The 233,721-nt window shown below is 40.5% G+C and overlaps 3 protein-coding genes, 3 long non-coding RNA genes and 4 pseudogenes across 25 annotated transcripts in view; 5 read left to right on the top strand and 5 right to left on the bottom strand.

Annotated features, from left to right (window-relative positions):
- The first annotated feature begins 3,358 nt into the window (after positions 1 to 3,358).
- On the top strand, positions 3,359 to 183,758 carry SH3D19 (SH3 domain containing 19). Of its 16 annotated transcripts, XM_082388980.1 has the most exons (22): positions 4,233 to 4,335; positions 82,220 to 82,299; positions 82,382 to 82,421; positions 119,428 to 119,468; positions 125,825 to 125,867; positions 128,132 to 128,270; positions 128,398 to 128,560; positions 130,275 to 131,306; positions 141,077 to 141,184; positions 153,162 to 153,277; positions 158,820 to 158,881; positions 159,978 to 160,242; positions 162,569 to 162,637; positions 162,807 to 162,947; positions 168,709 to 168,781; positions 170,494 to 170,624; positions 172,457 to 172,512; positions 174,994 to 175,196; positions 175,671 to 175,723; positions 178,130 to 178,316; positions 178,730 to 178,827; positions 181,817 to 183,758. In XM_082388980.1, exons 8-22 carry the CDS (start codon positions 130,586 to 130,588, stop codon positions 181,931 to 181,933), a joined length of 2,400 nt encoding a protein of 799 aa, XP_082245106.1. In that variant the 5' UTR covers positions 4,233 to 4,335; positions 82,220 to 82,299; positions 82,382 to 82,421; positions 119,428 to 119,468; positions 125,825 to 125,867; positions 128,132 to 128,270; positions 128,398 to 128,560; positions 130,275 to 130,585; the 3' UTR covers positions 181,934 to 183,758. The 16 variants fall into 16 exon arrangements, 15 of the variants coding, with proteins under 15 accessions (XP_082245101.1, XP_082245105.1, XP_082245104.1 ...); XM_082388967.1 differs by lacking the exon at positions 82,220 to 82,299 and having other exon boundaries at positions 3,362 to 4,335; XM_082388974.1 differs by lacking the exon at positions 82,220 to 82,299 and having other exon boundaries at positions 3,365 to 4,335; positions 128,398 to 128,551.
- PRSS48 (serine protease 48) lies at positions 19,557 to 36,479 on the bottom strand. Its single transcript, XM_082391588.1, has 5 exons — positions 33,339 to 36,479; positions 33,039 to 33,087; positions 30,469 to 30,847; positions 29,735 to 29,814; positions 19,557 to 27,594 (listed from the first exon to the last, which is right to left on the bottom strand). The coding sequence occupies exons 1-5, from the start codon at positions 33,602 to 33,604 to the stop codon at positions 27,499 to 27,501; spliced, it is 870 nt and encodes a 289-aa protein (XP_082247714.1). The 5' UTR covers positions 33,605 to 36,479; the 3' UTR covers positions 19,557 to 27,498.
- LOC309627235 (brain-specific serine protease 4-like) lies at positions 43,732 to 48,033 on the bottom strand (annotated as a pseudogene). Its single transcript, XR_014249453.1, has 6 exons — positions 47,837 to 48,033; positions 47,678 to 47,716; positions 47,391 to 47,550; positions 45,643 to 45,918; positions 44,393 to 44,554; positions 43,732 to 44,196 (listed from the first exon to the last, which is right to left on the bottom strand). The product of XR_014249453.1 is annotated as a brain-specific serine protease 4-like (transcript).
- Positions 48,127 to 57,941, top strand: LOC309627259. The gene is made up of 2 exons (XR_014243636.1): positions 48,127 to 56,378; positions 56,678 to 57,941. It is a non-coding gene; the product is annotated as an uncharacterized lncRNA (long non-coding RNA).
- LOC309627238 (glycine cleavage system H protein, mitochondrial pseudogene) lies at positions 103,589 to 119,421 on the top strand (annotated as a pseudogene). The gene has a single exon. The product of its transcript is annotated as a glycine cleavage system H protein, mitochondrial pseudogene (transcript).
- LOC309627236 (transmembrane and ubiquitin-like domain-containing protein 1 pseudogene) lies at positions 162,954 to 168,701 on the bottom strand (annotated as a pseudogene). Its single transcript has one exon. The product of its transcript is annotated as a transmembrane and ubiquitin-like domain-containing protein 1 pseudogene (transcript).
- A 356-nt stretch (positions 183,759 to 184,114) lies between the features above and the next one.
- Positions 184,115 to 188,377, bottom strand: LOC309627256. Its single transcript, XR_014243633.1, has 2 exons — positions 188,318 to 188,377; positions 184,115 to 188,276 (listed from the first exon to the last, which is right to left on the bottom strand). It is a non-coding gene; the product is annotated as an uncharacterized lncRNA (long non-coding RNA).
- Positions 188,378 to 193,207: 4,830 nt separating this feature from the next.
- On the top strand, positions 193,208 to 197,735 carry LOC309627262. Its single transcript, XR_014243639.1, has 2 exons — positions 193,208 to 193,282; positions 194,941 to 197,735. It is a non-coding gene; the product is annotated as an uncharacterized lncRNA (long non-coding RNA).
- Positions 197,736 to 199,994: 2,259 nt separating this feature from the next.
- Positions 199,995 to 204,978, bottom strand: RPS3A (ribosomal protein S3A). The gene is made up of 6 exons (XM_082389042.1): positions 204,818 to 204,978; positions 203,948 to 204,051; positions 203,376 to 203,563; positions 200,996 to 201,204; positions 200,353 to 200,462; positions 199,995 to 200,167 (listed from the first exon to the last, which is right to left on the bottom strand). The coding sequence occupies exons 1-6, from the start codon at positions 204,877 to 204,879 to the stop codon at positions 200,046 to 200,048; spliced, it is 795 nt and encodes a 264-aa protein (XP_082245168.1). The 5' UTR covers positions 204,880 to 204,978; the 3' UTR covers positions 199,995 to 200,045.
- A 27,682-nt stretch (positions 204,979 to 232,660) lies between these two features.
- LOC309628476 (zinc finger protein 706 pseudogene) overlaps positions 232,661 to 233,721 on the top strand; it is a 4,068-nt pseudogene continuing 3,007 nt past the window's right edge. Inside the window, exon 1 of the transcript in view lies at positions 232,661 to 232,676. The product of the transcript in view is annotated as a zinc finger protein 706 pseudogene (transcript). The remainder of the gene's footprint in view (positions 232,677 to 233,721) is intronic.

The raw sequence follows: 233,721 nt of genomic DNA, 5'->3' as shown, positions 1-233,721 counted from the left end.
TTTTTCTTTTTTGAGGTCTTCAACTGTGAATTTTTCATTTCAGGTACTTACTTTTTATTTAAGTTAAAGGACTTGAGACTCATGTCTTCTGATGATTCAGCAGGAAAAAAAACCAAAAAGGAATTATATTCACTCAGTCATTAAACAAATATTTATTGTGCCTTCTATTTGCCAAGTACTACATATGTATTTATATAGTATATTCTTATTTTTTGTAGTGTTCTATTCTCACACCATTTTGTTTCAGGCTGTATATCCAAAGTGAGAAGCAAAGAACATTTTCCTCTGTAATGTGGGCTGTTTTTCAATATCTCTTACAATATTTTTTCTTAATACCTTAAAGCTTTGAGGGCAAATCTTGTTCTACTCTTAGCTGTGGATTTTCATTAACATTTTCCTTCTATGGGTTTGGCTCTTGCTGTGTCACTGGGGTGGGTAGGGTGTTTTGACATATTTATTGAGTTGTCAGTTGACCACACCTTTCCTTTTCTTTCATATGATTAAGCAGTTATTGCCTGTAACTCCTATCTGGTTTCTCTAGTTCAATATGATGACTTCGGAGTGCAGTCCTCTCCCTGGTCCTTGTTTTCTTGCTTTCACGGTGAGTGGGTTATACCTTTCTTTAAAAATAACAGCTTTGGGACGAAGTGAGAGAGTGGCATGGACACATATACAGTACCAAATGTAAAATAGATAGCTAGTGGGAAGCATCCGCATAGCACAGGGAGATCAGCTCGGTGCTTTGTGGCCACCTAGAGGGGTGGGATAGGGAGGGTGGGAGGGAGACACAAGAGGGAGGAGATATGGGGATATATGTACACATATAGCTGATTCACTTTGTTATACAGCAGAAACTAACACACCATTGTAAAGCATTATACTCCAATAAAGATGTTAAAAAAAAAATAACAGCTTTATTGGAATATAATTACATACCATAAAATTCATCCTTTAGTATATTCAGAGTTGTGCAACCATCACCATTATCTGATTTTATAATATTTTCAGCACCTCAAAGAGAAATAATATACCTATTAACTGTGACTCCCCATTCTCCTCTGTCCCTGGAAACCCCTACATTACTTCCTTTCTCCATGGATTAACCTATTCTGGACATTTCATATAAACAGGGCCATACATCTCTGGTTTTTTAAACTTAGTATAATGTTTTCAAGGTTCATCCATGTTGCAGCATATATCAGTACTTCATTTTTACGGCTAAATAATATTCCATTGTATGGATAATGCCACATTTTGATTATCCATTCACCAATTGATGAGTATTTGGTTATATCTACTTTTTGCCTATTATAAATAATGCCACTGTGAGCAGTCAGGTACAAGTTTTTGTGTGGACATGTTTTCATTTCTCCTGAGTATATACCTATGAGTAGAAGTGCTGTGTTATAGGGTAGCTCTACAGTTAACCTTCTGAGGACTGCCAAACTGTTTCCCAAAGTGGCTGTGCCATGTTACATTCTCACCAGCCGTGTATGAGGGCTGAAATTTCTCCATATCCTTGTAACACGTTATCGTCTATCTTTTTTACATTAGTCATCCTGGTATGTGTTAAGTGGTATCACACTGAGGTTTTAATTTACTTGTCCCTAATGACTAATAAGGTTGAACATCTTTTCATGTTCATATTGGCCATTTGTATATCTTCTTTGGAGAATGTTCTTTTAAAAATTAGGCTAATTTTTTTTTTTTTGAGTTTTAAGTTCTTTATATATTCAGCATACAAGTCCCTTACCAGATATATGATTTACGAATATTTTTTCACATTCTGAGAGTCGTCTTTTTACTTTCTTGATGATGTCCTGTGAAGCACAAAAGTTCTTGATTTTGGTGAGGCCCAATTTATTTTTTCTTTTATCACTTATACATTTTGGTATAAGCGACACTCTAAGAAACTATTGCCTAACACAAGGTTATAAGAGTTTAATCCTATTTAAGGATTAAACCTTTTAAATTTAATTTACTTTGAAGTTTTCTTTGAAGAGCTTTATAATTCTAGCTCTTACATTTAGATCTATGATCCATTTTGAGTTAATTCTTTCATACAGTATAAAGTGGGGTTCAGATTCTCTCTTTTGCAAAGACAATTCTTTCTCTATTGAATTATCTTGGCACTCTTGCCTAAGGTTATACATTTATTGTAGAATTTACCAAATTTTGCCTTGTTTTGTGGTAAACTGGGTCAGTCCCCCTCTGTCAGGCTAGGACAGGAAATATGTTTTGTTCATTGAAAATGAGAAAACCTATGTGAAAAGCACCTACCATGGGCCCCAGAGTAAATATTTCTTTCCTTCTTTTGAATCTCCCCACAGCACTTATTGTGGTATTTGTCATACAATAGTTACATAAGTGTTTGTTGAATGGAAAGTCAGCTTGAGCCTACACCTCGAAAGGGCACGGGTTCCTAAAGCTCTGACTGGATGGACATCCAGAACACTTTCAGCCCTTTTCAAACTCAGAAACTGAATAGTGGAGAATGACAGCTTTGTGAAATTGGGCTGCTGTCAGGGTAGGGGCTTCCAAATGACTCCTCATCCTCTAAGGTAAGTGACAAATACCCAAACACTGAAAACAACCCTAAAGGTCCAGAACCTTTCTTTCTTTCTAGTTTAACTTCAAGTGGTCCGGATGTCTACTTATTTAACTGCTTATGCAGTAAAGTCTCACTTGTGAATTTGACCTCAATTCCACACAATCGATCGTGGTTCTTTTCTGCTTAAAAGCAGAAAGATTTTCTCTGGCAGCAACAAGCACTATTTAAAAGGTAAAGAGACAGCGCTCAGGTGTGCCTGGCGATTCTATTTTCAGTGACCCGTTTCTCCCTCTCTGTTTCTCTCTTACATGCTGAACATTAGGAGCCCTCACAAGCTTTCAAAAATAGAGCAAGAGGCTGAAGATAAAGTCCTGTTCATTCCATCGGGGGGTGTCGTATGGAGTCGTGTCCAGGCAACGTCTCTGCCTGCATCTTGGATATCTTTTTCCGAGATGTGAGAATCTGCCCCTCTCTGTGCGGAAGTGTGTACGTGCGAGCGCGAACCGAAGATGTGTACTATACAGAGATACAGAATAACTTTCTTAGCCCATTCTTTTCAGCTTTAGGGAAGTGCTTCAAGTGACAGCTTCTGACTCCAGAGACACTGCTCTGTCACTTCACCAAATTGCCTTTCTGCAAATAATCAGGTCCCGTGCTCTTAAGGAAGAAGATGTACTTTTTTTATTATTAGACTTTATATTTTGGAGCAGTTCCAGTTCACAGCCAAACTGAGCTGAAGTTTGAGATTTTCCAGGTCTTCCTGTCCCCACCCCTGCACAGCCTTCCCCATTATCAACACCCCCCCCCCCCAAACAGAGTGGTACATTTGTTACAACTGATGAATTTACACGGACATATCATAATCACCCAAAGTCTTTGGTTTACATTAGGGTTCACCCTCCCTGTTGTACTTTCTGTGGGATTGGACAAATGTGTAATGACATGTATCCACTATTATAGTATCATACAGAGTCGATTCACTGCCTTAAAAATCCTCTGGGCTCTGCCCAGAGGCTCGATTTGAAAGGGCGAAAAGAGAGGGAAAGAAAAAAGCCTGCAACTGCGAAGGCGCTACCAAACTCCAAGCCGAGTTTGTTCCCAAGTTCAGAGGCTCCAGCTGCCCCAGCTCTCCAAGTCCGGCTACCGGCAGGTTCCTCCTCCTTTGGTTTAAGTGTCAAGCAAATGGGTTTCCTGTTAACACCGGAATACTGTGAAAGGGCAGGAAGAGGCCAGGCCGCCTCCTCTTTCCCCCCTTCCTATCCGGTTTATTTATTTTGTACACGTTTGTTTTGGTGGAGCGGGTGGTTGCAGCGCGTGCGGCTCTGAGGCGGCCTCGGCGGCCGGTAACCCCTCCCCGAGGAGGCGAGGCCCGGCCAGACCCCGCCCGATCCCGGCTCCAGCTCTGCGGGGCGGACACCGGAGAGAGGAAGGGGGAAGAGAGTGGGAGAGGCAGAGCCGGGAGAAGGAGGCCGCCGGGGCGCGCGAGGAGGCGGGGAAACCTGCTCGGCCCGCGCCCGGCCGCTCCTTCGCGGGCTGCAGGTGGAGCCGCGGAGGTAGCCGCTTCCGCCGCCGCCGCCTCCTCCTCCTCCCCGGGGCCTCCTCCCAGGCCCGGAGGCTGCTGGCGCGGGACGCCCGGAGCTGGCGGCCGGCGCGCGGGGCCCGCAGCTCGTCGATGGCTGAAGGCCGGCGGCGGGAGGACGAGGACGAAGAGCTGCACGAGCGCCGGGAGCTCGGGGGCCCGCGCCGCGCCCGGGGCCGTGCGCTGTCGGGCCAGTCGGCAGCAGGTGAGGGGCGCGGGCAGCGCGAGGGGGGACCGGGGCAACGGGGACCCAGGGCTGGGCGTCCCGGGGCCGCGCAGGTCCTGCCCCGGACGCCGGCGGCTCCCTCGCCCGCCCGGAGGGGACTGGCACCTTTAACTCTAGGAGGCGAACGGGAGGGAGAGTGGTTTTTTTATCCCCATCCTCACTTTGGGGCCGAGCCCGAGGAAATTCAAACCTGTCTCTACCTGCTAGTGGCCCTGGAGCCGAAACTACAAAATTTCCATGCAGACTAAATCCAGGAGCTGCTGGCTTGGAACTTGTGGCCCGGGTGGTTACTTATCTCTGGATGAGTCAGAGGCCAGTGGAGAATGCCCCCTCCCGATAGGTTTGCCTCCGCTGTCGCAACCGGGTCGAACCACATGCGAATCGCCCAGTCGGGTTTCGGTGCCTCTTGAACTTCGGACCTGTGACTGTCCTCCCAACCCCCAGCCGCCCGAGTTCACCTATTTTCTATAGGACTTGCTTTAGAGTTACTTGGTGACCCCCAGCCCCACCCCCCAGTCCAGAATATAGCCTTCCAAAAGGCGATTCATTTGGACTGATCATTTCTGGGCCTGTAACTTGTGTTTTGGGGGTGCGCAAAGGCGGCGCGGATCAATAGTTTGGCGCAGAAGTGGAAGAGTGAATAAGTGTAGATCCGCACCCCTTCCCTCTTTCCGGGGCAGCTTTTCAATTAAACAGAATAGAGAGGACATTCTTTGGTCTTTGGTTCCAACTGGATAAGCCAGGTATCCGAAAACAAGAGGGAAGAACAAACCTAGGGAGGTGACAACAAAAGGGAGATAAGGCCGTGAGAAAGGTTCAGATGTGAACATTCATTAACGCCCCTTTAGAAAGTGGAATATCGTGAACATTCCACCCAGCCATGGAGCAGCTTTTCTATGTGGCTCCCTTAACCTAAGAGAAAGTTGAAGAATTAAAAGAAGATAATGGGTCTGTGGGGAACAGCTGGAGGGTAGAAAATGGGATGAAAGGAAAGAGTTTGAGTGGAACAGGAAGAAATAGTCAATCTTGGAGCCTTAAAAATAATTCATTTTGCCCATTACTCTTTTCATCAAAATGGGGCATTTGACTAACCACACGAACACCAGCCATCTTGAAGATAACTGATAGTTTTGTTCAGTATAAACCCAGACCTAATGAAATAATGGGTAATTGCTGGATATGAGTAAATAATTCTTGCAAGAATACAATGAAAAAACTTTACAAAGATGTTCCGCTGTTAAATTACTGATCTGAACATGCCTTGGACTCCTCTTACTTTCAGCAAAAAGCTTCACTTACGTACTGTGCAGAGCTGTACCCGAGGTCAGACTAGATATGATCCAGATAGATGTGTATCATTTAGTTGCAATATGTGTATTTATTCCAAGGCTGGTGGAAATGGCATTTTTTAACTTGTTTTTCCCAGTTCCTTAATTTCCCAAGGCTACCAGAAGCTTTTCTAAGTTCCATGATAATATTTTGCTGATACGTGACACAGTGTCCTTTTTCACTCAGAAATTGGTGTTTTCAGTTTCTAACCATTTAGTGTACCCTGTCTCCACTAAGGGGTGAGGGGCAGAGATATTATGGAGTGGGCAGAGGGTTAAACTGGCCATTATCGGGCTTCTTTCTTTTGAGACACATTATTTAATAGTTTACATTTCTTTGCAAGCTGTGCTCCTCTTTCCCCTCATTAGTTCCCGTGTGTTTTTCAGACTCCATCGCATTCCTTACCAAGCTTGGGCATTTGTTAGTTATGTTTTGTGCTGGATGTTCTCTCTCCAAGTGAAAAAGTAGGAACTGACCCAGAGGCTTCATGTTTCTTCTTTTTAACATCTGTCTAATCTTTCACTTTTCCTGTTCTCATCCGCTCCCTCCTCCCTCCACCACCTCACAGTCTAAAGATTTTCCATTTTTCTTTGATCTCACAGAGGTTGACATCATAAAGTTAGGGTTTATGGACTTGAGGGAGTCTGTGAACTTCTCTCCATGCTAAATTTAGGTGTGGTTGTGGAAATGTGTTTTTTTACTTTACAATGTACATTCAGGAGAACGTATAAAACCTGTAAATCATAAAGTAAAACTCTTGTAACCTGTGCCCAAGTTGAGAAATAGAATATTATCATTTCTAAGCAAACTCTACTCTCTCCCAGTCATGGCTTCTTCCTTCCCCTTGAGGGAACCACTTTTATTCCCTTGCTTTTCTGTGCAGTTTTACCTGTACAGTTTTATCTGTGCATCCCTATACAATATTATTTAGTTTTGTTTATTTTACAACTTCTTACGAGTGGAATCATCCTGTAATTTTTCTTTAGTGTCATTCTTTTTTTCACTCCATATTAAGTTTGTAAGATTTATCCTTATTGTTACATGCAGCTGTAATTTCTTTTCTTTGTATTCTTATATCACACTTTTTGCTTATCATTTTTTATTGATTTGTTGGAGTTCTTTACTTGTGCAGGAATCTCAACTTCTGTCGGTTGCATGTGTTGCAAAATCTGCTCCACTCTGTGGTTTATTTAAAAAATGTTTGTTTGTGGTTTCTTTTGATGTGGACATCTGTAATTTTAACGTAACGTGTATTTATGAATCTTTTATGAATCTTTTTCTTTATAATTAGTGTCCCTCCTCCCCTCACTGTCCCCCTGGTTAAGAATGCTTTCCCTACCCCAAGGTCATGAAGACATTCTCCTATATCTTCTGTATTGTCTCCTAAAGTTTTGTTAACTTTCTTTGTAGAGAGGTGCCATAGCGTTCATCAGACTCTCAAATGGGTCTGAGAACCTCTGACTGACCTACAACATTTTTATATTGTTTCTCCAAAGGGCAGGGAATACAAAATTCTAGGTCCTCCCTTAATCACCTGGAAGAATGGTAGGCACTTAATAGGGTTTAATAAATACTAAATACTAAATACTAAATAAATGTACTCTCTCTATATGTGTTGATGTGTTTATGGTAAATGCTGGAAGAACAGATATAACTTCTCCAATGTGTTTTGAGTAAAATAACTAATATCGTCAGTATGAGGTCACAGAATAAAATTCTTTGTATTCTTTATGAACCAGTTGCTTCTTACGTGCTAGCACCTGTGAGGGAGGTATTATTTTCTCCATTTTATAGTTGAAGTGAGTATGACTCCGTGCTCCCAATGCAGGGGGCCTGGGTTCGATCCCTGGTCAGGGAACTAGGTCCCACATGTATGCTGCAACTAAGAAGACCGCATGCCGCAACTAAAAGATCATGCATGCCGCAACTACACATGCCGCAACTAAACATGCTGTAATGAAGATCCCACATGCCACAACTAAGACCTGGTGTGGCCAAAATAAATAAATACATATTTTAAAATAAATTAAAAAAAAAAAAGATTGACGCTCAGAAATACTTAAGTGACTTGCTCAAGATCCCGCAGCTAGTAAATGGCAGGATGCGGACTTGAATCCCGGTCTGTTTGACCTGAAAGTCCATGTTTTTCCAAGCTATCCCACTGGCTGCTAATACAAGTCAATTGCTTTTAATGCTCCACACGTTTATACCTGCATGTTGCTTGTTATATTTTAGAAATACTTTATTACATTTATCTGGTGCTTTTCTGCTTAGGAGGGGCTTTCACAGCCTCATGGAACTTGATTGTTACAACGACCTGAGAGGGAAGACGGTACATTTTTATTATTCCCATTTTAAAGACGAGTAAATTGAGACTCAGAAGTGTTAAAAGAATTAATCTAAAAGAATACAGCTAGGTATAGCTGCACGTCAGTTACCTCTTTTGGATGTTTCAAGTCATAAACTGTCGTTTCTTTAATTTGATTCATATAGCATGCTAGGTCATATGGCCCAGAGTTTGTGGCTCTGTCTAGTAAGTTGTGTAGTTTTGAAAACTGCATTAATTCTTCTGGGCCACCATCTTACAGTTTTTGTTATTAGAATTTCAAAGTTGTCTAATTTATTTTGAGGAAGTTATTTTAAGTCCCATAGAAACTATGGATATATATACACGTTGTTTAAAAATCCTGCACTCACCAACTTCTTTTAGAAGACCTGTCTAGTTATCCTGTCAACAAAATGTATGCAAAATGGTGTAGAAAATACAAGGAATACAAAGAAATATATAAAATAGGCTCCCTGCTTTTAAAGAACATGTCATAGAATTAAGGAAGGTAAGACTAATATACTTTAAAGAAATAAATAAGAATATAAAGTAGTCCATGGTGACTAGCAAGTGGAGTTTAGCATAAGAGAACCAGGCAGTCTTGGTTCATTTCTTGGCTTACCTCTTACTGTGTGACCTTGTGCAAGTTACCTAACCTCTCTGTGCATCCATTCTTTATTTGTAAAGTGGGAATATTAATAAAACCTATTGCATAGGGTTTGAGGATTAAGTGAATTAGTATATGTAATACCTTTAGAACATAGCTAGGCACATAGCGAATACTTCCTATAAAGTTGTTAGCGTTTATTTATGTATATTTTTGTTAAAATATCTGACGCTTCGTTAAGTCTACATTTTTCTCCCTTTGGGAATAGTTATGGGGTTTCAGATTGGCAGAGAAAAAGGAGGTAAAACTGCATCTTCACCATTTCTAATCAAATGTAGTTGCTTTGCTTTGGAGTTCATGCATCTTTTTGAAATATATCAATCTTACAAGACCCTGAAAGACTGAGACTAGTTCTTCATTCGACATTCCTTGCACCATACAAACTATTTTAATGTGGCTTGTCGTTGATGTTTACCCTTTCTTCATCATCACAAATGAAAAGCTCATTCTTTTTTTTTTTTAATTAATTAATTAATTTATTTATTTATGGCTGTGTTGGGTCTTCGTTTCTGTGCGAGGGCTTTCTCTAGTTGCGGCAAGCGGGGGCCACTCTTCATCGCGGTGCGTGGGCCTCTCACTGTCGCGGCCAAGATCTCTTGTTGCGGAGCACAGGCTCCAGACGCACAGGCTCAGCAATTGTGGCTCATGGGCCTAGTTGCTCCGTGGCCATGTGGGATCTTCCCAGACCAGGGCTCGAACCCGTGTCCCCTGCATTGGCAGGCAGATTCTCAACTACTGCGCCACCGGGGAAGCCCAAAAAGCTCATTCTTGTGACATAAGTATTTGTGTTCAAAGTGATTTCAACAAATCAAAGGTAAGTTAATGACTCTACATCCTGTTTTTAACCAGGGTGCATCCCTTCATTTTTTTTTTTTTTTTTTTAACTTTGCCACTATTCATGCAGTGCTTCTATAAGGTCATTGGCATGTTACATTCTGGGGGCAACTATTTTCCCTCAGATCGTTTCAGCTTTACATTCAATGGTACTTAGAGTCTTATCCTCAGAACGTTTGGGTCTCTCTCAGTTAGCTTTAGCCTCCAGCAATTTACAGCATCTTTCTGGGCCTTAGTTTTTGCCTTATTAATTGAAAGGATGAGGCTTCCAACATTACATTTTATGATTCTAGGGGATGAGGAGGAAGATAGCTTCTGACTCGGTTTACAGAAGCCTGCCAGTGTGCGGGGTCCGATCTGGGGGGGCGGTTTCTCCGGGCTCCTTGTGATGAGGGAAAAGCCCAAGGTGCCACACTCGAGATGTCGCCTCACTGGGAAAAAGGCAGTCACGTTAGCTTAGTTGTGCTGCAGGTACCTGCCTTTCAAGATGGGCACTCCACTTCATCAGTGGAGAACATGGGATGTGTTCTGGGGGAGTTTATAATACTGAACATAGGTATGATGAAAATATTATCCGTTAAGTACAAGATGAAAATATATGTCTAGTAGCTTCAGAGCAAAGAGCAGGGTTAAGGTGGGGAGGAAGGAGGCCCGGCCCCCTCGTTTGTATGAAGGTTCAACATCCATTCCTGCCCCTCAGCAGCTGTAGGCCTCACCTTTAGGGACTCTAAGCTTGCCGTTGGGTGGGGATGGGTGCATGGCGGGGGAGGGGTGTACAGACAGTAAATCATTGTTTTCTTTTCTTTTTTTAAATAAACTTTGTTTTTTTAGAATAGTTTTATAGATTTACAGAAAAATTGTTACGATAGTACAGAGAGTTCCCGTCTACTTCACATCCAGATTTCCCTGTTACTAACATCTCCTTAGTTTTTACCTGATTTCTTCCTGCTCTGCAGGATCCCATCCAGGACACCACATCACATGTAGCTGTCGTGTCTCCTCAGGCTCCTCTTGGCTGTGATGGTTTCTCAGATTTTTCTTGTTCTTTCTTTCTTTTTTTTTTTTTTTAATTTATTTATTTATTTTTGGCCGTGTTGGGTCTTCGTTTCTGTGCGAGGGCTTTCTCTAGTTGCGGCGAGCGGGGGCCACTCTTCATCGCGGCGTGCAGGCCTCTCACTACCGCGGCCTCTCTTGTTGCGGAGCACAGGCTCCAGACGCGCAGGCTCAGTAGTTGTGGTTCACGGGCCCAGTTGCTCCGCAGCATATGGGATCTTCCCAGACCAGGGCTCGAACCCGTGTCCCCTGCATTGGCAGGCAGATTCTCAACCACTGCGCCACCAGGGAAGCCCCCAGATTTTTCTTGTTCTTGATGGCCTTGACTGTGTTGAGGAGTACTGGTCAGATATTTCGTAGAATGTTACTCTATGGGGATTTGTCTGATGTTTTTCTCATGTTTAGACTGGAGTTTTGGGTGTTTGGGAGGTAAAGTACCATTTTAACCACATATTAAGGGTATCATATTAACATCATTTATAACTGTTGATGTTGACTTTGATCTCCTTGCTGAGGGAGTGTTTTTCAGTTTTCTCTAGGCCAAGGTTACCACTCCCCGCCACCCCCCCATACTGTAGGGGGGCAGAATATCTACATAAATCTGTTAGAATTCTTCTGCACAGGAGATAGCATTCTTTTTTACTCTCACCTTAGTTTCTTCAGGTTCTCCAAACACGTGCCTTGGGATTGTGTTTAGACCCTGCCTTTTGGGGACTGTAAACTCAATTCCTCCACCCCAGTTCTGTCCAGAATATCCCATGTGTGCTCTTGTCTGGCACTTACTTTCATAATTAGAAAGGAAAGGCATGAAATGCGTATCCAACTTGAGATGACCTGTGACTAAAACTCATTCACACTAGAGTATCAACAGGTACAATTTTGGAAATGGAGAGGAAGTTAGAGTATGAGAGGAATTTGGAAAAGCCCTGGATAATCAAACAATAATGAGTTAATATTTATTGTGTGCTAGGTCCCAGGTGGTATTCTAATTGTTTTACATGTATTTCCTTCACTTAGTCCTCATACCAATCTTATGAGATAGGTGCGATGATTTCCTTCAGTTTTGCAGATGAGAAACCGGAGAGGGTGTTTACCCAGAGCCGGTAAATAATCTAGTCAAGGTCACATAGCTAGAAAGCTATGGAGTAGGATTCTGTGCAGACTCCTACCCAGTATTTATTCTCGTCTTCCTTGGTCAGTGGAACCCTATATTGCTGACTGTGGCAAGGTACCCACCTGTGAAACTGCTTCACCCAGCCTACTAATGAGAGGCAAGAAAAAGTTGTTGAGTGTGGTTTCTAGAAAAATTCTTTAAAGGGGACTCAACTGCACAGAATATCCTTTTGCCCTTATCACCTTCCATCCCCCGACCAGGGACAAGGGTGTGTAGCTCACAGCAGCCATCCTGGGTCATGAGGTTATCTTGAGGATGGAAGCCACGTGCTGAGAATGGTGGGGCAGAACAATGGATGGAATCTCAGTTTCCAGTGGTAATAGAGTCATCATATGAGCTTTGGATTGTCTGCTCCTCCTTTATTTAAGAAAAAATAAACTCTGTCTTATTTAAGCCACTGTTCTCTTAGGTCTTTTAATTAGCAGCTGAATGCAATTCCTAACTGATAAAAGTTCTGACTTGATCATATTTCTCTCTCCTTACCACCAGGCTATTTTTGTTAACATGAGGTTACCTAGGTTCTTGTTGCTATTTTGTACTTTATTATAATGTGACCTTGGACAAATAACTTAAAGGCCCCTCCCTTTTTGCATCTTTTGAATGGGAATTATTCATTCTCTAAATACAAGTTTACTATGGGAAACATGCTTTTAAACGTCACGTTCTCATGTGTGATGTACATTTTTTGAAGAGGGTCATGGTCATACTTGGACAAGTTTAAGGGTATTGCAAAGGAAACCTATAGAATCTGAAAACAGTTTTCTGATTTTGTCATTTTGCCGAGTGCCAGGTCTGAATACCTCTCAGGGAACCAATAAATAGAAGCTGTGATAGGAGGTGATTTTGTCCCTGCTCTGATATGCATACGAGCAGATTCTCAGTGGCACCACTGATGAGCCTATAACTCATGCCGGGGCTGCTGTGTAGGATTCAGAGTTTGTTTCCGATACGGCTGCCTTCAGTGTACCAGAGTGTTGTTTTCTGAAGATACATTAGTCAAGGAATCGCTATACTGGAAGAAAGCTAAATGCTTTTTCTGAGAGCCAGCCAAGAACAAGGCACAGAAGAAAACGTTTGCACATGTGGAGAATTCATTTTTCTGGCGATAAATATCACCATTTCCAAAGAATCCTTTGAAACTAGTACAGAGGTGTTCACAAAAAACTGCAAGGCCCCTCACTCAGCATGGGGCCACCCATGTAAATGATCCTTTCTTGCTTTGTCACCACCCTTGTTTCTTTATTTCCTCACAAAGACTCCCCCTCAATACACACTAGCTCAGTGGAGATAACAGGCTATCTGGAGATTATAAGGTAGATTTGTGTCACTCCGTTGAGGTATAACTCTTGCCAGTGGAAGGTATGGTTTGTAGGTGAAATTCATTTGGAATAAGGAGTGGTATTTCAAGTTTTAAAAGGTGCAGGCTTGTGTTTGAATATTACTCTTAATTAGATGCTTAATAATGTGAAATGCCTAATATCACAAACATTTTATCTTTTATGCTGTTCTATTCCTGTTTCTCCTTTCTTCTTGAGGCATTCAACTTTAAAACGTGGTGTGGTATTTCTCACATTTCTGTAGCAATGAGACCTTTAAACAGTGCTTCTCAAACTTTAATGTGCCTACAAATCACCTGGGGATCTTGTAAAGACGCAGATCTTGATTTAGTAGGTTTGGGGTGGAGCCTGAGATTTTGCATTTCTAACAAGTTCCAGGTGATGCTGCGGCTTCTGGTCCCTGGACCACACTTTTGAGTTACAAGGTACTCAGTCACCTCTACCTCAGTGCCAGGGTTCTCAGGGCTGGCTGGGCATCAGAATTAACTGAGGAGTTTTTAAAAAGACCTATGCTCATGACCCCACCCTCAGATTTTCCTGATTAATTACTTTTGGTATAGTATCTAGAGAACTGGATTTTGGGAGTTCTATGTGAGGTGAGACTCACTGGCTTAGTGTCCTATTAAAAAATGTGATGTTGAGTGGTTTCAGTGGGCTTTCTTGTAATTTGAACTGTAGTATTTTTCCATCATAAGTAATTTATGTTGTGATGCCTTTTAGTCAAACAGAATAAATAAATGGAATCCACCATGCATTTTATACATGGATTTTATTCAGTCCCTCTGTTATCCATAGCCTAAGAAGACTCCATATAAAGAATGATGTTAAGGACTTATCATTGAAGTAACTGGAAAGCAACGTATGTGATAGTTAACGTTCTTTCAGATTGCAAGAAATAGAGGTCTGTTCTGCTAACCTCAGCTGTCGGGAGGCAGCTTATAAGGATACTCCAGTAAGTTGGAAGACAGGAAGTAGCCTTGGAAGTCATTTGGAAATAAGAGTAGCTCTAGGAAACTGACAGCAAATAGTTACCTCGGAGAACATTCCTTTGTAAGTTGGGAAGGCTGTTATTCTTTACGTTACTAACACCACCATTTTGGTGACTCAGTTCACTTCTGTCTCCTTCCATGGCTTCTGAACTTACTGAATAATTGACTCTTGTTTTTCTTACAGTCAGCCTCCCTAAGAAAGAGACTCTAAGTAGGCTGGCCAGTCAGGGTCCTGCACAGAGTGCCCCTTTGGGGCAGGGGTCTCATGCTGGTTGATCTCAGAGGCTAATGACAAAGTACATAGTAGCCACCTTTTCAGGCCCATCCCTGGTCCCTTCTCCTGGAGGGGATGGTAGGGTCTTGTGGTACCCACCTGGCCACCTGCACATGAGAATTTGAGAATCGCCTGCAGCTGATTCTGTCAGATGAGACTCTGGGCCTGAGGGGTGTTCTGAGGTTTCTTAGAATGGAGAGAAGGTAAAATTGGCAGATTCCATGCGGACACTCTTTCAGTAATGAGTTCCATGAGGGAAGATTTATGTTGTTCATTGTTATAGCCCCATAACACAGAACGGTGCCTGGCACATATATTCAATACGTCTGTCAAATAGAATAGAATTTTTTTAATGATGTAATGTTGTCTTTATCGTTCGTTTGATTACATTTTATTCTAACCCGAATCCACGGGCAACTATGGAGAGTGAATTTCTGCTCTGCCCGTGGCTCACCGAAACAATATGCTCTGACGCGCCAGATCTTTTCTTGTTGCCTTTTTAGTAATGATGAACATTAGATGTTTGCCACTTGGCGCCATCAGTACGGCTGGCGTCAGGCTCTGGGCTGAGAGGCAGCAGATGGATGTCAAGTCCAGCGCTCGGAGTCCTTCCTAACGGCCTCCCTCTAGGGTAACCTTGGCCGCGGCTGTTTCTCCTCTGGGAGGCGAGCGGCCCCTCCCCGTCCAAGGGCGCCGCCATGTTGGGTCCCAGTCGCATCGGCTCTGAAAGGTCAAGTGTGGATTTGGACGTTTGGCCAAGAAAAGGAGGCTACTTTTCAGGTAAAGAGGGAGACACTGGGAAGATGGGAGTCGCCGTTACTTACAGCAGCTGCTGCCTCTTGAAAAGCTCCAAACCCCCTATCTGTGCAGAATGGGCGGAGGGTGGATGTTAAGGATGTTTTCGAGGAAGGATGGACCCGGCTGATGATGGATGGGGTGTAGGGCAGCGCAGCGAGCACCAAGTCCAAGGATGCTGACCTGCCCCGACTCGGGAAACGGAGCTTGCAGTTGGCACCTTCCCAGGAGAGAGGCAGTGATACCCACCATTGAGTACTAAGCCTTGATTGGAGCGCGTTTGCTCTTCGTGTGAAATATCACGGCCAATACCTACGTAGCTCTGGGAACAAGCCTTTCAGTAGCTCCTTGAGCTCAAGGATTCTGTAAACCTTGAAGAACGTAATTTGATAGTTATCACCTCATAGGTTTCCAATGAATGTTTAATGAAGGTGATGAAGAATTAGGGGTTTTAATCCCAATATTCTTCCATTCTTTGCTCTTTTAATTAAAAACTAGATTTCTTCCTCTTGCAGTGGGTTTTTTAAAAGTACCAAGTCTTTAGCATGTCTGAACAAAACATTTTATTGATCACTCACCAATTTAGTGCTTAACGTATGCCAGGAACTCATGTAATCCTTTAACAACACAGAAAGTCAGGTTGTTTTTAATAAGAACAACGAGGCAAAGAGAAAAAGAGCTGGGATTTGAAGCCCTGCAGTCTTTTTTCTCCTTTAATTTTTAAATTTACATACAGTAAAGGTGACTTCTTCTGGGTACGTAGTTCTGTGAGCTGTGACACACGTACAGATTCTTGTAACCACCCCCATAGTCAGAATACAGACAGTTTCATCACCTCGAAATTCCTGTGCTGCCCCTTGCAGTCATATCTTCTCTACACCATTTAACCCCTGATCTGTTCTATGTCTCTGTAGTTTTGCCTTTTCCAGAATATGATATAAATGGAATCATTTCACCCAGCACATTGTTGTGGAGGTTCATTCATGTTGTTAACTGTGTCAGTAATTTGTTCCCTTTTGCTGCTGAGTAGTATTCCATTGTATTAATGCACCACAGTTTGTTTATCCATTTACCTGATAAAGGATATTTAGATGATTTTCAGTTTTTGGTATTTATGAATAAACATACAGGTTTTTGCATAAACACAAGTTTTTATTTCTTTGGTTTAAGTACCTAGATATTGGTTTAATGGGTAATATATAAGTGTATGCTTAACTTTACAAGAAACTGCCAAACTGTTTTCCAGAGTGGTGCTATACCATTTTGCATTATTATGAGCAATGAATGAGAGTTCCAGTTGCTCCACACCCTCATCAGCACTTGGTATTATCAGGTTTTTCTCATTTGCTTTTGTTTTTGTTTTAGCCTTTCTGATAGATGTGTAGTGATACTTTGTTGTGGCTTTAATGTGCGTTTCCTTAATGGATAATGATGTTGAGCATCTTTTCATGTGGTTAATTGCCATCCATTATGTCATCTTTGGTGAAGAATGTTCAAATATTTGCACATTTTAAAATTGGGTTGTTTGTTTTCATACTATGGAATTTTAAAGAGTTCTTTATATATTTTGCATTCAAATTTTTTGTTGGATATGAGATATGAAAATATTTCTCCTAGTCTGCAGTCTATTTTTTCATTCTGTTAACAGTGTCTTTAGCTCTTTGAATATATTGGAAATAGCTGATTTAAAGTCTTTGTCTAGTAAGTCCAATGTCTGGGCTTCCACAGGAACTGTTTATATTGATTGCTTTTTTTTTTTTTTCTTTTTCTGTGCATGGGCCATTACTTTCTTGTCTCTTTGTGTGCCTCATAATTTTTTGTTGAAAACTGGACATTTTGAATATTACAATGTAGCAACTCTGAAATCAGATTCTTCTCCCTCCCCAGGGTTTGTTATTGCTGCCTATTATGATTGTTGTTGCTTGTCTAGTGATTTTTCTAAACTAATTTTGTAGAGTGTGTAATTTTTGTGTGATGTGTGGCACTGAAGTCTCAGTTTCATTAGCTTCATGGTTAGCTGGTGATTGGACAGAGTTTTCCTTAAAGGCCTAGAACCAAAAAAAAAATCTCCCAGTCTTTGCAGGGGGGCTCTGTGTGTGTATCACAGCACACCTTCAACACTCAGCCAAGCAGAGTACAGCTAACCTTAGCCTTCACTTTCTGCTTGTGCAGAGCCTGTAGTTCAGCCAGAGCTGAGAGGTTAGTGCCCTCTCAGATTCTTTCTGAGCATGCACTCACCCTGGGAATGCACATGGACTTCTAGATTCCTAGGAATATGTGGGAGCTTTTCAAAGCCCTTATTTCCCAAAGCATCTCATCCTTCAGCCTTTCCCCCCAACTTCTTTGGTTAGTCTGTTGTTTGCCCCAACTATTATCCATTGCCTCATGCAGCCACAACAAATATATTTATTTGCCTGTAAATGATTTCAATAAGTTTTCTCGAGCTAGCCACTTTTAGGAGAGTTCTGAGTTAGGCAAGATAAAGGCAAGTCTTTTGTGCTGGTCTTCCAGGGTTCCACCGGACAAGTCAAAACAAATTATTATAATTCTTTGTGAATGAGGTCTTTTCTGCTCCCTCTGGTACTGGTACTGGTACCGGTACCGGTACCAGTACCAAGAGGGCAGGCTATTATTTTCAAGGCTTCCACTGAGCTGGAGAATGGGGGATGGGACCAGGGTAAGTTAAAATGCCACAAAACTTGCTACTGCAACCAAAACCCAGCTAGTTTTCCTTGATTAAGTGTTTCACTGTACTTAAGTGCATCAAGTGGTTGCTGCAAGCTTTTGGTTAGTTTTCAGTGTTCAAAAAGGGTTGATTCTGCCAGTTTCTGCCAGTTTTTAATTGCTTTTACGGAGGACAGACTTTTGGAGTTCTTTACTCTGCCATTGTCACTGATGTCCCTCAAGTATGGATTAAAAGAAAAACTGATTAAGGTTGTTGGTCTTTTTATGAGCAAATTGGCCCAAGTTCTCCCAATAAAATACCGAAAGAGAAAGTGTGGATAGTCTTACTCGTTTTGGAAGTGTTTGCACATCCTACAGTAGCATCATCAAGGTATTTGAGGAGCCCCGCTCATCTGGTTACAGCGCTGGCGTCAAGACCCTCCATTTAAACCCTGCATAGGCAGCTTGCTCTTCTCAATTCCAGGCCACAGACCACACCTAACCTGTCTGTTGCTTTTTAAAACATGATTTTCAAGGGATATCTGGTCAGGAAACCTATATTCCTCTTTGTTTTTGAAAGAATGACTCAGAGAAGGTAGCTTTATTGCGCTCTCCTGATATAAATCAGTCATGTGTTAACACTGGGGAGTGGAATTGAGGAGGGTGTGGAGTGTGTAACTCTATATACTTCTGTATTGAGTTTCCTCCAATGAGTATTACTTTGGAAGTTAAAAGAAAGGAAAATAAATTAAAAATACCATGTGAAATAATTGCCTGCTGGTCTAGTGTATTTGTTGCTCATTTTGTGGTATGTTTTTAAACCTGTTTTGCCTTAAGGTGAGTTACTGCAATGATCGTAGCAAATGCTGTCCTGTTGATAAAAGAAATGATTGATAAGTATTGGAGAAAATGATAGTAGGAAGGAAGTATATAATTGCGTTTCCTCTGAAGATCATTTTTCAAACACTGGCTAATTTATCATTCGTTCACCTATTCTATCTTATGACATTCACTTGTTTTTATGAAAGCCATAATCACTTGAAAAGCAAATCCTCATTTATAACCACACTGTTGAAAGCTGTTTAACATAATCAAAACCTACCCTTAGCGTCCTCCGCCTTATTTTTTGCTGTGTATTTCATCTCCAAGTTGTGATGCAACAGAACCTGTTCTAAAGCAGTAGGTGGAGGAGACCTGCATTGTAATGCTCAACTTGCCACCAGCCAGCTGTATGTCCTTGATTTAATCTCTCTAGGTCTTAGATTCCTCATTGACAATATGAAGGATTTAGACCAGGGATCTGGAAACCATAGCCCTGTTGACCAAATCTGGCTCACTGCCTGTTTCTGTAAATAAAGTTTTATTGGAACACAGCCACGCTCATTCTTTTATATATTGTCTATGGCTGCTTTTGTGCCGTATATGCAGAGTTGAGTAGTTGCAACAGAGTCTGTGTGGCTTGTGAGCCTAAAATATTTACTGTTTATCCCTTAACAGAAGAAGTTTGCTGACTCCAGACTATCAGCTTTTCTTTCAGGTTAAAAATTCTCTGTTTCAGTTTTGGGATACTTGGGCCAACTATTTCTTTTTTCCCATCAGATTGCTTCGTAGCAGATCACCAGAAAAATTCAACTGGAGGAGGGGAAATACAAATCATACATTGTTATTTGTTAAACACCTATATCCATCATACGTCTGACATATTTTGTTAATGCTGTGGTTACAAACAACCTCTAAAGCTCGGTATCTTATGACAGGTATATTCAGCTGGTGAGCTGCAGCTCAGCCTCACTTGTCTTCTTCATTCTGGGATCCTGGCTGGAGGAGCAGTTCCTAACTGGGAAAAGGAGCAATGGACAAACGATGTGCCAGCTTTTAAAACTTCTGCTCAGAAGTGGCATATATTACTTCTACTCACATTTCTTTAGCCAACTGGATGTTAGTGGTCCAGGGAAGGACAATCCTTCTGTAGGACGCCCTGGTCCCTCGAGTGGGTGGCTCATCCTTCTGCAGGGAGAGCTGTGGAACACTGGGAACAGCGTCATCTACTTCAGCCTCCTTAAGGGTTCCCTGGTGCGAGCAGACTGAAACTAATGGCCAAAACTTGGTTTCAGAATTCTTTGTGTGTAATATTTTTCATGAACTCTCTGCAATTAACAAGTAACTAGAAATTGGCCCGTTGAGCTTTTGGAATATATTCTGAATCTCTCAATGTGCTTATTTAATAAATGCTCATTGTAAGAATGTAATATCTGTTTGGATTTCTCTTTTATAGACTCCTGATGTCTTTAACTTATAATTCTCACCCCCAAGCTATCTTCTCCAGGGTTCCATATAATGACACAACTCAAGTTGCCCCAGCCAGAAACCTGGGTGAAGTTCTTAACTTCGTCCCTCCCCATGATTACTTATATCTAACCAGTCAGTTACCAGAGTCTATTGAATACATCCCCTAGGTAGCCCTTGACTAAGTCCTCTTGCCTCCATCCTCATTGCTACCATCCTTGTCCAGGCATCTCTCACCATTCACAACAGCCTTGTAACTAACTAGCCTTTCTACCTCCTGACTTGCTTGTCTGTAATCCATTGTCTACACAGCCACTGAAGTGATTTTTCTAAAATGCAAACTGATCATGTTATTCTGCATTAAAACCTTTCAACGCCTTATTTAATCTTCCCCTTAAATAAGCTCAAATTTCTTAGCATGGCCTTGAACCTTTTTTTCCTTTATTTTTTTTTCTGGGAATTCCCAGGTCTGTCCTCTTATACTTAGCTTACATTCATGGCTGGAAAAATATAATCTTTCTTCTAGAAAGATTTTTCTAGAGCATATTTTATGAACTCACATAGTATTTGGTAGATGTTTTTCACTTGTAGAGATTCAAACACTTGATAGAAAGCATTGTGCAAAGCTGACTGTGTGCAGTATTGAGGATTCTCCTGTCCTGATGCTCAGTGGATTGCTCCTTCTTGGAAGGGCTTGGATAAGCCAGATCGGCTCCAAAGAAAGGCGGGTTGACACTGTTTTGTTTTACTTTCTTTGTGACCTGTTTTTAGAAGTTTAAAATGTGCCCATTTTGGAACTGGTCATTTATTGGCCCTCTTTAAGTGAGCTAACATATTTTTCCTTATGATACCAACTCAGCAACTTCGGACAAAAAGAATGTGAAGCAAATGCAGTTTTAAAAAATACTATCTCCTCTAGGTCTTTCATGTTAGCTCTCTGTTTCAGAAATAAAAATAGCTTCATTGAACTCATAGGGGGATAGGAGAAATCCAAATACTTGCCTTTGAAGATGCTCTAGTGATTTTAATTTTTCAGGCAAAAGTGTTTTCATTATTTAAAATTCATTGACACAAAATTTCTTTGATCAACCAACTGCTATCCTTCTTTTTATCTAGCCTAGTTATGTGGAATTTTTAATAGAAGGAATCGAAAGTCTCAACTCTGAAGCTTTGCAATTGTTGTAACCAGCTTTCTGTTATCATAAGCTAATTTTAAAAAACAAGCTTAATCAAAGAAAAAAGCAAGGTTAAAAAAACCTGTATATCTGTATAAACATTTAAAAAGGTGTCAGAGGTATGTTGGCCACATCTTTAAGCAAGAGAAGAACATGTAAAGGGTGATAGTGATGAACACAGCCGGTAGGTACATGGGGATTTGAACTTCCTATGTTAGATATTTCTGTAACATTGTGGGGTTTTTTTTAATAAGCAGAATTAGGAAAAAGAATATTTTTTAAAAGATTTTTTTTTTTAAATGAAGAGTTACTTGGCTTCCTCCTCCTTAGGGAGGGAACAACCATCAGAGTTAGAACAGGCTGCTTTGTGATTACTTACACTATTCTAGAGGTTCCACGAATGTAGAGATTCTTGACCATCTTGAAATTTCATGAAAAAATGTTGTGTTGTGCATGAGTGCTTTTTGGGATGCAGGGTTAGAGTAATGTGGGAAAGAGGGTCCATAATTCAACCAGATTCTTCTGGTTTTTTTTCTCTAGTCCTGCCCTCTCTGAGCTCCAGACTGCCTCCTCAACATCTCTACTTGTATGTCTAATAGACATCTCAAATCTAACATGTATGTATGTTTCCCATTGCTGCTGTAACAAATTGCTACAAATTGTCCTACAGTTCTGGAGGCCAGCAGTCTGGAATCAGTTTCACTGGGCTAAAATCAAGGTGTTGGTAGGGCTGCATTTTATCTCCAGGCCTAAGGGAGAATCATGTTTGCCTTTTTAAAATTTCTGTAGGCCAGCTGCACTCCTCGGCTTGTGGCCCCTTGCTCCATCCTCAAAGCCAGCAGCATAGCATCTTTGTTCTTCTCTTCCTTCTGCTTCCATCTTTCTGCATAGTCTCAAAACATCTCTGACTCTGACTCTCCTGCATTCCTCTTTAAAAAGATTTGTGATTATATTGGGCCCAGCCATAATCCAGGATAATGTCCAAATCTCAAAATACTTAATCATATGTGCAGAGTTGCTTTTACCGGGTAATGTAACATATTCACAGGTTTGGGGATTAGACAGGGACATCCTTGGGGGCCATTATTCAGCCTATCACTGCATTTGATAGCCCAGCAAACTGTTCCTCCTCCAGCCTTCCTCATTTCATTTAATAGTATGGCCATTCTCAGGCCACTAACCTAGCAGTCATTCTTGATTTCTCTTTTCAAATCTTTATCTTTCCCATCCTCCTATTCCAATTACCACCCTCACTCCCATCACTCACATCCAATCCATCGAATCACATCTGGATCCAATCAAAATGTTATCACAGTCCTACCCAACTGTGTCTAGAATCTGTCCTCTTCTCACTAATTTCCACTAAAATCAGGATGCCTTTAGCATTTTGGAGCCTTAAGGCCTCATCCCATCCTATTCTTTTCACTCCTGGGTGTTAATTATCAAAGTTAATTATGGTACAGGGCAGTGTGGGCTAGGTGTCATAAGAGTGGCACAAAGAGCCACCGGACTAGACCTCAGTCACTTTATTCCAACCACATGGAGATGGGAAGTGAAGACTTACATGGTAGAAGACACTGTGGAGAGAATTTGGGTTGGTTGAGGATAATTATCCTGGAAAGCAATTAGAATTTTCCATTAAAGATTTCAGTCTTTTTTTATTCTTATGACAGTGAACATTTCCTCTCAATTATTGATTGTAAGGAATAAAATTAATCTCTGGTTATTTTGAATGACTCCTTCCCTTCCCTTCCTTCCTGAAGAAGGATCATGTTTAACAGAATTCTCAGGCAACTGATTTCTAGTATGTAAACTGTACGTAGTCAAATTTGGTGTAGAGAATATTATAGCTTCAGAATGAAACCAAGCATCTGAAAAGGTAAAATACCCATTGTTGAAATAATGTAAAAATAAAGCTTCCACATTTTATTATTATTCTGAATCCTTTTTCTGTAATATTGCCACATGTTGGGGGTGACTTTACAGTTTAATGAAATAAAGAAAAAAATGGGTGATTACTTGAAATAGTCTATTTGTTATATAAATAGAAGATCTGGAAATAACTATATTTCCTCACTTTTGGGGGGAAAAAAGTTCTGGTTGGATTTCAGCAGCCTTAGTGTATAGCTTTATTTATTAAATGTGACCTTAGCAAATCCAACCTTAATTAAAATTCCTCAGGACAAGAAAATGAAAATTGGAGCATATTAAAGCAGATATTCCAAGGAATAAAGTATTCTGCAAATTAAAATAGATTTTTAAGGCAGAAAGGCTATTGAGCCCACCTCCAAAATAAGATGTAAAGTTGTTCCTATTAATTTTCTCCTCATTTGGTCAGTGGTGGTGTGGACTAAATTCGTTACCAGTAAGTGTGACATTTTAGTTCTGTGAATACAAATGTTTATTGATTTTTTGGTCCGCCAGTCATGTGTTACCAGTTGCTGTACTCATATATTGGGTTAAGCTTTATATTTTGTGTTTTAGCAATGGAAACAGAAAATGTATGTAGTTAGTTTGAGCCTTTTCTTGAAATACAATCACAAGAATTATTTAGAAGATCTTTAGAAAGCCCTAAATACACCATAGACTAGTTGTTTTTTGTATAAGCAGGAAAAAAACTTCCCTGCTCAGTTTTTAAAAAAACACTTTATTGAGATATAATTCGCATACCGTATACTTCACCCATTCCCTGTTAGTTTTTAAAACCATTTCCTAGGGTCTTTTCAGTGTGTTTTTCAGATATTCACTGCCTCCTTTTCTAATCAAGAGATTGATTAGGTTGAGGTATACAAGAGAAGGGCATTCCAGGTATAGAGGACAGATTTAAATAAGGCCTTGAGGTGGAAATGGGAGGAAGGAATGAGAAGAATATTGCTCTGGGTAAGAAGGGAAAAAACAAATAGGAAGTAAGGTAGGTGTCTTAGTGATGAATTATAAAGTAGATGGTAAAAAACTTGGGCTTGTGCCTTTCTTCACCTTGGTTCACGGGGCCTTATTATAAGGGTGGTGCAGGTAGGGGACAGGGAAAACAAGAAACAGCCCACAGCCTCCTGGAATCGAACCTTCCTCACTGATGTTCAGGTGCCGTAGTCCTCTAGTGTTTTGCTTGTTAGCTGACTAGGGTTGATTGTCTTTCTCTCTGCTTCTTGTCTAATTCTGCTACCATCCAGCTCCCCTGTCTACCATCCTAGCTCCCTCACAGCCTCTGCGGACTCCCATGAGCAGTGGTGTGGGACCTTCTGTTCTTCTATTCTTTGATCATTCCCCTGCTCTCAGCCCTCAATACCTTCCCATCCCACTGAGAATGCGATTCAGAGCCCTTACTGCGGCTCCTAGGGCACTGCTCCCCCTCTGCTCCCAATTCCCAGCCCTGTCCCCCCACTTCCGCTCAGCAGTGACCTCTGTTCTAACTCACACGCACACAGCCGTGTGCTAACTCATCCTCCCACCTCAGGACCTTTGTACTTGCTGTTCTGTCTACCTGGAAGGTTCTTAGGTATTTGTTTTGCTTCCCTCCTTCATGCGGGCCTTTGTAAATGTCACCTCCTTAGAGAAACTTCCTTGACCACCCGACCTAAAGTGGAGTCCCCCACCCTGATACCTTATCTGCTGCTTCTGTGTTACCTTCCTTTATCAGACTTTCTTGTACTTGGCATTATAATAAACATTTACAGTTGGCACTCCATAACCAGTGCTTTGCATCTGTGGGATTGGTTGAATCCACGAACGTGGAACCCACAGATTTGGAGGGTCAGCTTACTATGCCATTTTATATAAGGAACTTGAGCATCTGCAGATTTTGGTATCCCTGGAGGTACTGGAACAAACCCCAGTGGCTACTGAGAGAGGACTGTATTTTGCATTTGGTTACTGTCTCTCTCCTCCACTGGAATGTACACTCCTTGAAGGCAGGCTTGGTGCATTGTATATGTTGCGGTATCCTCAGTACCTAGAACATGCCTGGAACGTGGTGGGCACTTAATATTGTTGATTGCACACTGACATACTCTAGGGCCCATTTTCAGACTTCCCATGAGAAGGGGTCTGTTGGGCTGTCCAGTATTTAGTGCATCTGTTGGGTAAGATGTTAGGCCAACCTGCCCCCCTACCCGCTAGGCAGCTCTTACGTCAAGAGCTCATCCCTAGTAAGTCCAGCCAGTAGTGGTCAGGTCTTGTGGTCAGTGGTGAGGTCATGTGGTCTTCTTCTATAGTTATCCCTTTCTTCCCACTTGAATGGCCTTGTCGCTCCAAAAGGTTTACGTTTCAACTCTTGGTTCAGGAGAAGAATATTGTCAGATTCCCATGCTGTGGAACAGTTGCTTCCTAAGGGTCTGGAGGAATGATAGGAAGCAGTGTTTTGGCTTCCTTGACCTTCTTTATGGCCCCTTGCCGTGTCATTCTGGCTCATACATTTGTGTGTTTTCTCTTCCTATTTGTTCTTCTCCAGTTCTTGATTTTAGTCTGTCCTTTCTCCTCCATTTTCCTTTCTTGCCCCTCCTTTCTCTTTTTCTTTTCTCTCAGCTGCCATTTTGCTTTGCCCTCTGTATCATTCCAGAGCTTGCTTAGCTTGAGTTATTGTCTCTGAGAAAGATTTCAGTTCACCTGCTTTGTGTACTGTTTGTTCCTTTGTGCCTTATAGGTGGAGAGAGGTAAGAAAGAGAATGGGGCCAAAACATTCTTTCCTTCATCCTTTTATTTAACCTGTACTTGAAAACCTACTTTGTGTAAGACATTGTGCCAGGTTCTGGGCTACCTCAGTAAACAAAAGGTCCTTAGTTGGGGAGACAGAGAGATTGTGTGTTTATTTCTCATTCATTCATTCACTCATTCAACAAATACTTATTGAGACTGGAATATAGTGGTTGGCAAAAGCAAAAATTCTTCCTCTCGTGGACGTCATTGCATTTTGGTAAGACAGACATACATTAATTAGACAGTTACACAAATGAATGTTAAATTACACCTGTGTTGAGTCCTATCAAGGAGGACACCGTATTGCGAGACTGTATATTGGGGGGATTTGTTCTCGTCAGGAGAGCTGGGAACAGCTTCCTTGAGGAAGTGAAGAGTGAACTGAGATCAGTAAGACTTAACCACGCAAAGACAGCGGGGAAGAGGAAATAGCAGATACAGAGGTCTGGTGCTGAGAAGGGGCTTCTGGAGCATCTGAGGAAGTGAGAGTGTAGAGAGCAGGTGGGGTGAGGCCAGATGAGGCTGACGAGGCAGCCTGGGATGAGATCCAGCAGGGCTTTGTAGGTCCTGCTAAGGACTTTGGTTCTTATTCTTTGAGCAATGGGATGCCTTTGAAGTGTGGTAAACAGGAGAAAGGAGGAGAAAAGCATTTTAAAAATCTTTATTTTTAAAACACTAGTCTGAATTCTGTGGAGAACAAATGCACTTGAGCATAGGTGTGAGTGACGGTAAGGACGTGGGAACAGCAGTTGGGAGGCTGTAGTGGCAGCCTAGAGGAGAGGGGAGGTTCAGGGTTAGCAAGGACTTTAACTTTCCAAACCTACCCTCACTTCCTGTTAAATGTATTTATTTAATCCAAAAACATTGTTTTTGAAAGTTGACTTACCCCAAAAGACACAGATGCAACAAAACTTAAATTCATTCAAATGAGAAATGAAGGATGATTGAAATAAAAAGGAGTATGAGTAGAATTATATACCAGATAGTATAGGATAAAGATAATGACTGAAATCATGTATAAAACTCAGCTCTGACCTCCTGAAGCCTAGACAGAAAAGGAAATAGTATAGGTCACATGATTGTTCAACAAAAAGAAGCATGCTAGTTAAGCAAGGGAAATAATCTTTTCCTTATAAACATTTAAAGTACTTTATTAAGAAGTAAAATTAACCTGGATAGGTCCAGATTATTGAAACCCAAAACCTCAGCTCTTGAGATTATTGCATTAATCCATTTTTGGTGGTAGGTATTTCAAAACGTAAACATTTCAGAAATACTCAGAGCTGAACTACATACATGGGTTTCTTATTTACGCCTTGTTACAGAGGGGAAGCACAAAGAGCAGAGAAAGTAGAGAAAGATAGACCAGGTAAGATGCTCATAATGCAACCTATGGGCACGAAGTAAACCCTTAATGTACTTTCTTGAGGACCTTCCCATTTGCCTTCCCAGATACTTTTTTTGTTGCCTTCTTCTGTCACCATTTCATTTGTGTCTGTAAATACTTCTTCATGGAAGGCATCCTTCCTGCCTTGCAAGACGCATAGTCAGGGACAAAGACCACATCCTGTTCCCCAGCTTGACAATCCTATCTGGATCCATATACCATCAATATGACATGACAGAGGCCCTCCAGAATCACCCTAAGGAAGAGATAAAGGTCATGAGCATAGTGAAGAAGGACCATGAAGAGGAGAGTGGTCACAGGGGTGGAGGTTCCTTCGAATGGGGCAGTGGAGCCCATGGAGCTGTAAAAATCCGGAGGGAGCTGGACTTCCCACTGACATGGAAATTTAGAATCATAGAATCTGAAATTGGCAGAGACCTTAGCTAAATATATCAGTAGTTTCAAAATACTCGTCTGTGATCGAAAAGAAATAAATATGATGAGTTTTTCACTAAATTCATTCAGTTGAATGAACTGTCCTTATTTTTCTATTTTTAGGTTCTTATTGCCTTTTTTAGTGTTAAGATAATGCTTTCTTATATAAAATGGTGGTGATAGTAGTTGGTGATGTATCTCTCAATCTTGCTATTTTTTGGTAACAGCTTTATTGAGATATAATTCACATACTGTACAATTCACCCATTTAAAGTTCAGTTTTAGTATATTCACAGTGTTGCTCAACCATTACCACAACCCATTTTTGTCACCCCCCAAAAAAACTCCATACCCTTTAGCAGTCACCCTCATTTCCTCCCATTCCTTCCAGCCCTAGGCCAACCAGTTACCTACTTTCTGCCTCTGTGAATTTGCATATTATGGATATTTTGTATAAATGAAACTATATATGACCTTTTATGTCTGGCCTCTTCCACTTAGTGTACTGTTTTCAAGGTTCATCCATGTTATGTCAATAGCATGTGTAAGTACTCTGTTCCTTTTTATGGCTGAATAATATTCCATTATATTGACATACCACATTTTGTTATCATCAGTTGATGGTCAGTTGGGTTGTTTTCACTTTTTGGCTGTTATAAATAATGCTGCAATGAATATTCATGTACAGATTTTTATATGGATGTATTTTTCATTTCTCTTGGGATGTATACTTAGGAGTGGAATTCCTGGATCATATGGTAAGTCCATACTTAACCTTTTGAGGTTTTCCAGAGTGGCTGCACCATCTTACATTCTCACTAGGTACGTGAAGATTCCAATTTCTCCACATTCCTTGCCAACTCTTGTTATTATCTATCGATTATATCCATCCTCCTGGGTGTGAAGTTGTGTCTCGTTGTTTGATTTGTAAATAATGAATATACAGACAGGAAATTTTGGCAGAGATATAGAAAAATGCGTGTGAGAGAGAGAGAGAGAGAGAGGGAGGGAGGGAAGGAGGAAGTAAAACCCAAGTGGTCATTCTAGAACTAAAAAATAAAATATCTGAAATAAAAATTTCACTAGATGAACTTAACAGTAAAATGTAGATGGCAGGAGAAAGAAGCAATGATTCTGAATATAGATTAATTTAAACTATCCAATTTGAAAAACAGAAAAAGGTAAAAATAAAATATCAGGGACTTGTGTGAAAATATCAAAAGTTGTAACTTACAAATTTTCTGTTTCACCCAGAAGGGGAAAAGAGAGAAATGAGGCAGAATAATAGTTAAAGTAATTAGGAATGAAAATTTCCCAAGTTTTGATGAAAGGTAAAAGAGTAGATTAAAAAAACACGTCAGTGAATCCCAAATAGGATAAAGACAAAGACAGTCATACCAAGGACATGGCATTCAAACTTCTAACAATCAAATATGAAGGAAAATGTATTGAAAGCCGCCAGAACAAAACACATCACACCCAGTGGAGGAAGACACAAATGATTGCTGAATTTTCATCAGACAGTTATGATCAGGAGACAATGGAATGACATCTTTTAAGTGTACAATGAAATGTTTCTTACTTCAAAAAATTAAAAACTTGGCACTTCTATGTCAACCTCTTAATATATTTATAAAAACATATGAGACTGTGAAAATCCAAGCACCAGTGGTTAGCATTGCTCTAGATCAGTAGTTGAAGAGATTAAATTAATAGATAAAGGTTAAGTGACTTATCCAGGTTAACACAAGAATTATTGTCAGAACATTTGTCTCCTGATTCCCAATTCACTGTTGTTTACAGATGGGCAAACCTGGATCCAAATTAAGATGTCATGTTAAAATAAAAAAATTTCAAGAGCAAACCCTGATCTGGCAAGTATCCTTTCTTTTCTCAAGATCACCAGCACAAATCATGCTTTCCTGGATGACCGGCTCTGTTTGTGGCAGTAGCTAACCCACCGGGTTGTAGATTTTTTCGCAATGCTGGTGTTCAGTGATGGGTATTTCTGCTTCTTGGCGGATGGTAGGGTAGTCAGAATCTGTAGAGATAAATAGGAGTGAAAGGAAAAGCAGCCTGGAAAGGTACAGGGACAACATTCAGTCCTGATATGCAGACATCTCTGAATGGGAATCCAAAAGCAGAACACAGTCACTTTCCAATCGTGTTGGCTAATGGAAGAGTTTTTTTGGTACATTTAATCTAAAACAATGGATAATTCAAAATTCTATTTGTTTGGGGCTTTTCTAATGTGCCACGCGGGGCATTCCTAATGTTCTAAATAAAGAGAAGTGCTGATATATTTTGATTAAGTAAAGATGTGAGTATTCTACAGTATTCTAAAACTTTTTCCTTTCTCATTTTTCTGCTCCCAGATCATTTCCTGTCTTTACTCTATCCTGGGAAAGAGTTGACACAACACAACACTTTAAAAACAGATTTAAAGTACTAGACTCTTTCCAACCTTACATCAGGCTTGTTAACCTCTGTTTCAGAGAGGTAATTGTGTGTTTAGATTGTTAGTATTAAAAAATAAATAAATAAATTGTTAGTATCTTTTCTTGCTGCTATAGCTAGACTCTAGGCAGGATATAAGAGTAAATAAACATATAAATAAGCAAACATTTTATTTGAAGACTTTCAGATAGTGTCTGGTTTTGTTGAAAATATTTGCCGTAGTAATGAAATGCCTAGAATATGACTATTCTGGAATGGGTACAAGAAGGTGATGTATAAAACAACCCCTTTCTCTTCTCATTCTCACCTTCATCTTCTGCTTTTCCCCATCCAGTCACCCAGCAAGAGTCTGGAATTGTCCACTGCTTTTTGACACTGGACAAGCAAATGGGCAGGATGGAAGAACTGTAGGTGACTCTAGAGAACTGCCTCAACAAGGCAATGTCTGCAGTGGTACCGTGGTGTTTGGGATGGATGACAATTCGGAACACATGATACTTCACACCTGTATTTGAATGGCCTATGTCAATTGATCCCAGCCACACAGTATATAAGAAAGGAATCCAGTGCCTAAGGGGAAGAGAAAGAGGAGAATAAAAGTGGAGCATGCTTTTGTGCTACAGCTGGGTCAGAACAAGCTGCCTGTGTGTAGCACTAAGTCTTTAAGTAAGAAAGGAGGGTAACAGACTTGGAATTAACCAGGCTGCTTCCAACTTGGCATAGGGTTGGTTTGTCTTCTTTTCTCCTTCCCTCACTCCCTGATCACTCTTTCTTTTGTTGTCTGCTGTTTCTGTGGTCTCCTTTTATAGGATTATGGCCAGAGTTTTGTCCTGTATTTTTTTCCCTGGTTCTCTTATTCACCTCTACTATTCTCCGTGGTTTCATTGTTGTTTTATTTTCACTTTTGAGTTCTGAGCAGTAGACCTTTATTTCTAAATTAAAAAATTAAAGCAAAATATAACCACCAAAGTTCATATATGATATATATGTAATTTAAATGTTCAGTAGTTTGATCAGATTTACAAAATAAATAAATAACAGAAGTTCTCTGCCCTACTGCCCTCAATTCATGCTATCCAAAGGCAATCACTTTCAACTCTTAGCTCTTTTAGCATTTTCCCTAGTGTTTTCAAGAAACCCTATATATTGCCATTAATTTTTTTCTTTCAGTTTTAGAATATTGTATTCCTCCTGTAGAAGGTGAGGATTGACCCAACAATTACTGCCAACTCCCCACTTCCTTTTCACCATCCTCCTCATCCAATATAACTTTTTGTTAGATCAGTATTTAGTATGTATGTTCTTGTGACTATGAAAACATTATTCACTATGAGGCCATATTGAGTACCATAATGAGATTTCTTGCAAAACTTTTTGCTTCTCCTGGAATTAATAATGTGGTCTCACTTCTTTGTTTTTTAAGTTTTCTATGTACCTATCACTGACTCATTATTTGTTACCCAAACTGTCTACCAGAAGTATATATCTCTCAATATGTTGACACCTGTTAGGCTTTTTATCAATACGATCCTTTTTAAAAAAAATTAATTAATTAATTATTTTGGCTGTGTTGGGTCTTCGTTGCTGCATGCGGGCTTTCTCTAGTTGCAGTGAGCAGGGGCTACTCTTCGTTGTGGTGCGCAGGCTTCTTATTGCAGTGGCTTCTCTTGTCGCAGAGCATGGGTTCTAGGCGTGCAGGCTTCAGTAGTTGTGGCACACAGGCTTAGTAGTTGTGGCTCGTGGGCTCTAGAGTGCAGGCTCACTAGTTGTGGCGCATGGGCTTAGTTGCTCTGTGGTATGTAGGATCTTCCTGGACCAGGGCTCGAACCCATGTCCCCTGCATTGGCAGGCAGATTCTTAACTACTGCGCCACCAGGGAAGTCTTTTTTTTTTTTTTAAGCCCTCTGCCCTCTAACTCCAACCTTGGTACTTTTCTTTATGATTTTCTTGAGAGTTTTCTTCTGTGTTGTATTCTGTTTTTTCTGGATCCCATGTTTTCCTGTCCCCGCCCCACCCTTTATTTTGGTGAAGCGCATTCTCCTTTGGCTTCCTGAGAAAATGTGCATGAGGGGTAATATTTTTTCTGCTTTGTATATTTGAAAATGTCTTATTTCTATCCCACACTTGATTGATCATTTGTAAATATGAGCAGAATTCTAAGTTGGAATTCTCTCAGCATTTTGAAGTTATTACTCTATTTTCTTTGAGCTTTCAGTTTGTTATTGAAAAGTCCTGTTGGTTTTTTTTTTTTTTTAATAAATTTATTTATTTATTTATTTATTTATTTATTTTTGGCTGTGTTGGGTTTTCGTTTCTGTGTGAGGGCTTTCTCTAGTTGCAGCGAGTGGGGGCCACTCTTCATCGCGGTGCGCGGGCCTCTCACTATCGCGGCCTCTCTTGTTGCGGAGCACAGGCTCCAGACGCGCAGGCTCCGTAGTTGTGGCTCACGGGCCCAGTTGCTCCGCGGCATGTGGGACCCTCCCAGACCAGGGCTCGAACCCGTGTCCCCTGCATTGGCAGGCAGATTCTCAACCACTGCACCACCAGGGAAGCCCCAGTCCTGTTGTTTTGATTTCTGGATATATGTCATCTCCTGTGGCATAACAAGTTACCACAAAGCTTAGAGGCTTAGAACAGCAAACATTTCACAGTTTCTGTGGATTAGGATCTGGGTGCCTCTGACCAGGCTGCCCTCAGGGTGGGCTGCAGTGTCATCTCAAGGCCCGACTCAGGAGGGTCTGTCACGTCTTCATTAGCTGTTGGCTGGAGACATCAGTTTTACATGTGCCTCTCTCTACAGCTACTCACCACATGGTACCTTGCTTCTCTCAGAGATTGTGTTTGTGACCCAAAGCAGCTTAAGACAAAATTCCCTGACTGGTGTTTAGGAAGTGATGTGGTGAAAAGTAAGCAAAGCTTCTAACATAGTGACTATTTTCATCATTTTTTTTTCTACCTCTATGCCCTGTCCCTAGTCCAAGATGACCTAGGTTTCCTTCTGCCTGTTCATCTTGGCACTTTCCTTAGTCTGTTGGCTCATTCATGAGTTCATTCAAATATTTATCGGGAACCTCTCTGTGTGCTAGGCACCAACCAGCTAGAACTCACCTGTGTAGGCAGTGTGCTGCTGTCAGTATCCACCTGTCACTGATGAGGGAAACTCCACAGACGTGGGACTCGCCCACGTGCAGGCTGACCTGCCAAGGCCAGTCCTCACCACCCACAATACGGCTTGAGTATACAGGTCGTCCGCACACTAGAGAAAGAGGAAAGAGAGAAGCATGGGAATCTGGTTGTGCTGTTCTCCTCATCCCCATCTTATCATCTCCAAACTCCCATCCACTCCTGGGACCTGAGTCCTCCCGAGCCTCCATACTCCATCCTATTCCAGTTCCAAGCCCAGCAGTCTTGGGCCCAAGGGGAGACCACTCACCTGACTGCAGAGATTTCCTTTGGAAAGAAAAGGATAGGCAAGACGCTAAAACAAGTACACCGTATCATTAGCATATAACAACACCTCTTATATCCAGATTCACTTAATAGAGAGGCTTTCTACCTACTTAAATTTCTCAGATTGGTGTTAAACACCAAAATTTTATAAATATCTACCCATTAGTGGTAATCTTGATAATTACATACTTACTTACCTAACTTTTTTAGCAGTATACATGGAACATAATTTAACTTTTACTTGATGATTCACGGCTGCCATCAGGAGTATCAAGCATGTGAGGTTGTAAATACATTAATGCCTTCAGATGATTTTGAGGTTTATAAGCTATTTACTTTTGTCATGTTTTCTTGAACTGAACTAGCATTTTGCAGTTTTGTATATCTTTCTTTCTTGCTACCTGTTATCTTTTTGCTGCTACCCGGCTTTTAAATCACTGTGGGCCAGAAAAATAAATGAACAAGCTTATTCCTGAAATCATTGACTGGCGTTTGTACTTCCAGTTCCCTCTGCCTGAAATGCTCTTTCCCTCAATCCTCTTAGCTAAATCACTCATCTCCTTCAAGTCTTTGCTCAAATAGCTTCTTCTTAGTGAAACCTTCCTTGACCACCCTATTTAAAGTGACAGTGTCCCTGTACCTTAGACGCCCCTCTCCGGTCACAGTATTTATTGCTTTCTAACCTGCCTTATAATTCACATATTTGATATGTGCATTGACTATAAGCCCCCCCAGGGGCAGGGATCTTTGTGTTTACTTCTATATCCATGAGCCTTGGACTGCTTGGGGCCTGGCACAGAGGGTCCCCTCAGGACTTTCGCAGGCCACACCATTCAGAAGTCACATCCCGTGGGTGGAGTGTCCTGTTACTCTATATGGTAACTTCTTGAGCCAAGAAACCTCTGCCTCCTCCTTTCCACTCCACCCCCAGCCTCAGGGGCTCGCCCAGCAGAAGGGGCAGCAGGAAGACGCAGCCCGCAGGGCCCATGTTTCTGTCCTCAGAGTCAGCACCTCCTGCTTTCTGGACTCAGGCTCCCAGGACGAGGCCAGCCGGGGAGCAGCCGGAGGAGAGGGGCAGGACCAGCTTCTCCTCCTAGCTGGATCCGTGGCTTCGCCCCCTCCTCTCCTTTGGCCCTCACCCTGGCCAGGCGCTGAAGGGACCAGACTTGAGAAATGCAGCTACAGGACCCAGGGGGAGGAGCTGGGGCTCGCGGTGCCCCCTGCTGTCCAGGGAGAGCAGGGTGTCTGAGGCTTCTGCCTCCAGGGCAGGTTGGAGGGTACAGAAAGGAATGGAACCCTGTCTCTGGCAAGGAAATGGAAGATGGGCAGGATTCTTCAGAAGCTAGAAATGAAAAAAGAGGAAATTAACCCAGTACCTGGCTAATTTTTTCTAATTTTTTTTGTCTTCATCTTCATTTACAGTGTTAGCCAGAGACCGTACTGCAAGTCAGATTTTCTGGGAAACAGACTCTAAGACAGAGATTTGTGTGCAAGAAGTTTGTTGGGGAGTAGTCTTAGGATGAACACCTCGAGGGGGGATGGAAGCAGGATTGGGCAGAGGGAGAGTTGATGTAATACATCTGCAACAGGGGCCTCAGCCTTTCCCAAAGGTTGCTCTGGAGCTGGGCTGGCCCTTCAAAGATGCCCTGAACTGAGGCTAGAAGGCTGAGCCCTTGGACTTCTGAATGACTGGGTGTAGGTTACCTGCAGGGGAGGGGGCATTACCTTGGGTGAGGCGGCTCTGGCAGCAGTTCTTGGAATTGGACTTGGCTTCGAACTGTCTGCAGCCAACACTCCTGGTTGCTAGGAAAGTGAACGCTTCAGTCCTGAAGGGGGGTCTGGGCCATGCAGCACAGCATCTGCTACAGAATTCTTCTCTGCGCCTTTTTTGTTTTCTGTACCCATAGTCTGTAGGGTAGTAGGTCTGTGGAGGCAGAATTCAGTGAAGTGTTAAAGCATGTTATTGCTGTCTTGCAGCTTAAAATTTGGGCAAGTTTGACAGAAACACATGAATAATTTAAAAAAAATAAGACCAGAAAATATAGCTGTTTGGGTAAGTGTTACTCAGTTACAAGCAACAGAGACTCAATGAAACTAGCTTAACCAGAGAGAGATTATTTTAAAGATATTGTCATGGGCTGCAACGTGTCTCCCCCCGCCCCAAATTTATGTGTTGTGGTTCTAACCCCCAGTACCTTAGAATGTGATCATGCTTAGAGATAGTGTCTCTAAAGAGGTAATTAAGGTAAAATGAGGTCATTAGGGTAGGCCTTAATCCAGTATGACTGATGTCCTTACAAGAAGAGGAAATTTGGACACATACAGAGGGAGAAGACGGCCATCTACAAGCCAAGAAAGCCTAGAACAGATCTTTGCCTCCCGTCCCTCTGGAGGAACCAACCATGCTGACACTTTGATCTCAGACTTCTCACCTCTGGAACTGTGAGAAAACACATTTCTGTTGTTTAAGCCCCCCCCCAGTCTGTGCTACTGTGTTACGGCAGCCTTAACAAACCAATACAGATATCTGAGGAACAGTAAGGAGAACAGAGTAGCAAGGACATCTGCAGCTATCCTAGGACAGACTGGAGACCAGAATGGGAGACTGGAGCTGCCAGGGGGCTCTGGATCCACGATGGCTCGAGAGCTCAGAGCAGCAGTTCGGCATCCTCACTCTGGTCCTCTGCCGTCAGGATGGCCCAGCACTTCCCATGTCTTTTCATTCTATCCCACTATAAACTACCCAAGTTTTTCCTTATTTTCAGTTCAAATTCTGCAGAATTTGAACAGATGATCTTTTCTTACCAGCCCTTAGGTACATGGCTGTGGACTAAGTGTCTCTGCAGTAAGTGCCCTTGTGCATGATGAGGATGAAAGAATATGGCCAGCTAAGCTGCAGGGACTGATGTGGTGGGGCAGATGCCACATTTGCTGTATCTCAGTACAGTAAGGTGTTTACTTCTTTCAATACATTTTTTCAGATTTTAGAAGTGAACACTTCAAAAAAAATTAATCTTCCATCTTCTTGTTTACTGACTGCCACAGCTGTCTTTTTCAGATTTAGTTGTCTTCATTTGTGACTGCTTGATGGGGGTGAAAATCTACTACTATTATATTTATGTTATCTCCTCCATACATTTTTAATGGTTTTTGTTTTATGCATCCTATGTTTTGTGTGTGTGTGGTTTATCCATTCATTCTGGTTATGTGTCCACCACTAGCTGCGCTTTTTATCATCATATGATGACCCTCTCGGTACTTTTCACCTTAATTTTTTCCTGAAATTAATATTGTAACCTGCAATTTTGTCCTGTTCATTTAATCAAAGAAAAGATTCCTTATTCGTATCACAATTGGTATTCCAATTAATTTATTGTATTCACAGGCAATTTTAACTATTTAGTCAACTTACTTAAATATAGCTTTTAAGAGTCAGACCTCAATTTGAGATTTGCCTTCGAGTCATGTTTGGAGTAAAGATCATCTTTTTTGCAAAGTTACTAAAGGTCTGAACAGGTCTTTCTGTTGATTTATCAAAGGAACAAAATTTGACCAGACACTCCTTTCCCTCTGAGGGTCCTGTGGTTGTCCTAGACCTTTGGACTTTTTTATATCCCTGGACAAATCTGCGGTCGCTGAAAACTCTTTACATATTAATTGGGTCATTCACACGATCTTTTTTCCCTTTTGCTTAAATGTTTTGTGAAAATGTATTTTTGGTTCTAATTTAGTTGGAAATAAACTTTATTGTAACTAAGATATGAGCTCCTTACTATTAAAATTGGAAGTAAAAGGAAAGAATTAAATAGCTATCTTGCTTTTCCTGTCCAAACTGTAGTTCAGGGTAACAAAACGGGCTTAGTTGATGAGGGAAGAATTTCAGCTAATAAATTCTTACTGGTTGGAGTGATAGAATTTGAAAGCAATATTTACAGCTCTTTATGAGATAATTGATTCAGGGGATGATTATCAGTAGTTGAAAGTTTTAGATGAAACAGCTCAGGCTGTTACTATTTGAATGCTCTGTTCAATCTTAACATCATGAAAAGTGGGTTAAGGCAGACATGAGCCTCCTGATGTGACGTAATGTGAAGGAATATCCAATGAAGTTTTCATGTCAAAAAAGTGAAACCTGAATCTCTAAAGCTACTTCCACTTATAGCAAATGCAGAGGATGAAGGAGTAAGTTAAATTACAAGGCCAAGGAAGTTAACAGTCACATCCAGAATGTGGGACATTTTATAAAACAACTAACACTGGTTTCTATAACAAGTCAATGGTATGAGGGTACAAAGGGAGGGAAACTCCTCTAGGTGAAAAGAAACGTAAGAGTCATAAGTGTGTGTGGCCCCTGTTTGGATCCTGATTTAGCAAATCAACTCTAAGAAGACATTTTGATACAAGCAAGGAAATTTGATAATTAACTGGGTATTAGATGTTACGAAGGAAATATTGTTAATCTTGATGGGTGTAATAATGATATTGAGTTATGTAAGAAAATGCCCATTTTTAAAGAGACAGTTGGAACCTATGAGTCCTTTCTAAGTCTAAGCTAAACTCTTCTATCATATTGGAGAAATCGCCTTTGGTTTTCAGCCCACAGAGCTATGCTGTCATTTTTATGGGGAAGACTGCATGACCTTAGGCAAGTCACCTTTCCCCTAAGGCCTGTGTTTTCCTGTTGTACCATGAAGGCACTGGAATCAGCTGATGATCTCAAAAGTGTCTTTGCAGATGTAACATTGAATTTTGACTTCCTTATCTATTTACCTGTATTTACTTATCTTTATCTATTACCTCCATTACTCCTCTACAAATATTTCATTATTGTTGGTTTAGCAATCAAGAAATGTGTTGGGTCTGCCATTTTAATGCTCCCTTGCTTCTTCTAAGATAAGGAAGTACCAAGGAGTTGGAAGTGAGAGAGCAGGTGCTTGATGTCCACTCTAGAGATTTTCCTGAAGACAGCTCTTACAGCTTTCTGCCTTCTCTTCATGCCCTGTCTCGAGGTCCTAGAGTCTCTGTTCCCAGATCATTACCCTGCTATCATTAACGTTATCTTTAAATACCTCTACCGTACACAATAACTGTTGGTTTGGGAAGTGGCCATGTGGTGGTGTTGGTAAGAGCTTTATTGCTTGCCATGTGGCTGTTGCCTAGTTACAACCTTTTCATCTCAGCAAAATGGGAATAATAATACCTCACAAGATTTTGGTAGGAATTAAATAAGATAGAGGGCAAGTACTTAGCTTGCGTTTAGGCTATTTAAGCACAAAATAATAAATAGTAGCCACTGTTTTTATTATTGTTTTTGTTGAACTAATATCCTAGTTTTAAGTACTAACTTAATTCTGGGCAAACAGGTCATCTTGGTGATGGCTTAGATTGATGTGAATGGTGCCTATAGACCAGGATTTCTCAGCCTTGGCACTGTTGACGTTTGGGGCCAGATGATTCTTTCCTGTGGGGGGCTGTCCTGTGCATTGGGGGACGTTAAGCAGCATCTCTGGCCTTAACCTGCTGGATGCCAGGAGTACCACCCATCCCTAGTGGTGACAACCAAAAATGTCTTCAGACATTGTCAAGCGTCCCCTGGGGTTGGGGTGGGGAGCAGAATCACCCTTCGTTGAGAACCACTGCTGTAGAGTAAGGATGCCACTACAGGGTGCAGTCTTCTCTTGAGTACCCTGAGAATAAAACAGGGACGACAGTAGATTTGCAAGTCTTGTAGGGTTTTTTTTGTTTTTTTTTTGTTTTTTTGGCCGCAGCTTGCGACACACAGGATCTTAGTTCCTGCATGCCAGGGACCAAACCTGCGCCCCCTGCAGTGGCATCTTAACCACTGGACCACCGGGGAAGTCCCCAAATTCTGTAGCTTTTTATCTGTAGTTCCAGGAAGGGCAAATGGATTCCATTGTTTCTTTTCTAATTCAATCCATCAAATCTATCTATTATATTGATCTGAAAATGAATAATGAATAAATGAAAATGAATAAAATGAATAAATCTCTTTATAAAATGAGTAAATCTCTTTATAAAATTCTCCTAAAGAATAACTGATTTCTCACTGTTTGATTCCACTTACACGAGGTACCTAGAATAGTCTAGTCAAATTCGTGGAGTCAGAAAGTACACTGGTAGATGCCAGGGGTGGGGTGGGGGAATGGGGAGTTAGTGTTTAATGGGGACAGAGTTTCAGTTTAGGAAGGTGAAAAAGTCGGGAGATGGATGATGGAGAGAGTTGCACAACAAGGTGAATGTACTTAGTGCCACTGAACTGTACAGCTAAATATGGTTAAAATAGTATATTTTCTATTATGTGACTTTTACCACAATAAAAAAAAATTTAAAAAAAAGCATAATTGATTTCTCTAGCACATGTGTAGCAGCAACAGACACCTATGCCCTCTATTCAAAGATCCAGTTTGGTCTTTGTTCTTGAACTTGGACAGGAAACTTTTAGTCCAGCTGTAGTTCCACTAACCAGTATGTCCTGGAACTAGTCCATATACTTGGCCTCCGTTATGTCAGGGCCAAGGCCTGGACAGCCTTTGAGGGACAGCCTTCTTCCTCCTCTCGCTCTCCACCTTGTTGTCCAGTCTACGGTTTCCCTCGCCTGCACTCCCCTTCTCCACAGTAGCTCGGAACTCCATCCTACTTGCCCTGAGTCCTACTGCCCTTTAACTAGTTCCCCTCGGCAAGAGTTGGTCCTGTTCTTTTGATCACTAAAATAAAATATTTTTATGTTTATTCACTTATACTAAATGAATTCTTCCTTTCCGTTTTGACAGCTAGCCTTCTACAGTCTATTGCTTTCATTTTGTTTTTTAGAAAATAAGATTCGATACTTTCTGTTTGCGACACTATAATAGATGCTGTTAGAAGAGCGAGAAGATGACTAGAACAGCAGTTTCTCTTCTCAAGGTTGTTCTTATCTATTCAGAAGAAGTAAAGCTGTGTGCACTCAAATAATTACAGATGGAGACTGGAGTATAATAAGAGGTACAAATAACTAGAACCAAAGGGCAGATGTTATTTTGGCATTGTATAAGGAAGATCTTTATTAGAGCTTTCTAACAGTGAATGGAGGTAATTTGGTATAGTGGAAAGAGCCAAATCTTTTGAGTCAGACAGTCCAGGGTAAATCTGTTTAATCAAATATTAGCTGTGTGATCTTAGGCAAGTTACTTAACCTCTCTGATCCTCAGTTGTTTTTGTGTGTGTCTTTTCATTTGTAAAAGTGGAATAAATAATACCTTCTTGAGTTGTTAGGACAAAATAAGATGATTTTTAAAGTGGCCCGCATAGTAACTGATAGAAGGCATAAGTAACTACAAGTTCCTGCCATAGTTAGAGGTAAGATAAAGATGGCATGACCCTCAGAGAATCCACTTTGGCAGGCAGTATGACTAGGCTGAAGTCATCTCAATCTAGGCTCTGGACCCTTAGCTTTTTAGCTTCTAAAATTCCTGTCAGAGCACCTAGAAGAGATCAAATTCAAGAGACTGACTCACTAAAATTTAAGGGACTTGTATATGAACCAGAATGTTGATTTGCAATGAGGACTATTCATTTTTATCATTTGGAATTTGCATTTTTCCCAACCAGGGCACACCTTCTCGATATTGAGTAGGGAAACCAAATTAGTAGGTGGGTGGTGGTTTGAAGAGTCTTCGGATCAGAACAAGTGGAAGTGGCAAATCTCCACAAGCATTTCACTCACTAGGAGGAAATATCCCTTCTTCACAAAAACTGGGTGAAACAGTGCTTCTCCATAACAGAACATGTTTTTCTAAATAAATACAAAGTTTATATTCATCAGAGTCTCTCTTCCTTTACAGCCTAGGGTCTGATGAACACAGAGTTGTCTGGCTTTTGCTTTCTTAGATTCCATGCTGACCATTCCCCTTCCTAATGAGGTTTTTCTTCAGTTTAGTGCTGAATACTGTTGATTACACTTAAGCATTCTCAGGTATGATCTTATTCCTGGTATGCTGCTTTGAGATTATACCCAAACCTCCAAGTTTAGCTTATTCCTAAAACACATAAGACCTGTATTTACTGAAATTTTGGGCATCCTTTCTACAGAAAACGATCTCCTTCCATCTCACCCATTTTGTGTATATTTTACTTAAGTTTCAGTTTTAAAGGATTCTGGTGGGCAAATGGTGGGACAGTGCCATGTAGTGAAAATAGTTCCCTTTCCTTCATTACCAAAAGTTAGTTAGTTAGTTAGTTAGATAGTTTTCCAGTTCTATGATATTAAGAAGCGTAAGATCATCCGTCGTGTCTGTGAAACAAGCAAACATGCCTTGAGCTGAGAGTTGTATCAAAGAACTTGTAAGGTGCCTTCCAACTATTTTATGATTCTAAAACCTGCTGTTATCTCTTTGTTGGATTTCTTGGCTTTAGTATCTAGATCCATCCTCTTTGCTCACATTCTTTTATCATTTTTTATTTATTTAGCATCTCACATGTTTAATAGGTTTATCTCTTCTTTTGCCAAAGCATTTTCACAGTGTCAATTATGCCTTGCTTCCAATTCTGTAGTGTTGTCATCTAAAAAAAATTCTGAGAAAATCTTATTAACATGAATAGTGTTCCTTTGAGAATAAATTGTAATCAATCTTTGAATCCTCCTTATACTTTGTATAATTTTTGCATTTGGAAAATTAATTTTTTTCAAAGTTCTTACTATTTTCTTTGTATGTATGGAAAACTTTTTAATGGCCCAGATTTAATTTCCTTATTTTTATGTAATTATCTTATCTTTGCAGTTATTAATGAAAATGTTCATTCTCAAACAGTGATTTTATTGGTATTTAATGAAATTTGAGCAAGGGATGATCATTTTGCTGCTGTTCATTCCACCATCTTGCCCAAACTCCTTCTAATCATTTTTCACTATTATTTGTTGAGTAATACAGAGCATCCTGTATTATTTTAATCAGTATCTTATGAAATCCATAAATCAACTCACTGCTGGCCAGCGTCAGATCCCATGTTCCTAACTACCCTTTGTATACGTATACCACAGGCCCAGGAAAAGGATGGGGATAAAGCATCCATACGTTTCTTATATGAGACATGTTCTTGGACCCCTCTCTGGTCGCAGGATATTGCAAGTTAGATATCTCTCTAATAAACACCTTCCCTAACCCCAGTGCACCTCTGAGCACAACCCTGAAGTGCTCTTAGTGGGTGGGGTGAACAGGAGACTCCTCAATTTAAACCCGCCCCCATGCCTCTGCTTAATCTGTGACCACTAAACACAGTCAGTTTTCGCCTCCCAGCTCCTTAATCCAGACCCTTCACTTATTGCACTTACAGAAGGCAGCCTTTGAGATGTCCTCAGTGATTCTTATCAGCTCACTTCTGAAGAATAGAATACAATGGAAGTAATGAGATGTCAGTTTTGAGATTAGTCGTAGAGAGACTATAGCTTCCATTTGGGGTATTCTCTCTTGCTGTATCTTGTATCACTCACCCTGGGTGACGCCAGCTGCCCTGAGGCAGCCCTGCAGAGAGGCCCTGTGAGTGAGCTCGAAGCAGGTCCTTTCCAGTTAAGCTTGGAGGTGACTACAGTTTACAGCAGCAGCCTCTTGAAAGACCCTGAGCCAGAACTACCTGGCTAGGCCCTCCCTGATTACTGACCCACAGACACCGAGAGATAGTAAACATTTGCTGTCTTCAGCCGTTATGCTTTGGGGTAATTTGTTATACAGCAGTAGATAGCCGATACACTGCCCTAGGCTCCTTTTGCCTGGCGTGCTTCAACTGAAACCTTCTAATCTTCTGAGTCCCTGCTTTTTCTTCAGAACCCAGTCTAGTCCCAGACTGGGTGGTTTTCATCTTGACTTCAGCCAAGGGCACACTAGTTAACCTCTCTGTACCCTAGCTACTTCTTCTTTAGAATGTGAGGAATTGGTTGGGTCAGGTGATTTCCAGATCCCTTTCAGCCCTAAAGTTCTTTGCTTCTGTATTTCCCAAGGCCCTGACTCCAGTTTCATAAAAAAATAAACAAATAAATAAATGAATATGAGAAGTAATAGTTAGAACCAACCAAACTTTATTCATGCCGGGGACCTTGCTTCTCAGGTTGACCTACAGGAGACAAGGCAGCAAGCAGACTGGGCTCCTGGGGGCTGCACCCAGAGGTAGCAGAACTGCATCTGTCTTGCTGAAGCTTCGGAATCTCCTCAAAATCCTCAACTTCTAGAATTTCCACTTTCTCCGTCATTCTTAATTGCCACTTCACCTTGGCCATACTGACCTCAGCCAGTTAGGGTAGCCCTGGGAAAATGAGAGGCAGAAGCACAACAGGGAAGAGCCCGGAGAAGTCCGGCCTGAGGTCAGCGTGCGAGATGGCTGACTTCTCATTCCAAGACTTGTAGAAACTGATGTTTGTAAATACTCCAGGCTCATTGGTTCCGATGCAGTTTGATTCCCAGCTCACCACTCCTGCCAGGACCCAGAAATCCTCCACTTTACACTTCAGGGGATCTCCTCTACTGCCCTGGGGGAGAGAAGAAAGATGGCTGGGCCATGCACGGGGCAAAGGGAGAGACTCCAATAATTTAGCCACGAGCGGTGGAGTTAGGGCCTATCCAGACACTTCTGGGTTCATGCAAGGACCCCGAAGCTACGAGACATGGAGGAAGCACACTGGGGAATGGAAGGCTCTGAAAGGTGCCTATAGGATGGATTCTTACTATGCACTGATTGTCTGCCCCACTGGGAGCCTGGAGCAGATCATGGCTTCACTGATGGGCTCGACTCCATGCAACGAGCTTTCTTTCTATAGCAGTTATTGCATGTCTGGAGATCACTGAGGGGCACTTTTAGCTCCTTCAGTGTATAAGATGGTTTCATAGCTGTAAGGTCAAAAAGAGTCAAAGTTGTCTTAAAAAATTAGGAAGCAACTTTCAGCTATGGATAGAGCTTTCATGCCTTTGATTTTCAGGGATAGCTCTGATTTCAAGTTTCTGCCCCCATAACAGGCAGCACTCTGATTTCTGGTTTGGCAAATGGTCTAAAGGCTGAGTTCCCTGGGTCTGAACAAGACTGATGGCAGTTGCTCCTGCTGTACCACAAAAAACAGAAGAATCTTTTGATTCAGAAAAACCTAAAATCATGAAAGATGTAGGATTAAGTTGTTTGGCTTTGGAATATATTTTTATATTCCATAGAACATAAGAAGGTGGATCTAATGGATTAAGAAGAATCAAGACTATTGAGGGCTTCCCTGGTGGCACAGTCATGAAGAATCTGCCTGCCAATGCAGGAGACACGGGTTCGAGCCCTGGTCTGGGAAGATTCCACATGCCGTGGAGCAACTAAGCCCGTGCGCCACAACTACTGAAGCCCACGTGGCTAGAGCCCGTGCTCTGCAACGAGAGAAGCCACCGCAATGAGAAGCCTGTGCACCACAATGAAGAGTAGCCCCCGCTCGCTGCAACTAGAGAAAGCCTGCATGCAGCAATGAAGACCCAATGCAGCCAAAAATAAAAATAAATAAATTAAAAAAAAAAAAAGGACTACTGATACATGAAGCCCTACTCTCCTAGTCTGACTTGGGACCTGCTGAGCACTCTTAACTTTCCTGGATCCATCTTTGTGTCTACTTCCCCCTACCCACCTACCCACACACACTCTACCCAGGTGCCGAAGGAGAACTGACAACTCTCCTTAAATTCATTGTCCTGTCCTTTTTACTTTTAAGGTCTTAGTAGTATTGTGAAACAAGAGCAGAAGCAGATGTAAATAAGCAAAGCAATTACAGCAGCAGAAGTATGAAGGAGGCAGAGGGAAGCTGGGGGTCGAGGAGAACTGAAGTCCGCAGTACCTCGGATTAATTGCCAGAGAGCGAGAGCGCACTGTATCTGGTGCCAGGAGTGGGATAGAGAGTAGGGGGAGGGACTGTCAATGGAGCAAACAGCTCAGAAAGTCTACTTATCCTCACATTGGGATATCCCAGAATTGCCCCATCCAGTCACCCAGCAGGAGGTTGAGTTCTTCAGCTGGACTGCCGATGAAGGGAGGCAGATGGGCAGGACAGTGGGACCAAAGGAAACCAGGTGGGCCAGTTCTGCCACAGCAATGGCGCTGGATGCATTTCTCTGGAAGTCGGGGTATGGAACAATCCTGGATACGGTGATGATCATCGTTTTGGGAGTCTTGGTGACCAGAGACCTGAAGTGACCCCACCAATACCTTGTATTTTCTGGTGTCCTTAGACCTGAGAAGAAGAGGAGCAGAACAAGTACCGTGGGTTTCTTGTGACTCTGTCATGGAGTGTCACAGCAGAGCCCAGAGTTCTGGAGGTTGTATTTTTCGTCTAGCTCTTCCTAAGCATATGTTCCTTCAATAAGTGCTGAGCATCTCCTGAAAATATAAATGAGACTTAGACATGATCTGGCCCTCACAGGGCTTTTGGTCTCAAGGATTGTGTGTGTGTGTGTGTGTGTGTGTGTGTGTGTGTGTGTGTGTGTGTGAGAGAGAGAGAGAGAGGGTGGAGGAGAGGGAGGGAGGGAGAGAGAGAACACACAAGTAAACAGGTATAAAATTTGAAATTGTGATAAATTTTATGAAGAAAACAGGATTTTGAGGTAGAGAGTAAAAGATGGGGGAAGAGCCTATGAATTGGTGATCAGGGAAGGTCTCGTTGAAGAGGTAACTTTTCAACTGAGTCCCACAAGGTGGGAGTCAGCCATGAGAAGAGCTATAAGGAAGAGCATTCCAGAGGGAATAGCGTATGCAAAGGCACTGAGCGTAAGAAAGAGCTTGGCAGTTTCTAGGAACTGAAGTATACCTGGAGTAGAATGGGATGATGTCAGGGAAATGAGCAGATACCTGGCAATTCATGGCTTATAGGTTTTATTCTAGGTGCCTGAGCAGCGACTGGAGGATTTGAAGGAGGGAATGACATGATCCTGCCTCTGACTTTTAAAAAAAATCACTTCGTTGTGTGTATGAAGGTAGCAAAACTTATTTTGCTATTGCAGTGGGCCAGAACATTTGTGCTGGAGTCAAAGTATTCTGTGGCAGTAAAACTGAAGAATTGGTGCGTGCAGTGAATATGAAGGGTGAGGGAAAGTGAGGCTTCATATTTCTGGCTTGAGCAACTGGCTGTGTTGTTGAATGAGATGGGAAGAAAGGGAGAGAAAAGGTTTGGGGATATTGCTGGTGGTAGAATTGTAGTTCTCTTTTGATTACATCATCTTTGAGATACCAGTGAGATATCTGAATGGAAATGCATCAGAATTAGAGTGTGGGGCTGGTGATGTAAGTGTGGATGTTAACAAATCTATGACATTTTAAACCATGGGAATAGATGAGGCCACCTAGGGAGAGTGAAGAGGGCTCAGAACTGTGCATCCAGAGTGGTGTGAGGATGTGGGCATGCAGTAGAGGGAGTGGCTCCCCCTGGGGAATGTCTCCTTGGGTGGAGAATTAGATGGGGGGTGGCGGGGGTGTGTGACATTTTCTAGGCACTCATTTCAGTCAAGATGATTGTCAGATGTAAAGAAACCCGAAGTCTCAGAGTAGTCGTATTGAGCTGAGAGCTAGGGCAGGAAACATTTGGACCCACTTCTTAGGCACAGATACTGTATTGGGCAGTGCAACGTAGACTCCTCTCTGACCTCAGCTCAGGAGGTCCAGTCACCCTCGTCCCTGATGGGTCTGCCTGAAGCAAGGCCCCGCACTCACCAGAAGCAGCTTGCCACTGTCAGTACCCACTGCTTTCAGATGAGGGTGGCCACACAGATGTGAAACAAGCCCTGACGGTTGCTGACCTGCCAGGACCACTGCCCCACATTGGCCTCCGTGCCTGAGGCAGTGCCAGGTAAGACCAGGGGCCGCCCACAGACTGCGAACAAAGAGGAGAAAGTCCTGGGAGGCCTGCCCCCTCCCCACACTGGTGTCCCCTCCTCCCTCCTCCTTCGCCCCATCCCCCCGCCCCCCCCCCCATGCTGGCCCTGGCTGGGGCGCCTTACTTGACGTCACGAGATTCTTTGGTTCCTCCTCATCTGTGCCTAGGAAGAGAAAAGGTGGACCGTGGGGACACCCAGGACGGCTTCTTATTGCCGAGGGCGGCCCACACCCCAGGCCCTGTGCAGCCCCCGCCTGGGACTCTCCTCACCCCAGGGGGTCACCTGAGATCCCCAGCAGAAGGGGCAGCAGGAAGACGCAGCCCGCAGGGCCCATGTTTCTGTCCTCGGAGCCAGCACTTCCTGCCTTCTGGACTCAGGCTCCCAGGGTGAGGCCCGCCGGGGAGGAGAGGGCGGGGCCAGCTTCTCCTCCTAGCTGGATCCTCGGCTTCGCCCCCTCCTGTCCTTTGGTCCTCACCCGGGCCAGCCCGGATACTGAAGGGTGCAGCTGCAGGACCCAGGGGGCGGAGCTAGGGCCCGAGGCGCCGCCTGCTGTCCGGGCAGAGCAGGGTGCCTGGGCTTCCTGCCTGTGGGGGGAGGAGGGGCCGTTGCGGGAGGGCGCTGGAAGGAGCAGGGCTCACACGGTGCAGAGGCCCCCGTGTGGGCCGAGGCCAGGCTCACAGGCTCCCTCTGCCACATCTCAGGGACTTGCCCTAGTTGCTCCCATCTTCTCCCCCGCCTCCCGGCCGAGGGTGACAGTCCAGGGCAGGTCCCTGAGCTTGGGTCGCGAAGGGCTGTGCAGAGGGCTGCCCCAAGTCTTTGGCCTCGAGAACGGCTACGGGACTGACAGGAGAAGATAAAAAAGAGGAAATAAGCCGGTCAGTTAGCTGACCAATATGTCCTGCTTTCTCACTTTCCCTTTTCTGCTTCAATCTCTACCTGTTGTAACTGGTTCCTTGCCTCCCTAAGTCAGGGAATATTTATTGGATGTTTATTGTGTACAAGGAGCAGGACCTATAAAGGGGCATGAATCCTGGGGGTGCCTGCCCCCCAGGAGCTGACAGTCTAGTCCGAGAGAGGCGAAGTAAGGAAGTAATCCCGGAGGTTTTGCCTTATGATTGGTACCCTGTTCATTACAAAAGGAGGGGCGGGTGGCTCTGAGACCCGAGGGCAGAGCGCTGGGTCCTGGATCTGGTCCCGAGTGTTGAGCCCCTTTCCTGGCTCTGCCACAGACTGGTTTTGAGAACTTTTAAAGTTAGACAAGACACAGAACCTAAGTGCTGAGCAAGTGTTGCTGCTGTTTTTAAAAACATGGCAATGCTGAGACAGTTATTGAGACTAACGTTCCATGCCTGTTGTTTGGCACAGGAGGGCATCATGGGTACATAAAATGAACGGGATTAGAAGGCCTGTGGGAGTAAGGGGGAGCTTATACTTGCAAATATCAAGAATGGGATTATTACAGTTACTGAAATCAAGAATTTATTTAACTTGAAGCTTTCAAGATCAAGGTGTGGGGGAAAAAAAAAAGATGAACTACATAGCTCACATCATCTGATAATAGGAACCATATTCTTTAGTCAGGAGATAACTTTTTCCCGCTTGGCAATTAATTCAATGAGTTTGTTACAATAGTATAAAAAGCACATTTATAGGTGACTAAGAAACATTTCTTGTTTTTTATTTTATCTCTCACTGAATGCGATGCCATCATTTTGAATCACGATTAAGTCATTTCTGTGAAGAACTAAACTAACTTAAAAGAAGTATTGATATTTCTCGTTATGTAACTTGAAATAAAAGTAGAATTTAGAGAAGATGCCTCTTGTGCTTTCAGATGCCACTCTTGCCAGCTGTGCTTTGGTGGGGTCCACATTCTCTAGATACCCTTTGGACTGTCTTGACATTTTACTGATGTTTTATTTCCTAAGGAAGCTGGCTTTTATTGCTGCCTCTATGAGATCCCACCTCAGCTTTGCCTGGTTGTCGGCTGTAGGAAGGACAGTTCCAGAGCCAAATGAAAGTACCAAAGACCTCAAGATACCAAGTCTCTTCTGTCCCTGTTTAGAAGAGAATAGATAAGGTCTCAGAATAGAAAACAAAAATAATTATAGCCATGAGGCCTGAAGTTAGATACCAGTATTAAGATGCTAATGTGTATAATTAATAGTGTAGACAATTAAAAATTCTAGAGCAGGAAGGACTGTTTAAAATCTTTGTTATAATTCAAGGTGTTTTTTTTTTTTGGTTTACAAAAAGAATGAACTAGTGTCTACAAATGTTAAATTGATTCTAAACAGTTTAACGTGATCAGTTACAGAAGCTTGACAGTATTTTACGTTTGCGTAACATTTTCATCCACACGTTGACTCTGTGAGGGACGCATGTTTTCATTTCTGTTTTATAAATGAGGAAACTGAGGATCTTGGAGGTTAAATGACTTAACGAGTTGTATCATACTGTTCACTAGCAAAGCTGGGCGTCGCTTCTATTTCCTAGACTAGTAATCAGATTTAAATCTAAATCTCCTGATTTGTTGTCTAGAAATCTGCCTCCATGCTCTGGCAGCCTCCCAGGTCCAGGGTCAACACTCATTTATGTAGCAGTCACATTCTCAGTGCCCATGCCAGGTGCTGTTCTAGAATAGTGGGGTGACAACATAGAAAAAGCCCGGCATCATGGAGTTTATATTCTAATTTTAGGTCAGATCATGGCAGGTTCTTTGGAGAAAAGTAAAACAGGACAGGGATGCTGGGGTGGGCATCACTTTTAAATAGAGCAGTCAGGGGAGGCATGGCTGAGGTGATTTCTGAGCAGGAATTTGAGAAAAGAGAGGCAGTGAGCCAAGGGGTTATCTGGGATAAAGGGGTTGAAGCACAGAGCATAACTTACAAGGTTCCTGAGCAGGGGTGTGTTTGGGATATTTGAGAAACACTGAAGCTAGAGCAGAGTGGGCCAGGGGCTCCAGTGATAGGAAATGAGGTCAGACAGGGAACAGGGCCAGACCACGTGGGCCCTCATAGGCTCCTGTGAGGCCTTTGGTTTCTATTCTAAGTAGAATGGCAACATTTTGACCTGACTTAAAGTTTTAAGTGGATCCCATCGGCTACTGGATTGAGAATGGTCGGGGGTAGAAACAGGGAGACCAGTCAGAAAACTATTGCAGTCATTTGGGCAGGAGGTGATGGTGGCTTTGGACCAGGGCCATTGAGACAGAAGTGGTAAGAAGTGGCAGATTCTGGTTGCATTTTGAAGGCAGAGCGAATGGGACCTGCTGATGGATTGGTTGTGGGTAGGAGTCAATAATGACTCCAAGGTTTTTGGCCTGAGCCCCCGGAAGTGTAGGCTATCCATTTACTGAGATGGGGTGCACTGTAGGGGGAGGAGGTTGTTGAGGGGTAGACAAGAAGTTCATTCATAGGCATGTTAAGTTTAAGATGCTTGATAGGGACTTCCCTGGTGGTCCAGTGGTTAAGAATCCGCCTTCCAATGCAGGGGACACGGGTTCGATCCCTGGTCGGGGAACTACGATCCCACATGCCACGGGGCAACTAAGCCCGTGTGCCGCAACTACTGAGCCCACACGCCTCAACTAGAGAGCCCACGTGCCGCAAACTACAGAGCCCACGCACTCTGGAGCCAACCCGCCACAACTAGGGAGAAGCCCACACACCACAAGGAAGAGCCTGCACGCCACAACAAAAGGTCCCGCACGCCGCAACAGAGATCCCGAGATCCCAACACAGCCAAAAATAAATAAATAAAGTATTTCTTTTAAAAAAAAGATGCTTGATAGATGTCCAACTGGAGCTGTCCACTAGGCAGTTGAATATACCAATCTGGGATGAGGAGATTCCACAAACTGAAGGGCTAGATCAGGGTGCTGTCAGCATGTCATAGTATTTAAAGCCAAGAGATGAGATAAGGTCACCTAGGGAGTGAACACTCCCTAGGTCACCTAGGTCACCTAGGGAGTGAACATAAATAAAACCCTCTGTGAGTTTTAAGGCCTGATCACACCAAAGTTGGGATGAGATAAGAAGGAACCAATAAGAGACTGAGAGGAAAGCAGAGAGGAAGGCAGAGAACTGACAGAAGTATTCTGGAAGCCAAGTATGTAGAGAAAGTGTTCCAAGAAGGAAGAAGTGATTGGCTGCCAAATGCTGCAAACAATGAAGAACCGACCATTGGATTTGGTATCGTGAAATGGATTCAAGAGAAAGAGGAGAGTAATTGGAGACAGCAAATATAGGCAATTTTTAAGAGTAGGTTTGCTATTAAAGGAAGTAGAGACACAGCTGGCAGAAGAACCTGGGTGGTGCAGAGTTTTTAGTTCTTGTTTTGTTTTAAGATGAGGGAAATTACATCATGTTTGTGTGCTGATGGAATTATCCAGCAAAGAGGGGGAAATTGATGATGCAGGAGAGAAAGTGAGAGAATTACTGAAGTGGTGTCTTTGACAGACAGGAGAGGACTGAGCCTAACTCACTAGTTGGGGGTGAGGATGCTTAGATTGGAGCTCAGACCGGTCTTTCCTACAAGAGCACAAGCAAGCATGTGGGCACAGATGCCAGCTGGTGGGAGATGTGGTGGTAGAAGTCGTCTGCTGATGGCTTTCATTTCCTCAGTGAACTAGGAAAGACATCATCTGCTGAGGATGGGAAGGGAAGTGTTGAGGACTTAAGAAGGAGTGAACTGAGTGTGGGAGATGAATGGACCGGAGAAATAGTAGTGTGACTGCTGAGCACAGAAAGTATCCACTTGAATTTGAAGTGAAATTGGCACAGTTGTGTGTTCACAAGCAGCGTTCAGTAACATGGGTGGAGGCATAGAGAGGGCAGAAGGTTGACTGTAACCGGGTTGAGGGTTTCTGACGAGCATGTGGTGAAGAGGGAGGGAGAAGGAAGTGATTATAATGATACATCAGGAACTTCAGCTGGAAAGGAGGGAAGTAAGGAATGGGGGGGTTGTGCAGAGAGTAAAGCAAGGTAAAAATCAGTGGATTATAAATCCTAATGGTGTTGAAAAATATTGGAATTGGCATTTTTGCTATAAGGAGTGGAAGAGAGATAATTAATGTTCTGGGAAGGTGAGATGCTTAACACTGAGATCAAGGAGAGGGTGCAGTTCTTGGTGATCCCGAGGCCAGGGAGGACCACAGAAGAAGCATCTGAGGCTGGGTGAAAAGATCAGTTAGTCCTGAAGGCGGATTATGGTGGAAAGGCAGTGAATGTTAGGCTTATCAGGAGCACGCAGAGATCCATGGCTCTCCTTTCACTTTCCCTGAGTCCTTCAGAGTGAGGACCAAGATAGATTTCAACCCATGTTTATGGTTCCAAAGTGGGTGCTTTTTTCACTTCTCCAAGAGTCTATTTTCTGTTGACTTTTATCATTGGAAGAAATTCTTGATGCTCAAAGAAGTTTTGCTAATCTTAGATCTAAATACCTCCTGACTGGATTATGCATGTTTGAACATGTAAAAATATTTTCATGTTAAATTAAATTTAATCTTTTACTAAATGTTCCCTATTGTATGGGGAGAACTTTGAAGCAAGGATCAGAAATCAAATGACACTAATGCTTCCTAATTAAAGAAATTTCTACTTAATGCTAACTAAAAATATATTGGCTGGACTTCTAGTCAGCTGGGTTTAATTCTCAGCCCTAAATTCCTGAACATTATGGGTAAAACACTTTGTCCAGTTTAGCAATAGCCAGACTCTTATTAGGGGAAAAAAAGAAATTAAGAAAATGAAAATTATTTAAAACTATTTTATTGTTAGAGAACAAGGTTAACGTGAAATAAAGAAGAATGGCAATCTCTGATGTGTCAAAAGGCAGGGTGATCATATTTTAGTATTTGCTTCCTATTGCTTGCTGCCCATGGGGCTATTAAGAATAAGTGTTTCTGGAAGTCTCAGTACTGAAGATAGGAAAATGAGAACAATCATACTGCTTTTTTTCCATGAGTACCAGGTAGCTTTAATGAGCGATGAGAAAATTATACCACTTGTGCACAGCACCACATTGTTTTCTCAAAAGTAAAGAACTTTTTAATATAATATAGTCACATTATATACAATTCGACTCAAGATTTGACTCTACTCTTTTATTTAATCCATATAAAATAGATGCATCTGTTTGTAAACATTAAGGTTATAGACTTGTACTATTAAAATGGAGGGGCAGGAGATGGCAGCAGGGATTGGGTCTAAATGGGCAGAAGGGATCTTTTTAGGGTGATGAGAATGTTTGAAAATGATTGTGATAATGATCGCACAACTGTAAATTTACTAAAAATCATTGAATTGTACGCTTCAAACAGGTAAATTTTATGGCACGTAAATTATGCTTCAGTAAAGCTGTTAATTTTTTTTAATGAAATGGAAAGTATGTGACCATAGCTGACCCCGGAAGACAGAAAATCTGAAAGAGAATTTATTATTGATGAAATAAAGCTGTTAAAGAGCTACCCTCCCTTCCCTCTCCTTCAGGTTTACAAGGCACATCTGTCACACCTTAACAAATCATCCCAATATGATTTTAAACTGTTTCAGAAGATAGAAAATGAAGGGAAGTTTCCATATTCCTTTTTATGAAGGGAAAATAACGTTGATATTGAAACAAGGAAAAGATATTTCTCCTAAAAGAAAAACAGAGATCAGTTTTGCTGTGAATATTGAAACAAAAATCATTGGAAGAAAAATTATAAAATAGAATTCAGTATCACATTTGAAAAGTAACATACAAAACAGCAATGTAGTATATGCTGAATAGTTTGGGCTCTGGAGCTGGACTGGCTTGGAATCCCAGTACCAGGACCTAGCTTCGTGACCTCAGCAAAGTAACTCAACTTCTTTCTTTTCTCGTCAGTAAAGTGGGACCAGTAAATAAGAGAACTTACTTCATAGGGTTCTTGTGAAGGCTGAATGAGTAAAGCACTTAAGTAAGTGCCTGACACTCAGTAAATGTTGAATATGATAATAACTGCATAGCTTATAAAAGTATGAATGTGTCAGAATTTATTTTGTCATTCCTTTATTGTTGATCACTTGGATTTGCTATTATAAAGACAGTGCAATAATTATCTTCATATGGAAATTTCCCTCACTTTTCTCTCCTGAAGATAGATTTTTAGGAGTAGCATTTTGGAGAAAAAACCATAAACTTTTTAAAAGAAGTTATTGAAGTATAGTTGATTTACAGTGTTGTGTTAATTTCTGCTCTACAGCAAAGTGATGCAGTTACACATATATATTTAAGTTCTTTTGCATATTCTTTTCCGTTACGGTTTGTCACAGGATATTGAATATAATTCCCTGTGCTATACAGTAGGACCTTGTTGGTTATCTATTCTATATATTGATGTAATATATAGTTTGCATGTGCTAATCCCAAACTCCCAATCCATCCCATCCCTCCCCCACTCCCTTCCCCCTTGGCAACCACAAGTCTGTTCTCTATGTCTGTGAATCTGTTTCTGTTTTGTAGATAAGTTCATTTGTGTCATATTCTAGATTCCACATATAAGTGATATCATACGGTATTTGTCTTTGTCTTTCTGACATATTGCACTTAGTATGATAATCTCTAGGTCTATCCATTTTGCTGCAAATGGCATTATTTCATTTGTTTTTATGGAAAAGCCGTAAACTTTTTAAAGGCCCGTATTGCTCTTCAGAAAGATCATACCCCTTCCTACCGATGGTGATAAGAGTGTTTATATTTGCATTACTCCTACCACTATTGAACATCATCATTGCAAAGAAAATCTGAGGTGATTTGATTAGCCCCAAATAGAATGTAATCGTTTTATCTTCATTTATTGAGAGCATACAACGCAACCTTAACTCAAACATTGTCCCAAAACACCTGAAACCCTGAAAAATAGAAATGTTTTCAGTGTTCCTCTAGATGGATACCTGGAGTTGAGTTTTCATTTTCATGTTCAAATTTTACATGCTGTTAGGATATTTGCCTTTTGTAGCTTTGCTTTAGCTACTTAATCTGATGGAGAAATTTTTCCTAAAAACATTAGTTAAAAAATAATCTACCAAAACAGTTGCCACCAGGGAAAACTGTTTATATTTTCAGCTTTATTTTAATTAGTTATTTTGCCTCCAAGACAGTTCTAAAGTCATGTATCTTTCCAGTCCCTCTCTGTGTTGTTCCTTCTCCAGGTAACTTCATCCCAATCTTCCGAATGACTTTTTTTTTCGGTCGTGCCTCACGCGCGGCATGCAGGATCTTAGCTCCCTGACCAAGGATCACACCCATGCCTCCTGCAGTGGAAGCACGGAGTCTTAACCACTGGACCACCAGGGAAGTCCCCCAGTCTTTAAACTCTTTGGGAACTGAGAATGGATCAGGTCTCAGAGAAAGACTCATAAGACTGCATTGGGCCAGTGTAAATCCATCCAATTAAATCTGAATTTAGATGACTTTTCAACTAGAGCACACCAAGGAACTTCTATGATCTTTTACAGGGAACAGGTATGTCTGTCCTAGGACTATCTAGCAGAGCCTTGGGTACAGTCATCACTAAAAGCCGGGAGGGTGATAAGAACCCATCTCTGTACTGGAGTTGTTCTCCTGCAGACTTGACACTTCAAAAGGACGAGTCCCTTTTCCTGTAGTAGAACTTCCATCTGAAATCTTGCCATATAGCGAGGTCCCCTTAGTTTTTCCCTAAAAAACAAATTAACAGGGAACTGTGTCTTGTTACACTATTTACTCAAGGCTTGAACGAATTAATATTAATATATTAGTTTTAAGACTTAAAGTCAGAAAGTTCAGCAGTGATAAAATTCCTTAGAAGTTTATTCTTGTATATATTTGAATACTATTTTTTTTTAATTTATTATTTATTTTTGGCTGTGTTGGGTCTTCGTTTCTGTGTGAGGGCTTTCTCTAGTTGCGGCAAGCGGGGGCCACTCTTCATCGCGATGCGCGGGCCTCTCACTATCGCGGCCTCACTTATTGCGGAGCAGAGGCACCAGACGCGCAGGCTCAGTAGTTGTGGCTCACGGGCCCAGTTGCTCCGCGGCATGTGGGATCTTCCCAGACCAGGGCTTGAACCCGTGTCCCCTGCATTTGCAGGCAGATTCTCAACCACTGCGCCACCAGGGAAGCCCTTGAATACTATTTAATAGAGATTGCTCCTGTTAACCTGTCGTGTTTTCCATGGCTATGTTTTAGACACAGCCATACCCATTGACACGTGGTTAACATTTCAATCCAATATGGGAAACATGTTCTCTGTACAGATTAATTATTTTAAATTGGACGGCACAACAAAGAGACTACCACGGTTCTGACGTGCACTAACGTCTCAGGCTCTTCCAGAATGTATGTTTCACTTGACATATGTACCTTATGGTCTCTGACTGTAACATGGTATAGTTAGGCCTTTTAAAAATAAACCTTGGATTTATATTTAAATCTTAGTTTTAATCTCCTTTTTTGTAGTTGTTATTTCCTTTTAATTTTTTAATTGAAGTATAGTTGACATACAATATCATATTAGTTTCAGGTATACAGCATAGTGATTCAACATTTATATACATTATGAATTGGTCACTGTAAGTCTAGTAAGCATCTGTCACCATACAAAATTACCATAATATTATTGACTCTATTTTCTGTGCTGTACATCACATCCCCGTGACTTAATTATTTTATAACTGGAAGTTTGTACCTCTTAATCCCCTTGGCCTATTTCACGCCCCCCCCCAACCACTTATTGCTTTTTTTTTTAAGGTAATTCTGAGAAAAAGTCATTTCTGTTATCCTCAGATGTAGAAAGAAGCAATTTAGAATCAAGTATTAGCATCCTCCTTTCTTAACCTAGTTGCAGATTCTGTTTTCCTTAGGTTAACTGGATGTTGAGCTTTCCCCCATGCCCTATTAAGGTTTGCTTTTTTTTTTTAATAGATCTTTATTGGAGTATAATTGCTTCACAATACCGTGTTAGTTTCTGTTGCACAACAAAGCGAATCAGCCATATGTATACACGTGTCCCTGTATCCCCTCCCTCTTGAGCCTCCCTCCCATCCTCCCTATCTCACCCCCTAGGTCATCACAGAGCACCGAGCTGATCTTCTGTGCTATGATGCTGCTTCCCACCAGCCAACTCTTACATTCGGTAGTGTATATATGTCGATGCTAACTCTCACTTCGCCCCAGCCTCGCCCTCCCACCCCATGTCATCAAGTCCATTCTCTATGCCTACCTCTTTATTCCTGCCCTGCAACTAGGTTCATCAGTACCTTTTTTTTTTTTTTTTTTAGATTCCATATATATGCATTAGCATACGGTATTTGTTTTTCTCTTTCTGACTTACTTCACTCTGTATGACAGACTCTGGGTCCATCCACCTCACTACAAATAACTCAGTTTCGTTTCTTTTTATGGCTGAGTAATATTCCATTGTATATATGTGCCACATCTTTATCCATTCATCTGTCGAGGGACATTTAGGTTGGTTCCATGACCTGGCTATTGTAAATAATGCTGCAATGAACATTGTGGTACATGAGTCTTTTTGAATTATGGTTTTCTCAGGGTGTATGCCCAGTAATGGGATTGCTGGGTCATATGGTAGTTCTATTTTTGGTTTTTTAAAGATCCTCCATACTGTTCTCCATAGTGGTTGTATCAATTTACATTCACAGCAGCAGTGTAGAAGGGTTCCCTTTTCACCACACCCTTTCCAGCATTTATTGTTTCTAGCTTTTTTGATAATGGCCATTCTGACCAGCGTGAGGTGATACCTCATTGTAGTTTTGATTTGCATTTCTCTAATAATTAGTGATGTTGAGCATCTTTTCATGTGCCTCTTGGCCATCTGTATGTCTTCTTTGGAGAAATGTCTATTTAGATTTTCTGCCCATTTTTTAACTGGATTGTTTGTTTTTTGATATTGAGCTACATGAGCGGCTTGTAAATTTTGGAGATTAATCCTTTGTCAGTTGCTTCATTTGCAAATATTTTCTCCCATTCTGAGGGTTGTCTTTTCGTCTTCTTTATGGTTTCCTTTGCTGTGCAAAAGCTTTTAAGTTTCATTAGGTCCCATTTGTTTATTTGTGTTTTTATTTCCATTTCTCTAGGAGGTGGGTCAAAAAGGATCTTGCTGTGATTTATGTCATAGAGTGTTCTGCCTATGTTTTCCTCTAAGAGTTTGATAGTGTCTGGCCTTACATTTAGGTCTTTAATCCATTTTGAGTTTATTTTTGTGTATGGTGTTAGGGAGTGTTCTAATTTCATTCTTTTACATGTAGCTGTCCAGTTTTCCCAGCACCACTTACTGAAAAAGCTGTCTTTTCTCCATTGTATGTTCTTGCCTCCTTTGTCATAAATTAGGTGCCCATATGTGTGTGGGTTTATCTCTGGGCATTCTATCCTGTACCATTGATCTATATTTCTGTTTTTGTGCCAGTATCATACTGTCTTGATTACTGTAGCTTGGTGATATAGTTTGAAGTCAGGGAGCCTGATTCCTCCAACTCCGTTTTTCTTTCTCAAGATTGCTTTGGCTATTCAGGGTCTTTTGTGCTTCCATACGAATTGTAAGATTTTTTGTTCTAATTCTGTGAAGAATGCCATTGGTAGTCCGATAGGGATTGCATTGAATCTGTAGATTGCTTTGATAGTATAGTCATTTTCACAATATTGATTCTTCCAATCCAAGAACATGGTATATTTCTCCATCTGTTTATGTCATCTTTAATTTCTTTCATCAGTGTTTTATAGTTTTCAGAGTACAAGTCTTTCACCTCCTTAGGCAGGTTTATTCCTAGGTATTTTATTCTTTTTGTTTCAATGGTAAATGGGAGTGTTTCCTTAATTTCTCTTTCTGATTTTTCATTGTTGGTGTATAGGAATGCCAGAGATTTCTGTGCATTAATTTTGTATCCTGCAACCTTACCAAATTCATTGGTTAGTTCTAGTAGTTTTCTGGTGGTATCTTTAGGATTTTCTATGTATAGTATCGTGTCATCGGCAAATAGTGACAGCTTTACCTCTTCTTTTCCAATTTGTGTTCCTTTTATTTCTTTTTCTTCTTTGATTGCTGTGGCTAGGACTTCCAAAACTATGTTGAATAAGAGTGGTGAGAGTGGACATCCTTGTCTTGTTCCTAATCCTGGTGGAAATGCTTTCAGTTTTTCACCATCGAGTATGATGCTTGCTGTGGGTTTGTCATATATGGCCTTTATTATGTTGAGGTAGGTTCCCTCTGTGCCCATTTTCTAGAGAGTTTTTATAAATGGGTGTTGAATTTTGTCAAGAGCTTTTTCTGCATCTATTTAGATGATCATATGATTTTTATTCCTTAATTTGTTAATGTGGTATATCACATTCATTGATTTGTGTATATTGAAGAATCCTTGCATCCCTGGGATAAATCCAACCTTTATCATGGTGTATTATCCTTTTAATGTGCTGTTGGATTCTGTTTGCTAGTATTTTGTTCAGGATTTTTGCATCTATATTCATCAGTGATGTTGGTCTATAATTTTCTTTTTTTGTGATATCTTTTTCTGGTTTTGGTACCAGGGTGATGGTGGCTTCATAGAATGAATTTGGAAGTGTTCCTTCCTCTGCAATTTTCTGGAAGAGTTTGAGAAAGATCGGTGTTAGCTCTTCTCTAAATGTTTGATAGAATTCGCCTGTGAAGCCATCCTGTCCTGGACTTTTGTTTGTTGGAAGATTTTTAATCACAGTTTCAATTTCAGTGCTTGTGATAGGTCTGTTTATATTTTCTAATTCTTCCTGGTTCAGTCTTGGAAAATTGTACCTTTCCAAGAATTTGTCCATTTCTTCGTGGTTGTCCATTTTATTGGCATATAGTTGTTTGTAGTAGTCTCTTATAATCCTTTGTATTTCTGCAGTGTCAGTTGTGATTTCTCCTTTTTCATTTCTAATTTTACTGATTTGCGTCCTCTCCCTTTTTTTCTTGATGAGTCTGGCTAATGGTTTATCAATTTTGTTTATCTTCTCAAAGAACCAGCTTTTAGTTTTATTGATCTTTGTTATTGTTTTCTTCATTTCTATTTCCTTTATTTCTGCTCTGATCTTTATGATTTCTTTCCTTCTATTGACTTTGGGTTTCTTTGTTCTTCTTTCCCTAGTTGTTTTAAGTGTAGGGTTAGATTGTTTATTTGAGATTTTTCTTGTTTCTTGAGGTGAGATTGAATTACTATAAACTTCCCTCTTAGAACTGCTTTTGCTGCATCCCATAGGTTTTGGGTCATCATGTTTTTGTTGTCATTTGTTTCTGTGTATTTTTTAACTTCTTCTTTAATTTCTTCAGTGATCTCTTGGTTATTTAGTAGCACACTGTTTAGCCTCCATGTATTTGTGTTTTTTACAGGTTTTTTTCCTGTAATTGATTTCCAATCTCATAGTGTTGTGGTCAGAAAAGATGCTTGATACGATTTCAATTTTCCTAAATTTTCCGAGGCTTGATTTGTGACCCCAGATGTGATCTATCCTGGAGAATGTTCCATGTGCACTTGAGAAGTGTATTCTGCCACTTTTCGGTGGAATGTTCTATAAATATCAATTAGATCAATGTGGTCTATTGTTTCATTTAAAGTTTGTGTTTCCTTATTTATTTTCTGTTTGGATGATCTGTCCATTGGTGTAAGTGGGGTGTTAAAGTCCCCTACTATTATTGTGTTACTGTCGATTTCTCCTTTCATGGTTGTTAGCATTTGCCTTATGTATTGAGGTGCTCCTATGTTGGGTGCATAAACATTTATAATTGTTATATCTTGTTCTTGGATTGATTCTTTGATCATTATGTAGTGTCCCTCCTTATCTCTTGTAACAGTCTTTATTTTAAAGTCTATTTTATCTGATACGAGTATTGCTGCTCCAGCTTTCTTTTGATTTCCATTTGCATGGAATATCTTTTTCCATCCCTTCACTTTCAGTCTGTATGTGTCCCCAGGTCTGAAGTGGGTCTCTTGTAGACAGCATATATATGGGTCTTGTTTTTGTATCCATTCAGCGAGCCTGTGTCTTTTGGTTGGGGCATTTAATCCATTTACATTCAAGGTCATCATCGATATGTATGTTCTTATTACCATTTTCTTAATTGTTTTGGGTTTGTTTTTGTGTGTCTTTTTCTTCTCTTGTGTTTCCCGCTTAGAGAAGTTTCTTTAGTATTTGTTGTAAAGCTGGTTTGGTGGTGCTGAATTCTCTTAGCTTTTGTTTGTCTGAAAAGCTTTTGACTTCTCCATCAAATCTGAGTGAGATCCTTGCTGGGTAGAGTAATCTTGATTGTAGGTTTTTCTCTTTCATCACTTTAAGTATATCCTGCTACTCCCTTCTGGCCTGCAGAGTTTCCACTGAAAAATCAGCTGATAACCTTATGAGGATTCCTTTGTATGTTATTTTTTGTTTTTCCCTTGCTGTTTTTAATATTCTTTCTTTGAATTTAATTTTTGTTAGTTTGATTAATTTGTGTCTTGGTGTGTTTTTATTAGGGTTTATCCTGTATGCGACTCTCTGTGCTTCCTGGACTTGGGTGACTATTTCCTTTCCCATGTTAGGGAAGTTTTCCACTATAATCTCTTCAAGTATTTTCTCAGACCCTTTCTTTTTCTCTTCTTTTGGGACCCCTATAATTCGAATGTTGGTGCATTTAGTGTTGTCCCAGAGGTCTCTGAGATTGTCTTCAATTCTTTTCACTCTTTTTTCTTTATTCTGTTCCACGGCAGTGATTTCCACCATTCTGTCTTCCAGGTCACTTATCCATTCTTCTGCCTCAGTTATTCTACTATTGATTCCTTCTAGTGTGTTTTTCATTTCAGTTATTGTGTTGTTCATCCCTGCTTTTTTGTTCTTTAGTTCTTCTAGGTCTTTGTTAAACATTTCTTATATTTTCTCATTCTGTGCTTCCATTCTATTTCCGAGATTCTGGATCATCTTTACTATAATTACTCTGAATTCTTTTTCATGTAGATTGCCTATTTCCTCTTCATTTATTTGGTCTTGTAAGTTTTTACCTTGCTTCTTCACCTGTGACATATTGTTTTGCCATTCCAGTTTTTTTCTTTGTTTATCTGTGGGATTGTGTTCCTGTTTTAGTGGCTGTTTGGCCTGAGGCTTCCAACACTGGAGTTTGTAAGCTATTGGGTAGAGCTGGGTCTTGGTGCTGAGATGAGGAACTCTGTGAGACCTCACTCTGATGAATATTCCCTGGAGTCTGAGGTTCTCTGTTGGTCCGGTGGTTCGGACTTGGAGCTCCCACCTCAGGAGCTTCTGCCCGACCCCGGGCTCGCAAATCAAGATCCCGCAAGCCACGTGGGGTGGCAAAAAAAAAAAAGAAAATAATAACAAAGTAAAAGATAAAATTAGACTAGGAAATTAACAGATGTATTAGAAAGAATGTAAAAATAAAAATATAGATGAATCAACAACTGCAAGGTACCACAGTAGTAAAAAAGAGGAGGGAAAAGAAAAAAAAAAAGGTGGCAGGGGGAAGGCCTTGGCTGTGGAGAGAAGGGCCTAATCAAGGATAAGGTTGGATGGTGGGCGGGGCCAATGCTCAGGACCCTCAGGGCTGGAAAAGGCCCTGGGGGCTGTGGGAGGTGGGGCTTAGGCTCAAGGAAGAGCAGGGGCCCAGGCGTGTCCCCACCCCTGGTCTCAGAGGGCAGGGGACCTCACCTGGGATCCCAGAAGGCTTCCTGGGCTCGAGTGGGCAGGGCAAACGCCCTCTCGTGCTCCTCCAGTCTGGGGTCTGGGAGGGCCCCTCCTGCCTGCCTCTCCTGATCTCCCTGGCCTCAGGGGCACCGATCCTGTCTGGCCTCCACTTCTCCCTGCCTCAGTCCCCCTGTGCCCTACCAGTTCATTCTGGGGTTCCTCCCATCTCCTTGGGGGTCAGAGTCCCCCACCAGCAGCTGGCAGGTGCCCTAGTTGTGGGGAGACGGTAACTCCACACCTTCCCACCCCGCCATCTTGACTCCTCCTCCTATTAAAGTTTTGAACGGTGTCTCTAAAATCTACAGGTGTAGTTCCCCAGAGTCATGTATTAGGGTGTCTTTGAACTCAAGAAAATCCTTAAGCATTCTTTTTTCCAAGATGTGAAAAGATTCTGTGGCTTCACAGTAAGATGTCCATGTCTTGTTTACTATAGACTCTTAAAGGTCAAATCAGCTTTCCTTTCCTTATTATTAAATTCAGGTGCCAGTAGCTATTTCACTAACCCACAGAAATCACTTAGCTTCCCTACCAATCAGCGCCTGCTAATGATTTGAAGAAACATATGTTAACACTTTGGAAGTTAAATTCCACAATGAGTCTTGAAAATCCATTGAGTTTTTCACTTTTTGAAGAGGATGTGTTTGGAGATATATTCCCTGTTCAGTTCTTGTTCTTGCAAGGATTCGAAAATTTCTCTGTTTATGGTTTGTCTCCTTTTTGGCAGTGATTCTCAAACCACATTACTCGGTCTTCCTTTAGCTTATATCAAAGAATGACAGTTTTCCTCAATACTCAGGAAAGGAGTAATAAATCAAGAGTTTTTGAATATTGAGTTTTTCTCCAACAGTTGTGATGCATTGACTTAGGAAATAGCTTTGGAAACACATGGTATAGATCTAATATCTTATGCTTTGTTTTGGTCTTTCAAAATAATAACAATATTGATTACCATTTGTTAATCTCTTTGTCCATTTATGACTTAATTTCTGCCAGTAGGCAGCATGGTATGAATGCCTAAAACAGTTAAGAACTTCATGTTGTCAGTTGTCCTTACCAGAGATGGAAATCACTTAACTTACCCCTTAATACAGTTTGACTCCCGCATGTTAATGGTATTTATGGAGAGAAACAGAAAGCAAGAGACATTTCTTTTTCCCTATTACAGTGTAAGGGCTTACATTTTTATTTGCTATTTATTGTATTTTTTATTTGATCTTAACAGAGTACTCTCAACTTACATATTAAGTGATTTTTTGCAGCTTTATTTGCCCTTAGTTGATTAACATCGTAAAGTTTGAGGAGAGACAACCAGTGAGAGGTCTTTCCTCTAAACAATGCTGTTTGTTTCTGGGAAAAAGGAAGAAAAGTTTGGAGATATTCTGTTCTCTCTAAATCCTTTTACAATTTGTCTAATAGTCAGAATTATTCCTGTGGAATTATCAGTGTGTCTTTTACCTGGAGTTATTATTGGAAATTTCTTCTGCTTATTCTTTTTTCCCTCTTGATTCCTCCAACTTAATTAGCTGTACTACTATCAATGCCAAATCTATGTTTGGGAGACTTTCTTACAGCTTTTTATTGAAAGATCATTTTTCGTTTTTATTTCCCATGTATCATATTTAGAGATTAAGAATCTTCTAGCCCTAGTTAAATACAAACCCCTTTATTATTGAAGCCGTCATACCAGAGGCTTTATGTCTTAGAATATTGTCATTAATTTCCCAATCAACTGTCACCCAAGGGTATAAAGAACAGTTTAAAGTCATATAAAACCTGTACTTCTAAATACATTTTCCCCTTTCTATTTCATTGCAGTTTTTTTCTTTTTACAAGCAAAATTTTGACTTATTAATAGACATGTGATGTTTTTACTTTCTTTTACTATTTATTTTAAAAGATAGATCAGGGGGCTTCCCTGGTGGCGCAGTGGTTGAGAATCTGCCTGCCAATGCAGGGGACACGGGTTCGAGCCCTGGTCTGGGAAGATCCCACATGCCACGGAGCAACTAGGCCCGTGAGCCACAACTACTGAGCCCGCGAGTCTGGAGCCTGTGCTCCGCAACAAGAGAGGCCGTGATAGTGAGAGGCCTGCGCACCGCGATGAAGAGTGGCCCCCGCTTGCCACAACTAGAGAAAGCCCTCGCACAGAAACGAAGACCCAACACAGCCAAAAATAAATAATTAAAAAAAAAAAAAAGATCAGGAAAGCCTATGCGTAGTAACGAAGACCCAACACAGCCAAAAATAAATAAAGTAAAAAATAAATAAATTTATTTTTTTAAAAAAGGTAGATCAGGAATGTGCTGTTGTGAAAAGCCATCTTGAGCAGGAGATTGGAGTCAGACCAAGCTGAGTTCCAGTCCCAGTTCTGCCCTTTGCTGGTCTTGTGATCCTGGGCAAGTTAGTTACCCTCTGGCAACTTCAGTTTCCACATTTTCAAATGAGAATAATTGCAGGGCTATGAGGGTTAGGGTTGATGCACATGGCACATGAAATGGAAGTCAGTAAGCGCAGCTCAGATTATTACCAATTCTCTCCAGTTGAGACAGGCCAATATGTGAACTTCACAAATATTAAAGAACCAGAAATCCACTTCTACACTATTTTAAATTGGAAATCTGAACTTATAAAATTTGAATATTCAGAGTTCCAATTCATGTAGTCTTAATCTTCCATAAATATTAAAATAAAAACCTCAGCCATTCACTCATTTAATCAGGACTATTATTTTTAGCAACTTTTTTTGGTAAAAGCTTCATTAAATATAATTCACATATCATATAATTCACCTATTTAAAGTATACAATGCAATAGTTTTTAGTATGTTCACAGAGTTGTGCACCCATCACCATAATCAGTGTTGGAGCATTTCATCACCCCAAGAAAAAACCCTGAACCCTTTCACCCTCACCCCTCATCCTTCCCAGCCCTAGGAAACCACGAATTGACTTTCTATCTGTCTTTCTATAGATTGCCTATTCTGAACATTCCACATGAAATAGAATCATTGAATATGTGGTCTATTTGTGACTAGCTTCTTTTACTTAACCTAATGTTATCAAGGTTCATCCATGTGTAGCATATATCAATACTTCATTCCTTTTTATTGCTGAATAATATTACATTGTATGACTATATCATATTTTACTTATCCATTCACCAGTTGATGGATTTGAGGATTGTTTACACTTTTTGACTATTATGAATAATGGTGTTATAAAAATTTGTGAACAAGTTTTTGTGTGGACGTATGTTTTCATTTCTCTTGGGTATACATCTAGGAGTGGAATTTCTGGGTCATATGGTAACTTTTGGCTGTTTTCAAAGAGGCTGCAACATTTTACATTCACACCAGCAGTGCGTGAGGGTTCCATTTTCTCCACATCCTTTTTCACACTTATTGTTATCTGCCTTTTCAATTATAGCCATCCTAGTGGGTATCAAGTGGTATTTTCTTGTGGATTCTTAGCCACTTCTTAAAGTCAAATATATGAAAATCACATAACTCATGCTTTGGTACAATAATGTCTGGTCAATGCTGAGAGTGATGGAGAAGTTAAGCCTCATATTGCAGAATCTTCTCCTTATTGAATACCTAGTGAACAGAACTTCCCTAGACTTTTTTATTCCCATAATCTCTGTTTCATCTTCTCCTGATTTGCAGTTTTCTGTTTCCAGCAGTTCTCTTGGACTTACGAGCTCTCCTCCAGCAACCCCTCTCTATAGATATTATAGCAGAGTGAACAGAGCCAGAACAACCTTTTCTTTTTGCCTTTCCTTTGTCCATCCTTCTTGAGAGATTTTCTCCTGACAGAATTTTAGAGCCTGTTCCTAAAATAAATCTCCTTCTGGATGTTTATATACTAAGTTCTCAGGATAGATTATTTCTTGGTCATAACTTTTCATCTGTCACTTTTGAGCATTTTGTCCCTTCTAGCCTCTCTATTTTCTTCTCCTGAAATGCTAATTTTAGAAATGATGTGCACCTCCTAAATCTAGTCTCCATTGCTGTTAATTTTTATCTTCATCTCTTTGTGTTTTTAAAAATTCTGTCAACTTATTTTTCAGATTTCAGATTCAGCTTTCAGCTGTGTCTATTCTGGTTTTTAGCCTGTTTAATCTTTTATATTCACAATCATATTTAATTTCCAAGAACTGTTTCTTATCCTCTGGTTGCTCCTTTTTCATGGCAGAATCTTCTTCTTTTATAGATGTAACATGCTTGTTCACATATGAGGATGCCAATTAGAATATCTTAAATGTTCCCTTTTATTCCATAAATTTTCTTTCTTTTTGATCCAGAGATCATCGTACATTTTGGTCTTTCTATTTTTATATTATTTTCCGTAGATGTTTGCTTATCATTGGTTGTAGGTACATGTTTATGAATAAAAGACTAAATTGATTGGTATAGGTAGTGGGTTTGTTTCTCCAGAAATGCTTTCTTCTGGTTGATGTAACTGCCTGTGTCAACAGGTATAGTAATGGGTGTACCAGTCATAGGTGGGCTTTCCTGTAGGGGAGGAGGAAGGCAAGCTCAGGACGCCCCCAAATTGCCAAAATAAGGAAGGGGTTAGATGTATCTGGAGATGGAGTAGTTGACTGTATATTACCTCTAGGACATGTCTTTCTTCTCCATCTCTCAATTTCTGGGACTGAAGTTACCGTAAATCGTAAATTACCTTAAACTCTAGTCTTTTCCCTCTCAAGCCCCAGGTCCCCCACAGGGAATCTTCCCAGGCAGATCACCAACTTTGTATGGACAGCAGTTTTCTGCCTTTAGCTCAAAAGGGAAGCCTTGACTGGCTATTAAGGTGTAATTGGTTGTGGAGTGGGCTGGGCACTGCTGAGTAGCTGGATCTGGTAACCTGAATGCAGCTCTTTAATTAACTGTCTTTTTGGTTGCTTCAGGGCCTACTTTTTATTCTTTGATGCAGAAGGAGCTCCCTAGGGAGAATTCCTGTTTAACCTCTGATGTCTTGGACCCTGGTTTCTCAGGATCTCTGATTCCTTGATGGCTCTCATTCTTGGTTTGTTTGTTTGTTATGGTTCCATTCCATTTTTGTTTTGTTTTGTTTTTATTTTTAGCTGTGTTGGGTCTTCGTTTCTGTGCGAGGGCTTTCTCTAGTTGCGGTGAGCGGGGACCACTCTTCATCGCGATGCGCGGGCCTCTCACCATCGCGGCCTCTCTTGTTGCGGAGCACAGGCTCCAGACGCGCAGGCTCAGCAGTTGTGGCTCACGGGCCCAGCTGCTCCGCGGCATGTGGGATCTTCCCAGACCAGGGCTCGAACCCGTGTCACCTGCATTGGCAGGCAGACTCTCAACCACTGCGCCACCAGGGAAGCCCCCATTCAGTTTTTTAAGTTCTATTTTATTGTCATTTCACATTTAGAGGGAGGGGAGGTGGATGTAACTACTTATTCAGCCATCTTGAATGAGTCAAGTAAACATTTCCATGTGATTTTTCACTTAGAAGCCTCAAACTTAATATATCCTAACCCTAAAATCTCCTTGCCTGTTCTCTCATCTTGCTTGCTTCCTTATCTTGCTTTTTTGCTAACCTCAGTTACTGGTATCAGATGCCCCGTACCATGTCATTACTGCTGCTTCCTCCTGCAAAACCATACCATCCATTCCTAATCCCGTCGTATCCCCTCAACCTTCCCACTTTCATTTCTTCTTACTCTCTCCTTACGTCTGCTTTTAATCCTGGTTTATACCGTTGTTAGTGGTCTCTCTGCTTCCATTCCCCACCCCTCTACCAAGTCCATCCCACCAGGTTACCTTTCCTCCATTGCCTACAGAAAAGTACAGATGCTAAGGCATGACATTCATGAATTGCTCTAAGTGATCCTGAATTAATTTTGTAATATTATCTCCCAGTATATTTTCCTCACACCTTGAGGTCGACCTACAACTGGATTACTCAACACTTTCCCTCAGTTCTTCACACAGTCACACTTTTGTACATATGATTCTCCTAAACTTAGATGCCCTTCATCCCTTTTTACTTCTCAAATTTTGCCAACCTAAAGTGATGCTCAGGGAATTCCCTGGCGGTCCAGTGGTTAGGACTCAGCGCTTTCACTGCCATGGGCCCAGATTCAATCCCTGGTCAGGGAACTAAGATTCCACAAGCCGCGAGGGGTAGCCACATGAATGAATGAAAGAATGAATGAATGAATGAATAAATAAATACTGTTTTAAAAAAATAAAGTGATGCTCAAATCAAATGCTATCTACTCTGGGAAGCCTTTGGAGATTTCTTAGTCCCAACTAAACCTCTTATAATTCTGTATTTTGGTAGCTCTTGGGCATTCATTTATTTTGATATTCACTATTTGATTATTCACTAGCAACTCTGTAAGTCCAAGTAATTTGCATGTCAGCTGATGCAGGAATTTTTGTATTCCTGCTGCAAGGTAAGTACAGCTGTGCAAGTGATTGATAAAACTGTAGTGAAAGATGAAAATGCAGTTGACTCATGCTACAAAGATATACACAGGAAATACGTGGATTTTGATGAAATTGTTATTTGAGAGAGGTCTGGGAATTTGCGCAAATATTTTTGTTGAAGACTTTGCAGATTCTCACAATTCTTGTTGATACGTCAATCAAGAATGTTAAGGTTCTTATGTACTTTTGGTATTCGCATTATGCTTTAGAAATTGTTTGTTCTTACAGTCCTCAACATGGATTGTGAGTTTGTCGAAAGCAGATTTTGTTGTGTTCCAGCTGTATTCCTTAATCTCTTATCCTCCAAGACAGTCAGCATTATCTTTGTTTCTTTTTTCTCTGGCCCCAGAGCTGAGTAGATCAGAGAGCTCTCTACCTGAGCAAACTGAGCCAGAAAGTGGCTAAGATCATCTCACTCACCTGCATCTGCTGGTGTTTCATTTACAGCTCTGTGAGGAGAAAGCACATAACACCTTACTCTGGTTTCTGACAACGTTGAATAGGTCCTGTATTTCATCCCTATATTGCTGGATTTGTCCCCTGACCAAATGATCACTCTGTTTTTCAGACCTAATTTTTAACTGCCTGTGGCGCATGGGTTAATCCATGAATGATGCAAACAAACATATTTCACCATGTGCCCATGAGTCTGGGTGTGGAGTAGTGTGGTGATGACAGGCAAACCCAAGATATCTGAAAGTCTGGTGTGCATAAATGACACACCAGCTGCCCCAGAGCCAATTTCTGGTCATGTGGCTAATATATCTTATAATTCTTCCTCCTCATCCTCCAATGTTTGTGTGTCTTAGCTGTCATTAAGAGTGGACTTTGCATTGCAATAAAAAAGATAGCTAATTGTATTTGAAAAGAAAATCAGCAACATCCAGATTGGTATCCTATAAAAATATAATAATTCTCTGAGGTCACTTTATTCTTTTTTAAAAATTTCACTCCGAGGGTACAGGAATTAACAACAAACAGTATTCCAACAGAATTCAAGCTTGTCTCACAATCTGTTAATTTTTAAATGAATTGTCCCTCCCATCATGTACCTGTGTCCATACTCTGTTGAGCCCATAAATTTCATGTTAGTAGCATAAGATTATTGAGAGCACAAGGTAGTGAATTGAAACTGTTTGCCCAGCTCAGGCATCTTGTTATAAGACGCCCAAGTCAAAATCTTCTGTATTCTTAGGAATTTATAAGAGGGCGTTTGTATGTTTTGTGGAGCTGAAGAAAACCTCAGAAACAGTTGGAAGGAATTTGAGGCCCTGGATTCAGTCTCTAAACGATACACCATCTGATGCTGAAGTATAACTGTGGCTTCTGGTGAACAGCATTTCTGCACATTTACCCTGTAGTTCATCAAACGAGTGGGACAGCCAGCCTTCTGATGGTAGTGGGAAGAGCAGGGACTTTGGGATTCTTCAGATCCAGATTGAAAATTCATGCTCCCTTTTAATTTAACTGGCGTCTCTGAGACTCTGTTTTCTCATCAGTAAAATGGAAAAGACTTGCATCATGGGACTTCTGTGAAGATTAAATGAGAATGTATTAAGAATGCTTCTAACATAGTAAACGCTGGGTGAATAACAGCTATCATTGGTGGTGGAGTTGGCCCACTGATAGCCAGTTCTCGAATTGACCTCAACTGTTTTTTGTGACCTGGCACCCACAGAAGTGAATCCCTTGCGCAGCTTCCTGTACTTCTCTGTGATCATCGCATTGCCTCCCCGCCCTCACTTAAACAGTGCATTTTTTCGTGACATGAATATGTTTTTACTAATTCTGCAACTCTGCAGTAGCACTTCAAAATGCTTTCATTCCAAATCAAAATTATTTGAAGCCTTCCCATGGTAATGCACAAAATCTCTTCTCTAGGAATTAATAACAGCCGCCCCCTCCAAAAAAACACCAGCAACACAAAGGCTGTCCACTTTGCAGAGGTGTTGGAGAGGTTTCATACCAGTATATTCAATGACAGATACTTAGGTTTCCCTACTGTGTGTAAGGGGCTCTGCCAGGCATTACAGGGTACATAAGGCCCTGTCTTAGAGGAACTGACAGTGGTGGAAGCGTGAAGACATAAAGAGAATTATAACGTGAGTCAAAATGTGATAAGTGCCAACAGGTGCGGGGCACTGTGTGTGTTGGCGGGGGTGGGAGGCCTGTGGGGGGGTTGGAGGGAAAGCATTATTTCTGCCCGTGGGAAACAAGCTTCAAAGCAGAGATGTCAGATGCCTCTCGGGCCTCCTCTCACCCTGAGTTCCTGTGTGTTAAGAACTGTGAAGAGTCAGAACTGAGCCACACAGCTGAAGAGCAGAAGGGGGCCACTGGGCACGCTCCTTGTCTGGGTTCCAGCAGCCTTTGAAGGTGCCTGTGTGGATGGTAGTTTGTTAACGGAGTGGAGAGGAAGGAGCTTGGTGGGCCCGAACTTGCAAGAAGCCGTGTGTTGTTGTACAGAGAATACATTCTCTACCCGTCAGTAAGGTAACGTGGCAAGGCTTGGATGCGACCTTACCCTTTTTTTTTTTTTTTTTTTAATTTTATTTATTTATTTATTTATTTATTTATTTATTTATGGCTGTGTTGGGTCTTCATTTCTGTGCGAGGGCTTTCTCTAGTTGCGGCAAGCGGGGGCCACTCTTCATCGCGGTGTGCGGGCCTCTCACTATCGCGGCCTCTCTTGTTGCGGAGCACAGGCTCCAGACGCGCAGGCTCAGTAATTGTGGCTCACGGGCCCAGTTGCTCCGCGGCATGTGGGATCTTCCCAGACCAGGGCTCGAACCCATGTCCCCTGCATTGGCAGGCGGATTCTCAACCACTGCGCCACCAGGGAAGCCCACCTTTTCTTGATTAAAAGAAAAAAATTGTTTTTCATCATTCTAGATTAGAGGCCAAGACTGCCCCACTGTGGATAAAAATCTGTTTGAAGACTCAGATCAGAAAACTCCTCAACCACGTAGGAAAGGTTTGCACATCAGAGTGAGGTGTGTGGTATTTGGAATAATGTGATCTTCCCTTTGTTTCCTGCTTGCCCAGATAAAGGAGTCTCTTGGTTCCAGTGGTTTCTGATATTTGCTCACTTTGCAGAGTCAGTTCTACCAAGGTAAAACCTTGTTGCGACATCTGCAAATTCATCCTGAACTAAAGGGAGAGGAGCAGTAAGAATGGACCTTTTTGCCCTTTAAGGGGGAAAAGAATCTTTATTTTTACCCTAACAGCTGAAAAGGCAACCTGTGGTTAGAGATGTCACCTATCCTTTGACACCTGAAATAACACATTTTAATCTTTGTTTTCTGGATTCTTGTAGAAGAAATCCATAGAATCCTAAAATATGGAGGCAGATTTCAGTAATTTCATAAACAGATAAAATATCTATATTTAATCTATTTAGTTTCTGTCCTTATATCACTCATTCATCCTTCTCAGGAAATTCATGTTAGAATCTTGAGTCTCAGAAAATGACTGTGAGGGCTTAACACCTTGAGGATGAACTCGGATTGGGAAAAGACTTCAAGGGATGGGAGGGGTGGTGATCCTTGGTTGGCACAGTTTTTCATCCTGAAGGAACTACCTGTGTCTGCCTTTTAGTTCTCTTTCTCCCTTCTGCTGCTTACTTTTGGGACTTATTTATCACTTCCGTCAGAGGCTGCAGTGGGAAAATGAAAAATAAGTGAAAATCATATATATTAATTTTTCGTAGTAGCCCTTGGTTCAAAAGAAGGGGAAAGGAAAGAGGCTGGAGCCATTGGGTAAAGGAAGATTTTGGAAATTATTTATTAGTGCATTCCTGTCCTCTTCACCAGTAATAAGCATGAAAAAAATCCTACAGAATTTCAAAATCCGTATTGGACAAAGGATGATTAACCTTTTAGATAATTCTACTCACAGTATTATGAACTCTATGAATATTCTGTATCCCTCATATTATCATCATAATAGTAAACATTTATTGAGCATTTATCATGGTCGGCTGCCATGCTATCCTTTATATGCATCTCTTCATTTAATCCTTGTTCAGCTTGATGAGTACTACTATGACATGTCCCCCTTCTACATGTGGATGCTGAGGCTTACAGAGGCTAACTGTCTTGCTAAGGTCATGCAGGTAATATACAAACAGTGGAGCAAGAACTCAAAACAAGGCCTGTCTGACCTACAGTTCCTGCCCTTAACCTCTATCTAGGTTGTCACCCTGAAATAGCAACTGATTTCCCATTATGGGTATGACCCGGTAATAGAGACCTGGAAGCACTACATGCACGAACCTTCTTTGTGGAACCTGTAATTCTAACATGCACAAATTAACCCAAACAATGCAAAATCAAAGATAAATAAGTGATGGGATTAAAGGAAGGACACATTTAATATAATCTTCAAAGATCAGGGTTTAACCCGATCAGGTTGGGGGATTTATTTATCATTAGTTCCTACTGCTTTTTGCGTTTGGGTACTGTGCCTGGCCCTACATCAGCTGGAGTTCAGTTAATTAGAGAAGTGCCATCTACATGTCAGAGGTGGCGCTGGACATGGAGATGCAAATACTAGCTCTGTAAAGGGACCTTGGGTTCCCAGGGGAGTGGATGGTGATAATGAAATAACATTGTTCATGCTAAGGTACCAGATATCAAGTCTGATTTTGTACGAGATGTTTCATCTTCAAATTAGTTTGGGAAATGCTAGTTAAAGTCGAACAGATTTTTTTAATTGTAATATTTCTTAGAGGCTTTAAGATACTAATATGCTTTGTGACTCCCCCAGAGGTTCTTAGAATTTGGGAAACACTGAAAGCAATCCCTGTTATTGGGTCACTTTCTCAGGTTACCTTTCTTGTAGCATATCTTATTCTAGGTAAAATTTATGCCTCCTTTAGAAAAACCCTTAGGAATGGCCTAATATTTTGAATATGGGTGTAATATTTTTACCTTAGCAGTTAGGGGAATAGAGATTTTTTTTTAACTAAAAGCTCTTTTTATCCCATCTTAAATCACAAGTTTCACTTGCTGAAAAAGTGAGATTGTGTAAGAAGAGTTACAAAAGGGGCTTCCCTGGTGGCGCAGTGGTTAAGAATCTGCCTGCCAATGCAGGGGACGTGGGTTCAAGCCCTGGTCCAGGAAGATCCCACATGCCACAGAGCAGCTAAGCCTGTGCGCCACAACTACTGAGCCCACGTGCCACAACTACTGAAGCCCGTGAGCCTAGAGCCTATGCTCCACAACAAAGAGTAGCCCCCACTCACCACAACTAGAGAAAGTCCGTGCGCAGCAACGAAGACCCAACACAGCCAAAAATAAATAAATAAAATATATAAATTTATTTAAAAAGAGAGTTACAAAAGTAATTATTAAGAGACTCACTAGGGAGCTTGAGGTGGCAGCAGCAGGGAGTGTTGAGGACACCTTGCTGCGAAGCTTGCTTCCATCTACTCCCCTCATCACCTTGCCTCCCAGGACCTGAGTGGCCCTGATGAAATGCCCATCTTACAGAAGTGTCTACCGAATTCACTTTCAGGTGAACATGGGCAGTGTAGATGGTAGCTCTGGTGTTTCATCTGTGAAACTAACATAAAAAACTCAAATCATATAAAGCCTCTTTCAGTAGTGAGTTGCACTCAACAATCAAAATGATTCAGTTGAACTATTTAAGGAAGAATTATTAAAAATAAGTAGCAGCCTGTTATCAAATAGCTGATTCTTCTTCCAGTTCAAATGTGCTATGTAGTTTTTTTTTTTCTCTCCTGTGTGTAGTTTGGTTTGGTGAGAGCTACTTTGAGACGGAAGAATAGACCCAATGTGGATTGTTTTAGGGCAGAGGTGATTCTTAAATCACTAGGGTGTTTATAAAAAGTAAAAATGTTTGGGAATTCTTAGGAAGGCACATTTTTCAGCAATATCAGATATATCAGTGAACCAACCACAGCCTAAAGAATGCAGCGCAGGAAAGGAAAGGGCTTGGGAGGGCATTGGATATTACCGTTATCAACAAACATTTACAGAGGGCAGTCTGTGAAGCAGAGCCTAAGATAGAGTCCTGCCTTCATCAGACACACTGATAGGATAAGGGGGTAGAGAGATGCCTAAAACTAAATAATAATACAGTATTATTTAGTATTGCTAAATGTCAAGTGAATGGTATAGATAGTACGAGAGTTCAGGTAGGATGTGGTAGGCAGAATAATGCTCTCCCCTCAGAGATGTCATGTCCTAATCCCTGGCACCTGTGATCATGTTGTATTGCATGGCAAAGAGGAATTAAGGTTCCTCATCAACTGATCTTGATGTAACATTATTTTGGATTATCCCGGCAGCCCCAATGTAATCAATAATAAGGCTTCTCCACAATGGAAGAGGGATTCGGAAGAAGAGGTCAGGGTCAGAGATTTAAAGATGCTACATTGTTGGAGGAAGGGGCCACAAGCCCAGGAATGCGGGTGACCTTGAGAAGTTGGAAAAGACAAGGAAACTGATTCTTCCCTAGGACCTCCAAAAGGAATATAGCCATGCACACACCTTGATTTTAGCCTTGTAAGACCTATTTTGACTTCTCATCTGTAAAACTGTAAGATAATACATCTTTGTTGTTTTAAGCCACAAAGGTTGAGGTGATTTGTTACAGCAGCAACAGGAAACTAATACAAGGGTGCTGAAGAGAAAGAAGAGTCGGGGCAGTTTCATGAAGAAGATGGTCTTGAGCCAGGCATGAAAGATAATAAGAATAGTCATAACAGGGGAGTTCCCTGGTGGCCTAGTGGTTAGGATTCTGGGCTGTGGCCTGGGTTCAACCCCTGGTCAGGGAACCAGACCCTGCAATCTGTGCGGCATGCCAGAAAAAAAAAAAAGAAAAGAAAAAAGAATAGTTGTGGCAGAAGTCGAGTTGTAAAACTTATGTTCCAGGTACTGCGCTAAGCTCTTTATACACTTTAATTCATTTATCCTCACAAAACCTCTATAAAGATAGTATTCTTCCCCATTTTGTAGATGAGAAAACTGAGGTGTAGAGAGGTTAAGTAACTTGTGCAATCACTACTCTGCAGTACTAGTCACTCCACCTAGTTAATAGCTGGCCTTTTAACGCCAGATGGCAGCTGACATTTATTACTGTGCACAGGCAACGTTCTAAGGATGTCACTGTCATTACCTCATGGAGTCCTCTCAGGGTCTGGGGCACATAGTGATTTGTAATTTTTCTGAGGCATGGACTTATCTGGCCAGCAATACGGCTGTATTGGAGGGGAAGAGACAGGAACCAGAAAATTCGATCAAGACACAACCATTCAGACAAGTGCTGATCAGAACCTAAAATGCAGGTAAAGGCAGCAGGCATGGGAAGGAGAAAACAAGATTCCAGAGACAGTCTGTTTCTTTGTTGAAACGTAACTTCCACGTGGAAAAAACTTCCCTTCCCTCTCTAATTTCTCTCCCCCTGTGATTTTAGCGTGCTGCATTTGAACGAGTTGAGGCGCTTTATAATTAGAATTAATGAAAGACGTCAGTATTGGCAGTGCTGTAGACCAGACTTTTCCACTTATCCACAGAAGCGTGGGCAGCGCTCATGTAAATACACCTCACTTCTCTCCTGCAATGGTCACTCACAGATGTTGTCTTTCATTCCTTGGACCAAGAGAGTAGTAACTTTCTTGCTTAAGTTCAACAACAGCAGGTACATATGTACTGAAAACCTACCATTTAAAAGAGCAATATACTAGTCACTGTGGGAGTCTGAAAAGTGGCTAAAAATCAGTCTGGAAACACACCTGAATGAGGGTGGTGAAATGAAATTAGAAAGAGGAGGTGAGGGACTTCCCTGGTGGCGCAGTGGTTGAGAAGCCTGCCAGTGCAGGGGACACAGGTTCGAGCCCTGGTCCAGGAAGGTTCCACATGCCACTGAGCAACTAAGCCCGCAAGCCGCAACTACTGAGCCCGCGTGCCACAAATACTGAAGCCCGCACGCCCTAGAGCCCATGTGCCACAACTGCTGAGCCCACACGCCGCAACTACTGAAGCCTGCACGCTCTAGGGCCCATGTGCCGCAACTACTGAGCCCGCGTGCCACAACTACTGAAGACCCCGTGCCTAGGGCCTGTGCTCCACAACAAGAGAGGCCACCGCAATGAGAGACCTGCACGCTGCAACGAAGAGTAGCCCCTGCTCGCCACAACTAGAGAAAGCCCAAGCGCAGCAACAAGAACCCAACACAGCCAAAAAAAAAAAAAAGAAGAAAAAAAGAGGAGGTGAATAGGTATTAGCTGTTGTCAGTAATTTCTAGAACGAGTGCTGGATTTTTTTCAAGTAGACATATTTGCCATTTTCTCAGCCTACATATAAGAACCATTTAAAGATTTTAGGAAAGCCTCTGAAACTCTCATCTGAGATATATAAAATTCCATTCACGTTCTATTTGAGTAGAACCAGTTTTGCTATCTTTTAAAGAGTCATTAAAGTAGGATTTGTGAACCCTGCGTAGATACCCTGTCTTCTAATGGAGGGATTCATTGTTTTATTTATTCTGCTTATCATAAGTAAAGATAATATCATAGGTGCAAAGAATTCTTCAGAATGTGTGTATCTTTCAGTTAATACTGACTGGCATTGACCATTTTTTTAAAAAACATAAACTAGTCATACATACTCCCAAGCCGGAGTATGTAAGTAATGCTTTGGAGTCTGATCCAGAATCCCTTCACAGATGATAGTCATTCTAAAGAGACATGTTAGTGTTCCAATATGAGGTACAAGACAGATTCCCACTCTATGTATTTTCATTCCCACGGACTGTCTTCCCACTAATTTCAAAGAATGATTTAGGACCTTTTGTTGCCGACTTGAGCAAGTAGTGTAAGTCCCTACCCAGTGGGGTTTGATTTTTCTCTCTAGTTAAGTGATCAGAGCCAAATCCTCAAAGCCTGAATGTCTTACAATAGATTCTAATAAGCTCTGAGTTGGCCATTCTTCTTAGTTTTAATCAAAGCAAAAGATGACATTTGCATTTTTGTCATCTTCATTTCAAAGTGTTTGTCATATTATTAGATTCAGAATCACCCTGAATAATTAGCATCAGTAGAATCTGTCTAGCCATTCCCAAAAAGCTGTCCCTGCCAGAATAAGGGCCTATTTCTGCAATGGTGGTATACCACCTAAATATATGAACATTGGAATCATGTATGTCAGATTACTTAGAAGCAGGAGTCATCATGGCAGGAAAATTTGGGTAATCTAGAGTTCTCACACAGACCCATGGAAACTTCCCAGCACTCTCCTGATTCTTGGTCCCCTTGATGTGCACGTTGCCTCCTTTCCATGTCCTCACAACATTTACACACATCCAGGCTTCAGCACCCTTTGCACCAGTTCTGCCTACTTTCTGCCTTTGTTCTTCTTGCAGGGTATTCTTCCATTCCCTCAATTAGCTTTATCAACTAGGAGACGTGCGTGAATGGGGACAGGGAATGCAAGGTCTCTCGCTCTCCCTCTCTCTGTCTCTCCCTTGCGTGTGTGTGTGTGTGTGGCGGGGTGGGGGGTGACATACACCTACGAAACCAACACACTTTCACCCAGCCACCCAGCCATGCTGACCTTCACATTGAGAGTGTACTGCTCATCTCTGAGTGACCTAAAGATCATCACGCTCTACTCGGTGGGCCCCCAGAGTTAGTGCATTATCCACAGCAAATGTGCACCATTTGGCAACTAAATTTTAGAGTTGGGGCATTCTTATCTTTAATAACTCTTTTCTTTGTGGAAATGGTGAGACTTTGGGCTAGTAAGTTATCTGTGTGATTTCTAATTATGTAAAAGTTCGGGAAGCCTTTGCAAGTATATTCTAATTATTTAAAAATTAGAAACTCTGAAAAAAATTGGGGGGGAGTGTGCCAAAGAGTACTTAATTTGAAATAAATAGAAACCATATGCTTAAAGCACTGTATATAGTCAAGATGAAATTTCCATGCTTGCTACAGATCTGTTCTCATTTTTCGTAAGGGGATTTTAATCCAAATGTTTTATTATTGTTGGCAAGATCCAGATCCCAAATCTGCCCTCAGTGCTTTGTTTTGTTCAGTCTTAGCTTTTGGATCAAAATAATCACTTACTATTTTACCAGAAATTCAGTGTTACCACTAATGTATCTCTTGACAATTGCACAATAGCCTTGGCTATCATGAAAATTACTTTGCTTAAAATAAGTATATAAAAATATGTGTAGACACAGAGGTGCACAACATACAGACACTACATATTTATATGTTTTCAAGCTAAAAGATGGCTTATGGCAAAATGTGAAGTACAATTATTTGTATACTTTAAGAAAAAAGATCAAGCCAAGAACATGTATTTTAATTTGTTTTCCATTGCCAAGAGCTAGGGGCTGGGGAAGATTGTGAGTAATGGATAATTTACCCTTACCCTCAAATTATCAAACATATGGGTTTTAGGAGTAACTGTGTATGCATATTTACATAGAAATGTAACACATGTAACACTAAGAGTGAATTTGGGAGGAAATGTTTAAAATGTCCTCCAACAGATTATCAAGTTATTGTCTCAGATTTTAATTACTTCTCAATAGGGAAGTACAGTGGGGAGGCATTTGTATTTTCTTAGAGCAGAAAGTATTAAAATGACTGTAGAATTTCCTGTTTTAACCAGGAAAGAAGGAGAACCATGAGCCATTCACTTCCTGAATGGCCACATTCCAGCTGTGCAGACTGATCATAGCACATCTGCCAATCAGAACAGGCCCTGGAGGGAAGCCCTCAGATGCTGAGTCTTGTTTACATGCATTGTGACTCTGTTTCTCCCCTCCTCCTGTGTGTTGTATGACTAGGAAGATTTGTAGGGGAATTCGCTATTACATGCCTAATAAAACTGAATGAAACTAGGACCACAGCCACAGCAAATGGTGTTACGGGCAGACTTTTAGCTCATCCTTAGCCACAGGTAAGACTTGTTGCTTTGTTATGAGGATAGCTGATCTACATCTAGTTTCTAGCTTTACCTTGAGACATCATACTTTACTTTTGTTAGCAAAACTAACAGGCTAGAAGCTGAAGAGGAGCGATAGAAAAAATGATTAAAATGTGTGCTGTATTCCTGACTTTAAATTTTTAGTACTCAACAAGTGAAAAACTCTATTTTTATTTAAGGGAGGGGTAAACCAAGTTAAATTAAAACAAAAGTTTTAAAAGCGGCAGTAACACTCAGTGTGTAGAGAAATTGGAACCAGAAGCATATTAACCTTGTGCCTTTTGAAGAGCATTATATCTTAGCAAACATGTTTTATTGTGACTCTTCCTACTTGTTAGTGTTTCAGAGTACAGTGTCTTCCTGTGTGCTAACTCCTTGGTTTAAAAAGATATTTCTTTTTTATTATGAACCCATTCAGAAAGAATTTATATTTAACTATGTAAATCTGATTCCTTTTCTTCCATAAATCTCTCTTAAGAAGTTTTAGAGAATGTCTTCGTTGCCTTTATGCTGCTCCATCAGCAGTAAAATTAAGGAAAAAAAAAAAAAGAGAATTCCTGTCTAATCTTTGTTTCGCCATTAAAGTATATCATGTTAGTGTTAATTCAGAAGATACTTTAGAGAACTGTATTTTGATAACATTGCATAGGATTTTTAAAAGCCATCGTGTAGGATTTTATTGTGGCTTACCCACTGCTTTCTGTTGTTAGTTTTTTCATAACACTAAGATCTTTTTACTTCATTTATTTATTTATTTATTTTTAAGCATGTACTGAAGAAAAAATAATTACTCAGAGTCAAAAAAAAAGACAGCCTGTGGGTTTCGTGGCTCTTTCTCTTGTGTATAATAGTCTTCAGGCTGATTAAGAGCATTTCAGAGCAGTGCAAAGAGGCATGTTTAAAAACTTCAAGCAGCCAGGCTCCTGATTTCTCAACTTCAGCACTGTTGATATTTTGGGTGAGATTATTCTTTGTTGTAGGATGCTTTGTAGGGTGGTTAGCGGCATCCGTTGTCTCTACCCACCAGATGCTAGTAGCTCCTTCTCCCCAGCTGTGACAACCAAAAAAAGTCTCCAGGCATTGCCAGATGTCCCCTTGGGGAGGAGGAGCAAAGTTGACACTGGTTGAGAACCACTGCCTTACGGCACATTAGACCTAATTATCTGTGAAACATGGAAATCCAACTTCTGAAAAGTTCTGGGTGATAGAGAGTTAAGGAGGCTGTACTGGTCTCAGTGTATTTGCAGATGTAGCTGACTGCTCATTTTTTCCCCCTCCCCATCCTGTTAGAAGCTTTTGCCAACCATGATTCATGGAATGATTTTTTTGAGCTGAGTAATTTGTGGCTTTTCAGTTTCCTTATTTTCTTTCCTTAGCTAAATTTGTTTTGGTTTTAGCAAAGTGTTTAAAACAGCAGAGATCTTTGAAAATGGAACAATATGTGTAATGATATATTTTCTAAGTAGATGATTTTAACAAACTGTAAAAACCTTACATGCCTGTCCTTCTTTGTATCCTTCGTACCTCCTCTGTCAGACAAATCCTTTCAACTCTGAAGAAGAGCCTTACGGGGGAAGACACAGCAACCTTTGAACAGTCCTTTGTGAAATCTAAGGGTACGGCAGCTGGGATGTAAGAACTTCTTTTCCAGGACGTCTGAAGAGCATTTTAAAATGTAACTGTCTTCTTTCTTTACAGATCGAAACGAACGAAATAAACCAGAGCATCGTTCTTCAAGGTATGAATTTATAGTATTTACTAGCTCTGTATAAAGCTTCTCATTTGGAAAATATTGTTTGGAGGGAGTGCAAGTGTCCCTTTTAGAAATACTGTATATTTGAATCCTCTGTAGCACTCAAGCTTCACAAGGGAAATACTGTTCATTCTCTGAACAAAAATTCTTTATAAAATTATTGACTACCTGGAAGACATATTTTATTTTGAGAATTCCTATCAGTGACAGGTATATCTTTACAAAAAATTATTTTATCCCTGCTTCTTTCCTTTTGTGGTTTATATTCCTCCTTGTTCTTTAATTGGTATTTTTATAAATATGTACTGCTTTTTTCCTAATTATAAAACTAACATGGGCTCATTGTAGAAATTTTAAAATTATTTTTTAAAATATAAAGCATTAAAAAAAAAACAACATGTCTTTCATCAGCTAGAAATGGCTGGCTACTGCTAAAAATTTGATGTAATTCTTTCTAGATTTTATCAGTATATATGTATTCCAGTTGAATTCTTTAAGTTCTTGTTAGATAGTTTCAAATGGCTAGGAAGGTTCTATTACTTCAGCCTCTTTCTCCTGCTGTCTGAGAGTATGTCTCACAAGACCTTCACCAGTACTGAAGGGTATTTTTTTAAATCCTTGTCAAACTTATGTGTGGAAAATTGTCTAACTTCCACTCCTAGGCAAGAATGACAGGCCTGTATTCGATTTTTTAACCCAGTTCTGTGAAGGATTTTAATTTTTTAAATACTATTTTCACCTTATTCCACATTCCATCACTTTTTCTTTGCATTTTATATTATGGGAATTGATAAAATGGTAATAATACATTCACTGGGTTGAGTGGCCTGGTAAACAAATCCTGATGCTTTTTCAAGGTATCAAACTCTAGAATGCATTGACCTCAGATGAATAAAAATACAAAATCTGGGAAAACTCTGTTAGAATAGCAATACATTTTGCAGAGATTGTCAATCAGAATAAGTTAGTGAGACCTAATCTGGGAGAAAAATGTAAATGAGTATTTGGGATATAAGGCTGATTTTTTTTTCAGTTGTAATTCACATACATTTAAATTTACTCTTTTTGCTGTATGATTCTATGAGTTTTGACAAACACATACAGTTATATAACCACAACCACAGTCATAGAAATATGTGTAAGAGTGATTTTTTAATACTTAAAAAAATAATAGAAGGGACTTCCCTGGCGGTCCAGTGGTTAAGACTTCACCTTCCATTGCACGGGGTGTGAGTTCAATCCCTGGTCGGGGAGCTAAGATTCCCACGTGCCTCGCAACCAAAAAACCAAAACATAAGACAGAAGCAATATTGTAACAAATTCAATAAAGACTTTAAAAATGGTCCAATTCAAAGCAATATTTTAAAAAAATAAATAATAGAAAAAAAGACAGGGACTTACTTCCCGGGCGGTCCAGTGGTTAAGACTCTACGCTTCCAATGCAGGGGGTGCGGGTTCGATCCCAGGTCGGGGAACTAAGATCCCACATGCTTCACGGCCAAAAAACCAAGATATAAAACAGAAGCAATATCGTAACAAATTCAATAAAGACTTTAAAAATGGTCCACATCAAAAAAAAAATCTTTAAAAAGAAGAAAAAGAGACAATGTAAGGGGACTTAGACAGCGTGCTTGACTGACATAAAGTTGGAAGGGTAAAAAATAATTAGGATGATAAAATCAGGATGCCTAAGACCCTTGACATACCAAAAGTTTAACTGAATTAAGCAATATGTGTTTTCATTGGAACAAATGTAAATCCTTACACCTAAGGCTGAAGGATCAGTGGAGCATGAGGAGATAGGGGAGATACACCTTAACAATATGTTGGAAAAGATCTTGAGGATTCATAAATTCATCATGAGGGGAGTTCCCTGGTTGCCTAGTGGTTAGGATTCTGGGCTTTCACTGCTGTGGCCCAGGGTCAGTCCCTGGTTGGGGAACCAAGATCCCCCAAAAGCCCCGTGGCGGGGCCAACAACATCAACTAAATAAATAAATTCAGTCATCATGAGTCAAAAATTCCGTGTCATTGCCTCCACCTCCCCAGAAATGTCAGCATTGATTTAGTTATGCTGAAAGAACTCTAATGTCCAGTACAAGAAAAGTGGGTAGCTCTAGGCCACACTTTTGATACTGTATCCAATACTGGGTCCACAAGGCCTTAAAAAATTGATATACGCAGTGGGCTGGCTATGTTGGTATTACTTGGGGAACTTAAGAAAACAGAAACAGAGTCCCGTGATCTACTTCAGAGATTCTCATTCAGTAAGTGTGGAGTGAGTGGATCCTGGGAATCTGTGTATTAAAGAAGTCCTCCAGTGATTCTGATGCAGAGCCAGGTTGGGAACCACTGGGATAGAAGACAGCAGCTGAGTTGGGACAGGGACTATGAAAGAGACAAGCTGGGTAGAAATCAAAGCTAAGTCGCAGGAAGACTTGTGTAAGAAATTGGGTGAAGTTAGCCTTGGTTTGGAAGTTTGGGGAGGGGTATGGAACAGAAATAACTGGCTTCCAACACCTGGAGGGCTGTATAGAAGAGAGTAGCAAAACTGTTCCTCTTAAGTGCTGTTCCCTCTAAGAGGAACCAGGGAGCCTCGGAGGAATGGCTAATTCTAGGTCCTGGGAAGGGGAAAGTACAGGTAAGCTTGGACCCTGAGTGACAGAAAGTAGGAAATGCTCAACTAACGGGGTCATGTCAAAAAGGCCTAGGAGGCAGCTTCTAGAGGCTCCCACTGGCCAAAACTGGGACAATTTTTTTTTCTTTTTTTTTTTTTCTTTTTTTAAACAAATACCGTACGCTAACACATATAAATGGAATCCAAAAAAATAAAGAAAATGGTTCTGAAGAACCTAGGGGCAGGACAGGAATAAAGACACAGACATAGAGAATGGACCTGAGGACACAGGGAGGGGGAAGAGCAAGCTGGGACGAAGTGAGAGAGTGGCATGGACACAGGCACACTACCAAATGTAAAATAGATTGCTAGTGGGAAGCAGCCGCACAGCACAGGGAGATCAGCTCAGTGCTCCGTGTCCACCCAGAGGGGTGGGATAGGGAGGGTGGGAGGAGACACAAGAGGGAGGAGACATGGGGATTATGTACATGCATAGCTGATTCAGCCTGCCACAAAGCAGAAGCCAACACACCATTGTAAAACAACTACACCCCAACAAAGATGTTTAAAACAAAAACAGTAAAACTGAATATGCCTTCAGTGAAGAAGACACAGGTGTCAATTTCAGTGGGCCTCAGCCCCAAGGCTACCGTGTCAAAAACTGGGACAATTTGAGTAGCAAAAAATTTTTAAACGATAGTGGGTTCTAACACACTGGATTTTTAAAAATCCATGTAGAAGAAGAAATAGAATCAGAAAATTATAATTTTATAATTCTCAATGTAATAGTTGATTCAGGCAAAGATCCCCAGTGGCTCCTAAAACTTGGGTAAAAGATTGTTGGAGGAGTAGATATTCACACTCCCATAAGATGATATTTAAGTTTTTAATTATAAAGGGGAAAATGTACCTTTTCAATGAAGAGATCTGGTGATCACATTCTTAATCAAGTGGTCAACTTATATACACATCACCACTAGTGAGACAACCTGACGGTATGTGGCTCCAGCTGATGCTTGAGCAGTGTACACAGATATCACTTATGTAGTAGTGTTCCTGGCCAAAAAAAAAAGGTAATGTTATGAAAAATGCAAAAAAGGCTAGAAAAATATTCTAGATTAAAAAAGGCTGTGATTTTTTTTAATGTGGAATTTTAAAATCCAGATTTTTTTAAAAAAACCAAAGAACACTTTGGGGAGTTCCCTGGCGGTCCAGTGGTTAGGACTCCACGCTTCCACTGCCGAGGGCCTGGGTTCGATCCCTGGTCAGGGAACTAAGATCCCACAAGCCACACAGTGTGGCCAAGAAAAAATAAAGAATAAAAATAAAGTAAAAGAATAAAAAAAACACTGGGGATAATTAAGAAAATTTAAATACAAATTTTATTTTAGATAATATTTGATTAATATTACTTTGTTTAGGTGTATAGTAGGAAAGCTGTTATGTGGGAGAATGTCCTTATTCTTAGGAGATGTATGTAGATGTATTAGAGGTGATGCAGGCTTATGTTTGCAGCGTACTCTCAAATAATTCATGAAGAATAAAATAGAGTAAATATGGGAAGATATTAATAATTGGTGAACAGATGATAAGTATATATGGGTGTTCATTGTACTGTTTCTTCAACTTTTCTGTAGACTTGAAATTTTCACAATAAAAAGTAGCAGTGGAGGGAACGGTTCTGTGTGTACTGTGGCATCCCAGAGGGTAGAATATGCGTCTGTGGGTGGAACCTTGAGGGGGTGGATTTCTGCACAACGAGAGGAAAGATTTCCAGGCGTAGCAGGTCAAGGATGGAATGCGCCATTCTGTAAGGGAACATGTCAGGGAAAAGCTGGACAAACTAGTGCTGGGATAAAATAGAAAAGATTCATGCATGGCTAAATCATGATTCTAGATGGCTCCAGCCCTTGCTCATTCAGTAGCCGATAAATATCCAGGCTCAGGATACAACAGAAAGCAAGAAAAAGTCTCCAGCTTCGTGGAGCACAGAGCGCCCATTGTTTGGGATTTACATTCCCAGTCTCTCACGTCAGGATCCAAGTCTTCCTAGCTCTGCTTCAGGCAATGCTTGTGGTACTCAGTCTTCAACCTCTAATTTATACTTTCAGGTTCTCAAGGACTCTGCTGCTGGTCTTGGTAACCCTACCAATTAGCGTTGTGCCTGGTCCACAGTGAGCACTTAATAAATGAATATGGAATAAATGTCAAATGTAGTTCGAAGAGAGAAAGGAAATGCCAGTGTTTTTCCCTTGCCGATTGGGAAGAACCTGACTCTCAAAAGCTCGCCCATGACTGTTATTGAATGTTTGTTACTACAGCGGCAAGGAGTAATGCCCTATAAGAAAGGAGAAATGTTTTCCAGGAAAGGCCATTGTTGTTTGTCCGGGGTGTCTGCTGAGATTGGCAGTGTGACCTCCTCTTCCCCTCCCATCCTTAGCTGAGCCGGGCCACCCTGCCAGTCCAGCAGTGCATCAAGCAAATTAATACCTGCTGCATCAACAGAGCAGAAAGGAGAAAATATAAATAAAAGTCACTTAATTTTGGCATGTTTTTTGGTTCTCCTCAGGCCACTTGGCAGCAAGAACATGGGCTCAACGCCCAGCAAGGATAAGAGAGATGCATTTCTTTGGTTTGTGTTTTTCTAAGGCCAAACACTCCTATAGCTTTCACAGAGAGAGGTGAATAAATCTGGGACGGCTGCCTGTTCTTTCATTTCGGTGCTGAAATAAGAAGGAAAGTAAAACTCTTGACAAGTTAAAGGAAAAGTCTTATTAGGTATAGGTCAACACTAAGACCCCAAGCTAAAAAACATCACTAAAGCATTTTCAAGAGGCTTGCAGGGTGCTTTTTGATTAGTTTGTTTTGTAGAAGTCAGAAATATCTGAATTCTTCTTGTCTTTTCGTTATTCGTTTAAATCCACCATTTCCCAAATTGCTGTCCCATGGAACATTCTTTGTGTTATATTAGTTAGGATGCAAGAAGTGAATAATTAGTGCATGCAAAAAGTTTGGAAATGGTGAGTTAAGACAAAATTAGACATATTTCTTTACTGAGAGTCTTTGATATTCTGAAGTGCATTATAAAACTCCAAGTGAGAGACTCACTATAAAGGATTTTTAAAATTTGTTTGAATTTGTTACTTCCTTTCCCAGACACAGTTATTAATAACATCTAGAAAAATGTACTATGGAATGGCAGTTTGGGAAACTAATTGAGAGGGAAGTAAGAGCTAAAGATAATGAAGAAAGTTAAGCCCTGTGGCAATCCGTGCCAGCAATGGAAAATTAGGAACTCTTTTTCTCACCCCACCAGCTCTGAATAATAGATCCCAGTGACTTATGGAGGCTGAAAAACCAGCTACTTTGCCTTAAATGCTTTACCAACTACAAGGAAATAGTTTATAGCAGGAAAAAAAAGAAAAGAAGGCAGCAAAACAGAGAACCCTTAATTTATTTCTCAAAAATTATCATTTGAATATTAGTCTTCCTAAAGCCTGTCATAATCCCCTTTGATACCCATTTATAAAGTTCAATGGAATTTCAGTAAAAATCACAAAATTTTAAAAATATTAGACAAAATGATTCTAAAATTTATAAGGAAGAACAAGAATAACCAAATAACCAAGACAACTTTGAAGATCAAGACCAGGAGGTAGACTCTTGCAAGTCTTTTGTCAGCAGAGAAACAGGTCAAGGGAACAGGATAGAGAGTCCAGCAAAGACACAGATGGATACACATGGTTCTGTGTCACATGCTGTGATGGAGCCAGCAGTACAAGTCAGCAGGGAAAGCGGACGTGTCAACAAGTGGTGCAGTTGATTACCCGTATTTAAAAATCTAGATGGAATTTGCTTTATTTTATCCTGTAGGGTAGAATCTAAAGACACAAAAGTAAAACATTTTGAAGAAATACATAAGGATATCTTTATGACTTTAGAGTAACGAATGAGTTCTTAAACAAGTACAGACCACAAAGAAAAAGACTGATAAATTTGACTCTGTGGAAACTTTAAAGTTAACGTACATCGAGACAGCAAAAGCATGTGAAAAGACAAGTCATGACTGCAATGCACATAGGCAACAACAGTTAGTGTCCAACATAAATAAAAAACTATGCATCAGAAAGAAAAAGACAAATAACTCAGTAAAATAGGGGCAGGGAGCTCAGAAAAGATGAAACCTAAGGAGCCAACTAATATTTGAAAAGATTCTTTTCCTTGCTACTACTAAGAAGATGTGTTCCATGGGATAATGAGGTACCATTTCACTTCCATTGAGTTGGTGCGGATATCTCAAAGATTGACAGTAACAGTTCTCAGAGATTGAGAATAAATTGGTACATCATATTTAGAGAGTAATTGAGCAATGTCTGGTAAAGCTAGAAATGCCTATACCGTACAACCCAGCAGGTGTTATATACCCTAGAGAAATTCTTTCACCTGTGCCAAAGGAACTACGTATAGGAATGTTGAGAGTAGCACTCTTTGGACTGAGGGAACTACAGCTACGTGTGACAACATAGGTAAATCTCAGAAACAGAATTTTGGATGATAAAAAGCAAGTTGCAGGGAACTATATCCAATCTCCTCGGATAAACCATAATGGAAAAGAACATTTAAAAAAAGAATGTGTGTATGTGTATTACTGAGTCACTTAGCTGAACAGCAGAGATTGCCACAGCATTGTAAACCAACTCTACTTCAATTAAAAAAAAAAAAAGCAAGTAGTAGAAGAAAAATAGGTACAGTATGATACCATATATGTAAAGCAGAGGTCAGCAAATGGTTTTTATAGGACATGAGCGTAAAATTGAGTGAAATTTTCTTTGATTATTTCTGAAAGAGGAAAACAAAAAGGAGGAAGTAATCAAGAATGTTCAGAAAAAAACATGATCAAACACTGCTCCCATTTCATTTCTACTCATAGTCTCCTCCTGTAGTTCCCTCTACCTGAAGCACTATTTATTGCTCTGTGGATTTTTATCTCATTTTGTTACCCAAGAGTTAAACAAGTAACACATGAAAACATTTTTTAGTAGTACAGAAATATGTGGTGTCTGTCTTTATTCCACAAGCAACTATTATTAAAGGAGTCTGATGGTTCAGTGTCTATCCTAGTCTGCTTTCTATGCACATACAAAGTATATATTCAAATAATATTTAGAATAAATGAGGAGATATATATATGTGTGTGTGTAGTGTGTATGTATATATATTCATATATATATATTTATGCCAACTTGCCTTTTCATTTGTATTTTAGAAAGTTTTATCATGCCACTTTCCACTTCATTGTTTTTTTCAACTGCTAGAATTTTCTATTGTAGTTATATTATTATTTATTTAACCAGTCTTTTATTGGTAGCATTTGTATTGCTTATTGATAGCATAACAGGAATGATGCTGCAGTAAACATCTTTATGTTCATATCTTTGTGTACATGTGTGAGAAAACCTCTTGCTTCTTACAAGATAAATTTTTTACTCAAGTTTCTGTCAAACTCCTATTCTCATTCACACTTAAAGTTTGACATTTTATATACCCTACATTTCTATTTTCTCCCCAAATCTCAGATGGCTTCATGGTGGTTTGGTCCCAGCGCAGGTTCAGTAGGGCCTGTTGCAACCACCATCCCCATAATGTGGCCTGAACTGTCACCCACACAGGGAGGTACATGAACTCAACATGAAGAATATTTATAGCACATAGTTTGGCGCACTCACAGTTAATAGTTGATCATATTAAAACTCATAGCAACCACTTTATCATTAAGAATTTGAAAGGGTCTTGGTTTTCTGCATTGGTACCCTACTGTTGGTCTTATAAAGATGTTTAGGATTTTATTTTGACACTTTACCATTATCACATTATGGTTTAAATAGATTAGCTAAAAGCAAAAGATTTAACTTGTTTTTGCTTTTCTCCTTTCTAAATATGTCTATTAAAATGTCATGCTCTGCTGGGCTTAGTTTAACTACTGTCATTCTGTAGCATTTCCCTACCCTTATGTTCTGATTCCCATACCTCTATAAACTATAGCTTGTGTGTAATTACTTTCTGGCATTATGTTTTCTAAGCTATAAGAAAAACATTACTTTTGCTGTAGCATCTCTAATGCTGTAAACAAGGTGAAAAATTAAAGTGTATGCAGGTTTTGGGGGGAAAAATCCTTTTGCAGTGGGAGATGAGAAAGGATTATTAACATTTTATGTCATTCTACAGAGAATATATACTTTTTATTGTGGTTTTAAGAAATGTGACTTTAGCATTCCCCCCTAGTGTGATGGGAATGAAAATGAAGCATTTATATGGTTTATCAGTTGGGTAATTGAAAAGTTTTATCAGCTGGCCTATCACTGCCCTAGTGCTTAGTTGGCGGGGGCGGGTGGGGGGGGCGGGGGGGGCCTCTCTGAAGCTGTTTCAAATTAAACTATCAGCAGGCAGTTAACTTTGGAACAGCAGCTGGTCCTGTGTTTGCTGCTTTTCTCAAGACTGGCAGGTGCGGCCCGCACTTCTCAGCAGTCCAGGGAGCACGTGGACATCCTGGCCCTTAAATCTTTTCATCCTAATTCTTTTCTCTCTTTCCCTTGGGTTATATTTTGTATTCGTTCTTTACTTTTCTGCAGTATAATTTAGAAGCAGTTATTTACACAGTTCTACAAAATCTATATTAAACAGCCTTTAGTTGAGTGAACTTTGTATACATCTTTGTGGATCTCTATCTGCCCTTAAGTTATGATTTTACCCCGATTAATAAATATCCTTGTACAACTGGACTTTAATTTTTTATTTAAGTGCTTTCCTTTACTGGCAGAGCATGATCACATTTTTCAATGTGTGTATTGAATAGGACTATAAACCATAAAAGTGTACTAACTAATTCCTGGAAGCATCTTAGTGTGGACAGAATTCCTAAACAGTCATTCAGAAGCCCAGTCACCTGCTGTCTCGTTAACAGTAAACTGCTGTTGATCAAAATTCAGTCTTGTTTCATACATAAAACCCTTCCTTTTTTTCTTTTTTTTTAAATTGAAGTATAGTTGATTTACAATATTGTGTTAATTTCAGGTATACTGCAAAGTGATTCAGTTATATATATGTATTTATATGTATTTTTTTCAGATTGTTTTCCATTATAGGCTATTACAGGGTATTCAATATAGTTCCCTGTGCTACACAGCAAATACTTGTTGCTTATCTATTTTATGTATGGTGGTGTGTACCTTTTAATCCTATACTCCTAGTTTGTCTCTCCTCTCCTCCCTTTCCCCTTTGATAACCATAAGTTTGTTTTCTATGTCTGTAAGTCTATTTCTATTTTGTATATAGATTCATTTGTATTATTTTCTAGATTCCACATATAGGTGATATCATATAATACTTGTCTTTCCCTCTGACTTAATTTCATTTAGTATGATATTCTCAAGATCCATCCATGTTGCTGCAAATGCAATATTTCGTTCTTTTCATAGCTGAGTAACATTCCATTGTGTATATATACCATATCTTCTTAAACCAATCATCTGTTAATGGGCACTTGGGTTGCTTCCATATCTTGGCTATTGTAAATAACGCTGCTATGAACATTGGGGTGCATGCATCTTTTTGAATTAGTTTTCATCTTTTCCAGATATGGAATGGAATTGCTGGATCATACAGTAGCTCTATTTTTAGGTTTTTAAGGAACCTCCATACTGTCATGAAACCATTCTTGAAACCAGAAATCAGGCCTGCTCCCAAAAATATAATTTCAGGGTTGAGGACTTCCTTTTTGATGAGGGGCTCCTCTGGACACCAAATCAGAGCATTCAGTTCTGCCCCGTGACAAGTTTTTGTCACTTTCCATCTCGTTCCAGTTGTAGAGCAGCTCTCAGAAGATGCAGAGTGAGCCTGCCCACCCTTGCACAACACTTCTACTGATAAATGCAGCAAAAATAAGGCAGGCGTGCCAAAGAAGGACTTTGTGTGTGACTCTCTCTCCTTTTGGAAAGGAGAATTGAGAATCAGTACCCTTTGATAATTAAGAAAATAAAAGAATAGAAGGAAAGTATAGATTGTCCGAATGCTTCAGAGTAACATTGTGTCTAAAATACAAACATCCCATCAATTGTAAACCTGTTTCCTAGAGATAAAATTGTCCCTGGCTGCACTGCCTTGTGCAGACACTCCAGGGATGTTATCAAGGAATGACAAGCAGGCCTTGAAGTTTATCACCATCTCTTGCCCCGTAGTTTCTCTTTGGTTACAGATTCCAGAGAGAAGCTCTAAACAGAAAAAGTACTTATACGCTGAATTGCACTCTTCGGAATTTTTTTTTTTTTAATTATTTAGCTTTGGGGTTGGTCGGGGCGTATATATTGATTAACGCTGCCCAGGTATGCTGATGAACAAGCAGACAGAGTCCAGCTCTAGCAGGAGTTTTAAAGAGAGAAGCAGGGATGGTGTGGTCTCAGAAGAAGAGAGCTTGTGTAAGAAACTACCTTATTTCCAGTGCTGCATGAAGTTCAGCTGTACTTCCTGCTTGTGGGAATTCCTGAGATAACCTTTTATACTCATAATGAAAATTCCTTTTATTTAATTCAAGTTTAAAGGGTTTCAGTTGCTTTTAACCTTACAAGTTAATATAATATCATTAGAAGGAATATCAACAATACTGTAATTTAGAAATGAAAATCACATACTTACATTGGCTTTAGGACTATCCCAGACTATAGCCTTGATTCTAGGATTTATTTCCACAGAGGTTAGGGTACCATGAGTATATTGACCAAATCCCTGCCATACAATATACTGTGTGAAGAAGAAAATGTATTGCTTATCTTATGAACACTGACAGCAGATCTATGCCTTGGTGAGTAATAGAAGGATTTACCGTTTTGTCTTCTTCAAAAAAAGACCAAAAAACAAAACAAAACAAAACACCCCTCATTTCTTTTCTTTTCTTTTAGTTTTTTTAAACATCTTTATTGGAGTATAATTGCTTTACAGTGGTGTGTTAGTTTCTACTTTATAACAAAGTGCATCACTTATACATATACATATGTCTCCATATCTCTTCCCTCTTGCGTCTCCCTCCCTCCCACCCTCCCTATCCCACCCCTCTAGGTGGTCACAAAGCACTGAGCTGATCTCCCTGTGCTATGCGGCTGCTTCCCACTAGCTATCTATTTTACATTTGGTAGTGTATATATGTCCATGCCACTCTCTCACTTCATCCCAGCTTACCCTTCCCCCTCTCCGTGTCCTCAAGTCCATTCTCTAGTAGGTCTGTGTCTTTATTCCCGTCTTGCTCCTAGGTTCTTCGTGACCATTTTTTTTCTTTTTTTAGATTTCATATATATGTGTTAGCATACGGTATTTGTTTTTCTCTTTCTGACTTACTTCACTCTGTATTACAGACTCTAGGTCCATCCACCTCACTACAAATAACTCAATTTCGTTTCTTTTTATGGCTGAGTAATATTCCATTGTATATATGTGCCACATCTTCTTGATCCATTCATCTGTTGATGGACACTTAGGTTGCTTCCATGTCCTGGCTATTGTAAAAAGAGCTGCAATGAACATTGTGGTACATGACTCTTTTTGAATTATGGTTTTCTCAGGGTATATGCCCAGTAGTGGGATTGCTGGGTTGTATGGTAGTTCTATTTTTAGTTTCTTAAGGAACCTCCATACTGTTCTCCATAGTGGCTGTATCAGTATACATTCCCACTAACAGTGCAAGAGGGATCCCTTTTCTCCACACCCTCTCCAGCATTTATTGTTTGTAGATTTTTTGATGATGGCCATTCTGACCAGTGTGAGATGATATCTCATTATAGTTTTGATTTGCATTTCTCTAATGATTAATGATGTTGAGCATTCTTTCATGTGTTTGTTGGCAATCTGTGTATCTTCTTTGTAGAAATGTCTATTTAAGTCTTCTGCCCATTTTTGGATTGGGTTGTTTATTTTTTTGATGTTGAGTTGCATGAGCTGCTTGTAAATTTTGGAGATTAATCCTTTTTCAGTTGCTTCATTTGCAAATACTTTCTCCCATTCTGCGGGTTGTCTTTTCATCTTGTTTATGGTTTCCTTTGCTGTGCAAAAGCTTTTAAGTTTCATTAGGTCCCATTTGTTTATTTGTGTTTTTATTTCCATTTCTCTAGGAGGTGGGTCAAAAAGGATCTTGCTGTGATTTATGTCATAGAGTGTTCTGCCTATGTTTTCCTCTAAGAGTTTGATAGTGTCTGGCCTTACATTTAGGTCTTTAATCCATTTTGAGTTTATTTTTGTGTATGGTGTTAGGGAGTGTTCTAATGTCATTCTTTTACATGTAGCTGTCCAGTTTACCCAGCACCACTTATTGAAGAGGCTGTCTTTTCTCCACTGTATATTCTTGCCTCCTTTATCAAAGATAAGGTTACCATATGTGCGTGGGTTTATCTCTGGGCTTTCTCTCTTGTTCAATTGATCTATATTTCTGTTTTTGTGCCAGTACCATACTGTCTTGATTACTGTAGCTTTGTAGCATAGTCTGAAGTCAGGGAGCCTGATTCCTCCAGCTCCATTTTTCTTTCTCAAGATGGCTTTGGCTATTCGGGATCTTTTGTGTTTCCATACAAATTGTGAAATTTTCTGTTCTAGTTCTGTGAAGAATGCCATTGGTAGTTTGGTAGAGATTGCAGTGACTCTGTAGATTGCTTTGGGTAGTATAGTCATTTTCACAATGTTGATTCTTCCAATCCAGGAACATGGTATATCTCTCCATCTATTTGTATCATCTTTTCTTTCTTTCATCAGTGTCTTATAATTTTCTGCATACAGGTCTTTTGTCTCCTTAGGTAGGTTTATTCCTAGATATTTTATTCTTTTTGTTGCAATGGTAAATGGGAGTGTTTTCTTAACTTCACTTTCAGATTTTTCATCATTAGTGTATAGGAATGCAAAAGATTTCTGTGCATTAATTTTGTATCCTGCTACTTTACCACATTCATTGGTTACCTCTAGTAGCTTTCTGTTGGCATCTTTAGGATTCTCTATGTATAGCATCATGTCATCTGCAAACAGTGACAGTTTTACTTCTTCTTTTCCAATTTGGATTCCTTTTATTTTTTTTTTCTCCTCTGATTGCTGTAGCTAAAACTTCCAAAACTATGTTGAATAATAGTGGTGAGGGTGGGCATCCTTGTCTTGTTCCTGATTTTAGTGGAAATGGTTTCAGTTTTTCACCATTGAGTATGATGTTGGCTGTGGGTTTCTCATATATGGCCTTAATTATGTTGAGGAAAGTTCCCTCTATGCCTACTTTCTGGAGGGTTTTTATCATAAATGGGTGCTGAATTTTGTCAAAAGCTTTCTCTGCATCTATTGAGATGATCATATGGTTTTTATCCTTCAGTTTGTTAATATGGTGTATCACATTGATTGATTTGCGTATATTGAAGAATCCTTGTGTTCCTGGAATAAACCCCACTTGATCATGGTGTATGATCCTTTTAATGTGCTGTTGGATTCTGTTTGCTAGTATTTTGTTGAGGATTTTTGCATCTATGTTCATCAGTGATATTGGCCTGTAGTTTTCTTTCTTTGTGACATCTTTGTCTGGTTTTGGTATCAGGGTGATGGTGGCCTCATAGAATGAGTTTGGGAGTGCTCCTCCCTCTGCTATATTTTGGAAGAGTTTGAGAAGGATAGGTGTTAGCTCTTCTCTAAATGTTTGGTAGAATTCACCTGTGAAGCCATCGGGTCCTGGGCTTTTGTTTGTTGGAAGATTTTTAATCACAGTTTCAATTTCAGTTCTTGTGATTGGTCTGTTTATATTTTCTATTTCTTTCTGGTTCAGTCTCGGAAGGTTGTGCTTCTCTAAGAATTTGTCCATTTCTTCCAGGTTGTCCATTTTATTGGCATATAGTTGCTTGTAGTAATCTCTAATGATCCTTTGTATTTCTGCAGTGTCAGTTGGTACTTTTCCTTTTTCATTTCTAATTCTATTGATTTGAGTCTTCTCCTTTTTTTTCTTGATGAGTCTGGCTAATGATTTATCAATTTTGTTTATCCTCTCAAGGAACCAGCTTTTAGTTTTATTGATCTTTGCTGTCATTTCCTTCATTTCTTTTTCATTTATTTCTGATCTGATCTTTATGATTTCTTTCCTTCTGCTAACTTTCTGGGTTTTTTGTTCTTCTTTCTCTAATTGCTTTCGTGTAAGGTTAGTTTGTTTATTTGAGATGTTTCTTGTTTCTTGAGGTAGGATTGTATTGCTATAAACTTCCTTCTTAGAACTGCTTTTGTTGCATCCCATAGGTTTTGGGTCGTCGTGTCTCCATTGTCATTTGTTTCTAGGTATTTTTTGATTTCCTCTTTGATTTCTTCAGTGATCTCTTGGTTATTTAGTAGTGTATTGTTTAGCCTCCATGTGTTTGTATTTTTTACAGATTTTTTCCTGTAATTGATATCTAGTCTCATAGCGTTGTGGTCGGAAAAGATACTTGATACGATTTCAATTTTTTAAAATTTACCACGGCTTGATTTGCGACCCAAGATATGATCTATCCTGGAGAATGTTCCATGAGCACTTGAGAAGAATGTGTATTCTGTTGTTTTTAGATGGAATGTCCTATAATTATCAATTAAGTCCATCTTATTTAATGTATCATTTAAAGCTTGTGTTTCCTTATTTATTTTCATTTTGGATGGTCTGTCCATTGGTGAAAGTGGGGTGTTAAAGTTCCCTACTATGATTGTGTTACTGTCGATTTCCCCTTTTATGGCTGTTAACATTTGCCCTATGTATTGAGGTGTTCCTATGTTGGGTGCATAAATATTTCCAATTGTTATATCTTCTTCTCAGATTGATCCCTTGATCATTATATAGTGTCCTTCTTTGTCTTTCGTAATAGTCTTTGTTTTAAAGTCTGTTTTGTCTGATATGAGAATTGCAACTCCAGCTTTCTTTTGATTTCCATTTGCATGGAATATCTTTTTCCATCCCCTCACTTTCAGTCTGTATGTGTCTCTAGGTCTGAGGTGGGTCTCTTGTAGACAGCATATATACGGGTCTTGTTTTTGTATCCATTCAGCCAGTCTTTGTGTTTTGTAGAGCATTTAATCCATTTACATTTAAGGTAATTATCGATATGTATGTTCCTATTACCATTTTCTTAATTGTTTTGGGTTTGTTATTGTAGGTCTTTCTCTTCTCCTGTGTTTCCTGCCTAGAGAATTTCCTTTACCATTTGCTGTAAAGCTGGTTTGGTGGTGCTGAATTCTCTTAGCTTTTGCTTGTCTGTAAAGGTTTTAATTTTGCCGTCAAATCTGAATGAGATCCTTGCTGGGTAGAGTAATCTTGGTTGTAGGTTTTTCTCCTTTATCACTTTAAATATGTCCTGCCACTCCCTTCTGGCTTGCAGAGTTTCTGCTGAAAGATCAGCTCTTAACCTTATGGGGATTCCCTTGTATGTTATTTGTTGTTTTTCCTTGCTGCTTTTAATATGTTTTCTTTGTATTTAATTTTTGATAGTTTGATTAATATGTGTCTTGGCGTGTTTCTCCTTGGATTTATCCTGTATGGGACTCTCTGTGCTTCCTGGACTTGATTAACTATTTCCTTTCCCATATTAGGGAAGTTTTCCACTATAATCTCTTCAAATATTTTCTCAGTCCCTTTCTTTTTCTCTTCTTCTTCTGGGACCCCTATAATTCGAATGTTAGTGCGTTTAATGTTGTCCCAGAGGTCTCTGAGACTGTCCTCAGTTCTTTTCATTCTTTTTTCTTTATTCTGCTCTGCAGTAGTTATTTCCACTATTTTATCTTCCAGGTCACTTATCCGTTCTTCTGCCTCAGTTATTCTGCTACTGATCCCTTTTAGAGAATTTTTAATTTCATTTATTGTGTTGTTCATCACTGTTTGTTTGCTCTTTAGTTCTTCTAGGTCCTTGTTAAATGTTTCTTGTATTTTCTCCATTCTATTTCCAAGATTTTGGATCATCTTTACTATCATTATTCTGAATTCTTTTTCAGGTAGACTGCCTATTTCCTCTTCATTTGTTAGGTCTGGTGGGTTTTTGCCTTGCTCCTTCATCTGCTGTGTTTTTCTCTGTCTTCTCATTTTGCTTAGCTTACCGTGCTTGGGGTCTCCTTTTCACAGGCTGCAGGTTCATAGTTTCTGTTGTTTTGGTGTCTTTCCCCAGTGGCTAAGGTTGGTTCAGTGGGTTGTGTAGGCTTCCTGGTGGAGGGGGCTAGTGCCTGTGTTCTGGTGGATGAGGCTGGATCTTGTCTTTCTGGTGGGCAGGTCCACGTCTGGTAGTGTGTTTTGGGGTGTCTGTGGCCTTATTATGATTTTAGGCAGCCTCTCAGCTAATGGATAGGGTTGTGTTCTTGTCTTGCTACTTGTTTGGCATAGGATGTCCAGCACTGTAGCTTGCTGGTCGTTGAGTGGAGCTGGGTCTTGGCGTTGAGATGGAGATCTCTGGGAGATATTCGCCATTTGATATTACGTGGAGCTGGGAGGTCTCTTGTGGACCAGTGTCCTGAACTTGGCTCTCCCACCTCAGAGGCACAGCCCTGACGCCTGGCTGGAGCACCAAGAGCCTGTCATCCACATGGCTCAGAATAAAAGGGAGTAAAAAGAGAAAGAAAGAAAGAAGAAGATAAAATAAAATAAAGTTATTAAAATAAAAAATAATTATTAAAAAAAATTTTTAAGCAATAAAAAAAAAAAGAAAAAAAGAAAGAAAGAAAGGAGGGAGCAACCAAATCAGAAAACAACAAATCCACCAATGATAACAAGTGCTAAAAACTATAGTTAAAAAAAAAAAAAAAAGGGCAGAAAAAACCCTAGGACAGATGGTAAAAGCAAAGCTATACAGACAAGACCACACACAGAAGCATACACATACACACTCACAAAAAGAGAAAAAGGGAAAAATATATATATATATCGTTGCTCCCAAAGTCCACCTCCTCCATTTGGGATGATTCGTTGTCTATTCAGGTATTCCACAGATGCAGGGTACATCAAGTTGATTGTGGAGATTTAATCTGCTGCTCCTGAGGCTAACACCCCTCTTTAATATGGGATTTCCTAAAATACAAAATACAGCCAGACCCATGAATTTTCAAACATTTATTTGCATATACTCCTTGACATTTTATATATTGTGAATAAATCCCAGAAGTGATGAAAGTCTTAAATCATTTTCTAATTCTCTTCAAGACACCTTCCCCCTTCCTCTGATTTTAAACCTTCCACCTATGGAGAGTCAGTGAAAGAAGACAAGTTCTCAAGATTCCTTGGTAATTGATTCACAATTCTTACTTATTTAAGTGTTTTTTTGGTGATTTCCTCTCAATGTTCGGCTGTAGGTGAGGCAGTGATGAACAGTAGCTCAGAACTCGGGCTCTGGAACCAGACCATCAAAGTTTAAATCCTGGCTTCATCATTTGTAAGCTGTGAGACCTTGAATGCTTAAATTACGTAAACTCTTTTCTTATCTGTAAAATTGGGATAATAATAGTACATTCCTCTAAGGGTGGATGTGGGGATTAAGTGAGTTAAAAGATGTAAGGCATTAGAGCAGTGCTCAATAAGGTTGGCTATTATTACCATTGGAATGGATGTTATCAACTCCAATGTCCTTCATTCCAGGTGGATTAAGTAATTGATTCTTATTAAGTGGAATTTAAATTGGGATCTTGGAGTTTTTAAAGTTTCATATTGAAAAAAATTTTAGAGTAGCAGGTAGAATAGAGATCATCCATTCAAAGTATATGATAGATGAGGAAACTGACATTACAGTTATGCTCAGAGTAGTGGCATGGCTGTAACTGGACCTCGGACCTCTGAACTCTTCTCACGGTCCACTCTCTGTGTCTGACAACTATCAGGATCCTTGGTCCTGAGCCCTACATGCCCTGTGTCTCCAGGAATTCACTTATAGCATTAATGCTATCAGATGCTTTATGTACAAGGGTGAGTCACCTCTCCCCTCTTCTGTTTGGCCCTTACTTGCAGAGAGTAGAGACTTGATCTTGGTATTATTTTATAGTAGTGATTGTTGAGAATATAGCCTTCAGATCTCCCATAGGTTTGTTCTGCTTAAGCCTGAGGCAAAACCACAACTTGCATTTAGGGTAGGCCTCATGTTGGGAAAGGATCGTGACTTAAAAAAAAAAATCTCCATGGAACATCGATGAATGCAAATTTGATATCAAACAAATGTATTGGGGTTTCTGTATGATGATATATTTGAAAGTGGGATTCACTTATATTCAACAAATAGTTATTGTGTGTGATAAGCATTTATAGGGCATTGAAGTAGTTTTATACTAAATCTGAGGAATTGGAACCCTAAAAAATAATCTACAGAAATTTTGCCCCTCCCTGATTTACCTTACACTCTTAAGGTTAGCAGTCTTTCTGTCTTCCTTTTACTAGTACTTCTCTTCTCTGTAAAACAGCACTCCAGATGTCCTTTCTAGTGGTGTTAGTCAAAGTGGCGAGCCCCATGATTGGGCCTTCTTGACCTCACTCCTCATTTTGAACATGACCTCACATTGAGAAAAAAATATTTGGGTTTTGACAACGTTACAATTCCTGTAGGGGATCTTTTCTAGTACCTCCTATAATCTCTTACAAATAAAACATGGAAGAGCAGAGCTTGCATAATCAGAGTGGGGGATTTTTGGGTTTTTTTAAATTTTTTAAAAAATTTATTTTATTTTTGGCTGCGATGGGTCTTTGTTGCTGCGTGCAGGCTTTCTCTAGTTGTAGCGAGCAGGGGCTACTCTTTGTTGCGGCACATGGGCTTCTCATTGCAGTGGCTTCTCTTGTTGCGAGCACGGGCTCTAGACGCACGGGCTTCAGTAGTTGTGGCACGTGGGCTAGGTAGTTGTGGCGCACGGGCTTAGTTGCTACGCAGCATGTGGGAGCTTCCCGGATTAGGGCTCGAACCCATGTACCCTGCATTTGCAGGTGGATTCTTAACCACTGCACCACCAGGGAAGTCCCAATCAGAGTGTTTAAAAACACACAATGGTGATAAATGTAACATTAATGTAAGATGTGAGCAACGGAGGGAACTAGGTGTAGGGTATACGGAAACTACTAATCTTCACAACTTTTCTGTAAATCTAAAACTATTTACAAAATTTTTAAATTTATTTTTTAAAAAGGTCTTCCCCCCACCCCAAAATACATATAAAATTACTGTGACAAAATAAGTTACAACAATTCATTATTAGCATAATGAACAGCTTTTATTCTACTTTACCAGATAATCTAAGATAAAATGGTCAAAGCTGAATCACTTCAGTAAGAGAAAGGTCACTATTCTTATACGAAGTCCTAGTTTGAAAACAAACATTTCTAAGGAAATGTTAGATGTAAAAGGGAATATGAGTACAGTCTTTATGTTAAAATTTTAAAATGGGGCCTAAAGTCATTATCTGAAACATTTTGATATCCAGGGACAAAAAGAAACAAACTGACCAACTAAAGACTGCTTCCTAATTACTTCGGCATAGTTCTATATAGAGCACAGATCACCCTGCATGATAGTTCATCATTATATGTTTATAAGTCTCACTTCCCACATGAAGGCAGTTGTTCATCTTTGTATCTCCAGGTTTGGTACATGAGAGATGATCAGTTAGTGTTTCCCACCTTGAGAAGAGATACTTTCAAGTGAACTAGAAACAACTAGAAATCTGAGGACCTCAAGAAGTGTACTCCGTTTTGAGGCTACTTGCAAAAGTAAATAAATGATGTAGAAAACGCTTTCTGATTTGTACTTGTGTCGGTTATCTCCACACACTGCTGTTTTCTCCGGCTGCTGAAATCCTCCAGAGGCCCTGCTGCCCCACCACCAAGCATAGTCCCACATCAGCGAACTTTCTGGTAGAGGTGCTGGTGGAACGAAGAGGGGACCTTTGCTGTTCCTGTCCCGGGAATCCCACCCCGTCTTTCTTAGACCCTTGCCGTCAGGGTTGTGGCTTGTGGGAATGAGGTGGGATTAGGAGGAGAGCTTGGAAACATGTCTTAGATTCTAACCCCACCATCGGTAGTTATGTTTCTTTCCTCTTTTGTCTCCATCTCCTTCTTCTTTTCTTGAAATTCCAGGAAGAGCCCTAAGTATCGTTGGACTGGGTTCAACTCAGACTGAAACAGTGGTACGTCTCTCCTAGGAAAACTGTGGCCCCAGTTTTAACAGAGTGTTTGTCTAGAAGCAAAATGTGTAATATTATCACACCACCTTCAGGTGTGTGGGGGGCTTTCATCTTTTCGCAGCTCCATTAAAACAAGAATGATATTTGCTACCTAGATAGGTGGGACGTATAGGTGGTGGGAGTTACTAAATAATGTATCTTCTTTTTTAAAAGTAACATCATTAAGAAAAAACAAGTCTGTCTACCCGTCCATCTGCCTGTCTGTCCACCCACCTACCTGTCCATCCATCTGTCCATCCACACATTCATTTCAGTTGATTCCCGTTGTCAGGAATGCTTATAACAGGAGGGGCCATGGCCCCTCTTATAGGCATTCTTAAGGTGACATAGGCATTGGTGGCAGGTAAGCAGGATGACCCTGGCCCCGCTAGAAGTTTGAGTTAGGACTGGATTGTTGTGCTAAGCCCGTTCGAGAAACGCCAGCCCTGGACTAGCTGGGAGCTTGAGGAGCAGCTCTGGCTTTGGCTGCTGCAAGGAGGTAGATGTGACTCTTCCTATCTGCACCGTCTTGCCACTCAGAACCCATTTTATTATTTTTTAAAGTTTGATTATACTTTACCATCTCTTTCAATTGCATTTCATTTGAATTGACATTCCTGATTTGTTTTATATTTGCAATATTATTTTTTAAAGGATATCTGGAGATGTCCTTAGGTTGTCCCACACTTCCTAATGTGGATTAAAATTGCCTGATTAAAAAAAAAAAAAGAAAAAGAGCTCACCTGTTTACTTTTCTGTCTTTTCCACTAAACTATAAGCTCTTTGAATGTGGGGCTCACCATTTTTATTCTTGTCCCCAGCACCTAGGAGAATCTCTGGAATGTAGAACACACTAAGGAAGTAATAGTTACACTAATGATTTTTAAACTCTAGGTGTGCATGTTCATTTAATTTGATTATTAACTCCCTCTTTTAAATTTTCATGCTGGAGCAATAGGGTTTGTAAAATATATAGATCATTTTCTTCTTGTAAACTGTTTTGAAGTTGTATGCATGCTGCTATCCATACTAGGTTACTGGGGGATTTTCACCCCATAATGGCATTTAGGTTGGACCTAGCCTGCTACTTCCATAAAGTGATTCATTATCTGATGGTTTGAATGTAATTTTAATTATCATAAAGTCATGACTTTGATATAAACCGGTCACTTTTTTTACTTTTTGCCATAACAAATCTTTTTTTAAAATAACTTACAAATTACAAAAGTAATAATGTTCATTACATAAAACTTGGAAAATACAGAGATACCGGTAGATAACAAATCATATGCAGTGGTGTCCTGATAAATGTTCAACAACCAGCTAAGTGTAATTGCAATATGAATGTTGGTTGATACTTTTGTTTATATAAGTAAGATGACAGTGAAACAACCAAAACATAGGTCAGAATTTCCACCCATTTTGTCAGTGACCTGAGCAAATTCTTTGCTGATTCAGATAATTGTTTTCAAATACTGGAAGACTGTTTCCTCAGTTTTGGGGGATATTCCTCATGGAACAGCTACAAACACAACATACTTTTATTTTGAATCTGCATTATTAACATTTTCTCCATCACTTTCTTAAGTCCAGACAATCAGTAAAATGATAAATTCAACCCTGGTTTGCCAATTGTTGTGGTGTAAATACTCCCACCTTGGCCAGCATGACACCACTGATGATGAATTGGAAAAAGTTGCACAGTAGCACATCATTATTATAGTATTTCCACCATTCAGAAATGATAGGCATACGTCATCTCAAGAGCATAGATAATAGTGAAATGTAGTAAAATAATTAGGAGATGGTAAGTTTTGAGTACTTATTACCTTTTTTATGTGATTTATTTAATTGTAAGTTTATATAATTTAAATAAGTTTATATAATTTTTAATAATGGCTATGTTTAAAAAACTGGCCTGTAGAATTTCTGAAAATTTAATTGTCAGCTTTCATGAGCCAGTATGAGCTGTCTCCAGCACACTGCTGGGTAGATGTGTTCTCACTTTTCTTGTATAAATATAAAATATAAATATATAAATTATATATGTGTATATATAATGTGGGTATATGTATAATATGTATATATATATATATGGCTTTTTAGGTAAGATTTAAAAAATAAGATTGGGATCACACTGAATATTCAGTTTGGGGATCTGTTTATCTACCTTATAGAAGTAAATTCTGCACTGGTCACACTCTGTTGCTTTGCCACAGACTGTACTTTAGGCCATTTCACTGTGGTATAGCTGGTCACAAGGCAGACTGGGTGAGAATGGCTGAATACAACGCCTCTCCTCTCCAGTGTGGGAGGGAAGAGGAAAGAATGAATGGGGAGTGGACCCCAGAAATCTCCTGAGTAGCAGGCCGGTTATATCACAGTGTGGCACTGGTATGGGCTGCTCATTCCTCAGGCAGAGTCCTCTTGAGAGCCTTGGCTCATCCACATTATGTATAGCTGGACCCCATCCCTGCCATTCTCTCCTGTGTTCTCTTCGGCATTTTCTTGCTTCCCTCCTTTCTGCTGCTTTCTAATGCTTATAGCAGGCAGATTTACTCTCTCTGAATCTTTCAAAATGTCCTGTGAAGATAGAACTGCTGGGACTTACCTGGTGGTCCAGTGGTTAAGACTTCACCTTCCAGTGCAGGGGGTGCAGGTTCGATCCCTGGTCGGGGAGCTAAGATTCCACATGCCTCGCGGCCAAAAAACCAAAACATAAAACAGAAGCAATATTGTAACAAATGCAATAAAGGCTTTAAAAAATGGTCGACATAAAAAAAATCTTAAAAAGAAATAGAACTGCTAGTTTGGGGGCAGTTGTACTCCGTGTCTGCAGTCTTCATCAACAGTCATACCCTTAAATGAAGTTATCTTCAAATATCTAATGTGTATCCTAAAACCTGTTTTTCTGTGGGCTCCCTAATCTAGCGATTTACTATACCTGTTAGGTAATTTCATGTAACTCTTAGTAGTCATCATTTTAAATGCCTTTAAAGTCTTTTGACTGCCAAATATGTTCTTGTTTTACAATGAAAAAGATTTCCAGTGGCTTTGCGAAAACTAGATATTAGCTGGTAGGTGCACTGCTTGCACTCCTTATTGTAATGGAGAAGTTGTTGAATATTGCAGTAAACGTTTTCATGCCTGCCCGCTCGATGCTGAAGTTCTGTTCCAGTTCCCAGAGGAGAACAAATCTGCATGTTTGTTGTTAGAATGAGCTCAGCTATCTCCGTGTTCTCTTTTACAATTCTTAGTCAAAGTTTTAAGCTTTAACAGAAACTCTAAGAACTGCCAGCTTTTGAAGTACTTGGTTAAAGGATTTTTTTAATGTATTTGTTTTTATTAGCAAAACAAAAGCCTTTTTAGGCCTTCAACATATGAAATTACATTGATCAGATTTTTCTGTTTTGTATGTTTATTGCTTCATTATTATTTCCTCCACCATTGATTAAGCCTATTTTATTCTGGCTTAGACATCACTGAGATTTGGTGAAAAGATAGAAATGTAATGCTGTAGGAAACTATAAAAGGGTAAAAGGAAAGACTTAGCCAACCTAAAACCTTTGATCAAGAAATTACAAAGCTGCCAGCTCGCTCCGGCCCGGGGCCGCCCCCACCCCGCCCCCACCCCGCCCCCACCCCGCCGGCCGGGGGTGCTCTAGATGCTGCGCGGAGACCCTTTGCACCCCTGCGAACATGGCGCTGCAAGTGGCGCGGAGCGTTCGGGCCGCGGTCTGCAGCCTGCGCGCCATCTCTGCGCCCAACGCGCCCTGCCCGCCACGGCCCTGGGGACTGAGCGCGGGCGCCATCCGGGCGCTGCGCACCGGACCCGCTCTGCTGTCGGGTCGTAAATTCACAGACAAACATGAATGGGTAACAACAGAAAACGGTGTTGGAACAGGGGGAATCAGCAATTTTGCACAGGAAGCTTTGGGAGATGTTGTTTACTGTAGTCTGCCTGAAGTTGGGACAAAATTGAACAAACAAGAGGAATTTGGTGCTTTGGAAAGTGTGAAAGCTGCTAGTGAACTCTATTCTCCTCTATCAGGAGAAGTAACTGAAATTAATGAAGCTCTAGCAGAAAATCCAGGAGTTGTAAACAAATCTTGTTATGAAGATGGTTGGCTGATCAAGATGACACTCAGTAACCCTTCAGAACTAGATGAACTAATGAGTGAAGAAGCATATGAGAAATACATAAAATCTATTGAGGAGTGAAAATGGAACCCCTAAATAAACTAGTTTGAAACAAAACAAAACAAAAATAAGCAATTACAAAGCTGAGAAATGGGTGGCTACGACATTCACTTTTAACAGAGATTTTTAAAAAATTATTGGTCTAGAAAAATCTTGTAGTGCCTTATAACAAATAATTTATGCATTTTTATTAATAACATTTAAATCTAGCTTTTAAAAAATATCTGCCTCACTATTTCAAATAAAAAATGGAGCCAACATTTTAGAAGTAATATCTTTGTAAAGTTTTAAAGTCAGGGTTTCAAACTGACCTAATTTTCTATCTTATTGGAAGCATCACTTAACTGATATTTTGATCAGTTTCAGATGCTTAAAATATATGTCTGTTTTTGCAATGAAAAATAGCAAAACTGCCTTGTGGCAGTTTTATTTTCATCCCATAAAGAATGGAGAGGGGACTTCCCTGGGGGCACAGTGGTTAAGAATCCTCCTGCCAATGCAAGGGACACGGGTTCGAGCTCTGGTCTGGGGAGATCCCACATGCTGTGGAGCAACTAAGCCCATTCGCCACAGCTACTGAGCCTACACTCTAGGGCCTGCAAGCCACAGCTACTGAGCCCGAGGGCCACAACTACTGAAGCCCGCGCACCTAGAGCCCATACTCCGCAACAAGAGAAGCCGCTGCAATGAGAAGCCGGCGCACCACAACGAAGAGTAATCCCCGTTCACTGCAACTAGAGAAAGACTGCGCGCAGCAACAAAGACCCAACGCAGCCAAAATTTTTTAAATAAATAAATAATGGAGAAACACAAAATCATGTTTCTCACCTTTTTTCTTTCCCTGCTGCCTTCTACTAAACCCACTGATTTTTTCATATGCTATTATTAATAGTAAGGTTTCATTTTTTATGAGAGGATACTACAGTGGTTAATTGAGATGAATTTGATCTCATTTGAAAACTACCACATGCTGAGGTTAAGGCATCTTCCCAAATATTCATATGCCTGCACACACCCCTTTGTTTGGAACATATTTTGTTGCTAGCCCAGCTCCAAATATCAGCTGCTTCTGGAACTTCTGAGTTTTGGTACTGATTTTGATTGTCCACGTCATCAGGAGACACCAAGCATCTATGCTATGCAGTTATCTCTTCTAGGTTTCAATCCTGAATTATTCAAAGTGAGTTAGGAATGATGTCAAAATGAAGGCCAAAAATATTGGTCTATACTAATTGTACCTCCACTAAAAATTAATCCCCTCACTTTTACTCTGATAGATTTATCAAGTTGTGTGTGGAGTGTAATTCCTCTTTTCCGCCTTCCATCTTCCTACCTTGTCCTCCTGCATCCTTTATATTACCTAAAATTCAAATAATCTATTAATCAGATACTCTCCCTTATCTACATATATATTCCTTTGACTTTTTTTCAGTGTCTCCAAGGGAATAGAATTAATCTCAGGTTATTTTTTAAGTGTTAGATTTGTTCATGTACTAAGGAAGGAAAAAGATAAATAAAAGCTGTAACCAGAAATGTTAGAAAAGAGCTCATCTCCATAACTGACATCAAAAAGTGTTACCAGCTACATCTCTGAGTTTACAGCAGCAGTGAAGGGGTGGAGTCATTACCTCTTTCTGCGTCCCACCCTCTTCCATCCTTTTGCATAATAGGACCAAGAGAATAGAAAAATAGATTACATGTTCTGATGAGAACTGTCATAAAAAACACACTTATACCAAAAAGCAGATTTTTCTAGGTAGGTGATAAATTAATCTGTTACAAGAAACTCTTCCTCCTTCTCTTCTCCCTGAATATTTTTTTCATCCTTGAGCAGAGGGTTTTCACTTGGTGTTTGCTTCTTATTATCTAGGCCTTAGGATTCTGTATATGGTCTGTGATGTAGGAGACATCTGCCTTTAATTGTTCCTTCTGTAGTGTGACCAAGTGACTCTGGATTTCCACCAAGCTTCCTGTGTCCTAATTTTTCTTGCCACGTGGAGTCCCCTGCCAGTCTCCTGTCTGTCACAGGAGTTTATTCCAGGTTTTCCCTAACATCCATAAGGAAGTGTCCAAAGGGATGTGGCAACCTTTTCCAGTAGAAGCTCTGCTGCAGGATGACAGATTTTAGGGAAGGGTGTGGATTTTCTTTTTTTTCTTTTTTAAAAAGAACTTCTCTTTAAATTATTTAAAAGTCATTGTTAAATAGGGTGGAATTGCACGAGTCATTTGTCTTTAGGAGACTTGTTCTTTACTTATGATTTAAAATATTTTATGGCATGGAATCTGAACATGCCAAAAGTACTTTAAAAGTTGTCTTAATTTTTTTAAATTGGCCGTACTTATTTTTTTTAATTTAAGGTTTATATGCAACATCATTCCAATATGTACATTGCCTGAGAAGGAGTTTATAGACTAGCAGAGGAAATAATAGAACAAAACACCTCTAATACAAGGTACCAAGAATATGAAAGACCTAATTTTAAGAAAAGCAGAACTACACACAAATTGTGAGCTCCTGCCCACAGGCTTCTCGCTAGACCATGAGCATCTTACAGCCAGGGACCATGTCCTAATTGTAGATCTTATTTCTTTGGTATCTAGCATAATACCTGGAATAAAATAAGCATTAAAGTTCTTGGTTGAAAATTAAAAATTTCTCTTCATAACTGGGTACATGCCTGTCTTTTGGTCAAAAATACAGACATCATCAGCTAATAAGACAAAAGTTTGAAAAATCAGGCTCTGGATGTTTTGGGTGCTTCAAACTTGAAACTGCTTGAAACTGCCATCTATTTTTTTGACGTTTTATTATCCCTCACTCTGTCCTGGCATATATATAAAGGACACCCCTTTAGGACCGTGTGATCCTTTTCATGCAAATAACTTTTAATCATAAAATTTAATCCTGCTATATTGCTATATATCCAGCAAGGAGAGGGGTAAATTTTAGCCCTTTTTCTCTTTCTAGGTTTCCTATGTAAACTCGTCCTGTAGATCACTTTAGGTTGACTATAAAGGAAAGATATAAACCCAGAAAAGATTTATTCTGATTATTGTTTCCTTGGTTCATTCAATAGGTGTTTGTTGAACACAGTTATACATCAGACCCACAGTTTTCACCCTTTTTGTGTTAACATCTGAAGATCCAGCTAAAGACCCTATTCTCACATGTTGCAGTAAAAGCCACCTTTCTTAGGTGCTCACTTGACATTATGCCTATTCCTCCTCTCAGAATAAGTTGTACATGCTCTACATCATATAACATAACCCACAGTTGCATCTGATTAATATCACTGTATGCTATTGTGTATGAGACATGGTTTGAAATTTAGCAGCACACCAGTGAAGTTTGTGCTGCTTATTGGTTGGGAATTACCAGAGGCTTAACTTATAAAATTACTCCTGAAATTCCATTAATTGACACTTAAAGTACCGTATTTGTTGCCAAATTACGTGCCATGTCGATGCCATCTCTTAATAAGGTGAACCTGGCCAGTTTTCCATCTACTGTTAGGCGAGAGTTCTGTTCTTTGAGCACCAGATGCTCATCAAGGTGACATTTTGTAGGAAAAATACCTATTTTAAACATCAGATCCAGACACTTTTGGCAAGATGTGCATACAAGATGTACCTGGGAACTGAAACCAACAGAACAAAGCCAGCAGCAAAATTATTTCTGGGGATTTGCTTATTAAGTAGATTGTAAGTGGGATCACCTGTGCTATTCAAGTTACGTGTGTTTCTGTGAGTAGGATTGAGTTTGCATTAGTTCAATGAGCATGTGATCCCACTGAGCTGCACTATAAAAACGAGTGGAGACCATCTCTTTCCTTGAGAAGTTTGCAGGCTAATTAGGAAGTCAAGACATGCATGTGTGGAAAAAAAAGAAAAAAACAACTTAAACCATTGGAAAGGACAGGGCAACATATTCTAATTTTAAATGTACTCTACTTATTAATAGTAGAGTTGAAAGCCTCTTGCAGGATCTTTGAACACTTTTGTGGGATTTGTTTTTTAATAGAGCTAAAGAAATATGAAACTCTGCAGAGCTACTGATCACCGTGCCCATTTTGTGAAAAACGTCATGGGAAGCATGACCTAAAGGAACAGAGATCTGTGTTCTCAATGGGGAAAATACAGCGCTCACAAAAGCCTGGTGGTCTGCTTTGTTCTCTTGGCTTTGTTGTTGCTTCAGCTTCGTAGGAGATTAGGTACATGAGAAGCATGCATTGTGAATCTCAGAATGGTTGTTAAGTTGTGAATAATAATTGCAACTGAAATGCGAATGGTCAATTATTTGAATTTATAAGGTAGGGTTATGACAACTACAGGGCAACTCAACTGGCGTGGGCAGAATAGCTCCAAAAATTTCAACCACATGTAATTATGGACTCCAGAAGCTTGTGTATTGGCAAACAGGGTGGGAAAGAGAACGAACATTTTTTGAGACTCTAATAAATGCCAAGCACTGTGCTGTATATTTTATGCAGTATTTTTTCATTCAGTTTTAGTAACAAGCCAAAAGATGGACATTCGTATCCACATATTACAAATAAGAAACTATCCCAGCAAGTAAGTAAATTGGCCGAGCTCACACAAATAGGAAAGCAGGTCTCTGGCCAGCTCCAGATTCTGTCCTTTTCCCACTACAGTCATGATACCCCGGAGGTACATCATGCATCATGCATCCTGTTTGCTTTCTCTCTGCCTGTCCTCTGTATTCTTCATGCTCACCGGCACACTGTCAATAGAACTCATTTTACAAATTTTATAACAGGTAGAGTGTGTTAATGACACTCATTTAAATATGTATTAACTTTTTTGTCCAGAAACCAAATATGTAAATAAAGGTTATACGTATGATTTTCTTGTCTTTGAAAAAGATTAAGTAGAAAAATACCTGATGTAACTTGATGTTATATTATAGATCTCAGTGATTATACTTGAGCTGTCAATGTGATGAAAAAGTTAGTGAACTCAGAACTCATACAACTTTTTGCCTAAAGCTTTCAGAGTATTAATAGAAGTATTTTATAGTTTTGTTTTAGTTTTTAACTTTAGCAAAAGTCATTCTAATTGGATCTCAATTATTTTTCTTTACTAACCTTTATTTTCTAATTCTGAAGAAGGAATTCACTCCCCTTGCCATACCCAAACTTTATGGAAGCCAATTAGAGTTTTAGAACTAAAACATAATTTGTTTTCATTAGTTTCAGATAACTACACTTAATCTTTTTTTTTTTCCATTCCCCACAGTGTATCAGATCTGGCTCTACATATTATGATGATGATATTAACTTAGACACTTTTAAAATGACATCATAGCTTTATATTTGTCTCAGTGGCAAAATATTATTTACTAACTCATACTTTCTTCTCCCATTACATGATATTGTCTTAATCTAGCAGGCAACATAGGGTGATAAATTTTGATTGATGCACACAAAAGATGAAAGCACAAGTATTTTTGTTATTCTGTAACACTAGTGCTTTCTGTTTTGAGAAGCAAATCAAGGTTGGCCCAAGGCTTTGTTTATAAAAGTACTGTATATGTAATGATTTTTTTTTCTGCAGTGCAGCAAGTCAAGGTTTATTGTAGTCCTGAAATTAGTATCATAAAAAAAGCCGTGCACATAATCCTCGGTTTATAAACACCTGACTTAAAAAGGTTATTTTCATAGAATGACTGACTTCTTATGTTCCGTCTTAGAAAGACTAATTTTTTCACCTGATACAGCCATAGTACCGCTTTTCTAAAACTGTTCTTGGTGCTAGAAATTTCTTTTACTTCTTCTCTTCTCATCACTGCCTTTGTCCTGTTCCCTCGCATTGAGCCTCTACCCCTGCCCCATTTATTCCCACTGCTGCCATCATCAACTTGGCAGCCGGAAATGGTAAAGCCAACATCTTTCCCATCCGTATAAACACTGTTACTCTGTTTTGTTGCCATTGGCTTAGTGGTCCAACTGAGGGCAGTTTTCCTCCATGGGACATTTGGCAATGTCTAGAGACATTTTGGGTTGTCAAAACTGCAGAGGGGCGGGGGGAGTGTGCTTTGGGCATCTGGTACGTATAGGCCAGGGATGCTGCTAATCCTCCTATAATACACAGGACAGCCCCCCCGCCCCTACCCCCTTAACAAATGTCAACAGTACCAAAGGTGAGAAAACCTGCACTAGTTCTACTCAAGCATCAGCTCTGTCTTTTCCTCTCCTCTCCCAGGGCTAAACTTAGACACGCCTCTTTTGAGCTCCCATAATACCTTGTATAACATTTTTTTCATATCCTGTTTATATCTTTTATTTGTTGATCTTGTCAATAAGATTGCATACTTCTTTTTTTTTAAATAAAGAAGTTTATTTATTTATTTATTTATTTATATTTGGCTGTGTTGGGTCTTCGTTTCTGTGCGAGGGCTTTCTCCAGTTGCGGCAAGCGGGGGCCACTCTTCATCGCGGTGCGTGGGCCTCTCACTGTCGCGGCCTCTCTTGCTGCGGAGCACAAGCTCCAGACGCGCAGGCTCAGTAGTTGTGGCTCGCGGGCCCAGCCGCTCCGCGGCATGTGGGATCTTCCCAGACCAGGGCTCGAACCCGTGTCCCCTGCATTGGCAGGCAGGCTCTCAACCACTGTGCCACCAGGGAAGCCCAAGATTGCATACTTCTTGAGGGAAGAGGTTATTTATTACCAATATTAGTGTCCCCAGTTTGTGGCAAAATGTCAGGTACATAGTGAGAACTCCATACATGAATAAATGCATTTTTTAATAAGATACCCTAGACTTCTCCAGTGCCTTTCTGGAACTTCCAGAAACCTCTTCTTGCTCACTTTTACCTTCTTTTTCCTACATCTACTCATCACTTATTTTTTAGAACGTTAGTGTGTCAACCCTATCATTCATATATTTAGTTCCTAAAAATATGGATCTCCCCACAATTCAAGACATATAGTGGGATAGGGAGGGTGAGAGGGAGACGCAAGAGGGAGGAGATATGGGGATATATGTATATGTATAACTGATTCACTTTGCTATACAGCAGAAACTAACACACCATTGTAAAGCAATTATACTCCAATAAAGATGTTAAAAAAAAAAAAAGACATGTAATGCCAGACTCCAGGGTTTATTCATAAACCCTTTAAAAATGTCAGGCATGCCATAAACATCATGGCTGGTGCATACAGACCAGCTACAGTCAACAGTGCTTGTTCTAGGGAGATGTTCCAGACAAATTCCTACTTGCTTTTGAAACACTTTGCTGTCATATCCCTGACCCATGGATTCTTAGTGTTTAACCTAGCTAGTCATGCCTGGCATCAACACTACCCACTGTAGCATGTTCCCACATCCTTTGGCATGGCATTTGGGTTCCATTCCCTTATCTTTGACTATGGCTTCTTCATATGTGGAGCTCAAACCATGCTCAACTGTCTCTTTACTCCTGATGGTTTGCTACCTGACGCTCTCTCTTTAGAACCTTTCCTCCTACACATTCTTCAGGTCTCAGTCAAGACACATGTCACATGTTAGAAGCCTCTCCTCAGACCCCAAGACTGAGTGATGTATACCTTCTCTGCATTCATAGCACCTTGTGCCTACCCCTGTATACTATTAATAGAAAAGCAGTTGCAGTATCTGTCTTTCTCACCAAGGTCAGAGTCTGTGCTTTCAAGGCATTTCTGATGCCTGGTACATATTATACATGTAATAAGTATTGGATGTATGAGAGAATGGATGAGACAGAATACCTCTTCCAGCCTGCAAATATCTTACCGATCTGGTTAAACCTTTCTGCTGGGAGGTGGAGATAAATCAGTCCAAATGTTGAGAGCCTTTGGAGAAGATGCTACATACAAGGGGATAAAGTTCATGTTCACTAGCAGCTTTATCAGGTTGACTAGAGGGCTGTACCTCTAGATCACATTAGTTTAACTCCTTGTTAAGCTGATGGCTTTATTGACTAGAACTCTAATGATATGCCCATGGCCTTTATTGAGGATTTTTATATAGAAGGCATTTTTAAAAATATACTCAGTTGCCTCTGCACCTAGAAAGAACTCCAAAACCTATAAGATGTTGCAGGATGGGCACTTGCAGGCATTGTTCTGATTTGTTTACCAAACAAGCCAAATCCAGCAACTCCTGGATTTGGGAAAACAATTTTTTTCCTTACCAGAGAGAGTGGTGGGCAGTGAATTTAAACTTGGGAACAAGCTGTTGCTTTGAAAGTTGGATAAATATTTTTTTTAAATCTGTTTTATTTTGATAAAACATGATCCAAAATAAAAAGAGAGATTAGATTTTCTTAGATGAGATTAAGAACAACCATTGTGTTTGTTTTTGTTGACAACATTACAGTGTCATACTTAGCAACTTTTATTTTGTTCTCTCCTGTCATCTGCAGAGTCTGGATGAAACTTCAATGTGAAATTTTGGGGGCCAGCTTTATGCCTAGGGGCGATTTGCTTACATATTGAACTTTGTGCAACAGTGGAACATTCAGAAACTTACACCCATCCACCCAAGCCTGAGTTGTAGACTTTTGGACTATCATCAGACAGTAGTGAATTCACATCTGGCTCTGCCACTCACCAGCTGTGTGACTGCAGCCCTAACCTCTAAGCCTTAGTTTCCTCCTCATTTTCAAAATGGATCGTGTGTTTGGCACACGTAATAATAAGCTGTTCTCATCATCATCTTCATTGCTGAAATCTCATTTCACTATGTTGAGAAACTTTTTTTTTAATGCGATTTTCTTTGTTAAAGACACTTTCTTAACAACTAAGCAAGGTTCTATGCAAAAACAGTGGGAGAGAGTGCTCCTACAGCACAGCCTGGGAAGGGCTATTGGGGGAAAGTGGGAAGAAAGGGTAGAAGGGGACCCTGAACAGCTGGGGACCCCAGAGTCCTTGAGGAAGACAAATCAGCATCAGCAATCACACCTGAGACAATTCTGTCTTGACCGCAACTTTTGGTTCTCCTCCTCAGGATCGAAAGCCATTTCCCCAACCTCTTGTTTCCCTCCTTGGAAGGTTCTTTGACTCTCATACTCTCTAGTGGGTTTATCTGCCGCACCAAGAACAACGGCACCTGATAATAGGGCAGCAGTGCTTGAAGAGCAGACGGCAAAAGATCTGGGTCAGCTCTGCCAGGCGCCAGGACACGGGCTTATAAAATTAGAATGGAGTGAAGATGCAGTTTCACAGTCCTGTGTTTTGTCATGGAGGGGCCTGGGCTCAGGTTCTGTCTGAACAGCAGAAACCAGAGGAGAGCAAGTGAATCTCAAAGAAAAAAATCTCTTAAAAACATAAACTGTTAGGCCTACCATCTGTATGATATCAGACCCCAAAGTGAGACCCTGTCAAGGGTTGTATGTGTTGTCAGATGTTTTGTGATGGCCCTAAAGATTATGAACACACATGAATCATGCTAATAGCGGCTCGCGTTTATTGAACACACACTTTGTTCCAGGCACTGTGTCAAATGCTTTCATGGATTCTCTCTCTTACTGTTCACAATGACCTCATGCGGGAGTTGAGTTATTCTTGCTTTTATACGTGAGGAAACGAGGGGCCTTGGAGAAGCTAAGTAATTTAATTTGCACAAAGTCACACCAGCTGACAGGCAGAGGCGCCAAAAGTGAATATGGGCGGTTGGACCCAGAACAGGCTCTGCTGCCCCCTCCTCTGACCAGGGGTCATGTGGCCATGTCTCCTGTCCCATGGTGGCCATCCTGCCTGGATGTTCCCAGCTGAGACATGAGCCTGAGCTCGTGCTGAGGGAGGATTCCTGTGAGGTCTTCTCTTAAGACTATAGAGTGGTACCTTCCACTGCAGTCTGGGCTCTGCAGAAAGATGGAGATAAAGGCACATCTTCAAAACCCCAGATTTTGCATCTACAGCTACATTTGAGATACAGACATTGTATGCACTGCACAGCCTGGAGGCTATTCCAGCATCTCCCAGAACTGCTTCCCACAGAGATGTGTTGGACCACAGGCCTTCTTTTTAATTCTCCCTTCCACAAAACCTGTCAACCTCTAAAGGAGAACTTTAGAGTTTGGAAAATGTTGTTTTAGACATAAGATGGTTGGTTGGTTGGTTGGTTTTTAGATCTAGCCTGAACATGATGCTGCAAGTCTTGAATTGTAGAACCTGAGCTGACCTCAGTCAAAATTCTATTTTGTGCCAAAGTTTCCACCCCCAACACACAACTTTTTTATTAAAGTATAACATACAGAAAAATACACAAAGTGTACAGCGCCACAAATTATCACACCTATTCAGCACCCCTGAAGGCCACGCTGTATTAGTTTCCTAGAGCTGCCCTAACAATACTCTAAACTGAGTGACTTATAACAACAGAAGTTTGTTGTCTCACAGTTCTAGAGTCTAGAAGTTTGGAATCCAGCCCGTCAGAGGGGTCATGCTCCCTCTGAAAGCCGCAGGGGGTCCTTCCTTGTCTCTTCGTAGCTTCTGGGGGTCTGCCAGTGTCTTCGGTGTTCCTCGCCTTGCACCTGCATCCCCGTCTCCCCACCTCCATGGCATCTTCCCTTTGTGTCTGTGTCTTCACATGGTCTTCTTCTAATGACACCAGTTACATTGGAATTAGGGGCCCACCCCACTCCAGTATGACCTCATCTTCACTATAGTAATAACATCTGTATTGGCCTTATTTCCAAATAAGATCACATTCTGAGGTACTAGGGGTTGGGACCTCAGCGTATCTTTTTTGGGGAGGAAACAGTTCAACCCAAATGACCCCTACCATGTTCCACCCTAGTCAATATACCTTTCTCCTTCACAAAGGTAACAGAGTGTTGTAACATCCCTTCAGATCAGTGGAGACATTCAATAACATCCCTTATACCCTGCCTGGATATGTACATGAAACTTTGCCTTTTTTTTTTTTTTTTTTGGACCCCGCCGCACGGCATGCGGGATCTTAGTTCCCCAACCAGGGATCAAACCAGTGCCCCCTGGAGTGGAAGCGCAGAGTATTAACCACTGGACCGCCAGGGAATTCCCCTAAACCTTGGCTTTTTGAGCCCTGCTTCTAAGTACTGTTTTTAATCTTTTTAATTACTGTACCTGAGTCAACATAATACTAACATGCAGTCTCTGCACTTTTACACCAAGAAGTTTCTTCTGAAAACTTCAGTCAACCTATTTGCATTTTAGTGCTGTTGCCTCTTCTGTGTTACCTTATACTAATTTTTTTTAAGTAGTTGTTTACAGAAAGCCTTCAAGAACCTTTAAAAAAAATAAGTATTGCTGAAAATACTTATATTTTTATATTACGATCCTAGCTTCATAATATTGGAGACCTCCTGGAGCTTTTTTTTTTTTTCTTGTCTGTCAGAATAGTATATTCTTTTTTTTTTTTTTTTTAAAGTATTTTTTTATTTATTTATTTTTGGCTGTGTTGGGTCTTCGTTTCTGTGCGAGGGCTTTCTCCAGTTGCGGTAAGTGGTGGCCACTCTTCATCGCGGTGCGCGGGCCTCTCACTATCGCGGCCTCTCCCGTTGCGGAGCACAGGCTCCAGACGCGCAGGCTCAGTAGTTGTGGCTCACGGGCCTAGTTGCTCCGCGGCATGTGGGATCGTCCCAGACCAGGGCTCGAACCCGTGTGCCCTGCACTGGCAGGCAGACTCTCAACCACTGCGCCACCAGGGAAGCCCAGAGAATAGTATATTCTTAAAGTATCCCTCTCATAAAATGAACTGATATATCACTGTATCTTCCTGAAGTTTTGTCTTATCTACCTAAGAAACGGCAAGAGGATTTATACAGATTACCACAAGCATAAACTTTAAAAGAGCACAAATTCAAAAATAAGTATAAATTTTTTAAAAAGCATTCTGAAAAAAAAAATTTATAAATAATTTTTTCCCTAAATCACATCATTAAAAGTTCATGGTTGTATATTTTTTCTAAATGACTCCAAAGATGAATGTGTAATAATTATTCTTTCTTTCTTTTTCTAGCCAAGGACCCTTGTCATCCATTAGAGCAGTAATCAAGAGATGTAAGTTTGTTTCTTCCTGCTCTGTATTTTCCTCTGCAATAATTTTGAATGATGATTTAGATTTCCAGCAAGTGATTGTATTTGATGAATCTTACAAAGAATCTGACAAGAGTAGCTTCTCCTAAGGAGTAATAAACCATTTCAGACAAGCAGCTAGGTTTTCAGCGTTCTTTTCAACTTCCGTTTATTGATAAGCCAGTTCCTCAGAACAATATTTTTCTCTAGAGAACTAAGCTGTTAAAAAAAAAAAAAAAACTATATTATGTAGTCAATTTTAATGATCTAATATAAATTGTATGTAACCATTTTCTATAGGTAGAGACATCTGATGGGTTTCAAAGATATCAAACCCTGTCCTTTTTTATTGATTTACTTCCACAGTATTTTAATTTGACTCTGTAAATAAATGCTTATGGAGAATAGCTCACACTTCCACATACATGCTAGAAGTGCCATAACAGAATTCTCTCTAAAATGGCACATTCATAATTTCTGACTTTACTTCTTGGTTAAAGCTTTAAAACTTGCTCTTGGTGCAGGAGTTCAACATTCTTTTTCATAAAAGGCTCTGCAAATGTCCCTTTTCCAAAAAACACATGGATTACCTGTTATTATTTTTAAAAAGATAAGAAAGGGATATTAAATGTTCTTCGCATTATTTGAGCTGAGGTCACCACCCTGAGGAGAATGTATCCTATTTTTAGAAGCATAAGTTATAATATTTAGTATGAATTTAGGATATCCACAGGTGTGAAGAGCATGCATTTGAGCCATTGCAGTGAAAAAGTTGTCAGGTGGCAACACAGAAAGATAGTCCACGCTTTCCCACATTTAATTTTTTGTTGGTGGTGGTGAATTATGAAGGTGTGGGAATGCCACAGTGGATACTGATGGGAATTCATATATGAAAATGAAAAATTCATGGTAACTTTATATGCCTTAGAGCCCTTGGGGAAAAAGGGGCAGATGGGGCAGGGAGGGAATTTAAAAAGAAAAGTAGGGTTTGGAATTTAGACAAGATGTTCTTGCTGAAGATATAATTCGGGGTAATTAAGGTTATAGGCAAAACCTTGGGATTAGCCCAATATTTAAGGAGATAGTGTTGAGAATAGAGAAGGCGAAAACAAAAATAAAAAAAAAACAACAAGAGAATAGAGAAGGCGACAAAAGACAGAATCTTAGGAAATATTGGTGTCAGAGATCAAGCTGTGCCTTTAAGGTTCCATAGGGCCAGAGAGGCGTGAGGTCCTCTCACCGAGTCCTGTCTGCTGGCCCCTGCCTTTGTTCCCTGGCTTCTTACCTTTCCTCCCTCTTGGATTTCAGAGGGGATTTGTTGGGGATTATAATCCGTACCTGATTTCCCATAGATCCTCCAGCATGGCACTTGCTTACACTGAGGCCCTGGTGCCCTGCAAGGCTTAGGAGAAGGCAGCTAAGGAGGAGTGGGCCCAAAAAAAGCTGAAAAAGAATGATCCCAGTAATAGAAAAACTAGGAGACAGCCGTATGTTAGAGGTCAAGGGGGGAGCGGTTTTCAGAGAGAATGAGTGAACCACGAATAGCTCTTAATGCTGCAGCAGGTGAGGTGACAGGAGCTGAGAACAGGCCGTTGAGTGTGGTGCTCAGCAGTGACCTTGGAGTGGGCAGGTTCGGGAGAACATTGAAGCTGGAAGCCACACTTCATTTCAACAATGGATGGAGCTCGTGAGGTTGGGGCAGCTGAGTAGGCTACTTTTTCATGAACCATGGTGGTAAACAGGAGGAGAAGGATGGAGGGTCAAGCAGAGAGGAAATCTGGGCACGTTTATACACTGTGTAGGATGAGGAAGCCTGGAGACTTTTGTAGGCCGGGGAGGGAGGAACCAGGAGGGAGACCAGATTGGAGCAGGAGAGGAGAGGAAATAGTGAAGTAGGGCCCTAGGAGAGAGGGAGAGAGGAGGAGATGAAACAGAGGGAAAACGCCTGCTTTGAGGTGTCTTTAAAAAAAATAATAACCCAGTGATCTTTTAATTCGTATATGTCACTCACTTTGTATACGCTGAAGAAATACGTGTTGGTTGTATTTATTCCTGACGTTTAGGCAAGAAGGCCAAACAGATCCTCAGGTGCTGCCACGTAAATACAGAATGAAGAATAATTGTGTCATCCCCTCTGTGTTTTCCCTTTTTGCCCATTCTATAAGAAAAAGTTGTAAGCAAATTTTGCCTTACCCAACTCATTAAAATGTTTGCTTTCCTATCCCAGACTCAGTCATCTATCCTTGGCAAGGAGAAAGACTTTATCACATTGTTAAAGCAACGTTCCTTAACTGGTTGTATTTTAAATTCTTTCATAATGATTCTGGATCCAATCAAGACTTGAGATCCTTCTTTTTGTGTTCGTTCTTGGGAGCCCTAAATATTTTGGGCAAAGATCTTGAAAGTGTTCTAAGTGGATGTTTCTGGAAGTTTGTGCTTTTCCTTTCATTAACTTTTTAAGAGAAAATTATTCTTTGAAATTCACAGACTTAACTAGTATTTATTGCTTTCTGTGCGTCAGGAACTATTCACTTACATTGTAAAATAACACTCTGCGTGGTAGGTGTTAACCCCATTTTACAGATGGTAGGGATACTGAATCTCGGAGATTAAATGGCCTCACAAGGTAGATCTGAGATGTGCACCTAGACTTCCTGACTCCAGGGCCATTTTGAGCTTTCCACTCCTTGGATGTTCCTGTTATCATGTCAAATGCCTCTAGTTTATACCCTGTCCCAAGCAAATGTAGTTAGTGCGTTATTTTTATTATTGTGATTTTCACTGGTAAGGTAACACTATAGCAAGGATGCTTGTAATATAATAATCCTTCTTTGTGTTTTTTTCTTCTGACCATCATTTAAGTGATAATTTTGAATTATTTAGAATTAGGACTAGCATCCAGCTCTCCTGGCTCCACAAAGAGTTTAGTTCAAGAAGCAAACTGCTCCCAGCCCTTCCCATAATGAGCTGTGTGAGGTGGGATAATTCATTGACCCTCCCTGATCTCAGTCTCCTCACCTGTAAGGTTGGAGTAGGATGATCATTAAGGGTCCCTCCAGGACTTCCCTGGTGGCGCGGTGGTTGGGAATCCACCTGCCAATGCAGGGGACACAGGTTCAAGCCGTGGAGCAACTAAGCCCGTGCGCCACAACTACTGAGCCTGTGCTCTAGAGACCACGAGCCACAACTACTGAGCCCGTGTGCTGTAACTACTGAGCCCTCCTGCCACAACTACTGAGCCCACGTGCCACAACTACTGAAGCCCACACCCCTAGAGCCCATGCTCTGCAACAAGAGAAGCCACCACAATGAGAAGCCCGCACACCACAACAAAGAGTAGCCCCTGCTCACCGCAACTAGAGAAAGCCTACGCACAGCAACGAAGACCCAACACAGCCAAAAATAAATAAATAAATAAATTTTTTAAAAAGCAGAAGTTTACTTTAAAAAAAAAAAAAGCGTTGGGGGGTTCCTCCAGGCTTATGATCCTGTGGAAACTTAGGAGAATTTTTTTTTTTTTTTTTTTTAATGACTACATTTATTTATTTATTTTTTGGCTGTGTTGGGTCTTCGTTTCTGTGCAAGGGTTTTTCTCTAGTTGCGGCGAGTGGGGGCCACTCTTCATCGCAGTGCGCGGGCCTCTCACTATCGCGGCCTCTCTTGTTGCGGAGCACAGGCTCCAGACGCGCAGGCTCAGTAGTTATGGCTCACGGGCCCAGTTGCTCCGCGGCATGTGGGATCTTCCCAGACCAGGGCTCGAACCCGTGTCCCCTGCATCGGCAGGCAGATTCTCAACCACTGTGCCACCAGGGAAGCCCCAGGAGAATTCTTTATTAGTGCTAATAATGCAAATCCAGATCTCAGTCTTTTATAAACAGCTGAATATGAATTTGCTCTGTACTTAGAATTTAGCCATATGAACTAGAAAAGTGTGAAAATAATTCTGTAAAATGATATAACTTTGACTGAAAAACCTGCCTTTTTTCTGTGGCCTTAATCCAAAATGCATGGAAGACTGGCCTTGTATGGCAGGGTTTAAAAGGAACATGTTCTGTGTGGGCCCTGGGGGCAAATTTGAGTCTCCTGGTAACAACCACATCAAATCTGTTTGATCTGGGAAAGTGAGAATGAGATTAAGCAGATAGTTGAGAAATTAGCAGGAAGAATGTGAGGCACTACATGAAAATCTGCCATGAAAATCTAAAGTGTTTCTAGCTACTAAACTTGTTCAACACTGACAGAAAGTGCTAGTCATTCTATAAGATCAAGAGAAAAAAGAGATTTCAAAGATGAGTGAATATGAGAAAAAAAAAAAATCAGAGCAGGAGAGGGGAGAGCAAGTGATTCTCCAAGGGTGTGGAGGAGATCTGTAGGCATGATTGGGAGACCTTCTCTCCCCTCATCCTGCTGCGCGCAGTGTGGGAATGCCACTGTGCTAACCGGGGGTTGGAGTGCTGTTACTAATGACCGCTGGGGTGGAGGGGCAGAATCAAGTGGAAGGCCACTGATTTGAAAGATGTCAACTGACTACTGAATTACCTTTTGAGTACTATTCATACTTTAAAATTGATCCTTGTTGAAGTAGCAAATCGATTTTGCAGAATGATTTTTAGATTTTTTTTTTTTTTGCACTGTTACTAAAAACTGTAGGAAGATTTTTTTGTTTTTGTTTTTTTTACCGTGGTTATGTGTGTGGATATCCTGGTCTGTACAGATATATCTTTGCCTGCAACATATTTCTTTACTCTCTGAAACTATGGTTCATCAACTTTTCCATCAAAGTACAGAGGTGGGTAGAACCAGTGGCATGACAAGACAGTTTTGCTGCTTATTCTTTTTAGAGCTTAGGCAACTGCGTTCACTCTTTTTTCTCCCTTTCCTCTTCTATAACCCCATCTTTTTTTCCCTTAGCACTCATGAATAAGTGCACAGCAAAAATGCCCCGTGGACGAGGTATGTTTGTGACGATAAATAACATGATGTCTTTTAAAAATGCTGTGTCTGCTGATTCTGGCTTTAGTGATGGTGGTGATGGGATTGTAGCACACTCGGTGAGCCTCTGACTTAATGAAACCGTTCTTACAAATCAGACCTGCCACTCAGAGCTTTAGCCTCTCTGTCCTCCTTTATTCCAGTAGAGGAAATGCACCTCAACTTGGTTAACTCTTGATAGAAATGTACCAGTCCATCATACCAGTTGATGGTATGAGTACAGAACATCCTCCAACTCGAGATCCAAGGGTTATGGTTTCAGATGTCAGGTTTGCTTTGCTAACCCCACGTAGGTTCGCTGTCACAGCTCCAACCCCAGCCTAAATTTCATCCCCACCTCCCGTCTTCACCCCTGCCTCCCAGCTTTGGCATCCTCCTTGTTCAGAGAGAACCAGAACTTAATAGGAGGAAGAAAGAAAAGATTCGTATCTTCAACCTTTTCATGTCAGAAGAATTGAAAAAGTAGAGTATTGGAGACATAGGAAAGTAGAAATAGTTTATATCTGAAACAAATTCCCCTTTGTCCACAAATTTTTACAGTATAGTATTTGAAGATTTTTTTTAAAAGGTATCTTTTAAATGTGCTCCTTAAAATAGAAATACTGTTCTCTATTACACATGTGTGTAATATGTGATCCCATATGTGACACATTTTCCAGGTCATCTGGTTAAGACATAATTTAATTTTAAAATAAAATTTGGAAAAAATTTAAACCATCTAGCTTTTTGAGTTTGAGGTTTAAGGGAAAAGTTAGTGCTGCATATACAATAATACTATCTGCTATAAACATTTTTATAAAAGTGCTTTGAACACTTTTTGCATGTATTATTATTATCTCTTAATGTAAGTAATAAAACAACTTAAAGCTTGTAAAACTCCAGAAAAATTAGAAAATAGATGGAAGTTTGACCACTTCCACTCTCTTTACAATAGTTATAAACAAACATTAGAAAAGTGTAGTAATATGAATTAGAATAGATATTTAAAATTTTTTCTGCCCATTGTTATTTCATGTCATCATAATGCTCTTACCATGCAATTTCTATTTAGTAGCTGTCGTCTTTTCTCTGTTCATTCTTCAAATTATTTTTCAGAACCACGGAATGTGCTTTGGGGAGTTTTTGAAATCTATATTTTCTTATGCAATTCAGATATATAACTATAATTAACTTTATGCCATATGAAAAGATTGTTTTGATTTGCTTTCCTACTATGGATATTAAAATTCATACATTCTATCTGATGTCAAATATAAGCTAACTTTTTCCAATAGTATACCCTATAAAAATTTAAACCTTTATTGAATGTACGAATTTTGTACTATATCAGTGTATTCTTTCTTTTATAGCTTCTCGGACTTCTATTCAGAGTGAGCTTCATCGAGATAGGAGGTATGGTTATATTTATAATAGAGGACATATATTCTGCTAATTATGAAGTAAAAGTGTGTCATCAGTTAGCAAGTTAAATATTTCTCTCTCATAAGGAGTGTATTACAGCCTCATCAGTACATTTTCTGAATTAATCTGTAAGTTTGAATGATGATTTCGCTTGCGAAAAGAAGCAGTACAAGCCTGAAAATCTTCTTTTGACAGTAATTATTTACTGGAGCCAATTTTAAAATGTTTATTAAGCAACTGCTGTATGGGAAGCATTGTTGTAACTACTTCAAAGAAATGCTTTGTACCTCATAGCTACTTAGTAAATGTCACATGGATGAATGAACTGATGACAGGATAGAAAATTGAATAAAGGAAGGATAAAGAAAGGAAAAGAGTCAGGCAGACTAGATGGATAGCTGAATGAATAAAAATGGCTAGATGGCTGGTGGGAGGGAGGGATGGAGGGGAGCAGGGAGGAGTGAGTCACTGGATAGATAGAAGGAAGGACCAATAGACAGACAGATGGTAGGATGGATGGAAGTGTGGACAGGTGGATAAATAGAAAGATAGATTTATGGTCCCTACTTTCAAATTTCTTAAAGTATCGTGTTGAGTAATGAAGAACAAGGAGTTTATAGTCAGACATAACCAAGTTCAAATCCTGACTTCGCTTTCTCACCATGTGACCTTGGGCAAGCTCCTTAACCTTTCTTAGCTTCTATATCCCCACCTTTAAAATGACGCTAATCATACTTACCTCATAAGGTTGTCATAAGGGTTAATGCGTGTATAGTGGTTAACATTTATTAACTAGTAATTCATTATCTAGTTAGATAAAAGCTATATAAAAATTGGAATGACTCATTTGGATTCCACACAGGGAAGTGAAAGTAAGTTCACTGTGGCACACTTAGCATAATGTCTAAGAGGGGATTGGCTAAATGCAATTTTTGGAACGCTTTTTCTAACTCTGAGTATAATACATGCTCATTACAGAAAATATTGGAAAACTAATAAAAATATAAAGAATAAAACACAGCGTATTCACTCTCCTACATAAAGACAGCAACAATTAATAGCTTTGACTAATACATTCCAGATTATGAAGATAGGTAACAAGATTCTGTACATACATCTCAGAATCTCATTTTTCTCTATAATTAGATCTTATATTTCCCTTTGTCAATCCAAGTTCTTCTCATATATGACTGTTTGTGTTTAAATAATATTTGTCTGTGAAGTGATCATATTCTTTGTTTAATCATTTTTCTCATGTTGAAAATATGTGTTCTTATTTTATTTATTTGTGCTAATAAATAATACTTGTTATTTAAATTTTTAAAAGCTATAAGTAGAGGTTCTTAGGTAATACAATTCAAATTTAATCAATGGGCAGTTTCTACTGATTCACAGGCTAGCATGAGAGTGTGTGTACGTGTACAGTTTTTATAATAGCAGTGCTTTTTATTTTTATTTTTATTTTCCATAGAGTTCTAGAGAAAGGCAGAGGAGGTATCATCATACCTATGTGTTAGATGAGAAAAGTGAGGCTCAGAGAGGTTGACTGATTTGCTCAGAGTCACGCAGTTGGTATTTGTTAGGAAATCAGGTTAAAGGTAAAATGTAAACATGAGACCGTAGAATCAGGTTAAGAAAATGATGAAAGAAGCCACACCTAAATCACTGTGGCTCCAAGTATTGAAGATTAAGCCTCAGATTCATATACAAACTGACCAGGAACACACATCAGGGTCTAGAAGTGAACAAGTAAACTCTAAACACTTAAAGGTCATTCTGAATGGGGGAGAGGTAGAGAGAGGAAGAAGAGGCTTTTCTTCTGATACATAGCATCATTTCAGACTATGTACTTTATAATAACGGAAAACTAAACATTTCCATTCAACCAGTGCATTTTTCTGTCTTATGATACCCTATGTTTGTGCCATAGGCTAGATAGCAGAGCCCTGGGATGAAGAGGTTGAATGGGTCTTGGTCCTCATTCTTATCAGCCAAGGCAGAGCGAAGTGTGCTCAGGGTACATCTCTAACTCTCTGAGGCCAGTGTCATGGAGGATGGCTGTCATGTGCTCCCTCGAAGCCTGCCTCGGTGTACTGTTAGAGATAGCGCAGGTCAGACAGGTCATTTCTGTGACTGTGGCAATTCTTATGTCACTTTCTTGGGTGGTAGTTATTTTCATGAATCTTTGAACATTTACAAATAGACAATAGCTTGTTACCAAGCTGTAAAATCTCACTGAGGCTTCTGTCTACTAGGCGCCCAGAGATCACCATTGTGGCAGCTGAGCCACTGAGGCCGACCTCGTGGTTTCCAGGAGCCCCACCCCCAGGACTGGCATTTCCCCCATCTTCTGCAGCAGGCCCTTGGAGGCCCAGTGAGCTGGTTCCTGCTGAGGTGAGTAAATATCGCATTATCTCTCTGCATTTTATTTTTAATGACGTTCAAAGGTAAGAACAGTGAGACTGTTAACACCTTGACTATCACCCATAGGTGTCTAAAATCTTCATCCTTCATTCTGCAGCTCCCACCATCGTATGAACAAGTCATAAAAGAAATCAACCAAGTTCAAGTTAACACTACAAATAATAATAATGCTGCTGCCACTCCAAGGCACACTATTACTTCAGCAACTCAGACTGACTTTTCAGAAGAAATAGACAACCATCTGCCTCAAAGTAATGCAAGTAATTTGTTTTCCCTAATTCTGACCTAGTTCTAGGGAAGTAATCAGTAGGCTCCAGCCTTTAAAATAATTTGCAATTTGTGCATAATTCATTGAGCTCTGCTTCCCAGTCGTGTGATCACTGTGTGCTTGCTTTATTTGGGTTTGCTGTGATTATTATAATAGGTCATTCTTCATCCTCACAAGCCGCAGCCCCAATCTCTAGGGTTCACCCTAGTTCATATCACAAAAACATCATCTTTTTTTTTTTTTTTTAATTTCTTTATTTTATTTTATTTTTGGCTGCGTTGGGTCTTTGTTGCTGGCACAGGCTTTCTCTAGTTGAGGCGAGCGGGGGCTACTCTTCGTTGCGGAGCGAGGGTTTCTCATTTCAGTGGCTTCTCTTGTTGCGGAGCACGGACTCTAGGTGCGTGGGCTCAGTAGTTGTGGCATGTGGGCTCAGTAGTTGTGGCTCACGGGCTTAGTTGCTCCACGGCATGTGGGATCTTCCCGGACCAGGGCTCGAACCCGTGTCACCTGCATTGGCAGGCAGATTCAACCACTGCGCCACCAGGGAAGCCCCCAAAACATCATCCTTTTAACTCATGGTTGGTATTACTGCTGATGCCCTTTATTCCCATTGAGAAAGCTGTTATATTTAGCACTTAACTTGATAGGATGCTAAAAGTGGTTGTCTTGTTAGGCTTTTAAAAAGCATTATATTAAGATAACAAATGAGAGTAAGTTACTTTGGAAAAGTAAAGCAAGAATTTTTGGAATTTTGACGAGAGAGAAATGGTCATTGATAAGTCTACTGAGAATCAGGAATTTAATGGTGTTTTAAGATATTATATAGGGACTTCCCTAGTGGTCCAGTGGTTAAGACTCTGCACTTCCACCACCCTGCCCCATGAAGGGTCACTGTGAGAGGCTCACGTTCAGCTGCAGGATCTGCTCCCGTGATGCACACGCACGTGTAAGGGAGGGTGACCCTGACTGTAGGCTGGGGGCTCAGCCAGGTCTGAGGGCTGGGCCTTGTGTCCACCTCGTGTGGACATTGCTTGGGCTCTGACTTCCTTTCAGCAGGATGACTGGGACAGCTGAGTGGTCCCTGCATCAGAGCCCTTCCTCAGGGCAGTCACTTACACACGAAGACAGAGCTTAATATAAGATGCCAGAAGTCATGCTCCTAACATTTACCTAACTGACTTGAAGCTTATAGCTCCATCATAGACTGCCCATGAATTATTGTGGTCTCTTCATTTACAATTGAGAAAAAATGGAAGCAACAAATACGTTCTTCCATAAATTAGTAGATAAACAATGCGTGATGTATCCATGCTGTGGAATTGTATTCAGCAATTGAAATATTAAACTATTCTACCATGAAAAAAAAAAAAAAAAAAGACTCTGCACTTCCACTGCAATGGAAGCACAGGTTCCATCCCTAGCCGGGGAACTAAGATCCTGTACGCCGCACGGTGTGACAAAAAAATGAATAAATAAATAAAAATAAAATATCATATAATGAATATTTTTGTATGAATAAATATAACGTGAAGAACCCTCCTGCAGGAAGCTGAATATAAACATCTCTCCATTGATTTTAGAATTACTTTTTCCTGAGGAAGGAAACCAAAATCTCTTGATATTCTACATGTATATTTTTCAAATCTGTGTATCCTTTTTCTTTGAGATTATAACGTTGCAGCTTCTGTTCGTTTTGGTCTTGTCAGCACTGCCGGCACCTCTGAAACCTCTCCAGCCTGCCCCAGCAGCCTCAGCCAGCGAGCCTCCGACAGACGAGACGCCTTTAATAGTCTTTGATATTTCTGAAGAACCGAATTGTCCAGAAAACTCCAGTGCTACAAGATGTCCAGTGCCCAAACCAAGATCAAAAAGCAACCTCAGACCAGTGGCCAGAGAGCCTCACGTTAGAGAGCGGAGTCCGCAGCAAAGCAGCCCAGCGGCCACGCCGGAGGAGGCGGCCCCGAGCCGGCCCCAGCCGCTGTGGGACGACACCGGCCACGCGGACAGTCAGGCGGTGATGAGCATTATGAACGCGGAACGGGGCCCAAATTCCGTCGTTTCCAGGATCAAAGCGCTTGAGGGTCAGACAAATGCGGAAAGCGTGGGACTGCCCAAGAAGCCGGAAATTGCCCCCCGCACGGTCCCCCCGAGGCCTGCTGCTTCCTCAGGGAAACCCTCCGTGGCTCCCAAACCCGCGGCTGACAGAGCCTCTGGAGGCTGGGACTCCTGGACCACAAACAGACTCCGGGGCGCGTCTAGGGAAGGCCTCACCCCACACTCTCCACCGCAAGAAGCAGGGAGCGTCCCTGTAACCAAACCCGAATTGCCAAAGAAACCAAATCCTGGCCTCATACGAAGTGTTAATGCCGAGAGCCTGGGAGGAGGGTCCGTGGCCGAGAGCCCCGACGGTGGGAGGAAAGCCCCGACTCCTGCTCCTCGGCCTTTGCTGCCCAAGAAATCAGCTTCTGCAGAAACGGCCTCCTACCCGGTGGCCTCAGAAACCACCCCCTACCCTGCGACTTTGCTGAAACCCATCACTGTACCTCCCCGACTCTCGGTGGCGTCACAAGCCAAAGCGTTCAGGTCCCTGGGAGAAGGACCCCCGGCCAGCCCCCCAGTCCCGGTTCTGCAAAGCAAGCCTCCGGGGGACATCGACCTCATCAGCTTTGACGATGAGGTTTTACCCGCCCCGTCTGGGAACCTGGTTGAAGACTCTATCGATTCAGAGATGGTTCTGGGTGAGTGAAACTCAGAAGTGGAGGGGAATCTAAATTCATCATAGGGTATCTCAAATGGCACTTGCTGTTTTCGTTTCTGGCACATAAGTTATTGAGGCGTGGACGTGCATGTGTGTGCACATGCGTGCGTGTGTATGTGTGTGTGTGTGGATGTGTAAAGACAGGGAGAAACACAGCGAGATTAAGAAACAAGGAGCCGCGTGGGAGATGAAATCAGAGAGCGAAGGGAAAATCTGGGATGGGGAGATGGAGACGGAGAAAGAGGGAGGCACACGTGTTGATTACCCTCACATGAGCCAGGAATAAGCAGACCGGGACCAGGGACTTAACTAGATGAGAGGCTGGCCCCTTCCTCGGGCAGGTGGAGATTCGAGCATTAGGAGGAAGAGAGGGAAACTTCTCAGAGGGGGAAGTCATGCCCCAGAAGGGCTCCTCAGATGGAGCCAGCCCCGCGGGAGTGCCGGGAAAGGGGCCAGCCCTGCAGAGGACTCTGGCAAGAGCAGTAAACCCGGCCATATGTTGCAGAATGTTGTTGCATAATCTTCACGGAGCACCTTCCCTTGGGAATGGAAAGTTTTGTAAATAAACTACAACAGTTGTAAGTTTCCTGCCAAGATCGGGACAATTAGATTTCCCAAGAGGCAGAGAGTATGTTTTCTTTCCTCACACTGTTCAAATGGAGAGTGTGATGGTAAAGCTTATCTTTGATTTGTCAAACTAAACTGCTGTACTTGTCATTGCTAAGATTCCTTTCACTGCTGTTTACTTACTTGGGCAGAATTTATGAACATGTAAGCGTAATAGTATTTTCAAAAGGTTAGCTGTCATCTTCTAAATGTTTAACATGCATCAAAATGATATAAGCTCTGTGATTCAAAACCAAATTCTGCTAAGTACAGGCATATTTTAAATGATAACAACCACATATTTATTAAATATTTATCATGCACACAACATTGTAACTGGCTGTAGCATGCCTCTTGTCCATAAGGAGTGGAAAGAAAAACATTAGGATATATTGAACTTCTGCCTAGCTCCAAACCCTCTGCTAGATGCCCAGACATACATTATTTAATTTAATACTTACACTAACCCTTTACAAGGCATCATTGGCCTCAGTTTGCAGATGAAGAAAATGAGACTGAGAGAGATCAAAAGGTAACTTACTCGGTTTTCCAAAGCAGGATTCAAAGTCCGTCTTTTCTTTCTAAGTCTAGTTTATTTTTCACTCTATCATGTTGGTACTCAACATTTTCAGAAACCTTAAACCAGGCAACACATTAAAAACTTCTCAAGTTTTTGTTATACCATTTTCGTATTTAAACCTTTTTGGTGTTAACAGGGTTCAGAGTAGGACAGGGAGGGGTAAATCCAACAGCAGCAAGCTGTTCAGGGGTGGAAACAGTACGAGCCAAAATAATACCACCTTTTGTAGAAGCTGCTAGATTCTGTGGGAATGGCAACTTGGTTAATAATTGCTGAGAATTTATTCTGTGTCATCAAGCAGATAATTACAGTCATCTTCAAAAAGGAAGGTCAACAGTATACATCAACATGAATACAGTATCGTGCTTCATACTCAGCCTTTTCTGTTTCTTGATTTCTACCACTTCCTTGCACAATGTTTAATTACTGAGGCAGTCTTTCAGCAAAAGGTGTAATTTGCTTGCCCCACCTGACTTTAACCATTGCTCTTACCTGTGGAGTTATCCTGAACACTCTGTCTTCTTTTTTTTTTTATTTTATAAATTTATTTACTTATTTTATTTATTTTTGGCTACATTGGGTCTTTGTTGCTGCACACTGGCTTTCTCTAGTTGCTGCGAGCGGGGGCTACTCTTCGTTGCAGTGCGTGGGCTTCTCATTGCAGTGGCTTCTCTTGTTGCGGAGCACGGGCTCTAGGTGCACGGGCTTCAGTAGTTGTGGCTCGCGGGCTCTAGAGTGCAGGCTCGGTAGTTGTGGCACACAGGCTTAGCTGCTCCGTGGCATGTGGAATCTTCCCAGACCGAGGCTCTAACCCGTGTCCCCTGCATTGGCAGGCGGATTCTTAACCACTGTGCCACCAGGGAAGTCCACTCTGTCTTCTTTTTAAACCTGCTTCTCTTCCTGTATTCTGCTCCTGTCCTAGTGACACCATCACACACCAGCCCCCCCCAAAGGATCCTATCCATCATCCTTGAGCCTTCCTACCTGTCACACACAGTGACTGGTTGTTTGGACTTACAGTCAGGAAGGTCGGGGTCTACCACTTAAATGCTATGTGACCTTGGGCAATTTACTTAATTCCACAATGCCTTGGTTTCCTCATCTGTAAAACATGATAATAATACTCCTCCTGGAGGTATTGCAGGTGTTAAATATGATTATGGAGGAAAGCCCTATCACATTGTCTGAAGCATGGTAATAATACTCCTCCTGGAGGTATTGCAAGTGTTAAATATGATTATGGAGGAAAGCCCTATCACATTGTCTGAAACATGGTATGTGCTCAATAAGTGGTAGTCATTATTCTTACTTCTCGTCCTTCACATCCAGTTAGTGGTCAAGTCCTGCTGGTTTTACTTTCTGAATAGTTCTTAAATTTTCCTTTAGTTTCCATCACTCCTGCTACTGGCCCACTTTTCTAATCTTTAGGCTCAGATTCCTGCAGTAGCCCCCTAAATTGAGCCTCTGCTTCTGCCTCAAACCCATCATCATATCATGGTTACCCAGCAGATTTTTCTAGAGTGTACATTGGACCTTGTTGCTTCCTTGCTTATTGCCCTCCAGAGGCCTTCAAGATCACCTCTGAATTCCTCAAAATGTAGAGGGAATTTTTGTTTGTTTACTAACTGGGACTTTGTGACTTTTTTGGGGTGGGGGAGCTACACATTTTTTTAACTGAAGTATAATTGACGTACAGCACTATGTTAGTTCCGTGTACACAGCCTAGTGATTCGGTATTTCAAGAGGATCACCATAAGTCTAGTTACCATCTGCCATCATACAAAGTTATTACAGTATTACTGACTATATTCCCCATGCTCTAAGGCTTTGTGACTTTTTGATGGTGTATTAATAGCATTGTCTTTGTAGATAAAGGGTTATGGTCTCTTGGTGAAACCTTGCTTAATCGTCCTGGCATCAGCCAAAAACTGGGGGAGGAACACAGGAGAAATGAGAGAAACTCACAGATATGTCTTTCCTTCTTTTTCTTTTCCCTCAAAAAATAAAGAAAATCCAATAAAGTAGTTTTCATAAAATGAAGTTGCCATATTAATCTCAGGAAATAGAGATCAGAAAATACTGAAGCTATGAAAACATTGTAAGGATTAGAAAAATTATTAAAGGGAAACTCATCAAACAGGCAATTTAATATTGGATTCACTTCTTGGGTAGAATGCCTTCCAGGTTAATGTAGTGGAGCTGAGAAGCATTAGCACTTCCTCTTCACACCTTTACAAATCATACCCAGTTGTCAAAAAAGCAGAATGCTTCTGCTGTCAACCCCATTACACAGACCAGAATAATAGTTTAGCAGCCAACTTCTGCTATTAACAGAACTCAAGGGAAAGAAATAAATGACAGAAAAGCTAGCCAAGGATGGTGAAACTAATTATGATGACAAGCATATTATTAGAGACAGGTAATGGGCAGAAAACTACATTATCATCAATGTTTTTCTCAACCCAGTAATGAAGACCATGTGGATATAGGTGTTAAGGGGCAGCAGGTGTAGAATAACTGGCATTGGTGTGAGGGGGCTGGAAGGAGGGCAGAGTAAACACTGCAAATAAAAGTAGAGAAAGATGCCATGGACTTTCCTTAGACTTGGTTAGGAGATGCATTTGCAGGTAGTTGCGTTTTCTCTATAGAAGCAAGAGCAAAGAGTCTCTGATAGAGGAAATTATGACACTGGGGTTCTTAACCCTTTCTGGATCACAGAACTCAGCCTATGAATCTTTCTTCTCCCTTGAAAATAAACCTTTTGCACATGTATGCACAGTTGGAGGTACAATTTCCGGAGCTTCAAGGGCTTATTCTTGGAACCCAGATTAAGGACTTCTACTACAGAAGGTTGGAAATTGCCTTCAGTGGACTGCTGAAATAAATTCTGGTTGCATCCATACAATGGAATACTGTGCAGTAGCTAAAAAAGAGGCAGACCCCCTATTATCCCCTACTATGGACCAACCGCCAAGATATTCTGGGTGAAAAATGCAAGGTATAGGTAGTATTCATGGTATTTTAGCTATAGTGTTGGTGTTAAAACACATATTTACATGTAAATATGCTGTGTCTTTGGAAGATGTATTAAAAATGCTAACAAAGCTTGTCTTTTATGAGGGAACTCCATCAGCAGGAGAGGATGGGGGAACTGGTTTTCAAATAGATGACCGTAAGCAGAATTAGGATGAAAGAAACTAGGAGACATAGCCCTTGTCTTTGCCACAGAGAAAGAGCTGCCCCCCACACTGTTCCTCAGCCTGTGAGGAGTAGAAATTTTAAGAGTAATAAAATATGATTTTTCTAAACAATTATATTATTCAAGGTTACAAATAAAAGCTAATTATTATGAACTAAATATGTCTAAATTAGACAAATTCAAAAATATGTTATCTACATTATTTCCTATTAAATAGAATCACTGAGGAGTATTAGCCAAAAAAAAGAGTTTTTATTTTTCTGGTTACTTTATGGAAAATTTTATGGCCATTATTGCCTTGAAAAAGCAGCTAAAGGGACAAGTATTTTCATATTTTTCCTCTTATTTCTTTTTTTTTATTATTATTTTTATTTTTATTGTTGGCTGCAGTGGGTCTTTGCTGCTGCGTGCCAGCTTTCTCTAGTTGTGGTGAGCAGGGGCTACTCTTTGTTGTGGCGCACGGGCTTCGTTGCTCCGTGGCATGTGGGATCTTCCCGGACCAGGGATCGAACCTGTGTCCCCTGCATTGGCACGTGGATTCTTAACCACTGTGCCACAAGGGAAGTCCCTCCTCTTATTTCTAAGTGATTTTTGTTTCAGTTTGTTTGGCAGGGGTGTTATTTCAGCTTAATTTTGTAACTTTTTTCATGTGATTGAATTTATTTTATTGGATTTTTTTTTCAGTCACAAAGTAACATATTTGCGGTAACAAGTCTAACAATATAAACATTTAGTAAAAGACAAAAATGAATCTCCCTCCAATCCATTCAAATCCCCAGAATAACCAGTGTGAACCATGTTGTATGTAGCTTTCTGTGCCTTTGGACATTCGAAACCAAAGCTTACAAACATGTACACATACATGTACTTCTTCCTGTTCTTTACAAAAAGTTTTACCTAACTGTACCCATTACGCAGCAGCAAAAATGTTTACCTAACTGTACCCATTACCCAGCAGCTTACTTCATTCATTTAGTAATGAGGTTTAGGGACTTCCCTCCAGGCCAGTAGACCTAAGTCTGACTCCTTGTTCCCTGATACCTGCCTGACATTCCCTGGTATGAGTGCAGCACAGTCAAATCAACGTTGCCCCTATTGATGGACACCACTACAAAAAATGCTGCGGTAAACACTCTTGTAAGTATTTTCACTTCTACTAGTGCTTTTATAAAGAAATTTCCAAAAGTGGGACTACTGGCTTAAAGATCATGAACTTGAAACATATTAACAGTACCAACAACCCAGTTTCCCACCTGGCAGTGCCAGGAGTTCCCAAACGTGAGGTGCCATCCTTGCCTTCTAGGTCGCCCACTTAACACTGCTGTTGGAGAAAAATACCCCTCTCATGAAAAGACGTAAAAAGTAAGCATACTGTGTAGCTAGAGGGAGACGCTCACACCATCATCAAGATGAAACACAGGCCTCTGGCTCCACCTTCTCACTGCAGTGAGGCTGTCTCTCCTCCCCGCTCGTCAGCGCGCCTCGTCTGGATGGCAGCCTGGGGCAGGGCGCGGACAGGCACAGGCCGAGCTCCCTGACTCAGGGCGCACAGCTAGGGGAGGTCGTTAAGCAGACCCACTCCTGCCAAACAGCCACAGTACCGGAACACTCAGACTTCCTTGCTTCACTGTATGGAGAAAGAATTTTTTTTTTCTTTTTTTTTGCAGACGTGTATACTAGAATAATTACACGTGATCTGAGTGCCAGTTATTAAAGAGCAGCTAATGATACTAAAAATAAAGACCAAGAAAGAGAGAGAAAGTGGGTAGCGAGGACACTTTGAATACTTTGTATTTAAGTTGTATCTTGCTACTTCAGTTTAAATCCAGCAGGTTTTAAAAAATGCCTGGACCCTTTAATGCGGTACTTGAGACCTGCAGGATTTGGGACGGGGTTCCCTGAGGCTAGTCCTCCAAGAACAAGCGCATTTGGGATCCCCCTGTGCCCAGCCCTCCAAGGCCACTGAGTGGCCTCTTTCTCCTTCTCTGCCCCCCTTGTTCGTGCTCTCACTCCTGGGATGTGAGAGAGACAGAGTGTACGTGGTATCCTGGCCCAGAACATCAGATGAGCTGGGAAACAATTGAAGAGATTCCACGCTCAAGATTTTCTTCTCCCTCCACACTCAACCCCCAGAATCACCAACTAAAAACCTATCCTAATAACCACCAGATTGTAGGGGCCCCAAGCAGCTGTTAAAGCAGAAATACCACTTGAATGGGAGAGCACAGTGAACAGTTATCAGCCTTAATCCTTTTCTTGAATTTTGGTCCTTTTCCCAGCAGGAAACAGAACCCTGAGAGGATGGGCCGTTACAGCCAAGGTTGAGGGGACGGGGGACGGTCAAGTCTCTGCAGCAGTGGGGGAAGGAAAGTCGCTCCTTGGAGGTCACTGGGTTCCAATGAGGGCCAAGGAGGCAGAGCAAGGGCAACGGCAGGGGAGAGAGACGAACAGGAAGGAAAGATATGCACACAGGAGAGATACTATGTTTCTGTGTTTGAATAAAATATATGCCGAGATTGGGGTCTTCAAATTCTTTCATTCTAGCTAGCATTACTCAGAACAGATGACACGTTCAGGGAGTTCAGTTTCAGGTAATGTGTGCAATAATGGGCTTTAATACCAGCCTACCTTCCCCTTTTTATCCATCAGCACTGCTGTTTCCTAAAAACCCAGATGTGTATTTTTCAGCTTGGAAGAACTGTTAGAATACGCAAAATCCATCTGTTGGAAAGAGGATCAGGGAGCCTCCTCTTCCCTCGCCGCCTGCACTCCTGTTTCACGCTGCAACCTGCTTCCCTTCTGACCACAGCTGAGGTTCCCCCTTGCTCTACATTTCCCTTTTTCAGTAGCATGTCTCACCTTCTAATATACCACATGAATCACTCAATATATTTATTGTTTATTGTCTCCGTCTCCTGCTGGAGTGTAAGCATCACAAGGGCAGAGTTCTTTGCTCTGTTCACTGACATATTCCCAGCATCTAGAATAGCATTTGATGTGTAGCAGGCACCCAATCAATACTGAATGAAAAACAGTGAAAGAGTAAGTTACAAAGAAATAGATATAAAATGATCCTGTTTGTGTTTTTCAAAATACCTACATAATAATACGTATGATACAGAAAAAAAATCTGTAGACAGATACACATATTTTAGATAATAATTACTACTGCAGGGATGGGATTACAGGAGATTTTCTATCATATATTTCTTTTTTTTTTTTAAGATCAACTTATTTATTTTTTTAAAAAATAAATTTATTTATTTTTGGCTGTGTTGGGTCTTCATTGTTGCGTGTGGGCTTTCTCTAGTGGCGAGCGGGGGCTACTCTTCATTGCAGTGCGAGGGCTTCTCATTGCGGTGGCTTCTCTTGTTGTGGAGCACAGGCTCTAGGCGCACGGGCTTCAGTAGCTGTCGCATGCAGGCTTCAGTAGTTGTGGCTTGCGGGCTCTAGAGCGCAGGCTCAGTAGTTGTGGCTCATGGGCTTAGTTGCTCCACAACATGTGGGATCTTCCCGGACCAGGGATCGAACCTGTGTCCCCTGCATTGGCAGGCGGATTCTTAACCACTGCGCCACCAGGGAAGTCCCTATCATATATTTCTTAATGTTTCCCATTTTTACAATAAATGTTACTTTTGAAATGAAAAATAATGCTATAACAAAATAAGTAGTTGACGAATTTCTTTAGACCTAAAAGAAGAAGCTTTGTTTGTTTTCTGGGGATATAGGTTACAATGGAAGAAAGTGATATTATTACAAGAGCCTTTTTTGAAAGTTTGATATTGTTTTGATGATGTTGAGTTGGGTTTTTGAGCACAGACAAAACTCGCCTCACTAATGAGCTAATAGACAGGTTTCCATAGAGGGGTCATCTAATTTTTTTTTTCTAACTAGCCTAATTATTATTTTACCTAGCATGCCATCTGGGGGCCTTACTTAGGTGATAGATAATAAACTTAAAATAGGATTGTACTTAACCGTCCTATCTCCCCACCTCGCACTGTTACTGGCACGTGGTAAGCAGACATGTGAGATCAAGTGACTAGTGAGTGGGTGATGCTCTGGTAGCAGGTCTGAGAGTCGGGTTGCCTGAGAGCTGGGTGGAAGGGAAGGGCAAGTATCAAGGAGCTGAAAGGCCTTCTTATCCTTAGCTGAGCTCTTCGTGTATCCTGAAAAGAGCTGGTCAGCAAAAGATGCTTTATTGAACTGCGGCTCATAACAGGCAGAACATAAATGCTGTTCATCACGGGCGCTGTGAAGTGCATTGTTTATAGGGAGTATCTCCCTACAGGCGAGATCCAGAGAACAGGTTCCGAATACAGTATGTATTCCTTCTGCCTCTTGTTGAATAAAGGCAAAAGCGGCCTCATGAGACCCTGTGCACTGTATAGAGTATGCATTATACAGCATTTGATTTTATTTTTGCTAATCTATTTATTTTTATGTTTTTCATCTTTTAAAAAATTTTTGGTCATCTTCCCAAACTACTAAAAAGAACATTTACATTAAAGAAAAAAAGACTATTCCTTTCAGTAAAAAACTTTGGTGGGGGATTTCTCTGGCGGTCCAGTGGTTAGGGCTCCACGCTCTCACTGCCGAGGGCCTGGGTTCCATCCCTGGTTGGGTAACTAAGATCCCACAGGCCTTGCGGCATGGCCAAAAACAAAAGAAGGAAGAAAAAAGTTTGGTGGTTATGCTTTTATTTAAAATACTGTCCCTAAGCACATACTGTCCATTTTAAATGAATGGGTTAAGATGGAGAATATATATCTTTGGCCCCAAATCAAATATTTGAAGGGAGATGTCTTATTTTATTTCCAGGATAAAACGCTTTCCGTTTTCATGTTAGCAAGGTGTAGTTTCACTTCACTACTCAATCTGAGTGTGCTGCTGCCACCCTCTGGCAGGGTGGGATGAGGGGTGGAATGAGGCCCAGGGTCAGCCCTTCAGGGAGGTTTTCCAATGCAGGCACAGGGGTGGAGCAAAGAGACCTTCCTTCCTGGGGGATCCGGGAGGCTTCACTATAGGGGGAAAATTGGCTGCATGTTTCAATTGCCCCTCATTTTCAGGCAGACACTTATGGAATGATTACACTCCTGTGAAAGATAGCTTCTACATAATTGAAGATTGTCCTGGATCTCTCTCATCAGAGAGCAAGAAAAGCCATATGAATTATTTACGGAGCGCCAAGTTATTTCCTTTCATGAGCCCTGACTTTGTTTTTGTCTCTGCAAACTGAGATTTTGTTTATCCATGAATAGTTTTCCCTAGGGCATGAAAAATATGACTCTTTAATTATGAATGAGGTTTTTTGTTTGAGTTCATGTTAACTAAAACATGCAAAATACACTGTGTTTTTCATTAGATCCCTTTCAGCTCCCCACAAGAATAGAACCAGCAAAGGAACGAGCAGTTCAACCAGCACCCACCAGGAAGCCCACTGTGATTCGAATTCCAGCCAAACCAGGAAAATGTAAGCACTTCTCTGCCTCATTTATTTGCTTCTCCAAGAGCCAGTGAGAAATATATCCTAATTTATCAGTCTGCTTTTGAAATTATGTATAATTGGCCACTTACTATTTTTCAGTCGAGAACATTTTTTTTAACATCTTTATTGGAGTATAATTGCTTTACAATGGTGTGTTACTTTCTGCTGTATAACAAAGGGAATCAGCTATACGTATACGTATATCCCCATATCTCTTCCCTCTTACATCTCCCTCTCATCTTTCCTATCCCACCCCTCTAGTTGGACACAAAGCACTGACCTGATCTCCCTGTGCTATGCAGCTGCTTCCCACTAGCTATCTGTTTTACATTTGGTAGTGTATATATGTCCATGCCACTCTCTTACGTTGTCCCAGCTTACCCTTCCCCCTCCCTGTGTCCTCAAGTCCATTCTCTGCATCTGCATCTTTATTCCTGTCCTGCCCCTAGGTTCTTCAGAACCACTTTTTTTTTTAGGATTCCATATATATGTATTAGCATATGGTATTTGTTTTTCTCCTTCTGACTTACTACACTCTGTATGACAGACTCTAGGTCCATCCACCTCACTACAAATAACTCAATTTCGTTTCTTTTTATGGCTGAGTAATATTCCATTGTATATATGTGCCACATCTTCTTTATCCATTCATCTGTCGATGGACACTTAGGTTGCTTCCATGTCCTGGCTATTGTAAATAGTGCTGCAATGAACATTGTGGTACATGACTCTTTTTGAATTATGGTTTTCTCAAGGTATATGCCCAGTAGTGGGATTGCTGGGTCGTATGGTAGTTCTATTTTTAGTTTTTTAAGAAACCTCCATACTGTTCTCCATAGTGGCTGTATCAATTTACATTCCCACCAACAGTGCAAGAGGGTTCCTTTTTCTCCACACCCTCTCCAGCATTTATTGTTTGTAGATTTTTGATGATGGCCATTCTGACTGGTGTGAGGTGATACCACATTATAGTTTTGATTTGCATTTCTCTAATGATTAGTGATGTTGAGCATCCTTTCATGTGTTTGTTGGCAATCTGTATATCTTCTTGGGAGAAATGTCTATTTAGGTCTTCCGCCCATTTTTGGATTGGGTTGTTTTTTTGATATTGAGCTGTATGAGCTGCTTGTAGATTTTGGAGGTTAATCCTTTGCCAGTTGCTTCATTTGCAAATATTTTCTCCCATTTTAAGGGTTGTCTTTTCATCTTGTTTATGGTTTCCTTTGCTGTGCAAAAGCTTTTAAGTTTCATTAGGTCCCATTTGTTTACTTTTATTTTTATTTCCATTTCTCTAGGAGGTGGGTCAAAAAGGATCGTGCTGTGATTTATGTCATAGAGTGTTCTGCCTATGTTTTCCTCTAAGAGTTTGATAGTGTCTGGCCTTACATTTAGGTCTTTAATCCATTTTGAGTTTATTTTTGTGTATGGCATTAGGGAGTGTTCTAATTTCATTCTTTTACATGTAGCTGTCCAGTTTTCCCAGCATGACTTATTCTCCATTGTATATTCTTGCCTCCTTTATCAAAGATAAGGTGACCATATGTGCATGGGTTTATCTCTGGGCTTTCTATCCTGTTCCATTGATCTGTATTTCTGTTTTTGTGCCAATACCATACTGTCTTGATGACTGTAGCTCTGTAGTATAGTCCGAAGTCAGGGAGCCTGATTCCTCCAGCTTGTTTTTCTTTCTCAAGATTGCTTTGGCTATTCAGGGTCTTTTGTGTTTCCATACAAATTGTGAAATTTTTTATTCTAGTTCTGTGAAAAATGCCATTGGTAGTTTGATAGGGATTGCATTGAATCTGTAGATTGCTTTGGGTAGTATAGTCATTTTCAAAATGTTGATTCTTCCAATCCAAGAACATGGTATATCTCTCCACCTATTTGTATCATCTTTAATTTCTTTCATCAGTGTCTTATAATTTTCTGCATACAGGTCTTTTGTCTCCTTAGGTAGGTTTATTCCTAGGTATTTTATTCTTTTTGTTGCAGTGGTAAATGGGAGTGTTTCCTTAATTTCTCTTTCAGATTTTTCATCATTAGTGTATAAGAATGCAAGAGATTTCTGTGTATTAATTTTGTATCTTGCTACTTTACCAAATTCGTTGATTAGCTCTAGTAGTTTTCTGGTAGCATCTTTAGGATTCTCTATGTATAGTATCATGTCATCTGCAAACAGTGACAGCTTTACTTCTTCTTTTCTGATTTGGATTCCTTTTATTTCTTTTTCTTCTCTGATTGCTGTGGCTAAAACTTCCAAAACTATGTTGAATAATAGTGGTGAGAGTGGGCAACCTTGTCTTGTTCCTGATCTTAGTAGAAATGGTTTCAGTTTTCACCACTGAGAACAATGTTGGCTGTGGGTTTGTCATCTGGCCTTTATTATGTTGAGGTAAGTTTCCTCTATGCCCACTTTCTGGCAGGTTTTTATCATAAATTGTTGTTGAATTTTGTCAAAAGCTTTCTCTGCATCTATTGAGATAATCATATGGTTTTTCTCCTTCAATTTGTTAATATGGTTTATCACATTGATTGATTTGCGTATATTGAAGAATCCTTGTGTTCCTGGGATAAACCCCACTTGATCATAGTGTATGATCCTTTTAATGTGCTGCTGGATTCTGTTTATTAGTATTTTGTTAAGGATTTTTGCATCTATGTTCATCAATTATATTAGCGTGTAGTTTTCTTTTTTGGTGACATCTTTGTCTGATTTTGTTATCAGGGTAATGGTGGCCTCATAGAATGAGTTTGGGAGTGTTCTTTCCTCAGCTATATTTTGGAAGAGTTTGAGAAGGATAGGTGTTAGCTCTTCTCTAAATGTTTGATAGAATTCGCCTGTGAATCCTTCTGGTCCTGGGCTTTTGTTTGTTGGAAGATTTTTAATCACAGTTTCAATTTCAGTGCTTGTGATTGGTCTGTTTATATTTTCTATTTCTTCCTGGTTCAGTCTTGGAAGGTTGTGCTTCTCTAAGAATTTGTCCATTTCTTCCAAGTTGTCCATTTTATTGGCATATAGTTGCTTGTAGTAATCTCTAATGATCCTTTGTATTTCTGCAGTGTCAGTTGTTACTTCTCCTTTTTCATTTCTAATTCTATTGATTTGAGTCTTCTCCCTTTTTTTCTTGATGAGTCTGGCTAATAGTTTATCAATTTTGTTTATCTTCTCAAAGAACCAGCTTTTAGTTTTCTTGATCTTTGCTATCGTTTCCCTCATTTCTTTTTCTTTTATTTCTGATCTGATCTTTATGATTTCTTTCCTTCTGCTAACTTTGGGGGGTTTTTGTTCTTCTTTCTCTAATTGCTTTAGTGTGAGGTTAGGTTGTTTATTTGAGATGTTTCTTGTTCCTTGAGGTAGGATTGTATTTTAATAACCTCCTTCTTAGAACTGCTTTTGTTGCATCCCATAGGATTTGGGTCATCACGTTTTCATTGTCATTTGTTTCTAGGTATTTTTTGATTTCCTCTTTGATTTCTTCAGTGATCTCTTGGTTATTTAGTAGTGTATTGTTTAGCCTCCATGTGTTTGTATTTTTTACAGATTTTTTCCTGTAATTGATATCTAGTCTCATAGTGTTGTGGTCAGAAAAGGTACTTGATACGATTTCAATATTCTTAAATTTACCAATCCTTGATTTGTGACCCAAGATATGGTCTATCCTGGAGAATGTTCCATGAGCAGAAGAAAGCGTATTCTGTTGTTTTTCGATGGAATGTCCTGTAAATATCAATTAAGTCTGTCTTGTTTAATGTATCATTTAAAGCTTGTGTTTCCTTTCTTTTTTTTTTTTTTTTTCTGCCTGTGTGGGTCTTCGTTTCTGTGCAAGAGCTTTCTCTAGTTGCGGCAAGCGGGGGCACTCTTCATCGCGGTGCACGGGCCTCTCACTATCGCAGCCTCTCTTGTTGGGAGCACAGGCTCCAGATGCGCAGGCTCAGTAGTTGTGGCTCACGGGCCTAGTTGCTCCATGGCATGTGGGATCTTCCCAGAACAGGGCTCGAACCCGTGTCCCCTGCATTGGCAGGCAGATTCTCAACCACTGCACCACCAGGAAAGCCCTGTGTTTCCTTATTTATTTTCATTTTGGGTGATCTGTCCATTGGTGAAAGTGGGGTGTTAAAGTCCCCTACTATGATTGTGTTACTGTCGATTTCCCCTTTTATGGCTGTTAGCATTTGCCTTATGTATTGAGGTGCTCCTGTGTTGGGTGCATAAATATTTACAATTGTTAGGTCTTCTTCTTGGATTTATCCCTTGATCATTATGTAGTGTCCTTCTTTGTCTCTTGTTATAGTCTTTATTTAAACACCTATTTTGCCTGGTATGAGAATTGCTACTCAAGCTTTCTTTTGATTTCCACTTGCATGGAATATCTTTTTCCATCCCCTCACTTTCAGTCTGTATGTGTCCCCAGGTCTGAAGTGGGTCTCCTGTAGACAGCATATATACAGGTCTTGTTTTTGTATCCATTCAGCCAGTCTGTGTCTTTTGGTTGGAGCATTTAATCCATTTACATTTAAGGTAATATAGATATGTATGTTCCTATTACCATTTTCTTAATTGTTTTGGGTTTGTTATTGTAGGCCTTTCCCCTCTCTTGTGTTTCCTGCCTAGAGAATTTCCTTTAGCATTTGTTGTAAAGCTGGTTTGGTGGTGCTGAATTCTCTTAACTTTTGCTAGTCTGTAAAGGTTTTAATTTCTCCATTGAATCTGAATGAGATCCTTGCTGGGTAGAGTAATCTTGGTTGTAGATTTTTCCCTTTCATCACTTTAAATATGTCCTGCCACACCCTTCTGGCTTGCAGAGTTTCTGCTGAGAAATCTGCTGAGCAATCAGCTGAATCCTTATGGGGATTCCCTTGTATGTTACTTGTTGCTTTTCCCTTGCTGCTTTTTTTTTTTAATTATTTGTTTTTATTTATTTATTTATGGCTGTGCTGGGTCTTCATTTCTGTGCGAGGGCTTTCTCTAGTTGCGGCAAGTGGGGGCCACTCTTCATCGCGGTGCGCGGGCCTCTCACTATCACGGCCTCTCTTGTGGCGGAGCACAGGCTCCAGACGCGCAGGCTCAGTAATTGTGGCTCACGAGCCCAGCTGCTCCACGGCATGTGGGATCCTCCCAGACCAGGGCTCGAACCCGTGTCCCCTGCATTGGCAGGCAGACTCTCAACCACTGCGCCACCAGGGAAGCCCCTCCCTTGCTGCTTTTAATATTTTTTTTCGTTGTATTTAACTTTTGATAGTTTGATTAATATGTGTCTTGGTGTGTTTCTCCTTGGATTTATCCTGTATGGGACTCTCTGTGCTTCCTGGACTTGACTATGTCCTTTCCCACATTAGGGAAGTTTTCAACTATAATCTCATCAATTATTTTCTCAGTCCCTTTCTTTTTCTCTTCTTCTTCTGGGACCCCTATAATTTGAATGTTGGTGCTTTCAATATTGTCCCAGAGGTCTCTGAGACTGTTCTCAATTCTTTTCATTCTTTTTTCATTATTCTGCTCTGTGGTAGTTACTTCCACTCTTTTATCTTCCAGGTCACTTATCCTTCTTCTGCCTCAGTTATTCTGCTATTGATTCCTTCTAGAGAATTTTTAATTTCATTTATTGTGTTGTTCATCATTGTTTGTTTGCTCTTTAGTTCTTCTAGATCCTTGTTAAACGTTTCTTGTATTTTCTCCATTCTATTTCCAAGATTTTGGATCATCTTTACTATCGTTACTCTGAATTCTTTTTCAGGTGGACTGCCTATTTCCTCTTCATTTGTTTGGTCTCTGGGTTTTTACTTTGCTCCTTCATCTGCTGTGTACTTCTCTGTCTTCTCATTTTGCTTAACTTACTGCATTTCAGGTCTGCTTTTTGCAGGCTGCAGGTTCATAGTTCCCGTTGTTTTTGGTGTCTGCCCCCAGTGGGTAAGATTGGTTCAGTGGGTTGTGTAGGCTTCCTGGTGGAAGGGAGTAGTGCCTGTGTTCTGGTGGGTGAAGCTGAATCTTGTCTTTCTGGTGGGCAGGACCGCGTCCAGTAGTGTGTTTTGGGGTGTCTGTGACCTTATTATGCTTTTAGGCAGCCTCTCTGCTAATGGGTGGGGTTGTGTTCCTCTTTTGCTAGTTGTTTGGCATGGGGCGTCCAGCACTGTAGCTTGCTGGTCGTTGAGTGGAGCTGGGTCTTAGTGTTGAGATGGAGATCTCTGGGAGAGCTTTTGCCGTTTGATATTATGTGGAGCTGGGAGGTCTCTGGTGGACCAATGTCCTGAACTCGGCTCTCCCACCTAAGAGACTCAGGCCTGACACCCGGCCGGAGCACCAAGACCTTGTCAGCCACACAGCTCAGAAATAAAGGGAGAAAAAGAAAGAAAGAATAAATAAATAAATAAATAAAATGAAGTTATTAAAATTAAAAAATTAAAAAATTATTAAAAATTAAAAAGTAATAAAAAAAGAAAGAAAGAAGAGAGCAAGCAAACCAATAAACAAATCCACCAATGATAACAAGTGCTAAAAACTATACTAAAAAAAAACCAACAAAACAAACAAACAAAGAAAGAAAAAAACGGACAGACAGAACCCTAGGACAAATGGTAAAAGCAAAGCTATACAGACAAAATCACACAAAGAAGCATACACATACGCAGTCACAAAAAGCAAAAAAGGAAAATATGTATATATATATATATATATATATAAAAGAAAAAGAAAGGAAGAGAGCAACCAAATCAATAAACACATCTACCAATGATAATAAGCTGTAAATACTAAACTGAGATAAATCTAAAACCAGAAACAAATAAGATGCAGATAGCAAACCTCAAGTCTACAGTTGCTCCCAGAGTCCCCTGCCTCAATTTTGGGATGATTCGTTGTCTATTCAGGTATTCCACAGATGCAGGATACATCAAGTTGATTGTGGAGATTTAATCCCCTGCTCCTGGGACTGCTGGGAGAGATTTCCCTTTCTCTTCTTTGTTTGCACAGCTCCTGGGGTTCAGCTTTGGATTTGGCCCTGCCTCTGCCTGTAGGTCGCCTGAGGGCGTCTGTTTCCTGCCCAGACAGGACGGGGTTAAAGTAGCAGCTGATTAGGGGGCTCTGGCTCACTCAGGCCGGGGGGAGGGAGGGGTACGGAATGCGGGGCGAGCCTGTGGCAGCAGAGGCTGGCGTGACGTTGCAACAGCCTGAGGCGCACCGTGCATTCTCCCTGGGAAGTTGTCCCTGGATCACGGGACGCTGGCAGGGGCAGGCTGCACAGGCTCCCAGGAGTGGACATGTGGATAGTGACCTGTGCTTGCACACAGGCTTCTTGGTGGCTGCAGCAGCAGCCTTAGTGTCTCATGCCCGTCTCTGGGGTCCGCGCTGATAGCCGCGGCTTGCGCCCGTCTCTGGAGCTCGATTAGGCGGTGCTCTGAATCCCCTCTCCTTGCACACCCCGAAACAATGGTCTCTTGCCTCTTAGGCAGTTCCAGATGTTTTCCCGGACTCCCTCCCTGCTAGCTGTGGCGCACTAGCCCCCTTCAGGCTGTGTTCATGCAGCCAACCCCAGCCCTCTCCCTGGGATCTGACCTTGGAAGCCCGAGCCTCAGCTCCCAGGCCCCATCCGCTGCAGCGGGTGAGCAGACAAGCCTCTCGGGCTGGTGAGTGCTGGTCGGCACCCATTCTCTATGAGGGAATCTCTCCGCTTTGCCCTCTGCACCCCTGTGGCTGCGCTCTCCTCCATAGCTCTGAAGCTTCCCCCCCGCCACACCCCTCATCTCCACTAGTGAAGAGGCTTCCTAGTGTGTGGAAACTTTTCCTCCTTCACAGCTCCCTCCCAGATGTGTGGGTCCCATCCCTATTATTTTGTCTCTGCTTTTTCTTTTTTCTTTTGCCCTACCCAGGTACGTGGGGAGTTTTTGCCTTTTGGGAAGTCTGAGGTCTTCTGCCAGCGTTCAGTAGGTGTTCTGTAGGACTTGTTCCACATGTAGATGTATTTCTGATGTATTTATGGGGAGGAAGGCGATCTCCACGTCTTACTCCTCCGCCATCTTGAAGGTCCTCCCCTCGAGAACTTTTAAAAGCAAGTTGTTTTCTCATAATTCTTTAGACAATTAGTACAGCAAATTTGTTTATTTTTTATTTTTTATTTTTTTTAGTTCATTTTTGGCTGCATTGGGTCTTGCTGCATGCAGACTTTTTCTAGTTGTGGCGAGCAGGGGCTACTCTTCATTGCGGTGCTACTCTTCTCATTGCAGTGACTTCTCATTGCAGTGACTTCTCATTGCAGTGACTTCTCTTGTTGCAGAGCAAGAGCTCTAGGCGTGCAGACTCAGTAGTTCTGGCACATGGGCCCTAGAGCATGCGGGCTTCAGTATTGCAGCACACGGGCTCAGTAGTTGTGGCGCGCGGGCTCTAGAGCGCAGGCTCAGTTGTTGTAGCACATGGGCTTAGTTGCTCTGCAGCATGTGGGATCTTCCCGGGCCAGGGCTTGAACCCATGTCCCCTGCATTGGCAGGTGGATTCTTAACCACTGCGCCACCAGGGAAGTCCAGTACAGTAAATTTGGTTTTTACTTCTCTTTAACATTGTCTTAGACAGAGAGAATAGAGGGAGGCTGAAACTCAGAGTAATTGTAATATCGTATGTTAGTGCCAGTAGTAATGATTTGGTAGGAAAGTTTTGAAACTGATAGCAAATATAGTTGTATATGTCTGTCAGGAGTGTATTATTCCAGTAAGCATAATCTAAATATAGCTATGTGTGAATTGTCTGAAGAGGAGTAACCAAGAGTTATAAAAACATAACTGTGTATAAAAATATTATTTTAATTAGTATAACACTACGTTTTGATACACTTCCTTACTTGATTTTTCAGTGTTACAATAAATGAAATTTTGGATGAATTTTTTTTAATAAGTACTGCAGATACATCTGATATTATCATAAGAGAGAAGCCAAGAGGGCCAGAACTGTTTACCTTAGGCCCTAGCGATTAGAAAAAGCGTGAGTATGTATGCACGTGAATGCACATACAGTGGTTTCCAGAGCAGTTCCTGGGTGATCACACAGCTTTCTCTGTGAGCCTCTGCTTTCCTTTCATTTCCTTTAGTGCTTTTGCATAGCCCAGTTGCATCCTTGCCTTTGTCTAACGAGATTCTGCCACTCCATTCCTGCCAACAGCAGAGCAAGTGTCCCAGTCCTTCACCTGCAGCATCCCAGGGTTACACTGCAGGCATACCCTGGAATGCCATCAAACTTAGTTTAGGGGTTTGGCTTCTCTATAAAATACTACCTAGAAGAATCATATTGGTTTTAGTCTCTTGATGGTTTTATTAACTGATGGCTCTAAGCCAAGTAGTGAGAAGATTGAACGGAGTTTCTATGAAGAGTGAGGAGGAGAGAAAGTCAAAGGTACCAAATCCTAGTGGGTTCTCGCTTCTTAGGAGCTTATATGGTAGTGTTAGACTGAAGAACTGGTCGTACGTTCCTTTTGACAGCATTATATAGCCCACAGATCAGTGACAGGACAGCTCATAGGGTTGTCGGCCTGCTCACTGTTACCTTGTTAAAAGTATTTGGGATTTTAATAAGCTACGTGAGATAGAATGATAATAAATATTACCTGAAGCTCATGTGGCTTTAAGTAATACAACTTTTACATTTAAATGTATTCTCCTGTTGTGTCAGGGTCCCCCAGATCCCCGTGTTTGATGATTTGCTAGGAGGACCCACAGGATTTAGCATATAGTTGTATTCGTGGCTGTGATGTATTATAGCAAAAGTATGCGAAGCAAAATCAGCAAAGGAAAAAGGTGCCCGGGGCAAAGTCTGGAGGAAACCAGCACAAGTTTCTAGGAGTCCTCTCCCAGTAGAGTCACACAGGGTGTACCTAACTCCACTCAGATGTGAAACGTCAATCAGGGAAGCTCATTAGAGACTCAGCACCCAGGGTTTTTGTTGGGGGCTGGTTACATGGACACCTCTAGGAATTATGGCATGTACCAAAATGCCAGATTTCCCAGAAGGAAAGCAGGTGTTCAGCATAAACCATATTCTTTTGTTTTATCAGTTCTAGAAATGGTGCGAAGCTTCCCAAAATCCAAGTTCCTAGGTGCCAGCAAGGACCAACCTTGTAACTCAGGCCTGCTATGTTTACTCTCTTCTACACACTTATAAATTGGATTAATAGTCCTGAAATCCTGAGAAGGGTATATTGAGAAAGCACCTTTATTTATTATCCTGACAAAACTCCAGGAACTATTAGAAAGCCCAGTTCTGTACTGCTATATGTGAGAGAACTGAAGTGCCAGTTCCTAGAGAATTCATTCTATTTATATCAAAAACCAGTTCCCCAGAATTTTATTATTACGATTATTAAGCAATGCATATATTGCTGTGGAGGAAAAAAAAATAAGACTTTTGGTGTCCAAAGAACTTGGAATGGACAAGAAAAAAAGGAACAGCTTTGTGGTGTAAAACTCCTTGCTCTGAACCTGTCAGCTTCTTCCCCTGGGGACCTGTTTCTTCTGACTAGGATGTCCTTTCCCCAGATCTCTGCATGGCTCCCTCCTTCACTGTTCCTTCAGGTCTTTGCTCAAATGCCACTTTTCTCACTGAGCACTCCGCTGACCACATAGTTTGAAATTGAAAATCTCCACCTCTCCCACATACCCACACCAGATAATTACTATGTCCCTTCCTTCCCATAAGCTATCTCCTCTCTGCTTTCATATTCTTACTGCTTTGTGCCCTTCAGTAAGGAAGCTGCAGCACAGAGAAAATCTTCAAGATGGCGACTGAGTTGGACCGTCCCTGTGTGTGTCTTAATTCCCCGCGCAGCACTGCCTCTCAACTAAGAACACTCGTCTGTCTCTAAATCATTGTTTTCCTAGGAGCTGGCCTGGGTATTTTTCCCCTTTTGAGAGTGTTTTCCTGTCTGTGGATAAAACAGGAAACCTGACAAATCATCCTCTTGTTTTGTTATAGGTTTTTCATGTGAAATGGAAGCAGAGAGTGTTCATTTGAATGGGAAAAATTCCTATCTCCTTTAAATGTCCAAACCAGTAAAAGGTGGCTTTAGCCTCCCTTAGTATGTTACAGTCATCCTCTCTCCAAGTGTTTTGCACACAGATTTTAATTAGCTGTCACTAATTAAATCTGGTCATCTTTGTTTTCTTTTTAAAATAAGTTGGGAGTGCACTATTTCTGGGTTAAGGATGTAGTTTGGATGTAAAGATATTGATTGCTTGTTAAAATGGGAGCAATTAAGCCCATTAATCTGGAGCTAATATATTAGAAAACACATTTAATTATTTGGATGGGGGAGGGTTGGATACACTACCTATTAGGAAGCAGCATGCCTTACTAAAATGAGTACAGGCTTTTGGTTTCAAACCCTTCTGACCATTACTAGCATTAAGACCTGGCTAGCTCATTTATTTTCTTCTCAGCTTCAGTTTCTTCATCTGTAAAATGGGTAGGATATTATCTAGTATAGTGCTGTCCAGTATGGTAGCCAATAGCCACATGTGGCTACTGAGCACTTGAAATGCTAATGCAACTGAGGGACTGAAATTTTAATTTTATTTTATTTTAATTAAGATTTAAGTTTAAATTGCCACGTGTGGCTACTAGCTAGTAGACTCAACAGATCTAGCACTTAGATTGAGGTTGGTTTGGAGAAATGTATATGAATAAAGTGCCTTAACTTAATGCGTGGCCCATAGAAGGTTCTCAACAAATGCTGGCTTGCTGTTGTAATTATTTAGTATTATTTTTAATCTCTATAAAACATTTGGTAAAATTAACTGATGCCTACTAACTCATCAATTTTCTGAGGTTTGCCAGAAGATCTTTCTCATTTGCTTAGCTATCCATTCTTTGTGTGGATCTTTTACAATAGCCATTTTCCTAATAGGGAACCAAGCTGTAATCATTTCATCCCTTGAAACCCCCGAAGACTAGAAATTATTGATTAATTAATTACTGCTATTTTTCCAGGTTCACATGAGGAGGATCCACAAAGCCCACCTCCTCTCCCTACTGAAAAACCTATTGGAAACACCTTCAGCACAGTATCCGGAAAACTCGGTAATGCTGACAGAACTAGAAACTTGGTAAGTGGTCATTATAGGTAATCTTAGGTTGAAGACTAAGCTATGCGCTAATTTTAAGTAATCAGCTGATGTCTAAATTATTTTACTATTGGCCAGATAAAACCAATTTCTAAGCTCCATGTACTTATTTAATATTTTTAAAATTCCTGTAGAATAAAAGAATTAGGCTAATTCATTGTACTTCATCATAAAATAATTTGCCCTATACCAATATTATGGCATTCTTTTAAATAGCATTAATAATGAGGAAGTTATTGAAAATCTCTAAAAACCTTTAATTATTGTGGAAACAGATTTAGTTCAATTATCAGGTTTTATTTAAAATACCAATTTAGGGACTTTCCTGGTGGTCCAGTGGTAAAGAATCCGCCTTACGATGCAGGGGACGTGGGTTTGATCCCTGGTCAGGGCACTAAGATCCCACATGCCACATGCGGGGCAACTAAGCTCGCGCACCACAACTACTGAGCCTGCGCACCTCAACCAGAGCCCGTGTGCCTCAAACTACAGAGTCCACGCGCCCTGGAACCCGCGCGCCACAACTGCAGAGCCCATGCTCCCTGGAGCCTGCGTGCCACAACTAGAGAAGAGAAAACCCACACACCTCAACTAGAGAGAAGCCCGTGAGCCGCAACAAAAGATCCCGCATGCCTCAATGAAGATCCTGCATGCCGCAACTAAGACCCAATGCAGCCAAAAATAAATAAAATAAATAAATAATAAATAGATCTTTAAAAAAATAAAATAAAATAAAATACTGACTTAGTGACATAATTTTAAGATAATTATCATAAGAATTTGTTCATCTGAAATTTAGGAGAGAAGCATTTTTTAAATTTAAAAAGTAGTGCTTTATCATGTACTTGTTAACAGATGGTGGTAAAAGTTTCTTTTTTAATTTCAACCTCAAAACTGTTTTTCCATACTTTTTGAAATTCCCATGTGATAGATTATCTTTAAGGTTTGTTTCAAAAGAAACCAGTTCTTAAAGTCTTTGAGCCAAATTTTCAGTTCAAACTTCATAATAGTTTTATATTTGTGCATTAACTATGCTATTATACGTGCAAACCCATCTAATCATCTAGTGAAGAGAAATTTATTTGAAGGAGACATTAAATTGAATTAGCCAATGTCAAGTTAATGAGATTTTTCTGTAGGCTGAATTAAAATTTAGTGATCACTTGCACTTCAAAGTACTTGGTAATAAATTTTTATTAAAACTGGGCTAGGAACTTCCCTGGCAGTCCGGTGGTTAAGACTCCACGCTTCCAGTGCAGGGGGTGCGGGTTTGATCCCTGGTCAGGGAACTAAGATCCCACATGCCGTGCAGCAGAGCCAAAAAAATTTAAAAAAAACTGGGCCAAGACGACCCAAAAGAGGATGATAGGGCTCCCACCATACTATTGTTGAATGGGAAAATCCCAAATTTCCACGGAGGAAAAGTTACTTGAGAGGGTTACTGGCTTCTACTCTAAAGGGTTGTAAAGAAGAATGAGAGGCTGATGAGTAGGCATACACAGCATTCACTGAGTCACGTCATGGGCTTTGGAAACCCATAAAGCTCTATTAAAATATTAAGTATTATTCCATTTGGTGTTAAGCAGTCCACAAAGCAACTCCAACATTTTAGAAAAAACAAGGAAAGGAAGTTAGAATAAACTAAGCCATCTGGAGAGGGACCCTATTCATAACTGTTTGTATCTCACATGAACAACATGAGGGAATTCCTGTCCTGCGCTGTTTACAAAGGGTGGGGGCCGGAGGGGGGCGCGGTCAAAGCACTCTGTGCTGTACTGTAATGAATACATACCCTAATAGACACACTGGGTCTGAAGGAAGAAGAGGAGAGAAAAAGACCACAAGTTAAATGATTTGGCTGAAGTCATGCACTTAGATTTCCAGGGCCCAAAAGTCAAAACTATGCCTGAGAAATTCCTTTGGTTTTGAGAATTACAATTACTGAGTGAATTTTATTTCTTTTTTTTTTTTTTTAACCCTTGTGTTGAGGGCTGACTTTCAATAGATCGCAGCGAGGGAGCTGCTCTGCTACGTACGAAACCCCGACCCAGAAGCAGGTCGTCTACGAATGGTTTAGCACCAGGTTCCCCACGAACGTGCGGTGCGTGACGGGCGAGGGGGCGGCCGCCTTTCCGGCCGCACCCCGTGTCCCAGGACGAAGGGCTCTCCGCACCGGACCCCGGTCCCGACGCGCGGCGGGGCGCGCCGCGCCGCGCCCCGGGGGACGCGGGCGGCGGCCCGCCGGTGGGGACAGCGGGGGACCGGCTATCCGAGGCCAACCAAGGCTCCCGCGGCGCTGCCGTATCATTCCGCCTGGGCGGGATTCTGACTTAGAGGCGTTCAGTCGTAATCCACTGAGTGAATTTTAGATCAGAGGCCAGAAAGGCTTCAGGTGTTAGGGAGGGTCTCTAGAAAGAGTGCTTCGCCGCTGTGATGACCCATGAGGAAAGGCACGGTCTTTGAAAGTTGTGTCTTCTGACGAGGCACAGGACAAAGACCCTTGACTATTTCTCCTGCCTTGAGTGCCGGGGAACTTTCCATCTCAGGACAAGGTGGCCGTAGCTGCAGAATCTCACTTTCTTCGCTTAAACGATAAGGGAATCCAGGGTGAGGAACATCAGGAGCCACTGGCGCTATTCTGTCAGCAGGAGCAGACGCTTCTGTGGAAACCCAAGGCTCCCAGAGCCTCCCGCAAGCCGGCTGCCAGCCGGTGCCAGAGGAGAGTCAGGGGACGCTGCCCAGAAGGTGGAAGGAGTCACAGCCGCAGCACAGGAGATGGCTAATGAATTCAGGACGTGAGAAGTGGTACCAATTCCTGGAGAAAAAAGAGAAGGCACATCTACAGAGGCTGCTCAGTGATTCCAACAGACAAGAATGTGGTTTTGGAAGAAATATCTGTTTTTTGAAAAAACAAAACAAACAAAAAAACGGGGAATTATTTTGAAATTAGAATATAAGAAACCATTCCAAAGAACATGAACAAAAAGATGGCATCTGCAGGGCAGTACAAGCCGAAAAACCAACTTCACCAGGAGCTAAAATGCTTACCCGAACACACCAGAAGCCAAAGTTCACGGATGTCAGAGCTAGAGAAAAAGTACAAAAAGCAGGTACAGAGGAGCTCCATTCTTGTGTGGACTATTGAAGAGCAGGAAATCCCTAATCAGTAATCTTCCAAAGACTGTCACCAGAACCTGCACACAAACCTGGACTTGAGCAAACACGAGACAGTGGCTCCTGCAGGAACCAAGCCCCTGCTCAGTATTTGACGTGTGTCAGGTGCAGCAGTGCCTTTTGGAATGTGCCTAACAGTCCCGGGGGATTTGAGTGTGCTGCCTTTTTTTCTGATTTATTTTTGCTCATTATAGAAAATTGAGAAATTAAAAATATATTTAAGATTCTCCATAAAAGTAAAACCAATCAGAGAAAACTAGATTTGGTACAAGATTTGGATTATATGGTATGTGTTTATTAAAGTACATCATCTATAACTTTCCATGTCAGATTTATATATCTATATTTTTAAAAATCTTCCCTTAATTATTAAGGTGTCTAACAACTGTAATTTTGAGGAAAGCTATAAAAGTTCCTACCTATCTGCTAGAGTGTTTTTCCCTTTGCTTGTTTGTTTTAATTTTAAAGGCAGCCAAAGAAATAAATGAGTTTTTCAAGTATCATGCAGTATTTGTCAGGGGGCACATAGGCAACAGTGTATTTATAAGGCATGGATGATAGTCTGGAATATTGCAGGGTTTATGAGCTGGTGACTTGCCTCACTACATTAACTGAGTTCATTAGTGAAACCAAGTTTTAAGGGCAAGCTTAATTTGTTTTTCAAAATGGGATTATAAAACATTGAAACATATTCAAGTGATCGCAGTGATTAGCAATTAATCATTTGGTATTTAAGGAAAACTTGTAAATATTCAGTTTGAATTAAAAACCATAGAAGAGAGTTTTAGCTCATTTGTAAGATAAGAAGGGGGAAAACAGCCTGAATTAGCCCAAAGATTTCCAAGCTATAGTTAAACCTCTTTTACAAAAAAAGGCAGTATATGGGCTTCCCTGGTGGTGCAGTGGTTAAGAATCCACCTGCCAATGCAGGGGACACGGGTTTGAGCCCTGGTCTGGGAAGATCCCACATGCCGCAGAGCAACTAAGCCCGTGCACCACAACTACTGAGCCTGCGCTCTAGAACCTGCGAGCCACAACTACTGAGCCCGCGTGCCACAACTACTGAGCCCGCATGCCTAGAGCCCGTGCTCCGCAACAAGAGAAGCCACTGAAGTGAGAAGCCCGTGCACCGCAACGAAGAGTAGCCCCTGCTCGCTGCAACTAGAGAAACCCCGTGTGCAGCAACGAAGACCCAACACAGCCAAAAATAAATAAATAAATAAGATAAATAAAATTTTTTTTAAAAAAAGGCAGTATAATTTTAAAGAGCTGGCATTTTTCCCTCTCAGGTGGTCTTGGAGAAATATTATTTCCTGGAGGTCAGTGGTGAGGGCTTAGAAAGTAGGAAAGGTTAAAAAAGAGACTCAGAATTAGAAGGATTTAGTGAGGACTTTTCCCTAAAAAACAGAAGTCTTGGCTTTAAGATCCTTTGACTTCTCATTCAACAGAATATCTGAAAATGTTTTCCATGTATTATACTCATTTCCCAATCCCTGGACCGTAACATGTTCAGAAAACCTATTTAATTAGCACAGTTTGAACCCCTTCTGAAGAAATCTTCCTGTTGACCCCCATACTTCCAATTTCTCTCATCTACTTTCAGGCCAAAACATTCCAACTCTCCCTATCTTTTGTTTTTCACACTACCCACCCTTTGCTTTTTCCTACAAAATTCTTCTCAGCACATCCAACCCCTTTGCTCTAGTGGCACAAGCTGAGCTCTCTGCTTTCTCGGGCCTTTTCTGTTCTTCCTCACATGCCTTCCTTTCAGGCCGCCCCTTAAGCTTCTGTTGTGTTCCACCTCCGTCCAGTTCAAAACCCACCACACAATGTGGAAACCATCCAGTATGAGAGATCTGCCTGTTCTAAGCAAAACGAACTGGTCACCACTTCACTTACTATGTGTTTAAACTTAGGAGCACTGCATATCTTAAATGTTGTCATGGGATAAATAAACGCCATATTTTTAAAAAATTCCCTGTGGTGTCTGCTTAAATTGCTGCTGTGTGACCCAACATGATTTAAACAGCATCCTTAATTCCTCAGAATATGCTGGGTGTGTAACCATGCAGTGCAGTTGGTTGGGCCGCTGTCCACAGTAGCAGGACACCCCCCCTCCCTGCCCGGCCTCTTCCTCTCTGTTTTCACGTGCATTGTGACATGGACAATGTAGCTAGGAATGAGAAATGAGTTAATATTGCTTAAGACTAAAAAACTCTTTTAATCTCCTTTCTGTAACTCAGCTACATTTCCACTTTATAGATCCAGCCAAAAAGTTGTCCATAATTCCTCTTGAAAAGCTCTTGTTTCAGATTCATCTTAACTAAAAATCATTCTCTGATACTTGCAGGAATCTGACCATGCTGGTCAGTCAGGAGGTTCTGTGCGAGGACCCCCAAGGTTGCCACCGAGGTAAGTAAACACGGGAAAACTTCTAAAAAGTCAGTTAGAGAAAAACTAATGACTCCGAGACTGGACTCTCTTTTCTATCACGAAAACTGAGTGTCGCTGGCCTTCCATCTTCTTCTAGAGATACATTTAACTCACAAATTCACCCAGGCCACTAGCCCACAGTCTGCTTCTGACAGCAGGTGTAGGAGTCTCTGCTCCTTTTTTTAACGCAATCCAAAAACTCACAGAGCACACACATGGATATCTATTACCTTTCCTCAAACAAATGAACAAGACTCCTTTCTGAACCTAAAACACAACTCCACTTCTGGAATACACACGCGCATATACACACACATACATACATACATACACACACACACTCGCTCGCTCTCTCCCTGTTACCAGAAACCAGCCTGGTTTTTGGCATTTCCAAAGGGAGACAGGCCTCCTGAGCTCAGAGGTGACCAGCCCTCCTGAGTTCCAGGGCTATTTAGACAAAAAACTGTGACGTTATCAGAAGACATTACTGTGTTGGAAGTTATTTTTATCATAGGGATTAAGGAAAGGCTTTCAAAGTAATAATTGTCCTGTCCCATTTTCAGAACTAGCTTTCTTTAATCTAAATTAGTGTTTTAATAATGATTCCTATAACATGAATATTAGGGGAGTTTGACGTACCTTTTCTAATCATGTACAAGACTCCATCACATATACCTGATATCTTATTATAAGCTTTTCATCTCAGACTTTGGTAGAAAGTGCTTAGTTTTCTGAAACAGTCATGGTGTGTTTAAGAGCAAATGGGGCCTTAGAGAGCTCACGATAGTAAATGCTTGTTTGTCTTGAACTAATGAATCTGTAGTGCAAGATAAGGGGAAGCTGGAACATCATGGCATTTCTTCAAATAATATAATGTTTAATGCAGCAGTCATTTGCTAAAAAATAGCATAGCCTGCATGTTTCAGTAAATGGTATTTACACTAGCAGAAAGCTGTGTGTGTGTGTGTGTGTGTGTGTGTGTGTGTGTGTGTGTGTGTGTGTGTGTGTACGAAAGGACAAAACAGAACCTACTACCGATCAAACACTGACTCCCAGCTACCACATTGACTTTCAGACCTGTAAATGGAAAAGTCATACCAGCTCGACAGCCTCCTCCCAGGGGGGCCCCTGAGAGGCCACCTCCCCCAAAACTTCCTGCAACCAGAACAGCAAATAAAAAACTGCCTTTTAATCGGTCTTCTTCCGACATGGATCTTCAGAAAAAACCAAGTAACCTGGCATCTGGACTCTCAAAAGCCAAGAGTCAAGTCCTTAAAAATCAAGATCCGGTGCTGCCCCCTCGCCCCAAACCAGGACACCCTCTCTACAGGAAATACATGGTAAATTTACCTTTTTAAAATGTTTGTGGTCAAGAGGTTTGTCCTAAAGTATACATAAGATCCTTATTCCTTAGAAAAAGATGATGAGACAACTGTGGAATTGCCCCTTGACACTGAGCGCTTTAGACAAGTAGGCCATGTTAAAACCTAGGTCTTTTAAAGCAGGGTTTCATTATTAGGAGAAATATAGGAAAAGGAAGCAGGGCAGACAAGGATTGCAACCTGCTGTCTGGCTTGACCAAACAGAAACTCTGAAAAACCTGACCCAGTAGGTTACACTGATGGGAGTATCTCTGCCAGATATTATATTCATATCTTGATATAGTTTATATCTTATAGCTACCTTGCCCACAGAGTAAAATTTGAAGTAGAAAGAAAGTTCTTAGTAGTTCTTCCCTCATTTTCCACTTTTGTAAACCTGATTATCATGGTCCATTTAATAGTTACCAGTTAGAAGTTTTCATCAATAATTGAGATAGTTGAGATATTAATTTTGTTCTCTTTGAATGTTTTTCTCATCATATGACCTTAAGCCTTTGTCTTCGGAGTTGATGTGCTCTCTCTATTTTGGTCAGGTTAACCTGATGAAATCTAGAACAAATTAAAATGATAAGGAGAGCAGGAGTGTTGGCACTTTTTAAAACAATTGTACAACAGTAGGTCTTAACAAGAACAGCAATTATTCATTTCATTATTGTTCTACATTTCCATCATTGAGCTGGAAATTGTTTTCACTTTAAGCAATTCAGGATGTTTTTCCTCTTCCTAAGGGAAGGGTGTAGACAGATAAGAAGGAGGTAGGATATTCATATATATTCATATTCATTTAAACTGATACAATTTTAATTGCTAAAACCCAGGGGTGTACTTTGGGATAGGATACTTAAAACTAATTAATAAATAAAAGCAGTAGCTGATGTGTTGAATACTTATAAGCCAGACATTCTTCGAAGCACTTTATATATAAATAACTCATTTATTCCTCACACCAACCCTGTAAAGTAGATACTATTATTATCTCTATTATACAGATGAAGAAAATAAGACTCAGAGAGATTAAGCAGCCTGTCCAGGGTCACACATCCAGTAATGGTAGAGCCAAGATTCAAACACAGACTGACTGGCTCTGAGCCCATGCTCTTTCCCATTAGGCCATACTAGGAAAACAGTGTTAGTGGGGCTTCCCCAGCGGTCCAGTGGTTAGGACTCTGCCTCACTGCAGGGGGCACTGGTTCGATCCCTGGTCGGGGAACTAAGATCCCGCAAGCCATGCTGTGCAGCCAAAAAAAAAAAAACAGAAAATAGTGTTACTAACTGTAAAGTCTCTGCTTGCATTGTCTGTTCCTTGTCAAGAGCCTCAGTTGAGGGAATGAGGTTTTGCTTATAGATCTTAGCATAGCGGTATAATGTCAACAAAGCATTTGAACAACTCAAAGAAATCAGTAAATTCAAAATGATGGTGTATTAGTGTGTCTCTTTACGAAATAATTCCTTAAATCCCTCATTGTTCCTGTGGCCGCCCCACCATTAAGTTGCTAACCAGGGTAACCTGGGTGCCTTGGGCGCCCTGGCGCTCTGGCAGAGATGCTGGGGGGCAGCACCACCCGCCCCAGCCTCCCAGGGCCACACCCTCGTACTCTACATCTTTGCTCCTGAGTGCAGCCTCCCTTTCCTTGTTGGAAGCGAGCTTGTGTGATCCCACGTCCTGGGTACGCCTTTTATATTGCACAGGCCCTCTGACCTGCGCTCATCAGCCAGAATTTACCAAGGCGGGAAACAGAGTTCTCTGGCCAGAGTAAAAGCCATTCTAAGATCAGACAGGGCTGAGTGGACCAGGAATGACTGAGGTCAGGCAGGGAGATGGGTTTAAGTAGATGCTTGTACCAGAGCAACTGCAGGAGCAGATGAGATTGAAGGCGGATGGAAGCAGCCAGTCCAACCCCGCAGGGGAGGCACCAGTCCCCTATCAGCCGCCCCTGAACTAAAGGCCGTGAGGTCAGGTGCTGAGTATTTACCCTTCCGACGCCCTGGGGACTTGGTGGACCTTGTCCTGTAGAGCAGACCTTCCTGGATGTGGTTGTTAAGGGAACGTTAGGCCACCTTCGGCTGCCGAGGTCCTGTGGGCTCAGCTCCAGGCCCCCGAGGTCTCTGAGCATCCTGAGAAGTGGCAGCCCCACCAACTAGATCCTGAGCTTGAGGAAGCCGAGTGAAGAGCTTAACTGCTGGAGGTTATACTGCAGGCGCACGTGCCAAATCCCCACATGATCAGCCACTTAGGACGAGGTTATTTGATTGTGAATAATCCTTTTATTGGTTTATGTTTAAGCTGTCTGTGCCTCACGGAATTGCCAATGAAGACATTGTCCCGCAAAACCCTGGAGAACTTTCTTGTAAGGTAAAGTAGAGCTCTTTCTTTACTGACTAATGTAAAAAAAAAATCTCCGGCCTCTGTTACTGTTTTACACGTTATTAAATGCTTTAGGCTCCAAAGATTAAAATGTGGAAAAAGTAATAATGTTTTATTAAATAATAATTGCTTCAGAGAGTGATATCGTACCTTCCAGCGTGGGGACGTCCTTGTGATACTGAAGCAGGCGGAAGGTAATTACTTGGAGTGCCGTAAGGGAGCCGACGCTGGCAGAGTTCACCTGTCTCACATGAAGATCATCACCCCACTTGATGAACATCTCAGAAGCAGGCCGAACGTGAGGAATTAATATTGTACCGCCTTCATATCACACATGGCAGCACATTTCATAGAACTATTAATTATAGCTCATTCTCAGGTTTTTATTAGCACGTTTATTTTAACCAGAGTAAAAATTACAGTAGCGTTTTATTCCATTTTAAGAATAAATTACTTCTAAGAGACTTGCCACTGCCATACTAATCACTTTGATACAGTGACTACCATGTGTTTTGCCTTCCTCGCATCGTGCTGACTTACAGCAACCAGGACACTCAGTCATTAATTTTTCAACCGCGAGAGCTGTTTATTTTTGAAATAATGTAAACATGTTTACCAAAGTACTAGAGATTAGTTTTCTAACAGAATGGATAACTATTTTAAAGGCGGCCCTATAAATGCTAAGCCTGACATTAAAAAATACTTCCCTTTAAGATTTAAGCTTAATATAAACCTCATTTCTCTGCTTATAGCCCATAAAAAAAATGAAATGAGATGTTCCAACAACCTGAAGTCACAATTTAGGCCTAACAAATTTGTCGAGCCCGGGAGAATACAATGATTTTTTTCTTTTTTAAACTTCACAGTTATTTAATCTGCACATGTTCCAGAGAACCCCCTCCACCCTTCCCAGCTCCCCTTCTCCAGCCCCTCACAGTCCTTGAGTCCCTAAATCAGCCCAAGGAGCTGTCAGGGACTAGAGGTGGCTGGATTGTCAGGCAGAACACTAAGAAGGGCCCAGGGGCGTGGCCCGGCTCTGCCCAGAGCCAGGGCAGCAACAGCAGCTGTCTGACCCAGAGGAGCCGACTGTTAGTGGGTGCTGAGGGCCAGCTGCCCCGGGGGATGGCCCAGAGCCATGAAGGTCACAGGGAGGGGCCTCCACTGGCCCCTGGAGTGCTCTGCGGCACAGGGCTGGGCTCCAGGGTAGTGGGAAGAGGCAGGTCGGAGAGGCAGGCCTAGGCAGACAGCAGCTCCCACCGTGTCATGGGGAGCAAGGTCCGGAGGGGCCCGCAACACTGCCAAGAGCCCGTGGAGGCACTACGGGCGGAACATGGCAAAGGCCAGGAGACTGGGGCGCAGGGTGAAGCCGGCCAGCCCCAGAGTGGCGGTCAGGGGAAAGAAGGGCCGGTACTGGATCTGGCAGTCCCAGAGCAGCAGCGGCAGGCTGCCTACTGCCAGCCCAGAGGGGCCTGGCTCTGACCCCAGTGGGCAGGGTGGGTGTGGGGGACCCTCCCGAGTGGGCACGTGGCAATGCAGAACACAGGAGGGAGGGGAAGGCTGCCCAGGCTCTGGGTGTCGTCTCCTAACAGCTGCCCTTGGTAGACGAGTCGCACATGCTGTTCCCGGCCAGGAAATTGGGTCCTTTTCAGGGAGCCGATGATGTCATGGGGCCAGGCCCTGGCCACCTGCTCTGAATCGTTGAGGAATTTCAGCCGTAGTACTGGGGGCTCCTGGGGGGGGTCTGGAGGCGGCGGCGTTGCTGGGAGCCCCACGCCAGGCTCTGGCTGTGCAGCCTGACCTCTGTGTCTCAGGCTGGGGGTCTCGGCTCCTGGGGCCTCCCCTCTGATGCCGTCGGTGACCGCCATGGCTTCTCTGGGCTGTGTCGGTGTTGGGGTCCCTGAAGGCTGGGGCAGTGGATCAGTGCCCTCGGCAGTGTGTGTTGAGGCCCAGGCGAGAGCCAGCACCGGAAGGCAGGCACGCACCGCGAAAAGGATGGTCACCTCATCACCCACCCCTTCTGTCAGGGCCATGGCACCTGCCTCGCCCGCTGCACTACCGAGCTGGGGAGGCACAAAGAACCCGTGAGGGGCTGGCTCACCCGCCAGGAGCCCTCCGAACTTCAGGGGGCTCCTGACGCCACCCCACCCCAACTCTCCCACAGTCCTCATACCTCTGCCCGCATACCCGAGCCCCCCCCGGAACACGGACTGCTCTGACGCCCAGTTGTCCCAGACCTGCCCCACGTACCCTTTCCCATCACCAAATCCCAAGTCCTAATTTTTTGTAACCTAAGATCTAGGTCTTTAACCAGCTCCCCAGTTCGCCCAAACCCTATTCCGAGGTCAGGGCCTTGACCTTCTAAGAGACTCTCCTCTAAATTCTACCCCCACCAAACTGCACCCCAAAGCTTACCTGTTCTTCCCGTCCAGGGCATCCCAAAGTTCATCTACTCCTTCGTCTCGTTCACCCAAAGCTTATCTACTCTTCCGTCGCTGAAGTTTCTCCAAGAGGGAAGAAGAAGGTCTCTGCACACACCCGCGCACACACACACACCCACACCGGCCCGTTACCATTTATCCAAACCCCGACCCGCGGCGCGGGGCCGCTTCCCAAGGCTTCCACACGCCAAACGTCAAGCTGCGCCCTTTGGCAAACTGGAACCTCCGAGGATTGCCACCCCCCGCCCAACTCGGCCCCTCCTGGTCCCCTCACACCCCAGCCCGAGGCGGCCCGACCCCGCGCCTCCCCTGGAAGCCTCTCCACACCCAGCCTGCTGCAGGACCCCAGATCTCTCCCGGGAATCCGAGAGTTCGCCCTCCCCGCCCCCATCCTCCATCACCGCTCCCATCTTCCCGCCCCACACACCCATCCCCGAGCGGCGGGAGCGCCAATATAATGATTATTGAAGGTCGTTTGTTCAGCAAGAAAAATGCCATTGGACAGTTTATAGAGTTATGTTTTTAAAAGAGCTTCTTAAGGTATCCAGTTAAATTTTCACTATCTATTAGGTAATGTAGCAAATATGAAAAATGAGACTCATCTGTCATTTAAACCAAGTAAAGTACTTGGTTTGTCATTCAGCCTAGTTTTCATAATCTCGTCCAATTCTTTCTTCTTAGAAGGCAGCTTATCATTTGATGTTTGCTAAGAAACTAAAAATTTGAATTTCAGAGAGCAGGGAAGCTATGTCTTACGCTAGTTGCAGCTGGGATACTGAGATTTCTGACTTTGGTCCACACGGGGAAGGTTCTTCTGTTAACTCATTTTCGCTCTGTTTTGATGCAGCATTAACATCTGTCACCGCTCTTCTTCCTCTCTCAGAGCACACTGATGGGTAACCATGGGAGCTGTACTGTCAAAAAGCTCTCCTTGATGAAAATAGAAGCTGAAAAAATTACAAGTTGTTCTTTTATAGAAGCCCACAGTTTTGTCCGCGTGAAACATTATCTTACTCATGCTTGTGCCATAGACTGGCAGAGAGGTGGCCGCCGAGGGCCAACAGCTGGTAACACTAAAGTGGAGCCTCTCTTAGGCTCTGGGTCACGGCTAACATGACATTTTTTTTAGAAAATAAAACCTATTTGAAAGCCTAGTTTTAAGGTAAATATTTCTAAAAATGTGTTATGCTTTCCCCTACCTTAGTCAGCAGAAGGCACTGCACATTATCGGTTGAGGTTGGGCTGTCAGAGCTGGGAGGCGGGGGACTGTCACCTCACTTGGTTCTCAGCACAGACACGGGTTTCAGTTCCCCTCCCACCACCTGAGGCGGTGATCTGACCTCCCTGAACTTCATTTTTTAAATATGTGAAGTAGGTATGATAATTCCTCACAGAGTTGATTATACAATTGATTTATCGTTATGATTCCATTTATATTAAGTCCAGAATAGGTAAATCCAGAAGGTAGATTAGTGGTTGCCCAGGACTGGGGGGAGGGTGAGTGGGGAGAGACTGCTAATGGTTGGGAGGCTTCTTGAGGGAGTGATAAAAATGTTCTAAAGTTAGATTGTGGTGATGGTCGCACAATTCTGTGAATATACTAAACCCAGGTACACTTTAAATGGGTGAATTTTGTGGTATATGAATTATATCTCAAAGGTGCTTAAAAAATTAGATGAGCTAATTAATGCATATAAGGTGTTTAACACAGTGAGTAGTGCATAGTGGGTGAACAGTGAATATCAGCTTTTTTTTTTTTTTTTTTTGGCGGCACTGCACGGCATATGAGATCTTAGTTCCCCGACCAGGGATAGAACCCGTGCCCACTGCAGTGGAAGTGCGGAGCCCTAACCACTGGACCGCCAGGGAAGTCCTGATATTAGCTGTTCTTATTACTCATTAGTATTAACCATTATAGTCATACTGTCATACTAGAAAGAGCTTTGAAATATGTTGGATTTTCCTCCCAGATACCCACCCTAATGGTATGGTCTGAGTTGTACAGACTCCTGTGGCCAACCCTGTTCACCTGTGCCTCTCGCCCTTCACCTGCCAGGCCAAGGTGATGAGCAGCGTTTCAGGGGTGGCCATGCACGGAAGGTAGAGAAGGGAAACGGGGAGGCCCAGGTTACCACCCCACCTCTTCTACCATCTCAGGCTTGTGTTTAGATCTTGGTCCATCTGGAGGTTCATGTTTGTGTTTGGTGTGGGGTAGGCCTCTGACTTTACTTTTTCCAGCAGATGGAAAGCCATCTAGCCTAACACCACTTAGTGAGCAGTCATTCCTTTTTCCACAGATGCAAATCGGAAAAAAATGAAAACCACACATACACACATGTAATAAATTGTGTAAATAATAATTTTTAAAACCCTCTAGGCTTAAAATATCTCACAGTTCCTTTCCACAATCCCTGAAATTCCCATCATGCCCATGTATTGAGGGAAAAGCACTGAGCATCCTCTACGAAAATGTCAGTGTTGCTTTGGTAAACTAATACACTGAGCTGCCATTAGCTATTCCTCTATGACCATTCAGCTGACGTGAGAGAAGGCAGCGTGCCTATGCAGGTGCGTTTTGACTGATTCAGAAAAGAGTCGAGCAAAGGTGCTGCAGGGCAGAAATGGAAGCAGTGGACCTCGATCCCTGCTGAGCGTCATGGCCAGGGGAGGGGCGAGCCCTGAGGGGACAGGAGCCATTGAAGCAAGGAAGAGACGAGAAAGGGCACAAAAATTTGCCTTCATTTATTCCACAGGTTTGCCAGTATTGAAGAATTTTAAGTTATAATTTCAAATAATATCCTTCAGTCAGATTTGGTGATGATGATGATGTGGATAAGCCTGTCTCTTCATATAAAGAAACTAAGAATAACAGCTGCCTGTCAATAAGAAGTGGTCACTCTTCAAATTCAGCTTCTCCTCTGGCCAGTCTAAGCAGTTGGTTAGATAGGTAGAGAATATTGAATTCTCTTTGCTAATTTACTTAGAATTACTGGTGAATAAACCATTCAGATTAAATAGGAAATCCAGGCCAGGCATGGGAGGTAGCATTGGCTTTCAAATTAGAGAAAGCATTCAGTTAAGTGGTAATAAACGAAATGGATTTTACTTTTTGTGAATTATACTTTTGTGGAAGTCATTAGCTCTTTTCATTACAAAAGACAAGAGCATAAATTGCAGAACTTCCTTCTTTTCCCATCTTAATGAAGAGACTGCTTTTAAGGCTCTGTTCTTAAGGTTTAGTCCTGATCACAGTTTATGGGAAAAGTGACCCTTGAAAGGTAAAGAAGTCAAAAACCACTACTTCAGGATAGAATAGGTACTGCTTTAAAAAAAAAAAAAAAAAAGTTAAGTAATTTCCTTTTGTTTTACTCTCTTGCTTTGAAAAATGCTGAGGGATATTATAATTGAGAGTTATTTCTGTTTTCCTCTGGCAAGGACACATGCCTTTTCAACTTGGAAATGATTCCCTTGTCTGGCTCAACTGTGTGGTTTGCGTCTTGTACTCATAATGTAATTGTGTCAAGAGGACCCTAATGAGGAGAAATAAAATGGTCTCGGAGTGAATAATAAATCCAGCGTCCATTCTGCACACTCCATTCACCACCCTGTTTTCCCCCTCAGGATCCAAGCCACGCTCAGAAGCCTGTTGACAGTGGTGCCCCTTATGCTGTCGTTCTTCATGATTTTCCGGCAGGTAAGGACATAAGTAATAAAGTGGTAGAACCTTAGGATCTGGGATCAGGCATCCTCCCCAGGTTAACCTCTCAAGGACATCCTTCTCATTTTCTGCACCAGCAGAGCCCTGGACTGGAGAGATCATCTCATCCATCACCCCACCTTCAGGAAGAATCAGCTGTACCCAGGCATTCCAGAAAGCTTAGCTGTAATAGCTTTGCCTTTGAAACTCCCTGTGAGAGAGAGAGGAGGAGTGTTTCCCTTACAAATGAACAAATAACAAATTGCCTACCAGTTGCAAATTTTTAACTCTTTCAAAATGGGGTACCAAATACCAGTTATAGTGAAATTAATTTGAATTTAATAAGTGTAGTTCTTTTCTCCTAAGGGTTGTAAAACCAATACACATAGCTCAGCTATTACTTACGAAATGAGTATAAAAATTAAAAATAGGGACTTCCCTGGTGGCGCAGTCTTTAAGAATCTGCCTGCCAATGCAGGGGACACGGGTTCGAGCCCTGGTCTGGGAAGATCCCACATGCCGCGTAGCAACTAGGCCCGTGAGCCACAACTACTGAGCCTGCGCGTCTGGAGCCTGTGCCCCGCAACAAGAGAGGCTGCGATAGTGAGGCCCGCGCTCCGCGATGAAGAGTGGCCCCCGCTTGCCACAACTAGAGAAAGCCCTCACACGGAAACGAAGACCCAACACAGCCATAAATAAATAAATTAATTAATTTTTTTTAAAAAATTGAAAAAAGATTATTAAAAAAAAAAAGAATCCGCATGCCAATGCAGGGGACACAGGTTCGATCCCTGGTCTGGGAAGATCCCACATGCCGCGGAGCAACTAAGCCCATGTGCCACAACTACTGAGCCTGCGCTCTACAGCCCACGAGCCACAACTGCTGAGCCCATGCACCACAACTACTGAAGTCCATGGGCGCTCTAGGGCCCATGTGCCACAACTACTGAGCCCGCATGCTGCAACTACTGAAGCCCGTGCGCCTAGAGCCTATGCACTGCAACAAAGAGTAGCCCCTCCGGCCACAACTAGAGAAAGCCCGCGTGCAGCAACGAAGACCCAGCACAGCCAAAAATAAATAAATAAATATAAATAAATAAATAATATAAATTTTTGTAATCAATTTTTAAGTATCTTTTATATCCAAGGCTACAAATAAAATAAATTCCTGATTTATTTATAACCTTTTCTTTATCCACTTGGTAGACTGATTTTTATTTCACTGTGAGTAAATTTATTTGCAGAAGAGCCGTAGGACTCCCTTAGTTAATATTTTGAGATTGAAATGATTTTTAAGCATGGTTGAGAATAATATGAATATTATACCATGTCTGTAAAACTCTTTTCATTGTTAAAATATGTATTCAGCAGAGGGTTTATATTGACATAGGAAGAATCCTTGGCCAGCACAGTGTTTTTTGTGTGTGTGTGTGTGTGTGTGTGTGTGTGTGTGTGTGTGTGTGTGTGTGTGTGTTTTAACCATTTCCTATCAGTCAGTGCCTGGTAAATATATCTAATTTGATCTTAAAAGAGGAAGCTCATAACAACGATATCCAGGAAAAAATAATATATTTTTAAAGTCAATTTGATTAATATAACCTGTTCTCAGAATCAGTAGAACATACTGCCTCGGTGGAAAGAACTAAATGCTACTTTAATCAGATCTGCAAGCAGGGTAATTCATCATACATAATTATTTTATGTTACAGAGCAAGTTGATGATTTGAACCTCACTTCAGGAGAAATTGTTTATCTTCTGGAAAAAATAGATACAGATTGGTACAGGGGGAAATGTAGAAACCAGACTGGTGTATTTCCTGCCACCTACGTCAAAGTGATTGTAAGTAGATTGTGCTTGTTTAAGTTGGTCATATATTCAGTGAATTCTGTGTAATTTACAGTTTAGAAAAAAAATAACCAGAAGCCTAGATTCTTGGGTTCTGGTTCTCTCTCTTCCGTTAATTCATTTGGTGTTTGAAAAATTCAGAAATAAAGGTTTGTTCAATTAGATACTAGTTAATTATTAATATATTATGGAGTACTAGAACTTAATGCTTAAATGCTATCTGAAATCCTAAGGTGAAAAACTACAGGTCCACTGGTGAATCAGCTATTCTTGGAGGGTTGATAAGCACTTGAGGGTATATGTTAATTCTTTGCAACATTCAGCAAACAAGAATTAAATGATACTGGATTGTCCTGAAGGAATGTTTGTTCTCTGAGGTTATGGTACCACTTCTCCTTTTCTTTGGAGTACATTTCGTTATTGGTTTCTTTCATCCTTTCCATTCCCATTTATTTCAACCTTTAAAAAAATAGATTTGGGAATACCAAAGTACTTTCATTGGAGGTAATGGTCCATTAATGATTTTTCACATAATAATTCCAAATCTGACTGGGAAACATTATATTAAAGTGTCCGAATTTTATACACCCTCAAAGCCTAACTTGTGTAAGTAGAGCCCTGAGTGCTAAGCCCGGGTGGCTGAGAAACATGGGGATGAAATCAGACTGCCACTCGAACATTTATATCAGTAGGAAGAGAATGACTCAGTCTCTAATATAACTTATTGATACTGGAACATATCAATAAACCTGGCTTAAATAGTTGAGCATTAACTGCTTGGCGGGGTGGGGGGAAGAAAATGATTTTCCATTACATCAGAAACTTAGCAAACAAATATAACAGAAAGCCTGTATTTTTCAAGTATGAATGAGGTTGAGTCTCTTGAATTACGAAATGTGGGTCTTAAAAATTGTCTGGTATATAAATACCTTGATTCTTTGGAGAAATCCAACCACATTCTCTAAATTAATATTAAAGAGTAATGTTAGTTTTAACACTCTTCCTCATTTTTCTTCTGCCCAATGTAGCAGTACTTTAAAAAGCACAATTACCACACTGAAATCAATCACACTGAATTTGCCAGATTATTGGTGTAAGTGTTATTTCTAAGCCTACAAGTTTAAAAAATTGTTTTAAGACTTCGAACTTTTGAAATTCATTAAGAAGGGCACTGATTTATTTAATGTAAACCTCAAAGCCTTAAGTAGTTTTCAGACCTATAGTGCATTATGGTCAAATATTTCATCACAACCCAGCTCTCTGGAGACTTGTAGATGCGGTATTATATAAAGTGCTCGCCTCTTAGTAGATGCTCACTGAGTACTGAGTCCTCTCTTCCTTCCCTACTCACGTTGAAGGAGAAAAAGTGTTCCAGAGTTATGAAAATGGAGAGAATCCACAAGTTTGACTAAAAGATTTTATTTTAGGGTCATGAAAGTATTGCAGAATTCTACCAACAGTTTGAATAGGTGTCTACGTAGTGCCTGATGCCTCGTTTCTATCCTAAGCCCTCCTCACCTGAAGTTTTCAACTTAGGGGATAAGGGGTAGAGAATACTCAGTCAGGGGTAGAACGACATTAATGTGCTTATTCCAGCAAATAAGAGGATTGGTTATTCAAGGAAGGCTACATCACAAGTTACGCATTTTTTTAAAAACCCAAATTCTGGATTTCATACCTTTGTAGCACCTGTGGTACATTTCGTCGGTTTAACACCTAGCTAAACTGGTTAACTTCAGTCATGAATTTGCTAATTACTTAGCTTAAATTTATCTTATTAAAATCTGAAAGAATACAGCTGTTGTCTTGATTTTTGTCTTTACTAGACTGATGTTCCAGGAGGAAATGGGAAAAGGGAATCCGTCGCATCTCATTGTGTTAAGTAAGTTTTACTTGTGTTGTTTTGAACAAAATACAAAGGATGTGAGCATTTATGTCATACAGAATTAATAAGCTTAAACACTTCAGATGTATGATTATTCAGATTCTCAATGTGTCTTTTTAATTATGAGGAACACTACTTGTTTAAAAATTCTGGTGAAATTGCAACATGCTGATAGAAGCAACTCTCCATATCAAAACAGGCCACGTAGACAGGCACAAACAGTCTATCCCAGTGCATCCCACAGCCTGGCCTCACCCGAGCAGAGAGGTTTCATCATCCAGGGCATTTTGTGCTGGCCTTCTGCTGTTTATCTACCAACAGATTTCTAGAAGGTTCAAATATTTTTGTCACAGTGTTAGGGAACCGTTGACCGAAATCACCCACCTTGGCTAGGCACGATGATAACCACTTGCACGAGTTGTCTCACAACAGGAGGTCCCGATAAGGAACTTGCTGCTAACCAGGAGAATTCAGGAGGGGCCGAAAAGAGGGAGGAGACGCCAGCCCATAATATTGTCCTACCAAAGTCCCAGAATCCTTCGCACTGGAATCCATCTTGGCTGAGAGATGCGCGCACCACCAGGAAGGACCCTGAGTCAGACTAAATATGGGCCAACCAAGATGACTGGGCAGAGACAACCCGGAAACTAACCCCATTACCATAAAACCTGAGACTGCGAGCCATGTGGCAGAGCAGTTCTCCTGGGGTCTCTTACCCCGCTGCTCTCCACCCAGGCACCCCTTCCCAATAAAGTCTTTTGCTTTGTCAGTACATGTGTCTCCTCGGACAATTCATTTCCGAATGTTAGACGAGAGCCCACTCTCAAGCCCTGGAAGGGGTCCCCCCACTTCCTGCAACAACAGAAAATATTTAAACCTGATAGAGGGACTTCCCTCGTGATCCAGTAGCTAAGACTCCGTGCCTCCAGTGCAGGGGGCTCGGGTTCAATCCCTGGTCAGGGAACTAGATCCCACGTTCCGCAACTAAGAGTCCGCATGCCGCAACTAAAAGATCCCGCATGCTGCAACTAAAAGATCTCGCATGCCGCAACTAAAAGACCCCCGCATGCCGAAACTAAAGATTCCACATGCTGCAACGAAGATCCCACGTGCCACGACTAAGACCCGGTGCAGCAAAATAAATAAATTTTTTTTTTTAATGAACAAAAAAGTAAACCTAACAGAAATATAAACCCTACAAAAACTGCTAGGCATTTTGTATTGTTTTGTTTTTGAGAGGAACTAGAAGAAAGTAAAGGAAGGGTTAATTTGGGGGGGGGGGTCTTCTTTATGTTTGAAGACCTATCCTTTTCTGCATCACTGTAACTCCTTTGTGATTTAAAACATTGCCACAATGCAACTTTATATTCCAGTTAAATGAGCAAATTAATAGAATTCAGTACCTGCTGAAGACTGTAAACCTGTCTTTGAATAGGTCAGACATAAGAAGATATGCTCCCTGAGGACTTCAGAAAATAAATGCAAAGGTTATCACAAATAAGAAAACTTCTGATGCCACAATAGTTTAATTCTATTTCAGGTTCAGTTTTTCTGTGTCAGCAGGTTGAATTTAAAGTGGACTTTCATGGCTGTTGATCCATTGACCTGACTTAAATCAGACTTTGGTTGGAGCGAGTACCCACATTTTCTCTTCAGACAATTGCATCTCCTTAGTCATAGCTGTTGAAACTTCCTTTCCAAAGCCTCAAATCAAAGGTTTGGGATTCAGTCATGTCTTCTAGGGACACAATTTCATCTCTGTTTTTATCTTATTTTCAGTCAAAATTGTAGATCATTTAAGGATCGTTCTAATTCTCAGAAATGAAGCCTTTTTAAAGGAGATACAAAAATCATTTTTAAAACAACAGTGTAAGATATGAGATTAAATGTTATAAGATAATAAGCCGAGTTTCTGTTTTCTTCGAACCTTCTAGTTTTGAAGGCCATTCATCTATATACACAGCTCACTGATTCAGCATACATTGAGCATCTACCCTGCCCAGCTGGTGCCCATTGCATTTCTGCCATGGAAGTTTGATGTCTTGCCCTGAGATTCTCAGGGTTAACACTCCTAAACTCAGTGCATTTATGACTGAGAGGGTTCAGACTTGGCCCTGGATTACTGTGGCCCAAGGATACAAAGACAAGGAGACTGGGGAGATTCTGTCATGAAGAAAAGGTGATCAAAAGACGTGCAACATTAACCAACCACCAGCTGCTTATCTGGGATTCTGCCTGTACTTGTGACCTTGACTTTAGCCTTTCTGAGTGAATAGGTTCATATCTAAAAAAGTAAGGACTATCATTTAGAAATATAGCTTATTCTTTTTCATGGAAAATTTTAAACTATGCCTAGTATACCTTGTTCCAAAGTAAACACAGAATAAATATTTATTGAAAGACTAAATGAAGGTTTTAAGGCATTTTGAAAGTTAGTACTCTCTAGTTTAACCCACAAATGTGATTTTCTTTCTTCAGAGGCCCAAGATGTGTTGCTCGATTTGAGTATATTGGAGACCAGAAGGATGAGTTAAGTTTCTCAGAGGGAGAAATTATTATTCTTAAAGAGTATGTGAATGACGAGTGGGCAAGAGGAGAACTTCGAGAGAGATCTGGGATCTTCCCCCTTAACTTTGTGGAGCTCATTGAGGATCATCCCACCTCTGGTACAAATGTTTTAAGTGAGTACAGAGAATATGGTTTTTTATTATGTCCTATCCTAATTCAAATAAACCAGATAATAGGTTAATTCTTAAGTTGCATAATAATCCATATTGCCGTATTTTTTAAGGTAGAAGGAAAAATGATTTTTAAATGGTAAACATCATTATTGGGATAGTCATTGTTGTGGCAGTCTCTCAAAGAGCTGGTTTTGGTGTTTTAGGTAATTAGTGGTGGCTTCATATTAGAAATGGCAGGAAAAAAAATCACTGAGTTTCAAACAGAAATGGCCTATAGAGTGTAACTAATGTGTATCCTCCTTCACCTAACAGTAAAGGAAACAAATCCGGAGAGGGTACTGCCGGGCAAAGTTACGTAGCCAGTACATGAAGAGACTGATCTGGAATCCCAGACTTTTCACTCTCCCCCCACAGTTTTTCTCCAATACTATATGGTCTTTACATCTGAAGTTTTGACATTTTTTTAAAATACAGGCACAAAGGTACCACCGAAAACCAAAAAAGAAGATTCTGGTGCAAATTATCAGGTAGGCTGCTTGAATAGATGACTGTAGTGAAAGCCAAGTTTTATCTCTGGGAGGACTATTAAAATCATAATTATCAAAAGAAAATGTTATAAATCATTTTTTGTTTTTTTTTTAAATTTATTTATTTATTTATTTTTGGCTGCGTTGGGTCTTCGTTGCTGTGTGCGGGCTTTCTCTAGTTGCAGAGAGCGGGGGCTACTCTTCGTTGCAGTGCGTGGGCTTCTCATTGTGGTGGCTTCTCTTGTTGTGGAGCATGGGCTCTAGGCACGCGGGCTTAGTAGTTGTGGCTCGCGGGCTCTAGAGTGCAGGCTCAGTAGTTGTGGCCCACGGGCCTAGTTGCTCTGCAGCATGTGGGATCTTCCCAGACCAGGGCTTGAACCCGTGTCCCCTGCATTGGCAGGCAGACTCTTAACCACTGCGCTACCAGGGAAGCCCTGTAAGTCATTTTTTAATTCATGTAGCAAATATTTGAAGTAAATAGATGATTAATATCTTTATTGCATATAGAGCTCGTACAAATGAATTAGAAAGACATGCAAAGCCTGATAAAAAACAAGGAAAGAGATATTATTAGAATATTCATGAAAGAGATACTATAAGTGGCTGATATTAAAAAAGTATTTAACCTTATAGTAATCAAAGAAATGCCTTGTAAAGAGACAATAAAATACCATTTAACGTATCTAGTTAATGAAGATTCAATACAACTCAACAGTAAATAAGTAATTATAAGTATGTGAATGTTAAAACAGAGAAAGTACAGATTATTGTTATCATTGTTTTTATTTCTCACCCTAAGAAAAGGATGAAAAATGAGACAAGGTTTTAGTCACAAAAATGGTTATGGTGATGTTACTGTAACAAGAAAAAATTGGAAATAACCTAAATATGATCATTATCGGGAGAATGTTCTGAGGCCATTAAAAACTAGATTTGTAAAGTAAATGGCATGGGAGGAAAACATGTATTATAGGGAAATTGAATATATAGCATAAAAAGACTATGAGGAAATGTGTTTGTTACCATTCAGTTGCCCTTAGGTAGTGAGATTATAGGTGGTTGGGTGTTTTTCCCATTCTTCGTATATTTCCAAACTGCCAAATGTTTAGGAACATTTGTATTATTTTTATAATGGGAGAGAGAAAAAAAATGGATTAAAATTTTTACACTGTATAACATGGCTTCAGAAGTGTTTAAACTGAATAGGAATGTGGGTGACTTCCATTGTTTTTTGTGACATATTTTAGAGGAGTGAGCCTGATGGGGTCATTGTTTGTCAAAATGTCAGTGGTAATTAGGCTGTGTGTCTCTCAATTCTTTCATCTTCCCCCCACTGATAAAGTCAAACAGGAAAGAAAGGGACTACAGTTCTCCCAAAGGAAATGTTCACATGGTTCCCTGTATTTCTTGGGAGTGACAAGTACCATTCTTTAGGGTTGGTTACCCAAGTACAGGAACAAGACGGTAGGGTTAGGGTTTTTTGTTTGTTTAATTTTTTGTTTTTCCTTCAAGCCATCAGTTGATGAGAACTTAAGATGTACCAGGCACTGTGCTAAGCGTTCTACACGCATTACCTCCTTTGATCCCTGAAGCAACTCTGAGATGAAGCTGAGGCTCAGAATAGAGAAGCTTCCTGCCCAGTGTCAGCTAGGAGGTGGCAGAGCTGACTGGCGGGCTCCAAGCCTTTGCTCTTAGTGTTACCCTTGCCTCTCTGCTTGGGCTTCTTGAACATAGGGCTCCCATCGTGACTTGGCAGTGATGCCTCTTCGCGGGGCAGAACCTTCTTCTGATGTGTTTGCAGTAAAACCATTCCTGTTGGAGCATTCCGTCACACTAGCCCACCATATCTGGGTGATTGTCCTGCCAGCCTTGGAGCTAACTACGCCTCATAAAATTAAAAGTGTGAACTAATGAAGTCCTGTGCCATGGAATCTGATAGCCTCTGAACCATGTAGAGACCTGGGAATTAAAAGACTGCCCATTCTGATCCTTCCTAATTTAGATAAAGAAGAACCTCACTGAAAATTATATGCTTTGCCAGATTGTTTTCATAGTGTCATAAATACTATACACAAATATTGCAAGCTTTTATCTAATTTTAGTGTAACTAATGTCATAGATAATAATTAGAAAAAATTTTTGCTTAAGCATTATATAGTCCTTGAAAGCAGAAAGTCACAAATTTTATCACATCTGTCATTTAGAATTCTATTTTAAGAAAAAAGTTATTGGAAACTTTTATTTCTGAAACTCAATAGTGACATAAGGTATTGAGTGATTTAAAGTGGCCTTCAGGCTTTGAAATCTTATGACCCCTTAGCTTTTTTTCCACCACTTTTTAAGCTTTGTAGAAATTAATCTCAAATAAAATCTCACATTTCTTACCGAACTTCTGATTTGTGACAGGAGAACAGTCTTTCTGCAGAATGGTGCGAAGCTCTTCACAGTTTCACAGCGGAGACCAGCGACGACTTGTCCTTCAAGAGGGGAGACCGGATCCTGATCATGGAACGTGTGGACCCCGACTGGTACAAGGGCAGACTGCGCGACAGGGAGGGCATCTTCCCCGCAGTCTTCGTGCGGCCCTGCCCAGGTGCGACAGCTGCAAGGAAGGCTCTTACCCTCTAAGGGGAGCGCGAGACCTTTGAAATGATACATATTCCATTTCCCTCTGGCCATGTTCAATTTAAGTTGTTTGCCTACTTTTGCAAGTTGATTCATAAAGTTATGCAAACTTTCTTCATATAATTTGTTGAAGTTATGGGGAAAAGAGATTAAAAAATGCCTTCAATTAATAATGGCTAATTTTGTCTCCTAAATATTAATATATTTTGTATAATTTTTTTCCTGCTAAGACAGCATCCTTCATCTTTTTGCAAGTTAAGTGAATTCAAAGTTAATTGAAAGTATTATGTCCTGGGAATGACAAGGGGGTTTCTTAAAATGTTCAACTTGTGTTTTAGTCCAATGTCTTTGTATATATTTGAATTTTTGGTGTCTTCACAGCTGAGGCTAAAAGTATGGCTGCTTTAGCACTGAAGGGAAGGAAGGCCAAAGCCTTGTATGATTTCCATGGGGAGAATGAAGATGAGCTTTCCTTCAAGGTCAGAATGTGTATCTTTTTGTAATTGCATTAAGCAGCTATAAATTTTGAAATGTCTTCCACTGAAGGGTGGAACATTTGGGTGGAGTATTGATCATTAGTCAAGAATGAACAGATCTCAGACCCTCATTCTAAAGGATGAGATTAGAGAAAGTGAACAGGGCAAATGTAAATTATCAGCAAGGCATTTAAAGAAAGCCTTATTGATATCTATAGCACCACAATCACCTACCAAGTTCCTTATTCCTTGGCCTTATAACATGTGATCTCACTAACGTTGGAGGTTTCGTTGATAGCCCTAGTAAAGGATGATCCTCTACATGGCCCTTGCAGCCTGCTACTGTCATGTCTTTGAAACCAGTGGAGAAATCAGGTGGCACCTACTACAGCTGGCCTCTGCAGCAGTGCCTCATAAGACACCGGAGTCTTGTCCACAAAGACACTGACTAGACGTTAGGGAAATGATCCCAAAAGGTTAAGGTACTTTGCAGAAGTTTTTTTTAGAAGCCTAAAATCTAATCTTAATCTTACTTCATCAAAGAAGTACCTTTTATTTTTTTAAAGTAAAAAGAATACTTCCATGATCCTGTTTCCGCAGTCCACAGTTCGACCGTGGTCAGAGGACAGCACCCAGGGTAGTACTTTGGGATTGGGCCAAAGGAAGGAGGGTGGCTTTAGTAAGTCATTGCTGTCAGAAGAGCCTGTGTCAGACAGTGGGAAATTCTCCATCATCGGAGATACTCAGAGGCAGGGATGCCATAGAAGGAATTAAAGTATCCAGGAGTGATTGGACAAGATGAGACTTAAGACAGTGGGTACCCAAACAAGGTTTTCACCTGTCTACAACAAAATGAGGAAAACCGTGATATTGGGTATGTGCAGGCTTTAGGGGAGCCATGGAGAAGGGGAGGCATGCCTAGATATATAAGGTTGCTAACTTTTCTATTTTGTGATGGAGTTTTACTTTATTCTGAGAATTTCTTCTTTTTCATATTAAAATGTCATTTCTGTTATAAAATATTATTAGTAAATGATATAGATTTCTTATGCAAAATTATAATTGGTAACCCTATATCAGTTTCTTTTTTTTTTTTTTAATTTATTGGTCCATAAAATCCAAATGTTTGGAAACTGTTGCCCCAGTCCTTTTCAATCTTGAGAGTCAGTGGCTCAAAATTAATTCCTTTTATCTTTACATAAAATGTTACTGCAAGTGAACACTCTGGATTCAGACTTTTTGGATATTATTTTGGCCTTCATTTAGGTTATGTCAATGTAACAGAATTCACAGTATCATCCAGAAAATAGGTTGTCTTCATTTTACAAATGCCTGGCTGTAAGCAAGATAGTTCTAGAGTTTTTTAGTTAAGGGATTCTGCACCACTTTCAGAGTTGTTGATCATTAATATTTTATTAAATATCCACAGAATATTAGTAAATAAAACTTTTTTTAAATTGTCCTAGCCCTCAGAAAACTGACATAGTATGTATGTATGGACCAGAGCTAAGAAAATTTGTTTTAGTCAGTGATTATATTATAGTTTAGGAAGTGGAAGGAACTTACTTCTAACAGAAACTTTGAATGCCAGAATTTTTACAGATTTTAGCAAGGTAAATTAATGACATGGGATAGTCAGCATTTTCCCTTAAGAAAGGCCTTAAATCAAACCAGTTTTCGAAAGGGCAATGTCCTAGGGCTACAAATAAATCCATTTAGCCTGATAAAGATATTCTTAAAAGTACCCAGGGTCATCTTCGACCATTATAGAATCCTAAACCCAGATTCTAAGCAACAGTTAGAAACCATAAAGAACAAAATAGTTTCAGGAGATAACAGATGAAGACATAATTTTTGAAATTGAGGAATTATAATTCATACACGAATAAGATACACAACCCCTTTGACTAACCTGATGAGGATAAATCATGTGCTGAGTCAGGGTGAAGCTCTTTAAGACAGGAAAGAATGCAAATTTGATATTGAGGCCGTGGAGGAATGGAATAAACCAAATGGTAGAGGAGAATACCATTATGTGGAAGAATAAATATAGAGTACAAAGTGCTCAGGATGTTAAGAAAAAGCAATTGTAGTAAAAACCTTTCTAAGTAAAAAGGTCTACTGTAAAACGTGGTGACCTCATGCCTAATAGTTAACAATACAGGCCCTGGAATCACACTAAATTTGAATCCTGTCTCTACCACTAACTAGACATGCGACACTGAGCAAGTCACGTAATCTGACCTTCAGTTTCCTTTTCTTTAAAATAAGGAAATCTATAAAAATATTTCTCAAAAATGGGGATAATAATAGTACCCACTTCTAGAACTGCGTTGTTGTTTAAATGAATTAATTTCCACTATTCTTAGTTTGTTAAAAAAATAAAAATAAAATAAATGAGTTAATTCCCATGAAGTACATAGAAAAGGACAAGGCATACAGTAAACATATGGCTCGCTCTCTCATCTTCAGATCTTTGCTTAAGTGTCACCTGGCTGCCCTAATGAGATGGCAGCCCACACTTTCTGTCCTCCTCTGCTGGCTTACTCATCTCCCAACTCTAGAATAAGGTCTTTACTCTTCGCTGTATCCATAGTGCCCAGAATAGTGTCTGACACATAGTGGGTACTCAATAAATAACTGTTAGATGGGGGAAAAAAATTTTATATATATGATAGCTGGTATTTTTATTTATTAAAGAAGAATTTTAGATTAAGAGTGGTGAATTTGGGGGGCACAAAATACCACCAGGAAAATAAAAGTGCAACAAGGGTGACAATGGCAAAGGAATGCGCTCTGAGGAAAAGAGCATACAAGCTAATGGCATCATTAGGGTTAGGTCATCTTTGTGGTACATCGTTTAATCCTCTCGGCAAATCAAGATAAATGAGTTATATAAAGAGAAGATGTACGTGCCTCTCCAGGTGGGCTGCTTACCATGCTTACCCTCAATAGAAACTAATAATTATTTTCAATTCCTGTCTTCTTACAGGCTGGAGACATAATAACAGAGCTGGAATCTGTAGATGATGACTGGATGAGTGGAGAATTGAGGGGAAAATCTGGAATATTTCCCAAAACCTACATTCAGTTTTTACAAGTCGGCTAAAGGTGAAAGCTTGACTGTGTTCCTTGGCACAAGAACTCACTTGAACTATCACTTTGACTATCAGATATGTTTTTGCACTATTTTTTTAAACTGAAAGAAATATCTATGCTGTACATGGTATACTAGAATATTCTGAAAGCAGAAAACATCTGATTTTGTAGTTAGCTTTCATTCACAGTAGAAACGTGCGCACGGAAACCCATGAGCACATTTCTACCAAGGAGGACATCAAGCAGGATTAGCAAGGCAGGCAGACCCTTCCCCGGGGAAAGCGTCTGGTGACAGGGCAGCATGAGGACACTTACAAGCAGAAGTTGCACTTGGACCTCTGTGTTCATCAGCACAAGTAAATTAACCGTGCTTCCTCATTTTCTACTTTAGTTTTAAAAGAGGACATTTGTTATTCTACATGCTGTAACTATCAGGCCATGGTTGGTAACCTAAATTTCATTATTGATATTCAAATTAATTCTAACAGCTTGAGCGCATTATCCTTATTACTGGAGCAAAGCCTTGCTCCAGGAGAGGGTAGTTCATTGACTAGTGGGAGCCTTTGTGAGCACATGGTGAATCAGCTCACAGTCACCACACGCTCCTGTGGTAGCAAGTGTTCCCCCTTTGTCCCAGTGTTTGAAGGGGGTTGACATTTGATGTACCTTAGTCAAAAGAACCAAAACCATCCTGAAATGCCTTGCTAATACAACTAACCCGTCCACATACCTACAGTACTTAATTTCTTTCCTCTGTGTATACTTTATGTTAACAGGGTTATTATAAGCACATTTTCTGAATCTGCAATCATTCTTTTGACAATTACTGGTACCCAAAGAAAAATTCATTTTCTTTGAGTTACCCCAGTAATATATAAAACTATGTCTTGTTATAGTGGTACATTATGAATCACATATATCTCAGAATACAGAGCAACTGTTAAGATGGAAAACAATGCCAAACCCCCAGCTCATTCTTCCAAATATAATCAGAGCGAAAAATAATTTGAGAATCTGAAGGCTGATACTTTTGGGGTTGTTTTCTTTTTTCTCCAGCTCTTCCCTGCACAGTTATTAGAGTAAATAAGAAACCACTTTCCTGCTATCCATTGTTATGCATTCCAGGCTTAAGATAAAAGTGGTTCCTTGCAACACTGAATCAATTACAGTTTATGGGCTAAAGCCAAATAGGTCGAAGACAATCTTCCGAACAGATCAATGGAATAGAATTTCATTGGAAATGTAAAACACTTTCCCAACTATGTTCATAACTTTCTTCTATTTTTGAGAAGAGTTTCATATGCTGGGCCACTTTTTAGCTTTTGTTTTTGTTTCCACTGTCTGAAAAGTTAGGCAGTAAGTGGTGAAACCATCATGTGAACACCACGTGGGGTTCTGTAAGGGAGGAGATATTTACTCTTTGATTGAAGTTCATTTCCCAGTATATGGTTAAAATTGATTTTGGAATATGGGAGCTGTTTGTTCTACATGTTTTGGTGTTTTGGGTAAAGAGGACTGTATAAAGAAAACTGGTCAAATTTCACTCATTTCATAAGAAATGGATGGCTTAAAGCATATTATCCCAACTAAGTTCCTATTTGCAGCAAGCTTGTACAACAGCAGGAAAGTGGGAAGTGGGGGGTAGTGTCTGGGATAGGACATGAGGTATATTTCTTTGCCTGTGTAATTTTAACATCTTATATCAAAGATCATGAAAACCTAGCTTTATTGGAGAAAAATATTCCTTTTAAATTTTGGCCTCTGTCAGCAGAATGATAAGTGCAATAGTTGTAAATCTACTTGACACTATAATAAACCGAACTGAACTTTTCAAAGTCCTTTTCTCATACATATTAGACTGAGGTTTTTGAGAATGGAGTTGGTATCTTATCTTTATATCTCCAGCCCTTTGCACCATATAGGCTCAATAGAGGTTTTTTGGTTGGTTGATTGGTTGGCTGGCTGGCTGGCTGGATGGATGGATGGATAACTTTCACATAATAGCAATACTATCTTGGATCCAATATGCTCCAATGTCTTTCCTCTTTATTGACAAAAGTCTTTATTGAAACAAACTTTGCAGTTTTATGTCTTCCACTCCATCATGCTACATTTTTTGCTTGCCATTTATTACCTACTCAACTGACAAGAAGTAAAAATGTAGCATGGTGTAGGTTTTTCATAGGTACTTTTTTATTTATTTATTTATTTTATTTTTGGCTGCGTTGGGTCTTCATTGCTGTGCGTGGGCTTTCTCTAGTTCCGGCGAGCAGGGGCTACTCTTCGTTGTGGTGTACGGGCTTCTCAATGCGGTGGCTTCTCTTGTTGCAGAGCACGGGCTCTAGGTGCACGGGCTTCAGTAGTTGTGGCTCATGGGCTCCAGAGCGCAGGCTCAGTAGTTGTGGTGCACAGGCTTAGTTGCTCTGCGGCATGTGGGATCTTCCTGGACCAGGGATCAAACCCGTGTCCCCTGCATTGGCAGGCAGATTCTTAACCACGGCACCACCAGGGAAGCCCCTTCACAGGTACTTTCTTATTCTGTATATTGACTGAACATGATTTTTATACTCAGTGAATTTCATAGTGAAGAAATAGAAATGTATTCTTGTTCCTTTCAGGAATTTTAGTTGAAAACCTCATATTGTTCATCCAATCCTCCTCAAACTAGAATCTCCAAATCCTTTTTCTTTGGTGGGTTAAAACTAGAGAAGTCATTTCATATATTATTCTTACCCTTTTGAACACTAAAAGACAGCAGATTTCTTTAAAAGCTGCCCTTGCTTATATGGCTGTCATTTGTGCTCATGGAAATCACAGGTTTTTAATACAGTCTGAAACATTCATAATGAAAAAAAATCAGTACATTTATCAAAATTTTAGAAATGGCATTTGAAAAAAACAAAATGTATTTTTCTATAGGGTTTGTTATATATCAGTACTCTTAACAATAATTGTTTACAGTTTTTGTTCAGCTTCTTAAGCTTAGATAAATATACGTGGAGAAATAGTGATGATATAGGCTAATTATAAGGGGATATTTGGTATAATCAATGGTTTATTCTTTTTAATTAATGTCAGATGTACATGTACCATATGATTCATAATTCAGTGCCATTTTGAATGCCATTTTAAACGAATGCTTAACAGTGAATTTTTCAGAACTAAATAGGAAATAATTTTCTAACCTACTCCTTTTTATTTCACTGTAGTTAGAGAGGGGGGAAATACAAAGCCTAACTCAGAACAACACCACCATCTAGGGGCCTTTCACCTAATTGCAATCTCATCCTGTTAAACCACAGAAAAGTCTGAGAATCAGAGCTCAACCTGCAGAGGTTAAATAATTTGCCTAAGGTCATAAAGGTATGGCAAAGCCTAAAGCAAAACCTAGCTCTACTGATATTGCCGATTCAGTACTTTTTATATTTGTTTTGCTAAAGTGATACATTTCTCTTTAACAGTTAAACAAGTAGAATTGATTTGTTTGTTTTATTGTAAAAAGTTGTAACTTCGCAAATATAATAGTCATGATTAGAATGAATTGCAGAGAACAAAGCCTTGAATTTATTCCTTTCAAGAAGAAAAGAAGGGGCTTCCCTGGTGGCGCAGTGGTTAAGAATCTGCCTGCCAATGCAGGGGACATGGGTTCAAGCCCTGGTCTGGGAAGATCCCACTATGCCGCAGAGCAATTAAGCCTGTGCACCACAACTACTGAGCCTGCAAGCCGAGAGCCTGTGCTCCACAAGAGAAGCCACCGCAATGAGAAACCCGCGCACCGCAACGAAGAGTAGACACCACTCACTACAACTAGAGAAAGCCCGTGTGCGGCAACAAAGACCCAACACAGCCAAAAATACATTAAAAAAAAAAAGTCATTTTAAAAAAAGAAGATCCGTGCTTGGCTTCTCAGTTTTATATAGGCAGTTCATACTGATGTTACCTAGAAACTCAAACATGGACTGATCCATTCATGGGGATTCCTTTTTTAGTTTAATAGGAAATATTTGAATGCTTGGAACATCAGATCTTGAAAAGATCTGTGTCTGTAGAGCTGTGCTCTTGGCAACAGCAAAGCAATCTTAAACTGAGGTTTTCATACACATGTAGCACAAAACATTTTAGTATTTTGGAATCTAATAGATCAGCTCAACTACTTACGCCAATAAATTTATATTTCAGAGTCTGGGATACATTTTGGATTTTTAAAGGAATCTTAATTGTATGTAAACCATGGATTGTTTATTTATCTACAAATACTACAAATTAAGGAATAACTCAATGAAGCTTTTTTCAGGCAAAGGAATGATTCAAATTCATTATTCAGAAAGGAGAATTACCTGCCAGTTATCTGTCCTCTTTTAACAGGAATTGACTGACAATACCAAAATATTGGCCCACATTTAGTTGTTCTTTACAGTTAAAGAAACAACTACATTTATCTCTCCAATCATACCCAGGTTTTTAATAGATGATAGAGCTCCGACTCAGAGGATCACTGAGGCCCACCACGTTGTTTCTCAGGCCCCCACGTGGCCAACAGCTTTAGAGCAGAGTTGTTAATTCAAAAGAGCCTCAGAGCACGTGGCTAACTCTTCAGTGCGGTACTATGCCTAAGATTATGCTAGGGAAACAGTGGTGTCTTCTCTTTAGACATATAAAACATCAAAGCTTTTAAAAAATAGATGTGGTGATGAATAAAGTATCCGATTATTCTGTACGTACAGCGCACTCTAGGGAAGATGAATGCGGGGGAGCAGGCAGAGGCCTGCATCTTTGCTGGCCAGAGGGGCCTGGCTGGGCTATGAAAAAGCCTAGTTGTCCACTACAATGAGGGAACTGGGGGCAAGGTCAGAGAGCAACAGAAAATAGGGCACCAAGACACTGTGCATCTTTAAGGCTAACTACCAAGTGGGACGACTGCCCCTCTGCATGTGTGTCAGGCTATCCCTGCTGGATGGGAATGGGTGGCCTCTATGTCATATGCCACTTGAGAGAGAGACTACACATTCACAAACAGAGCTGCTGAGCAGACTCCTCGCACCGATGTTCCCCACAAAGCCAGGACCCACATCACTCAAGCTGGTGCTCAGCTGCAGAAAGTAAGCTTTTTTTCTTTAGTATTTAGCAATGAGGACTGCTACCATCAGGCCTGAACTTGCCTCCTCCCACACACACACACCAAAATTACAACTACTTACAGAGCAACTATCTATGCAGACAACCTAAAGACTAGCAGAAAAGATTTTCCACAACTAAAGACATAAAGAAGGAATCCAACAAGATGGGTATGAGGGGTGCAGACTCAGTATAGTCAGGACCCACACCCCGGGTTGATGACCCACAAACAGGAGGAATATCACAATCACAGGCTGGAAGGGAGTGGCACGATATATTCAAAGTGATGAAAAGAAAACCCCTACAACCAAGCATGCTCTACCGAGCAAGGTTCTCATTCACATTTGAAAGAGAGAGAAAGTTTTACAGACAAGCAAAAGCCAAAAGAGTTCAGCACAACTAAACCAGCTTTACAAGAAATGTTAAAGGGACTTCTCTAAGTAGAAAAGGCTACAACTAGAAAATGAAAATTATGAAGGGAAAAATCTCATCAGTAAAGGCAAAACAGTGAAAGTAGTAGATCAACACTTACAAAGCTAGTAGAAAGATTAAAAGACAAAAGTGGAAAGATCATCTATATCCACAATAAGTAGTTAGGGATACACAAAACAAAAATAAGTAAAATATGACATCAAAAACATTAAATGTGGTGGGGAGTAAAAATGTAGGGTGGTTAGAATGTGTTCAAACATAAGAGATCATAAATTTATGCACACACATACACAACTCATGGTAACCACAAACGAAAAACCTAAAATAGATACACATACACAAAAGAGAAAGGAATCCAAACATAACAGTAAATACAGTCATCAAATCACAACTGAAGAGAGCAAAACAACAAGGAACAAAAAAGAACTACAAAAACAACCCCAAAACAATTAACAGAATGGCAGTAAGTACATATCTTATCAATAATTACATTAAATGTAAGTGAACTAAATGTTCCAACCAAGAGACAGAGTGGCTGATTAGATTTTTTAAAACTCAAAAAAACAAAACACATATATATGCTGCCTACAAGAGACTCACTTCAGGGACTTCCCTGCTTAGGGCTCTGTACTTCCACTGCAGGGGGCACAGGTTTGATCCCTGGTCAGGAACTAAGATCCTGCATACTGCACGGCACAGCCAAAAGAACAGACTCACTTCATGTCTAAAGACACACAGACTGAAAGTGAAGGGATGAAAAAAGATTCTGTGCAAATGAAAAGGAAAAGAAAGCTGGGGGAACAATACTTACATACTTACAATCATACTTACATACTTAGAACAATACTTACATCAGACATAATAGACTTCAAAACAAAGACTGTAACAAGAGACAAAGAAGGGCAGTGACCCCCCTTTAATGATAAAGGGGTCAATCTGGGGACTTCCCTGGTGGTGAAGTGCTTAAGAATCCGCCTGCCAATGCAGGGGACATGGGTTCAAGCCCTGGTCCGGGAAGATCCCACATGCCATGGAGCAACTAAGCCCCTGTGCCACAACGACTGAGCCTGCGAGCCACAACTACTGAGCCCGCATGCTGCAACTACTGAAGCCCACGTGCCTGGAGCCCGTGCTCCACAACAAGAGAAGCCACCACAATGAGAAGCCCGCTCACCGCAACAAAGAGTAGCCCCCACTGGACGCAACCAGTGAAAACCCACGCACAGCAACAAAGACCCAACGCAGCCAAAAATAAATAAATAAATTTATTTAAAAAAAAAAAAGGGGTCAATCCAACAATATAACAATTGTAAATATATATGCATCCAACATAGGAGCACCTAAATACATAAAACAAATATTAACATACAGGGAGAAACTGACAGTAATACAATAATAGTAGGGGACTTTAATACCCCACTTATATCAATGGGCAGATCATCCAGACAGAAAATCAATAAAGGCAACACTGACCTTAAATGACACATAAGACCAGATGGAATTAATAGATATCTACAAAACATTTCGTCCAAAAAGAATTCTCTTCACCTGACATGGAATATTCTCCAGGATAGGCCACAAAACAAGTCTCAATAAATTTAAGAAAATGGAAATAATACCAAGCACCTTTTCTGACCACAAAGGTATGAGACTAGAAATCAACTGCAAGAAAAAAACTGCAAAAAAACACAAACACGTGCAGACTAAACAACATACTACTAAACAACTGAAGAAATCAAAGAGGAAATAAAAAAATACCTGGAGACAAATAAAAATGGAAACACAATCCAAGACCTATGGGATGCAGCAAAAGCAGTTCTAAGAGAGATATTTATAGCAATACAAGCCTACCATAGGAAACAAGAAAAATCTCAAATAAACAACCTAACCTTATACCTAAAGGAACTAGGAAAAGAAGAACAAAAAAACCCAAAAGTTAATGGAAGGAAAGAAATCATCAAGGTAAGAGTGGAAGCAAATGAAATAGAGAGTTAAAAAACAATAAAACTAAGTGCTGATTCTTTGAAAAGAACAGAAATGCAAAGGATCATAAGATACTACTACATCAATTACATGCCACTAAAATGGACAACCTAGAAGAAATGGATAAATTCCTAGAAACATACAAGCTCCCAAGAATGAATCAGGAAGAAATAGAAAATATGAACAGGGGCTTCCCTGGTGGCGCAGTGGTTGAGAATCTGCCTGTCAATGCAGGGGACACGGGTTCGAGCCCTGGTCTGGGAAGATCCCACATGCCACGGAGCAACTAGGCCCGTGAGCCACAATTACTGAGCCTGCGCGTCTGGAGCCTGTGCTCCGCAACAAGAGAGGCCGCGATAATGAGAGGCCTGCGCACCGCGATGAAGAGTGGCCCCCACTTGCCACAACTAGAGAAAGCCCTTGCACAGAAACGAAGACCCAACACAGCTATAAATAATTAAATAAATAAATAAAAATTTTTTTAAAAAAAGAAAATATGAGCAGACCAATTACCAGTAATGAAATTGAATCAGTAATTAAAAAAAAAAAAAACTCCTAACAAAACAAGTCCAGGACCAGATGGCTTTACAGGTTAATTCTACCAAACATTTAAAGAAGAGTTAACGCCTAACGTTCTCAAAGTATTCCAAAAAACTGAAGAGGAAAGAATGGTTCTGAACTCATTCTATGAGGCCAGCACCACCTGGATACCAAAACCAAAGACACAACAAAAAAAGAAAATTACAGGCCAATATCATAGATGCAAAAATCCTCAACAAAAGATTAGCAAACCAAATTTAACAACACATTAAAAGGATCATATACCATGATCAAGTGGGATTTATCCCACAAATCAGTCAATGTGATACACATTAACAAATTGAAGAATAAAAATCATGATAATCTCAATAGATGCAGGAAAAGCTTTTAACAAAACCCAACATCCATTTATGATAAACACTATCCATGAAGTGGGTATAGAGGGAATGTACCCCAACATAATATAGGCCATCTATGACAAACTGACAGCCAACATCATACTCAAAGGTGAAAAACTGAAAGCGTTTCCTCTAAGATCAGGAATAAGACAAGGAGGCCCACTCTCACCACTTTTATTCAACATAGTATTGAAAATCCCAGCCACAGCAATCAGACCAAAAAAAAAAAAAAGAAAAAAGAAAGAAAAATCCAACTTAGAAAGGAAAAAGTAAAACTGTTTGCAGGTGACATGATTCTATATGGAAAATCATAAAGATGCAACCAAAAATGTGTTAGAACTAATAAATAAATTCAGTAAAGTTGCAAGATACAAAATTAATATACAGAAATCTGTTGCATTTCTATACATGAATAATGAACTACCAGAAAGAGAAATTAAGAAAACAATCCCATTTACAATTACATCAAAAGAAATAAATTACCTAGGAATAAATCTAACCAAAGAAGTAAAAGACTTATACTCTGAAAACTATAGGACACTGATGAAAGAAAATGACAACACAAACAAATTGAAAGATACACCATGCTCATGGATTGGAAGAATTCATATTGTTAAAATGACCATACAACCCAAGACAATCTACAGATTCAGTGCAATCCCTATCAAAATACCAAAGGCATTTTTCACAGAGCTAGAACAAATAATTCTAAAATCTGTATGGAAACACAAAAGACCCTGACTAGTCAAAGCAATCTAGAGAAAGGACAAAGCTGGAGGTATCACACTCCCTGATTTTTCAAACTAATTACAAAGCTACAGTCATTCAAAACAGTATGGTACTGGCACAAAAACAGACACGTAGATCAATGGAACAGAATAGAGAGCCCAGAAATAAACCCACACTTAAATGAGCAATTAATCTATGACAAAGGAGGCAAGAATATACAATGAGGAAAAGACAGCCTCTTCAATAATAGTGTCAGGAAATCTGGACAGCTACATGCAAAAGAATCAAACTGGACTACTTGCCCACACCATATACAAAAATAAATTCAAAATGGATTAAAGACCTAAATATAAGACCTGAAACCATAAAAGTCCTCTTAGAAGAAAACATAGGCAGTATGCTCTTTGACATTGGTCTTAGCAATATTTTTTTGGATCTATCTTCTCAGGCAAGGGAAATGAAGGCCAAAATAAACAAATGGGACAACATCAAACTAAAAAGCTTTTGCACAGCAGAGGAAATCATCAACAAAACAAAAAGCCAGCCTACTGAATGGAAAAGTATATTTGCAAATAATATATTCAATAAGGGGTTAATATCCAAAATATACACAGAACTCATACAACTCAACATTAAAAAAAAAAAGCCAATTTTTAAATGGGCAGAGCATCTGAATAGACATTTTTCCAAAGAAGACATACAGATGGCCAACAGACACATGAAAAAATGCTTAACATCACTGTCAGGGAAATGCATATCAAAACCACACTTCACATCTGTCAGAATGGCTATCATCAAAAAAGACAACAAATAACAAGTATCTGGGATATGGAGAAAAGGAAACCCTCATGCATTGCTAGTGGGATTGTCAATTGGTGCAGTGACTATGAAAACAGTATGAAGTTTCCTCAAAAAACTGAAGACAGAACTAGCATATGATCCAGCAATTTCACTTCTGGGTATTTACTAATTTGAAAAGATACATGCACCAGTGTTCACTGCAGCATTTTTACAATAGGTGAATGGATAAAGATGTGGTATATACATACAATGGAATATTACTTAGACATCAAAAATATCTTGCTATTTGTGACAACATGGATGGATTTAGAGGGTATTGTGCTAAGTGAAATAAGTCAGACAGAGATAAATATATGATCTCACTTGTAAGTGTAATCTAAGAAACAAACAACAAAAAGACTTAGATACAGAGAACAAACTAGTTTTCTGTGGTTGCCGGGGAGGGGGGAGCAGAATAGGTGAAGGGGACTAAGGGGTACAAACCTCCAGTTATAAAGTAAATAAGCCATGAGGATATAATATACAGCATAAGGAATATGGTCAATATTGTAATAACTTTCAGAATAGTTTCGTAACTTATTGTGGTGATTGTTTCATAATATATGCAAATGTCAAATCACTATGTAACGCTCCTGAAACTAGCATATCAACTATATTTCAATTGTTTTAAAAAAGCATGTGATCAGCCAGATTGAATCAAGATTGTGTTGTTCTGTGTTTGTACATTTGTACTTGTTTGCATTTGGAAGCTGCTGTTGATGGCACCAGGCACAGCAGAATAGTTCAGGACCAACCATGTCTATATGAATTTTCCTGTTTACGTAGCACATGGACAGAAATGACAAGTCAGTAGCAAGTCAGACTGTTAGCTGCAACTGCCACTTGATTCAGGTAGCAGTTTTGGATGAAAAGTAGTGGTTCTCAACTGGGGGAAATTTTGCCCCATGGGGGACATTTGGCAATGTCTGAAAACATTTTTGTCACAACTTGGGGAAAGGTGCTACTGGCATCTAGTGGGTAGAGGCCAGTGATACTGCGAAACGTCCCACAATGCACAGGACAGTCCCTCACAACTACAAATTATCCAGCCTAAATACCAATAGGCCCAAGGTTGAGAACTGATGACCTAGGGGTCAAAGAGTGCATTAATTTTTCCCCTTCCCTGGGATCTAAGTTGTTTTCTTCCCAGGTGCCATGGTTGTTGTCTTCCCTCCACTGCCACAAAATCTGTACCTATAATTTCATATTTTCTCCAGTTATCCCTACTTTGACCTAGACCTTCTGTCCTGATTATCATCCAGGAGGCAGCCAAGATGAGATGATCCTTTTTGGGGGATTGCCATATTCTGTGACCCAGTCAGGTATGTAGTACCGGAGGTGAGGGTGATAGAGTCAAAAACCTTTTTAAAGCTCAACAGTGCTAGATATCCGTGGATGGTAGGCAGCTGTGAAATAGCCATCAAATACTCTATTGGCTCATTGCCAGGTGGCCTTTGTAACAAAAAGCACTGCATTGCTAGATTGCAAGTGGTCCAGAAAACTAAGAACATGACACATATGACATATTAGCTTGAAGGGCTGCAATTGTGTGGCCAAAGTCAGTTGATCCGACTGGGACAGCAACATTGTAACCTAAAAGTGTGTTAACAGTGCTGAGGCACCATCAGCTACCCTGAAAGGTGACCAAAGGACCGGTGTAGTTAGTCCATCAGTAGTCAGTCTATGTGATATGGCCTCAACTACCTCAAGACAAATGGGCTGACTTTTGGCAGGAGTCACAAGTCTGCCATGCATGAGGAAGAGTTCTTTACTGTGTGCACAGCCCATGATGGTGGACACGTAGCCATGTGTGAGAGCAGTCTGGGTGGTGCAGGCTTGATCAGCACCTTGATTTTACTAGGTCATATCAAGAGAACTGGCCTTTACCACAGGCATCTACATGAGTGACCCAGATGGTCCAACCAGCAGCCACAATTTGTTCCCACAACATATGGCCTTTAAAAAGGGTGTTTTAATCTGCCTGAATAGTCTTGCAAGTGGCAGGCCCAAGAGTCAGCAAAGGTGACTGTTCATGTCCAGATCTACGAGAACAGCCTTGAGTTCAGCTCACTGAGCAGTGACCAACCACATTCACTTCAGCTCTGCATAGCTGGCGCTGAGGCTGGACAGCCACAGCAGCACAGTGGATACCATTAGCTTTTAACTTAGCTGAGCCACCGGTGATTCAGGTCCAGGTACTTAAGGGTCTCTGTGAAGTGAAGGTCCCTTTGAGGCAGCAGCTATGCTTCAGGTAATGGGGTGGGAGACAGTTTTCCAAGAGTTTCTGAGGCTGGCGCATTCCAGAAAACACTATCTTTACTTGACCAGGAAGGTCTCCAATACCCAAAGCATCCAACAAGGAGTCAGGCCTCCTTTCAGTCAATCTCACGTTTAGCAGTGGAAGTGTAATAGTACACTGGACTGGCCCAGAGGACCTGACACATACATAAATACTCATAAAATATTTATTTTATAAATAAAATAACTTCTTCATTGTGAGTTTTGCTGAAACCCTATCCATGGGATTTGAATGCTTTATTTCCTTATTTACAGCATGTGCCAGTAAGCTTTTTCTGTAAGTGGCCAAGAGGCAAAATTGAGGATATTACGTAAGCAGAAAGAGAGGAAACAAATCTCTGTAAAATTTCTATTAATGAAGTCAAACTATGATGATTATTGAGTAAATTTTTTTCTGTAATACAGATCTTTCTTTTGGGGTGGAGTATAACATTTCACCTAATTAGGGTTCAAAGTTAGTGATCCTTCATCATTAAATCAATTCACCTGGCAGCTTGGAGTCTAGGTTTTCAACTATTTCTTCACAATTTGAATACTTGATGGTTGTCCCTTTTAATTTATTTAAAGTGCTATTTTTTTAAAGATTCATCTGTACATGCAAGAAAAAAATTGATTCACCTGTTAATGCTGATGTGTAATGAGATTTTATGTATTACACCTTTGAGGGTATTTTCTTACACAGGTCGTACATGTGGCGCTCAAAACGTGGAGTTAAGTCACTGCAATTTGCAGTGTAGTGCAAAGTGATGAGGGTACCACATATGATCTGTCACAACTACTCAACTCTGCCACGGTAGTGCAAAAAGCAGCAACTGACAATACATGAAGATGAAATGAATGTGGCTGTCTTCCAATAAAACTTCACTTGGGGATACTGGAATCTGAATTTCACATAATCTTCACATGTAGTGAAATATTTTAACTTTTTTCAGCCATATAAAAATGGAAAGGCCATTCTTAGTTTGCAGGCCATTCAAAAACAGAAACTGGCCAGGTTTATTCCATGAGCAGTAATTGGCCAACGCGTCTTGCAGAGATACAGCCCAAGGAGTTTATCACATGGATGGTTAGGAACTACAACAGCTGCCAGAAGATTATAGGCAAAGGTCCTGTTAAAAACAAGTCAAGGGGGACTTCCCTGGTGGCGCAGTGGTTCAGAGTCCACCTCCCAATGCAGGGGACATGGGTTCGATCCCTGGTCAGGAAGATCCCACATGCCACAGAGCAACTAAGCCCGTGAGCCGCAACTACTGAACCTGCGCTCTAGGGCCCGTGAGCCACAGCTACTGAACTCCGCGCGCCTAGAGCCCGTGCTCCGCAACAAGAGAAACCACCACAATGAGAAGCCCGTGCACCGCAACGAAGAGTAGCCCCCACTGGCCGCAATTAGAGAAAGCCTGCACGCAGCAACAAAGACCCAACTCAGCCAAAAATAAATAAATATTAAAAAAAAAAAAGTCAAGGAAACAGAACAAATGCCAAAAACTATAGTTCAGGAAAATTTTACCCCCCCCCAAAAAGTTTTTTTTGAAACTATATATAAAGATTGTACAGACATTCCTTGGTTTGACTACGCTTTGCGTCAAGCAGTTCTAACGGCGTCATTTTTCCAACAGCATTTGCTCATTTCCTGTCTGTCACATTTTGGTAATTCTTGCAATATTTCAAACCCTCTACCAGCAAAAAGATTATGACTCACTGAAGATTCATATGATGATTAGCATTTTTTAGCAATAAAGTATTTTTAAATTAAGGTATATACATTTTAAGACAATGCTATTGCACACTTAATAGACCACAGTATAGGGTAAACACAACTCTTATATGCACTGGGAAACCAAAAAATTCCCAAAACTCACTCTGCTGTGATATTCACTTTATTGAGGTGGTCTGGAACCAAACCCACAGTATCTCCAAGGTATGCCTGTACTGCATACCTGAGACTATTCAATCAGACTATTACCAAAACTCATTTTATAAAATGATTCGATTTTAAAGTAACAAAAAATTCTTTGGGCTTTTAGCCAAAACCAGAAAGTGACTTGTAAGGGAAGGAAAATTAATTATCCTCAGACTTTCATTAGCAATTCTTTATTGCCAGAAGAAAATAGGAGTGGTACACTTAAGGTGCTCAAAGAGCAAACTGAGGATTTTAGATCCAATAAAAGTGACTTTCAGGTACAAAGCAAATAACCAACTGTATTCAACATACAAGAACTCAGAAAATGAACTTCTTGAGCAATCAACCAGAGAACAAGCTTCAGCTAAAACTAGAGCAATGAACTTAAAAGACTGGAAGTGGGCATTAAGAACATATACTTGTAGCACTGAGACCACACAAGGGCTAAGGAGAATGTAAGTTCTGGCCATGTGCTCCAGCAGTGTTAACACAGTACTGTAAAAATGTACTGGGCCATATGCCAAAAAATTTTAAAATTGTTCTCAGTAATTATATTGGTGGTGGTGCTGAGACTTACGCGTGCAATGTGGGATAATGATGGGACATTCTATCAGTCAACATGTCACTGAGAACTTCTTTGCATTTTCCAGCTTTTAGAGGCCACTCACTTCCCTTGGCCCCTGGCCCTTTCTCCATCCTCAAAGCCAGCAACATCGGGCAGTCTTCACATCGCATTATCCCAACCTCCTCTTCAGCCTCACACTTCCACATTTAAGAACTTGTATAATTACATTAGGCTCACCCTAATAATCTAGGATACTCCCCCTAGTATCTTTTCTCCCCACATGAGCACTCTTCAAATTAGTGGTGCTACTCAAATGTACACATTAAAGAAGCAAAAGCCAATTTCAAATCAAGTGTTAGTTTTGCTACCTATTTCAGTCATGCCTTAACATAAAGGTCTTCAATAACATTTTCAAAGATTCAAAATTTGTATCCCTGGTCACAGAAATTTTCCTGTGAAAGACCAAGATAAATTGTTCTGGGTGGAAAGAATCAAGTAGAGAAAAGCCACCTGTTAATACTTAATATCTATGTATTAAGTATGTAAAATATTAAATGGGAAACTTAAGAATTACCTCTTATAGTATTTTTTATTAGATGGATGTTAAAACTCCTTCAAGTTGGCCTATGGGAAAGTAACTTGATTATATCAATCACCGAACAAGCCAAACCATTTTTTAAAAAGTAAACACATTCTTTTTGGAAGCATTTTCAAATGAACCCTTTCAAAGAGAACCATGCCAAGCCCTATTCAGAGATGTAGCAGATGGGAGCTTGACTCACAGTATCATCTGACTAAATGATGTCCCCCATCAAGAAAACCACCACTTATGTAACTCAATTCCTGGTCCCCACCCTCAATGACCACGCTATTGACCCAATTTCTTTCTACCCTGAAAAGGAAGCCCGTCATCAGTGAGCTGGACCAAAAAAAGAAAAAAGAAAACTTGTCCACATGGAATTTTTCTAGTAGCCACAAGTGAAACTATAGAAAAAAAAAATAAGGAAAACAAGGACTAGACAGGGTTTTTAATAAAATGAACCTATCAGCAGGGTCTGACTTAAGAGGTAAAAGAGCAAGCACTGTGGCCATCTAAGTGAAGAGTGTTCCAAGCACAGAAAAACGAGTGCCAAAGCCCTACATTAAGAATGTTCCTAGCTTGTCCAGGACAGTCTGGCTAGAAGAGTAAGGGAAGTGGTAGTAAGAGACAGGTCAGAGGCAAGATCACGAGACCTTCTGGGTGAGGTGACCATCTAAAATAAACTTCCACAAAGTGTGTGGGCAGGGGGACAGACAGGGACACAATGACACAGGGAGACCAGGTAAGCAATAAAAATCCAGGTTGGTGGTAATGACTTGCTCCAAGTGATAGCAACGGAGGTAGTAAGAACTGGTTAGATTCCAGATATATTTGGAATGAACTGTGAATGGTCAAGGATGACCACAGAGGACTTTGGTCTAAAACAGAAGGGTGGATAAAATTGTTGAGCTCAGGAACACCATTTCAGACATGTTAAATGCCTCACTGACATCCAATGAAGATATCAATCAAGTAGGGAGTTCGATAGGCAAACCTGGAGTTCAAAGATACAGATTAGGGGGCTTCCCTGGTGGCGCAGTGGTTGAGAGTCTGTCTGCCAATGCAGGGGACACGGGTTCGAGCCCTGGTCTGGGAAGATCCCACATGCCGCGGAGCAACTGGGCCCGTGAGCCACAACTACTGAGCCTGCGCGTCTGGAGCCTGTGCTCCGCAACAAGAGAGGCCGCGATAGTGAGAGGCCCGCGCACCGCGATGAAGAGTGGCCCCCACTTGCCACAGCTGGAGAAAGCCCTCGCACAGAAACGAAGACCCAACACAGCCATAAATAAATTAATTAATTTAAAAAAAAAAAGAGCTAAAGCAATCAGTTTTAAAAAAAAAAAAAAAAAAAAGATACAGATTAGAAGTAAAAATCTGACAGTTTATTTAAAACCAAGAAATTGAGTAAGAATATCTAGAAAGAGTATTGGCAAACACTCAGGGCCTAAGCCCTAGGGCTCTCTAACACTAAGGCCTGAAACAAACTAGCAAAGGAGAGTAGCCAGCAACATGGGAGGAAAAACCGAGGTGCAATTCCAGAAGACAGTTAAGAAACACAGGGAAAATCGACTGTGAAATGTCACTAATAGAGATCAAGTAAAATGAAGGCCAAGAATGAACCACTGGACTTAGCAATGACATCTGGTAATTTTGACGGCAACAGTTTCCTTAGAGTGGTTGCAGCAGATTCAAGAAAAGTAAAATTAAATACAAGACATATGGTTAACTCTTTTGAGCTTTGCTATAAGGGATCTGAATAGGGGGATATCTGGAAGGGCAGAGGATTTGTTTGTATGCTGATAGGACTTGTAGAAGGAATACTGATAAAGGTGACAATTGGTGGAGCCAAGAACTTGACTAGGCAAGAGAAGGTGGAATCTGATGCTCGTCCTTGCACAATTCACCCAGTTACAAGAGGGAAGGCAGAAAAAGCGAGAAATGCACAGATGGCAGGGTAGAAATAACAGGCATTTATGAGGTCCTCTTGTCATCTGTTCTCAAGAAGCAAGGTCATCAGCTGAACTGAGAATGAGAAAGTTGGAGGTTTGGGAGAAGAGGTATAGAACAGAATGGGTGACCGACTAGGAGGAAATACTGGATAGTGGGCAGCATTAAATGCCCACTTAATAGGAGACCAATAACCAATTTCTCTTATCTCTCTAGCCAACTTCAGCTTGACCATTAAGGGATACAGTGGGGCATTTACTGCTAGAGAAAAGAGAGCACTTAGATTTTTAAAAACGAAAAGAAAACAAAAAACAAAAACCTAAATGCCACTGTGCTCTTCTGTTTCCACTATGTTATCAGTCTAGCACAGTGGTTCACAAAGCATGGTTTCTGACCACCAGCATCACCTGAAAATGTTAAAAATGCAAATTTTCAGAGCTCACCCTAAAACTACTAAATCAGAAACTCCAGGGGCAGGGCCCTGCAATGTTTTAACAAACCTTCTAGATGATGTGAGAACCACCTTAAAAACTTAACCCATGTAAAGAAAGTGTTTCCTTTTATTCACCATCTCTAACATGTCCAGACCATTCCAGTTGAAAACAGATCACTACCCTTTCTCAGCTACTTAGTAACTAAGAGCAGTGAATAAAATCCACACAAAAGGTCAGAAAAATTCACCACATTACTATCAAATCAGAACACCTGATTATTGTCAGATTATTTAAAAAGACTGATCAGAAATAAAATATCACAAATGAGGTCTTTTATTTGTCGCCATTAAAAGTCTGATTTTTAAACAGATTCCTGGACTGGTGGCTCATATCCATCAGCTCGTTCAACTTTAGCACCTGTCTCGTCCCCAGTAGCTTTTCCAGAACTACTACCTTCACCATGTAGCTCCATGAGTTTTCCCACTAAAAGGAAGAAAAAATTGTTAGTTATAGCATACCATATCATGAAACAGTTATCTTCAATACTATGTAGGCAAGACAAAAAAAAGTACCATCATCTTGGCCTCAAAACAACAACATAAAACCACCAAACAATGTATTTATCCACACAATTTTTTCTTTCAGGAATCCTGTGGTTTCTCACTTACATTCAAACTTGGGCTTCTTCAGCATTTTTACTTTTCTAACAAAGACATCATGGAGTGGATAAATAGATTGGCAGGCCTTTTCTATGTCTTTTCCAATGCTGTCTGGAATCCTGCAAACCAGTAATGATAAATTAGAATAAACCGACATTTCATTTAATCCACAGTAATCCTCATTCTGTTATTGCCCCTTCATAGGTGAAGGTTAAATGATCTGAATTATACAGCTAGTTAGTAGCAAAATTAGCATTTGAGCCTTCTGAGTCCAAGCCTTATGCCTTTTTCATACACCCCTCTTAGCCAACTGCATGGGAACATCAGAAAAATGTTAACAGTTTTATCATCAGACATCATCTGGGACCGAAACATTTTATCATCACTTATCCCCATACATAACTGATTGTGAAGGGTTTATCTATTCAATGCATTTTCTAAGGCAAAGGCAAGTCCTGGGCTTCAAGTCTCACTGCCAGGAGAGAGCTTCATCCAAAAAAAGGATAAATAAACCAACGAATAACATTTACTGAACACTTAATATGCTTTCATTTCAAGAGATGCAGCTAGACGGTTTCACAGACAGAATTTAAACATAGTCTGACCCCACCTTGTCTCATCTGAGGGTTGCGTTGTGAGGGAAAACACTTACAATTTATTGACCACCTCTTTCAAGTCATTTGTCTGCACCTCTCGGGTCATGATTTCCATCATCTTCTTGCGGATCTGGCGGACCTGCTGGTGCTGGGCATAAGAGGTCTTCCGAATCTGATTGTTGCGTTTTTTAGTAAAACCCACACAGAAGAGACGAAGCAAATATCCATCGGTAGTCTTGACATCAACGTGAGCTTCAATCATGGTCTAGTGAAAAAAAGATGTGCCAGGTTTTAATGTTACCTATTTTTACCTCTCAAATTCTAATTTTAAAAAAAGTGTGGCTTCCCTGGTGTCAGAGTGGTTAAGAATCCGCCTGCCAATTCAGGGGGCACAGGTTCAAGCCCTGGTCCGGGAAGATCCCACATGCCACGGAGCAACTAAGCCCGTGCACCGCAACTACTGAGCCTGCACTCTAGAGCCTACGAGCCACAACTACTGAAGTCCACGTGCCACAACTACTGAAGCCCGTGCACCTAGAGCCCATGCTCCGCAACAAGAAGCCCGCGCACCGCAACAAAGAGTAGCCCCCGCTCACCGCAACTAGAGAAAGCCTGCGTGCAGCAACAAAGACCCAACACAGCCAAAAATAATAAATAAATAAATTTTTTTTAAGTGGAGGCCAAGGACTCATTACACATATTAAGTATAATATAAATGACTAATTTACAGAGTTAACCTCCTTAAAGTGAACTTACCAACAATTACCCCAAATTCTTACTATCCTCCATATCTAATTAAATAAGTACGGAGTCCTCTCAGCTGTCTTCCCCCCTCCCCTCTAGGTTATCACTATCTCCCCACAGCAACCCCCCCTTTCATATATACATGCCTTTTACAGACACATGCCAGCCTTTAACCACCTGCTCCTCCCCCAATCAATTCTTTAACTCTGCAAGGAAGAGAAAAATAGGTTCCAAGGGACTCTACAATACCAACATCTAAACCTATTCCATTTTAAAAACTGTGTTCTGAATAGTTGAAATGTTGTAATAACACAAATACATATATTTTAAAACGTCCTTTATGTTCCAAACTAAAGCCAAGCTGAGGATTAAATATTTAATTTCACAACTATAATTTTTAAAAATCCATCATTAGTCTTATTACTACCTCAATTCAAAAAACAAAAACTATCTTAGGTACCAACAAAAACTAATTGACTTCTTTGCATTTTGTTAACTTTATCTTAGTCTAAAAAATGAATATAATACAATTATAGTGAAAGGACCTTAAAATATTTCCAGAAATGCAACTATAAAACCTTAGGAGAGTATCAGAAATAAATGTAACAGTATAATCATATCATACGGGACCGAAACATTTTGTCATCATTCATTCCCACACAAAAAACATCCCCAAACGGGATGGTTAGCCAGACACATCTGAACCATTATTTCCTGTAGTTAAACCAATGGGTACTGATGCTTTCTGTGTCAAGCTCTGTACTAAGCATGTCTACATGGATCTTTTATTTCATCCTCATAATTCCATGAGCTAATATTCTTTTTTTTTGGCTGAGCTGTGTCTTCGTTGCTGCGCACAGGCTTTTCTCTAGTTGTGACGAGCAGGGGTTACTCTTTGTTGTGGTGCACGGGCTTCTCACTGAGGTGGCTTCTCTTATTGCGGAGCACAGGCTCTAGGCGCGCAGGCTTCACTAGTTGTGGCTCGAGGGCCCTAGAGCACAGGCTCAGTAGTTGTGGCCCACGGGCTTAGTTGCTCCGCAGTATGTGGGATCTTCCCGGTCCAGGGTTCGAACCCGGTCCCCTGCATTGGCAGGTGGATTCTTAACCACTGCGTCACCAGGGAAGCCCCACGAGCTAATATTCTTACCTACATCTTACAGATAAAGAAACCAAGGCTTAGCAAGCTTTAAGTTACTTTCCAAAGAGAACATAACTGGGAAAAAGAGCCAAAATTTCAGTCTCACACCAGAGGCTCTGCCACTCCTATTATAGCACAATAGATAATCAAAACTAGCCCAATCCATCCTTTCACTATAAAATTCACTAGATTCTGATGTCCAAAGGTATTCTGAGGACAGGCAAAGCTAAAACTGCAAACCTGCACCTAAATGTTCTTCAACCAGCCACTAATCCATGCAGCAAAAAAACCCTGATGATAATCCAATATTAAATCTTGAACTCAATTTAAACAAATAAATAACTAAATTTAATTTAAACAGCCTCACTGCTGTTGCTCAAGTTCAACAGTGCCGATCCAAGAGTGCACACTTAATAACAGCAAGAAAACATCAAGGACTTAAAATGAAATCTAAACCTCAAATGCACAACACGCTCCTTTCCTGACATTAAATCATGACATCTTTGGTCATGCACGGCACAGCACCATGCACTTTAGAGAACTTTTGTTCTCACCTGCCATTTTTTGACCATGGAGCACATTTTGTCACGGGTAAGATCCATGCCATGGAAATTAGTCAGGCAGTTTTTGCCCTGAACATCCTCAGTAATAAGCTTGAATTTTCTAAATGCAACTTCATCATTCTGCAGATCAGCAAGGCTCACTTCAAACACACGACCCTTGAGGCCATCAGATGCGATTTCTACAAAACAAGAATCAATTGTTAACGTTAGGAAGCACATAAGCAAAGTCAAGCCAACTAAGTTAATAGTCAAGCATTAAGTTTAGAAACCTAATGATAAATTATAAAGACCTTAACTTTTGTCAACCAAATCCACATGGACACCAACGACTTACTGACAGGGCTCATTAGAAGCTCAAAACTACCCATGCACATTTCATTGGTAATTCTAAAAGTGCCATCTTGCTTCTACAAGTGCTGTACTAAAAACAAGCCCCAAAGGGCCCAAAGCTGCAACCAAGAGCTGACACTTCCTTAATGTATCCCACCACAGAACAAAAAGTAGACCAAGATACATACATGTCTCAGTTTAAGAAAAATACAAACGAAGAAAAATATACTCACTGGTTCCTTGAGTTCTCGTGACTAGTGTTTTCCCAATATTTCTTATATTGAACATAGCTGGTGCTTTCACATCATACCAATCTTTCTTAGAAAATGGGTCAACCCTGGATTTAAAAACATGCTTAAATTTTATCGCAGATCACATAATTTGTTTTTTTAATTTCCCTCATTCCAATTACTCTAAAAAGCTAACTGACATGTAGACACTGGTGTAAACTATTCCTCTCAGTTAGGTGAGGGGCGCATATGTAAAATCTAGTTCTTCCCACCATGTCTATTTCACTGTGCAGGCCTGACACTTTGGTAAATTATGCCACGAACATATACACTCCCACCCCCCACCCCCCCACCCATCGGTGCTTCCATTACACCGGCAACACTGCCTCCAAATAACATGCACGTCTCTTCAACTTTACTAGTACATGAAAACACATACTGGTAACTCAGGCTCCTTAGGGCCTCAAGCTAGCAGGAGCTCCCAGGTTCCACCCGGCCCAAGCAGGGGAGGGACGCGAGGTCCCGGATGGACAAGAAAAGTGCCTTTCACAACTCCAGCTCTTCGAAGGGCATTACCCGAGAAACTTACGAGGCCCGGGAGCCCACAAAACGGAACACGCCAGTCCCTAATCGCGGCAGCAATCGGACTCAAAAGGGGCGCGCATAAGGCCCACAAGGCCAGGGGGTAAGCAGCGGGTCCGCCGCAAAGCAGCACCCAGATCCGCCAGGCTGCGGTTCGGAATTCATCAACCCGGCACGGCCCGCGCAATCCAACTAGCATCCTCGCCATCCGGCCCACACCACGACTGAGAAACCGCCCGCCGACTCCAGTAGGACCCCCAAAACCGGGGGGCCACGATAGTTGCCACTTACACTTTCTTCTTGGCTCCCTTTTTACCGCCTTTCGTAAGGCGCTTGTTCTTTCCGACCGCCATAGTGCTGCTCCTAGAGCCAAAAGGGCGGAAGTTAAACTCGCGCGAGATCTTAGGGGTGCGGGGCGGGACGCTCTGTCTACGTGACCTTCGATCTTAGTTCTTCCGGCCTCAAGAATATCGCGACATCAGAGAGAGGCACGCGTCTGACCGTGGCTGCGACAGCGCCCTCGAGTGGGGGGAGGCTGCGCAGCACGCCGCGGGCCGCTCGCTGTGGGGGCCGCGCTCGGAGGCGGGGGCGCTGGCAACCTGAGGTGCGGACTCCTTGGTTACCTGAGGTTCCCGTGGCTCTGACGCCCGGAAGTAGGTTTCCGTGGGAGGACGCCCACTCAGCATCGTTCGAAGCTGAACTCACCTTCAAGCCTGTTTCTTCTTCGACAGCGTGGGATTAGAGATCAGACAGCAGATCTAGGTTCATAAGCTAATTTAAGTATTTAGCCTTGTGACCTGTCTATGCTTCAGTTTCCTCGTATTTAAAAAGGAGGCAGTAGTGTGCTCTATCTCGTAAGATTGTTAGGATTAAATAAGGATAACTTCTGAGATATTGGTAAGGTTCTGTTTGTTGATAAGGATGCTGGTTAGTGGAGTACGTTCGCTTTGTGAACATCCATCAAGCTGTACGCTTACTTGTGTACTTTTCTGTAAGTTTCCTATACATTAATAGAAAGTGTTGGATTTTTTGTTTGTTTGTTTTAATGGAGTGAGTGCTGCTCATTTTCTCCCTGACGGACTATGGTTCCAGTGTTGCCAGATACTTCAATTTTTCAAGTTTATTTTAATTGCAGGGGATAACGAAATACATTCTGGCTAGATGTGGCCTGCTAGCTTCAAGTGTGACGTCCCTGGAAAGCTGGCCCATACAGGCTTGGTACTCAGCCAGTGGTATGTTGAGTTCCCTTCTCTAACTTCCCGTCTGGCAAAAAACCCTGCAACCAAGCCAGAAACCTACCCCGACTCACATCACTCCCACAAGCCTTTAAGTCCTTTCATCTCTTCCAGTCTTTCTAACCTACATCCCTTACCTCCTATGACCCTCACTTTCTAAAACAATCTTCCTAAATCTCCAATCCTAGCCTAAAATCTTTCCATTCCATTCATCTCAGTGGCTTATAGGATAGTCAAGTTCTTATTTCACAACAATGTGAATATACCTAACACTACTGAACTGTAAACTTAAAAATGTTTAAAATGGTAAATTTTATGTTGTGTTTTTTATCACAATTATTTTAAAAAAATCAAAGTCCTTAGCTGAGCCTATAAAACCTCTTTTATCTTGAGTTACCTCCCTTTTCATCCTCTCCTTATCTTAGTCTTTAGTGGATACCCCAACTCTGGCCATCTAGAACTATTTAAAATTTTCTCTTGCCTCCATTGCTTTTCCCTCATCAGCAGGCAAATACCTGTGCATTTTCAAGACAGCTTAGCTTCATTTCTTCTTTTACTAAGAGGTTGATTCCCCAAACAGGCTTTCCCTCACAGGTGCTCCCAGAAGACCTAACACTACTTAACTTGTTAGTAACTACAGATCAATGTGTCCCTTTCTCACTGTAAGCAGGAGGGCATACAGTGCAGTCATTTTCTTATTTGTGCCCATTTCTTAGCACATAGTGGGCCCTCATAATATTTGTTGGCTGAATAGATAATAGTAGACAACATTGATGGTATTCCCAGTCTTTTGAACTTTGTGGGTCAGTCTAAATTTTCAAAATAATTTTGGGACTCAACATGACAGCAATTTTTAAATTTCAACAGTCTGTGAGACAAAACCAAAAATAACTGCCATTTTCTATTAGCCTCATTTCATTTTAAAATTATATTTTGACCCCCAAAATAAAAATAAAAAACATATCCTCTAAAAAGTCAGTCCTTTTAAATAAATAAATGCAGCTTTATGAAAAACTCCATAGACCTTATTTTTCTTGTCTCCTCGCAGATTAGTGAATACTAGTAACCAGTGGAAATCAATGAGTCCTTCCAAATATAATATTGGGGCTAATAAACTCTGTATTAATTCTATACTTACCGTTACCTTAACTAAGTTTACTTCATACGTGGCACTTCACTAGTTTAAAAATTTCCCAATGGAAAATGTTATCGACCCACAGGTCAGACTAAAAACTGAACTTTCCTTCTACCTAAGGTAAGTCTGATTCCTCTTTCTGCCCAAGAGTGAAAGAGCCACAGGGGAGGCGTTAATGAAGTCAGCTGCATCTAGTTTATTCTGGAGAAACCAGCACCTAAGGGATTTGTCTGAGGTACAAATTTCAGTCCTCAACTTTGTCTTGTAATGAAAGGTTTTTTTAAAATAAAATTGTATTTCCCTTACACTGTTACATTAAATGGTGCAATCATCAGTTTTAATTAAATTATATTGAATAAAAGATAGCATGGGAGGTGTGAAATCAGTTTATTGGGTCTCAACCATCTAGGAATTTCAAAATTAAGATAGAATAAAATGGAACAGAAAAATATGAGTACCTCAAACCTAGAAAGGTGTCCGTAGCATTTTATTAATTTTCTTTCCATCTGTGACTAATCTATTAAATCCATCCAATGATTTTTTTGAATTCTGATTGCTGTTTTTTATTTCTAAAAGTTCCATTTCATCCTTTTTCAGTTTCTGTCACTTTCTAAACTTTATTTTTTATTGAGGTTACGTTGCTTTATAACATCATATAAGTTTCATGCGTTCAATTTATATCACTTTGTTGTTCCTTATTCTTTCAGACATCTTCAATATAGATCTAAACCCAGTAAGCCTAAGTGTGATTGACATCTGAAGCGGGGTGGGTAGTCTTGTAAGACTGTGCCGTTAACCTGTCGAATTGAGAATTGAGTTAAATTGTAGGACACCCAGCTGGTGCCCAAGAATTGCTTGTTGGTGTGGGAATGGCACCTGCCCATGTTGGAATGGGTTCCAAAATTGTCATAACATCATTTTCTCCCAGTCTGTAAACACCCCCGATCTCATTTCCTTTTCTTCTCAGCAGCAGCCCATGGTTATTCATGTAAACAACATAGTTTTTCACACAACTCTGTACTTGCTTGCAGCCTTAGCCTTCTCTGACCCTGCCCAGAAAACCCTAAGCCTAGTTCAATGTGTAATTTACTTTCCCATGGTAGTATTTCCCCCAGTTCTTTCACTCCTCCCTGTATCTATGACCTTGTGTTGTCCCCTCTCACACTGACTCTGGGCTTGATAGTATTTCTTGCTTTAGTCAAGGGACATTAGCAACTATGACTTGAGCAATGGCTTAAAAGATGAGGGCACATGTGGGGTTTGCTCTTCCTGCTCTTTGGAACACTGAGCTCACTAAGTGAAGAAGCCTGAGCTAGCCTGCTGGAGAAGGAGAGGACATTTGAAGCAGAAATAACAAGGCCCAGCTGAGGTCTCTCCACAACAACCAGTCTACCAACCATCAAGTATTTGAAAAAGGCCATCCTAGACCATTTAATCCAACTGAGCTGGCCCAGAACAGAAGAACCATCCAGCTGACACATAGAATCATGAGAAATAATAAATGTTTGCTGTTTTAAGTCATTAAGTGTTGGGAGAATTTGATTTGCAGCAAAAACTAGCATGCATTTTTCTCTACCCTTACATTTACCCTTACCCTCATGGCATGGTTAGAGAAGACTGCACATTTCAGACTGGAACTACTAGAAATTAATGGTATTAAAGGATTGGGCCCCTGACAATCCTTTTATCTGTCAGCTCCCCTTCCTGTTCCTCTCAATATGTGACTATTTCAGTTGCTCACCATGCTATTCCTGTCCCCAACTCAGCCTATCCCCTGTCATTTTTAGAAAATGACCTTGTCGCCTACTTCAGATAAGGTGGGGCTTGCAGGCTACAGGAAGGACTCAGTGTTCTTCTGTGTGGGATGAGAAGCCATTGGAGGCTTTTGAGCAGTGGAGTGACACGCGCTGCTGTGGGGAGAATAAGCAAGAGTGGTGGAGCAAAAGTAGAAACAAGAAGTTAAACGAGATGATGGTAGCTTGGTCTAGGGAGATAGAGGAGGGAGTGCAGAGGGTGGAGAGCTGTGGAAACAGGACACTATTCGTGGAGACCAAAATGCAAGTGAAAGGACTTCTCTGGCGGTCCAGTAGCTAAGAACTCGCCTTTCAGTGCAGGGGACGGGGCTTCGATCCCTGGTCGAGGAACTAAGATCCCACACGCCGTGGGGCAACTAAGCCTGCGTGCTACAACTACTGAGCCCGCGCGCCACAACACGAAAGAAGCCTGCGCACCGCAGTGAAGAGCCCGCACGCTGCAACGGAAGATCCCACGTGCCAAAATACCACAATGAAGATCCTGCAACCAAGACCCGATGCAGCCAAATAAATAAATAAATAAATACAATAAAATGCAAATGACGTCCTCTGGACTTGTGAAGTGCAGTTGCCCTGGGTGGAAGGACGTAGCAAAAATTCTGGTTATATTTTGAAGATAAGAGCCAAAAGAATTTGCTGATGATACGGGAAGACAAAAAGGAATCAAGGATAATCACATTTTACTATAATGATTTTTCTTTAAATTGGTGCTTACCTACCCCATCCCCTTCTTAGAAGAAGGCAGAGACAGTCCTAAATATCTCTCTTTGTATACTAGTCTTGAATGAATGAATGAATGACTCAATCAATAGATGAATCCTAAGTAATATTTTACTTTATGTCAGATTACACATTTTTGTTGGAAATTTAGCTTTTCTCCTTTCTTTTCTATTTGCAAAATGAAATAGTACATATAATGTGTTCTCATTGTAGAGGTGTTCCAGGTGGGCTTATGAAAATGTACTCTATTTTCTCCCAAAGCACAATGATCAGAACAGTACAGGTCAACAAACTATGATCAGCTGGCAATGAAATAAGGAGCTTCTGAGAGAATGAAATCAATTATGTCACTGAATACACTGTTTAGTTCAGTTGACTGTTCTTTTCCGTAGTAAAACTTTGTCTTCTGAGGAAGTAGTACTCTGATTTGCATTCCAGTTTAAGCTCATCTTGTTGCCAACTGGCACATTTTGTTGCACTGCGGCAAAGGATCAGCTGGATTCTGCTGCAGAATATCTTACTGGGCATGCCAAACACATTAAAGGCCTGGAAAATTTCTTGAAGATGCTCTTCAGGGTTATATAAGGGAGATGATATATTTGAAAATGAGAAAATAACGTTTTTGAAAGGACTTTAAAAAGTTTAAAGGCCACAAGGTATAGCGGAAAAACATGGATTTTGAAGCCAGACCTGGTTTCAAATCATTGCTCTGTCACCTACTATGTGACTTTATATTATAGTCTTTGTTTTCTCACTGGTAAGTGGGAATAATACCTACCTCCTGTGGTTATTGTAAAGTTTAAATGACACAATATACAATGGAAGCCTAGCACAGGTATTAACACATAGTAGACACTCAGTAACTGTTAACTCTCTTTTTCTCTATCCAAAATAAATGTCAGATTTACTACCTAGCTTTGTCTCAGCTGCCCAGTCACACTCAGGTCAACACCTCGCTGTCCTCGACCTTGTTAAACATCAAGGGTCGCTCTCGTTGGAGCCATTTCCCCTGCCTAACTCAGCCTGTGTGGTTTGCTGTGGATGGCAGACGGGAAGAAGGAACTTGTCCAGGGAGCAAAGCAAGACAATTGAGAAGGAAGGCTGAGATTGTATCTGTGCACTGTGATATTAGTGTCATTGCAGAAGTACAGTAGTACAATCAAACAGGATTCCTTATTACCATTGCTATCACTAAGGACAGCACACATCCTAGGGACACTCACATTTTTTTGGTTGTTGTTGATACCCATACAGCCATTGCTGCTGGTTTTAGGTGGGAATTGAAATGACTTCCCGTATACTGTAAGAGTATAAGTAGTGGAACTTTTCTTCTGGACAACATTTCACAAAGTGAAAAGCTAGGGTAGAATCTAGTATTGTCACTATTTGGTATCATGTAGATCTGTGTTCAGTCTCACATCACATAGTAGTTTGACTTCAGAAAAGTTTTTGATCTTTCTGAACTTGTCTTCACCTTACTCTGTTAGTGGGAAGTTGAGTTCAAGGTCCCCATGCTGTACAACTCCAGGGAGTGCCACTCACGTAGATTGCACAAGGTGTTAAGCAAAAACTTGATTCAGAAACTGTAACAAGACTTCATAATAGCGACATAAACAAGGTAGAAATTATTTGTTACTCATGTGGCAGTCCCAGCGTATACAGTCCAGGGCTGACACATAGGCTCGATGATACTGGGGATTTAGATTTCAAGATTTCATCAGTCTTACTATTCTGCCATCCATAATATGATGCTCTCATCCATGCAGCCCAAGATGAAAAGTTAACATTTAGTCCAGCAGGAAGAGGGAAAAGCAAAGAGGAAGGTATGTTTCTTTCCTTGCAGGATACCATCTACAACAGTGGTCCCCAACCTTTTTAGCACCAGGGACCGGTTCATGGAAGACAATTTTTCCACGGATGGGGGTGGGGTGTGGGGAATGGTTCAGGCGGTAATGCGAGCAGTGGGGAGCGATGGGGAGTGGCAGATGAAGCTTCGCTTGCTCGCCTGCCTCTCACCCCCTGCTGTGCGGCTTGGTTCCTAACAGGCCACGGACCAGTACTGGTCCACGGCCCGAGGGTTGGGGAGCCCTGATCTCCAAGTTCTTTTTTTTTTTTTTTTTTTGGCCAAGCTGTGCTGATTTTGATCGGAAACTTGGTTCATAAGAACTGAGTGGGATAATGAAAGTGGTGGTAAGCAAATTTAGGTGAGCAGTTCAGAGGACCCCAACACAGCATCCAAATGACTGAGAGTCATTTTGAACTGTCATTAGGGGATAAACCAGTGGTACAGGGAAGAAAGGATCTTGGTTCTGGAGGGAATTTAGTCTGGGCCTAGGTGGAAATATTTTGTTTGTTTGTTTGTTTTTAAATTTATTTATTGAACTATGGTTGATTTACAATGTGTTAATTTCTGCTATACAGCAAAGTGATTCAGTTATACATATATATATATATATATATATACATATTCTTTTTCATATTCTTTTCCATTATGGTTTATCACAGGATACTGAATATATTTCCCTGTGCTATATAGTAGGACCTTGTTGTTTACCCATTATGTATATAATAGTTTACCTCTGCTAACCCCAAACCCTCACTCCATCCCTCCCCCTTGGCAACCACAAGTCTATTTTCTTTTTATTTTTTTATAACATCTTTTGGGAGGTCTGACGTCTTCTGCCAGCGTTCAGTGGGTGTTCTGTAGGAGCAGTTCCACGTGTAGATGTATTTCTAATGTATCTGTGGGAAGGAAGGTGATCTCCGCGTCTTACTCTTCTGCCATCTTGCCCAGACCCCCCCCCCAAGTCTATTTTCTATGTCTGTGAGTCTTTTTCTGTTTGATAGATAAGTTCATTTGTGTCATATTTTAGATTCCACATATAAGCGATATATGGTATTTGTCTTCCTCTTTCTGACTTACTTTGCTTAGTATGATAATCTCTAGGTCCATTCATGTTGCTGCAAATGGCATTATTTCATTCTTTTTTATGGCTGAGTAGTATTCCATTGTATATATGTACCACATCTTCTTTATCCATTCATCTGTCGATGGACATTTAGGTTATTTCCATTGTGAATAGTGCTGCTATGAACATAGGGTTGCATGTATCTTTTTGAATTATAGTTTTGCCCAGGCATATGCCCAGGAGTGGGATTGCTGGATCATATGGCAACTCTATTTTTAGTTTTTTGAGGAACCTGCATATTGTTTTCCGTAGCAGCTGCACCAACTTACATTCCCACCAACAGAGTAGGAGGGTTCCCTTTTCTCCACCCCCTCTCCAGCATTTGTTATTTGTAGACTTTTTAATGATGACCATTCTAACCAGTGTGAGGTGGTTAGGTGGAAATATTTTTGACTAACAGGACAGAATAGGTCTATTTCTGATTCTGGGGGTCAGAAATAAAGAAAGGTACTTTGACAAGAGGGGAGTAAACAGACAATGATTTTAAGGCAAGTGCATTCACTCACACATTTATGTATTTATTCATTCATTAGTGGTAGGTACTATGAGATCATGGGGTTATAAAACATAAGCTCTGCCCTCAAGAATCTTACGGTCTAGCATGCTAAGGAGATTGAGTAACGTAGTCCTGTATACTTACACATGACCTAATCTGTACACAGATTCTACTCAGTGACACCTTCAAATGGTACAGTAAAACAGCAATATATGTACTACCATAAAGTCCATGTATAGTCAAGTCAAATTATGAAGACTTCAGAAACATTACTCATGTTGTCAGAATTCCCTGGCGGTCCAGTGGTCAAGACTCAGCGTTTTCATTGCAGGGGGCCTGGGGTTGAATCCCTGGTCGGGGAACTAAGATCCCATAAGCCCCTCAGTGTAGCCAAAAAAAAAAAGAAACATTATGCATGTTGTTTAAACTTTTGCTCATAATAAATATCCACATACAATTTCCTACCCTCAGCTCCTGAAGTCTGTACTGCAAACAGCATGGACATCCTCTTAAATAGAATCTCTGCAATGATGTTCATCGTAACAAGATTTTTACTTGTAAATCAGATATTTATTCATTCAATAGTATTATCCAGGGCTTCCCTGGTGGCGCAGTGGTTAAGAATCCGCCTGCCAATGCAGGGGACAAGGGTTCAAGCCCTGGTCCGGGAAGATCCCACATGCCGCGGAGCAGCTAAGCCCGTGCGCCACAACTACCGAGCCTGCGCTCTAGAGCCCGCGAGCCACAACTACTGAGCCTGCGTGCCACAACTACTGAAGCCCGCGTGCCTAGAGCCCGTGCTCCACAACAAGAGAAGCCACCACTATGAGAAGCCCACACACCGCAACGAACAGTAGCCCCCACTCACTGCAACCAGAGAAAGCCCACACACAGCAACGAAGACCCAATGCACCCAAAAATAAAAAAAAAATAAAATTAAAAAAAAAATAGTATTATCCAGATACATAGTGTGACCTTTATCCTCTCAGTACATCCTTTATTTTGAGACCTTCCCCAAAACTGTGATAACTGTGCAATTTGCAATTAACTGACATGGCTTCAATTCCAGCTTCCCCACCAACTAGTCCTGTAATCACAGGCAAGTCACTTAATCCCTCTGAGCTTTAGGTCCCTGCAAAATGGAGATAGTAATGCCTGGCCTATCTACCTGGCAGGATTATTTTCATACTCTCAGTAAAAGTATTAATAAAAAAAATACAGGGAAACAGTGATTTTTTAAAAAATTGCTATAATTTCAGACCTGGAGCATATATCAGCATCCAAAGTGGTATTTAAATTGCCACCTAATTTTTCTGGGCATCTTGAAAGATGAGCTCCGACTGAATTTCTCTTTTCCTCTGCTAACCTACCACACAACTTCATGTTTTCTATTCCTATTCCTGTTTCTGCATTTTTCCTTCTCAGTAATTGCTAAAATGAGAAGTGGTTTAAGTTATTTAAGCTGCTGGTAGTTACACTGAAAATACAGAGAAAACAGGTAGAAGTTTTTGTTATATTATGGCAGTGAGAAAGAAAATTAACATGGTAGAAGTCCTGACATGGTAGTAGAATTATTTACGTTATCGCACTTAATCTCTTACAGCCTTCACAAGAACACTGTAAGATAGCATTATTAAATGAGGAAACAAGACTCAGTGGTTTAGTGACTTGCCCCAAATCACACAGCTATAAATGTAGAGCTGGGATCAAACCCAAGTTTGATTACAGAGATTAATGTTTTTCCTCTAACAAATTCCCAGGTGATATTGCCTCTGCTGGTCTTGCTCTACATTTTAAGAACTGCTTGACAAGACTACTGTATTGATCATCTAGTATCTGTAATACTGTATTCAACACTGGGTTAGAAACTCAGCATATACAAGATAGGGAACAACTCAGGTTACCCTTCTTGAAACACATACACTCCTTTTGTGTGTGTGTGTGCACTAGAAAATGGTTAGAGGAATAAAAAACACATGAGACGTATAAGAAATAAAAATGACCATTGTAAATGCAGTCCAGTAACTTTTACACGTGAATGGATTAACCAATCGGATCAAAAGACAGACATTGTCAGACTAGATTTTTGAAAAGGTTCAACTATATACTGTCTACAGGAGACACACTTTATACTCAACAATACGAAGAAATAGAAAGTAAAAGAATAGAAAAGGATATATAATGCAAACAGCAAAAGAAACTAGGGTGACTAATATAAGACAAAATAGACTGAAAGTCTATTAACAACAAATGTTATTAGAGATGAAGAGGGATAGTTCATAATGATAAAAGGGTCAATCTATATCAGGAAGCTATGATAATTGTAAACATACATGCATCCAACAACAGATCATCAAAATACGTAAAGCAAAAACTGACAGAAATGAAGGGGAAAATAGACAGTTCTACAATAATAATTGGAGACTTCTATACTCCATTTTCAAAAATGGATAGAACAACTAGATAGAAGGCTGGTAAAGAAATAGAAGACTTGAAGAATGCTATAAACCAACCAGATTTAATAGACATCTATAGAGCACTCCACCCAACAACAGCAGAATACACAGTCTTCTCAAATACACATAGGAGATTCTCCAGGATAAAACAAACCTCAGTACATTTAAGAGGATAAGAATAATACAAAATATGTTCTCAAACAAAGTGTCAACAAAAATCAGTTGATCTAAGAAAAGAAATGGAAAATTTCATTCAAACAAAATTTGAGGAATATAACCTTGGATGAGTATCTCAGAAAGCTCCGAGAACCGTTCTGCCAGTTAGAAGTCAAGACACAGTTATATAAGAACTTTTTGAGACAGAGGACTGTACATCAAATGATGTATTACTGACAGTTTACATAATCCAGATCTGAGTGTGACCTCTTATCAAGACGGAATGTTATCTTCAAGGAGTTATTTTAAGAGAATGTTGCTCTTTATGTTTGAGTGGAAATTTCTGCCAATGGGGAAAGTTTGGTCGATGCAAAATGCAGATACACAATGCACAATGGGGGAAGAGAGGAGGCCAAAGGGCAGAGAAAATTTTGTTTAAATTTTTCTTGTCTTGCCATAAAATATGAATTTTATTTCACAAAAGAAAGGAATGAAATTAGAAATCAATAACAGAAAGAATATGGGGAAACACACAAGTATTTTGAAATTAAAAAACACACTCCTAAATACCCAAATGGTCATAGAAGAAAGCAAAAGGGAAATTAAAAAATACTTTGAGAAAAATGAAAACGAAACAACAACATGCCAAAACTTATGGGATATAACTAAAGCAGCACTTAGAAGGCAGTTTATAGCTGAAAATGCCGGTATTAAAAAAAGAAGAAAGATCTTTAATCAATACCTTAATCTTCTACCTTAAGACACTGGGAAAGGAGGAGCAAATTAAATCTTAGGCAAGCCAGGAAGAAAATAATAATGATTGAGAGGAAATTAATGAAATAGAGAATAGAAAAACAATAGAGAAAATAATGGAAACAAAATCTGGTCCTTTGACAAGATCAACAAAACTGACAAATCTTTAGCTAGACTGACCAAGAAAAAAAAATTTTAAGACTCAAATTACTAGAATCAGAAATGAAATAGGGGGGCTCCCCTGGTGGCACAGTGGTTAAGAATACGCCTGCCAATGCAGAGGACAAGGGTTTGAGCCCTGGTCTGGGAAGATCCCACATGCCACGGAGCAACTAAGCCCGTGCACCACAACTACTGAGCCTGCACTCTAGGGCCTGCGAGCCACAACTACTGAGTCCACATGCCACAACCACTGAAGCCCGCACACCTAAAGCCTGTGCTCCGCAACAAGAGAAACCACTGCAATGAGAAGTCCGCGCACTGTGACAAAGAGTAGCCCCAGCTCGCCACAACTAGAGAAAGCCTGTGTGCAGCAACGAAGACCCAACACAGCCAAAAATAAATAAATCAATTAATTAAAAAAAAAAAAAGAAATGAAATAGGGGATATCATTACTGGCCTTACAGAAATAAAAAGGATTGTAAAAGAATAATTGTATGAACGATTGTATGCCAATAAATTAGATAAATTAGATAATGTAGATGAAATGGGCAGATTCCTATAAAGACACTAACTATCAAAACTGACTAAAAAAAAACCAGACAGGGCTTACCTGGTGGCACAGTGGTTAAGAATCCACCTGCCAATGCAGGGGACACGTGTTTGAGCCCTGCTCTGGAAGATCCCACATGCCGCAGGGCAACTAAGCCCATGTGCCACAACTACTGAAGCCTGTGCGACTAGAGCCCGTGCTCTGCAACAAGAGAAGCCACTGCAGTGAGAAGCCTGTGCACCACAAAGAAGAGCAACCCCTGCTCGCCGCAACCAGAGAAAAGCCCGCGTGTAGCAACGAAGACCCAACACATCCAAAAAAAAAAGAAAGAAACAGACAATCTTAAGAGACCCAAAACAAACATATTAAATTAGTAATAAAAAATCTACCCACAAAGAAAAACCAGGATCCAGATGGCTTCACTGATGTATTCTACTGAACATTTAAAGAAGAATTAGTACCAATTCATCACAAACTCTTGCAAAAAATAGATGAGGGAACATTTCCCAACTTATCCTATAAGGCCAGTGTTATTCTGATTAAAAAAACTAGACAAAGCTATCACAAAAGGAAAACTAAAACCCCATATCTCTTATGAATATGAATGCAAAAATCCTCAACAAAATACCAGCAAATCAAACTCAGTAACATATAAAAAGAATTATACACCATGACCAAATGGGATATATTTCAGGAATGTGAGATTGGTTTAATCCCCAAAATCAATAAATGTAATACACCATATCAACACAACTAAAAGGGAAAACCAAAACGAAAAAACAACCTATGAACTAGGAGAAAATATTTGCAAACGATGCCATCGACAACGGCTTAATTTCCAAAATATACAAACAGCTCATACAACTCAATAACAAAAAAAAACAAACAACCCAATCAAAAATGGGCAGAAGGCCTAAATAGATATTTTTCCAAAGAAGACATACAGATGTCCAAGAGTCACATGAAAAGATGCTTGACATCACTAGTTATTAGAGAAATGCAAATCAAAACTGTAATGAGGTATCACCTCATACCAGTCAGAATGGCTATCATCAAAAAGTCTACAAATAATAAATGCTGGAGAGAGTGCAGAGAAAAGGGAAGCCTCCTACATTGTTGGTGGGAGTGTAAATTGGTGCAACCACTAAGGAAAACAGTATGGAGGTTTCTTGAAAAACTAAAAATAGAGTTGCCATACCATCCAGCAATCCCACTCCTGGGCATATACCTAGAAAAGATGAAAGTTCTAATTGGAAAAGTTACATGTACCCCCAATGTTCATGGCAGCACTATTTACAATAGCCAAGACATGGAAACAACCTAAGTGTCCATCAACAGATGAATGGATAAAGAAGATGTGGCATTTATATACAATGGAATATTACTCAGCTGTAAAAAAGAATGAAATAATGCCATTTGCAGCAACGTGGATGGACCTAGAGATTATCATACTAAGCAAAGTAAGTCAGAAAGAAAAAGACAGATACCATATGATATCACTTATATGTGGAATCTAAACTATGACACGAATGAACTCATCTGTAAAACAGAAACAGACTCACAGACATAGAGAACAGACTTGTGGTTGCAGGGGGGTGGGGGGGAGGGATGGATCGAGAGTATGGGATTAGCAGATGCAAGCTATTATATATACAATGGATAAACAACAAGGTCCTACTGTATAGCACAGGGAACTATATTCAATATCTTATAAAAAAAAAGACTATAATGGAAAAGAATAAAACAAAGAATGTAGATCTCTACATATATTTATGTATAACTGAATCACTTTGCTATATACCTGAAACTAACACAATATTGTAAATCAACTATACTTCAAGAAAAACAAAAGCAAAAACCACATGATCATCTCAATAGAAGGAGAAAAAGCATTGGCAAAAATCCAACACCTTTTCATGATAGAAACACTTAACAAACTAGTAATAGAAGGAAACTTCCTCAACCTGATAAGAGCACCTATGAAAAGCCTGTAGCCAACAGTATACTTAATGGTAAAAGACTGTATGAATTTCCCCTAAGATCAGAAATAAGACAAGGATGTCCACTCTTGCTACTTCTACTCAACATTATGCTAGAGGTTCTAGCAGGGAAATTAAGCAAGAGAAAGAAACAAATGGAATTCAGATTGGAAAGGAAGAGTAAAACCATATTCACAGATGACATGATCTTGTATACAGAGAATCAAAAGAAAACAAGTGTACAAGCAAAAACTTGCTCACAAATATTCATAGCAGCACTACTCACAGTAGCCGGAAGGTGGAAATAACCCACATGTCCATCAACAGATAAATGGAGAAACAAAAGATGGTATAACCATACAGTACAACATTATTCCGCCAAAAAAAAAAAGTGCATGCTACAACATAGAGGAATCTTGTAAACATTATCCTAAGTGAAAGAATCGAGACACAAAAGGCCAAATATTATATGATTCCATTTATTGAAATAACCAGAGTTGGCAAATCCTTAAAGACATAAAACAGATTAGTGGTTCCCTAGGGTGGGAGGTGGGGGGAGAGGGAAACAAGGAGTGACTGTTTAATGGGTACAGGATTTCCTTTCTGGATGATGAAAATATTCAGGAACTAGATAGTGGTGATGGCTGTATAAATTGTGAATACATTACATGTCACTAATGGTAAATTTTTTTGTTATGTATATTTTACCACAACAATAATAATAAAAACAAAGCACATATACCTACCATCCAGTTTAAGAAATAAAACTTTTCAAATATAAAAAAGGCAAACTGACTTCAACAACAAAAATGGATTAGTGTTTAAAAAAAAAACTGTCGATGAAAAATTAATCAGTCGATCTAAGAAAGAAATGGAAAATTTTATTTGAGCCAAATTGAGGATTATAACCCAGGAAGAGCCTCTCAGAGAGCTCCGAGAACTGTTCTACCCATTAGAGATCAAAACGCAGTTGTGTAAGTTTTTTTTTTGAGACAGAGGGCATACATTAAATGATGTATTACTGACAGTTTACATAACCCAGATCTGCAAGTACAAAGTGGTGGGTCATTGTGACCCCTTACAAGAGCAAGAAGGAATGTTATCTTTTAAGGAGTCATCTTGTTGATGCCAGGGGAATGTTGCCCTTTATGCTTGAGCAGGTATTTCTGCTGATGGGGGAGGTTTGGCCACTGCATGATGCAGATACACAATATACAGTAGAGGGGAGGGAGGAGGCCAAAGGGCAGAGAAAATTTTTTATGCTTAAATTTTTCTTTTCTTGCATAAAATAAAATAAGAATTTTATTTCACAAAACAAAAGCAAGTTAGAGCCTCTTACTTCAAACATTATAGTATGCCAGATACCAAAATAATACGGTTCAGAGTTCCTTTGGTAGGTTGTGGGGAGCCATCATTTATTGAGCAATAAAGTGAGACAATCAGAACTCTGCTTTAGGAAATCCATCTGACATCACAAATTTGATAGGAGGGAGATGGACGGAAGGCACAAGACCTCTTGCAGTGGTCTCAGCTACTTGAGGCACTAAATTGGGCATAGTAGGAATGGAAAGAAACATATGAAAGCCTGTATTTGCCCTTTTGTCTTTTTTTTTTTAATGTTTATGGAGTATAGTTGATTTACAAATGTTGTGTTAGTTTCAGGTGTACAGCAAAATGAATACATATATGTATTTATATACGTATATCCACTCTTTCTTTTTTTTTTTTAGATGCTTTTCCCATATAGGCCATTACAGAGTATTGAGTAGAGTTCCCTGTGTTATACAGCAGGTTCTTATTAGTCATCTATTTTATATATAGTAGTATGTATACGTCAATCCTAATCTCGCAATTTATTCCCCCCCCCTTATCCCCTGGTAACCATAAGTTTGTTTTCTATATCTGTGATTCTACTTCTGTTTTGTAAATAAGTTCATTTGTACCCCTTTTTTTAGATTCCACGTATCCACCGCACCTACAGTAAGATTTCTGTTATAGCAGGAGACAGCAGACCAGAATATATATATAGCAGTACCCCTCTAGATACAAGCATATCTAGAGCTTCCCCAAAGAAAACATCAGACCAGGAAATATCAGGCAGCCTAAGATTTTTTTTTTGTTAGGCAAGGAGTTTACAATGTTTGTTTTCTTAGTCTATATCCAACTGGCCTAAAATAAGCAGCAGCTACCATGTACTGATCATTAGCTAACTGAATCATACATATTTTCTAATTAGCTCACTTAATCCTTTTTTACCAACTTGTGCAGTGAGAACTACTTAGGTCCATCTTATGGATGAGTAAACTGGGATTCAAAGAAAACAAGAAACTTGTCCTTTAAGGTATGGTGAGTTGGACTTCACACCTGACTCCAAAGCCTGTACTCTCAGGAAGGAAAAAAAAAAAAAGTTAAAATTGAGAGGCATGGTGTTTTTGCTGTTCTAATCATGTGTCTATTCCACCTGAGCTTATCATAGTCTTCTTTGAAAAGGGTTAGGGTAAACTTACCCACTTTCCGGGAAGTTTGAACATATTTATTTTAATCAGTCCTCTGGGGACTCACAAAAAGACTTATGTACATCTCTTCCAAGAATGTTAAGCTGTTGCATTGTCGTCTCAGAAGGATAAAGCCACAGGGCAAGGTCACGTTCCTGAGGTTGGGGGTGAGGGCCTCCACTAAGGAGCTGGCCTTTACTGTGCAAAGCATCAGAGGAGAGGTGGGAACTGAAACAGGAAACCAGAGACTAGATGGCCAGGAGGGGGAACTGCAGGTATTTGGCTGGGAGTTACTCAGTTGTTTACTTGAGAATTCATTTCAAGTCCCTCCTGGAAGGAAAGGAAAAGGTGACCTTTGCCTCTTGGAGGCAGCCAGGCCTAGGCACCAAAGCTGAAGATGAATGAGTCTTATCTTAACAAAAGATCTTCCAGGCTCATGTTACTCATGTTGTTCATTTCCCTCTTATCATCCCTCAGCCTCTGGTAAAATCTTATTTAAATTAACTAGGCCACAGAGAATTAAGAGAAGAGCTCTGTCTACTTTAGACCAGAGGGTAAAAGGGGGAACAAGAATTGGGAGTTCAGCAGCCTACCCATGTCTCACCATTGTGCACCAGTGGTGTCCTTCCCCCCACTGCCTGTTGTGGAGGAACAGAGAGGTGATTTGTTTTAAGGAATCAGGGGTTCCTTATCCCTTTACCTTAGAACAATGGTTTTCAAACTGCAGGTCAGACCCATTAGTAGGTTATGGAATCAATTTAGTGAGTGTCAATCAGCACTTGTTTTTAAATGAAATGGAATAGGATTGGCATGTACTTAGAAAGTTTAACTATGGTTCTGTGAGTTTTTGTTTCAGTTTTAGAAAATATAAAGTGGTGTGTGGGTATTGGTCACCATGTAAAATGTATTTCTTACTGTGCATCATAATCAGAAAAGTTTGAATACCACTGCTATAAGTATCAATAGTTATCTAATGAAATCAGAGTTATCAAGGGGGAAAAAAATGGGTCCTTATATTTCATTGTATTTTTCTTGCACTTTAGAATTTCAGAGATTTTTCCCTTTAACACATGTAAAAAATAATCTCACTTTAACAAATTCTTTTGGGTGCTTTCATTCAGGAATTTTGCACTATTTAATAGTTCACAGCTCTGTCGACTCCTTTGTTTGGCCTGCCAGGAATGAAAGACACAAAACTGCTAGTGAGTTTAGGTGCCTGGAAATAGTGATCTTTGGTGGGACTTGAACTTCTTTAACCTCTTCACTTCCTTTAAGAGTGAAAGGTATACGCCCTCCCCTGTTGCATCTGTGGCGTAGTTCACCCAGGACTGCTGCTGGACAGGTACACTGTGACTCTTCACCTGAAATTGCTACTCATCACTGCCTAATTGCTTGGTCCTTGTAGTCTTTATTGTGATGCTAGATAAGTGTCATTGTATAATTTAACTACCTGTCTTTCTGGAATTAAGACAGGTTACAATGTCCCCTCTTGTACCCCCTGCTCCCTTGAGTTCAATAATAAATATTTATACCATTAATTCTAAACCTTAATCATACTGACTTACATGTGATTAAACTGTTTCACACGTGTATGCCATAGTTAATGTGAATTCATTTCTCTCCCAGACATTTTTCATCACTTTATAAGTTTGGTTTACAAGCCAAGTACTCAGATATCTGTTTCCTTCTAGGTCATCGCAGAAGGACAGTAGTACCTCAGTTATGGGTCATGGCTTGGGAGAATAAAAAAGTTCTTTACCAAAGCAGATGAGCAAAAAGATTAGGTAGTATCTCTTTAGTGATAGCAGTCAATAATTATAACTTATAATAATTTACAATTTAAGGGGAAACTGAGGAAATCCCAACAAAAGCAAAATCTTAGTATAAATAGTTAACTCTGACATTTAATCCATCCTACATGACCAGTCTAAACCAATCATGGTTATTCTATTCCTTTGTCAGTAATTGGTTCCAAATTAGGTGTGTGACCACTTGTGCCAGGGTTCTTAGATATACTTCCTCACTCCTAAGAGTGGTCTTCTTTCTCTGGATATTGGCATGTCTGGGTTGTGATGCCAAGAACTTTTGCTATCATCTTTCTCTTGCCCGAAGATGAAGCTGTTACTTGAAGGATGAAGCTCTGTCAGAAGGATGACAGAGTAAAGGTTGGAAGAGCCTTGGATCCTTCATGACATTGTTATGCAACGGCATCTATCAACCTTGCCCTACCTCTGAACTTCCTAGTTATATGACATAATAAATTTCCTTATTGTTTGAGTATTATTCACAGTGTGAATGGGTTTTATTAATTATTTACAGACAAATCATTCTAACTGTACTAATGAATGTTAGTGCCAGTTGGTAACACTGATTTTCCCCAAATGCTAGTAAAATGCTTTCATCACCACATCCCAAATTTTCTAGCAAAGTTAGAGAACCCTTTGGAGAATATACATGGCTCCAAATTTTTTAGAAACTCTAAAATTTTTAGAAACTCTCCCAGGTACCCAGCCCTCAATGTCTTGTCAGGATTAGTTTATGTCAAAAGCTGCTATTCTCTTCCTTTCAGCCAAGTACTCCACTGACCTCCATTGCAGACTCAGACCAGGTTTGAGAACTTAATTCTTTCCTTAACAGGAAGCATATAAAAGTTCCCAGCTATCAAGATGCTGCATATTGTTTGTGCCTGTATCTGTTACTTAAACTCTGAGTAAGTTCTGAACTCTTTTGACTAGACTGCTTGATTAGGTTTCTGACTCCATATTTCCTTTCTTCTTTCCTGTTGTACTGACACACATTGAAGAGACTACTTCCAACTTTACCTTCACCAGCTCCCCTGTTGTTAAAACCTCACTTGCCTACCTGAATTCCTTATTCATTCCTTCTGTGTCTTGCAGTGTCTCTGTGTTTCTTTAAACCATGGTAACATGTATTTACAAGAAGGGAATGAATAACCCAAAGTACATCAGAGAAGTCTAAGCAGTAGTGACTACAGTAGTGGTTCATAGTTTCTCATGCCCATTTTCTTTAAGTTAAGAATTTATAAGCTGTTACGGTTGAATGCTCTGCATGAACTGTTGCAAAAGTTTCACATGTATATTGAATTTAGTTTCTTTAACTACCAAAGATTCCAGAGAGAGAGGAGAAATTAACCAGAGAGGTTTATTTCAAGAGCAACTTTTGTTAATTAAAATATCGTTAGAAATAGTTCAGTACATAAAGTTAATAACTTCTTTAATATAGCCATTTGTCATTTATAGACACCAACCCATTAACCTGAGTAATCAACTCTGGTTTTGCTTCAGTTCCACTTAGTAGGTTTAGGGGTAAGCACAGATTTTTCTCTGGCTTGTGTTTGTAAAATAACTTCTTGCAATCTGCTTTATGTGCATTTACACATATGAAAAGAAATCAAAATATATTACAGAGCCTTTATTCTTATATATTAACTATGTGAAGTTTAATTTCCTACCCATCAAAATATTTTTCCTTTTAATTATCAATTAGGTTCTCTTTTTCTTCTTATAATACACCCCCGAATTACTTTTCTACCTGCTATATAATTCTATGAAACTTTTATTATGTGTAGGGAAACATTATTCTGGATCCAGATCTCCAAAGGCTTTTCTAAAAAGCAATTTATCATTGCTTTTTATTTAAAAAATTTTATACTTCAAAAGACTAACAAGAAAATAAAAAAACAACCCAAAGAATGGGAGAAAATATTTGTAAATCATATTTGATAAGGGATTTGTATCCAGAATATATAAAGAGCTCTTACACTCAATAACCAAAAGACAAATAACCCAGTTAAGAATGGGCAGGGCTTCCCTGGTGGCGCAGTGGTTGAGAATCTGCCTGCCAATGCAGGGGACACGGGTTCGAGCCCTGGTCTGTGAAGATCCCACATGCCGTGGAGCAACTGGGCCCGTGAGCCACAATTACTGAGCCTGCGTGTCTGGAGCCTGTGCTCCGCAACAAGAGAGGCTGCGATAGTGAGAGGCCCGCGCACCGTGATGAAGCGTGGCCCCCCGCTTGCCACAGCTAGAGAAAGCCCTCGCACAGAAACGAAGACCCAACACAGCCATAAATAAATAAATAGAAAAAAAACAAAAACAAAAAACCACGCACTCTCTGTTACCTGTGACTATGGATTGATAATACCAAAAAAAAAAAAAAAAAGAATGGGCAAGGGATTCACATAGACATTTCTCTAAAGAAGATATACAAATGACCAATAAGCACATGAAAAGACACTCAACATCATTACTCATTAGGGAAATACAAATCAAAACCACAATGAGATACCACTTCACACCCACTAGGATGGATAGTTATAATAAAAAAGACAGACAATAATAAGTGTTGGTGAAGATTTGGAGAAATCACAGTCTTAATATATTGCTGGTACGATTGTAAAATGGTGCAGCCATTTGAGAAATCAGATTGTAAGTTCCTTGAGTGGTTAAGCATAGAGTTATTATATGAGCTAGCAATTCCATGCCTATGTATGTACCCAAGAGAATTGAAATCATGTGTCCACACAAAACTTGTACACAAGTGTTCATAGCAGCATTATTCATAATAGCCAAAAAGTGGAAACAATCCAAATGCCTGTCAGCTAATGAATGGATAAACAAAATGTGGTATTTCCGCACAATGGAATATTACTGGGTCGTATTATGGACTGAATGTTTGTGTCCCCAGCCCTCAAATTCATATGTTGAAGCTCTTACCCCCAACGTGATTTTATTAGAAAGTGAGGCCTTTGGGAGGTAATTAGGTTTAGATGAGGCCATGAGAGTGAAGCCCCCATGATGGGATTAGTGCCCTTCCAAGGAAACAGAGACACTAGAGCATCCTCTTTTCACTAAATGTGGCTGACTGCTAGCCAGGAAGAGGGCCCCCACCAAGAACCAAATCTTCTAGCACCTTAATCTTGGACTTCACATTCTCCAGAACTATGAGAAATAAGTGTCTATTGTTTAAGCCATCCAGTGTATTTTGCTATAGCACCCCAATGTGACTAAGACAGGTTGTGAAATGAATGAAGTATTGATACATGCTACGCATGGCATGTATCAAAATATACAAAATTTTGTTTTCTTTTGTTTTCTTTAAAAAAATTACCGATTTTAGGGCAGTGAAAACACTTTATATGATCTATATGATATTATAATGATATTATAATGATATTATACTTTTGTCCAAATCCGTAGACTGTTCAAAACCAAGATTGGACCCTAAGGTAAACTATGGACTTTAGGTGATTATGATGTGTCAATGTAGGTTCATCCGTGGTAAAAAATGTACCATCTAGTGAGTGATACTGATAATAGGAGAGGCTATGCACGTGTGGGGTAAGGGGTATATGGGAAATCTCTGTATCTTTCTCTCAATTTTATTGTAAACCTAAAACTGCTCTAAAAAGAACTGTCTTTAAAAAAAAAGATGAGGAACTTCCCTGGTGGCACAGTGGTTAAGACTCCGCACTCCCAAGCAGGGGGCCTGGGTTCTATCCCTGCTCAGGGAACTAGATCCCACGTGCATGCCACAACTAAGGAGCCCGCCTGCTTCAACTAAGACCCAGCGCAACCAAATAAATAAATGAATATTAAAAAAAAAAAAAAAGATGAATGAGGGACTTCCCTGGCGGTCCAGTGCTTAAGATACCAGGCTTCCATTGCAGGGGGCACGGGTTCAGTCCCTGGTGGGGAACTAAGATCCCACATAAAGTGCGGCGAGGCCAATAAATAAATAAATAATGAATGAATGAATAAATGAAAATTCCCAATTATAGCAACAGACTAACACCCAGATGCACACTAGTTTACCTATGCTTCCCTTCTCTACAATTTCTTACAATTTTAAATTGAAATTATCAGAGAAGAGACTGGGAACAGTAGGAAATTCATAGAATCAGAAACTTTGAAATCTGAAAGAAACCTTGGTCCAACCACTTCCTTTCACAAACCAGTTACCAAGATATAGGAATTGATGACCGGTGTAAGGTCACATCATAGAGGCAGTACCGTGTCCAGAGTCCGGGTCTTCTGACTTAATAAAATGGTTCTTCCTGTTGAAAGGAAAGAAACAAATTTGAAAGCCCTTTTTCTCCACTTATCAAAAACCTATATGATTTTACTTTGATGCGGTCTCTGAATCAGATCAGTGATTCCTAACTTGAGATGCACTTCCTTAATTTACAGTACACCACAATCTGGAGTGTATCCAGGGAAGGGCAATAAGGATTGTGAAGGAGCTAGAAACCATGTCGTACAAGGAATCTTGGAGTGAACTCAGGGCATTAAGGGTGGAAAAAAAGTAAATTTAAGGAGGAATTTGGCAGCTACCCTCAGGTATCATAAGATTCTATGGAAGAGCTACTGGAAGGAACTTAAGAGCTAGAAGAGATCCAACCCCTTCCTTTTCATTTTACAGATCAGATGGTGTAATGAGGCTCAGAGTGGTTACGATTCTGACCTAACCTCACATGGCTAGTTATTGGCTGACCTGAGAATATAACTCTGGATGTCTGAATCAAAGGCAGTTGTGCTTTTTGTAGTTCCAGGGATTTACGAATAGAGGATATAGGAAGGCCAATTTTAACTACTTGTGAAAAAGAACTTTCTGGCAATTAGAGCTCTTCAAAAATGCAATGGACCGCTATGTGGTGTGGTGGGCTCTTTGATGCTGGAAACAGTTAAAATAAATGGCCAGGGTACCTGCTTAATTAGACATTAAGTTGAGTTGGATTGCTTCCAATCAACTCTAACATGTGGTTCCATATTAATTTTAAGGTTAAAAAGAATGTAAAACAAGGACTTCCCTGGTGGCGCAGTGGTTGAGAATTTGCCTGCCAATGCAGGGGACACGGGTTCGAGCCCTGGTCTGGGAAGATCCCACATGCCGCGGAGCAGCTAAGCCCGTGAGCCACAACTACTGAGCCTGCGCGTCTGGAGCCTGTGCTCCGCAGCAAGAGAGGCTGCGATAGTGAGAGGCCCGCGCACCGCGATGAAGAGTGGCCCCCACTCGCCACAACTAGAGAAAGCCCTCGCACGGAAACGAAGACCCAACACAGCCAAAAATAAATTAATTAAATAAATAAATTTAGAAGCACGGGTAACAACCTGGACTTTAAAAAAAAAAAAAAAAAGAATGTAAAACAAGGCAATATTTAGCATGACAGTAAAAGCAGAATTCTAGAATCTTAAAAGCAAAACAAAACTCACTTTGTAGAAATAAACAATACATTTCCATTAAAGAATACCAGAATAAAATGCAGGCACAGTAATCATTGTCAAAATAAGAGTGATGCTCTGAAAACAAAGAATTTTACTTTTCAAGAAATAAAAACCGAAGAAAAGAGTGTACATTTTTAGATTTGGATTATCTGTCAAAATAGAAATGGACAACACTGTGAAATAGACCCTATGAAGTGGAGTGGAGGACATATTCTCATCCCATTTACATCATAATGAACAGGCTTTGGAGTTACCAGTGTAGGACAGTGGGTAGTCATGGTGGAAATTCTATGTATAATTTTCTCTAGAGGTAATTAAAAATCAGGAGATGGATAGGCTAAGAGATAATTCCTACAATTAAAGTGCTATACAGACAGTACCAGCACTTCAACACCCACAATGAGAGAACAAAAACTTAAGCAGCTCAACTGGAGCAAAGATTGCACGTTGCACTTAACAATTATATAAGAAGTGCTTTTTTTTAAAGAACAATTGTGAATTTTTTTTAATTTACCAGATCCTCAGGAATAAAAAAGTCACATGCTAATTCAAGTTGCTTTTTAATAAATAATGAAACATTTTTTAGAAATAAATTCATAACATTTATAAACTCAGAGGCTCATATGCATGATAGAATGTGGCCTTCCCCATCTCAGTAATGGCAACTGAATTCCTCCAGTAGCTCACTTTAGAATTATCTTCAACTCCTCTCTTTTTTCATATTCCACATCTAAAACCTATCAGCTCTATCTTCAAAATATATTCAGAATCTGACCACTTCTTACCATTTCCACTGCTGCTACCCTGGTCAAAGCCATCATCATCTCTTGCCTGGATTCTTCTAACTGGCCTTCATACTTTGGCTTTTGCCCTGCCTTCAGCCTATTCTGAATCCTGCAGCCAGAGGGACTCTTTTTTTTTTTTTTTAAGTTTTGGCTGCAATTTTGGCTTTCAGGATCTCAGTTCCCTGACCAGGGAAGGAACCTGAGCCCCGGCAGTGAAAGCACAGAATCCTAACCTCTAGACCACTAGGGAACTCCCCAGAGGGACTCTTTAAAAATAAATGCCAACTTCTCAGCACAAAGAAAAAAAAATTTTTTTTCTATTTCTTTAATTTTGTATCTATTTCAGATGATGGATGTTGACTAAACTTATTGTGATAATCATTTCATTATGTATGTAAGTCAAATCATTATGCCGTACACCTTAAACTTATACAAGTGCTATATGTCAATTATATCTCAATAAAACTGGAAGAAAAAAATGTTTAAATAAATAAGTAAAAACAAAAAAATTGAAGTAATGATTTTTTTGCGTTAGCAATCTAGTTAATTATAATAAAACAAGGCATTCATGTGTTCAACATAAACAAAAAAATGCCAACAACATCCACCCTCCAATGGCTTTCCATCATACTCCTCACAATGGCCTGCAAGGCCATCCATGATCTGGCCCCTTATTTTCTGATCTCCTCTACAGCAACCTGCACTCGTTCCACTCCAGTCACACTGGCCTTCTTGTTTATCCACAAACATACACCCATCTCAGGGCTTTGTACTTGCTGTTCTCTCTGCCTAAATTGCTCTTCTCCCAGATAACCTCAGGTCCCACGTCCTCATCACCTAACTCTAATCCAACACCACTTTCTCAGTGACGTCTTCCTTAACCATGCCGTTTTAAATCACAGTTGCCATGACATACACATTCCTTGCCCACTATATTTTCCTCCTTGTTTCCTCTTACCTTATTACATGCCGTATAATGTACCTGTACTTTTTATCATCAGTCCCTCCATTAGAATATAAGGTCTAATGGTCAGAGATTTTTGTCTGTTTTATCTACTGTACCCAGTACAGTGTTGTACTGGTACTGACGGACCTAGTACAGTGCTTGGCACATAGTAGGTACTAAATAAAATTTTGTTTAATTAATTAGTTAATTAGCAAGACCTCACTTTTTATAGTAAGGACTTTTACGTGGAAAGTACTTAGGCTATTGATAACTAGAACAAATGACTTATTTTTAGTTTTAGATTGACAATTGCTTGCAATTGTAGTACATTTTAGAAATTTTCAGATAGAGGGTAAATTGCAGTTTTGGGGGGTTTTTTTTGGCCACGCAGCATAGCGTGTGGGATCTTAGTTCCCTGACCAGGGATCGAACCCGCACCCCTGCTGTGGAAGCACTGAGTCTTAACCACTGGACTGCCAGGGAAATCCCCTAAATTGCAGTTTTAATGAGTGATGAATTAGACAACCCCTGGGCATAGGTAAAAGTAGACATTTGCCTGAGGCAATGTATCCAGAGGGAAAATCAGAATTTTCTTAAATATAGCTTATATTTAGCTAGACTAGAAAAATATTGAATGTGTTTTATGAACCTGTGTAAAATTCCTTTACCCGACCTCAGCAATAATTCAGGGATTGAAAATAAAATAAACCAAAATCCAAAACAGGAGCATCAAAATGTCACTATATTTCATCAGCTAGTCTCAAAACCAAAGGTAAGCAGATTCACTTAAGATTGCCAAAATTGATTTAATAAGTAAATCCAAATACTATATATTCTTCAGTGTTTTAAGAAGGGTAAATAGTACTTGAGATTGGTAAATTAGTGGCAACATTAGATCTTCTGATTTTTAATATACTTTAAATTACCTAATTAAATATTATTACTAAAATATGTAGTCTATATTTATTAGAGCTGCTTATAGAGTTATCATAAACATTGAGAAAATACTCCTACTTTTTTATGTTTATAAATAACCAAGTCTATTGCCAGTCAGGGACGAAGAAAATTTACTCAGTGCAAAAGCACGCTCCATTATGCTATTTGAAAGGAAATTGCTCTCTGTTTTCTACATAGCAGCAATATTATTTCATGTGATTTCCTTTTGAATGGAATATTCCATGAGTACAGGAGAGATGAGGGGTTTTTTTTTCTAAATTTTTTTTTGAAATAAATAATTGTACCAGGAGAGATGAAGTTTTGTGAACACTTTGAATTTGATTAAGATATGAAATCAGGGGAATTCCCTGGCGGTCCAGTGGTTAGGGCTCCACGCTTCCACTGCAGGGGGCACGGGTTTGATCCCTGGCTGGGGAACTAAGATCCCACATGCCGTGCAGTGTGGCCAAAAAAAAAAAAATTTAAAATAAAAAAGATCTGAAATCAAAGTTGGTAATAAAATAGAAGCACCTTTTAGTAAAATGCAGTTAAAACTTATAATTTTTATCAAAATGCCTATTTCATTTGTATGGAATAGTGTATAAATCTCACATATGCATAGCTTTGAATAATCATGATAAATCTGTGTACCCACTACCTGGGTGAAGAAAGAGCATTACTAGTACCAGTGCTCTGTGTGCCCTCCCCATCACATCTCCCTGTTTCTTCCCAGAGACAACTATCATTTTGATTTTGTGTCCACCGTTCATTTGCTTTCCCCAAAGCCCCACCATTTGTGTATCTATCCCTACAGAATATATTGTTTAGTTTTGAAAACCAGAGTAGTGATAACAAACCTAGTTGTATAAGGAAAAGGCAATATTGTCATCACTTGTTGAAGGCTACCAGGAAAAAATACGCTGAACAGAGTCTCTGGGTCATAGTCTGGCTTCAGCTCCTCTGAGGGTTTATAAGAGACTTCCTCTATCTGTAGTAACTCCTGGGAAACAGAGAGCTTAATATACTCCCCCCATCTGACACAGATGGGTTGTGGACCAGATACCAGTCACACAGCTAAAGTTTGGTCAGACAGGGAGGGCTACTCTGTAGTTTCTACTTTTAACTCCTATGGCCTACCTCTAGGTCTTAGGAGTAAGTCAAGCCAGAATCCTTTTGGGGTAGAATGAAGGTCCTCAGATGAAGAGGAGAGTAGACCTTCATCAATACAGGAAAGAGACATTCAAACACAGATAAGAACCTGGGTCAAGCTCACACAGGTATCCTCAGGCTAAAAGAGGGTATAATGGCAGAGGATGTTGGTGAGGACAGTGCTGACTGTGTCTGATTCTTGAGTCATACTGCCCTACCTGGACTGGTTACCCCCATGTGTGGGGCACCGCTGTCATCTGAGATTCCCTCTCCCCTATGTTGGGTCTCTTACTCCATGTATTACGTCTTCCCCTTTCTTGGTTTATTCTCCTATATTGGTGAGGCATATCTTCCAGTAGCATCTTAAGAAATGATAAATGGGAAATTGAGATTTTTTTAAAAAATATTTATTTATTTATTTATGTTGACTGCATCATGTCTTTGTTGCTTGGGATCTTCATTGCAGTGCGCGGGCTTCTCTCTAGTTTGTTGCACGAGGGCTCTGTAGTTGTGGCTCATGTGCTCAGTAGTGGCGGTGTGTGGGCTTATTTGCCCCGCAGCATGTGGGATCTTAGTTCCCTGACCAGGGATCGTACCTGCGTCTCCTGCATTGGAAGGCGGATTCTTAACCACTGGACCACCAGGGAAGTCCTATTGAGATCTTTTTTTCCTATTTATTTATTTATTTATTGGTTGCAACGGGTCTTAGTTGCAGCTTGCTGGCTCCTTAGGTTGTGGCAGGTGGGCTCCTTAGTTGTGGCAGGTGGGCTCCTTGGTTGTGGCAGGTGGGCTCCTTAGTTGCAGCTTGCCGGATCCTTAGTTGTGGCATGTGAACTCTGGGTTGCAGCATGCACGTAGTTCCCTGACCAGGGATCGAACCTGGGCCCCCTGCATTGGGAGCGCAGAGTCTTATCCACTGCACCACCAGGAAGTCCCCTCATTGAGATCTTGAATGTCTGAAAATATCTATGTTCAATTCTCATTCTTGATTGATAATTTCTGAGGATAGGATTTTAGGTTGGAGATCATTTTGTACAGAATTTTGAATGTATTTCTCTTGTTTCTTGAAAGCGTATCTTCTTGCTTCCAGTGCTGCTGTGGAGGAGTCCAAAGTTGTTGCTTTTCTTTATCCTTGTGTGTAATCAACCTGTTTACGTTTTTTCCTGAGAGCTATAGGAATCATTTCCTGGTCCAGGTGTTCTGAAATTTCACAAG

This window comes from Balaenoptera borealis (genome assembly GCF_965194805.1).
Source record: "Balaenoptera borealis genome assembly, chromosome: 4".
NCBI classification, from domain to species: Eukaryota; Metazoa; Chordata; class Mammalia; order Artiodactyla; family Balaenopteridae; genus Balaenoptera; species Balaenoptera borealis.
The sequence above is the reverse complement of the archived record's forward strand: the minus strand, read 5'-3'. Positions and strand labels throughout refer to the sequence as shown.

Bases quoted from the DNA above. Each gene is read 5' to 3' on its own strand.
- SH3D19 (XM_082388967.1), top strand. From the start codon at position 4,224: ATGGCTGAAGGCCGGCGGCGGGAGGACGAGGACGAAGAGCTGCACGAG. The intron at 125,868-128,131 runs GTATGGTTATAT...TCTGTCTACTAG, and splicing joins GAGCTTCATCGAGATAGGAG to GCGCCCAGAGATCACCATTG. The intron at 175,197-175,670 runs GTGAGTACAGAG...TTTAAAATACAG, and splicing joins CTCTGGTACAAATGTTTTAA to GCACAAAGGTACCACCGAAA.
- PRSS48 (XM_082391588.1), bottom strand. From the start codon at position 33,604: ATGGAGGCTCGGGAGGACTCAGGTCCCAGGAGTGGATGGGAGTTTGGA. The intron at 33,088-33,338 runs GTGAGTTCTAGC...TTTTGTCTTAAG, and splicing joins GCAGCACACTGCCTACACAG to CTGCTTTGGGTCACAAACAC. The intron at 27,595-29,734 runs GTGGGTTAGCTA...TCTCTTCCTTAG, and splicing joins GCGAAAAAATCTACAACCCG to GGTGATTCTGGAGGGCCTCT.
- RPS3A (XM_082389042.1), bottom strand. From the start codon at position 204,879: ATGGCGGTCGGAAAGAACAAGCGCCTTACGAAAGGCGGTAAAAAGGGA. The intron at 201,205-203,375 runs GTGAGAACAAAA...TTTTTTCACTAG, and splicing joins CCATGGTCAAAAAATGGCAG to ACCATGATTGAAGCTCACGT. The intron at 200,168-200,352 runs GTAAGTGAGAAA...TCTTCCTTTTAG, and splicing joins GAAGAAGCCCAAGTTTGAAT to TGGGAAAACTCATGGAGCTA.